This window comes from Dendrobates tinctorius, unplaced genomic scaffold, assembly GCF_039654945.1.
Source record: "Dendrobates tinctorius isolate UK_male_01 unplaced genomic scaffold, ASM3965494v1 ptg000231l, whole genome shotgun sequence".
In the NCBI taxonomy this organism is placed as follows: domain Eukaryota; kingdom Metazoa; phylum Chordata; class Amphibia; order Anura; family Dendrobatidae; genus Dendrobates; species Dendrobates tinctorius.
Genome location: NW_027361898.1, coordinates 17,651,537 through 17,922,500, shown reverse-complemented (window position 1 = coordinate 17,922,500; position 270,964 = coordinate 17,651,537). Strand labels below are relative to the sequence as shown.

General features: G+C 43.1%; 1 protein-coding gene and 1 long non-coding RNA gene across 5 annotated transcripts; one reads left to right on the top strand and one right to left on the bottom strand.

Moving 5' to 3' along the window:
• Positions 1 to 28,121: 28,121 nt before the first annotated feature.
• Positions 28,122 to 247,639, bottom strand: EDA (ectodysplasin A). 4 transcript variants are annotated; one of them, XM_073556112.1, is made up of 8 exons: positions 247,087 to 247,639; positions 126,333 to 126,438; positions 60,510 to 60,539; positions 36,141 to 36,329; positions 36,017 to 36,051; positions 35,092 to 35,143; positions 34,339 to 34,454; positions 28,122 to 29,557 (listed from the first exon to the last, which is right to left on the bottom strand). In XM_073556112.1, the coding sequence occupies exons 1-8, from the start codon at positions 247,402 to 247,404 to the stop codon at positions 29,306 to 29,308; spliced, it is 1,098 nt and encodes a 365-aa protein (XP_073412213.1). In that variant the 5' UTR covers positions 247,405 to 247,639; the 3' UTR covers positions 28,122 to 29,305. The 4 variants fall into 4 exon arrangements, with proteins under 4 accessions (XP_073412213.1, XP_073412210.1, XP_073412211.1 ...); XM_073556109.1 differs by having other exon boundaries at positions 34,333 to 34,463; positions 247,087 to 247,638; XM_073556110.1 differs by having other exon boundaries at positions 34,339 to 34,463; positions 247,087 to 247,638.
• Positions 239,208 to 242,386, top strand: LOC141059908 (uncharacterized). Its single transcript, XR_012222625.1, has 2 exons — positions 239,208 to 239,946; positions 240,746 to 242,386. It is a non-coding gene; the product is annotated as an uncharacterized lncRNA (long non-coding RNA).
• Positions 247,640 to 270,964: the final 23,325 nt, after the last annotated feature.

Genomic DNA, 270,964 nt, shown 5'->3' with positions numbered 1-270,964 from the left:
CCTTGGAAAAGTGAAAAAATTAGGGCTTAATCAACATTCCAATACATAGGCCCCTCAATTTAAATCTGAATAGGTCCCTAAGGAAACAGCTTTTTAAAATTTCTTGATATAAAGAAGAAATTGCTGCTAAACTTTTATCCTTTCTAACAAAATTAAAATGAGGTTTGAAAAATGATGCAGATGTAAAGTAGACACATTGGAAATGTTATTTATTAATTTTTTTGTAGGATGTAAAGATTAAGTTTGAAAATGGTGAATTTTTCAAAATTTTCAGCAAAACGTCAACATTTTCAAAAATAATCACAAAATACATCGACATAAATGTATCACTAATAAAAAGTACAATATGTCATGGTATGTCTCAGAATAACTGAGATAGGCTGAAACGTTCCACAGGTATTACCTTACCACATAAAGTGACACTGGTCAGATTTAAAACAAATTTGGCCTTGTCCTTAAGGTTAAAATTGGCTCAGCCACTAAAGGGTTAAAAGCCACCTGGGACTGGACCACACTGGAGACTTGATCCATAGTCATACATACCTAGCTGAGATCGTGCAGCCAGTGTTCAATACACGCAGTCAATAAGCAAAATATACCTAGCCGGCATCAAACGTTGTGATTGACTACACATTTGCCAGACCAATAGATTAATAGTAGATCAGTGATAATGGAAACTAATTAGACATAAATTCCTTCTTTTTAAATCAGTCACATTCTATGCCATATCGTTTGTAACTGACACTTACCTTTTCACCGTCCTTTGAGGGGCTCAGTTGGATAAGGAATGAAAATAAATGGAGAACAAAGTGCAGTAATTAGACCAATAAGAATGAGTAATTAATTTGTGAAATATTCTTGCTCTCTGACATGTCCCACAGATGATATACAGTGGGTGAAATATGGATTGAACACGTCACCAATTTTCTAAGTAAATTTATTTCTGAAGGTGCCATTGACATGAAATACTCACCAGATCTCGCTAACAACCAATCCAATCCATGCATGCAAAGAAATCAAACCATAGATGTCCATAAATTATGTGTAATACTGAGAAATGACACAGAGAAAAAGTATTGAACACGCTTATTAATTTGATTAATACTTTGAACAAAAGCCTTTGTTGGTGATGACAAGACACTCCTGCACAGAGAAACTAGTTGCATACAATACTCAGGTCTCATTTTGGCCCATTGTTCCAAACACTCTTCACATCCTAAGGCTATGTCCACACGTTGCGGATTATGTTGCAGATCTGCAGCATTTTTGGACCTGCAGGATTGTACCAAATCCACAGTGTAGTGCCAAACCAATGTTAATCAATAGGAATCCAGAATTGGTGTGCACATGCTGTGGAAAAATCCGTGCGGATTCGCGTTTTATTTTCCGCAGCATGTCAATTCTTTTGCGGATCTCCAGCGTTTCTGCACCCATTGACTTCCATTGAGTCAGTCAATTCCACAGCAAAACCGCAGCTGTAAGAAGATTTGCGGATTTGCTGCGGATGTGCATGGGAAAATGCTGCAGACAGGCAGGAGCAAGAGTGTGTCGGCGGAGACTGTGTGTGTGGATGGGCTATGTTTGAGCAGATAATATGTGCGTGTCTGCCTGCTGGTGTCTGTGTCTATCTGGGTGTCTGTGTGTAGGGAGGCATCGTCCGATGGGACTACTAGTCCCATCCGGCTATGTCTTCTGTCACATATACAGTTAGGTCCATATATATTTGGACAGAGACATTTTTCTAATTTTGGTTCTAGACATTACCACAATGAATTTTAAACAAAACAATTCAGATGCAGTTGAAGTTCAGACTTTCAGCTTTCATTTGAGGATGTCCACATTAAAATTGGATGAAGGGTTTAGGAGTTTCAGCTCCTTAACATGTGCCACCCTGTTTTTAAAGGGATCAAAAGTAATTGGACAGATTAAATAATTGTAAATAAAATGTTCATTTCTAGTACTTGGCTGAAAACCCTTTGTTGGCAATGACTGCCTGAAGTCTTGAACTCATGGACATCACCAGACGCTGTGTTTCCTCCTTTTTGATGCTCTGCCAGGCCTTCACTGCAGTGGTTTTCAGTTGCTGTTTGTTTGTGGGCCTTTCTGTTTGAAGTTTAGTCTTTAACAAGTGAAATGCATGCTCAATTGGGTTGAGATCAGGTGACTGACTTGGCCATTCAAAAATATTCCACTTCTTTGCTTTAATAAACTCCTGGGTTGCTTTGGCTTTATGTTTTGGGACATTGTCCATCTGTAGTATGAAATGACGACCAATCAGTTTGGCTGCATTTGAGCACACAGTATGGCTCTGAATACCTCAGAATTCATTCGGCTGCTTCTGTCCTGTGTCGCATCATCAATAAACACTAGTGACCCAGTGCCACTGGCAGCCATTCATGCCCAAGCCATCACACTGCCTTCGCCGTGTTTTACAGATGATGTGGTATGCTTTGGATCATGAGCTGTACCACGCCTTCGCCATACTTTTCTCTTTCCATCATTCTGGTAGAGGTTGATCTTGGTTTCCTCTGTCCAAAGAATGTTCTTCCAGAACTGTGCTGGCTTTTTTAGACGTTTTTTAGCAAAGTCCAGTCTAGCCTTTTTATTCTTGATGCTTATGAGTGGCTTGCACCGTGCAGTAAACACTCTGTATTTACTTTCATGCAGTCTTCTCTTTATGGTAGATTTGGATATTGATACGCCTACCTCCTGGAGAGTGTTGATCACTTGGTTGGCTGTTGTGAAGGGGTTTCTCTTCACCATGGAGATTATTCTGTGATCATCCACCACTGTTGTCTTCCGTGGGCACCCAGATCTTTTTGCATTGATGAGTTCACCAGTGCTTTCTTTCTTTCTTTCTCAGGATGTACCAAACTGTAGATTTTGCCACTCCTAATGTTGTAGCAATTTCTTGGATGGGTTTTTTTCTGTTTTTGCAGCTTAAGGATGGCTTGTTTCACCAGCATGGAGAGCTCCTTTGACCGCATGTTTCCTTCACAGCAAAACCTTCCAAATGCAAGCACCACACCTCAAATCAACTCCAGGCCTTTTATCTGCTTGATTGAGAATGACATAACGAAGGGATTGCCCACACCTGTCCATGAAATAGCCTTGGAGTCAATTGTCCAATTACTTTTGGTTTCTTTAAAAACATGTGCCAACATGTTAAGGAGCTGAAACTCCTAAACCCTTCATCCAATTTTAATGTGGATACCCTCAAATGAAAGTTGAAAGTCAGAACTTCAACTGCATCTGAATTGTTTTGTTTAAAATTCATTGTGGTAATGTCTAGAACCAAAATTAGTAAAATGTTGTCTGTGTCCAAATATATATGGACCTAACTGTAACAGTGACAGCATTAGCTGATGATGGGATAGTAGTCCCATCATCCGGCTACTGTGTTCAATAGTAAAAAATAAAAAATAAAATTAATACTCAAACAGCAAATCTCCGACACCCTTGATCTCCTGCAAAACAAATGAAATAATAAACCAACACAAATACTCCCTACTCCGATGTAATCCTTTTAATAATGAGTGTCCCACGCCCATCTCCTGCGTGGAACAGTCACATCAGGAGATATGACCGCTTTACACGGCAGTGGAGTGATACACTGCGGGAGGATTACTCCTGTCACTATCATTCCGCCGCCGTGAGCTCACCAGATATCATGCTGTCACTTGCGGCAACATTGCATGAGAAAATACTCACGCAGCGGTGCCGTAAAGTGAGAGCACAAACTCTGATGTACTCTGATGCACTGCAGTAGCGATTATCTTCTGTCAGTGTATCCGAGGCCATGTAGGACAGTCACATCTACCAATATGACTGTTCTACAAGGGAGATCGTTGTGGGACACTCGTTATTAAATGGATTACATTGGAACAGGGAGTATTTGGGTTGGTTTATTATTTTAATTTTTTTGCAGGAGATAGAGGGCATCGCATAGATTAGTAGTAATAATAAAAATGACAAACTGTGTTGTGTTTTATTTCATTAAATATGTTATTCTGGCTTTGTCTTTATTTAACATGCAACAATAGGATTAGTAATGGACATATGTCTTTTTCACACCTCTCCATTACTAAGCCGAGGGGGTTGATGTCACCAAACAAAAGTGACATCAACCCCCCAACTATTACCCCACTTGCCACTGCTACAGGACAAGTAGGATGAGCAAGGCTAAGTGCCAGAATTGGTACATCTTAGAGATGTGCCTTTTCTGTGGTGGCTGAGAGCTGATGTTTTTAGCCAGGGGGCCAATATCCATGGCCCCTTCCTAGGCTATTAATATCAGCCCACAGCTGTCTGCATAGCCTTTGCTGGTTATTAATTATAGGGGGACCCCACATCACTTTTTTGGGGGGGTCCCCTATTTTATTAGTCAGTAAAGGCTAAGTATAATACAGCTGTGAGCTGATATTAATAGCCGGGGAAGATCCGTGGGTATTACCCCCTTCCCAGGATATAAACATCTGCCCCCAGTCACTGGCTTTCCCTGTGCTGGCTAAGAAAATTCAGCGGGAGCCCACGCAATTTTTTTTTCCATTTTTAAAAAAAATTAAACTGATATTGCGTTTCACACATATTTCGTGTGTGTGTCTTTATTTAACTATTTATGTACCATTTTATTATGTTCATTACTAAACATCGGGCTTGATATTATGTATATATATACATATATATATATATACACTGTATGTATGTGTTTATATGTATGTATATATGTACATATATATATATATATATATATATATATATACACTCACTGGCCACTTTATTAGGTACACCTGTCCAACTGTGTGTTAAGACTTAATTTCTAATCTGCCAATCACATGGCGGCAACTCAGTGCATTTAGGCATGTAGACATGGTCAAGACAATCTCCTGCAGTTCAAACCGAGCATCAGTATGGGGAAGAAAGGTGATTTGAGTGCCTTTGAACGTGGCATGATTGTTGGTGCCAGAAGGGCTGGTCTGAGTATTTCAGAAACTGCTGATCTACTGGGATTTTCACGCACAACCATCTCTAGGGTTTACAGAGAATGGTCCGAAAAAGAAAAAAAATCCAGTGAGCGGCAGTTCTGTGGCCGGAAATGCCTTGTTGATGCCAGAGGTCAGAGGAGAATGGGCAGACTGGTTCGAGCTGATAGAAAGGCAACAGTGACTCAAATTGCCACCCGTTACAACCAAGGTAGGCAGAAGAGCATCTCTGAACGCACAGTGCGTCGAACTTTGAGGCAGATGGGCTACAGCAGCAGAAGACCACACCGGGTACCACTCCTCTCAGCTAAGAACAGGAAACTGAGGCTACAATTTGCACAAGCTCATCGAAATTGGACAGTAGAAGATTGGAAAAACGTTGCCTGGTCTGATGAGTCTCGATTTCTGCTGCGACATTCGGATGGTAGGGTCAGAATTTGGCGTAAACAACATGAAAGCATGGATCCATCCTGCCTTGTATCAACGGTTCAGGCTGGTGGTGGTGGTGTCATGGTGTGGGGAATTTTTTCTTGGCACTCTTTGGGCCCCTTGGTACCAATTGAGCATCGTTGCAACGCCACAGCCTACCTGAGTATTGTTGCTGACCATGTCCATCCCTTTATGACCACAATGTACCCAACATCTGATGGCTACTTTCAGCAGGATAATGCGCCATGTCATAAAGCTCGAATCATCTCAGATTGTTTTCTTGAACATGACAATGAGTTCACTGTACTCAAATGGCCTCCTCAGTCACCAGATCTCAATCCAATAGAGCATCTTTGGGATGTGGTGGAACGGGAGATTCGCATCAGGGATGTGCAGCCGACAAATCTGCGCCAACTGTGTGATGCCATCATGTCAATATGGTCCAAAATCTCTGAGGAATGCTTCCAGCACCTTGTTGAATCTCTGCCACGAAGAATTGAGGCAGTTCTGAAGGCAAAAGGGGGTCCAACCCGTTACTAGCATGGTGTACCTAATAAAGTGGCCAGTGAGTGTATATATTCACATATATTTATTTTGTGTTTGTAAACATTTGAACATGGTACGTAATGATATTATGGTCTTCAATGGAGTATGTAAAAGAAGAGGTTGAGGTTTAAGGAAAAGACATCACAATTTTTTTTGTTAAATAATATATCTTTATTTAGGCTAAAAATCTGCATGAAAATCCGCATAAAAAACAAGCGGATTTTCAGCTGCGTTTTCTGCCAAGAAAGGAAGAATCTGCACAGAAAATTCCACAGGCTTCCATGGACTTCTTCTATGAACTCTGAAGCTTCCATGGGCTTCTTCTATGAACTCTGAGCTTTAGTTTCTTTCATTCACTTTTTTTATTGGATTCAGGTCTGGTGATTGGCTGGGTTAGTCTAAGGCCGGGGTCACACTAGAGTGAAATATGGACGAGTGAGAGGCGTTAAAGCCACGCATTACACACGGACAAATGATGCTCTATGGGGCAGCTCCCATCAGCCGTATATTTCTCGCCCGTATTCTACGGTCCGTGCCAATCACAGCATGCTGTGATTGTCAGCGTACTACGCCTGTAGTATGCCAATGCAGGTCTATGGGTGCACAAAAAATACGCATTACACACGGACCACACGTGTGACTTGCGAGAAATACGCAGGTCTTTTGGCAGGTGACAGGAAATGGGCCAATCCATCATTAGGAAGCTTAGACATGCTAATTAGCTCAAAAAGCGCTCAAAGCATCCAGGAAGTACGCCTCCACGGAGTCCTGCAGCGTCATGGCACCATACTTCCTCAATGTGGAGATGCTGATTGTACTAGTTCAGGAGCACCCGGAAATCTGGGACCAACGTGATGCCCATTATGCCAACCTGGCAGGAAAGGAGGCGTCATGAAGGCGCATATGTTGCCAGATGTTCCACGATTTTGGTGATCGGCCACGTGAGGAGCAGCAGCAAATGAGTAAGTACAACCCAAAAAGTGTTTAAAATTTCCTCACATCAAAAAAGGCATTTAGAATCAGGGTCCCCCCCCTCCTGTGCTTGGCCTTTTTGCCTCATGAGGCAAGTAGATTTTTATGTGATCCATTGTTTTACACTGACATAATTTGGCCCAGGCCACAAGCTCCTCATCCTCCTAGCCAACCAAGTTATTAAGTGTAGTTACTTGACCCCTGAACTATTGTGACCCTGTGTATCTGACCTGGATGCCTCAATTATATATGCCACCCTGGGTAGAACGCACACCCTAGAAGGCCACATGCCTAGGCTACTTGTAGCAAATTTTAGCAAGCAAATATGTGCAATTTAGAATATTTCCTGTCACATTGCAGTGGAAGATGTGATGAGACGCTGGCGCAGCATCCACGACCAATACAGGCGGGAATGTCAGCAGCGGGCCAGGAGTGGTGATGCGGGCCACACAAAGCGAAAATATATTTATTATGATCGCCTCTCCTTCCTCACTCCAATTCTGGATCTGCGACCGTAAGTAGATACCTCACACCACATTACACGGATACTTTACAGGGACAAAACTAATGTTTAGAATTTTGGCTCTGTTCGATTTCATAACAGAACTCAGTCTAACCTCACGAAGAGAGAAACTGGCTCAGATACAGAGGCCATAATTGATCCTGTGGCTGGAGGAGAAGAGGTGGCTGGCCCATCTTCTCCCCCTCCAGGAAGCATGGGTGAAGATTCCTCTCTGGAAAACCCAGTGCCTGCACCACAAACCCCACCACCAGGACTACATCCACAAGCAGGACCGTCTACTGCAGCACCATCTGCCATACAGGAGGAGCAGGGCAACATCAGTACCAGCCCAACTGCACAGATCCAGGGCTCCCCACAGCCTGCTGGACCATCCCAGCGAGGAAGAAGAAGGCGCCATATCCCTGCCCAAGATACCCGTACCAATGTTGACACAGGGGTACCGAACTATCTGGCTAGAGTCAATAATGATGATGGTGACGAGGCTTACTCACGCAGCCTGGCCCGTTATCTTCGGGCCCTTTCCCATGAGGTGAGGCTACGTATTCGAGGATGTTTTCAGATCCTGCTTGATGCAAGCACACACCCCAATACCCCATATGAGTTATTTGAATATCTGGAGAGGTGGCAGCTTTCCCCAAGGAATCTGATGCGCCTTAGACACCCCACATACATGCTTGCTCAAGCAGGCTCTGAGGATCCTCAAATACGTGGGCCTACACCTCACCCCCTTCCTCCCCCTACCCAACCTTTCCCACAGCAGCCACATATGTTTGCCTCTAGCCAACCTCACCAATATGGCCACTTGTTCCCACCCAGTGTTGGAGGCTGGTCCCAACCTGGTTGGGGACGACATGGCTATTTTGGTGGGTATGAGCTACGGGCCTACCAGCCCCAATAAGAGGCCCCTCTCAATTTTCAGTCAGCCCAGTACCCACCACAATCCCAGGAGGCAGTACACTACCCACATCATGGGCAACAGTATGCCCCCACACAGGGTGATGGCCAAATTAGCGAAAGTAACCAGCAGCAAACACAGGCTGGTCTCCTGCCTCCTCCCCCGACCTACCAAAATTTGTAATGTAGCCATTTTGGTCTTGCATAATGGTTTTGTTGTATTTTTGTTTTTCTGAAAATGTTTTGTTTCTAAATTTTCACATCTGCAAAAAGGCTACTTTGGGCCATTGCCACATTTATCATATGGCAATAATATGTTTTTCAAAACAAAAAAAATAAGGCAAAAGTAAACATTTGTCTACTACATTTTACATCTCTGTCTCAATTTTAAAAGGTGTCAGCATACTAACATACGCTTACCAAGGCAATTAAACAGTCAGAGAATCATAAGGGGTTTAAATATATATATTTAGACAGACATAAACCAAAAAATTATAACATAGACACAGCATGCTCTTGCCGAGAAGTTTCCCCCCTCAGGTGACATAAAATAATTTGTGAAAATATCACGCACTTTGAGCCCAGAGAGCGGTCTACGTTGAGGGTTGATAGGTGGTCTCGCCCTACGCGCATTGTCCGACCCACGCACAACACCAGCAGAGGAACAATCATGTATCCTGGTGAAGTTATGAAGAACGACACATGCTTTGATAACTTCATTCACATTTTGTTCACTCAGATGAATGGCAGACTGTAGGACCCGCCATTTGGCAGAAAGAATGCCAAAGGAACACTCCACCAGTCGCCAAGCACGATAGGTGCAAGTTAAAAATTCTGCGCAGGTGGTCCAGGTTGCACCGGGGATATGGCCTCATGACATTCTGCGTTAACCGAAACGCCTCATCTGCCACAAGGACATAAGGGACTGATTCTTGAGTGGAGCCTGGTAGCTGGCGTGGTGGGGGTAGATCCAACTGGTTGGTGCATAGCCGCCAACCCATAATGGAAGTATTGAAGGCTCGAGAGTCTCCCGTCCTTCCATAGGCCCCAATGTCGACAATTATAAACTTGTATTGAGGGTCGGCCAGAGCCAACAATACAAAAGAAAAGTATTGTTTATAATTGAAGAATTGGGAGCCAGAGTTTGGCGGCTTAAGCACCCGGATATGTTTGCCATCAAGGGCCCCAATACAATTTGGAAACTGGCATTCCTCCTCAAAGTCCCTTGATATCCTCAACCAGTCTTCCATCCTGGGCTCGGGCATGACGAGTTGATGGAGTCTTTACCATATTTGACTATATGTCGACCTGACTATGCCAGAAATGGTAGATCTTCCTATGAGAAACTCATGTTGGACGGCGGCATAAGACAGGCCAGTGGACAGGAAGCTGAAGAACAACAGAAATGAAACATTTTACAAGGGAAAAATGATAAGAATACCAGCTACGTACATACAAAACTTTTTTTGGTTTCATATCTACTAACACACATATTTTCTAGCATAATGACTACGTGATATTCAGTACATATTACACATAACATTCTGGTATGTAAGTTTAAATATATGTGGACTAAGATGAGGGCAACAAAATTATTTTCTATTTATTCTCTATTGGGCCCCCTACTATTTAATATATTTATTAATGATCTAGTGGATGGCTTACACAGTAAAAAATCAGTATTTGCAGATGATACAAAACTATGTAAGGTAGATAACACAAAGGAGGACAGTTTGCAACTACAGACAGATTTGAGTAAATTGGAGAATTGGGCAGAAAAATGGCAAATGAGGTTTAACACAGATAAGTGTAAGGTTATGCACATGGGAAGGAGAAACAGATGCTATAATTACTTACTAAATGGGAAACTGCTGGGGAAATCAGACATGGAAAAAGACTTAGGCATCTTAGTCCATAAGAAGCTAAATTGGAGTGCCCAGTGTCAGGCAGCTGCCACCAAAGCAAATAGGGTCATGGGATGCATTAGAAGAGGTCTGGGGACATGAGATGAAAACATAATTCTCCCTCTGTACAAATCACTCGTCAGACCACACTTGGAGTATTGTGTGCAATTTTGGACGCTGGTGCTCAAGAAAGACATTACTGAACTTGAAAGGGTTCAAAGGCGGGCTACTAAAATGATAAATGGAGTTGGTTCACTACAATACCCAGAAAGGTTATCAAAATTACGTCTATTTACTCTATAAAAGAGAAGACTTAAGGGGTTTTTACACATAGCGATATCGCTATAACGTCAACGATTTTGTGATGTTCTAGCGATACCGCCAGCGATATCGCTATGTGTGATACTTACCTCCGACCGGCTCCCCTGCTGGTTATCGCTGATCGCGCGAGAATGTCCGGCTCCATTTCTCGTCGTCGGCTTCCTGCTGTGACGACGAGCGACACGTGGAGGCGGGCGGGAGGACGTCTTCATCGCTGTGTGTGAAGGGTGAGTATCGTGTGCTGCGTCGCTGCTGCATCGCTGTGAGATCTTTCTGTGTGAAAGCTCACTAGCGATCATTTAGCGATGCACCAGCGATCCTGACCGGGTCGGATCGCTGGTGCATCGCTAAATGTAAAAGGGCCTTTAGGGGAGACTTAATATATATGTACAAGTATATCAGAGGGCAATACAGAGATCTCTCCAATGAACTGTTTGTACCAAGGACTGTGACAAGAACAAGGGGGCATTCTCTTCGTTTGGAGGAAAGACAATTTCTGCACCAGCATAGAAGAGGGTTCTTCACGGTAAGAGCAGTGAGGCTCTGGAATTCTCTTCCTGAGAAAGTGGTGATGGCCAACTCACTGAATGAATTTAAGAAAGGAATGGATGCTTTTCTTGTGAGTAACAGTATAGAAGGTTATGAATAACAGAATATTATAGGTAGATGGTTGACCCAGCTTAGGGGAAGGAATTTTTTTCCCTATGGAGAAAATTGGCTTCTACTCTCTGGGTTTTTTGCCTTCCCCAGGATCAACAATGCAGAACAGCTGCACTAAAAATAGGCTGAACTAGATGGACATAAGGTCTTCCTTCAGCCTTCAAAACTATGTTACTATGTTAAACCAAAACAAAACATACTTTGGGCAACACATCATGAACATAGAGAATGTGGTTGTGTAGTACATACCGTAATGTGAGAAGTCGCTCCTCTGCAGATATAGCTTTGCGCATCCTTGTGTCCTGAAAGGTGATCCCAGGGCGCAATGTCTCCAAGAGTAGATCAAATGTTGCAAGGCTCATGTGACAGTATTGTTAAAATTTTTCCGCATGATCACGCAGAGAAGAATAGAGGTGGTGAAAATGACCTCTTGTGAGTCGTTGCCTCAAAAGTGGATGGACCCACATGCGTCTCCTCCTTCACGGATCCACTATCACTGGGTATGGTGGACCAAAGCGGCGTGACAAAAGCCAGTTGAAAAGAACCTGCTCAGTTTTGATGAAACTCAGACTGTCTGCCATGTTGCACATACAACACCAACACACCTAGTCAAGGCAAGGTCACAAATGGACAGAATGGAGGTAGCCACCTCTTCCAGAGCCAATAAATAGGGTGCAGGCTGATGACTTAAATAGTTAGCAGGCCTCAAAACCGTTAAATGTCCATTTTTCAAGCCTGTGAGAAAATCTCGGCATACGGATGGCATATGGATTACATACGGATGCTTTCATGCGCAAAATACACGACCACACCTTGATTACGGATGACATACAGAGCACTATTTAGGGGACATTTCTCCGTATTACGCATGTAAAATACGGACCGTATTTTGCGTCGCTTAGTGTGACCCCGGCCTAAAAGTTTTATTTTCTTTCTCTTAAACCAATTGAGTTTCCTTGGCTGTGTGCTTGGGATCAAAAACATCATACCAATAGTGACGTTTGGAACATGATTGTGTGGGGCTGTTTTTCAGCATGCAGCACTGGCAAACTTCATACAATTAAAAGGAAGGATGAATGGACAAAGGTACTGAGACAGTCTTGAGAAAACGCTGCTGCCATCCTCCAGGGTGATGAAACAAGGGTGGACATTCAGCAAGACAATGATCCAGAGTCCACAACCAAGGAAACTCTAAAAAATAGTAGTGCTAATAGTTTATTTATCATTAAAAATGCAAAGTGAATGAACAAAATCAAATCAATATTTTATGTGCACACTAGGGATGAGTGCTTGTCCTTCTACATTTGACCAAATTTTTATGTTCCAAAAAGTGACTATTGTCATCCATACAGTTTAACAAGCTTTTTGTAAAATTACGCTGGTTTAAAATTTTTAAAAAACGCTTGCCCTGCTACAGGTGACCAAATATTTTTTTTTTCTTAAAAAAAAAATAGTATCAATTAATCAAGGAAACTTGGTTCCAGAGAAGTAGCAATTATATAATGCGTAAGGGGTGGAGCACAAACAAAATGCCCGTTCACAACACATAGCTTCTTGTCCACTTTGCAGGGAAGCACAGGACACCACTTCTGAAGCCACACCATTGCGAACAGGTGGTTGGTTGCATAGCAGAAAATGCTTCCAGCATGCTTGCCAGCACCACCTAGTCTTCTACACTGTCCACTCTCATCACCAAGAGTCTGGATCACTTAATCCTCACCCTGATCCTCCTTCCTGCCACCATGTCGAGTCTCAGGAGACTAGTCATTCCACACTAGGACACTCCAAGGAGCTCTTTACATCATTTCTTGATTGTGGTTTTTCACCTTGCATGTTCCAAGAGGGACAGGAGGACATTCTGTTTAGTGAGAAACAAAACTTAGATCAGCCACGGCCAAAAGAAGATGACGACGGGGAACAGCAAATTTTGTCTAAGGATGAAGTTGATGATGAGATACAATTGCCAATAACTCAGGTTGTTAAGTCACCAAGTCAGAAAAAACTGGTGTGGTGGTGGAAAAACGAGGTGGTGGATCACAAAGTCACTGACCCAATCTGGGAAACTGGAATGCACAGCAAGGCCAGCAGCACTTAGGGGGAGGAAGAGAAAGTGGGATGACCAGCGGGAGAAGGCGAGCAACAGTTCCACAGAGAACCGACACACCTGTATTTCTCCATCAAAGAGTTAGCTGTTCCTCAGTCTGGGACCTTTTTAAAGAGAGTTCTGAGACAAACAAAATGGCCAATTGCAACCTGTACCATGCCAAGGTCAGTATGGGCCTGACTAATAAGAGTCTAACCACCACAATGATCAGGCACGTCATCAAAGCACCCAACTCGGTGGACTGAGTGCCTAGATCCACAATTGGTGTCAGCAGGTGACACCACTGCCTCTTTACCTGTACTAGGTGCTTGCCAATCCCCTGTCCATGATACTGGGGCAGATGCCTCCTGCCCTGCACCTGTCATTGCCTTTCTGAGGCACCATCATCAGGCACTTCAAAATCCTCGTCCCAGCACAGCATTCAGCTGCCCCTACCCTAGGACTTGGAATTAAAAACAGAGTTCCCAGCCACCGACACACAGATCCAAACACTAAACGTGCACATTTCCAGGCTGCTTGTCTTGGAAATATTGCTGTTTAAGCTTGTAGACACGGAGGATTTCTGTTTACTCATGGTGGTAATCATTCCTTGGTATTCTGTCCCAGGCCGCCACTATTTCTCTGGTGTGACCAGGAACATCACCGATGCCCTTCCCAATGCACTTACTGTGATTCTCCACTTAATGACTGACACATGGACAAATGCTTGTGGCAAGGGACGCTACATTTCTCTGATGGTAGACTGGGTGAGTCCCTCTTGGGCACAGCACATGCTAACCAGTGCCGAGGATTGCTCACACTACTTCTATCAGGGTTACCTCCAATTTGTACAACAGTTCCTGCACCCCCTCCTGCTCCTCATTCTTCATCTCCAATGTGTTATCTCAGAGCACCTCATCCACATCAACTGGAAGCTAGCTCTGCAGAACTGACTCAGTGAAGCAGCAACAGGTTATGCTGAAGCTGATTTGTCTAGGAGACAAACCGCACAACGTAGCAGTTATTGAAAGGAATCACAGTCCATACAAATCTTTGGCTCTAGACGTTGAACCTACAACCAGGCATGGTAAAAAGAGAGAAAATAATCCAGCTCACCGTACTGCCTTGCTGGTAGAATCCAAATCCTGCACACGGATTTGACTAGGCAGTCAATCAATAGTGGAAAGGAAAAAAGAGAAATTCCAGCGCCAGAAATGGAAAATTAAAAATCCATTTTATTGTGCCAATGCATATTAAAATTCCAGCAGGTACAACATATCACTCGGATGACTGCAGAACAACGCGTTTCGACGCCTCAGGTCTTAATCATGTTGGCGTCGAAACGCGTTGTTCTGTAGTCATCCGACTGATATGCTGTACCTGCTGGAATTTTAATATGCATTGGCACAATAAAATGGATTTTTAATTTTTCATTTCTGGCGCTGGAATTTCTCTTTTTTCCCTTACAACCAGGCATGGTTATGTGTGATAAAGGCCATAAGCTGGTGGCGGCTGTGAAGCTTGGCATGTTCACTCACATATCATGCTTGGTCCACGTGGTCAACTTGGTAGTTCAGATGTTTCTGAACACCTACCCAGATTTGCCAAACTTTCTGGTCAAGGTACGCCTCATCAGCACCCATTTCCACAGGTCAGCTACAGCTGCCGTCGCTCTGGCAGTGCTGCAGCAGCACATGCAAGTACCAGCTCAACAGCTGATGTTCGCCGTGATAACATACTGGATCTCCACACTGCACTTGCCGGCAAGGCTTTGTGAGCAGCAGAGGCCAGTTGTGGAATGATAACTCCAACACGCCCGTCGGTATTCTGGTCAGCCTCCGCACATAACAACTGAAAAGTGGGCATGGATGTCTGACATTTGTGCGGTTCTTCAAGACTCCACAAAGATGGTGAGTGGCGATGACCCCATAATCGGCGTCAGTTGCTGCTGACAATTAAACATGAAGCTTTGTATGTGGACCAGGTACAGATAAAGGAAGACATGAGACAGGTACATACTACCCAGCCCAGCCTCATCTGCTCAGCACAGATTGAGTAACAATGAGGAGGTGGAGGGTGAGGAGAAACAGGAACTGGTTGCTAACAGAAAAGAGGCAAGTACCCAAACAAGCTTCATCTCGTCTCCCCTACGTGTATGGGCTGAGGAGGGAAATGAGGAGATGGAGAGTCGTCATCATGGTGGAGACAGGGAAATATTGGCTGTAGGGAGCTTGGCACATATATCCTACTTTAAGTATAGCTGTCTTTCCCATGACCATTGTGTTGTATTCATCTTGGCCAAAAAAAAAAAAAAAAGTACTGGTCACCCTGCTAGACCCACGCTACAAGGAGAAACTTGCATCTCTCCTTCCTAAGGAGAGATCTACTAAAATGATGCAATACCAAAAGGCCATTGTGGAAATATGCTGAAATAATTTCCATCAGACAATGCTAGCAGCAGGGGGCAAGCTTCCTTGCCCAACCAAGGAGGAGAGGCGAAGAAGACACACACCAGGTACAGCAGAGGCATTGGTTCACTGTAAAAGGCCTGGACCAATTTCATGACACCATCCAGCGACCAGGTTCGTTCCGATGACCGGGTATTTTTGATGAAGGTAAAGTTTTTAAAGCTGGTCAAGCAATACCTGGGGAACAAAACCAGCATACTTCTATTTCCTTTGCGAACTTCAACTATTGGGTCTCAAAACTGGACGACGCCTGGCATGAACAGTCCCTCTATGCATTGGAGATGTGCTGTCCTGCAGCTAGAGTCTTGTCTGAGTGGGTTTTTAGTGCCGCCAGAGGGTCATAACAAACAGGTGCTTTCGCCTGTTAACAGAAAATACTGACCAGCTCACTCTGATAAAAATGAACCAAGTCTTGATTAGCCCAGACTTTTCCACACCACCAGATGACAGCAGCACATAGATTTTTAATCTTCAATATTTGAATGAGGCCCTCCAGTTGTTTCCTTCAAGGGTGTATGTCTGACTCTCCTAATTTTTTCTGGCTTTGCAGAGTATGCAGAGCCTTTATGAGTGTAGAAGTACTACAACTACACTTTCTTACTTTTTTATGAGGCACTCCAGTTGGTGCCTTCTATGGTGTATGGATGACCCTGCTTGCAATTTTTGGCAGCCTTTGCACCGTGTGCAGCGCTTTTATGAGTCTAGTACCATTACATGACAATTTGAACAGAAAGTGTATGAAGTCCTCCTTTATGTCTAATACAGTGTGTATCGGAGTCCCTAATTTCTCGCTTCCTTCATAAATTACACTGAAATTCCCATTTTTTTAATAAAAATTTCAATTTTGGTTTACTTATTTTTTTTTAAATGTTGGCTTATATACAAGTCATTATACAGGAAAGAATGTTTAACATTTTTTCCTGTAAACTCCAATGTCTCTTCGATTTTGAATGTTTTATTGTCAGTCCTAAAAGTGGAGTAAAAATGTGACACCATTGTTCTGAGCAGCGATCTGGGAGTCAGATGATTCCAGGGTGATGATTCCCCATGATGTTCTCCTACCATTCAGCACTTTTTTCCCATTCATTTCAACATTTTCACTGCCCCCCAGACCTCCTTGTAGGATCTGCTGGAAAATGCCAAATTCCCCATTGACTCCCATTATAGTCATTACTCGAAATGAGCATGCGAGTATTAGGAAGTGCTTTGTTCGAGTAACAAGCATTTTAGTGCTCGATCATCTGCAGTGCACACCATCAGCATCAGTTCTGTACACAAAAGGAACTCGGCACGGAGATTGTTAAAAACATCTTTCAGACTTAACCACAGATCTTCTGTGAATGAGGCTTGAGCAAGTCAGGGCTGTGGAGTTGGTAAGCCAAACCACCGACTTCTAAATTTCCCCAACTTCCAATTCCACGACCCCACATCACTTGTCACTTCTGAGCATGTACAGAAAGTGCCGCACAGAATCATCTCAACTAAAAGCTTGGATCCTTAGAACAGACATTTATAGGACATTTCATAACTTTCCCAAATTCTTATGACTGTATTTACAGCACATATTTAGCATATATTTTAGGAGTTAGTCCATTTTACACCGACTCCACAGCCCTGGCGCCAAAAATCCTTTTGTCTTCATGTAATCCCAGAGAAACTTGATTATGTTAAGATCAGTGCTGTATGGGGGCTGTATCACCAATTCCAGGAACCCTAGTTCTTTTTTACACTAAAGATAGTTGTTTTTCAACATTGGATGTGTGTTTGGGGTTATTGTCGTGCTTTGGTATAAATTGGAAGCCAATCAATCACCTCCCTGATCCTGACTATGGTATTGTATGATGGATAAGTATTTACTACCAGTTTTACACCTTTCTATAGAATTTACACTAAACATTTATCCAGGTGTAATATAGACACATACCCTCCGTATAAAAGTTATGATATCAATGTCTATTTTATGTTTATAGAGTGCTGTAGACTGAAGATATGAAGATACCATTTGACAGGGTTGCAATGAATCTTTTTCTTATGTCCTATTTAAACACTATCTTTCTACTAGCATTGCCACTGGAGTTATTTGATAATGTGACATTCCACGATGTAAGAGTCATATCCCATACATGTGATAAAAGCTGTGGAGGGGGGGAAAAGCGCACAAAATACACCACCCTGTTAAAGGAGGATAAAAAGTATAAAATATGGAACGGCTCAACCAGGGAATAGTCTGGTAACCCCTGGTTTAAAAGGTCCAATTGCTGCTGCCTCACGGTTGGTTGAGTCAACATGTAAAATTCACCAGAAGAGTCAAAAAAACAAAAAATTTAAAATAAGCTGCATGGTTGTAACAACAGCTCTTGCTGCAAAAATAGTAGATGAATTGTTAAATAGAAGAAAATTAGTTTCTACACCATGCTGGAGTCTTTTTCAAGTAAAAAAAAAACAAAAAACAATAGATGAAACACACTGACACATGGAGATATTTAAATCACAAAATGGGTGCCACTTAGCATATGGCCCACCCATTTGGGGGTTGAGAATACAAATTAAATTGCTAATATGCTAACTGGAACCCATTTTGGCTTTAAACACCTGTGTTAGGCTAGTTTCACATTTGCGTCTTTGCGCAGAGCATCGTGCGCAAGTAGAAACACATGCAAAAACACACATGTGTTTTTGCATGTGTTTGAGTTTTTTATGGGCATGCGTTTTCTAGGTGTCACATTCCACAGGAGGAAAATCCTTGAAAAATCCTTGAAACAGACTCCACCAATGGGACACCAGTGGGCGTGTGTCATGGGAAGGGGGTGGTTTAAACCAGTGTCTAGACATGTTTAATCTTAAAACGCATGCGTACGCAAATGCAGGCATACGCATGTCCATGCGCACGCCTGCGTTCCCATAGACTGTAATGCGTTATTTTGACGTGCCCCCATGCATGGCATGCTCCAGTAAACTCACCTAACGGAGGATTTTTGTGACATGAGGTGGTGACAAATCTCTGTATCAAATAGAGTTACCATTAATGGGCTTTGTGTACAGACTAAAGTGAATGGTTATATTGTGAGGATTACCATTAAAACATCAAGAAAAATAATATTTTCAGAGAAGCACAAGCTTAAGCCTTTATCATTTAGAAACTGTTCAAACTAACCAACAGTGGAGAAATCATGATGTCAGATGAGATCATCTATATATCGATTGAGCCACCTGATGTTATAGTGGAAAGGATTACTGATCGAATGCAGATGGCAATTTATCCACTAATCCACATATAAGTTGATCCATGAGGGCAAGAAGTTTGCCCCATTTGGACATTTTATTTGTAAAAAAAAAATTAAATTTATCCATCAAAACAAAAACTAATTATTGACTATATTACTAGAATTCTATGGAGTAATTTCTATATTTAGTCAAAATGAGTTGACAACACTATCAAGAATATGTCATAAGGAATTTAAGAACGTAATGCTGTCATGTCGCACATGATCCATCTTGAGTCCTAAGTCCTATACCTTACATAGCCAAGAGTAGTGGTTTGGTATCTTGTATATACAGTGGCATATTAAAGTTTGGGCACCTCTGGACAAAATTACTGTTATAGTGAACAGTTAAACAAGTTGTGGATGAAATCATCTCTAAAATGCCTAGTTAAATATGACACATTTTATTTGTATTTTAGACAAAAAAAATATTTTACATGTTAAGGCTGAGTGCAGACGGAGTTGTGAGCCCTGCGGATTTTTCCGTGCAGAATGGAAGAAATCCGCAGGTCAAATGACCTGCATTTTTCCTGCGGATTTCTTCCATTTTTCATGCGGTTTTTTTGCGGTTTTCCCCCTGCGGATTTGGTGACAGGGGAGATGGAAAACCGCACAAAAGAAGTAACATGCTGCGGATTTTGTACCGCGGAAAAATCCGCAGCGTCTGCACAGAGTTTTTTTTTTACATTGATTTTAAGGCTACTGTACATCACAATGCAGAAATGCAACGTTTCTGCGCGGTAAAATCCGCTGCGGAACCGCTGCAAATCTGCATCGTGTGCACACAGCCTAAAAATTACAGAAAGGAAAATGGGCCAATGCAATAGTTTGGGCAACCTGAATGGTTAGTACCTAGTGGCGCCTTGTTATGAATGAGTCACCGAAGGAGGAAAAAACAAAAATACAAGCTAAGTCCAGAAAACCGGAGAGGTTGGTAGCTATCGGATTGCAGACCCCTGATCCTATTCACACAACTAACAGTAGCCGTGGGGGGTTCCTACGGTGCCCTAGACCCCTCGTTCACAGCCGGAGAACTAAATAAGCCTAAAGAAAGAAAGGGGAAATCTAAACTGCCCCAGAGCAGACCCCAAAGCAATAGACAGCCCCCAACATGTATTGTCGGTGAAAAGCAGATGAAAACACAAACACAGACAGAAAGACAGGTTGAGCAAACGATGGGGCCCAACTAACTAAATAGGAAAGGACAGAAAAGATGCTGGCTGCAATCCGCAAAAATTCTGCCAAAATAATGTCCAACACGTCTGATAGAAAAAAGGCCCTGAAGTCACTAGACTTCAAAAACACTATATCAGCACTCAGGTATATTCTGAAGACTGAGCAAAAGATCAACTTGACCAGAGACAAAAATGGAGCTCAGCCTGTACCAACAAGGGCAGGCAGAACACAAACACTAAGGAAACAGACAATATCTCATGGAAAAATAAGAGAGCAAATACTTAGCTTTCAGAAGACAGGCACTGAACTGGTTTGCAAGAGCTCAGAGCAGAAAGGATCACCAGCACCCCTGTAGGGCGTCGGCTGCCTTATATCCACTCAGTGATTCCGGGTGTCCAATCAGGCTCCACCTGTTCAAATGACAGGTTCTTCCCAACCCAATCAATTTCACTACCTCTCTTCACCAGCAGAGCGAGTTCATCAGACATCAACGGTGAAGGGGAAAATGAACTCACAACAGTACCTCCCCCTTGAGGAGGGGTCACGGAACCCTCATCCACGCCACCAGGATGATCAGTATGGGCCCGATGAAAAGCACGAACCAATCTTTCGGCATGAATAACGGATGCAGGGACCCAAGAATTATCCTCCTGGCCATAACCCTTCCATTTAACCAAATACTGGAGTCTCCGTCTAGCCAGGCGAGAATCCAGTATCTTCTCAACCTCATATTCCACATTACCTTCCAACAATACAGGGTCAGGAGGTGCCACCACAGGAACTACTGGCTCAACAAACCTCTTTAACAGAGACTTATGAAACACGTTATGGATCTTAAATGTAACAGGAAGAGGCAATCGAAAAGAGGCAGGATTAAGAATCTCCAAAATCTTGTAAGGTCCAATAAATCTAGGTTTAAACTTTGGAGAAGCCACCTTCATAGAGATATTCTTTGATGACAACCAAACCATATCACCCACCTTAAACTGGGGACCAATGGTCCTATGACAGTTGGAAAACCGCTGGGCCTTTTCCTGGGAGAGAGACAACCTATCCACCACTTGGTCCCAGATCTGGTGCATTCTCTCCACCACAGTGTCAACACCTGGGCAGGCAGAAGACTCCACCTGCCCTGAAGAGAATCGAGGATGAAAGCCAAAGTTACAAAAAAAAGGTGACATCAAAGTGGCAGAACTAGCTCTATTATTTAAAGCAAATTCGGCCAAGGGCAAAAATGAAACCCAATCATCCTGATCAGCAGAAATAAAACATCTCAAATACGACTCCAAAGTCTGGTTTGTTCTCTCCGTCTGCCGACTGGTCTGAGGGTGAAACGCAGAGAAGGACAACTGATTTCCCAGCTTGGAACAGAAAGTCCTCCAAAATCTAGAAACAAACTGAACTCCACTGTCAGATACAATGTTCTCAGGAATCCCGTGCAAGCGAACCACCTGTTGCAAAAACAAGGGCACCAACTCTGAGGAAGATGGCAACTTAGGGAGTGGTACAAGATGGACCATCTTAGAGAATCTATCACAAATCACCCAAATAACAGTCATTCTCTGAGAGACAGGCATATCAGAGAGAAAATCCATTGAAATATGGGTCCATGGCCTCCTGGGCACCAGCAAAGGCATCAGCAACCCACTAGAGCGAGAACAAGATTTAGACCGGGAGCAAGTCCCACAGGACTGCACAAAACTCCTGACATCACGAGACAAGGTGGGCCACCAAAAAGACGGACTCACCAAATCTCTAGTACCAAAAATACCTGGATGACCAGCCAATGCAGAGCAATGAACTTCAGACATCACTCTCTTCCTCCACTGGTCAGGAATATACAATTTTCCAATGGGACAATGCTCAGGTTGGTCCTCCTGAAACTCATCCAGAGCACGTCACCGAAGGAGGAAAAAACAAAAATACAAGCTAAGTCCAGAAAACCGGAGAGGTTGGTAGCTATCGGATTGCAGACCCCTGATCCTATTCACACAACTAACAGTAGCCGTGGGGGGTTCCTACGGTGCCCTAGACCCCTCGTTCACAGCCGGAGAACTAAATAAGCCTAAAGAAAGAAAGGGGAAATCTAAACTGCCCCAGAGCAGACCCCAAAGCAATAGACAGCCCCCAACATGTATTGTCGGTGAAAAGCAGGTGAAAACACAAACACAGACAGAAAGACAGGTTGAGCAAACGATGGGGCCCAACTAACTAAATAGGAAAGGACAGAAAAGATGCTGGCTGCAATCCGCAAAAATTCTGCCAAAATAATGTCCAAAACGTCTGATAGAAAAAAGGCCCTGAAGTCACTAGACTTCAAAAACACTATATCAGCACTCAGGTATATTCTGAAGACTGAGCAAAAGATCAACTTGACCAGAGACAAAAATGGAGCTCAGCCTGTACCAACAAGGGCAGGCAGAACACAAACACTAAGGAAACAGACAATATCTCATGGAAAAATAAGAGAGCAAATACTTAGCTTTCAGAAGACAGGTACTGAACTGGTTTGCAAGAGCTCAGAGCAGAAAGGATCACCAGCACCCCTGTAGGGCGTCGGCTGCCTTATATCCACTCAGTGATTCCGGGTGTCCAATCAGGCGCCACCTGTTCAGATGACAGGTTCTTCCCAACCCAATCAATTTCACTACCTCTCTTCACCAGCAGAGGGAGTTCATCAGACATAAACGGTGAAGGGGAAAATGAACTCACAACAGCGCCTCCTTTTGAAAGTATCTCAGCTTGCAAACGCTTTTTACAGCCAGCTAAGTCTTTCAATACTTGTTTGATGGATTTTCATCCATTCTTCCTTGGAAAATTCTTCCAGGTCTGTGAGATTCCTGGGTTGTTTTGCAATCACTGCTATTTTAAGGTCTAGCAATAGATTTTCAATGATGTTCAGATCAGGGGACAGTGAGGGCAATTAAGAATCCTTCAGTTTGCGCCTTTTGGAGGTAGTCTATTTTGGATTTTGACGTGTGTTTAGGATCATTATTAGTGATGAGCGAGCGGGCACGGATAAGGTGTTATCCGTGCTAACTTGGGGGGGTTAACAAACTATCTTCCGTGGGCTCGAATGCTATGTTCGAGTCGCTGTGGCTGCATGTCTTGCGGCTGTTGAACAGCCACAACACATGTAAGGATTGCCTAACAGGTAATCACTGTATGTTTTGCGTCTGTCAAAAAGCTGCGGCAATTCAAACATAGCATTTGAGCACGTTCGTCTTGGTTGCATGTTTCGCAGCTGTTCCACAGCTGCAACACATGCAGGGATTGCCTAACAACAGGTAATCCCTGTGTGACACGATCCGCAGGTCGGTAACTGAAACACCGGGGAACAAAAGGGGAACACCGGGGAAACAGTTACAACGGTGGGCCCTGCAATAGGGAACGGGGACGGAGACCTCTTGCACTCCCCTGAGGCAGAGTCCCTGAACACTCCTAACGTTCCCTATTCAGGCTCTTCACCTGTCGCCGACCAGGATACCTGAATCTCTCACTAGCCCTGCACTTATCCCTTACTAGGGAACTGGATAGTGCTGACACTGGTCCCACCGCTGCACTAATACACACGAAGGAAATTACACCAACAGAGGAAAACAACAAAAGACTTATCTTTCCCTGCTGCAGTCACTGGGCAGCAGAGTTCATCACCGGGTTAGCTTTCAGCAGTGGCTTGACACCTCAGATCCAGCTGCTACCTTCATCATCTTTCTCTGCTGCAGACACCAGGCAGCAGAGTTCAGCACCAGATCATGTTTCAGCAGCGGCTCAACACCTCAAAGCCAGCAGCTAACTTCACCATGGTTGGAATCCACAAAGGACCTGCTATTACCAAAACCAGCTGATACACCAGATGACCTTATTTAGCCAAGGAGGTGTGGTCACCATCAGCAGAGAAACCAAAGACATGTACTAACCCTAGTGACCACCGGGGGCAAAAGGTAAAGCAAAGAAAACTATCAGACATGTAATAACCGTGGCCACCAGGGGCAAAAACCCATATTAAGGCCCCAAAGGAAAAAAAAAGGTTTAAATGAGGAAATCCAGAATCTGACACAGATCCAAGAATTGGACCGTGACTCCCTGCATGTGTTGCAGCTGTCGAACAACCGCGAGACACACATCCACATGACTTGAACATAGTACATAGTATTCTAGTATTCAAGCATGCCGAATATACTGTTAATGCACGAGCATGCTTGGATATCACCTTACCTGAGCATGCTTGCTCATCACTAATCATATCCATTTGTAGAAGCCATCCTCTTTTTGATCATTGTGGCCAAACACTTCTATTTTAACCTCATCGGTCCACAGGACCTGTTTCAAAAATGCATCAGGCATGTTTAGATTTTAATTTGCATAATTCTGACGCTGAATTTCATGGTGAGGACCCAGGAGTTTTTCTTCTAATGACTCTTCCATGAAGGCCATATTTGTGCAGGTGTTCTCTAACAGCAGAACAGTGTACCACAACTCCAGAGTCTGCTAAAAATCTTTCAGAAGGTCTTTTGCAGTCAAAGCATCGGTTCTGATTTGCCTCTCTAGCAATCCTGCGAGCAGCTCTCACTGAAATTTTGCCAGGTGTTCCAGACCTTATCTTACCTCCACTGTTCCTGTCAACTGCAATGTCTTAATTATATTTTCAATGGAGGAAATGGCAACTTGAAAACACTTTGCTATCTTCTTATAGCCATCTCCTGTTTTGTGGGCATACACCATTTTCATTTTCAGAGTGCTAGTCGGCTGCTTAGAAGAACTGCTATTTTTTCGCAGAAGGTTAGATGCTGGGTTTTTATAAAGCTGGGAAATTTGCATCACCAGGCCTTTCCTAACAACGATAGTGAACATGCCATAAACCTAATAGGCTAATTAAGGTTTGAAATCTTGGTCAAAGTTATCTGAGCACACAAATCTCCAAGGGTGCCCAAACATTTGCATCAGCTCATTTTCCTTTTTGTAATTTTTAAAATGTAAAAGATTTTTTTGGCCTAAAATACAAAGGAAATGCGTCATATATAGCTTTAGTCTTTTTAGAGATCATTTCATCTTCAACTTGCTTAACTGTTCACAATAACAGTAATTATGACCAGTGGTACACAAACTTTTACATTCCACTGTATTTACTGTTCATTTAACAGTTGGGCCATTTAAAGAGGACCTTTCATTTAAATGGAGTTCCTCCTGAAATTTGTGCTGCTTCACTGGTTCTGGGGAGAAAAAATAATTTGTGCCTTTAAATTTCAAAGTTTTTCTTTTCAACAAACTGGATGTATATCACAAAACTTCTGTCATAGAAGAGAAAACGCAAATTCCCAGAGAGAAGTTCTTTGGTATATTAATAGTGGAGAAAATGTGCAGCTTTATTACAAAATGGCATCTCTCCAGAACTGAAGGGGCACAGAAATATAAAAGAAAAATTGTTCAAGAATCAGCGAAACAGCAGCAGGTGTTCGGTTTAAATAAAAAAAAAATAATGAAAAGTCCACTGTAAATGCCTCTGCCAGAGATTGACAGGAGCATTTAAATGATTAAACAGCAGCAGAGCTTGCTCCGATAGCTGCTGTTAGCGCCAAGTGCTAGCTGTATAACACTGCCAACATCTACCAGTTATGGATAGCAGCTATCTACACATCCATAGTGAACTACTCATACAAAAGCAAAGTAACTGCATTCAAACCGTATTGTACACAACATACTTTTTCTACATTTTTAGTCATATTTAATGCTAAGAAATGGTCCACGACTACACAAATTGCTCACAGAAGAGCACAACAATTACTACACTAAAGACACAGACTAATTTCGTCCAGACCTGATGAACTTGACTGGTTCGGCCATGGGGGCAACAGCTAACTGATGGTCTGGGGAGATGTTGATAGGGAATTTCCGATTCCGGACTGCCTGTTGCTTTGCTCTTCTAGAGATAAAAAACCGACAGAGATTTCTGCTCAATCGAGCAAGCGGTCCACTGCATGGAAGAGACAGCCAAGGTGGCTGCCGTCCGTACGATCAGCTGACGGACAATCAGCTGACCACCATCTATTGTGCATGGCCGGCATTAAAAGGAATCTATCAGCAGGTTTTTGCCATGTAATCTGAAGACAGCAGGAGGTAGATGTTAAAACACAAATTTCAGTGCTGCCTTTCTTATCAAGCTACAAGATTTTGTTTGCTTACAAAGATTGTTTTAGCACCAGTAGCCTATCATTGCTGTGACCAGCTGGTCTCCTGAGTCCTGGTTCAACACGCCTACTCCGGTGATAAGCAGCTCCCTGTCTATGGACTTTGTACATGGACAGCCTGTGTGGGTGGGGTTAGCTTTCTCAGCTCTGCTTCATTGCTAAATCTAAAAACTCTGTGTGAGAACAGCTGCACCCAGTAATCCAAGTGATACCTCATAGGATTCCGCTTCTTTTTGCCTACATTATGCTGCTCTCAGATGAGGTAGCAAAAACCTACTGACAGATTCCCTTTAAGGAACTTGAGCAACCAGTAATCAGCCAGATAATTTCATAGATTAAACTAACAGGTCTGTCAATACCATATTCTCTTTATAGCAGCTGGATCTGTTTTTCACAATGCAAAGCCCCAAATCGGTACAGAATTGTAACCAGAAGAACAATTTGACATTATAGAAGTTCACATTGAGAGTTTAGTTTTATCTAGTAAGAACAAACTTTTGCTTCATTGTACATCACCTAAACATCATCACATAATGCAATGTATATTTTGAGGTATTAGAAGGATTTGTATTTGTATATTTTGCATGTGTATCAAAAATTACTTAATTACTCTTAGGGCTTGTTCACATGTAACATTATTGATCTGTTATGCTATTTTCTTCATGCAGAAAAATACAATCAGCATTTTACAATGAAGGCAAAATGAATAAGGTTTTCAAAATCTCATTCACACGTCCATATTTTATTTATTTATTTTTAACTTTTTTGGACTGTGGTGCATGAGCATGATGTGATAAAAATTGCTTAGCACCGAAAAAATGTAAAACAAAGGTATAAAAAATGCACACAATTTACACTGTGAGCTTTTAGATAATAGCCTGCATTTTTGATCAGAAAAAAATGAATAAATAACACTACGCGTGAACTTTTTCTTTTTGTGGAGCTTGTTCTTCTTTCCTGTGAGTGTTGCTGCCAGCATGTGATTGATCAGCATCATACAGGGAGAAGTAGTACACGCCCCCAGTGAAAAGTAGGATAATACCCACTTGGACTTGGCTCATTAGGCTCCAAATGATTTGATTGTTAAAATCACTGGAATGGAGAGGGAAATAAAACAAATTAAAAAGTTTTATTCCCCTCTGCAGCCACTATTACATCATGTGTACAGTTCACTATCGAAAAATGTGGTGAAAAGTCCTGTTTAATTTTATTTTTATACATTACCATTTTTTGTGAATTAGGCTACTTTCACACTTGCGTTTTTTTGCGCTGCGTGCGCAGTGCAAACACGCATAAAAAAGCATCATGCGTTTTCTTGTGCATGGCTTTTACAAAAAAAGCATGCGTTTTTTTTGCGCTGACGTGCGCATGACCATGCGCATGTCAGCACACCCATAGACTATATAATGTGTTTTTGGGTGAATTTCGTGCGCATGCGTTTTTTTGAGACAGGTCGGGCGCAAAAAAATGCAGCAGGATGCATTTTGTGCGCCCGGGCGCACACTACAAAAAACGCATGCGCATACAAATGCGTACAAACGCATGACTATGCGCACCCATGTTATAGGGAAAAAACGCATGCACATTTTTGCGCAAAAACGCATGCGCAAAAAAACGAAAGTGTGAAACCAGCCTCATTGGTGAGAAAAAAACTACAATTTGCCCACAAAATAAATATTGAGCCTAGTGGATTTGATTAAGGAGGGAACAAAAAAAAAAAAAAAGCTTTATTCTGTCATTTGTTTAATGCATTTTGTTGAAGGTCGTAAAATGTTTTCTTTTTCACATTTTTCCTCTGCATAAATTAATGTGGCTGAGACAATACACAGAGTGGAAAAACAGCCTGTAATTGTGTTTGTGGGGCACAGTCCATTCACAATGCAGGAACAATATACATAGCTCTCAACAAACATAAAATACTGCAAGGTATATAGTTATCTGTGGCATTGACAAGTACATGTGTAGAAAAATAGTTCAGTTCAGACAATATATTCAGAAAGGTTTTTTTTTTTTTTTTTCTGCTTGGTTGCAAAGATTTCTGGGAGTGCTCCATATGAAGTTTGTGAAAACCCCAACAGAATCTGCAGAGACCACCCCACTCAGATGTATGGGGAAGGGTCTGCAGTCTCAATAATATCTGCAAAAAATCAGATCATACCCCTTATAGAGGTGCAAATGCAGTGCTAGGCTGAGTTCACTTAAGGCATTTATTTCACTTGTATTTTCTTGTCTTCTTGCAATAAAAAATGCAAAAAATAGAAGCATCCAGAATTCATGAAAACAAAAATCTGAATTTCCATTCACAGAATGTGCTTGTTTGATGTGCTTTATGCGCATTTGGTGTTTTTTTTTTTTTTTTTTCAAAAAAGCAGCATGAAGTAGCTATGATATTTTCCTGCCTCAATAGTAAGAGAAATGAAATGTAGTGTAGTCTTGTAGTGTGCCAATAGGAATCTATAGCCAGAGAAGTCCAAAAATGCATAGAATCTGATGCACTCTATTTTGCATTAATAAAATTATTTCTGTTGTGTATATATTATTTATTAAAACATAATGCAGGAAAAGAGTTTGTATTTCATTTTATCAATAAAATTGTCCACCAGCATTGATGATCGCTTGCATGGGAAGTGGCCAGCTAGTGCAACAAGAATCCCAACAGTACTGGCAACATGGTCCTGTGCCACACTTGCAGAATTGTCCACAGTCTTCTGAGGAATGCGATATCCAGTGCCATTCTTGGCATGAAAGCCACTTGTTTCTTCATATCCTCCACAATCACAGACTTTTATTGCAAAAAATAAACAAAAACTGTAACTTCTGTTCAGTCAAGTGGGCTAGTAACACTATGTGGGTCTTTAAAGTTTTTGGCTTTTTTAAAAAATTTTTCCCCCAAAGTTTATGAGCCAGGGAATTCTCCTAAACGTATGGCTCCAAAAAACGTTGTATGTTTACTCATGTTGATGGAGATATCCGCATGAACCATTTTTACTGCAATCTTCTGTTTGGCTTTTAGAAGGCAAACGCCAGCGGTGTAGCAGGTATTGAAGTTGGTTTTACCGGGTTCAATGCTTCGTGTACATTGCAGAAAAGGCTTCTCATCAATCATCACAGCATAGCTCGCAATATCTGTAAAGTTGATATAGTAAACCTGTGAGAGGAAAGTGCTTAAAGTCAGTTTAAAACATACTTTTCATTTCATTAAGTACAGTATTTAAAAAAAAAAAAAAAGTTTTTGCATTCCTCCAGACACTGACTAGTTCGGGGCGAGAGGAAAACCAAAGGGGACCTGCACAGATGCTGCAGGCTCAGATTAGTTGTGGATGTTTCAGGATGTTAGGTTATGTGATCAGTCACATGCGTAGAAGGAATTTTATAATGTAAAAGTGCACAGAAAACCCTTTTTACACGTTTTTCTACTTTTTACAGTCCCTAGAGTCTTCTACGTGTTTCGCCCCTTGCCACAGGGTTAACTCAGGGAGATGAGAAGCAGATGAACCAACCCCCCCCAAATGGCTCTATCCAACGATATCTCACTGTGGAGACAGCACTGGGCATGTTGGTTCGTCTGTTTTGCTGTCTCCCTGATTAGCATGTGTTGGGGTGAAACCTGTAGGAAACATTACAAACTTTGTGTAGGAGACTTTCGGGTAATCTGAACCTCTGTTATACCACATGCGTAATCTTAAAACATGGGTTTTGCAGCATAGGCACAGGTCGCCCTTATTAGGGTGCTTTCACAATGTGTTTGTGGGTCCCAACGAATGAACGTGCATCATTTTCTGGAGTGTACGCCTACAAGAGGCAGAAACTCAAACGTAGGAAACTGCGTCTTGGTGTCTGCCTACTGAAGGCATAGAATCTGGAAAATGGTGCAAGTCAGAGCTCACATTCGCTCTGTCTTCATCATTACAGTCTATGGCCCTGTCTGTGCATACGCCTGAACCCCGTTTTGAGGGGAATTTCGGACGTATTCCCCGAGGGGACCCACAAACGCAATGTGACTGCACCACTTGAGTCGAGATTCTGCTCTTAGCCAAAAAACAAGGTTTAGAGAAGGATTCAGTCCAGGAAATCGCTAGCTAGCACAATCTGAGAAGGACCATGTACAATGCCTTGCGAAAGTATTCGGCCCCCTGGAACTTTTCAACCTTTTCCCACAAAGCAAGCTTCAAACATAAAGATACCAAATGTAAATTTTTGGTGAAGAATCAACAACTAGTGGGACACAATTGTGAAGTTGAACAAAATTTATTGGTTATTTTAAATTTTTGTGGAAATTCAAAAACTGAAAAGCGGGGCATGCAATATTATTTGGCCCCTTTAACTTAATACTTTGTTGCGCCACCTTTTGCTGCGATTACAGCTGCAAGTCGCTTGGAGTATGTTTCTATCAGTTTTGTACATCGAGAGACAGAAATTCTTGCCCATTCTTCCTTGGCAAACAGCTCAAGCTCAGTGAGGTTGGATGGAGATCGTTTGTGAACAGCAGTTTTCAGCTCTTTCCACAGATTCTCGATTGGATTCAGGTCTGGACTTTGACTTGGCCATTCTAACACCTGGATACATTTATTTGTGAACCATTCCATTGTAGATTTTGCTTTATGTTTGGGATCACTGTCTTGTTGGAAGACAAATCTCCGTCCCAGTCTCAGGTCTTTTGCAGACTCCAACAGGTTTTTGTCAAGAATGGTCCTGTATTTGGCTCCATCCATCTTCTCATCAATTTTAACCATCTTCCCCCTGTCCCTGCTGAAGAAAAGCAGGCCCAAACCATGATGCTGCCACCACCATGTTTGACAGTGGGGATGGTGTGTTCAAGGTGATGAGCTGTGTTGCCTTTACGCCAAACATACCGTTTGGCATTATTGCCAAAAAGTTCGATTTTGGATTCATCTGACCAAAGCACCTTCTTCCACATGTTTGGTGTGTCTCCCAGGTGGCTTGTTGCAAACTTTAAACAACACTTTTTATGGATATCTTTGAGAAATGGCTTTCTTCTTGCCACTCTTCCATGAAGGCCAGATTTGTGCAGTGTACGACTGATTACTGTCCTATGGACAGACCGTCCCACCTCAGCTGTAGATCTCTGCAGTTCATCCAGAGTGATCATGGGCCTCTTGGCTGCATCTCTGATCAGTCTTCTCCTTATTTGAGATGAAAGTTTAGAGGGACGGCCAGGTCTTGGTAGATTTGCAGTGGTATGATACTCCTTCCATTTCAATATGATCGCTTGCACAGTGCTCCTTGGGATGTTTAAAGTTTTGGTAATCATTTTGTATCCAAATCCAGCTTTAAACTTCTAAACAACAGTATCACGGACCTGCCTGTTGTGTTCCTTGGTCTTCATGATGCTCTCTGTGCTTCAAACAGAATCCTGAGACTATCACAGAGCAGGTACATTTAAACGGAGACTTGACTACACACAGGTCGATTATATTTATCATCATTAGTCATTTAGGACAACATTGGATCATTCAGAGATCCACAATGAACTTCTGGAGTGAGTTTGCTGCACTGAAAATAAAAGGGCCGAATAATATTGCACGCCCCACTTTTCAGCTTTTGTATTTCCACAAAAATTTAAAATAACCAATAAATTTTGTTCAATTTCACAATTGTGTACCACTTGTTGTTCAATCTTCACCAAAATTTACATTTGGTATCTTTATATTTGAAGCATGATATGTGGGAAAAGGTTGAAAAGTTCCAGGGGGCCGAATACTTTCGCAAGGCACTATCAGATACTAACACTGGAATATGTACTGGAATCTCCTATAGAGAATGGGGTAACTTTGTTTATTGAAACTGTAATGTTTACATTGATGGCTCGCGTGAGCTATATTTATTATGGTGGCATTTACTAAGTTGTTATGAACATTTTATATACCAGTTTATAGGAAGAAATATGGATTTTCTATTTTATAGTTGATTTCTCTGTGTGGTAATAGCATTCAGATATGAGAAAATATCAGAAATTGGATTATTTTCATTTACAAGACATGCATTAAGTGGTCCTGCTGGAAAAGTAGGCAATGTTGTGACTACTAGGTTAGGTTTGGCACTACCATTGCAAAGCGCCAGATATACAGTGGGGCAAAAAAGTATTTAGTCAGTCAGCAATAGTGCAAGTTCCACCACTTAAAAAGATGAGAGGCGTCTGTAATTTACATCATAGATAGACCTGAACTATGGGAGACAAACTGAGAAAAAAAAAATCCAGAAAATCACATTGTCTGTTTTTTTTTCATTTTATTTGCATATTATGGTGGAAAATAAGTATTTGGTCAGAAACAAGCAATCAAGATTTCTGGCTCTCACAGACCTGTAACTTCTTCTTTAAGAGTCTCCTCTTTCCTCCACTCATTACCTGTAGTAATGGCACCTGTTTAAACTTGTTATCAGTATAAAAAGACTCCTGTGCACACCCTCAAACAGTCTGACTCCAAACTCCACTATGGTGAAGACCAAAGAGCTGTCAAAGGACACCAGAAACAAAATTGTAGCCCTGCACCAGGCTGGGAAGACTGAATCTGCAATAGCCAACCAGCTTGGAGTGAGGAAATCAACTGTGGGAGCAATAATTAGAAAAAGGAAGACATACAAGACCACTGATAATCTCCCTCGATCTGGTGCTCCACGCAAAATCCCACCCCGTGGGGTCAGAATGATCACAAGAACGGTGAGCAAAAATCCCAGAACCACGCGGGGGGACCTAGTGAATGAACTGCAGAGAGCTGGGACCAATGTAACAAGGCCTACCATAAGTAACACACTACGCCACCATGGACTCAGATCCTGCAGTGCCAGACGTGTCCCACTGCTTAAGCCTGTACATGTCCGGACCCGTCTGAAGTTTGCTAGAGAGCATTTGGATGATCCAGAGGAGTTTTGGGAGAATGTCCTATGGTCTGATGAAACCAAACTGGAACTGTTTGGTAGAAACACAACTTGTCGTGTTTGGAGGAAAAAGAATACTGAGTTGCATCCATCAAACACCATACCTACTGTAAAGCATGGTGGTGGAAACATCATGCTTTTGGGCTGTTTCTCTGCAAAGGGGCCAGGACGACTGATCCGGGTACATGAAAGAATGAATGGGGCCATGTATCGTGAGATTTTGAGTGAAAACCTCCTTCCATCAGCAAGGGCATTGAAAATGAAACATGGCTGGGTCTTTCAACATGACAATGATCCAAAGCACACCGCCAGGGCAACGAAGGAGTGGCTTCGTAAGAAGCATTTCAAGGTCCTGGAGTGGCCTAGCCAGTCTCCAGATCTCAACCCTATAGAAAACCTTTGGAGGGAGTTGAAAGTCCATGTTGCCAAGCGAAAAGCCAAAAACATCACTGCTCTAGAGGAGATCTGCATGGAGGAATGGGCCAACATACCAACAATAGTGTGTGGCAACCTTGTGAAGACTTACAGAAAACGTTTGACCTCTGTCATTGCCAACAAAGGATATATCACAAAGTATTGAGATGAAATTTTGTTTCTGACCAAATACTTATTTTCCACCATAATATGCAAATAAAATGAAAAAAAAACAGACAATGTGATTTTCTGGATTTTTTTTTCTCAGTTTGTCTCCCATAGTTGAGGTCTACCTATGATGTAAATTACAGACGCCTCTCATCTTTTTAAGTGGTGGAACTTGCACTATTGCTGACTGCCTAAATACTTTTTTGCCCCACTGTAAATACATTTATTTTCATCATTCAAGTAAGAATAGTGACATGCTTATAAGTAACGATGGTGCAGCCGTTATGGCTTGTATGCTTCCATTGATTGGATCCATAATTTAAAGTCACACGAGCAGTATATGATTATGGTGGTCTAGTGTTTAACACTCGTAATATCAAAATGCATAGATCAGTATACAGTAGAGATGGTGAAAAAAGGAGCTAGGCCCAAGACCGTACTCACTTCTACCTGACTATAGATGAGGTAGGTACCATCCACAAGCACCTCCAGCTCCCCACTGCGTGTGTGCAGCCTGAACACCTTCTGGTTAATGGTAATCCGGGACCAGTCATGGAGAATTCCACCTGAAAGATCTCAGTGTGAGAGAACGGTAGTCACTCAGTACATGTCAATAGTAACAGAGCATCAATATAAAAACAAAAAACATAACATGCACCGTTGTCTACACCATTCAAAATAGACTTTGCACCTGCCTACTTCCACATAGCGACAGCACTCCCAACATTTCCCTAGTAGTCACAACAGCCACTACAGTATCTCACATTTGCTTGGAAATTTAATGCAGAACTTTTTGTTTTGTTGTGTTGCTTGACGTTTTCTATTTTGCTCTCTAAAATATTTTTATCTTGCACAATCTGCTTCATAGCTTCAACTTTTTAGGTTCTACAACATTAGGGAATTGTTATCATGCTTGATTAGAGTGGGCTATTGTGTATACATTGACTTTACGTGACTCTTGCACTATTCTATTGATAGTCTCCCAGTTTTGGTATCCAGTGTTGTACGTGCAACCAGATACAAGTTACAGACAACTGATTTCCTGATTCATTCCTTAAGAATTTGCCATCAAGGAAACTAGATTGATGCTTCGCTTTTAAAATAATCAGTCCTTTGTTCCCCAAGAAGGTAAATCCTGGCAGACGAGGGGGCAGCAAATTTATAGAAGAAAATGAGTGTAAAAAGCAACAACTGGTTTCTTACCATTTTTAACTTGTATTGCTGAGTCTTGACCATGTAAGTGGACTGCAGCTGGCTGCAAATTAACCAAAAGACAAAAATGAGACCACCATAATGTATAAAAAGCCTAAAATTAGAAGGAAAAAAAAAATGATTAAAGGGAATCTAGCACCAGTTTTTTGCTACCTAATCTGAGAGCCGCAAAATTTGCAGACAGAGACCCTGATTCAAATGACGTATCACTTACAGGGCTGCTTGCTGCAGTTTTGATAAAATCACAGTTTTAGAGGTAGGAGATTTTTAGTAGAGGACTAGTAAATGTGCTGCCATATAGTCTTCCATATTTATGAGCTCTGCATAACCCCTCCCCCACCACTGACTGGCTGCTTTCTGTGTTCACTGTGCATAGGCGGAAAACGTGTGGGTGGGGTTATACAGGGCTCTGCATTCTTGAGACCTGCTACATCTGCAACAAATAAAACCGTGATTTTATCAAATCTGCAGCAAACATCCGCTTCCTTCAATTAAAAAATAGCTGTCCCATGTGCAGCGCTTTTCGTCTATATGAGGCCCATGGACAAATCTGGTGACTTTCCCCTCCATCAGTAACAATTTAGCAGACTGGAGCAGTCTTAATAGAAAGCTGCACTAAGAAGTGCAGGAGGAGGACATGTAATGTTTGTTAGTAAGTGCAAATAATTATGCTCTCGACACAATTATTAATATAAAATGGCCACACCCGTGATACATAAAGTTCTTTTCTATGTAAATAAAAATCAATTAAGGTTTTCTAATAATAGTGAGCAGAAGACAGTGTTCAATAGCAAACATTTCACTATGCTGTTGCTTCAATAGAAGGAAGAGGAATTTTTAGAGGAATATTGTGATATGTTAAATTTTTAATAAACTGTGATCAAAAGACTGTTTAAAAGGCCACACAGAACCTGACCTGTATCTCTCTTGGACTAGTCTTGTCTCCAGATCCTGGTAGAAAAAGTAGTAGAAAAAAAGGGCTGATTATAAAACAAACACACACGTGCTGTCCACAGCAATCTCTCATAACATTAACATACCAGAAGGTCCTTGGTTCCCAGGTGGTCCTTGAGGTCCTGGGGGCCCAGGAGGTCCAGGAGGGCCCATAGCATTTGATCCTGGTATACCAGGAATGCCTGGGATTCCGGGTGGTCCTGGAGGCCCAGGTGGTCCTTGAGGACCTGCAGGGCCAGTAGGTCCTGATGGACCGGGAGGTCCAACTTTTTTTCCTAAAAATTAAAAAGCAATATTAATATTATTGCTATTTTGTTACACAAGCACAGAAAACTATAAACATAACAATTACTGTTAACATATAATTATCCAAATTTTCCAGTGACGACAGTCACAAAAGAGTTAATACATTTTATTTAGATTTATTGTTAATATAAAAAAAAATGTAAATGCATTCATTAACAAGCATTTTTGTTTGACATGTCAAGAGCAATTGGAGGAAGAAGGTTGAATTTTCTATCTGTGCCACACGCACTGTACTGACCTTTACCTGTGCTACACGTAGTGTACTGCTCTGTACATGTTCTATATGAACTGTAGTGCCCGGTACGTGTGCTACATGCACTATACTGCCCTCCCCCTGTGCTTTATGCTCTGTACTGCTCAGTATTTGGGACAGTTACTGTACCTATACCAAAATGAGCTCCATGTTTGATCGTCATGTGAGAGCGACTCAGGGGACCACCCTTATTGTAATCTATTGAGATCTTTTGAATAACCATTATAGAATTCACCGAAACTCTCCAACACTAAAACAGTAACTTATAGTTAACAATTTTCCATACAATACAGAATCTCTTGATCATTTATTAATTCATCAATAAAAAAGTGAAAACAAATAAGTCCAAGATCTTGTTAGTATAGTTTTCTTGACCACTCTCCTGTTCACAAAATGGCTACTGATGGACGAGCATGTGACCAATCCATCAGCCATAGAAATAAGTCTATAAGAAAAAGACATTTTCAATTCAGGATCTTCATCCTTAATAAAACAGTACAATGCCAATATCGATTGAAATGAAAAAGAACCTGTCACTCAAAAAATAAGTTATAAAAATCCCTTAGCGTCTCTCATTCAGCAGTTTTTTTTTGTTTTGTGCTGCGTAGCTTTCCTTGCGGAGATATTTATATTTATTGCTTTTTAAGAACAATAGTTGGAATCTCTGCTTGCAGTTCAACTATTTCTTCAGAGTCTTCTCTCTGGGCAATTCTTCATAGTCTTATCTCTGGGTGTGTTCTTTCATACCTTCCTCCCAGACACTAAAGCCCCCTTCACACATAGCGAGATAGCTAGCGATATCGCTAAAGCGTCACCGATTTTGTGATGCAACAGCGATATCGGTAGCGATCTCGCTACATGTGACACTTACCACCGACCCGGCTCCCCGCTGGATATCGCTGATTGCGCGAGAACAGGATGGTCCATTTCTCGTCGTCGGCTTCCTGCTGGCGCCAAAGAGCAACTCCATGGACGCGGGCGGAAGACGTCACCCTCGCTGTGTGTGACAGGTAAGTGACAACCGCTGACCGCTGCTGCATCGCTGGTGAGATCTACCTGTTTGGCAGCTCAATAGCGATCATTTAACGATGCACCAGCGATCCTGACCGGGTCGTATCGTTGTCGGGATCGCTGTTGCATCGCTAAATGTAACGGGACCTTAACAATCACAGCTTGGCAGCTGATCTTGCAGTCACGGACACTGCCAAGCTGTGATTGGTAGCGTCTGGGAGACAGAAGTGAAAGAACATGCTCCCTGGGAAGACTGATGAAAATGCAAGTTCAAAGTACAGAGATTTCACATATTGTGTTCCAAAAACAACAAATGTGAATATCTCTGCAATGGAGTAACAGCGCAGAACGGAAAAAAATTTGGGGCAACTGACAAATCCTTTTGAAGAGCTCTTTTCTCAATTAATAGACCGCATCCAAGATACTCCTATTTTTTAATTGAGATGCTACATATCACCAAAGGTAATCAGGAAAGGAGACGGCTGTAGTATGTACATTGCTATGCTCATATGGTGAGGATATAACAATCACATTGACTTTACATTTTTTCTGCATCAAACCATAGTACCTAATAAAGTAACTTTCTCCCCTCCCGTTTTTTAAAACCAGCCAAAAAGTCAGCCACAGTGCTCCAATAATACAATATGTTTCTATCCTCTATGGTCCTATGCAGCTTTCAGCTTCACTAACAGGAACTTGCATGTTGTCGACTCAGTGTTGAATCGTATAACTCATGCATAAATGTAAAACAGCAATAAAACCAACCCCCTCTTGGGGGGTAAGTGAGAATACCAGTGGTTTGACACACAAATTCATGACCGGTCCTGTTGACAGACCATAAAACATTTAATCTATTATTTATAGCCATTTTTTTCATTTTGTAATACTAAAAAAATTATTTTAGAGTAACATATAAAAATTGGTGCCATGATATTAAATATTTTCATTGGTGCAATCCAAGTCCGGACAAGAAAGGAAAAATTTCAGTTCGGCTCTCTTGAACATCAGGAGCCAAGTAAACTTAACTTTGCACGTAGGGTGGGTAACTGCTCTCTGAGTAATGACAGCATTTTCCAAAAAAATAACTTTTCATCTTATCACTACAATGCAATGTACAAAATCTTTGTAGTCTTCAGCTTTCACATTCCACATTTAATAGGCTATTCAGTACTTCGCTCAGTAGAATGGAGCTGATCATGGTCCTGAAACGTTAATCAGAAGAAGCATCAAAGTATGAGGATCTGTAGTTGAGATTAATCACCATATTATAAATATTTTAACTATAAAATTAAGTGGGCAGGTCAAAAGTAGGCTTATTTTTGTTCTTTTCCGTTGCCCAATGAGTATTCAGGTTGTTTTTTTCGCAACACAGATCTAGATATATGGACCTTCTTGTTTAGTGCTTATTTTTATGGTGTTTTCCAAAAGGGCATTAGCCATATTTGTATCACAAGGTGACAGAGAAAGATATCATCAGCCCTTAACCTTATGGCATTGTAATAAATGATATGTTACAATATACACAAGGGTTCGGCAACATTTGATCCTTCAAAGAATTCTAAAAGTACAGGTATTAATATGCTGGAACACAGAAGGGGATAAATTTGCTCACATAACATAGCTATTCTTTTAAGATTGCTAATAATAGTTTACAGAGTATTCTTCACCAGATATAGTTGACAGCGTTAAGAATACCGTTTTTATGGTCCACGTTAGAAACAGAATTCGTGCCAGGAGTAGATCCCTATGCGGACTTCATCAACTTCTTAAGAAGGTCATCAGATTTTCATTAAGACATATGACATTTAAATCAAAAAATTAACGGCATGCAGCACCGTTTGTACTGGTAAAAATGATGAAATCTCAGAAACCATGTCTGATGTAGATGTAAACCAAGCATTAAAGGAGGTTTCAGAACAAAGTTAATTTTAAAGTTGATTTTAATCAATAGATCTTGGAATAATAATTTCCACAAATGGATGTGCTTAATAAAACTGTTCCTGTGCTGAGATAATCTTATAAATGTGACCCTGCTGTGTATTGTGTAATGGCCAAGTCTGACCGTTCAGGGACATGGTCTGATCATACTACATCTCCTCCTGGACAGGGGAGGAAGGAAAATAGTATACAGACATTACAGCATGGGATCGCAGCTGATACTTTTTGTGAGATAAAGCATTTCACAGCCTGCTTTTAAAAAATGTTTTACCTCCAAAAAAAGTATCAGCTGTGATCACATGCTGTAATGCCTGTATACTATTTTGCTTCCTCCCCTGCCCAGGAGCTGTGGTATGATCAGACCATGTTCCTGCAGGGTCAGACACAGCCATTACACAGCAGGGGCACATTTATAAGATTATCTCAGCACAGGAACATTTTATTTGACCACATCCAATTGTGGAAGTTATTATTAATCCAAAATCTATTGATTATAATCAACTTTGTTGGTGGGAAAACCCCTTTAAGGTCCATTTAGAATGAGTGTTATGCAGCGATAAACAACTGCCAAACATTTTGTTCACACCGGATAATGACACTTCAAGTGGGCCCTGAAAGATGAGTAATACATAGTTCAGATCGTTATTGTTCTTGGCAACACTTGTCTGAATTACCGTATATACTCGAGTATAAGCCGACCCGAGTATAAGCCGACCCCCTATTTTTGCCACAAAAAACTGGGAAAACTTATTGACTCGAGTATAAGCCTAGGGTGGGAAATGCTCCATAGATTATTCCCCCATATGCTGCCCCCATAAGAAGCTCCATAGATTATTCCCCCATATACTGCCTCCATAAAAAGCTCCATAGATTGTTCCCCCATATGCTGCCCCCATTAGAAGCTCCATATTTGTTCCCCAATATACTGCCCCCATTAGAAGCTCCATATTGTTCCCCCATATGCTGCCCCCATTAGAAGCTCCATATTGTTCCCCCATTAGAAGCTCCATAGATTATTCCTCCATGTGCTGCCCCCATTAGAAGCTCCTTAAGATTATTTCCCCATGTGCTGCCGCTGCTGCAGCATGTAAAAATAAAAAAAAGACATACTCACCTCTCCGTCGCTGGGTGTCAGATTCTCACCTGTCCTGCGTCCATGGCTGCTCACAGCTATCTGCCACGTCATCAGTCAGTGACGTTCAGACTGCAGGGGGCGCGGCGCGCACCAATCACGTCACCGCGCCCTCTGCTGTCTGAAGTCACTGACCGATGACAGACAGCAGCAAGCAGCCATGGACGCAGGACAGGTGAGTATCGCTATACTTACCCGTCCTGACGCTGTGTCTTGAGCCCCCAGCTTCTCCCCGTGCTCTCTCTTCCTGCCTTCAGCGGTCACGTGGTGCCGCTCATTAAAACTCATGATATGCGCATATACATGAGTTTTAATGAGCGGCACCACGTGACCGCTGAAGGCAGGAAGAGAGAGCACGGGGAGAAGCTGGGGGCTCAAGAGACAGCGTCAGGACGGGTAAGTATGACCTGACACCCCCGCCCCCCCTCCCCCTCTGACCCCCCGGTGTATATGACTCGAATATAAGCCGAGAGGGGGACTTTCAGCCCAAAAAAACGGGCTGAAAATCTCGGCTTATATTCGAGTATATACGGTATATCAGGTGATCGGCAGCCTATTTAGACTTCAGGATTATGGTGAGAAGAGCATTACTAAGAACACTCACCCGCAATAATAGCACAGTGTATTTAGGCTTGTGTTCCTGGGTAATGCCTTTTATACACATCACCATACTTCCCCCATGCTCAACACTTGAAGAGGTTGTCCACCAAATTTTGCACCATTTGCCTTCTTCAGTCTCTGTGTTGCACTACCCATTGCTGGCTGAAGAGCAAGTTACCTGAGAACATGTCACTGGGTGCTATTGTGGTCTGACAGGGATTTGTAACCATCTTATTTTTAAGCTCCTCTCAGCTGATCTAGAACTTCATACTACACCAAAGTTGAATGTTCATGGAAGCAAGAAGCCTGTAACAGCCACAGTTTAATGAAATCAATGAAATCCAATTGCAAAAATAGAGCTGAGCTAGATGGCTTGTATTGGCCTGCAACTGCAGGGAGCATGCCCCAATCGCTGTAGTTTAACCCCTTAGTGAAAAATACAGCAAAAAAGGCAGAGATGCTTACCTGCCCAGGCCTCCAAACAAATGCACTATCAGGATGCAGTGGACCCATATAGTCCTCCAAACATTAATATACCAAGCAACCACCCCCCTCCATGGATTGGTAGGATGGGAGCGGTTGTCTCATCAGTATTCTTGCACCTGTGTTGCCGCCATCTTAACTTTATGGGTCCACTGCATCCTAATAGTCCATTTGTTTGGAGGCCTGGGCAGGTAAGCATCTCTGTATTTTTTCTTGAATTTTTGGAGGATTTTCAACTCATCTTTTTGTGCTATTGCTGCTAAGTGTAACCCCTTAGTGACCAAGTTTTTCAAATCTGACCAGTGTCACTTTATGTGGTAATAACTCTAGAACACTTCAACAGATATAATTGATTTTAAGAATTTTTTTTCGTGACACATTGTACTTTATGGTAATAGTAAATTTATGTTGATAATTTCTGCTTTTACTTATAAAAATATTAAAAATTTGACAAATATTTCTAAAAATTAGCAACTTTCTAACTTTGAATGATTATTCCTTTAATCCAGACAGTTATACCACATGAAATGGTCATTACCATTTACCTCATGTCTGCTTTACATTAGTACCCTTTATAAATATCCTTTTATCTTGTTAGGATGCTAGGTGGTTTAAAATTGCAGCAGGAATTTTTCATTTTTTTTCAAGGAAATTAACAAAACTTACTTTTTTTAGGGACCTGTTCAGTTTTGAAGTGACTTTGGCAGACCTATATGTCGTAAAAATCACCAAAAGTGAGACCATTTTAAGAACAGAACCCCTCAAGGTACCCTTTGGGTGCTTTTCAGCAATTAATACAAAGTGGCATGACAAGAAGGAAAATGTTATTTTTACCACCGTCTAATTAGGCTGCTAAAGCCAGCAAACTCTAAGGCCGTTATTTGGTAATGAATTGCCATGACAATCATCAGGACCACACAATCATGATCTCCGGGTGCTGATGGGGTTAAAGAGAAAGCCCCCACACTCTGTTAGCCGTTAAGATGCCGTAGTCACTATTGACAGCAGCATTTAAGGGGATAAAAAGCCATGGTTGGTACCAATATCAATCAAGACGGATACAGCAGGGTGTCAGCTATAGTGTACAGACTACAGTTGCTGGATTTTCACCAGTCGGGGAAGATATTCTCTGATGTGAGGTCAGTAAAAAGATGTGATGGTGGTCACTAATGGGTTAACCATTTAAATACAGGTATCAATCTGTGACACCAGCGTTTAAATGAGGTCAATGCCGATGCATCCACACCAGCTCTCATTGGCCATCTGGGAAGCGATCATGGAGAACTGATGGCTTACCATGGGTATGGTAGAAGGGGGCCTGCTGAAAGCCCCCATAACTGCCATATTGGGCATCCTATGAAGCTCAGCCACAGGTTGAGCTGCATGGGAGAACTGGGATTTTGCAATTTGCTGCAATACTTGTTAAATTATAGTACATAGTATAAATGAGAGAACAACTGACAGTTCAATTCACTTAAGGAAACTAAAAACAATTATGGTTTTTCGATTGTTGCAATTCCACTAAATAATGCAGTAAGAAGTGATCAAAAGTTCATATATACTGTGCCTCAAACCAGTAAAACCTTCAGCTTGCCACACAAAATAACAAGCACTCACACAGCTCCATCAACATATGCATGAAAAAGGCCATATAAACAATTTTTTCTTTGCAAATTTCTGAATTTTTTCACGCAAATAATAAAGTATACATTTTTGTTCTCAATTGCACTGACCTAGACAATCATATTGCCCTGTTATTTTTACAGCAAAGTGAATGATGTAAAACCAAAACCCCTCAAAAAATAGTGGAATTGCGTGTTTTTTTCCCGCAATTAAATGGCACTTTGTTTTTTTTTTCTGTTTTACAGTATATTAAATGTCAAAATAAATTATGTCATTCAAAACTACAAGTTGTTCTGCAAAAAATAAGCCCTCATATGACTATTTCGACAGAAAAATCAAAATGTTATCTTAGAAGAAGGGGAGGAAAAGCAAGCTGCAAACATGGAAATTCGCGAGATCGGAAAAAGTTTAAAGGGAACCTGTCACCAAGTTTGACTGATGCGAGAAACGGCCACCACCTTTCATGCCTGACATACAGCATTCTATAATGTTGTATATATATCCCGAACCCGACCTGAAAGACAAGAAAAAGAGCCTTCACTGTATTCACCTGGGGGGCGGTCTGGTCCAAGGCATGTTGCCACAGTCCTCCTTCTTGCTTCGTGTGGATAAGGTGTCCTACATCATCCACACAGGCTCCCCGGCATCGTGCTCCTGCCCAGGCATACTTCTATGCCCTGACTAGGGCAGATCAAAGAACTGCAGTGCGCAGCCGGGTTGAGTGCAGATATACAGCATTATAGAATAGAAGCCTGAAAGGAGGTGGCCTTACCTCATACGTTGTCACCTTTTGATATTTTAACAAAGCAAAAAAACACAACATCTTTTAGTCCTATAAACACCTAACATTGGCTGATGAAAAATATTTGTATTAATTAGCATTCACTAATTATGTCCAGGTTAAAGGTCAATATTGGAATTACTATATACTGTACATATAATGGGAGTTACGTAAAAAATATATAAGAAATATTGCAGTACTAATAGCAGTGCTCCTGAATCTTAGCCTGTAAAACATACACAACCAATTTTGTCATCAAAAAAGGTGAAGGGGACTTTCTTCATTTTGCCTCATAGCGGAGTATGGGAGTTTTATTTTTCCATGGTATCCATTAGGGAAATTTTAATGATCAGTTTAACCTTATTTTTGGACATTTTGATTATTTACAATGTTGCTCTAAAAATGTTAATGTTCTTGTTCAGCAACAAGCAGCAAAGTCCCAACACTCCTTCTATTCAGCTCCTGTCGGTCACTGCTCCACATTACCTAGTAAGCTCATCTCCCATCCAGTCCTCTGCTCTATCCAACTGGTCATGTTTGCAGGACTATCTCAGTATTATACAGGTGATAAAAGGGCGATTTATTATTTGTCAGTGCATGAAGAACTGCCACAAGTATTCTATTAGATACTACACATCGGAGGTACTTCCTGAGGTTGTTCACTACTTTTTATATTGGTGGATGGGCCATCAATATAAGATCGGTGAGAGTTTGGTATCCGGCACTGCCTCTATTTGTCTGTCACTGCTTCTGTAAACAGTGTATGGAGCACAACAACACAGTTCCATCACACAGTTTAGTGGAAAAAAGATTTCTGAGTGTACTACTATATAAATAGGGATCATCCAAACGCATTCTTAAAGTACCAACAATACAGAGAAAGAAGCATGCAAAAGTAATGTGATCACCAAATGAAAAAAGAACCTTTATTATAAAATACTAGTTGAAGAGCCCAGCGCTGCCCGGGCATAGTAACTAACTACGGTTAGTTATAACAAATTATAATGATTATATCTATATATAAAGCTGAGTGAATAGCCCCGCCCACTCCGCATAACCACATTCACTATAATATCCCACATCATCCTGTCAGCTAGTGCTACCGAACTACTACCCCTAATATCCCACATCATCCTGTCAGCCAGAGCCACCGGACTACTAATATCCCACATCATCCCGTTAAAGCCACCGGACTACTACCCCAAATATCCCACATCATCCCGTCAGCCAGAGCCACCGGACAACTACCACTAACGTCCCACATCACCCTGTCACATCTGCCGGACTACAAGCCCTAATATCCCACATCATCCTGTCAGCCAGAGCCACCGGACAACCACCACTAATATCCCAAATCATCCTGTTACAGCCGCCGGACTATCCCTAATATCCCACATCATCCCGTCAGCCAGAGCCACTGGACTACTACCCCTAAAATCGCACATCATCCCATCAGCCAGAGCCACCGGACTACTACCCCTAATATCCCGCATCAGCCTGTCAGCTACAGCCACCGGACTACTCCCCCTAATATCCCACATCATCCCGTAAGCCAGAGCCACCGGACTATTACCTCTAGTATCCTACATCATCTCGTCAGCCTGGGGTCAGAGCCAGAGCGCTGAGTGGAACGGTCCTAACTTCCACACCGGGGATCCCTTTAAGGGTCAGAACCAGAGCGCTGAGTGGAACAGTCCTAACTTCCACAACCGGGGATCCCTTGAAGAGAGGCCTGGCGTCAGAACGAGAGCGCTGAGTGGATTTGCCCTGACTTCCATACCAATGATCCTTTTAATAGAACCCTGTGGTCAGATTCAGAGCGCTGAGGGATTTGCCCTAACTTCCGTACAGAAGATCCCTTTAAGAGAGCCTGGGGTCAGTACCAGGGCATTTGAAGGCAATTGCCCTGACTTCCATACCGGGGATCCCTGTAAGAAAGCCTGGGATCAGAACCAGAGCGCTGGATGGATTTGCCCTGACTTGTATACCAATGATCCCTTTAATAGAACTCTGGGGGTCAGAATCAGAGCGCTGAGGGATTTGCCCTAACTTCCGTGCAGGAGATCCCTTTAAGAGAGCCTGGGGTCAGTACCAAAGCATTTGAAGGCAATTGCCCTGACTTCCATACTGAGGATCCCTTTAAGAGAGGCATCGGGTCAGAACCAAAGGACTGGATGGATTTGCCCTGCCTTCCATACTGGAGTTCCCTTTAAGAAAGGCCTGGGGTCAGTACCAAAACGCTGAGTGGATTTGCCCTAACTTGCATACCATTGATCCACGGGAGGGGGGATTCATTTCTGTCATGTGCTCTGTGCTCCTTTCTGGGGGGCAGACAATTGCTGGGAGCTTATGTTCCTGGGGATGCTAGATTTCTCCCACCATGTCAGTGTCTGCTGAGGTGTTGTCAAGTGGGAAAACTTGCTCATAGCTACCATCACAGCTCAGCTACTTTTAACCAGCTCTGGTAAAATGAGAGATGCTTAGTGATTGGTTGCAAGGAAAACTGTTGATCATAGCAACCAATCACAGCTGAGCTTCTTTTGAACAGCTCTGGTGAAATGAAAGATGCTTCGTGATTGGTTGGTGATACACACATATATACATTCATTTTTACATATAAAGATCAACAAGGAGAAAGGAAGACACAAATATTAACACACATTTAAACAGACTAGGTGTGTCTCTAATGATACAAATACCTATCATCATCTGCCTAATAAGTCCCAATTCATAGGGTACCCTAAATGAGAGATCCGTGCACAGCGTAAGTGTAACGAATATGCAATGGTGGTAACACAAAAAATGAACAAATTAGTATATCAAAGCATAAAAAGTTGATTGCAACAACATGCAACCAGTACTTACCTGTGCTATAAGTAAAATTATATTTAAGTCAATACATACAAGAGCACAAGATTATAGACCTAAATCAACGCATGTAGCCATAATGGTAACCACCAAATTAAGAAAAGCAGTATGAATACAAAAGGGAACCTGTGAATAGAGGCAGCTAAATATAACATGAGGAAAACACCCAAAACGTTTCACCACCTGCACTGTGGCTTTCTCAACGGCAGAAGTTTAGTATTATATTGACCGCTGTTGGGCCTGCAGATCATATTACTGAAATAAATAGGAGCTGGTCTATAATACCTAGCAAAAAATACTAAAAAGCGTATGGAACTGTGCTGATCAACTCAGTATAAGTAGACTTTGCAAAAGGCACATGGTGTCCACTTTCTAAGATTATTTCTTCATAGTATATAAAGGAGGCAAAAAGCCCAAAGTGACTGGTTACTCACCCTTCCTGGGTCCAGCACCGTTGTTCGCTGCTGCTCCTATGATAGCGCTTAGGCTGAAGTGTGGCGTCCGGTCAACAGCACTGTAGTCAAACATTGAAGGCAATTGCTGGGCTGATGTAAACACTACAAGTGACAGAACTCATTGACTGGAGCAATGTCAAAGTGACATTACCATTGCAAGGCCTGTATACTCACCAGAGCAGCTGCGAAATGCAGATTAGGATGCCACAGGAATAAGTAACAACTCAGTTTTTGCTTTTGTTTTGCCTCCCTGAACCTCTGAAGCAATAATCTTTGAAATTAGACAACCCTATTAAGTATACAGCTCTGGCAAAAATTAAGAGACCACTGCAAAATTTTCAGTTTGTATGACTTTTCTCTTAATAGGTATATTTTTGAGTAAAATGTAAACGCCCTTTTATTCTATAAACTACTGACAACAGGTCTTCGAATTTCCAAGCACTAAATTTTATATTTATTTTCAGAAAATGAGAAATGGACAAAATAACGAAAAAATGCAGTGCTTGCAGACCTCAAATAATGCTAAGAAAATCGTAGTTACTTACCGATAACGGTATTTCTCTGATCCCATGACGGCACCACGGAGAGAGAGGGGTCCGCCCTCAGGGACAGGAACCCTACAGATGAAATAGGCGGTACCTCTCTCCCACATCAGTTGGTTTACAGAGCATTACACAGAACTTTCAGCTGCAACTCTAATGGTTATAAAAATCAAATTAATCAAATTAAGCTTAATAGAGGCACCGTGTGGCTAAGTACTAAAGCTAACTAACTCACTCTAATGTGCACACCTGTGTGTGTGAAAGGGAGGGGAAGTACAGGTGCCATCATGGGATCAGAGAAATACCGTTATCTTTAAGTAACTACGATTTTCTCTTTCCCCCATGACGGCACCATGGAGAGAATTACAAAGATTGTACATCTAGGGAGGGACCACCGCCTCCAGAACCCTTTTCCCAAAGGTGAGATCTGAAGAGGAGGTTAAGTCTAGATGGTAATGTTTGAAAAATGTAGAGGGGGAAGACCAAGTGGCCGCTCTACATATCTGGTCTATTGAAGCGCCGGCTTTCTCCGCCCAGGATGACGCCACTGCCCCGGTTGAGTGGGCTCTTACGTCCTCCGGGAAGGCCGCCCCGCAAGAGGAGTAGGATAGGGTGATGGCCTCTCTTATCCACCTCGCCAGTGTGGCCTTCGATGCTATTTGACCCTTTCGAGGACCCTGAAAACAGACAAACAGAGTCCTATCCTTCCTAAACTCCCTTGTGTTTGTCAAATATTGGACCAGGCAACTTTTTACATCTAAAAGTGTGTAATACCTCTTCTGTTTTGTTTTTGGGATTGGGACAGAAGGAGGGTAGGGAGATTTCCTGGGTCCTATGAAACTGTGAAGACACCTTGGGGAGATATGCTGGGTCGGTTCTAAGAACTACCCTATCATCCAGAACTTGCATGAAGGGTGAGTGGGCAGACAAAGCTTGTATATCACTAATGCGGCGGGCAGAAGTTAAGGCTACGAGAAGGGAGGTCTTAAGGGACAATATTTTTAAGGGAACCTCCGCTAGGGGTTCGAAGGGAGATTTGGTTAGTGCGTTTAGCACTAGGTTTAGATCCCGGGGGGGGGGGGTGCGTAGGGAGATCGGCCTAGATCTACTTGACGCGCTAAAGAATCTCATAACCCATCTATTTTTGGCTAGGTCATGGTTATACAAAGCTCCCAATGTTGCCACTTGTACTTTTAAGATGTTGGTAGCTAACCCCTTTTCCAACCCCCTCTGTAGGAATTCCAGAATCTTGTCTACAGGGATTTCGCCCGTTGGGTCGGAGCCTGACACTGACATGTATTTTTTCCACACTTTGCCATATGCTCTAGTGGTTACTGGCTTTCTGCTTTGTAGTAGCGTGGTTACCAAGTTTGATGAGAAGCCCTTGCTACTTAGGAGCTCCCTGTGAAAAGCCAAGCTGTCATGTGTAGGTTTTTTTTATGTGGGGGTGGATACACTGGTCCCTGGGATAGCAGGTCTGAAGTTTCTGGTAGAACCCAAGGATCCGTTACGGACATTCTTCTCAGCCAGGAGAACCATATTCTCCGTGGCCAGAAGAGCGCTATTACCACTACCGTCGCCTTGTCCCACCGTATTTTCCTCAGTACTAAGGGGATGAGAGATATTGGGGGAAGGCGTAGGCCAGATGATAATCCCAGTGTATCGTAAAAGCGTCTAGAGCTACTGGGCCCCCCGGGGATCGATTGAGCAGAAGGTTTCCAACTTCCGGTTCCGACTGTTCGCAAACAAGTCTATTTCTGGCCGGCCCCAGAGTTTCACGATTTGGTTGAAGACTACCTGGCTTAGTTCCCACTCCCTCTGTTTTAGACGTGTCCTGCTTAAAAAGTTCGCCGTTCGATTTTCTGCATCTTTTATGTGAAGGGCTGTCAGGGATTCTAGATTGTGTTCTGCCAGGTGGAAGATGGATTTTGTTACCTCCATCAGTGGTCGAGATCTGGTGCCCCCCCGGTGGTTTAGATATGCTACCACTACCTGGTTGTCTGAGAAGACCCTTGTGTGATGGGAACAAAGTGAATCTAGAAAATGAATAAGAGCTAGTTTTACTGCCAGCAGATCCTTCATATTTGAGGAAGCAGACTCTCTTCCCTGGTCCCAGGGCCCTTGTGCCACCTGGTTGTCTAGATGTGCACCCCACCCCTAGGGGCTTGCGTCCATAGTTAGAATCTTTGTCGCAGGCGATGCCCAAGGAAACCCCTTGGCTAGGTTGGCTGGAACTGTCGACCATGTTAAGGACTGTGTTGTCTCTGGTGAGATGTTTAACTGCATGTCTAAATTCCCGTGTGGGGACCTGTCTGTGTCTAATATTTCCCACTGTAAGTCTCGAGTATGGCTCTGTGCCCACTGAACTGCTGGCATGTAGGCTGTCATTGATCCTAATAGTGACATTGCTTTTCTCAGGGTAGTGTTCGGGGAAGCTATCATTTGTGACGCCATTTGTGTCATTATTTGAACCTTCGCCTGCGCAAGATAACATTTCTGTTCGATTGAGTCCAGTGTTATCCCCAAATAATCTTGCAACTGACTTGGTATGAGTCTGGACTTGGGCAAGTTCAGCATCCACCCTAGACTCAGTAGAGACCTCATGACCATGTCCAACTGTTGTTTGCAGTGGTGAAAGGTGACCCCTATTATTAAGAGATCGTCCAGGTATGGGACTATCAGAATGTTTTGTTCTCTTATGTGGGTCATTACCGCTGACATTACCTTTGTAAATACCCTAGGAGCAATGGCTAGCCCGAAGGGGAGGGCTCTGAACTGATAATGCTTTATCTCCCCCTGGATTGTCACCGCCACCCTGAGGTATTTCCTGTGATCTCTGTGAATAGGCACAAGGTAGTATGCGTCTCTTAAGTCTAATACGGCCATGAAGCAAGGTGGGGGAAGCATTTTTATACAAGATTTTATTGTCTCCATTTTGAAGTGCTGAATTTCTAGGAATTTGTTCAGCCTTTTTAGATTTATGATCGCCCTGTACGATCTGTCTGGCTTCTTGCGAAGGAAGAGAGGGGAGTAGAAGCCTTTGCCCCTGTCTTGGTAGGGGACTTCTTGTAACACGTTTTTCTCCCTTAAATTCGTGATTTCTTGTTGCAGAGCCAGCTGCTCGTGTGATGTCCTTTGGGGCGCTATCACGAAAGAGTTGTTTGGGAGGGTAATAAATTTTAGCCTCAGACCTTCATTTATTATGTTTAATATCCATGAACTCGCGGATATTTTTTCCCAGGCCTGGAGAAATTAGGATAATCTTCCCCTGACCCGGGGAGTACCTTCATTGTGGCTTTTTGTTATCGGGGGTTTGTTAAACATAAAGCCCTTGTTTTTATTTCTCCTATCCTCCCATCCTTCTTTGTTCCCTTTTGGGGGCTTCCGTCGCATAAACTTTCTGTTCCGAAAAGGCCGTTTGTATGCCTGACTAGGGAACCCGGGAAAAGATTTTTTCTTGTCCCCTGCCTTGTCCAGGATGTCGTCTAGCGTTGGGCCAAATAAAAAGTCGCCCTCGCACGGGATTGCACACAATTTGGTTTTTGTCTGTAAGTCTCCCGACCAGCATTTCAGCCATAAGTCGCGTCTTGCGGCATTCGAGAAGGTGGCTGTTCTGGCTGCCAGCCTGGTCGAGTCTACCGATGCATCCGCCAGGAAGGCTGCTGCCCCCTTCATTACAGAAACCGACCTCTGCATTGTATCTCTTGGGACTTTTCCCTTTATTTGTGAATCTAAGTGGCCCAGCCAGACCATTAGGGCGCTTGCCGTGCATGTGGCTGCTATGGCTGGCTTTAGCCCCCCTGCTGCCGCCTCCCACGCATTTTTTAGAAAAGCTTCTGCTTTTTTGTCCATTGGGTCCTTCAGGGTGCCCATGTCTTCGAAGGGCAGGGCAAATTTTTTAGAAGCTTTTGCAACTGCTATGTCTAATATAGGAGCTTTACTCAATAGGGAGCAGGCCGGGTCGTCAAAGGGGTATTTCCTCTTGGGTGTTAAGAGGACTTTTTTGTCTGGCTTTTTCCACTCTCGTTTAATTAGGGAGTGGATTTTCTCATTGATAGGAAAAGCTCTCCGTTTTTTTTGGTCCAGCCCACCGAACATCAGATCTTGGGCTGTTTTCTTAGGCCGTTCATCTACTAGCCCCATAGTTGTCCTCACCGCTTTTACCAGGGTGTCTGTTTCTTCAATGGGGAAGCAGCTACGTCCCCCTTCTGAGGATGATGAAGAGGACTGGGAGGATGATGAGTTACTTGAGTCAGATAGTTCGCTTTCTGACTCGCTAACACTGGACTCTGGCGATCTATGCCTGGACCTACGTTTCTTCTTTGAGGTTCTAGCGCCCTTAAGGGCGTCTTCGACCTGGGTCCTTATTAGTGTTTTGAGATCTGAAGCAAATCTCGGGGATTCCTCCTGTATTGTCTGCTCTATGCACGCTGAGCAGAGCTTTTTCTCCCACGTAGGGGGTAGCTCCTCCGTGCATATGGCACACACCATGTGCTTGGATTTGGTCGTGCATTTACTCCCCTGAAACAGAAAAATTAACAATCGCATATTAGCGAGCGGGCATTCACGGAGATCACTCACCCTCCTTGTGGAACGAGAGATACCGTCTCGGGTGTAGGGATTATTTCCACCGCTGTATCCATGTCTGGCTGTGCTGCCATGGTGGAGCTTTGGCTGCGCTGCGATTCTGTGTGACCGCTGCTGCTGCGCTGTTGGGAAGAGTTGCACTGGCGCTGTGAATGCTGGCGCTGTTCCTGCGTTTGCCGCAGCCCCTGCTTCAGGGACCGCCGCGTCTCCTTCTCTTTCTGCTTTTCGCTCAAGCTGACGCTCCTTTTCCCTTTAGTGGGGTTTTAAATATGAGCGCTTTTTTTTTTCTTTGAATTTGGCACCGCCTCTACCCAGCGGTCCCTGCGCCCCCGGAAGTGGTCGCCCGCGCATGTGCACTGCGGATTACCCAGTAGTGCACTGTGGCCCCATCTTTAATGGCGCTGTACTGGCGCGCGCGCCGCTGGCATCCCGCAGCCAGCGATCTGTACCCGCCTGTAAAGGACTCATCTTCCGCGGCTCCCGGTGGCTGCCGTCGCCCTCCACCGCTCTGCGGTCCCGCACCTTGTGCCCCCTGGTGGTCGCCGCCACCCCCTCCGGGTCGCTCCGAGGTGCAGCCGAGGCCCTGTGTATTGCCGCTCCCGATGACCACCGCCATCCTCCACAGACCGTTCCAGGACCGGCACTCAGCGGGGGGCCCTCCTGTAGTGACCGCCGCCACTGCTCGTAGGAGGCAGCCCCCTTTTTTCTTTTTTCCTGGGATTGGCAGACTTGCTCCACTCTTCACTGCCTCTCCCCACTCACCCTCAAGGCCCGCCGACCCCGGTGGTGGTGCTTTGGGGGAAGCCCGCAGGGGGCCTCGATCCAGCCGAGGCAGGGAGCCCCGCTGCCTATTACCGGACTGGCTTGGTCCCCGGCATCCCGCGTCGACTGCAGGTATGTGCTGTAGGTTCCCCGTCAGGGACAGGAAACCAACTGATGTGGGAGAGAGGTACCGCCTTTTTTATCTGTAGGTTTCCTGTCCCTGAGGGCGGATCCCTCTCTCTCCGTGGTGCCGTCATGGGGGAAAGAGAAAACAAGTTCATTATCATTTAGAAACAACAAAACTAATGGTTTAACTCAGAAAGAGTTCACAAATCAATATTTTGTGGAATAACCATGATTTTTAATCACAGCTTTCATGGGTCTTGGCATGCTTCCACCAGTCTTTCACATTGCTTTTGGGTGACCTTATGCCACTCCTGGTACAAAAATGTAAGCAGTTCTTCTTTGTTTGATGACTTGTGACTATCCATCTTCCTCTAGATTACATTCCAGAGGTTTTCAATGGGGTTCAGGTCTGGAGATTGGGCTGGCCATGACAAGGATTTGATGTGGTGATCCTTCATCCACACAATGATTGACCTAGCTGTGTGGCATGGGGTATTTTCCTGCTGAAAAAAAAAAGTCCTCAGAGTTGGGGAACATTGCCTGAGCAGAAGGAATCGACTGTTTTTCCAGGATAACCTTGCATGCGGCTTGATTCATACGTCCTTCACAAAGATTAACCTGCCCTATTCCAGCCTTGCTGAAGTATCCCCAGATCATCACCGATCCTCCACCAAATTTCACAGTGGGGGCAAGACACTGTGCCTTATACGCCTCTCCAGGTCTCCATCTAACCATTAGACGACCAGGTGTTGGGCAAAGCTGAAAATTAGACTCATCAGAGAAGATTACCTTAGTCCAGTCCTCTATGGTCCAATCCTTATGGTCTTTGGCAAACTTCAGCCTGGCTCTCATTTGCTTCTCATTGATGAAAGGCTTTACATGACTTGAGCCCTGCCTCTAGGAGCCTGTTATGAACTGTTCTTGCCAAGCACTTCACCCCAGCTGCCATTTGCCATTCCTTTTGTAGGTCACTTGATGTCATCCAGCGGTTGCTGAGTGACATTAGAATAAGATGACGGTCATCCCGGTCAGTGGAGAGTCGTTTTTGCCCTCTGCCGGTCTGTAGCTTTGCTGTCCCCAATATCTGCTGCTTGACCTTGTTGTAATGGACCGCCATCTTAGAAATTTTAAGGATGGAGGCAACATGACGCTCACTGTATCCCTCTGCTAGTAAAGCCAGAATTGAGCCCTTCTTTTCCTCACTCAAGACTTTTCAACTCCTTTGGCATGGTTAAAAGTAATTTTTTCATTCCTATTACTTTTGGGAGATTACTAGCACTTGTTTTGCCATCAAGCTTGTCCTATTGTAAGAGGATTGTGAACACCACAGCAGGGTTTTTTTTTATACTTTCCTTTGTTAAAAATAAGATTGGCTCAGGTGATCACCTAATCAGAAGCACATTAAGTAGAATGAGGTGTAGTCTGATTGGAATTCAACTGACAATGGAATGGAATGGCTGTCAGACATGTAGAGAAGCTGATTTTTATAAAAATGTGCAGTGGTCTCTTAATTTTTGCCAGAGCTGTATATTAGTAAATTGGCTATTTTCTGTATTTAAAACATAGGTGAATACTAAGCACGTGTCCAACTACTTTAACATTTTGAAAAGGACGACTTTTCACTTTTAAGTGTCTAAGGCGACATTCTATTTGATTCTATTTGAGAAGAGGCAGGGGGGCTCAGATGGTGCGTATATATTATTTTTTATTTTACTCACTGCTGGGCCATTGTATTTGCATTTAAAAATTTAAAGTGGTAATTATATGGAAATACATTAATGAGCGGCCATAAAGCACACATAGACATTATTACAAATTATAGGATTCTTAAACCACAGCTAACTTGCTTGTTGACAGGTTTCAGAATTTATTTTAAAGATTTAGGGATGGTAAAATAAAACCACATAGAAGTTAATTACATATACATGCATTCTTTAACATTGAAAGTGCAACACCAAGATAAAAAAATAGTTAAGTTATAAAAGCACAAGATGGGTAGACATGCTAATGATATGCAAATTCTGAAAAAAATGGAAACAACATTTTCAAAATATCTCAATTTAGCCATTGTAGCACTTTTCGGCTTTGCAATCTGCATACAGTGTCACCAGCAACATGGAGGCTGACGTTGTGTTGAAAAACTGCTCCTGGGACGCTTTTACATTTCTTTGTGAAGAGTCCATCATAGCTTTGCCAATGTGGTCTACAGATCAATCTCCGGTTATTAATGTGTACAAAACAAAAGCAGGACTCATTGCCGAATAGGATAAACCTCAAATCCAGCCCCCACTGTCCTCTTGCTCTGATAGCCTTTGAGTGCAGTGGTAGGAGGCTGATGAAAAATGACATCTGGCTCGTAATCCAATGTCAGGAAAACTTCTACTGATGGTTTATCTAGACACTGTCACCCTATGCTCTATGTGTGATGTGTAATTTCACTTGCAGTACAAAATGGATCACTAGGTGCCATTCTCCAAATCTCACAAGACCACGTAGGCAATACCATAAAGAGGCATTCTTGAGGGGACACCACACCAGTCTAATTTCTGGGATTATGGTGTGGGGTGGCATAAAGTACAGTAGCATTGCCCCTACTTTCTTCATACCAGGTACACCAACAGTTCAGTGTTATACATGGTCATGGGACCAGTAGTATGGTCATTTCTCCAAAGTATATCATCAGCCAGTTTTCAACAGGACAACGTCAGGCCACGTGACTGGTCATTCTTAGCAGCCTTTGTGGTCTAAACATGCTACCATGGTCTGCAGAGACTATGGATTTGCTTCCCATCGAGCTCATATGGGATGTCATTGGTTGGTGTAAAGAAAACACACAAGAGAGCTGGGGGATATGGATAACCCCCCCGCCATCAACAATCTGTGATGGAGCTTACACAGTCGCAGCTCTCTGGCGCCCCCATAACCTAAGGTCAGTCAGGATAAGTAGTCGCCGGAGAGGCTGCCCTGTCACGTACTGGTTATCGGGGCACTCTGCAGTGAGGGTGGTATATATATCACCAGTCCCAGGCTGGGAATATAAATATATTTATATTAAATATACTTATATTAAATATAAATATATATATTAAATATAAATATATATAATAGTTGTAGTTTTGGTCACTTTTGCATTTTGTCATTGCTCCCATATCATTCAGTGATATCTAGGATGTGTTATTGTAGTGTTCCCTTTATTCTTTTGAGAAGTATATATGTATATATATATATATATATATATATATATATATATATATATATATATATATATACACACAGTACAGACCAAAAGTTTGGACACACCTTCTCATTCAAAGAGTTTTCTTTATTTTCATGACTATGAAAATTGTAGATTCACTCTGAAGGCATCAAAACTATGAATTAACACATGTCGTATTATATAATTAACAAAAAAGTGTGAAACAACTGAAAATATGTCTTATATTCAAAGTTCTTCAAAGTAGCCACCTTTTGCTTTGATTACTGCTTTACACACTGTTGGCATTCTCTTGATGAGCTTCAAGAGGTAGTCACTGGAAATGGTCTTCCAACAGTCTTGAAGGAGTTCCCAGAGATGCTTAGCACTTGTTGGCCCTTTTGCCTTCACTCTGCGGTCCAGATCACCCCAAACCATCTCGATTGGGTTCAAGTCTGGTGACTGTGGAGGCCAGGTCATCTGGCGTAGCACCCCATCACTCTCCTTCTTGGTCAAATAGCCCTTACACAGCCTGGAGGTGTGTTTGGGGTCACTGTCCCGTGAAAAATAAATGATGGTCCAACTAAACGCAAACCGGATGGAATAGCATGCCGCTGCAAGATGCTGTGGTAGCCATGCTGGTTCAGTATGCCTTCAATTTTGAATAAATCCCCAATAGTGTCACCAGCAAAGCACCCCCACACCTTCTCCTCCATGCTTCACGGTGGGAACCAGGCATGTAGAGTCCATCCATTCACCGTTTCTGCGTCGCACAAAGACACGGTGGTTGGAACCAAAGATCTCAAATTTGGACTCATCAGACCAAAGCACAGATTTACACTGGTCTAATGTCCATTCCTTGTGTTCTTTAGCTCAAACAAGTCTCTTCTGCTTGTTGCCTGTCCTTAGCAGTGGTTTCCTAACAGCTATTTTACCATGAAGGCCTGCTGCACAAAGTCTCCTCTTAACAGTTGTTGTAGAGATGTGTCTGCTGCTAGAACTCTGTGTGGCATTGACCTGGTCTCTAATCTGAGCTGCTGTTAACCTGCAATTTCTGAGGCTGGTGACTCGGATGAACTTATCCTCCGCAGCAGAGGTGACTCTTGGTCTTCCTTTCCTGGGGCGGTCCTCATGTGAGCCAGTTTCTTTGTAGCGCTTGATGGTTTTTGCCACTGCACTTGGGGACACTTTCAAAGTTTTCCCAATTTTTCGGACTGACTGACCTTCATTTTTTAAAGTAATGATGTCCACTCGTTTTTCTTTACTTAGCGGCTTTTTTCTTGCCATAATACAAATTCTAACAGTCTATTCAGTAGGACTATCAGCTGTGTATCCACCAGACTTCTGCACAACACAACTGATGGTCCCAACCCCATCTATAAGGCAAGAAATCCCACTTATTAAACCTGACAGGGCACACCCGTGAAGTGAAAACCATTTCCAGTGACTACCTCTTGAAGCTCATCAAGAGAATGCCAAGAGTGTGCAAAGCAGTAATCAAGCAAAAGGTGGCTACTTTGAAGACCCTAGAATATAAGACATATTTTCGGTTGTTTCACACTTTTTTGTTAATTATATAATTCCTCATGTGTTAATTCATAGTTTTGATGCCTTCAGAGTGAATCTACAATTTTCATAGTCAAAACTCTTTGAATGAGAAGGTGTGTCCAAACTTTTGGTCTGTACTGTGTGTGTGTATATGTATATATATATATATATATATATATATATATATATATACACATACACACACACACACACTTACTCGTTAGATATAAGCCCAGTCCATTAAACCAACCCCAGGTAGCGTATACGTGCTAGCCGGGCTCACGGACGTGGGAAATCTGGTTTCGAGATAAAAGAGCAGCCCAACATTAATTGATATTTTAATTGCTGAAAGGCGCTCTAGATACTACAAATATATACACAGTAACATACAGATATTACAGCCAGAAGTACAGATAAAAGTAGGATACAGGTTGGGGATAGCAATTAGCTGTACTGTATGTGTCACGTTACCGTTTCTTATAACTTGGGGATGGAGGGAAGCTCTTGTATCCACAGGCACCTTCTTAGTTTCTGGTCCGTCTCCACACGTGACGCGGCTTCCAAGGCAGAACAATGACAAAGGCTAAATAAAGGTGTGTAGCTAATCTTTTAACCTCTAGTTTGCCCCCTCCCATATTTACTACTGCCCCTCTGGGTTGGACTGAATTCTCCTCCGCTGACCTTCTAGCTGAAATAATTCCCAATATCTAGGATGGGTCATAACTTCCCAGCGGGAGGTCCAAATGGGACGACTGATGTCTCAACGGGTTCGTTGGGGCTGGACCAATATGGAGAGACCAAACTTGGGTCGGCTAAGAGGTTCTGGAGAGCTAGTCTCGATAGCTCGGTATCCAGGACAGCTAGAGAAATATGAGACACTGGGGTGTGTGCAGAAGGCTCCCAGGGTTCTGGTGGTATATTGGACTTAACCCTGAGATGCACAGTACTCTCATAATTCATCTCTAGATGTCGGTGATGCTTGGTCTAGAGCTTTCCCTTAATGGCTAATTGATGTTGTCTGCCTTGCACAATAGACAGCATGGGGTCCCAGCTCTCCTCCTTTGGGGATTTGTGTACTTATCCCAAGGGTGAGGGCCACTTCAGGAGTGGAGGAAGATACCTGGACAATATATTGGGCCTGAATTAATAAATCCAAAATGGGATCTCCCTTGTTCCTCACAGTTGGTAATTGCGGATGGAGCTGCCAACAGCAGATCTTGAGGATTTTTGCGCTCAAGTGCATTCAGCGTGGCAGAACATTCCTTAGACAACCATTAATAATCTCATTGATAACATTCCAAGAGGTAGATTTCTGCACGCTGCACTCACACTTCATACTGAAGATGTTTTAAAAAATTGTTTCCATTTTTTTTTTTATCATTTGCATATCAGTAAAATGTCTATGCATCCTGTGATTTCCATAATTCCACAATTTTTCCTTCTTGATGTTGGAATTTCGATGTTGAGGGGTGTTGCTGTACAATACATGATAAATTACAGTTACACATATTTAACATATATTGTGTAATAATACACAAATTAAAACTTGCATGAAAACTTAAATGAGAACAATGCAGCGTTCCCTGAAATTTACAGGTATTTTGGTATTTGCAATAATATGGGATGACAAGTTTCAACCAAATAAAAGAACATTACTGTTGCTGAGTAATCACACAGGCGGGTTAAATGAGTAAATATAGGGAGTAAGACCCAGGAGCGAATGAGTGAAATCATATTGAATTATATAACAAAGTGCAACACATAGAGGACATACAATTAATAACAATGGATATTACAATGAAAACAATATATTGTGCCTTAAATATTCTAAATAACAACGTCAACAGTAGTTTTGTTACATAAGCATCCAATACTAGTGATGAGCGAGTATACTCGTTGCTCGGGTGTCCTCTGAGTATTTTGGCGTGCTCGGAGATTTAGTTTCTGTCGACGCAGCTGCATGATTTGTGGCTGCTGGACAGCCTGAATACATGTGTGGAATGCCTGTTTGTTAGGGAATCTCCACATATATATATTTTCAGCCTGTCCAGCAGCCACAAATCATGCAGCTGCGTCGACAGAAACTAAATCTCCGAGTATGCCAAAATACTCAGAGATCACCGCAACATGCTCAGGAAAACCTGAGCAACGAGTATACTCGCTCATCACTATCCAATACAAACAAAAGGTATAATACTTGATTATGATGTCTGCATGTAGCCCATCTCCTAGCTCATTCACTCTTACCTTTTTTCTTGCTCCTGCCTGAACCTGGATCTGAAAAGAGAAAAATAATGAGTCACAGAAACATCTAATGCTTGTAGCCACAATCTTTGGGGGAATCATTTTTTGAGGGGAAAATTATGAAAAGAACATTTCAAAACTAATTTCATATTTACGTGGACAAAACTTTATATCTGAAGTAGTAGTATACTTAGTGCTTAGTGGTATAAAGTAGTGATGTACACATGATCTGTGGTATAGATTTAGAGATGGTCACTGTGAAGAATATTGGAGATACAATTTCACTCCAATCATTTGTATCCTATTTGGCATGGGATTATAAATCCCCCTTGCTTTGTGCAGCTTTAACCCCTTCACTACCAAGGGTGGTTTGCACGTTAACTCCCGGGCCAATTTTTACAATTCTGACCACTGTACCTTTATGAGGTCATAACTCTGGAACGCTTCCATGGATCCCGGTGATTCTGACATTGTTTTCTCGTGACATATTGTACTTCATGTTAGTAAAATTGCATTCAAATAACTTGCGTTTATTTGTGAAAAAAACGGAAATTTGGCGAAAATTTCGCAATTTTCCAACTTTGAATTTTTATGCCCTTAAATCACAGCGATACGGCACACAAAAAACTTAATACATAACATTTCCCACATGTTTACTTTACATCAGCACAATTTTGGAACCAAAATTTTTTTTTGTTAGGAAGTTATAAGGGTTAAAAATTGACCAGCGATTTCTCATTTTTGCAACACCATTTTATTTTTAGGGACCACTTCACATTTGAAGCCACTTTGAGGGGTCTATATGATAGAAAATACCCCAAAGTGACACCATTCTAAAAACTGCACCCCTCAAGGTGCTCAAAACCACATTCAAGAAGTTTATTAACCCTTTAGGTGCGTCACAGGAATTTTTTGAATATTAAAAAAAAATGAACATTTCACTTTTTTCACAAAAAAAATACTTCAGGTTCAATTTTCTTTATTTTACCAAGGGTAACAGGAGAAATTGGACTGCAAAAGTTATTGTGCAATTTGTCCTGAGTACGCTGATACCTGATATGTGGGGGGGAACCACTGTTTCGGCGCATGGCAGACCTCAGTAGGGAAGGAGCGCCGTTTGACTTTTTCTATGCAAAATTGGCTGGAATTCAGATCGGACGCCATGTCGCGTTTGGAGAGCCCCTGATGTACCTAAACAGTGGAAACCCCCCAAGTGACCCCATTTTGGAAACTAGACCCCCCAAGGAACTTATCTAGATATGTGGTGAGAACTTTGAACCCACAAGGGCTTCACAGTTTATAACGTACAGCGGTACAATTAAAAAATCATATTTTTTCCACAAAAATGATCTTTGCACCCCCAATTTTTATTTTTCCAAGGGTAACAGGACCCTAAAAGTTATTGTGCAATTTGTCCTGAGTACGCTGATACCCCATATGTGGGTGTAAATGACTATTTGGGCGCATAGCAGAGCTCGGAAGGGAAGCAGCGCCATTTGACGTTTTTGGCTAGAATTGAGATCGGACACCATGTCGCAATTGGAAAACCCCTGATGTACCAAAACAGTGGAAACCCCCCACAAATGACACCATTTTGGAATCTAGACCCCCAGGGAACTTATCTAGATGTGTGATGAGAACTTTGAACCCCCAAGGGCTTCACAGAAGTTTATAACGTACAGCAGTACAATTAAAAAATCATATTTTTTCCACAAAAATGATCTTTTCACCCTCAATTCTTATTTTTCCAAAAGTAACAGGACCCTAAAAGATATTGTGCAATTTATCCTGAGTACGCTGATAACCCACATGTGGGTGTAAACCACTATTTGGGCGCATGGCAGAGCTCGGAAGGGAAGCAGCGCCATTTGACGTTTTTGGCTGGAATTGAGATCAGACACCATGTCGCGTTAGGAAAGCCCCTGATGTACCAAAACAGTAGAAACCCCCCACAAATGACACTAGACCCCCCAAGGAACTTATCTAGATGTGTGGTGAGCACTTTGAACCCCCCAGTGCTTCACTGAAGTTTATAACGTCCGGGCGTGAAAATAAAAAAATCGTATTTTTTCCACAAACATCATCTTTTAGTCCCCATTTTTTTATTTTCCCAAGGGTAACAGGAGAAACTGGACCCCAAAAGTTGTTGTCCAATTTGTCCTGAGTACGCTGACACCCCATATGTGGGAGAAAACTACTGTATGGGGACACGTCGGGGCTCGGAAGGGAAGTAGTGACGTTTTGGAATGCAGACTTTGATGGAATAGTCTGTGGGTGTCTTGTTGCCTTTGGAGAGCCCCTAATGTACCTAAACAGTGGAAACCCCCCACAAATGATCCCATTTTGGAAACTAGACCCCCTGGGGAACTTATCTAGATGTGTGGTGAGCACTTTGAACCCCCAAGGGCTTCACAGAAGTTTATAATGCCCAGGCATGAAAATAAAAAAATCGTATTTTTTCCACAAACATGATCAATTAGTCCCCAATTTTTTTATTTTCCCAAGGGTAACAGGAGAAATTGGACCCCAAAAGTTGTTGTCCAATTTGTCCTGAGTACGCTGATACCTCATATGTGGGAGAAAACTACTGTATGGGCACACATCAGGGCTCGGAAGGGAAGTAGTGACGTTTTGGAATGCAGACTTTGATGGCATGGTCTGCGGGTGTCATGTTGCTTTTGGAGAGCCCCTGATGTACCTAAACAGTGGAAACTCCCCACAAGTGACCCCATTTTGGAAACTAGACCCCCTAATGAACTTATCTAGATGTGTGGTGAGCACTTTGAACCCCCCAGTGCTTCACAGAAGTTTATAACGACTGGGCGTGAAAATAAAAATATCGTATTTTTTCAACAAACATCATCTTTTAGTCCCCATTTTTTTTATTTTCCCAAGGGTAACAGGAGAAATTGGACCCCAAAAGTTGTTGTCCAATTTGTCCTGAGTACGCTGATACCTCATATGTGGGAGAAAACTACTGTATGGGCACACGTCGGGGCTCGGAAGGGAAGTAGTGACGTTTTGGAATGCAGACTTTGATGGATTGGTCTGCGGGTGTCATGTGCGTTTGGAGAGCCCCTGATGTACCTAAACTATTGAAACTCCCCACAAGTGACCCCATTTTGGAAACTAGACCCCCCACGGAGCTTATCTAGATGTGTGGAGAGCACTTTGAACCCCCAAGTGCTTCACAGAAGTTTATAACGCCTGGGCGTGAAAATAAAAAAAACATTTTTTTCTGCAAAATTATATTTTTGCCCCCAATTTTTTATTTTCCTAAGGGTAACAGGAGAAATTGGACCCCAAAAGTTGTTTTGTAATTTGTCCTGAGTAGGCTGATACCCTATATGTGGGGGTAAAACACTGTTTGGGCGCATGGCAGAGCTTGGAAGGGAAGGAGCACCATTTGACTTTTTCAACGCAGAATTGGCTGGAATTGAGGTCAGACACCATGTTGCCTTTGGAGAGCACCTGATGTGCCCAAACAGTGGAAACCCCCCAATTATAACTCCAACCCTAACCTCAACACACCCCTAACCCTAATCTGAGCCCTAGCCCTAACCCTAGCCCTAACCCTAGCCCTAGCGGGAAAATGGAAATAAATACATTTTCTTTTAGTTTTATTATTTTTCCCTAACTAAGGGGGTGATAGCGGGGGGTTTGATTTACTATTTATGGCGGTTTTTATGTTTGGCAGCTGTCGCACGCTAAAAGACGCTTTTTATTGTAAAAATAGTTTTTGCATCACCACATATTGTGAGCTATAATTTTTCCGTATTTTGACCCACCGAGTCATGTGAGGTCTTATTTTTTGCGGGACGAGTTGACGTTTTTATTGGTACCATTTTCGGGCATGTGACATTTTTTGATCGCTTTTTATTCCGATTTTTGGGACGCAGAATGAACAAAAACCAGCGTTTCATGAATTTCTTTTGGGGGGTGCGTTTACACCGTTCCGCGTGCGGTAAAATTAATAAAGCGTTTTTATTCTTCGGGTCAGTACGGTTACAGCGATACCTCATATAGGTCTTTTTTTATGTTTTGTCGGTTTTTTGCAATGAAAACAAATTTCTATAAAAAATAATTATTTTTGTATCGCTTTTTTCTGCGAGCTATAACTTTTTTATTTTTTTGCGGATGATGCTGTATGGCGGCTCGTTTTTTGCGGGACAAGATGACGTTTTCAGCGGTACCATGGATATTTATATGCGTCTTTTTGATCGCGCGTTATTGCACTTTTTGTTCGGTGGTATGATAATAAATCATTATTTTTTGCTTCGTTTTTTATTTTTATTTTTTAAGGGGTTCGCTAAAGGGGTTAACTAATGGGACAGTTTTATAGGGCAGGTCATTACGGACGCGGCAATACCAAATATGTGTACTTTTATTGTTTTTGGTTTTTTTTATTTTGAAAAAATGGATTTATTGGGGAATATTTTTTTTTTTTTACTAATTTATTTAGCGATTTTTTTTAAATTATTTTTAACACTTTTTTTTTTTTTTTTTTTCCTTTATTACCTTGTCCCAGGTGGGACATCACTGTCCTGTGACAGATCGCTGATCTGTCACATCACAGATCACTGTGACAGATCAGCGATCTGTCACAGGCACTGCTGCAGACTTCCTCATGCCTGCGCTTTGCAGGCAGTGAGGAAGTCAGCTCCCTGCAGGCCCCCGTCGCCATCTTGGATCCGGGGGCCTGTAGGGAAAGAGCCCTCCGCAGCAGCGCTGCACATTGCGCTGCCGTGGGGGGCTCAGGGAAGCACGGAGGGAGCCCCCTCCCTGCCGATGCTTCCCTTTAACACCCGGTACACCGCGATCGCGTTTGATCACGGTGTGCAAGGGGTTAACGTGTCGGGGGGCGGTCCGTGACCGCCCCTGACACATTGTGCCGGGTGTCAGCTATGATAATTAGCTGACACCCGGCCGCGATCAGCGGCGCTCACCACGTGGGCGCCGATCGCTGGGACGTAATATTCCGTCCATGGTAGTTAGGTCCAGGGTCACATGGACGGAATATTACGTCCTTTGTAGGTAAGGGGTTAACAGGACACCAGGTGGTCAAGCCTGAAAGGCTGTGAGTAACAGATCTCACACCTTGTGTAGGCTAACCTCAGGACAAAAGGCTTGCTTGCAGTACAGTCATAGTAGTCATAGTAACATAGTTAGCAAGACCGAAAAGCCATTTGTCCATCCAGTTCAGCCTATGTTCTGTCAGAATAAATCCCCAGATCTACGTCCTTCTAAAGAACCTAATAACTGTAGGATACAATATTGTTACACTCCAGGAAGACATCCAGGTCTCCCTTGAACCCCTCAACTGAGTTTGCCATCACCACCTCCTCAGGCAAGGAATTCCAGATTCTCACTGCCCTAACAGTAAAGAATCCTCTTCTATGTTGGTAGAAAAACCTACTATCCTCCAGACGCAGAGAATGCCCCCTTGTGACTGTCACATTCCTTGGTATAAACAAATCCTTGGAGAGATATTTATATTGTCACCTTATATACTTATACAAGGTTATTAGATCGCCCCTCAGTCATCTTTTTTCTAGACTAAATAATCCTAAATCCATGTGGCGTAACCGCTGTGTTGAGTAAGCTATATCATAAGGGGAATATGGACTTATCGTACGTCCTGGTCACACACCTGTTATATTTTCGAGCTCTCTTGAACAGACCCAACGCCTTCCAGGGTCTCGATCCATTCTAGCACCACAGGGTGGAGAGATATTTTTTAAAAAATATTCAAAGAATGAGAAGATGCTATACGCATAGATTTGTGTACAAAATTCTTAAAGTGAATGACCCGCATAATAGAGGTACATGTATATCTGCTGGATAGACTGGATATACAAATTGGAAGGAAACAAAAACCAATTATATTCAATACAATTAACCTGATTGAATGGTCTGAACATGAATATTTGGTACTAAAAAACCTTTTAATTGTACAAATGGGTAAGTGGTGACAAAGAAAAAAAGAGAGCACACACACACATATTAAAAATAAGGAACACAAAACTGAAAAGGGGTTCTAAATAAAATGGATGTAGCTGAAGGACAAGTGCCAGGAGAGAAAGTGATGTAAAACAATGTAAGGAATATCAATAATCAGTCAAATCAATGTATCTGATCAAAAATGTAAAGACTACTAACACTGGGTATTGTGTGTGTATGGCACAAAGGAGTATACCAAGTGCATGGCGTTAGGCAAATTGAAAGACAGTGACATGCTATCAATGATTGTGCATAACCTTAGGCCTATAATTAGTGTTCAAAGTATAGATACTGTATTGCACATGCCCTATATAAGGTACTAGCTGACGAGTCCGGCGTTGCCTGGGCATAGTAACCAACTGTGGTTAGTTATAACAAATTATAATGATTATTGCACATAAAAACCGTGCATCTAATTCTATCCTGTGTGATACTGACTGCTGAGCCGTGTATCTAATACTATTCTGTGTGAATCTGCCTGCTGAGCTGTGTATCTAATCCTATCCTGTGTGATACTGCCTGCTGAGCCGTGTATCTATTCCTATCCTGTGTGATACTGACTGCTGAGCTGTGTATCTAATTCTATCCTGTGTGATACTGTCTGCTGAGTCATGTGTCTAATCCTCTCCTGTGTGATACTGACTGCTGAGCTGTGTATCTAATCCTATCCTGTGTGATACTGACTGCTGAGCCGTCTATCTAATCCTATCCTGCTGTGATACTGGGCTTCCCCTGCAGTCTGTGTCAGAGGGTGGTCTGTGTTGGCGCGGTAATAAATTGTGTTATTTCCAGCTTTACAGAAGGACGATAACACCATAGAAATGATAAGAATAATAGTCCTCAGTTGCCACAACTGTCTACAAAGAAAGCTGTTGCTGATAGCAACCAATCACAGCTCATTTTTCATCTTTTAAACAGCTCTGGGACAGCATGGCGAGTTTTGAGTGGAGACTTTTGTGTTTGGACTTTTATGTGGCGAGGTTGGTGTATGTGTGGTGAAATGTGTGCTGAGGAGGGTATATGTGTTGAAGCATGTGGTAGTGTGTGGCGCATTTTGTGTGTGTGTTCATATCCCCGTGTGTGGTGAGTATCCCATGTCAGGGCCCCACCTTAGCAACTGTACTCTTTGGTGCTATTGCTCTCATTCTTTAAGTCCCCCTTGTTCACATCTGGCAGCTGTCAATTTGCCTCCCAACACTTTTCCTTTCACTTTTTCCCCATTATGTAGATAGGGGCAAAATTGTTTGGTGAATTGTAACGCGCAGGGTTAAAATTTCGCCTCACAACTTAGCCTATGACGCTCTCGGTGTCCAGACGTGTGACAGTGCAAAATTTTGTGGCTGTAGCTACGACGGTGCAGATGCCAATACATACGCATTTTCCCCATTATGTAGATAGGGGCAAAATTGTTTGGTGAATTGGAACACACAGAGTTAAAATTTTGCCTCACTACATAGCCTATGACGCTCTCGGGGTCCAGATGTGTGACTGTGCCAAATTTTGTGGCTGTAGCTGCGAATGCCAATCCCGGACATACATACATACGCACCCCACATGGAGCTTTATATATTAGATTCACAATCCATCACCAATTGGCATATAGGACGCATAGATGTGTAAAGGTATACAAAAATTGGGGGTATGATTAATATCTGGATCAAGACAGATCCTTCAGTCAGTTTGGTGCTCACCCCCGGAAGGGTCGGAAGATATGTAAAATGGCTAGTAGGAGCAAGGTAGCAAAACTGTGCTTGGTCTCAACGCATAGCCGCATCCGAAGATGCCAAAACCGCCTTACTAGGACCGTCTATTAAGGAGATATGACCCCTCTTAAGTTCTGAAGTTTTTAGCTGCTAGAGGCAAGGGGATAGGATTTAAGTTCAGCCCAGAGGCAATCTCCAAGCTGCTAGTGCGCAGGCGGCACCATCTTAGTGGAGGACATTTTTTTTCTCTCCAGTAAGATGGTGCAGCCGGCGCCTGCATAACAGCAGCTATCGGCTCTCTATACAAACTGATACAGTTGTGGCCAAAAGTAATTGACACCCCTGCAATTCTGTCAGATAATACTCAGTTTCTTCCTGAAAATGATTGCAAACACAAATTCTTTGGTATTATTATCTTCCTTTAATTTGTCTTAAATGAAAAAAAACACAAAAGAGAATGAAGCAAAAAGCAAAACACTGATCATTTCACACAAAACTCCAAAAATGGGCCAGACAAAAGTATTGGCACCCTCAGCCTAATACTTGGTTGCACAACCTTTAGCCAAAATAACTGCGACCAACCGCTTCTGGTAACCATCAATGAGTTTCCTACAATGCTCTGCTGGAATTTTAGATCATTCTTCTTTGGCAAACTGCTCCAGGTCACTGATATTTGAAGGGTGCCTTCTCCAAACTGCCATTTTTTAGATCTCTCCACAGGTGTTCTATGGGATTCAGGTCTGGACTCATTGCTGGCCGCCTTAGAAGTCTCCAGTGCTTTCTCTCAAACAATTTTCTAGTGATTTTTGAAATGTGTTTTGGGTCATTGTCCTCCTGGAAGACCCATGACCTCTGAGGGAGACCCAGCTTTCTCACACTGGGCCCTACATTATGCTGCAAAATTTGTTGGTAGTCTTCAGACTTCATAATGCCATGCACACGGTCAAGCCGTCTAGTGCCAGAGGCAGCAAAGCAACCCCAAAACATCAGGGAACTTCCGCCATGTTTGACTGTAGGGACGTGTTCTTTTCTTTGAATGCCTCTTTTTTCTCTTGTAAACTCTATGTTGATGCCTTTGCCCAAAAAGCTCTACTTTTGTCTCATCTGACCATAGAACATTCTTACAAAACGTTTTAGGCTTTTTCAGGTAAGTTTTGACAAACTCCAGCCAGACTTTTTTTTTATGTCTCGGGGTAAGAAGTGGGGTCTTCCTGGGTCTCCTACCATACAGTCCCTTTTCATTCAGACGCCGACGGATAGTACGGGTTGACACTGTTGTACCCTCGGACTGCAGGGCAGCTTGAACTTGTTTGGATGTTAGTCGAGGTTCTTTATCCAACATCCGCACAATCTTGCGTTTAAATCTCTTGTCAATTTTTCTTTTCCGTCCACATCTAGGGAGGTTAGCCACAGTGCCATGGGCTTTAAACTTCTTGATGACACTGCGCACGGTAGACACAGGAACATTCAGGTCTTTGGAGATGGACTTGTAGCCTTGAGATTGCTCATGCTTCCTCACAATTTGGTTTCTCAAGTCCTCAGACAGTTCTTTGGTCTTCTTTCTTTTCTCCATGCTCAATGTGGTACACACAAGGACACAGGACAGAGGTTGAGTCAACTTTAATCCATGTCAACTGGCTGCAAGTGTGATTTAGTTATTGCCAACACCTGTTAGGTGCCACAGGTAAGTTACAGGTGCTGTTAATTACACAAATTAGAGAAGCATCACATGATTTTTCGAACAGTGCCAATAGTTTTGTCCACCCTCTTTTTTATGTTTGGTGTGGAGTTATATCCAATTTGGCTTTAGGACAATTCTTTTTGTGTTTTTTCATTTAAGACAAATTAAATGAAGATAATAATACCAAAGAATTTGTGTTTGTAATCATTTTCAGGAAGAAACTGAGTATTATCTGACAGAATTGCAGGGGTGTCAATACTTTTGGCCACAACTGTAGCTGCTATTATGCAGGCGCTATTTTCAAAATGATTTTTTTTTTCTCCTCGCTCAAGCAAATCTGTAAAAGGATTAAGTGCACAGTAACCATGCGATTATGCTACAGTGCAGGTGCCACGGCCAGCACCTGCCTGTAGAAGCGACTTTTTTTTTAAATTCATTATGTGATGGTATTCATTATGCAAACTAGGGGGGCAGGTCACTGAGGAATCAGTTACCCGTCAGCAGTTTGCATTTTGAATACCTAATCAGAGCACACACACACACACACCAAGGGGACGAGAATCTCATTAACACAACACTGAAAACAAAGATTAAGAAAAAGCCACAAGATGGATTTCATCACCCAAAGTATCATTTTAATCAGTATAAGGCTGAGTGCACACGTACTTTTTTGCCCTGTGGATTTCTTCAATTTTTAATGCGGTTTTCCCCCTGCGGATTTGGAGACTGGGGAGGTGGAAAACCGCACAAAAGAAGTAACATGCTGCAGATTTTCTACCGCGGAAAAATCCACAGCGTCTGCACAGCGGGTTTTTTCTTTCATTGATTAACATGCTACTGTACATCACAATGCGGATCCAACGTTTCTGTGCGGTAAAATCCGCTGCGGATCCGCTGGATATCTGCATCGTGTGCACACAGCCTAACAGCGACGACCTGACACTGTGTGTAGGTTACTGTGCACAATCCTGCTGACAGGATCCCTTTAAGGCAATTAAATATATAATTTAACCTTGGGCTGCTCTTTTATCTCGATCCAGGAATCCAAACGTCCATTTGTCGGCTTAACTTTCCAGGCTTGTTCCTGGCCCAATATAACCCCGTTAATGGACCAAGCTTATATCTATCCAGACATTGGTGGCAGTCATACCGGGCTGGCAGTGCTCAGCTTCACTGGTGCTAGTGAAAGGGGCCTCTCAGCCTGTCGGGGTTGAGTTCGAGTGTGATGCCACATTAGCGATTACATGGGCCACATTCTCTAACTCCTCGTGCCTCCTTGGTCCTGTGAGAACAGGGGCTGTATGTGTAAAACTGTACCAAGCTGACCTTATGTGTCCCCAGGGGATGTGGAACGTCACCGGGGAGGCTGCATTACGTGATGCTTCTGATGTAATAGTAACATCGTGGTGGTGGGACAGATGCGGTTTCATCACAGTCACAAATTTGGACACAAAAAAGTGCTTTATTTTTCCTTTCTTACACATTTTATATGTTATTGGAAACTATAAATAAAACAAATATAGTATAATTGAAAACTATTTTATAATCCTCAAAGTAGCCACCCTTTGCCTAAGGACAGATGTACTGTAGATGACAGATTTTCTCATTTAAGAAATATGAAAATTATACTGATTAGAATGTGAGAATAGCATGCTCAGATTATCTCTGATATGAGAAAAAAATGTCTCCATCAACTCCATTCTCTAAGGCAGCGGAAATTAGACTGCACTCAAATGTCTAGGAAGAAGTTAGCACTTAAATGATCTTTAACAAAGATGATTTATTTTCAATCCTGAGTGAACATATATGACGTTTCAATCTCAGTTTAGACATTCTTCAGATATACGGATTGCCATAGAAGTTCCAGATTTAGGACTAAATGCTGAAACTATATACAGGATACTGCACGCCTAGATAGTGGGAATTCCACTAAAGGTTTGGCCCCCATGCTGACTGCTATGGGAGTCTGAGTGCCAAGTGCTTTATAGATATTATACTACGGATTGAGCTCCTACCTGCGCATCTTTTTAGGAGTGCCATATTCAACTACTACATGCACTCAGTTGTTATCAGAGTCGAGTCCGATGTTTTCCACAGACTCATTGACTTCCATGGCCGAGTGCGATCCCAAAATCTGATCAAACTTGGGCATTCAGCGGTTTTTGTTTTTCCCTTAAACAGTCTCTATCCAAGGAAAAAAATTGGACACATGCACGGCCCCATGGACAAACCTTGGTCCGAATGCGATCCAATGTATTGTCGGGATCACCAGCGGACCAAAAATACGCTCATCTGCAAAAACCAGGGCTGGCAAGAACCAGGTGCCAGTTTCCCACATTTTAACCTTAACTGTCCCAGCAGAAAAGCAAACAGATTAACGGCAAACTAGGACACACAAATCACCACTATTAACAGACGGAGCTATTAATCTGAAGTATTGCGGTATGCAGTTGAATCAAAAAACGGAGGTGCTTGCATGAACAAACATGAATCATCCAATGTATAGTAGGGGAAGAAGAAATGCAGCACTCGCCAGTTGAACTGAAAAATTGTGCATATTTTATTTCACATAAATTCCATCGGCAGGTTTATGGACAAGCAGGACGGGTCCGTAGAAGCGAGTCATCGCGAAATGGTCATTGTCTGGCACCTCCCTCCCCCAGCATTCCTCTAAGTCCTGCTTGTCCATAAACCTGTTGATGTAATTTATGTGAAATAAAAGATGCACAATTTTTCAGTTCAACTGGTGAGTGCTGCATTTCTTCTTCTTCTACTATATATTAACCTTAACTGTTCAGAGGATACTGTATGAATCTGGTCTCAATTATATTATGGTGCTTGACAGTTTGCAAACCTTCAGAATTTTCTATATTTGCGCATACATTTTACCTAAAACTACATCAGATGTTCACACGTCATGAAAGTAGATAGAGAACCACATAAATAAGTAAAATGACAAAGTCTAACATTTTTAATCATTGAGGAAAATTATCCAATAATTTATTTCAGTATCTTGTGCAGCAACGCACGCAGGTTCAGTTTCTGTACTGGCAGAATCCTGCCGCTGGGGCCCGATGACCAGAAGAGAAGACCCAATGCGGACCCCCTCTGCTATTCAGGCCCCATACGCCAGTCAGGGCAGTAATGCCCTAATGGTAGCCCTGCTTACAGTGCAGTGACTTTCTCCTTCCAATACTGCCATGCAGAACATTATTATTCAGTGTCCTCCTAACAATGGTTTCATGAACATTATACCAAATGTGAGATCTTTAGTTGCTTACAGGATATATTAAATTCCTTTGTAACCCTGTAGACCATAATATGTCTTGCTTTCGTAGTGATCCTTGGCGGTCAACCACTCCTGGGGAAGGCAATAATGGTCTTAAGTTCCACCATTTGTACACCATATGCTAATGTGGATTGATGAAGTCCAAACTCTAATGTTAGCTTTGTAACCTATTCCACTTCAGGAGCATCAATACCTCTTCTTCTGAGGTTCTCAGAAATCTCCTTTGCTTGTGACATGATACACTTCCACAAACAGGTGTTTTCAATATTAAACTTTGATAGACAGACCTCTGTTCTTTAAATAAAACAGGTCACTGACTCTCATCTCATCCCATTGGTTGAAGACACCAGATTCTAATTTCACCTTATCTGCTAATCCTAAAGGTTCACATACTTTTGCCACTCACAGACATGTGATAGTGGTTAGTTGAAAAAAAGCTGATAAAGTATAATATAGTTTCTGACATTATTTTACTTGGTTCTTTTTATCTACTTTTAAGAATTGTGAAAATTTGATGCAAATCATTTTAGGTTAAATGTAGGCAAAAATATTGAAAATTCTGAAAGATTTACAAACTGTCAAGCATCACTGTAGAATTTTTGCAAGAAAAGGACTAAAACAAATCACTAGCAGTAACCTTGACACACATACAATAGACATCAAACCAAATCAAATGGAGATGTGTCCTTTGCACTGAGGTGTCTAAATTTGAGATTTGTAGCGCTAACTGCTATGTCTTTCTTGGATGCACAGAAGGTGAACAGATGAAAAGTAAATTGAAAGCAGCAGCAGTGTAAAGAGGAGAGGGGGCTCAGGTTGAATTTTGAGCCCCAATAGGCTTCAGCACCTGAAGCAGCAGCACACCTCAAAAAGTTGGGACAGGGCCGACATGTCTACCATTGTGTAACATCCACTTTTTTTTTTTTTTTTACAAGTCTGGAAAGTGAGGAGATTGATCGTTGTAGTTTTGGAACAGGGATATTGTCTCATTCTTGTCTAATATAGGATTCTGGCTTACAGTCCTGGGTCTTCACTGGATTTTTCATCTCAAACCCACCAAATGTTTCCAACTGGTGAATGGTCTGGACTGCAGTTGGCTGGTTCATTATCTGAACTGTTCTTCTGTGAAGCCATGTTCATAGATTGTAAGCTTGCGAGCAGGGCCCCGATTTTTTTTGGTATCTGTTGATCTATGTGTTTATTGCTATGCTGTAATGTCTATTGTCTGTACAAGTCCCCTCTAAAATGTAAAGTGCTGCGGAATATGTTGGCACTATAGAAATAAAATTATTATTATTATGTAATGGATGCAGTGTGTGATTTGGCATTGTCTTGCTGAAGTATGCAATACCTTCCCCTGAAACAGACATTGTCTGTATAGAAGCATCCAATATTGACTTGCCCTTTATGCACATGGATTTCTCCAGAATCTGTGAATCTTTTGATATTATGTACTGTAGATGGTGGGATATGCAAAGTCTTTGCAAGTTTGCACTGAGGAACATTTTATTGAAACTACTCCTGATTTTTAATGCAGTTGCTCACAGATTGGTAAACATCTGATCATATTTGCTTCTGAGAGACTCTGCCTCTCTAACCTGCTCTTTTATAGTCATGTGCCTTAGGATGTGTTTCGGCCATCAGTTTTTAAATCAGTTAATTTCTTCAAATGAAATGGAAAAATGTATAAATGTGACCTTCTGATCTGTGTTCTATTGTGAAGAAACTATGGCTAAAAGACCAGTCAGCAGCGGCTCTTGATTTGTCCAAGTGCATTCGGCGTGGCAGAACATCCCTCGGACAAGCATTAGTAACCTTATTGATAATATGGCAAGGCGTTGGGGATTTCTGCGTGTGGTACTCATACTCAATATTGAATAAATCAAGATGTTATGAAAATTGTTTCTCGGTTTTCATCTTTTACATATTATTAACATGTCTAGACATCCTGTGATTCTCATTATTGCACAAATATTCCTTCTTGGTGTTATAATTTCAAAGATGAAAAGTCTGTTTTAGACTGCAGGCAGATGACCATGTAAATCGGACTGAGTGCATGGGGTGTCCAGCGGCTATCCCCCACGTGCGCATCAGGGCTGTGGAGTTGGTAAGCCACAGTTGCGACTCCGACTCCTGGATTTTATCAGGCTCCGACTCCGGCTCCGACTCCTTCATAAATGGCCAATTCATAACAACAAATTTACTGTTGTAAAATATTAAACATCGTGCTTATTCAGTTTCTCACCATCATATAAGTAATCAGACCACTTAGAGCAAAAACCACATTTATTAGAATACAATTAGAATATAGCAAATAACTTTTATAAACTTTTCTAAACTACGTAAATATGCAATAAACACTTTTATGCAGTTAATAAGAAGAAATCTATAAATTTATCCTCAGAAAAAGTATTGCCTCTGTCAGATCCTCCTTCATGGATGCCCTCAAATCTGATCTAATTATTTTGAGAGCAGAGAACAACCTCTCTACACTAACTTGTGTTGGTGGCAAAGCAGTAACCACTCGGGCAACATCTCTGACAATGTCAGGATACAGAGGAATCGCTTGTTGCACTGTTATTTTTGATGAACGGTCAAATTTCTCAATTTCTTTTAGTGCACATGAAAAATTCTGCTGAAATGTACTGGCTGTGTTCCTTGATGGGGATGACTCTTCTTCTATGCGGGAACGCATTGCACGGTCCTTGTGATCCAAATATTTTTCGAAATTAAATTCTTCATCAGTTGATGATGAGGGTGAAGATGTGGCAGGACGACCAAATTCTTCTTGTTCCTCCTGACTGTTCTGCAGCCCTTTCATCCTTACTGCTATTTCAAACAGAGCTTCTTTTCCTTTACTTAGCTGTTGATCATCTAGAAGAATCCGATGCATTGGGTCTACATAAACAGCTGCCAAAAGAATGTTATTTTGTAATAGTAGCTCCTCTCTCCGTTTCATTGATGTAGCAATGCCACTTGCAATTAACCCTCCTCTTTGGGACAGGCGAAACATCAGGTTCTTCCACTCCTTTAAGAAAATACCTGGAGTTAAGTCCTCTGCTTGTAATTTTTTAGTCACTATAAATGGGTGCTCTAGCAATTTTTCCAGCTCAGTCACCTGATTCCACTGACTTTCATTTAGCGTCAGTTGAGGGTTAGCCATGTCTACAAGAAAGGTTTTCAGTTCAACCAAGCGCTGAATCATTAAGTACTGCCCCATCGTGTGGCTTGATCAATAATTGCCCCTTTTCCAGCACGTCTCTTCAAAATTGAGTCAACTTTAGGGGTTCTGGCAACAGTAGCCAATTTTCTCACCTTGCCAATCAGTGCAGCAGCATGTCCTTCTTGCAGACTGTCTCTTATAGCCAGCTGTAGCGTATGCACAACACAGCGCATGTGATGAATGAAAGAACATATTGACACAGTTTCAACAAGATCATCTAAACTATCATGTTGCTGTTCATCTGAAGCAACTTCAGTTTGCTCCTCAGTTACAATACTGTGTTCCTCTATTTCAAACATTTCTGTGTTTGTGGACCCAGAATGTTCTTCTAGCTGCTGGTCACCATCATTACTCTCATTCATTAGCTTAATAGTACTTATCCTATTTGAAGCATTGTCAGTTACGACAGAAAGAACTTGCTCTTTTTTAAGTTCATAGTCTTGCAGAACCTTTTCCACCAAGACCTGGAGAAACTCACTGGTGTGATGAGCTTTGGTGTCTTTTACTGCCAATGTCTTGGTAACTATTTCATTTTTGTCACAAACAAATCGGACATTGATGGCAAAATAGTTCACTCTGTGACGTGTGCAGGCATCCATTTTAAGAAACAGAAAGCGTCCCTTGAGAGTTTTTTTAAGTTCTTCCTTTTGTGTAAAAGCTTCTTCGATTACTAATTTTCTAATACTCTCTCCAGAGAAACACCAAGCTTGCGGGCCATTTCCCCATTCAGACACATAAAAGCTGGTTGTGAAAATAATGAAATAGGCACACTATCGTTTACAACAAGCTCTATGATCTGTTTTTTAAATGTATCTACTGTCATTGTCACAGTAACTTTGTCACTGACAAAATATCTTGCAGCTGATAGCTGCAAAGTTCTCTGCTCCTTTGTTTGGCTGGAAGAGCTGGGCACTGGTTCATTGGTTTGGATGCAGTCTTTCTCATCCACTGCTTTCAGTACTTCTGGATGAAAGCGCTGTAAATGTCTCTTTAGATTAGAAGCTCTGGTAGGAGCATTTTTATCTTTGCCTGAATATGCACTCATCTTGGCTTCACAGCATTTGTTTTCATCTGGATCATTTGTCATACACTGACAGACATAATGTTTTCTATCTTGAGTGATGGTGAAATGTTCAAATACAGCTGATTTAATGTGATGCTTCTTTGACATTCTCAGGTTTTTAATTCTGCATTCACAATCCAAATGACAATTGTTTTTCCTAAAAACAATTGTACAAAATTATTGCCAGGTCGTACAACTGATATAGTGGTCAGTAATACTGTTATTATTCCTCATGTACTCACAGTTAACTGATGCAAAGTTTGTTGAAAGGATAATACTTCTTACAGTCTTCCTCTTCTGAGTAGCAGGCAGCTGTGAGACGCTTGGAAGACGCACACCTAGTATGATCTAGTCTAGAGGAGGAGCTTTACTACTAAGAATTTGCAACACATTTTCACTTTCAGTTTCATACATTGTAAGTAGGGGGGTTGGGGCAGCACGAGGTTAACCAAGTAAAAGATTAGATAAGGGCAGTGGAAAACAGTGACACACAAGAAGTAAGAAATGTCTCTATCTCCAGCAGAACTGCTTATCACTGTTGTTCATAGTTTGATAGAACATATATATTTGAGTAACATTTATAAAATTCATATGAAAGTTCAATTATGAAATATTAATACATTTTTTTAAAGCTGGATTCGGAGTCGGTACATTTCTACCAACTCCAACCAAAACTAACTCCGACTCCACGACTCCGACTCCACAGCCCTGGTGCGCATGACAGTTGCATAGAAATACATGAAGCTATCATTGTCGTGTCAGGAGAGCTGACTGCCAGTCCATGCACCACGTTCCATTCTCGGTCCTATTTTATACAGCCGTCTGACTGCTCTCTCAATCAAAGTAAACAAGTAAATGTAAAGCACCACTCCAGTGTTCTCATTTATTGTAGTGGTGCTGCAAATCTAAGTTCCCTGCTCCTAGTAATATACATACTTGCTCCGCCTTCATCTTTTATCAGCACCACTCCAGTCAGCCTTCAGCAGTTTTTAACCTGCTGGATCACTCCAGTGTTTGCTGGGTGAGTCGGAAGTCACAACTCCATGTTTGTCTATGAGAGCCAGAATGAGCCCAGAACGCGGCTCTCATAGATTTACACTGAGAGCTTGTGAATGTTACCTCTGTCTTCTAGTCAGTCAGAAGTTAAGGTCACAAGATGGTGGAACGAGACCGGAGTAGCACCAGTAAGAGCTGAAGAGACTGGGAAATATTTTACTAGGGTTTGGGAACTTAGATTAGTAGCACCACTCAGTACTTAAATAAAAAATAAGCTGGAGTGGTGCTTTAAGTGGATGTATTTTGCATCTGAGAACCCTGATAGATCAACGCAATATAAAATCTAAAGTAAAAGGCTCAAGATTCTGTTTTGATTTTGTAAATGAGGCAAAACCACTGACCTCTACATTGATGTCCCCTAACTTTGATTGTATGCTACATATTTCCATCAATATCACACACTACTAAATTACTATTCAAAATATTCTGGTATAACACAACACAAATTTGGGGAAAAGATGCAAAGGGGTGTCTGCTATTTTTTCCCCAAAGGAAAGGGTTTTTTATAAACAGAAAAAAAGCAAAACTTACCAATACAATCCACCCGAACGCTAACACTTTCACATTGCCCAGAATATCTGCGAGGAATGAAAGTGATGACATCTTGACCACCGGTCAATCAACTGTTGAGGCCACTGGGTGGCATCATGTGAATAGTGTTTCATCGGTTGTGGCCTCTGCAGAGACCGACATATCAGCAGCATTGGCGGAAGGTGTATTCCAGCTGTAACTAATGCTTCTTTATTTCATAAAGATCCCTCCTACGCTCTGTAACCTTGATAACTCCTAGTAGAAGGATGACCACAATGGAATGTGCCTTCTAAAACATGAAACATATCATGTGTTGTAAGTCTCCAGAATCGGCTTAAGGCCTCTTTCACACATCAGGTTTTCGCCGTCAGGCGCGATCCGGCGCTTTTGATAGAAACCGGATCCGGCGAAATGCCATTGACTTGCATTTGCGCCGGATCGCGCCGGATGGCCATGCGTTTCATCCGGTTTTCGCCGGATCCGGCAATGTGTCGCGATCCGGCATCTGGAAAAAACGGCTACTGTAACGTTTTTTGTCTCCGGCGAAAAAGCCGGACACGCCGGATCCGGCGCGTCCGGCTTTTTCACACAATGAAAGCCTATGAGCGCCGCAATGCGCCTGATCCGGTTTTTTTGGTCTGAGCATGCTCAGTAGCTCTGCCCACAAGACATATATAAAAGCAAGACAGTGGGACCCACAGCCACACCCAACATGCCACCCAAGAAAGCAACCAAGCGCAGCAGGAGAAGGCAGGAGACCACTGCAGCACCATCAGCACCACCACCACCCCAAATGGAGCAGCAAATGGAACATGCTGAGGAGGGGAGGCCAGCAGCAGATGAGAGACGGTAATTATCAAATCCCCCATTCCTCCAAACTAGGGCTATTGAATATCAAGATATTCATTGGCCCTTTGTTTCTCTTTATTCAACAGCCGCCCAATAGATGCAGCAGCAGCAGCAGCAATGGCAGCAGCTGGAACACCACCCACAGGCATGGAGTGTGGCCACCAGGAAGACAGCACATCATCTTCTGGGAGCCCTCCCTCGCATCGTCAGCGTTTGACGGTAAGTTTTTATTTCCAAAATCCATCATCTCTGTAATATATGTCTATTCATTGCCTTTTATTTCAAAACAGGATTCACAAGATGAAGAGGAGCTCCCAGAAGAAGAAGGAAGGGGTGGACAGACACTTGGAGTGGGCTCACAATTGGTAAGTTTTTTGCATCAAACGCAGAAACACAACATCACACTACACACAACACATAGAAAACAATGTTCTGCAGACCACACACAGCAAACAAATGCCTACATCCAAAGACATAACATTTTTTGTTTTCTTCTCTAGTCTTCCCAATCTGGTGCTCGGCCAAGAGGTCCTCGCAGTGCCTCCCAGGGTCGTCGGCGACAGCAACGCGGCGGTCACCAGCGTGTAAGTATATATATTTTTGCTTTGTTTTTTTGCACTTTTTATTTCATTTTTGTGGAGGCTAATTATGTTATTTTTGTCTTTTTCTTTAACAGCCTTCACAGCGTGCTCCCGACTCTGATGGTGAGGATGGAGGACTCGATGTGGACCACCTCATCGATCTCGTCAGAGAAAGGGAGCCGCTCTGGAATATAGCTGACCGCCGCCACGCTGACCTTATCGTTACCCGACGACTCTGGGAGGAAATCTGTTCGCTCCTTGTGGGCCGCTGGGAGGACCTCGATGTTTGGGCCCAGATTACAGAGAGTAAGTATATACAGTACCGGTTGCTTGATGTAAACCAGTGTTTCCCGAACTCCAGTCCTCGTGGTCCCCACGGATCATGTGTTCAGGATTTCTATTTACTATGGAAATCCTGAAAACATGACCCCTGGGGACCAAGAGGACTGGAGTTTGTGAAACACTGATGTTGTATACTAACCACTCCTTTCTCGTTTCAGGGAACGGAATTGTGAATCGGTGGCGGTCTGTGAGGGATCGTTTCAAGAAGGAGTTCAATAAAGAGATGTGGGCCCCGAGTGGATCTGGAGGACGCAGGAGCAAGTACAAGTACGCACAAGCCCTGTCGTTCCTCCGGGAAACAATGGTCACTAGAAGGTAAATATTACACACCACATGTGAAAAAAAATGTTAGATGTAACTTTTTTTTTTCAGCCAGGGCCATACCATGTCAGTATTTTAATTGTTTTTTTTTCTCTTTATTCCACAGCACGGTGAGCAGCACTCGGGAGCCTGCACGATTGGACCCTTCTGAGGCGATCCCTGAGGAGACCGGCACCGAGGGACACTTCGACCGCCCCGGTACATCTGCACCTTCCCAGCCTTCCCACACATTCGACCCATCTGTCCCATCCACCAGCACAGGAGCATCGTGGCCGCCTACATTACATGAAGCTGCTGGTGAGGAGATCGCTTTCCCTTTACCCCACCCTTCTGCCCCTGCCACCTCTAGTACACCTGCGGGTACTGGGCGGCAGCGGCAGAGGGGTCAGGAAAAGAGTTATGCGCCAGAGTTCTTGCATCTGAATGCATCTTTCCAGAACTGTCTAAAAGTCTTGTCAGAGCAAATCTCCGCAGGCTTTCAGCAGATCAACTCCAGCATTCTGGAGGTGAAGACACTTCTGCAAACCATGCATTCAGAAGCAAGATCTTCGCCAAACCACACCTTTTTCAGGTCTGTTGTGGAGCGCATGGCAACACTATCTCCTACCCAGCAGATGCATGTAATGCATTCGTGCCACGGTGCTCTACAGCAGGTTACCTCCCAACCTCCACCTCCCACCACTGTAGTTCCTCCACCTGCACCCCCTCCAGCCACTTTCCATCCTCCCCCTCCTATTACATCTGCACCCCCTCCAGCCACTTTCCATCCTCCCCCTCCTATTACATCTGCACCCCCTCCAGCCACTTTCCATCCTCCCCCTCCTATTACATACCAGCAACCTCACCAGTACCAGCAACCTTCCCAGTACCAGCAACCTCCCCAGTACCAGACATCTCCCCACTTCCAGCAACCTGCCCCGTCCCAAACTCCTTCCCCGTACCAAACTCCTTCCCCGTACCAAACTCCTTCCCCATACAACTTTTCATCAACATCATCTGCTCCTACAGTCCCTGCCCAACCCTCCACTCCACCGCCCACCACCTCTTCTGTCTCCCACATGTCCACCCATTCTGTAGCTTTTTCCACACCATCACCTCTAACTGTTCCTTCCCCACCACGATCCCAGTCCTCTCTCCACACTCCCATTGTCGAAGTGTCCCGCAGCCCCTCCAGCAGTATTTCCACCCCACACTACACCGAGTTATAATGTTTTTTTTGTAATAAAAATGCCCATTTGGTTGGTTTCAAACCTTTATTAAAAAAGTTTTTTTAACTTTAAAAACAGTTTACACAAAAAAAATATTTTAAATAAAAGTTAAATTATTGTTTACACTGGTTGTCTGTCATTTCTTTCTGCGGCGAAATATGTTTAAAAAAAAAGGTTAAATACAGGGTATTTAAAAGGTAAAAAGGTATTCAAAACCAGGTATATAACTGTGGGTAAATTTTAGCTTTTTGCCACAGTTGTGTTCCTGGTTGTGTTTGAAGCAAAGTATTTCACCTGAAAAGTTGTGTTTATTGTTGGTGATTTGCTAACAATGTACACAACTTTTGTTAAAAGGTGAAATACTTTGCATAAAACACAACCAGGTACACATCTGTGGCCTAAAGCTAAAAATAGTAAGACCATGACAAGATAGCCAACTTTGGTTGGCAAAGGTATATACTGTTGGTCCAGAAGGTACACAAGTTTGGTTAGGGCACAAATCTTTCACACTCTGTCATCCTGCCAGTGTACTCTGCCTTGAGGTGACAAAGTATAGTGCAAAATTGTCCCTCATTACTGAAACCGTCACAGAACTTCTAGTGGTAATATTTCCAATGACAACATCCATCTTCGCCAGTAACTTGCTCTTCTCTCCAACCTGCACTTTCTCCTCTACAACCTGTCAAAGAAGGGCTGTAGGAACATGCTATATATAGTTTTCCAGTAGCCAATCCCGTTCGGAAGGCCACAAGGGTCAATTTTAAAAACCAGATCCGGCGTAATCCGTCGAAAAACGGATAGAAAAACGGATGAACCGGATGAGACGGATCCGGTTTTGTCTGTCAAGAACAAGACGGATCCGGTTTTCTGCACATCAGGTTTTACAAAACACTTGCCGGATCCGGCATTCCGGCACGACGCCGAAAACCTGATGTGTGAAAGTAGCCTTAGTGAACACAGGCATTATTTATGCCACAGAGACCAAACCGAATGAACATCAGCTGTAAAATAAAATCTTCATTATTTCTGGGCGTTTGTATTTCTTCGATCATCCTCAAGTGAACTATTCTGAACCCGAATATTCATGAAACAACAAGTGTGCACAGTGCGCCGATCACAATACAGTATGCATTCATTAACACAAGACTTGCAATCAGCAAAGTTTTCTTTTGCCATACCAACATATTTCCACTCTTAACATAATATATTGGATTTGATTAATTGTCCTAACATTCTCTACACAATGCTCAGCATGTATCCGTTTCATTGGGGCGGCAAAAATTCCACAAGAATTCTATCATGCAATATTTATTTAGTTTAACATCGGCACCAACATTTCTATCATGTTATACAATGTTTCTACAACAATTTCACTTTCGCTTGCAGACGCTACATTCCTACGAGCTGCGTGCCGAGTAGACTGCATAAAATATTGTGCCTTTAGATTAGTAAACTGTGGAGAAACTAATAACTACGGCCAAGCGAACATGTGTTAAATGGATGGAACAAATTAGCTTCAAAGCACAAAATACAAAAAAAATGTAAGCAAATTACAAGTTCATGTTTATTACAAGTATTCAGCTGTAGTATTTTCTGAAGTGAAGGAAAAATAAACCAACCAACTGAATGCAGACACTCTTTCTAGGAGTATTAGACGAGCTTGGAGGTTACAAAAAAAAAAACAAAAACAGGCTGCAGACTTGCTATGCATTTTATTTTAAGACACGGTATTATATATGCGATACATTTTAGTATTTTTGCATTTATGCCATTAAGGGCTCAGTCATGAGTTTTTCATGCTCAAGTTCTGTCTATGTTTTCGCAGCTACTCATATTTCTAGTAATAAGGTCTATATTTTAGCGGACCGGGTGGTCTGCACAAAAACACAGAGGAATGAATCATTTTGATCAGAGTTAAAATCCAATGCAAGTCAATGGGACCGTGAAAATAACTGGACATCACTTGGATGCATTAGTGTGCTGTCCATATTTCACTGACAGGAGAATCACATTATACCTCCATAATTTGTTTACATTTTTTTTTTGCATAAGAGAAAAACTAATGAAACAGATGGTAAAAACTGTCCAAATACTAATGAATATTGGATCCAAAATTGATGAAATTCTGACCATTTATGAAAAATCACAAACACCCAGCTGAGGCCTTACACGAACCATCAAACACACTCTTTTGCAACATTTTTTGGCACTATTAATAGATCATGGTATTCCAAGATTCCCCTCAGAATTGCATAATTTGTATTGTTAAAAACCACAAAAAAGCCACAAGATCCCCCCACCACCACAAAAAAATGCAATACATTTCACCACACACTTTAACAGAAGGAAAACAAATATTAGAAAGATAAAAAGTCACAAAACTGCCAAAAAAAAGTCATAGCTTGATTATGCTGCAAATTTCAAACAGAGCCCCAAACACAAAAAAAAATATTGGGCTCAGGAGTAAAAGATCAGAACTTCTGGACTGGATCATTCATTGTGGTTGTCCATGTGCCTCTTCCATTTGTTGTTACTTATCCCTCGGTTTAACACTATCCTTATTTTGCAGCTTAGTACCTAGGTCAAACACAAAAATATCATCCCTTGCATTTAAATTAAAACTCAAAATGCATCTTTGGCATTTACGGACTAACAACACTCATCCTCTGATATGAAACCAATCTGATCAATTCACTCCCTGACTGCACTTAGAGTCCGTTGTGAGAAAGGCGCAATGCAATACAACTGTTTGTTGTTGCTGTCACAAATTACATAAGCAGTTTTCTCCAGCTTAAAAAAAAAAGAAACACAAAAATTGAGCTTGGTTTGAGTTGGTACACAAGCAGCATATAAATGCATGTTCACATGGCCAAAAAGCATACAAAACCTACAAAAGACAAAATGAAAAAAACCCTGCTATAATTAAATAAGTAAAAAGCAAAAGTGCATATAAATCATACAGAGTTCTTAGTAATACTATAGTTGATCAAATGATGTTTGGCTGGCAGAACACTACTCAGGCAACCATTAATAATATCACTGATAGCAGACAAGGTGTGTAAGTTCAAGGATTATTATGCATGAAGCTCATATTCGATAGCATTTTTTCATCATTTGCATATCCATAACATGTCTATCGATCCTTTGATTTCCATTATTCCACTACTTTTCCTTTTTGGAGTTGAAATGTTGAGGAGTGTAGAAACATACATATAACAAGAGTTTTACAAATATCAGTTATATACCACAACACATGCAAAACAATTTACTATATATAGTGCAACAACTGACATGCCATTTATATAGGTAATAAATGTAATGACCTGATGACACATCTAACATGCACAAATACACAATAATTCAAAGTGGCTACAAATTCACATCTTGTAGAAGAAAGTCATGCTATATAATCAATATTAAACTGATAAGTATACGCTACGGCGCCATCATTTTTTATTCATTTATTTTCCTGGAACATTATCTAGCTACAAAGTTTAGCAGCACACTACACATCTCAAGTTCATTAGGAAAAACGTATACATCAGAACCCCACACAAATCATTCCATTTCAGTGTTTCCTAGGAATCACGGGATTGGAGTCTCTGTGGATGTAAAATGTCAACAGACACATGGTAAATGTTAACTATTTTGTGTCATAAGAATATCTGTTTATAATTAAGTTTTTTTTAATAAACTAAAAACATTTCATTCTAAATTTGCTATTAACATAGTAACAATATGGCAGAAAAAAAAACAATGCCAGAATCACTTTAAAAGTAGCAGTACATTAATTCAAAATGTAATTTACCATTTCGTTTTCTATTTATCAAGTCTAATTCAGCTACTGGGGGCTGCCATTTTCATTTGGTAGTGTGTACAACACTTATACACCTGAAATATGGCAGCCCCTGGTCATAGGAGACTGCGATCAGTGTCCAACCGCATCTCCTATACTGTGGCTGCCTCCTGCCGAGACCTGGGCACGCCCACTTGGCTGTGGAGGAGATTGCGGTAATATTGCTGTAGCCCACAGCTATACTGTGAGCTCCAGTTTCTCACTTTCATCACCCACACTGCTCAGCGCGTGCAGTGACAGGAGGTGCCAAGAAACGGAGGTTCAGGGTGAGGTGAGTATCAGCTGTGGCGAACAGTGATCAGCAGCCTGGGATTAGTAGTACATTACCAGGCTGCTGATCACTGCCCCCCGTCACTGTCACCGCAGTGTTTATAGCACAGCAGAGTAGTTGTCACCCTACTGTGCCCTGCTCACTGACACGTGGCTCTGTTATGTCACTGTAAACGCCTCTAAAGGAGGCATACACTGCCATAGCAGAGTTGTTATGCATAGTTGATATGCCCCAAAGCGGTGGAGGACTTTATGAAGAACTATGGGGTGAATTATAATATATGCAGGACTATGGAATGTGCATTATACTATAAGGACTATGGGGTGTGCATTATACTATAAGGAAAACTATGGGGGTGCATTATACTATATGTAGGATTATGGGGGTGCATTATACTATATGGAGGATTATGGGAGTGCATTATACTATATGAAAGGCTATGCGGAGGTCATCATACTATATGGAAGGGTATGTGGGGGGCCTTTATACGTTATGGAGGACTATATGGGAGCCATTATACTGTATGCAAGCAATTATACAATGTGAAGAGTTATGTGGGGTTCATCATAATGTGTGGGGACTATAATAATGTTTGGAGGGCTACTGGGGGAAATTATACAGTGTGGAGAGGTTTGGGGGCCATGATACTGAATGTTGGCCCATTTGTTATTGTATTGAGGGTTGTGTAGGGGGTCACAGTTGGGGTATCATACTGTGTTGGAGTCACCATATTTTGCCTGGAGAGTGGAGGGGGTACATAGGGTCATCAGACTATGTTTGTGGAGAGTACTGTGAAGGAATTCACTGTGGGGATATAATACTGTGTGGGGCAATTTTGTTGGCATCATACTTTATGGGGACAATGAAAGGAGGAATTTAGGGGCTTATACTATGTAAGGGCTGCAGACTTGTGAGACACTCTTCTGTGACCCTTCGGAATATGAATTTTGTTTTTAATTGCTAAAATTAATTTTGGCACAAAATACAAGAATTTTAAAAAAATTAATAAAAATGACCCAATTGTTTTCAATATTTTTTAAGATTATTTATTATTATAGCGCCATTTATTCCATGGCGCTTTACATGTGAGGAGGGGTATACATAATACATACAAGAACAGTAATCTTAAACAATACAAGTCACGACTTGTACAGGATGAGAGAGGACCCTGCCCGCGAGGGCTCACAATCTACAACTAGTTATTTTTCACATGCTGCGATTATATACTGTACATGGAGTGTAACACACGCTGGGATTCATCGCAGTAGCTTATGATATAGTGAGCAGCACCAACAGAATCGGTGGTCAGCCGTCCTCGGTGACACTGTCCTCATCTCCTTATCATTTTGCAGTCACCAACAAAATGGCTCTGTGCGGCGATCCTAAACTTCATCCTCCTTTATCGTTCTGCAAACACCCAGAAGGGGAGGAGAGATGTGACATCACACAGGTGAGCAGACCTCGCCCCAATTTACAACAGACGTACATTAGGTTTTAATGGCAAATTTCAGCAGCTGCTCCCCCTGGTGTTTCAATGTTGAAAATATTAAACCTATTTAAATTATTTTTCATATTTTACTCCATTAAAAACAAATAGTTGAAATTATTTTTTGATGGCACCTTCTCTTTAACTTCATTCTGTCATTAGATTCTCAGTAAAGATGGATCATTTTGATAGTATTAAAGAAGCACTCCCAAAGTTTTTATACTCAATATATTTTGCAGTCATCATATCATATATCACTGTGTACTTACAATTGCACATTTTGCCTTTCTAGCCAGATAATTAATTCTCTTTAATTCTCTTTTCCATTAAGTCTGTGACATCACGAGAATAAAAACTAACTAGCTGAATCCTTCTAAGCTATATGCAGAAACCGGAAGTCTCTTTTCCTTGCATGAGTCATCATTAAAACTGATTCTACAACACTGCAAGTCCGTGCAATGGCCCCATCCTCACCTGACCTAAACCCAATAACTTGTGGTCTCATCTTAAATGGGAGATTTACATTGAAGGAAAACAGCCCAGCTCTCCAAATAGTGTTTGGGAGGCTGGGGTTGGTGCTGCCAAAAAAGTTGATCATCAATAGATTAAGAAACTATCAAACACTATCACCTATGACTGATATTGAAAAGAAGGGTGGCTTTATTGGCCACGGATTTTTTTTAAATGTCTGAAATATATTTTTGTACATTTTGAGATGATTGGTTATTATTCTTACTTTAACAGATGAAAACAAACTAAGAATTTTTTTTTTTTTTTTTATTTAGTTGCATAATAATTCTGTACACTAAAAGTTGCCCAATAACATGGATATTCTCCAAAGAAAGACAAAACCTCACTTACACTTTCTTAAATATTCTCGTTCACTAACCTTTTAGGATTGTCCAACAGCACTGGAGTTGTTCAAGAATAAAGTTAATTTCAACCCCATGGAAGGTTTAAAAAAAAAAAAAAATTGGGTTTATGCTTCCTCACAAAAGTTTTACTTAAAACATACTGTTGAAATTTGTATCTTGTAGCACAAAAACAAGCTGTCAGAGCTCTCTAGAAGACAAAAAAAAACCTAAAATGAATCAAAAAAAAAAAATTGTCTAATAATTGTACACAGTGTAGATCCTAAGGACCTGTAACTCAAAATCCTTGGCAATGCAAGCTAATCCAACATTTAGGCTGTGTACCCACGTTGCGGATTGTATGCGTTTTTGCCACAAAAACACATACAGAACGCACCCCATGCATTCCTATGGCATTCCGCACCTGCTGTGCTAATGCTGCGTTTTTTTCCACGGCGGAATCGCATCGTGGGAAAAACGCAGCATGCTCATTCTTTTTGGGGAATCGCGGCGATTCCACACCCATAGGAATGCATTGATCCACTTACTTTCCGTATGTAGCTATGCCCACCATGCGCAAAGTGAGCGGATCATGCGCGGATGGTACCCATGGTCTGGAGGAGAGGAGACCGTCCGGCTCTGGGTACCAAATCCCTGAAAAAAAAAAAAAAAAAAAAAATCGGGTTATATTCACCTTCCGGCGTCCTGTGCAACCTTACCGATGCTCCCGCCAATTCCCGTTCCCAGTAATGCCTTGCGGCAAAGACCTGTGATGACGTGGCGGTCTCGTAAGACCGCTACGTCATCAAAGGTCTCGCAAGGCATCGCTGGGAACAGGAGCATCGCTGAGGCCTGGGAACGCTGCATGGGACGTCGGAAGGTGAGAATATCACCTTTTTTTTAATTATTTTTAACATTCTTTTACTACTAATGCCGCATAGGCAGCCTCAATAGTAAAAAGTTGGTCACACTAGTCAAACACTATGTTTGATGAGTGTGACCAACTTGTTAATCACATTCCAAGCGATGCTTCAAATCGCTTGGAATGCGCTTGAATTCCCCACGTGAAAATCGCGTGAAAAACGCTGGTTTTCGCGGGAAAACGCATGCGGTTTTCCCGGGGCGGGAGTTGCGGGAATGCTGCGGAAATATCGGCAGCATCTCTGCAACGTGGGTACATAGTCTTAAGAAGCTAGCAGGAGCTGTTCTCTGCAATACAGCCTTTGTTAGCAAGTCCATATTATATATCTTATGGAGTATGCAGTACCTTGAAAAAGTATTTATACCCCATGAACTTCTTCATATTTTGTTTTCAAGTTACAGCCACAAAGTGAAATGTATTTTACTGGGATTTTACGTGATATACAAACACAATTTAGACAGAATTTGTGAAGTGTAAAGGAAATGATACATGGTTTTATAAATATTTTAAAAATCTTGTGATGCGTATTTGTATTCAGGTCCCCTGTGTCAACACTTTGTAGGACCACCTTTCGCTGCAATTACTGCTGCAAGTGTTTTGGGGTCTGTCTCTACCAGCTTTGCACAACTAGAGGCTGAAATATTTGTTAGTTCTTGTTTGCACACCAGCTCTAGTTCAGTGAGATTTGATGGCGACGTCTGAAAATCGCAAATTTCAAGTCTTGCTACAGATTCTCAAATGGGATTTCGGTCTGGACTGTGACTGGGCTATTCACACACGACTATGCTTTGATCTAAACACTCCATTGTAGCTATGGCAGGATGTTTAGGGTCTTTGTCCTGCTGGTAGGTGACCTTACGCCCCAGTCTCAAGTCTTTTGCAGCCTCTAATAGGTTTTCCTCCAGGATTGCCCAGTATTTAGCTCCATCCATCTTCCCATCAATAGGATACTGCCACCACTATGTTTAATGGTGGGGATTATGTTTTTAGGGTGATGTGCAGTGTTAGTCTTTTACCATATATAGCGCTTTGCATTTAGCTCAAAAGTTCCACTCATCTAACCAGAGTACCTTCTTTCACATGCTAGCTGTAGATAACCATTTTTGAAAGCTTTCTTCTTGCCAATCTTCTAGAAAGAGCCAGATTTGTGAAGTATAAGACCAATAGTAATCCTGTGTACAGATTCACCCACCTGAGCTGTGGATCTCTGCAGCTTCTCCAGTGAGTATGGGAGCTCTTGGCTCCTCTAATAAGTGCTCTCCTTGCTTGGAATGTCAGTTTAGGTGAATGGCCATGTCTTGGTCGATTTGCAGCTGTGCTATACTCCTTCCATTTTTGGATTATGGATTGAACAGTGTTATGTGAAGTACTCAGAGGATGGGCTATTTATTTGCTTAATAACCCAACCCCACTTTAATTTTCTTCAAAACTTTATCCCTGACCTGTCTGGTGTGTTCCTTGGTTTTCATGAAGCTGTTTGATCTCTAATTTCTCAAACAAACCTGAGGACTTCAGAGAACGGCCATAGTTATACTGAGTTATACTGAGAATAAATTACATACAGGTGGACTCAATTTACTAATTATGTGACTTCTGGAGGTAATTGGTCACTAAAGATTTTATTTAGGGGTATAAGACTACAAGGGGCTGAAAACACGCACATCACAAATTTCAGATTTACATTTTTAAGATAATTAGAAAACCAAATATTTCCTTTTACGCTTCACAAATACTTGCTACTTTATGTTCTTTGTATTGGTATATCACAAAATCAGAGTAAAATACATTTAAGCTTGTGAGTTTAACGTATAAAAATAAGAAAAGGTTCACAGGATTTGAATACTTTCAAAGTACTGTATAACATGAACAATTTATTCTCTTTACTCATTGGTGGAAGATACTCTCCAAAGAAGAGAAATTATTATAAACCTACAGGGGTAAAAGAAGAAGTAGATGATAGAAAATCCTACCCCAGCATCCCCTTTCTTCTGAGAGCAAGAAACTAGGATGGAGATTCTAAATGGATTCAGAACTTAAGATTTGAATCAGGAGCAGAGAAATCTTTGTACGAAAGAAGGAAAAAACCCTAGAAGTCTGACACCACAAATTAAGACAATATGTCGGGAGTTGGGACCATTTCATCTTTTATTAGGTCAATTTATAGGTGTGCTTTTCAGAGAAGCAGCTCTGTTTCAAGCAATGGAAGACATGATGAAAGGAATGAAGCACTTAGAAATAAGCCATCTACAACATTAAGGCATTACAGTATATTATCCAATGGTGTTAAATCTAGCAGTTTGTCACGTTTTACAGTCTTTATCCTGCTTAGATATAAGTAATTGAAACTAACCAGATGGTAAAGCTGTGTATTAGGACACTTCCCAGGTAGATCCTTGCTTTCCTCTGTGAACAGTTTATTTGAAGTCATATCAAAATAACTTCTATTGAACCACATACTGTATAACGAGAGCGGTGTTCTCGCCAAGCTTAGCACCCAGTGCAACTAATACACACTAAAAGGTCTATATACGACAAGCTCACATAAAGATCGGGGCTAAGTGATAAAAAGCTTACAACATCTTGTTCTAATTAAGTACTTTATAGTTGTATTGGGCTAAAAAAAACAATTCGGAATAACATGAGCAGCTTTAGAGTCTGGCATACTGTGTAATTACACAGAGCTTCCATTTCTTAGGGGTATTGGGTATAACATTCTGTTCCATTGTCATTTACATGGAGTATTGTGTCCAACAATGGAAAGAACTGCCTGACTTTGGCCGTTGGCCACTTCCATTGGCAGCCACACAGACCAGTGCCTTAACATTACTTCCACCATGTTTGGCAGATGATGTTATACGCTTTGGGACACGAGTCATTTCTTTTCTTCCCATCATTTTGGTACATACTAATGTTGGTTCAATCTTTTCATGGAATCTTGGTAGAGTTTTTTTTAAAAGATAGTTTTAGCAAAGCAATGTGAACCTTCAGTTCTTTTAGGTTACCAGTGGTTTGCACCTTTAGATGAGCCTGCCAACAGGATTTTATACCCAGAATGAAGGGCATGTATATAAACAACCTACAACCTGCAGTAACCACCATACTGATGAAGTCAGCACTCCAATTTTTTTTTTATTGAATATTCTTGTACTGCAGGGCATAAGACTGGTCAGTTTTACACTGATAGGAGGACTTGTATACCCTATTCCGGTTGCCAATACATCCATAAGCGCTCCTATGCACACTTTGTTGGGGTGCCGATGAAGTGAGACAGCTCCTTCCCTTTCACAACCATCTATATGATGTGGTTGCTATTGACCACATCATGTAAAAGCATTAAATAGCCACGATCGGTACTAATACAGGTGGCAGCCATTGCAGCAGGGTGTCCGCTATAATATACAGCTAAAACCCACTGCAGCCGTCAGCTTTGCTCCCAAACTGGCTCTATCACTCCATGTACAGCACTACATTGAAAGAACTCCTTGCCTGCTGTGCAATACATGTACAGTATGATATAGGAAATGGGTTAAAATAGTCGCTTTACCACAATAGACATTCATCACCTTTTCATATGATAGATGATAAATATCTGAACCATGGGGGGCTCACAGTCACTAGAGTGAATGTCTCAAGCCCCCCATTCCTTCTCACTTACAAGACGATATTAAGGGGATCATTACATGGAGTTCTGGTTGAACCAGGGTGGCACTAGTCTATTGTAAGTCATGGGACTGAAGGAGAATACAGCGCTTACATTTTTGAGTCATCCCTACAGACACCGACTGGAGGGGTCAGGTGCATATCTGACCACCACTCAAAAAAAAAAAAAAAAAAAGAAAAAAAAGCTATCCACAAAGACTTGGAACAATGTACTAGTTATCCATGGCGGACAAAGCTGTGGCCCCAAGGAAACAAATATTTATCCCTTAATAGGTGTGTTGCTTTTCTCGTTGTCCAGGGCCCATTTGCTATTGAAAAATGGGAGTTGAAGTATCATCCTTAGGCTGGGGTCACACTTGCGAGTGTGATGCAACAGACTCGCAAGAGTCACTCGCATCAATACCCGGCACTCGGACCGGAGTGTGCGGCTGCACAATCCGGTCCCGAGTGCCAGCGGCAATGCCGGGTATTGATGCAAGTTTCTCGCATCACACTCGCAAGTGTGATCCAGGCCTTAATATAAGAGCCACATGCCTGCCTCAATAAAACACAAATATACATTTGAGAATAAAAAGTTAGCTGTTGGATTTCCATGTTTTCATTATTCTTGACAACAAGCTTCCACTTTTCTACAGCAATTACTAAAGCCGGAAGGTCGGCTATGCAACCTAATGTGGGCATTAAACAATGTCGTCTCCGAGGACACTCAATCATGAAAAGTAAATAGAAATGAAAAGGATTATGATGATTTTGATTCAAGCCTGCCCTGCAGCAATGTTTATCCACATCAGGGCTCGTTTTATAACTCTGGACTCACAACGCAATGGCAAAGCAGCCGGTTAGCAGTATTATTCTAAACGGTTGTCAAGTAAAGAACAGAAAACTTTCTGATCTTTAAGAGACATTTTATATTTGTCTCATACAAATGTAAACACATATCAGCAGAACAAGCCAAAGCCAAGCATTAGAAACTAAAGGGAGCTTGTAAGGTCCCTAAAGCATCAACCTACCCTCCGTACATAGTGAAGGTGAATCCAGCTTCTCAAAATGTTTAATACAAGAGACAATAGCTATTAACAGAAAAATAAGCTTTTGATACCCTCCTCGGCATAAGGAAATGTACCTGACCAGTCTAGGTGTGGCACTTTTCAATAATGAGAGTAGTCCGGCTTTAGAAACTGTGCATGATTGACATTGCTCCTGGAGATCCTGAGGCCTCATTTAGAAGTCTATTTTTAACATGGGTTTTAAAATGTTAGTAGAGTAGTTCTACAAAACCCCATTTACAAGTGGCAACATAACATTCCACAGATTTTCAAATTTGCAACATATTCTATAAATTGCTGATATTTTTTTCCACTTTGCGGTTGCTGTTTCACCATTTGCAAGGCAAAGATTAACTCCAAGCATTGGAAGGTTGCCCATGTAACTGAAGTGACCGGCCTGGCACATTTCCTACCATTGCTAGAATCTGACAAACTGTCACATTCAGCACGTTATTCCAGAAGGGACAGTCCTGCAGCGGGATATTAAGTATACAGTTATCCTTGGACAGCATTCAGACGTGATCATTAATAAACACTACAACACTTCAGCAGAACATGCATCACCACCTACAACTCCACTACAATAACCGGAAAAAGCAGGAGACATTTTACATTTCATCGCTGGTGTAACTTCAAGGGAAATGTCTTCAGGCAGTAAAATTATCTCTAGTTATACAAGAGCAAATGAGGCATAAAGCAATTTTCTGTTCGTTTCACACAAATTTCATGAATTTAAAATATTTCTGTACATGTTTTCTACTATCTTAACTGTTAAATGAAAAAACACAATCATCTAATTGTTAGCAGTGTTCTCCAACTAGTAGTAAGCAGTTGCAATTATTATAAGATGACTAAACCTGGCTATACATTTCAGTTTTGGAAAAGTCGGGTTGTTTATCTTTGAAAAAAGACATCTCAGAAGAGGACTCATTTATATGTATAAAGATATGTGTGGTCAATACACATGACTTATTCCTTCCAAAGACCATACCTCCTTCCCAAGCCGTCTATATTTGCAAGTAGGTCATGGGAAGCTGAATAAAATGATACCTTGATATCTGTGTTCTGATGTCTTGTTCCAGAGAAATCTGCTTGTCTTATATGTAAATGATCTGTTCCACGCTGTGGGCCGGACACTGATCTGTATGAGAATCTGCCTCCAGAGATTATTGTAAATAGAAGGGGAGTTACCAGTGTGATGAGTAATGGTGATTATTAGTGATGGGAGAGTAGCATCATTGCTCGGGTCTCCATGAGTATTTTGGCGTGCTTGGAGATTTAGTTTTTGTCATCTCAGCTGCATGATTTGCGACTTGAAGACAAGCTGAATACATGTGAGAATTCCCTAACAAACAGGCATTCCACTCATGTATTCAAGCTGTCTAGCAGTCTCAAATCAGGCAGCTGAGGTGAGGAAAACTACATCTCCGAGCACGCCAGTACTCTCGCTCATCACTAGTGATTATACCTGACACATCTGCAGGTTCCTCTCAGCTTCAGCTTCTATTTCACAGGCAATACAGCTCTGTTACAATACAGCAGAGCTGTAAAAGCTGCAGCTAGTAATGTGTTTGTTATGAGACAAAGTTCAGTTCTGCTGTTCTGTGTTCAATACTTGTCATCACACTGGTAACTCACCTTCCATTTATAATGATCTCTAAAGGCAGATTCTAACTGAGATCAGTGTTTAGTCCATAGTAATGAACAGCTCATTTACACAATAAAAACGTGGATTTCTCATGAAAAAGACATCAGATCGCAGACATCAAGGAATCATTTTATTCAGCTTCCTATGACCTACATGCACATATAGATGGCTTAGGGGGTTTGAGCCTACTGGCAGATTCCCTTTTGGACCCAGCAATTGCTTTTAGTATGTTAATTTTAACATTGGATGGATATATTATAATTCACCAAGCAGAGATGAGTGAATTAGAGTGGAATTCTACAAAAATCTACATTTTCCAAAATAAGGATTTTTTTTTTTAATTTGCTCTTGAACAGATTCAGCATTTTTCTGAACCATAAAATAGCATCAAAAGGTTAAATGAAAAAAATCAAGGTATCATTTTATTCATCTATCTACGACCTACATGCCCATTTAAACGGCTTAGGAGATTTGATCAACTGACAGATTCCCTTTAAAAACTAACAGCACACAAACTGCATATGAATTCCTATCCGTGATTTTTTGCGTACACCTTAGATTTGAAGGGGTAACTTTGATCCACAACCCTGACCAGAAATTCGCATGTCTGGGTATTTTTTTGCAAACACACTTAAATAAAACACAGACACGTGAACATTTCCATAAATTACAATGGTACATATCTACTATCTGCGAAAAACAAACAATACATATGTGAAAAATTGACATCTTTATAAGGCCCTTAAAGGTGTATTTTCAAGTTCTTAAAAATTGTTTAATTAGATACACAGCATGAAAATAAGGTTGCAATAGATTCTGCTGTCATTCTACACAGGTATGCAATAACAGAAAGATTGGCACTCGCATATATTGATGTAGTTGTGGGTGGCCATGAATCAACTAAAATGGAACTAATAAAGACAAATAATGAAACTTTATTTTAATGAAACTGAAGAAGTGATTTTTAGTCAATATATACAGTCATGGCCGAAGTTTAGTACCCTTGAAATTGTTTCAGAAAATGAAGTATTTCTCCCACAAAATTATTGCAATTACTCATTTTTTACAAGCATATTTATTTCTTTTGTGTGTATTGGAACATTAAAAAAACAGAGGAAAAAAAGGCAAATTGTATATCATTTCACACAAAACCACCAAAAAGGGCAGGGCTAAATTGTTGGCACCTTTCCAAAACTGTGGGTAAACAACTTTGTTTCAAGCATGTGATGCTCGTTCAAACTCACCTGTGACAAGTAACACATGTGAGCAATATGAAAATCACACCTGAAACCAGATAAAAGGGGAGAAGTTGACTCAATCTTTGCATTGGGTGTCTATGTGTGCCACACTAAGCATAGAGAACAGAAAGAGGAGAAAATTGTCTGAGGACTTGAGAACAGGGCTGTGGCGTCAAGAGTCTGTATAGAACAGACTGACTCCTCAAATATATAATAAATTGTGTACAGTAGTTCAGTGCAGGATTATTATTATTTTTTTGTTATTATAGTGTCATTTATTCCATGGCACTTTACAACTTTACATGTGAGGGGGGTATACATAATAAAAACAAGTACAGTAATCTTAAACAATACAAGTCACAACTGGCACAGGAGGAGAGAGGACCCTGCCCATGAGGGCTCACAATCTACAAGGGATGGGTGAGGATACAGTTCTGTAATTTTTATCTTAAGAATTTGGGAAAGTTATAAAATGTCCTATAAATGTCTATTCTGTTCCTGATCTCAGCTTTTACTTGAGATTAATCTGTTCTACACTTTCAGTAGTGAGGCAGTGCTGTGGAGTTGGAGTCGTAGTCCGAAGTCGAAGCCAGGGAAATTGAGCAGTGAAAGGTTTGCATAACCGACTCCACAGCCATGCTGGAGAACCAAAATTGTTCAAAAATATCAATATCAAGGTTACAAGCCCATCTTTAGAGATCTTGATGTTTCTTTGTCCTTTGTAAGCAAGATAATCAAGAAGTTTACAACTCGTGGCACTGCAGCTACTCTCCCTGGACGTGCATGGCAGAAAAAAATTGATGAAAGGTTGCAAAGTTGGTTAGTGGATAAGCTTCCCCAATCAAGTTCCAAATAAATTCAAGCTGTCCTGCAGGCTCAAGGTGCATCAGTGCATGGTCAAGATACATCTGTTAACCACTTTACAGCTATCAAAGCTTGAAGCAGTTAAGAAAAAGTCAAAAAGACTGAGCATATGCACAACAAGCTTTGACATTGCATATATTCACTTACTTTTAGCATTTTTTAAACGTTTTTTTCAGGTGGGTTTCAATGAGTACATGCTGATGTATGGACATACCCTCATATGGAAAAATCTGCCAAGGGAAGGGATCAGTGGACAGAGATGTAAGCTGTGTAACAAATTAGAAAACATCTTTACTAGTGATGAGTGAACATGCTTGGATAAGGTGTTATCCGATCATGCTCGTGTGCTGAGTGTCTTCGGTGGGCTTGAAAAATTTAGTCGAGTCTCTGTGGCTGAATGTCTTGTGGTTGTTTGACAGCTGTAACACATGCAAGAGTTGCTTGTTTGCTAGGCAATCCCTGCATATTGCGGCTGTCGAAAAGCCGTGAGACATGCAGCCGCGGGACTCGAATATATTTTTTGACCACGCCGAAGACACACTGTTAAGCACATGAGCGTCATCGAATAACACCTTACCCCAGCATGTTCGCTCATCACTAATCTTTATAAGATAAAGTCCTCTCTGCCAACAGAAATGAGACGAGACGTGGAAAAAAAAACACACGTGCAAGGTATTTAGAAGAAAAGCTCTTCATTCATCAGTTAGAAAATATATCCAACAGTATAAATGTTAAACAGGATATAGCTGTGTGAGTAAGGCATGCTACCAAACTATAGTGAGACTCGTGTGATGACACAAGCATGCCCTCAAGTGCGTCATTCTGGCAAAATGTCCTCATGTTACTTTCAGAAAGTATTGTGGCTCAGCAGATCTCATTCAACATGCTCTCATTCTTATTAATGCTGGTAATGATAGGTTTTATAGGGAAGGAAACTGACTTATGGTTTTCCAAATCTAATATATCAGATTAAACGAACTAGAAAATACTTTCATACTGAACATGAATGTTAACTAAAGACAAAGAAGAAAAAAAGAAAATGCACACACTTTTACCAGATTGTCTGTAATACATACTTGCTGTTCCCTTCTTTGGACAGACGAAGACCATGTGATTTCAATATTCCAGAACAATATTTTAAGCAGAAGCAGTATTATCAGAAGTAATGCCAAATCTTATGTAATAAGGATACCTTCTCAGCTTATAATATCTTTAGCTATATTTGTCTTATAATGATACGCACTGAACTAATATATTTGTATTTTCAAAGATGTCTAGATCTTCAGCTATCAGCAGCAGCTGACAAACAATTCTCTGTTAATAAGTAATCCTGTGTCAAGCATAAGCTAGAGAACGTGGAGCTGTGGCTGATATCTGCAGATTGGAACCTTGCGTTTTTCGATTTTAGCACTTTTGTTTTCATTGCTCCCCTTCCATAACTTTTTTCCTTGTTAAGTCAATATAGTTATAGGAGGATTTGTTTTCTGCGGAATGAGTTGTACTTTTGAATGATACCATTGATTTTACCAAAAAATTGTACTGGAAAATGGATTTTTTTTTTCAAATGGGACAAAAATGGGTAATTTGAACTTTTTTTTTATTCTCTTAACATTTCTTAAAACTTTTTCTTTACTGTCTTCAAAAGTCATCTTAAGGCTACTTTCACACTTAAGTTTTTTTGCCGTGCGTTTTTTGCGCACACAAACGCATGAAATAACGCATCATGCGTTTGTGTGCTTTTTTTGAGGGTTTTGGTGCAATTTTTTGCGCATACGTGCGCATTACAATGTGCACCAATAGACTTTAATGGGTGTTTTGCTGTAAAAAAACGCATTGTGTGCGCATGCGTTTTTTGGGGGCAAGTCGGACGCACAAAAAATGAAACAGGATGCATTTTGTGCGCCTGAGCGCACACTGGAAAAAAACGCATGCGCATACAAACGCGTACGTGCGCATATGTATACGCACATATGCGCACCCATGTTAAAGTATAGGGGAAAAAATGCATGCCTTTTTTTGCGCTAAAAAGCAGCGCAAAAAAACGCAAGTGTGAAACCAGCCTAAGAGACTTGAAACTGCAATTGCCTGTTTTACACATATCAGAGCTTCAGCTCTACTATAAGTAGAAGAAATCATGATCTCCTGTGAATGACGGCCACGGGTCGACACAAGAGGATCGTGATGACCGGCTGTTCATGATAACCCATTGGCACCCCGCCGATGGGCGGGACTTGTAACGTGCTTTCTGTTGGTGCATGTTAAATGCCACTGTAAGTGACTGACTGTGTGTTAGGGTTGTGGATCATACTAAATATAAATAAATATAAAATATGACAAAGTGCGAACGCAACCCGGGGTCCACGTGCAGAGATGGTATACTGCTGCTAGGTAATGGTGGAGTACTAATTAAACACCGGCAGGTAACCGCTGACCCGGTGTGTAAGGGAGCAAACTCTGTTACTTCACAGAGCCACAGTAACAGTTGCCGGAGTCTGTTAACGCCACAGGACTCGGTGGAGTGAGTGCTAGTGTACAGTCTCAGGACTCAGCCCCAAAGACGCTGGGTTAGAGTCCTTCTAGACCACTAGCACTCGACGCCGCAACTGCGGTGCCAGGAAGAACCTGAAAGACGATATAGCGCACCTAGTGCGCACAGCACCGCTCTGGCGGATGCCACTAACCACCCAAACTTGGAGCTAGGAAAGCGCACGTATTGCGCACGGCGCCGCACTGGCGGTTGCTGCTTGACGCAGTATAGTAGTGCCTTGTGCTGGATGGCACAGTTAGACGCTAAGTATGGTGCAGAGGACTGGATGCACCGTGGCACATAGGCAATGCCACCTGTAGGCGCTGACTTATCGCCAATACCCTATACACAACCAGAGGGAGGGAGTATATAATGAGTCAGTCACCAAAATGCATACATCCATCTTCACACGCACAACTACAAAATACTGTCTATACTAGTGCATGGCCAAGCGGCCATGCAAACCTTTTATAGCAGCGTCCTTCCGGGACCTTCCTGATGGTCCAATCGGAACAGAAACGGGACCAGAGCATGTGATCCCTGAACTCCAATGGGAAGTTGAGCCATGGGCATGCTCAGTGGAGCGAAAAAGGGACTTAGTCCCAGGAGCTGCTCGCCGCTGGCTAGTGCAGGCTGCTATAGCTGAACCACAAAAAATACGGGGGGAGCGCACTAAGGCGGTAAATGAGGGACACCAGCGTATTTAACAAAGGTAATCCACTCACCTGGTGTGGTTGTGAAGGGTCACAACCACCTGGAGAAGTTTTGGCCGCTGCAGATCCCGGAATGCAGATACATACAGTCATATGTTAAAGTTTGGGCACCCCTATTAATGTTAACCTTTTTTCTTTATAACAATTTTGGTTTTTGCAACAGCTATTTCAGTTTCATATATCTAATAACTGATGGACTCAGTTATATTTCTGGATTCAAATGAGGTTTATTGTACTAACAGAAAATGTGCAATCTGCATTTAAACAAAATTTGACCGGTGCAAAAGTATGGGCACCTCAACATAAAAGTGACATTAATATTTCGTAGATCCTCCTTTTGCAAAAATAACAGAAGAAAGAAGGGAAAGGAAAGAAGAAAGGTAAAGAAACCACGGCAGGGATCAGTTCGAAGAGAGAACACCCACATAGATATAAAGGGAGAACCAAAAGGAACGGGACTGAGCCAAGCAGGGGACCCCGAAACAGACACCAAGGTTCATAGGCCAAGGTCACACTAGGACCTATTATCCAGGGTGATCCACCCAGGGGGAACCAAGGAACGTGAAGGAAATAAATTGGGAAAAACCAAAAGTTAAAACAAATCAGAAATCTCATTTAGTCCTCTAGGATATACCCCGGCTTTTCTCTTCATTCACTGTATATAGCTGAACCAGGGATGGCAGCAGCAACCAACCTGACAGCACTAGCCTGAGCAAGAAGCCGGGAATGACGTCTTTGCTGAACAGGCTCCACTGTGGCCGGGACTGAATGGGAGACCGCAGAATTAAGGCTCGGGATTCCTCCTGTGCAGAGGGAGAAACCCGACGCCTAACACTGTGGCAGCATTTCATAGTATGTTAAGCGTTGGAAGGGACCTCCAGTTTCATCATGTCCAACCCCCTGCTCAATGCAGGATTCACTAGACCATCTTAGGCAGATGTCTGTCTAGCCTCTGTTTGAAGACTTCCACTGAAGGAGAACTCACCACCTCCTGTGGCAGCCTGCTCCACTCATTGATCATCCTCACTGTCAAAAAGTTTTTTCTGATATCTGTATCTTCTCCCTTTCAGTTTCAATCCATTGCTTCCATTTTGCTGATATCTGTATCTTATCCCTTTCAGCTTCATTCCATTTGCTTTTCATGTTTCCATGTGCAAATTACAATAAGGATGAGCCCTCTACACTGTGACAGCCCTGAACTTGCTCGTTTTTCAATGTCTTTTTTTATAATGTGGTGCCCAGAACTGGACACAGTATTCCAGATGAGGCCTGACCAAGGAGGTGTAGAGGGGGATTTTTACTTCACATGATCTAAACTCCATATTTCTCTTAATACATCCTAGAACCGTGTTTGCCTTTTTTGCTGCTGCATCACACTGCTGACTCATGTGCAGTCTGTGATCTACTAGTATACCCAAGTCTTTTTCAGATGTGCTGTTGCTTAGTTCTATTCCTCCCATTCTATAGATGCAAGTTTTGTTTGTCTTGCCCAGATGTAGAATCTTGTATTTCTCTATTAAATACCATTCTATCAGTTGCTGTCCATTGTTCAAGCTTATCTAGATCCTTCAGAATCCTTTCTCTGTCTTCTCTAGTGTTAGCTATCCCTCCTAGCTTTGAATCATCTCCAAATTTGATTAGTTTACCTTCAGTTCCCTTTTCTAGATCATTTATAAAAATGTTGAACACCACCATGGCCAGGACAGAGCGTTGTGCTACCCCACTTCCAATTGGATGTGCAACCATTTATTACCACTCTTAGTACAATCAATGAGCCAGTTATGAATACACCTAACCATAGCCTTGTCAAATCCCATACTTGGTCATTTTTTCAATAAGGATAATATAAGATATACTATATCTGCTGCATATCTCTGATCCACCCAGCCAGTGATTCCATCATAGAAGGAAATTTGATTAGTCTGGCATGACTTGTTTGCTACAAACCCATGCTGGCTCTGGTTAATTACTGTATTCTTATGCAAGTACTTACATACATGTTTTATAATTTATTCAAAGATCTCTACTGGTATAGAAGTAAGTGTTATGATTGGGTCACCGAGGAGGAGAGCAAGTCCAAGCTAAGCCACAGAAAACCAGAGAGGTTGGTAACTAAGCAGATTGCAGACCCCTGATCCTATCCACACAACTAGCAGTAGCCATGGAGCGTGTCTGCGATGATCCTAGACGCCTCGGCACAGCCGGAGATCTAACTAAGCCTAAAGCAAGAAAGGGGAAATCTAAACTGTCCCAGAGCAGACCCCAAAGGAATAGATAGCCCCCAAAACATACTGTATATTGTCGGTGAGACAAGATGAAAACACAAACGCAGGTAGGAAAATAGACTGAGCAAACGATGGGGCCCACACTGACTAGACAGGACAGGAAAGGAAAGAAAAGACACTGCCTGCAATCACGCAAAAAACCCTGCAAAAAGGTCCAACAAGTATTAAGTACCGGTAACGGTATTTTTTGGAAGACCATGACAGCACCACGAGAGAGAGAGGGGATTTGCCCTTCAGGAACAGGAAACCTACAGATACAAAAGGGCGGCACCTCTCCCACGCATCAGCTGGATTACAGAGCTTGAGAGGCTACCATGGTTAGTGCACAGCATATATATATACACAATATATACAACCTATCTATCCTATTTACAATTTTTTATACCATCTCCCACATAAGGTAAATTCGTGAAACAATCTTCTAAAGGAGTGCACCCTTATACGTGAACAAGGGAGGGAACTAAGGGTGCTGTTATGGGCTTCCGAAAAATACCGTTACCGGTACGTAACTTAATACTTTATTCGGACTCCCATCACAGCACCACGAGAGAATTACAGAGATGTAAACTAATTTAGGGAGGGACTACAGCCTGCAGCACCCTTAGCCCAAAGGTGAGATCTGAGGGGGCACCCATGTCTAACCGATAGTGGTTAAAAAAGGTTGAAGGAGATGACCAGGTGGCCGCCTTACATATCTGGTCAATTGACACTCCAGATCTCTCTCCCCAAGATGACGCCATGGCATGAGTGGAATGCGCCCTCAAATTCTGTGGAGCTGGACAGCCACCTGCTGTGTAGGCAAGAGAGATAGCCTCCCTAATCCACTTTGCTAATGTGCGTTTTGATACTCTACACCCTTTCCTGGGACCTTGGAAGGATAGAAATAATGCATTCTCCTTCCTCCAAGGATCCGTGGCTGATAAATAATTAAGTAGGCATCTCTTAACATCTAATGCCTGAAGTTTTTGTTCCTTAGGATTGGTCGGATTAGGGAGGAAGGAAGGGATAACTATCTTTTGTGTCCTGTGAAAGGGTGATGCTACTTTGGGAAGGTATGCCGGGTCCGGCCTTAGGATTACTCTATCCTGTAAGAATTCTGTATAAGGGGGCAATCTGGAAAGTGCCTGTGTATCACTTATTCTATGTGCAGATGTTATCGCTACCAGAAAAGCTGTCTTAAGTGATATAACCTTTAGTGAAGCCAAATCTAGAGGTTCAAACGGTTTTTCTGTCATGGCTGTAAGGACTAATTTAAGTCCCAAGGTATACATGTGTCCTTGTGTATGGGTCTCGATCTAGCAGCCGCTTTGATAAATCTCACCACCCAATAGTTGCTGGCAATATCACTTGCAAATAGGGCCCCCAAGGCTGAAACCTGTACTTTTAATGTACTTGTGGAGAGACCCAATTCGAGACCCCTCTGGAGGAATTCCAGAATCTGTTTTGTGGGTATTCCCTCCCTGAAATTAAACTCAAAGGTGGACAGGAATCACCTCCAGGTTCTAGCATAGATATTTGTGGTAGTTTGTTTTCTGTTTTTCAGGAGGGTATCAATTAGATTTTTGGAGAAACCGCTATCCTTCAATAGTGTCCCCTCAAACACCACGCCGTCAAATGGAGTCCCGCAACCTGTGGGTGGCTGACTGGCCCCTGGTAGAGGAGATCCGGAAGGTTCGGCAGTACCCAGGGATCGCATACAGACATGGTCCTCAACCATTCGAACCAGGTCCTTCTGGGATAGAAGGGGGCAATTAATATGACCCTTGCTCGATCTTCCCTGATCTTTCTTACTACCAGAGGTAAGAGGTTTAATGGTCGAAAGACATTTGCCAGAGAGAAGTCCCATTTTATCAGGAGGGCGTCCACTGCCAGTGGATTTTCCCTGGGATTCAGAGAGCAGAATGTTCTTTCCTTTCTGTTTTCTTTGGTGGCAAAGAGGTCTACCTCCGGCTGACCCCACTTGCAGACAATCAGGTTGTAAATGTCCGTGTTTAAAGCCCATTCTCCTTGCCTTAGGGCCCTGCGGCTTAGAAAGTCTGCCTTCATGTTGTCTTTCCCCCTGATGTGGAGCGCAGTTAAATATTGAAAATTTTCCTTGGCTATCAGAAGGAGACGTTCCGTTATCTGCATCAGGGCCTCGGAGCGTGTTCCACCTTGGTGGTTGACATAGGCTACTGCTACCTGGTTGTCCAAGAGGATCCTCACATGCTGACCCTGTAGGTAAATAATGAGTTTTTTAACTGCTAACTCAATCGCCAACAGCTCCTTCTGGTTAGATGAGGTCTCAGCATCGGAGTCCCAATGTCCCTGTACCACTATGTCCCCCATATGGGCCCCCCAACCCAAAGGGCTAGCATCTGTGATTATGCGGGTTATCTGCGTTACCCAGGGCACCCCTGAGGATAAGTTTTTGACATCGAGCCACCATCTAAGAGATGTAAGAGTCAAAGGGGTTAGTGATACTTGACCATGTAGAGACCCCTCTAGGGCCCTGCTATTAACTAGGACGTCTCTCTGAAGGGATCTAGTGTGAAATTGTGCCCACCTGACTGCTGGGATACATGAGGTTAGAGAGCCTAACAGAGACATAGCTTGCCTGAGGGTCATGGAGGGTCTATTAATTGCCCGAAGTACATGCTGTTGTATATGTTGTAACTTATCTGATGGCAAAAGACAATGCTGAGTTTCTGAGTTTAACAGTAAGCCTAGAAACTTTTGGACTCTTAGGGGCTGAAATCAGGATTTCTCGTAATTTATTATCCATCCAAGGCTCTCTAGTCTGGACTTATCCTTCTCTATCTGGGATAGACAATGGTCCACCGAATTCCCCACAATCAAAAAATCATCTAAGTACGGGACAATCAAGATATCAGCCTCCCGCAAATGAGCCATGACCTCGGCCACTATCTTCGTAAATACTCGGGGCGCTGCTGAAAGACCAAAAGGAAGAGCTCTAAACTGAAAATGATGGATTAGACCGTCCATTGAAACCGCCACTCTCAGGAACTGCTGGAAGTCTGCGTGGATAGGCACATGATAGTACGCGTCTTTCAAATCCACGACTGCCATAAAACACCCTTCAAACAACATGTTTATTGTTGAACTGATGGATTCCATCTTAAAGGTGCGATTAACCAAAAACTCATTGAGGAAACGTAAATTAATAATGGTTCTAAATGTTTTATCCGGTTTTTGGATTAGGAATAAGGGAGAGTAGAAGCCTCTACCTCTCTCTGATTCCAGAACCTCTACCAGGAAGTTTTTCAGGCACAGGCTCAAGACCTCTGCTTCTAAAGCAGCTTGTTCCAGGGGCAAAGATCTTAAGGGAGTTGGTTTAAAGATATCCCGTGGAACATAACTGAACTCCAACCTGAGCCCGGTGGATATTACGTTCCGCACCCAGTCACTATTGGTGATCTGTAACCATGCTGGGAGAAAGGCTGACAGTCTACCCCCCACGGGAATTGCTTGTCATTGGCTCGGCTTCTTCCGTTCTCTTGACGAGCGCCTGAACATGAAGCCCGAACCTCTTTTTCTTCTATCCTCCCATCTGGGACGGTCTCTATTAGGTGAAGGATTGCACCTTATCCCCTGACCGAATCTCCTTCTATTGAATGGACGTCGGTAGGATGCGGACCAAAGATTCAGGAACTTTTTCTTATCGTCCCCGGCTTTCTCAAGCAGCTCATCCAGGACTGCTCCGAACAAATATTCCCCCTCACACGGGATAGTACAGTTTTGCTCTGGATTGAATGTCTCCCTGCCAGCACTTTAGCCACAGAGCTCTACGAGCCGCATTAGAGAGTCCTGCTGCCCTGGCGGCCATTCTCACCACATCAGCAGAGGCGTCCGCTAGGAAGGCTGCAGCCTCCTGGATTACTGGTAGGGCCCCAAGAATTGTCTGTTTAGACGTTCCCTGTTTTAACTGCGACTAACTGGTCCAACCAGATCATCATGGACCTGGCCGTACATGTTGAGGCTACTGCTGGTCTTAAAGAACCGGCTGCCATCTCCCAGATACTCTTAAGGAAGGTATCTGTTGTGAGTTCATTCTCGGGTTCCCCTTCTGAACTCCCTCGGGTGGTGTCAGGAGGTGGTGCGGCTGGTTTGATCGGTGGAGATCTGCCACCTGAGGATGGGGATGATGATTGGATCTCGGGATTCTCAGATTGGATTTAAGACAGCCCACGTCCTAGTCAGTTGCTGGTGATTCCTTCTGGCTTGTCAGCTCTTGGTTTTCAGCTCTGTTCCAGTCATCTAAAGCTAAGTTTTCCTGCTAATGTTCACACTTGATTTTGTTGGTCGGTTTTTTGTGTGGTCTGCCAGCCCTGGCTAGGGGCAGAGCTGAATTTCCACTCTTATTTAATCAGTATTTTGCCAATTGGCTTTTTGTCCCTTACTAGTTTGGTCTCTTTTTGCTCTGTCTCAGAATATTCCAGAGTGCTGATATAGTGGGAGAAGTCTAGCGACTTCAGGGTTAACTTTGCTATCAGAAGTGTTGGACATTATTTTTGTAGGGTTTTTTGCAGGTTGCAGACAGAGACTTGCCTCTCCTTTCCTGTCTAGTTAGTTTGGGCCCCATCATTTGCTCAGCCTATTTTCCTGCCTGTGTTTGTGCCTTCATCTTGCTTCACCGTCAATACATGTGTGGGAGCTATCTATTCCTTTGGGGGTCTGCTCTGGGGCAGTTAGTTTTCCCTTTTCTTGCTTTAGGCTTATGTAGTCCTCCGGCCATGACGAGGCGTCTAGGAACATCGTAGGCACGCTCCACGGCTACTGCTAGTTGTATGGTAAGATCAGGGATCTGCAATCTGCATAGTTACCAACTTCTCTGGTTTTCTGTGGCTTAGCTTGTTTTGTTTTTTTTTTCTCCTCGGTGACCCATTCATAACAGAATCACCAGCCATGCCGCAGATTCTAGGGTACTCAAAACCAGGAAAGAATTTAAAAAAAAAAAAAAAATTCTGACACTTTATCTATATTTTTTCCTCTTTTTCTCTGGGGCCGTAGGAGGATTTTTTTTTTTTCTTAATCGAGATTAAGCAATTGTCTGATCGTGTGGAGCAGCTCACTGCTGAAGTGCGGGGAATTTCCGCCTATCTCGCTCATTCACATGCTGCTGAACCAAAGATCACTACTCCTGATGTGTTTTTTGGGGATCAGTCTAAATTTTTGAATGTTAAGAATAATTGTAAATTATTTCTTGCCTTGAAGCCTAATTCATCGAGGACCTCTGCGCAGCAGGTTAAAATTGTCATCTCTTTGCTGCGTGGCGATCCCCAGGATTGGGCGTTTTCTTTGACACCTGAAGATCCTATTCTGACTAATGTGGATGCATTTTTTCAAGCCTAGGGGTTGTTGTATGATGAACCTAATGGCATTGATCAAGCTGAGAAAGCCCTATTGGCATTGAACCAGGGTCAGGATTTTGCAGAGTTATACTGTCAAAAATTCCGAAAGTGGGCGGTCCTTACTACATGGAATGATAGTGCCTTGGCAGCTCTCTTTCGGAAGAGTTTGTCAGAAATCGTAAAAGATACTATGGTGGGATTTCATGTTCCCTCTGGTCTTGACGATTCTATGTCATTAGCCATTCAAATTGATCGGCGTTTACGTGAACGTAAAACTACACGAGAGGCGCTGCCACCTTTTGGACAAATGTCTGAACCTATGCAATGTGATAGAGTTTTGTCTAGGGCGCAACGTCAGGAGTTTAGAAGGCATAATAACCTGTCTTTCTTCTGTGGAGACGTCTCTCATACTATTTCTGTCTGTCCAAAACGAGAGAAACGTTTTGCACACACATTTGCTGTGGGCAGTATACATCCTAAGTTTCTTTTGGCAATTACTCTGATCTGCTCCTCATCCACACTTTCCACGAAGGCTTTTGTGGATTCAGGAGCAGCATTGAATCTGATGGATTTGGACTTTGCTAAACGTTGTGGTTTTTCCATGACGCTTCTGCGGATGCCTATTCTTTTGAGGGGTATTGATGCTACTCCTTTGGTGGAGAATAAACCTCAGTTTTGGACCCAGGTGACGATGCGGGTTGCCCCAGACCACCAAGAAAATTGTAAATTTCTGGTGCTGCATAATTTGCATGATACTATTGTTCTGGGTTTTCCTTGGTTGCAAACTTATAATCCAGTTTTGGATTGGAAATCTGGGTCTGTGGTGAGTTGGGGTTGTCAGTGTGTTCTTAGGGATGCTCCTGTTTTCTCCACCTCTCCTCAGTCTCATGATATTCCTGATTATCTAGCTGACTTTTCTGATGTATTTAGTGAGAGCAAGTCTGCATCTTTGCCTCCTCATAGGAATTATGACTGTGCAATTGAGTTGATGCCTGGGTGTAAATTTCCCAAGGGTCGGCTTTTCAACTTATCAGTACCCGAACATGATGCTATGCGATCCTATATTAAAGAGTCATTGGAGAAGGGTCATATTAGACCATCCTCGTCACCTTTAGGTGCTGGTTTTTTTTTTGTGGCCAAGAAAGATGGTTCATTAAGACCGTGTATTATCATTCCCTTAACAAGATGACGGTTAAATATCAGTACCCGTTACCTCTGATGTCTGATTTATTCTCCAGAGTTAAGAGTGCCTGCTGATTTACTAAGCTTGACCTCAGGGGGGTGTATAATCTTATTCACATCAAGCACGGGGATGAATGGAAGACGGCGTTTAATACTCCGGAGGGACATTTTGAGTACCTGGTGATGCGGGGGCTCACTAATGCCCCTTCTGTCTTCCAGTCCTTTATGAACGAAATTTTCCATGACTTTGTGGATAAGTTTTTGATCATCTATCTGGATGATATTTTGATCTTTTCTAGTGATTGGGATTCTCATGTGGAACACGTCCGGACTGTGTTCCGGATTTTGAGGGAGAATTCCCTGTTTGTTAAGGGATCGAAATGCCTCTTTGATGTACAGAGGATTTCATTTTTGGGATTTATCTTGTCTCCATCGAGTATTGAAATGGACCCGGCCAAGGTACAGGCCATTTATGATTGGGTTCAGCCTACTTCTTTGAAGGCCCTCCAGAAGTTTTTGGGTTTTGCTAATTTCTATCGTAAATTTATAGGTAATTTTTCTGGTATTGTCAAACCACTGACTGATCTGACCAAGAAGGGCGCTGATGTGCTGAACTGGTCTCCTGAGGCTATCTCAGCATTTCAGGAGCTTAAGCAGAGATTTACTTCAGCTCCAGTTTTACGGCAACCTGATGTCTCACTTCCATTTCAGGTGGAGGTAGATGCTTCTGAGATTGGGCAGGAGCTGTTTTGTCCCAAAAAGACCCTGTGACTTCTAAGTTGAATCCCTGTGCCTTCTTTTCTCGAAAGTTCTCCCCATCTGAACGCAACTATGACGTGGGGAATTGGGAATTATTGGCCATGAAGTGGGCATTTGAGGAGTGGAAACATTGGTTGGAGGGAGCTAGACATCAAGTTGTGGTCCTCACCGATCACAAGAATTTGATTTATCTGGGGTCGGCCAAACGCTTGAATCCTAGACAGGCTAGATGGGCCTTGTTTTTCCACTCGTTTTAATTTTGTGGTCTCTTTTCTTCCGGGCACTAAGAATGTTAAGGCAGACGCCCTTTCTAGGAGTTTCTTTGCCGATTCTCTTAATGTGACCGAGCCTACTACTATCCTAGGTGAGGGGGTAGTTCTTTCTGCCATTTCGCCCGATTTGAGATGCGCCTTGGAGGAATTTCTGGAGGATAAACCTGAGCGTTGCCCTATGGGAAAATTGTATGTTCCTGACCAGTGGAGAAAGAGTGATGTCTGAAATTCATTGCTCCGCATTGGCCGGTCATCCAGGTATTTTTGGTACCAGAGATTTGGTGAGTCGGTCCTTTTGGTGGCCTGCCTTATCTCGTGACATCAGGAATTTTGTACAGTCCTGTGGGACTTGTTCTCGGTCTAAACCCTGTTCTCGTTCTAGTGGGTTGCTGATGCCCTTGCCGGTGCCCAAGAGGCCATGGACCCATATCTCAATGGATTTTATTTCTGATCTTCCTGTCTTTCAGAGAATGACTTATCTGGGTGATTTGTGATAGATTTTCGAAGATGGTCCATCTTGTACCACTCCCAAAGTTGCCATCTTCCGCCGAGTTGGTGCCCTTGTTATTACGACAGGTGGTTCGGTTATATGGGATTCCTGAGAACATTGTGTCCGACAGAGGAGTCCAGTTTGTTTCCAGATTCTGGAAAGCCTTTTGTTCCAATCTGGGAATTCAGTTATCCTTCTCCACCGCGTTTCATCCCCAGACCAATGGACAGACTGAGCGAACAAACCAGACCTTGGAGTCTTATTTGAGATGTTTTATATCTGCTGATCAGGATGATTGGGTCTCATTTTTGCCCTTGGCCGAATTCGCACTGAACAATAGAGCTAGCTCTGCCACTTTGATGTCACCCTTTTTCTGTAATTTTGGGTTTCATCCTCGATTCTCTTCAGGGCAAGTGGAATCTTCGTCCTGCCCAGGTGTGGATACTGTGGTTGAGAGAATGCAGCAGATATGGGACCAAGTGGTGGATAAGTTGTCACTCTCTCAGGAAAAGTCCCAGCGATTTTCCAACCGGCATAGGACCATTGGTCCCCGGTTTAAAGTGGGTGATATGGTTTGGTTGTTGTCTAAGAATATTCCTATGAAGGTTGCATCTCCTAAATTTACGCCAAGATTTATTGGTCCTTATAAGATTTTGGAAATTCTTAATCCTGTTTCGTTTCGATTGGCTCTTCCAGTTACGTTCAAGATCAATAACGTATTTCACAAATCTCTGTTGAAGAGGTTTGTTGAGCCAGTGGTTCCTATGGCGGCACCTCCTGACCCTGTGTTGGTCGAAGGCAATGTGGAATATGAGGTAGAGAAAATATTGGATTCTCGTTTGGTTAGACGGAGACTCCAGTATTTGGTCAAATGGAAGGGTTATGGTCAGGAGGATAATTCTTGGGTCTCTGCCTCCGATATTCATGCCAATAGATTGGTTCGTGCTTTTCACCGGGCCCATCCTGATCGGCCTGGTGGCATGGATGAGGGTTCGGTGACCCCTCCTCAAGGATGGGGTAATCGGGTTCCCCTTCTGAACTCCCTCTGGTGGTGTCGGGAGGTGGTGCAGCTGATTTGATCGGTGAAGATCTGCCACCTGAGGATGGGGATGATGATTGCATCTCGGGATTCTCAGATTGGATTTAAGACAGCCGACGCCCTATTCAGTTGCTGGTGATTCCTTCTGGCTTGTCAGCTCTTGATTTTCAGCTCTGTTCCAGTCATCTAAAGCTAAGTTTTTCTGCTAATATTCACACTTGATTTTGTTGGTCTATTCAGTTTTTTGTGTGGTCTGCCAGCCCCGGCTGGGGGCTGAGATGAATTTCCACTCTTATTTATCAGTATTTTGCCAATTGGCTTTTTGTCCCTTACTAGTTTGGTCTCTTTTTGCTCTGTCTCAGAATATTCCAGAGTGCTGATATAGTGGGAGAAGTCTAGTGACCTCAGGGTTAATTTTGCTATCAGAAGTGTTGGACATTATTTTTGTAGGGTTTTTTGCAGGTTGCAGCCAGTGTCTTCCTTTTTCCTTTCCTGTCTAGTTAGTTTGGGCCCCATCATTTGCTCAGCCTATTTTCCTGCCTGTGTTTGTGCCTTCATCTTGTTTCACCGTCAATACATGTGTGGGGGCTATCTATTCCTTTGGGGTCTGCTCTGGGGCAGTTAGTTTTCCCTTTTCTTGCTTTAGGCTTATGTAGTCCTCCGGCCATGACGAGGCGTCTAGGAACATCGTAGGCTCGCTCGACGGCTACTGCTAGTTGTGTGGTAAGATCAGGGATCTGCAATCTGCATAGTTACCAACTTCTCTGGTTTTCTGTGGCTTAGCTTGTTTTGTTTTTTTTTCTCCTCGGTGACCCATTCATAACAGGTATCTGCCTTCCTATCTAAAGGATCTTCAAGGGACCCCATGTCCTCGAAGGGTAGTGAGGATCTTTTTGATGCCTTCGCGATTGCCGCATCTAATTTGGGGGCCTTGTCCCAAGTGTTCACCGTCGGATCATCGAAGGGATATCTACACTTGAGGGCTGGTGGTAGCGAACCTCTCTTATCTGGTTTCTTCCACTCTCTACGGATTAGATCTTGAATTTTTTCATTCAAGGGGAAAACTCTTCGCTTCCTCTGCTTCAGCCCACCGAACATGACATCCTGCATGGATAACTGAGGCTTAGGCTCCTCCACTTCCATTGTGCCTCTCACTGCTTTTACCAGCTTGTCCACCCGGTCAAGCAGCTGACAAAACCGACCGGAACCCTCTTCCTCTGAGGAGGACGAGGGAGATGAAACATGAGAGTCCTTACTTCTCCTCCATTCTACCGAGGAATCAGACTCCACAAGGTCCCCACCCCTTAAGCTTCCTGGTTGGGACAGGGTTTTCAGGGTTTCCATCATCTCTGCCCTGACTACGTCCTTTAAGCTTGCAGCTACCACGGGCGATTCTTCCGCCACTGTCTGCTGGATACAGTGGGGACTGTTGTGAGTTGATTCTCATCAGTTGCGAGTTCCCCTTCTAGACTCCCTCTGGTGGTGACGGGAACATCGTAGGCACGCTACACGGCTACTGCTAGTTGTGTGGTAAGAACAGGGATCTGCAATCTGCATAGTTACCAACTTCTCTGGTTTTCTGTGGCTTAGCTTGTTTTGTTTTTTTTCTCCTCGGTGACCCATTCATAACAGGGGACACAACCTTTTGGGGTACGAGTCTGGTATTGGGCATGCACACAGTGCGCATTCTCTGTGTTTTGTTTTACTCGTGGCATTCTTCCCCGGAGAATGAGGGGGATTTTTCTCAGTCGATGCTCCTGTTTGTCTAGAGGAGCTTTTATGACTGGATTGGTCACTTCGTCCCACATGCTCCTTACTGTCACGGGACTCTCTTCTTTTGTTTGACCTGCCGAAGGTCCTCCAGGGGCGGCAGTGATGATTGTTGCCTATATACCCCTCCTCCGGACAGCAGACATGCCGCGCCCTCCCCCCCAGCTGGCGCCGCTATTGGCCGGTGGACCGGCTCCTCTTCCGATGGGCGCCGCCATCTCGGGGCCTTCGCGCCTGCGCAGTGGCGCCGCCGACCCAGAAGCACCTCCAGGCTCCGCTCCCGACGTCACCGCGACTCTGTCGTAACCGGAAGTCACGCGGGACGCCCGGGCGTTCCCCCATGCAGCGCTCTCCGGTCCCCAGCACCATGCAGCTGCGCCGCCCCCCCCCCCCCCCGACTACCGCAATCGCTGATCTTTCCTATGGAGGCGGACATCCTCCGGACGCCGCTCCCTGCTGCACACGCCACCGCCGTGCTGCCCATCAAGGCCCACTGTGGCGTCCTCCAGGAGCTCCGCACCAGGCCGAGGTAGGAGACCCCCCGCTACCTGCACCGGCCGGCCGGCCTGGGAAACCAACTGATGCGTGGGTGAGGTGCCGCCCTTTTGTATCTGTAGGTTTCCTGTTCCTCAAGGGCGGATCCTCTCTCTCTCTCGTGGTGCTGTCATGGGAGTCCGAATAAAATACTGAAGTCACACGACTTCGCCCACTATATCAGCACTCTGGTATATTCTGAAAGCAGAGCAAAAAGAGGCCAATCTAATAAGGGACAAAAACAAACTGGCACAAGCAGTAACATATGGAAGGTGATTCAGCACAGCCCCAGCCGGAGCTGGCTGACCCACACCAAACTGAAATAGACAAAACCAGATCAAACGTGAACAGAATAGCAAAAGATCACTTAGCTGAGCATGCAGAGACTGAGATGGAAACTAAGACCTCAGGAGGAAGGAAAAAATCACCAGCAGGGATAGAGGGAGTCGGCTGTCTTAAATCCAGTCTGAAACCCCAGATCTCCAATCGTCGTCCTCATTATCAGTTGGCAAGCCTCTGTTAATCAGATTAGCTCCATTACCTCCAGTAACCACCAGAGGGAGCCCAGAACTCGCAACCCCTCTGTCAACCTGACCAGCTCCACCACCTTCAGCAGTAACCAGAGATAGGCCAGAAAGCGAATTCACAACAAGAGTCCCGTTACACTAAACGACGCACCAGCGATCCCGACAACGATACAACCTGGTCAGGATCGCTGATGCGTCGCTACATGATCACTGGTGAGCTGTCAAACAGGCACATTCACCAGCGATCAGGACCAGTGAGGATGCTGGTATCATGGGTAAACAGCGGATAACTAAGCGCTCGGCGCTTAGTTACCTGCTGTTAACCTTGGAGACCAGCTCCAAGCGCGAGCACACTGGTATCCAGGGTACACAGCGGGTAACTAAACGACGCGCGCACTTAGTTACCCGCTATTTACCCTGGATACCAGCTCCTAGCGTCTGCTTACAGCGCTGGGAGCTCGCTGATCGTTGGTCTCCCGCTGGCACGCGATGCGTGCTGGCCAGCGGGAGACCAACGATCATAAAATGGCCCAGGACATTCCTGCACGATCAGCGATACCAGGCGAGGGGGCCGGTCGCTTATGTGTGCCACACACAGCGAGATCGCTGGCAAGATCGCTGATGCGTCACAAAATCGGTGACGCATCAGCGATCTCGTTTAGTGTGAAGTACCCATAAGGCTCACTGGCCTGTAATTTCCTGGCTTCGTCGTATTTCCTTTTTTTGAAGCTAGGGACAACATTTGCACTTCTACAATCTTTCAGAACTTTTGTTCTCCAGGATATTTTCTGGCTAGTTGTTTTGCAATTTCCTCTGGTAATTCTTTCTGTGGCCAAATATGTACTTCACCTAGACCATGAGATTTAAATTCATGTTCCCTCACCAGCTTTCTGTTTATAGATAATGTAGATTATTTTATTGCTTCAATGTCAACATGAAGATCAGTTTACCAGTACTTTCTGAGAACACAGATGCAAAATAGGAATTTAAAAGTTTGGCCTTCTCAACATTATTTTTTACCATTTCACCTTTTTTCATCCTGTAAAAATCCTATATCATGTTTGACTTTTCTTTTGCTCTTGACATACCCCCCAGAATCCTCTATTTTACTGCTTTTGGTCTCAGTTCATTGCTAGCTTAAACTCTAACTCTTGTCTTAGATTCCCTGCAGACAGCATTATATTCTTCTTTAAATATGCCTCCTCTTTCCATTTGATATATGGTACATTTCTTTTTTCCTTTTCAACAAGTGCTTGAGTTCTGTGTTCATCCACCCTTCTTTTCGTTATTGTTACCGATTGGGCAGTGAGAACTTCATTTAGGAAAATCTCCCATCCTTCTTGGACATTTCTGTCCTGTAGAACATCCGGACATTGGACCTTGGTTAACAACAGCAGGTAAATCTAGGATCCAGCTGCAGATGTCAGAGGGACGACACAGCCAAACAGATCAGCTGTCATGTGCAGAGAAAGATGGCGGTTCAGCATCGGAGCCCGCATCAAAGGCAGGGACACGACCTTTGATGTACCTATACATCAAAGGTCGTGAAGTTAAAGGGGTGGGACAAAACCAACTTATTTTAGTCCTAAATGTCTATTAAATATCATGATCTTATCTCTTTTCTAATGAACAGTAATTAAAACTTTCCAACCAGTCCCACTCAACACTTTTCACCTATTTCCCGTTTGATGACGCTTTGTTTGAGAAATACAATTGCATTCTGGGATACTCCAGTGAAATGTCATCAGGGAGCAGAAGCTGGTCTCTGCGTGCCAGGATTTCTCCTTACAATGCACACTGAGAGTGTGCTCTCTTGACTTGTAGCCTCTCATCAGAGCCTGAGAAAAACCGCATTGTCACTGTGCACTTCCAAAGTAATTTTTTTTTGAAAAAAAGTAAAATGTTCATTTTTTTCCTTCCACATTGATTTAGTTCTCGTGAAGCACCTGAAGGATTAATAAACTTCTTGAATGTGGTTTTGCACACAATGAGGGAGAGGTGCAGTTTTTAGAATGGTGTCACTTTTGGGTATTTTCTGTTACAGTTAGGTCCACATATATTTGGAAGAGACAACATTTTTCTAATTTTGGTTCTAGACATTACCACAATGAATTTTAAACAAAACAATTCAGATGCAGTTGAAGTTCAGACTTTCAGCTTTCATTTGAGGGTATCCACATTAAAATTGGATGAAGGGTTTAGGAGTTTCAGCTCCTTAACATGTGCCACCCTGTTTTTAAAGGGACCAAAAGTAATTGGACAATTGACTCCAAGGCTATTTCATAGACAGGTGTGGTCAGTCCTTTCGTTATGTCATTCTCAATTAAACAGATAAAAGGCCTGGAGTTGATTTGAGGTGCGGTGTTTTGCTGTGAAGGAAACATGCGGTCAAAGGAGGTCTCCATGCAGGTGAAACAAGCCATCCTTAAGCTGCAAAATCAGAAAAAACCCATCAGAGAAATTGCTACAACCTTAGGAGTGGCATAATCTACAGTTTGGTACATCCTGAGAAAGAAAGAAAGCACTGGTGAACTCATCAATGCAAAAAGACCTGGGCACCCACGGAAAACAAACAGTGGTGGATGATCGCAGAATAATCTCCATGGTGAAGAGAAACCCCTTCACAACAGCCAACCAAGTGAACAACACTCTCCAGGAGGTAGGCGTATCAATATCCAAATCTATCATAAAGAGAAGACTGCATGAAAGTAAATACAGAGGGTTCACTGCACGGTGCAAGCCACTCATGAGCATCAAGAATAAAAAGGCTAGACTGGACTTTGCTAAAAAAACATCTAAAAAAGCCAGCACAGTTCTGGAAGAACATTCTTTGGACAGATGAAACCAAGATCAACCTCTACCAGAATGATGGAAAGAGAAAAGAATGGCGAAGGCGTGGTACAGCTCATGATCCAAAGCATACCACATCATCTGTAAAACACGGCGGAAGCAGTGTGGTAGCTTGGGCATGCATGGCTGCCAGTGGCACTGGGTCACTAGTGTTTATTGATGATGTGACACAGGACAGAAGCAGCCGAATGAATTCTGAGGTATTCAGAGCCATACTGTGTGCTTAGATCCAGCCAAACTGATTGGTTGTCGTTTCATACTACAGATGGACAATGACCCAAAACATAAAGCCAAAGCAACCCAGGAGTTTATTAAAGCAAAGAAGTGGAATATTCTTGAATGGCCAAGTCAGTCACCTGACCTCAACCCAAATGAGCATGCATTTCACTTGTTAAAGACTAAACGTCAGACAGAAAGGCCCACAAACAAACAGCAACGGAAAACCAACGCAGTGAAGGCCTGGCAGAGGATCAAAAAAGAGGAAACACAGCGTCTGGTGATGTCCATGAGTTCAAGACTTCAGGCAGTCAATGCCAACAAAGGGTTTTCAACCAAGTACTAGAAATGAACCTTTTATTTACAATTATTTAATCTGTCCAATTACTTTTGGTCCCTTTAAAAACAGGGTGGCACATGTTAAGGAGCTGAAACTCCTAAACCCTTCATCCAATTTTAATGTGGATACCCTCAAATGAAAGCTGAAAGTCTGAACTTCAACTGCATCTGAATTGTTTTGTTTAAAATTCATTGTGGTAATGTCTAGAACCAAAATTAGAAAAATCTTGTCTCTGTCCAAATATATATGGACCTAACTGTATAATGACCCTCGAAACTCACTTCAAATGTGGGGTGGTCCCTAAAAAAATGGATTTGTAAATTTTGTTGGAAAAATAAATCGTTGGTCAACTTTTAACCCTTATAACGTCGTAACAAAAAAAATTATGTTTCCAAAATTGTGCTGATGTAAAGTGGACAAATGTGAAATGTTATATAACAACTATTTTTGTGACATCACTCTCTGATTTAAGTGTACAAAAATTAAAAGTTTGAAAATTGCAACATTTTCACATTTTCTGCCAAATTTCCGTTTTTTTTCCCCGATAAATAAACGCAAGTTATATCGCAGAAATTTTACCACTAACATGAAGTACAATATGTCCCGAAAAAAGAATCTCAGAATCTGTGGGATACGTTGAAGTGTTCCAGAGCTATAACCTCAAAGTGACAGTGGTCAGAATTGTAAAAATTGGATTGGCCATTAAGTACCAAATTGGCTCTGTTACTAAGGGGTTAACAAATTTTATTTGCTTATATCACAAATTCAGGTAAACATGATTTTTTGAAGTGGTCAGCCCTGTAAATAAAGATAATCTAAATAAATACCATACCAAGAGAGAAAGAACCGTTTTTCAGAAGCAATGAGTATTTGGTTTTGATGTAGTTCAGCATCGTTAGAATAACTTTCATGGACTCAGAGAATGATCTAAAAGTAGGCACCAAGCCATTCAATAATGAACCCATGACACCGTTGATGTCAGTAGTCACAGAGTTTGGAGCTTGGACTGTCTGGGTCAGTAGGGTTCTTATTGGAACAACATGACATCATGACACGATCAGCATTTTCATGAGCCAGAGAAGAGAGTACGGCAAAGAAAACCTCTTAAATTCGGTAAATAAATAGATATTTCCCAATGTACCATATTTCCCTACTAAAAACAGTATTTTCTGAGATATCACAGCATTGGGACCCATAAGTTCAGGGCCCTAGAATGTGGATGGGAGATAAATACCACACCAAACTACATGTTCTGCTTAATGCGTAGTTCACAAAATAAAATCACGAAAACTGTCAACATTATTCATTATTATTCATCATAAATTGAAAGTAAGAGGCCAAAATATTCAAAAAGAAGATTATGTGATTTTGAAATAAAAAGTAAAAAGGAAAAAATCAAAAATATAATTTTTAAGGCCCTAATTTACTAAAAAAAAAAAAAAAAAGCCTTTTTAAAAGGTACAAAAAGCTTTTTAAGTGGCAGCTGTAACAAAATGTTTGGCTTTGTAATAGACAAAGTCGTGACCTCCATGGGTTCTAGAATATGATGGCCACAACAATTCAGATTTTCTTCCTGTCAGTTCATTTAGAGAGTTTTAACCCCTTCCCGACATGCGCCGTACTAGTACTGCTCTGCGGGAGATGCGTTCCCGCAAACCTCAGTACTACACTGATCGCGCGGCCTCATGCTGAGTGATGCGGCGATTGGGTGCGGGTGTCAGCTGTGACAGCTGAGACCCCGCAGCAATGCCCACGATCGATGCTAGCACCGATTGTGGGCATTTAACCCCTCTGATGCTACTGTCAGTAGTGACAGCGGCATAGAGAAGCATCGCACAGGGAAGGGGTTCCCTGCGAGCTTCCATCAGGACATCGCGATGTGATCACATTGGCCTGATTGTCTCTATATAAACACCCGGCACCAAGATGCCGCGGGGTCCTTCCAGGTCCTGCAGGGAGGTGGCTTGTGAGCGCCTGCTGAGAGGAGGCGCTGGCATGCCTCCTTCCCTTCCTGTCAGATCGCTGATATATTTGTGTAAAAATATTTTTTTTTAATCCCTAAATAAAGAAAAAAATTTTTTTTCCAGTACATTTATGTAAATAAAGAAAAACAATAAAAGTACACATATTTGGTATCGCCGCATCTGTAAGGACCAGCTCTATAAAACTATCCCCACTAGTTAACCCTTCAGTGAATACCGTAAGAAAATATATAAAAAACGAGGCAAAAAACAATGCTTTATCATACCACTGAACAAAAAGTGTAATAAAACGCGATCAAACAGACAGCTGTAAATAAAAATGGTACCGCTGAAAACGTAATCTTGTCCCGCAAAAAACAAGCCGCCATACAGCTCCATCAGCGGAATAATAAAAAAGTTATAACTCTCAGAATAAAGCGATGCAAAAATATTTTTTCTATAACATGGGCAAGACCAAAGGGGTTTCTAAGGATGTCAGGGACAAGATCATAGACGTGTACAACCTGGAATGGGCCAGAAGTAAGACGCTGGGTGAGAAGGAGACAACTATTGGTGCAATAGTAAGAAAATGTAAGAAACACGCAATGACTGTCAATCGACATTGATCAGGGGCACGATGCAAAATCTCACCTTGTGGGGTATCCTATTATTATTTATTTACATAGCACCATTAATTCCATGGTGCTGTACATGAGAAAGGGGGTTACATACAAAGTTATAGATATCGTTAACAGTAAACAAACTTACAATGAGAGACTGGTGCAGAGGAGAGAGAACCCTGTCCTTGCGGACTTACATTCTCCTTGATTATGAGGAAGGTGAGAGATCAGCCTAAAACTATACGGGGGGAACTTTTTAATGATCTCAAGGCAGTTGGGACCACAGTCACCAAGAAAACCATTGGTAACACATTACGCAGTAAAGGTTTAAAACCCTGCAGTTCCCGCAAGGTCCCTCTGCTGAAGAAGGCACATGTGCAGGCCCATCTGAAGTGGTTTGCCAATGAACACCTGGATGATTCTGTGAGTGATTGGGAGAAGGTGCTGTGGTCAGATAAGACAAAAATTGATCTCTTTGGCATTAACTCAACTTGCCGTGTTGAAGGAAGAGAAATGCTGGCTATGACCCAAAGAACACCGTCCCCACTGTCAAGCATGGAGGTGGAAACATTATGTTTTGGGGGTGTTTCTCTGCTAAGGGCACAGAACTACTTCACTGCATCAATGGGAGAAATTATGGAACCGTGTACAGTAAAATCCTGAGTGACAACCTCCTTCCCTCCACCAGGACAATAAAAATGTGTCATGGCTGAGTCTTCCAGCAATACAATGACCCAAAACATACAGCCAAGGCAACAAAGGAGTGGCTCAAAAAGAAGCACATGAAGGTCATGGAGTGAGTGGACTAGCTAGTCTCCAGACCTTAATATCACAGAAAACTTATGGAGGCAGCTGAAGCTCCGAGTTGCCAAGCGATAGTCTCAAAATCTTAATAATTCAGAAATGATCTGCAAAGAGGAGTGAACCAAAATTCCTCCTGACATGTGCGCAAACCTCATCATCAACTACAAATACACCAAGTATTAAGGCTTTTTTTTGCCAAAGGGATCAAATACTTATTTCTTACTGCTACACGCAAATAAATTTATATCATTTATAAATTTATTGTGTTAACCTACCCTTAAAATGATAGACCGTTCATGTCTTTGTCAGTGGGCAAACTTACAAAATCAGCAAGGGATCAAATAATTACTTCCTTCACTGTATATTACAAAGTATCTTATTTTAATGTGCATTATTAATTCATAAATTAAAAATTAAAAAGATGGTTACTTATTAAAAGTAAACAGGGATAAGTGGAGAATAGTGCTATGCATAGCAAATGGGGCTGCACTGCTTTACAGAGCTTTGCACTCCTTTGTTTTGGAGATGGGTCATCATTTAGGTAGGAGGACCTTACTAAAGGAGCTTTCACAAACCACAAATATCACCAAGCATAAAAGAAAAAGGACCCTTACAAAATCAGGAAAATCAGGAGAAAATGAGCAAAGTTGTCAACTATTTTTTTGGACTGATTATCAAAAAGTCATAGGCAGACAATATTTTTTTACAGACACATTGTAGAACCATAATATACCGCATACCAAATAATTACGCAACTGCTGTTTTTCTTTGATTTTCCTAAATGGTCAAAGCTAATGGGTCATTGTAACTTTCAAAATCATCAACTGTTGGAGTATAAATCAAATATTATTGGACAAACTTCCCAATGATAATGGCAGCTTTTTTCAAAACTAAAAAAACTCACAATTCACTGTTCCAAATCATTATGCACAACAGAGTTTCCAACATTTTATAGGTTGGAAAGAACTGAAAATGGTCATTTGTTGAATATGCAGCATTAAGAGGTCACATTTACTGAAATCAAAAGCTTTTTCAATCAAAACCATTTTAACGGGCCAAATTAAATTTTTAACACAGGACCCTTTCTTTGACATCTCCTTCACAATTCTGGCATTCATTGAACTTGTGAACTTTTGGATAGTTTCTGCTTGAATCTCTTTGCAGGATGTCAGAATAGCCTCCCAGTACTGCTGTATTGATGTGAGCTGCCTCCCAAACCCATACATCCTTTTGCTTGAGGATACTCCAAAGGTTCTCAAATAGGGTTGAGGTCAGGGGAGGTTGGTGGCTACACCATCAGTTTCTCTCCTTTTATGCCCATAGCAGCCAATACTCAGAGGTAATCATTTTGCTATGGCTTGCACGGAGTCTTCTTTTTGTACCATGGAAAAAAAGCAGTAAGTCAAACTCAATATACTGTGCCAAGGTCATTTTCACACCTTTAGGAACCCTAAAGGGGCCTAGCAGCCCTCACCTCATCATTCCGGCCACAAAACATGACTCTGCCACCTACTTTGCTCAGCCTCGCTGGGACAAGGTGGCCATCCAACAATCATCCACTACTCCGTCCATCTGTCCATATGTGGTACGCATACGAGGTGATTGTCTTACCGCTGTTTCTAACATCATGTCCTCCCTTTATTTGAAACTGAACCTGTCAAAAACTGAACTCCTTGTGTTTCCTCCCTCTACCAACCTACCTATGCCCAACATTACCATTTCCGTGTGTGGTTCCACCATTACTCCCCAGCAACATGCCTGCTGTCTTGGGGTCATGCTTGATTCTGAGCTTTCATTCACCCCCCACATCAGATCACTGGCTCACTCTTGTTATCTGCACCTCAAAAACATTTTTAGAATTCGACCTTTTCTTACTTTCGACTCTGCAAAAACTGTTACTGTGTCTCTTATTCATTCTAGTCTGGACTATTGTAACTCTCTAATAATTGGTCTCCCTCTTAGCAAACTCTCCCCTCTCCAATCTGTCTTGAATGCTGGAGCTAGGATCAAATTCCTCACCAATCGTTACACACCAATGCCTCTACCTTGTGCCAGTCATTACACTGGTGACCCATCTTCTCCAGAATCCAGTACAAACTTATTACCCTCACCCACAAAGCACTACATGGCTCAGCACTACCCTACATCTCCTCCCTAGTCTCAGCCTACCACCCTACCCGTTCCCTCCATTCTGCCAATGACCTGAGGTTAACATGCTCAATAATCAGAACCTCCCACTCCCGTCTCCAAGACTTTTCACGTGCTGTGCCAATTCTTTGGAATACAATACCCAGGTTAATACGATTAATCCCCAATCCGCACAGTTTTAAGCGTGCCCTAAAACACATCTGTTCAGACTGGCCTTCCGTCTCATCGCATTAACCTAACTATCCCTGTGTTGCCCATTCAAAATCTTTTACCATAACCAGGTTCCTTGCATCATGTTCTCACATGCTTTATGCATTTAATAGCCCTCTGTGTCTGTACTGTTGCATACTTAGGCCGATAACTGGTTCAAACAGCATTAAATGAATACCCAATTCTTACACTTTGGCTGGTCCGAACAACGAAAGCAATTGTTACCAACCACCTTCCGTGTCTCCCTTGTCCTCATAAATTGTAAGCTTGCGACCAGGGCCCTCATTCCCCTTGGTATCTACTTTGATCTGTGTTTATTGTTATGCTGTAATGTCTATTGTCTGTACAAGTCCCCTCTAAAATATAAAGTGCTGTAGAATATGTCGTCACTATAGAAATATAATAATAATAATAATAATAATAATAATAATAATAATAATTTTATGTGACCAGCGCATCATTTGCTGCCTATAGGACTGAAGGAAATAGCAATAGAAAAAAATATTTTTTTTTACCCAAGATGAAAGGAATTTTTATCCAAGCAGAATTATGGCAACTGTGTTCACATTAGTATAGCAAAATTCCTGATTTCTGTTCCATTATAGAGTCGAAACAACCAAATTAAAAAATGCTGGATCCATAATATGACAGACACCAGTTGTACCCTATGAAAACCTATGAATAACTAAAGACTGACTGGCACTTCCAAGCTAGTGTGAACAGGTGCATACTAGGAGTAGCCACCACCATATACAACAAAAGAAGTTGCACTCTGTCAACATGAAATATAACTAGCATTACTGCTCTGAATAACAGGAAAAAACTGAGACGATTAGCACATAATTTGGCCAATTCATGCATGCCCAGGAGCCAACGACAGAACGCTCTCAAAACTGCTAGGGACCTACGTGTCTAGTGTGAATACCTCTCTTAGGCTGAAGGATCCTACCAACCTATACATTCAGGCTTTAAAGAGAGGTATTCACATCTACCCAGAAATTCAGACATCAGCCTAAGAGAGGTATTCACACTAGACACATAGGTTCCCAGCAGTTTTGAGACCGCCTTGTTGTTGGCTGCTGGGCATGCATGAATTGGCCAAATTATGTGCTAAGTGTCTCAGTTTTTTTCCTATTTTTTTCCTTTTACCCAGAGCAGTATGGCTATTCATATTAACATGCTTTAGCACGACAGAGTGCAACTTCTTTTTGTTTATTCTATGAAAACCTATAGCTATAATGGGGTCTGTGCGGTTTTGAATGTGGTGTCGGCATTGTCCCAGACAAAATAGTTCAGATACAGATCTAGTTTGTCCAATATTTTTGCCTGGATCTGAGACAGATCCTCCAAGGAAGATAGTTCTAATGTTAAAATAAACAAAATCCCACCCTGAGCAACCGACTAATATCCTGCAAAGTATTAGACGAAATGGATAATGACACAATCTTACCTGAAGCCTGAAGTACCCTTATATTACTCCTATCCCTTTCCCTTTTATCCTTTAAAGATATGAAGCCCTGGAGTAAAAGCAACACTTACTCTCAGAGCCTTCGCTGCCTTTGTTCCGCCTCGACCTTCGTAAAAGCCTGATGCCTTCTTCCAGATGTGATCTGTCTTCACTACTCATACTCTTTAATAAGGCCATCTGCAAGAAAATGCAGAAATAAAAGTGAAACATGTGACACTGAATATTTACAGATAGCGTTTCATTTTAGGGGACAAATCTAAGAACATTTACACTATTAATAGACTATCCTCTGATAAATAGAATCATAACTATAACCATATTTCTAATGCTATTTATGATAGCAGAAGAGTCTCCACTGCAAAAAAAAAAAAAAAGAGCAAAAATTATATTTTGGACTAAGAAAAGCTGGCGTTCCAAACTGCATCTCCATTCACCTAAAGCACACCCCATACTTAAATGGTAACCCCTGGTGGTAACTTGCAACAAAATAAAAAAAAAACCACTTGTTTCATTGTTTCAGAAAAAACTGCACACAAACACATACATGTGAACTATGGCTTACATTCTGCCGATCAGAAGGATTCTGTGTTCTTTACCGCAGTCATAAGAGGAATATTAACATTTTTGCGAAACACTCCCATTTTTTTTTTTTTAATGAAGTTTCAGCAAGTGCCGTTAGTCACTAGGAAAGTTAAACAGGTACTTCTGAAAATGTCAAAGCTTGTGTCTTTGCCAAGAAATAAGAGGAAATCTGCATTCTTACATCCAGCCGAATAGGAACGGTCTTTGTCCAAACTTGAATCCGGGAAAGATTGAAAGCAGCTTGTAATTTCAGATACCTATGCAATGTATGTACTGTAATGTAAGTGCCATGGGCAAGGCTGAATCCCGGAAATCATTACATTCAATCGGTAAACAGCATTTTAATATTGTTTTAAAGAATTACAGCATCATTAGAGGAAATTCTTATGCTCTGTGTGAAGATTAAAGGGATACCTGTGTTGTGATGTACCTTTACATATAGACATGAGTAACAGTTTTCTTTAATATACCATTAAAAAAATAACCCCCAATGCACACCAGATGAAAAGTTTCAATGTGCGTTCAAGCCTGTCCTTAGTTCGGCGGTGGTAAGTATAGTGCATCCAAAACAACTGCAGCTGTGTTCTATGACATTCATTGTTCACACTGTCCTTGACCATCACTAGTATTGCAAAATACTATATTATCTTACTGTAATCGAATGTAATAAAACAAATCAGGAATCTTGCTGTAGTGTAAACTTTCTAGAAAAAAAATTATGCTTAATACAAAAGTCTAGAGATGTGTTCACACTTAGTATCTGCACTCAATATTGGAATAGGACCCCATAACATGAGAGTGCTTAAAATAAATTTACACTAACCTTACAAAATCACTTCATAATCATTGCTATCTTAGCCTCGAAACGTAGAATCTTGTATGAAAATCTGCAACGCAGGTCAAATACCTTCATGTGAGGTGTATGCATAAAGTGGACCAGATCACCAGTACGGCAATACAACTGTGCACATTATTCAAGGGGTTATCCAGGACTAGACCAGATGAGGCTGGTGTAAAAAAAAAAAAAAAAAAATCCATGTATAATCCTTTTTAAAAGTGAAAACTCTCTCTGCCCCCCTAGCCTAAATTATAGCATCTTAGCGTACTCCTACTGCTACCTACAACACTCCCTTGGTAAAGACTATATACAGTGGGTGAAATATGTATTAATCCCTTCAACCCTGGGACATTTTCCATTTGTTAGTTTTCGTTTTTTGCTTCTCTTCTTCCCAGAGCTATAACTTTTTTTTCCAAACCAATATAGTTATATGAGGGCTTGTTTTTTGAGGGACGAGTTATATTTTTGAATTACACTATTGTTCGGTGAAATTACAAAAAAGTGCAATTCCACAATTTTTTTTTTTTTACACCACGTTAACTAAATTCTATAACTGACCCGCCATTTTTATTCCCTAGGTAATTAAGAGTTTGCAGATACCAAACATGTATAAGTTCATTTTTATTTAGGTGGTGAAAACAAATCTCAAGTTAGTGAAAAAAAAATAAATGGCTCCATTTTCCAAGACCCATAGATCTATTTTTCAAGATCTGGGGCTGGGTGAGGGTTTATTTTTTGCGTGTTGAGCTGACATTTTTATTGATACCATTTGTGAGTAGATAAGATGTTTTGATCACCTCTTATAGCATTTAATTGTAATGTTGTATTTTTGGAATTTTTTTTTATCTTTTGGATCTTTGGAGAATCCGGAATGCAGGCATTAGGTTATATTCGTGCTTCTCACCTACATACAGCTCTGGCAAAAATTAAGAGACCACTGCGAATTTTTCAGTTTGCCTGATTTTTCTCTTTATAGGTATATTTTGAGTAAAATGTAAATTGCTCTTTTATAAACTACTGATAACATGTCTTCGAATTTCCAAGCACTAAATTTTGTATTTATTTTCAGAAAATGAGAAATGGTCAAAAGAACAAAAAATGCAGTGCTTGCAGACCTCAAATAATGCTAAGAAAACAAGTTCATAATCATGTAGAAACAACAATACTAATGTATTGTAAAGAGTTCAGAAATCAATATTTTGTGGAACCACCATGATTTTTAATCACAGCTTTCATGCCTCTTGGCATGCTTTCCACCAGTCTTTCACACTGATTTTGGGTGACCTTAGGCCACTCCTGGTACAAAAATTTAAGCAGTTCTTCTTTGTTTGATGGCTTGTGACAATCCATCTTCCTCTTGATTACATTCCAGAGGTTTTCAATGGAGTTCAGGTCTGGAGATTGGGCTGCCATGACAAGGATTTGATGTGGTGGTCCTTCATCCACACGTTGATTGACCTAGCTGTGTGGCATGGCACATTGTCCTGCTGGAAAAAACAGTCCTCAGAGTTGGGGAACATTGCCCGAGCTGAAGAAATCAACTGTTTTTCCATGATAACTTTGTATGTGGCTTGATTCATACATCCTTCGCAAAGATTAACCTGCCATATTCCAGCCTGTTATGAGTCGGTCACCGTGGAGGATTACCGAGGAATTAACTACGCAACCAGGAAACCAGAAAGGTTGGCAACTTAGCGGATTGCAAACCCCTGAACCTAACAACAAAACTAGAATTAGCCATGGGACGTGCCTACGATGCCCTAGACACCTCAGCGCAGCCAAAGAGTTAACTAAGCCTAAAGCAAGAAAGGGGAAAGCTAAACTGATCCGGAGTAGAACCCCAAAGGAATAGATAGCCCCCAAACATATATTGTCAGTGAGACAAGATGAGGCACAAACGCAGGCATAAAATAGAGTGAGCAAATGATGGGGCCCAAACTGTCTAGATAGGACAGGACAGAAAAGATACTGTCTGCAATCATGCAAAAATCCTAAAAAATCCAACACGTTTTTCCAGCAAGCAAATAACTTATCTGAATGATGCAAGACCAAGGAGGGGAAAAAGAAGACTTCACAATGCACAGGAAGACAAACAATCACCAGCAGCAACTGAAGGAAGCTTGCTCACTTAAATCCTCACAGTCTGTAACCCCTGACTTCCAATCGTCGTCTTCAGGTGATAGACTTCTGTCAATACGACCAGCTCCACTACCCGCTGTAACCATCAGAGAGAGCCCTGACTCAGAAGTCAGATCAAGAGAGTTCACAACACCAGCCTTGCTGAAGCGTCCCCAGATCATCATCGATCCTTCACCAAATTTCACAGTGGGAAAAAGACACTGTTGCTTGTACGTCTCTTCAGGTCTCTGTCTAACCATTAGACGACCAGGTGTTGGGCAAAGCTGAAAATTAGACTCATCAGACAAGGTTACCTTACTCCAGTCCTCTATGGTCCAATCCTTAAAGTCTTTGGCAAACTTCAGCCAGGCTCTCCTTTGCTTCTCATTAATGAAAGGCTTTTGTCTAGCTCAACATGATTTGAGCCCTGCCTCTAGGAGCCTGTTATGAACTGTTGTTGCCATGCACTTCAGCCCAGCTGCCATTTGCCATTCCTTTTGTAGGTCACTTGATGTCATCCTGGGGTTGCTGAGTGACATTCGAATAAGATAACGGTCATCTCGGTCAGTGAAGAGTCGTTTTCTCCCTCTGCCAGTCTGTAGCTTCGCTGTCCCCAATGTCTGCTGCTTGACCTTGTTGTAATGGACTGCAAACTTAGAAATTTTAAGGATGGAGGCAGCATGACGCTCAATGTATCCCTCTGCTAGTAAAGCCAGAATTGAGCCCTTCTTTTCCTCACTCAAGACTTTTCTTTTCAACTTCTTTGGCATGGTTAAAAGTTATATTTTCATTCCTATTTTTGAGATATTAGTACTAGCACTTGTTTTGCCATGAAGCTTGTCCTATTGCAAGAGGATTGTGAACAGTACAGCAGGGTTTTTATACTTTCCTTCGTTAAATAAGATTTGATTCAGGTGATCACCTAATCAGAAGCACATAAAGTAGAATGAGGTGTACTCTGGTTGGAATTCAACTGACATTGGAATGGAATGGCTGTCAGACATGTAGAGAAGCTGATTTTTATAAAACTGTGCAGTGGTGTCTTAATTTTTGCCAGAGCTGTATGTTTCCTTTTCCCATATAGATCTAGCACTTGTGATGGCTAGCCTGCTACACTCAGTGGAATATTTGCCCTGTAGTCTTTCGGATCATTTCTCCAAACCTAACGAGCTTCCGCAGTTGCTAGATGAATTCTTAAAGAGTAATATGGGATTTGCTTCAGCTTCAATGGTCTGGGATACTAAGAAGGCCTTTTTAAGAGGTCTTAAAGAGGTGAGTGGGATTAAAAAATGCCTCCAGTGCATTAAAAAAAACAATTTAGATGAAGGCACAAAATGCTGAAAGTCAGTATCCTACTTACCTCTGCGATAATCACTAAATTAGCTTGATTCATGCCGAATAAGTGGACTTCCACCATCCCAAAGCAAGATAAAGACCCGAGCACACAGAATCATATCATCCAATTTCGGTACTAAATACAGACTTTAAAATAATAGCTAAAGTCCTTGCAAACTGCCTGTCATTACGTGCATCATCCATCTATATCAAACTTGATTTATGCCGAATAAGTCGACAGCAATCAATATCAGCCACCTATATTTAAATCTGCAAATACCTTTCGAGGACAGCAGTGTCACTCGACGCAGCTAAGGCATATGTCATTATAGAGTGGGAATACTTATAGGCGGTGAGGCCAAATATGGGTTTTGGCGAGAGATTCATTGAATGTGTTAAGTTTCAATACTCTGCTCCACGGGCTAAAGTAAAAGCAAATGGGTCAATGTATGGTCGCTTCTCTCTGTACAGGGGAACGGGGCAGGGTTGCGCCTTCTCTCCACTCTTATTCTCAATAGCAATCTAGCCTTTGGCAGAAACTGAGAATATCAACAATAGTGAGGGGGTTTAAATATGGTTCTTTAATTGAAAAAGTCACTTTGTATGTGGGCGATATGTTATTATTTCTAAATGATTGGCCCAATTCATTAAAGGAGACAATCTCCATAATAAGTCATTTTGGAACCCTATGCGTGGTGTAAACTCCCGTTATCTGCAATGGGGAGAGCAGACCTAATAATATTGGGTTTTATGCCACAAGCCCTCAATATTTTGCTTAATGGCCCAGTCTGGCATACTAGACGTATTCTCTATAAAATTGACAGTATTTTTCGTGACTTGATATGGAAGAAGAGAATTCCCAGGATTAAGTTACAAGTTTTGCATAAGCCCAGAACCAATGGTGAATTAGCAATACCAGATCCCTTTCTATGCTTAATTTCTTTGCAATTGCAACATCTAAGAGACTGGAAAGGGGAAAATGTCACACCTAGCTCCTCAATGACCTAAAAGAGAGATGGCAAAAAGATGTCGGCTCTCTAAATCAGGGTTCCCCAACTCCAGTCCTCAAGGCCCACCAACAGGTCATGTTTTCAGGATTTCCTTAGTATTGCCCAGGTGATAATTGCATCACCTGTACAATACAAGGGAAATCCTGAAAACATGACCTGTTGGTGGGCCTTGAGAACTGGAGTTGGGGAACCCTGCTCTAAATGATGAGACATGGGATGATATAGAGCAGGATATTCCTAGGGTGTCTATTAGGCCTGTTTCACACTTCAGTTTTTTTACGTCAGTCAAAATCCGTTGTTTTGCAAAAAAAAAACAGATCCACCATTTTTTTGGGCGGATCCATTTTTTTTCCCATTGACTTGCATTGCATTTTCCCCTGACGTTAACATGGTCTAGAGAATACTTGCGAATGTTTTGAATTATGAGCAGCTTGGGTGATTAAACTGTGCTTCTCCTCATAAATAAGTTAACAAAAGTGCCTTTACTGTTATGATAGTATGCTGTTTTTATGTATTCACCAATGTTTATACAGGTATCTTTGTATTCTTCTATCAGCAGCAGCATATCCAGAAGTGGAAAGAATATCAATTAATCATAAACTGGACACAACCAGGTGCTTCCAGCAAGTTTTCAGACAGAAAAATAAAATGAATTATCAGAAGAGTTGTCCAGGAGCCAAGGCACACCTGTGGAGAGCTACATACCTGGAATCAGCAGGTACATTTGTTTCAACGAAAACTATAAGTAATGCACTCAACCTCCATGGCTTGTATGCACGCTCACCACGCTAGACTTCATTGCTGTTCAAAAAGCATGTTCAAGCGGGTTTAAAGTTTGCTCAACAAAATTTAGACAAACCTGTGAAATACTGGGAGATTATAGTCTGGTGAGGAGAGTCCAAAACTGAACTCTTTGAATGCTGTAATACACACCATGTTTGGAGGAGAAAAGGAACTACTTATCACCCCCCCAAAAAAAACATACCAACAGTGAAGCTTGGAGGTGGGAACATACATTGTCTTGGGCAGTTTTTCAGCATATGGCACAGCAAAGCTTCATATAATTGAAGGAAGGTTGAATGGACAAATGTACCGAGACATTCTTGAAAAAAAATCTGAGGCCATCTACCAGGATGCTCCAACGTAGTATTGAAGTCTCTACTGCTTGGCAGTCAGTAAAGGCTTTAAAGATAAAATAATGACACGGCCCCTTCCTCACAAGACCTAAACCCTATTGAGAACTTCTGGCCTTTCTTAAACGGGAGATTTACGGTGACAGAAAACAGTCACCTCTCTGAACTGTCCGGGAGACTATGGTTGGTGCTGCCCAAAAAGTTTCTTGTCAACAGATTAAGAAACTGACAGACTCCATGGATGGACGGCTTATGACTGCTACTGAAAAGGAGGGCACTGATATTTTTTTTTGAAATGTCAGAAATGTAATTTTGTACATTTTGACACGATGTTTGATGGTTGTTTTTTTCAACCCCTTCACGACCTTGGACTTATGGGTATGTCCAAGGTCGTGTTCCTGCCTTCAATGCGGGCTCTGGAGCCCTGCCTGCATCTTTCCCTGAACATGACAGTTGATCAGATTAGCTTGTCATGTGCCTATAACAGTCACAGGTGGATCTCTGATGTTAACCAGTTAAATACCACTATCAATCACTGACAGCAATGTGCGACGGGTGGAAGGGAATCACAAGTCCCACCCATCTGCACCTCTTTTGGGCGTGCCAATGCGGTGTCATGACAGTCGGGGATCTGCAGAAGACCCACGTGCCTGTCATTGTGACTCTCCTATGAACGATGTCCCATGGCTGGCATTCATAAGAGATCAAAGTTTTAAAAAATGTTTTAAAAAAATAAGTTCAAATCACTCCCTCCCCACCTTTTCCCCATTGAAAATAACAGAAAAAATTAAATTACACATATTTGGCATCACTGTGTTCAGAAATGTCCGATCAATCGAAATATAAAGTAAATGAATCAGGGAAAACTCGTAACGATACACAAACCTGAGTCAGTGCTATATGTCAAATAAGATATAAATTTTATTCAAAAATAGATAATTGTCACACACAATATAAAAACATGTTTCAGAGCAGACAAATAGAGGATTAAGATATAACCTTTATGGTTAGTGACCAAACCCAAAATAATCATGGGTGTCCGAAACAGATGGCAAAAGAAGGCAAAAAACAACTAGTGCTGACAGGTTGCAAAGAATCACTATCGCGAATAGTCAATTGGAGGACCTATCCAAAATTAAATAAACACCAGATGGGGGTGATGCATGGCTACCAATCAAATAACCTGGATAACTATCCAAATAGGGCCAGTGCCTTCCTAGTACCATACTCAGAAATACCAAAATCCCATCGGGCTACATATCATGAATAATACATAAGTGATTCACATAAAAAAACAGCACATTAGAATAATAAGGTAAAGATGTTTATACCAGTCATTATGAGCAGTTTGTGTCTGACACCGCAATCCCAGAAATACATTTCGGTAAGTATTTCCTTCCTATTCTTGGATAGGTCCTGCAATTGACTATTCGAGATACTGATTCTTTGCAACCTGTCAGCACTAGTTGTTTTTACTCAACCGTCTTTTGCTGTCTGTTTCGGGCACCCATTATTATTTTACGTTTTGTCGTCACTAACTATAATGGTTATATCTTACTCCACAATTTGTTTGCTCTGAAACATGTTTTTATATTGTGAGTGACAATTATCTATTTTTGAATAAAATTTATATCTTATTTGACATATAGCACTGACTCAGGTTCTTTTGTGTTTAGTATATTGCAATGAGTCGCTATTTTTCAAATGCAGCTAGCATATAGATGCAAATTCATGCATCACTGATCTATATGATATGATGTTTTGGAGAAAAAAAAAAAAAAATCGAAATACCAGAATTAAGTTTTTTGGCCGCAATAAAGTTAATCAAAACATCATAATTCTGCACACACAGATTTCCCAAAAAAAGACAAAATACTTTTACTTCCGTAAACATTAAAAGGCTGTACTGTAGTTGTTCAATAATAAAATTAATTTCATCCACAAAACAAAAAAACACAACAACCAAATGCCGGAATTGCAGTTTTCGATTATTCTGTCCTACAGAAAAATACAATGGACCTTAAAATACACTGCCTAAAATAGTTAGAGATAGTTGGCTTTCAAGCTAAATTTATGTAAAACGTAAAAAGTTCATGCTAAAGTGATATTTTATCACGAAAGTAGGGCATTTAAGTAGAAGCAGTAATGGCGCTTTCCTCATCTTAAACAATTTATCGAAACAAAAGCCTACAACAATGGTGGGTATTCCTCAAAAAAATGTCAATGTCTCAATAACTTGTCACATGGCCTTGAGCATCAATTACACGTGACAAAGACATCTCAAGCTGTTTACAAGTGGAGTTATTGTCTGCTGAGGCATGGCACCCCACTCTTCTTGAAGGGCAGCCCACAGGTCATTGAGGTTCTGGGTACAGAGATACAAGCATCTACACAGTGACGTAGCTGTCTCATAGGTTTTCTTTGGGATTTGGGTCTGGAGAAAGTGCAGGCCACTTCATTTGAGACACCCCATTCTCCAGCAGCCATTCCCTAATGATGTGACCTTGATGAGCTGGAGCATTTTCATCCATGAAGATGAAATTATGACTGTGTTGTTAGTGTAGAGGCACAATGACTGGATTAATTATGCTATTCAAGTAGTAGGGGCTTGTCACTGTACCATTCACAAAGTATAGGGCAGTTCTGTATTGACTGCAACACCCCCACCACCAAAGGCTCGTTTGGTGACCACAGTGGCTGATGAATACAGTAGAACTGATGAATAGAACATCCTGCTTTGAAGCCTGGCAATGGAAAGCTACTGCTGATCAATTGTTAGGCGTCCTCTTGGTCTCATGATGTCAAAATGTGAACAGTATGATGTAGAAACTGTTTAACCCCTTCACCCATGTTTGTTTTTCGCTCCCCTTCTTTTATGTGCCATAACTTTTTAAATTTTTCTGTCAATAAGGCAGTGTGACAGCTTGATTTTGTGGGATGAGTTGTACTTTTGAACGACACCATTGATTTTACCATATAACGTACTGGAAAATGGGGGTGAAATTCCAAGTGCGGTGAAATTACAAAAAAAAAGTGCATTTCCACAACTGTTTTTTGGATTTTTTATTACAATGTTCACTAAATGCTAAAACTGACCTGCCATAATGATTCTCCAGGTCTTTACAAGTTTCAAGATACCAAACATGTATAGGTTCTTTTTTATTTAAGTGGTGAAAAAAATCCAAACTTTGGTTAAAAAAAAAAAAAAGTGGTGACATTTTTCGACAACCGGAAGGGTCTCCATTTTACAGGATCTGGGGTCGGATGAGTTTATTTTTTGCGCGCCATGCAGAAGTTTTTATAGATACCATGCTGGGGTAGATACGATCTTGATAGCCTATTATTGCACTTTATTGAAATATTCAATAGTCAATCAAAAAAAAATCAATTCTGGCATTAATAATTTTCTTGTTACAATGTTCACTGATCGGATTAATTCTTAAATTAAAAAGGGGAGTGATTTGATAGTTTATATTTTTTTAATAAACATTTGTAAAAACATTTTTAAATAAATACGACATATATACAATTCTAATTGAACCCCAAAATTTATTGGGTGATTCATGGATCAAACACCTGTTGTGAATTTTGCCATTAAGCTCCTTGTAGGAGAACAGCAATTTGTGCAAAAAGTACTGAAACACTGAACAGTTTGACATGTGCATCCAAAGTTTAGAGACGCTCACATAAGTTCAGCTGAAGAGGTTAGAGTGCATTTTAAGTTCATCCTGAATTTTCACCCGAAATATCATGCAAAGAAAAATTTAAAAAAGTGATTTTCTTATGCTAAAGTAGTAAAAAGTAAAGATACACATTGAGTATCTCCATAATAATATTGACTCATACTATGAAACTTTAGAAAACAAAAAAAGCTAGAATTCCAGATTTTTGTTCATCCTGTTTCATAAAAAAAGCGGTCAAAAGTGAAGTACGTACTGATGTCACCAGTTAGCTTTGCAAAATATTTGTTCTCAGACTTCAAACAGCTCTATGGAAAAAAAAAAGACTTATGGGACTCAAAATATGGCAACCCCCAAAAATATTGTTTTAATTCTTTTTGTGTGCAAAATGTATTCAAAACAAAAAATATATCAATACATCTTTATTGTGTTGTTTTGCCGAATAACGTTAGCATGTCAATTACACTAAGTAATGAAAACAGTATTTAGAAAGATAAATATATTTCCAGAATGTTCCATTTTATTCATTCCACAATCCTCATAAAGCTGCATTGACAGAAAAATGTGTCAACCCAAAAAAACAAAAATTAAAAAAATTATATATAAAAAACTCAAAATCTGTAGTAGCACACTCTAAACAAATCCACAGTTCTCACCTGATTTGGGTGAAATTTGGCACGCCCTTTCTCCACCCACAGGAGCAGAATACTGTGCACGTTACATCTTGCTAGCGTCCCCCTGTCATGAGATTGGGGCCCCCGAAGTTAGGCCCTATACATATAATGGGGAAATGTGAAATCTGTAGTAGCCCGCTCTATACAAATTCCGTTCTCGCCCGATTTGAGTGAAATTGGCATGCCCCCTCTCCACCCACAGGAGCAGAATACTGCACACGTTAAATCTCGCAAGCGTTCCCCCGTCATGAGATTGGGGCCCCAGAAGTTAGGCCCTATACATATAATGGAGAAATGTGAAGGTGAAAGTAAAAGTACTGAGGGGAAAACAAAAGTTATGACTGACAGGGACGGATTATAGCGATGGCGCCAGAGTCACTGCTAAAGGGGCCGCATCACCACACACAACACACAAACATTTCACAAACACCATACAAACATCACATAGACACAAACCCACAAGCACAACACCACACAAATGCCACAACACACCACACAAACACCAGATCACTCTAGACACACACAACACAACCACCCCACAAATACCACAACACCCCCCCATAAATACCACATGCACACCACACACACGCACGGACCACACACGCATGCAAACACACTCACATGGATGCACCCTACGCACACGGACAAACATTACTGAGCAGCAATAATGGTCAGTCGAAAAATGCCTCATAGTAAGATTGTCGATAATGCTTACTATACAGGGAGCTTTCATCACTGAAGCTGCTGAGGTAATGTGAAAGCTGAGCTCTGATTGGTTGCTATGGCCAACTAGACAAGTCTGCCTGTGAGGCGGTTTTCATTACTGAGATGTGAGCTCCTTCAGGTCATAGTAATACTGTGTGAGGGCTGCTCTGTATTTACTATTTATCCTATTACATCTCTTATCTGTGTCAGGTGAATATTAAAGGGTCATAATACTAAGGAAAGTTTTTTTAAAATGCAGCCCAAAAAAACGACCATCTATTGGGCAAGTTTATTTTTGATAAAAATAGTTAAAAAAAATTGTAATTATTTATACTACATAATAACTATTGAATATGTAAAAAAAAATGTTGAAATTAAAAAAAAAAGTTGTTCACATCAATCTTACGACAAATTAGTAAAATGCCAAAATAAGAAATATTTAAAGTGGAAAAAAAATTTTACTGTAGCATTCTGAAAATGTTAATTTCACGGTGACACTGAAAATTTTACTTTAGCTACCATAACCAACAATTTAAAACATTTTCCATGAGCTAGTTGATGAATAAAACTCATCCTGCAAAATACAAGCATGCAGCTACATTGACAAAAAAAGTAAAATATTGTGGCTCATGGAAAAAAATGAAACGCCCAAAATGGGTTAGCTCTTAAAGGGTCACTATGTGACTGTCAACTTATAAATCTTTAAGGCTCACTCACACTGGCGTATAATACACCGGAGTACAACGTGAGAAAACATCTATGTTAGTAAATGAGTCTCTGCTCATCTGCGATTTCTTTTCTTAGCTCGGATCGGACTGAGAAAAAAATTGCAGCATGCTGCGATTGTCTGCTAGAATTGGATTGCTCTCATCAATGCAAGTCAATGCTTGTGAGGGAAAAGCAAAAAAAATCCCACAGCACACGGACCACGAGTGTACATTTTAATTTTTGCACACGGATCTCAAAAGGAAACCCAACATTTTATCAGCCATGTACAGTAAATTCAAAGCCCGAACCTTCAAAATAGAATAGATAAAATAGATATAAATAGGTCAGTGGGATATATAATCAGTACTTTGCAGGTGTAGTTTTCTGTATGTGTATTTAGCTAATAAAGAAATAAGTAAATGAAAAAAAAAATCATGTCGAGTCCCCCCTATTTTTAATAACCAGACAAGGGAAAGCAGACAGCAGTGAGCTTGCTTCTGGGAAGGGGCCAAAAACCATGGAGCCTCCCAGCCTATTAATATCAGCCTATAGCTGTCTGCTTAGCCTTTATTGGTTATTAAAAAAGGGGAACCTTAAAAAAAAGAATTACGTGGAGTCCCCCCCACCCCAGGCTGGGAATGGCCATGTTTATTTGCCCCTTCTAAGAGTAAAATGACCGGCTGACAGCTTTCTGCTTTCCCTTAGCTGGTATTAAAAATAGGGGGGTGCCCACATCATTTTGTTTTTAAATTAATTTTTAAAAAGCTGCTGGATAAGCTCCAAACAGCTTAAATATCGGACAGCTTTCTCTTTCTTTATATATATCTGTATATAACATTACTACATTAGTTAGAAAACTAGTTTTAAATTACATAGAGATTACAGCATGTAAAAGATGACGTTAAAAACGCATTGCACATGCATGTCACATGGATGCTAGGCGAAGAAAAAAAAATGCACACTCGCATGACATAAATTGCAACATATGCATTCCACTTGTCCAACTTTTCAGGAGCAAAATCAGAACTATTTTTAAACGTTAATGTGAGTAAACCATTTCAGTGTGCGTATGCGGTCAGGATTTTCCAGCATTGCTGGCAAGAGCAGGAGGTCACACAACTTCGGGTCACATTCCGACTAGAGGTGCTGGACTTCTTGGCAATTTTTTCTTCACTTTTTTGTTGGGCTTTTCAGATTTTAATTTTGTGATAGTCGTATGAAGGCTGTTTTTTTTAAAGAGGAGTTGTGATAGTGACATCAGTTAGGGGTGCAGATACGAAAACTTATTAAACTTTTATAAACTCATAATGACAAACAAACAAAATAGCAATTTTGTCACTTTTTTGTTCTAAATTTTACACAATTTTCTGTGCTCCACTAAAAAATATAACTATTCTGTAGGTTAAAATGTCTGACTGTGATACAATGAGGATTATAATACAAAATTTATATTAATTTTGTACAATCAAAACACTATACTACTTGAAAAAAGTTTTTTTTTTGTTTTGGTGGCCTTATCACTATCGGTATAAGTTTCACAATTTTCCAACAGATGATATTTTTGCGTGTGTGTGTGACAAGCTGAAGTTTTCATTGGTGCCCTGTTGATAATTTTTTTATTACGGTAACTTCTCTGGGATGCAAAATGAGCAAAAAAACGGAATTCTACACACATTTCTTGGTATCCTTCTATTAAAGTAAGAAAAACCAACAATGATCACTAAAATAGCGTTACAATGACAAAAGTGGTTCAACAGAAGAATAAAATAAATAAAAAAATAGAAAAGATTCAAAATAATTTGACCTTAGGGACATGCTAAGCTAAAGAATGTCCTGAAAATCGAATCACAAGTGGATATAAACTAGTAGTCACTCAATCTGCCTATTTAAAGGGTGTAAAGAAGTCATGGTGCGCTTTGAACCCAGGATATTACATCGTATATTAAACAAAAATAAAAATCTTATTTATTAAATATTATATTAAAAACATTGAACAAAAAAAAAAATCAGAGAGCTGAAAATACGGTGCAGTGATATATAGCATATCAATTGCAGTCAAAATTAAGGTGTTTACAAGGAGTATCAAATACTTGGCTCTGATGCCACTGTCAATAGTGACATCGATCGGTTAGCAGAGGGAGGAAACTCCCGCTCTGCTCCGACCGCATAATGTGACTGCAATGCTGATGGTCCCAAAGTTGAGTCCGACCAAAAGATGGGTGAGGGGTCACTGAGGTATGGTGGCTTGTAAGTTACTGTTCAGAGATGAAGCTGACACACCTAATGCCGGTGTGTGATGCATCGATCTAATACTCTGCAATGCAAAAGCATGCAAACATAAAAAAATATTTCAATTTGGTATAGCTGTAATTGCACAAACCCGAAGAATAAAGCAGTCTAATCACTTATAATGCAAGAGAAATGGTGTTACAATAAATAAAAGTAATTATGTTTTAGATTTGTTCATTATGCCTCCCAAAGATCACAGCAAGGCTCGGCTCACACTTATCCTGCGCTCTACAGTGAGCGCCAATACGAGTTTCTGTGTAAATCTCTGAAATATGTGATTCAGACAGAACCCCCAGCAGAAGATTTCAAATAATGGAAGCAGATGGAGGCACTGTGGATGCCGTATAGCCTATGCATAAAAGTGCTATTGGCCACAGATGTGTGTATCTCTGAAAAGAAAGAGACCACTGAACAAAGGCCAGACGGAGACCACACTATACTGCCTCATTATAGTGATTTGATCAGTCAGGAGTTTCATCCGAATCACGTCATTCGGAGACTTAGATCGAAACTCCGATGTAAGTAATCAGTGCACAGCACCGAATAAATGTGATCCTAAATGTTATGTAAAATGTTCCCAATAAAAGCTCAACTTAATCCACAAAAAAGTAAGTCCCCACTCAGTATAGTCACATGTTAAAGCGAAAATAGAGGGCTTTCACGTTACTGGTAACACAAAGACTCTGGAAAAGAATGGCTCCCACCAACAAGAAATCCAGCGAATTCTGCACTTTCAAACCCAAATTGCTCCCCCCTCTTTTCTGAGCCTTAGTGTGCCTTAACCACATTTAGCACTCACATGGCACTTTTTTAGGGATGAGAGGCAGCTTAATTTACAGAGTGCGGCGCTCCAGAAGCATGAGCTGGGCACTACATCGTACTGGGAACTACAACAACATGTTTGCAATTTTCACACAGCAACATCTTTTGCTGTTAGTTTCTGGAAAACACCAATGGAGTCAAAATTGTCACTATACCAGTAGATAAATTCCCAGAGGAGTGTATTTTTCAAAATGAGGTCACATGAGGGTGGGATTCTGGAACTTTGGAGTATACAGAGTTCTAAAACTATACTAGAAAAATTGGGGCTTCACGAGTCAAATAGTGCTCCTTCATCTAGAGTCGTCTTGTCGTGTGGCAAAGCAATACTGTACAGCCAAATATGGGGTATTGTCCCGTTCAGCAGAAATTGTGTAAAATTTCTGGTGCCACTTTTACAGATTTCCCCATGTGAAAATGTATAATCTGGGGCTAAAACAACATTTTTTTTTTTAATAATGTAATTTTCACCACCCAATGGCATAAGGTTCTGTGACACACACGTGGTATCACCACGATCACTGCACCCTTAGATTCATTAAGGGCTGTAATTCATAAAATGAGGTCAATTATGGAAGGGTCCTGCTGATCTGTCACCTCAGGGGTTCTGCCAATGTGAAATGGTACCCACAAACCATAAAAGCAAAATCTACAATACGGTGCTCCTTCCTTTCTGAGCTGTGCCTCAAAAGTAGTTTTTCACCACATATGAGGTATCAGCGCATTCAAGAGAAATGGCACAACAAATTGCACTGTTCATTTTCTCTTTTTACCCTAGTGAAAATGAAAAAAATTGGGGCTAAAGCAATATTTTTTTGTGGGAATTTTTTTTTTGTTTTTTCATTTCATGGCTCAACATTACCAAATTCTGTGAAGCACCTGTGAGTTTAAGGTGCTCGCCACACCATCTAGATAAATTCCTTGCAGCTTCCGAAATGGGGTCACTTCGTTTTTTTACACTGTTTAGACACATCAGGGGCTCTCCAAACACAACATGGCTCTCGATTTCAGCCAATTTTGCACTCCAAAAGTCATATGGTGCTTCTTCCCTTCTGAGCCCTGCTGTATACCCAATCAGCAGTTTTCCACCACATGTGGGGTATTGGTGTACTCATACTCAGGTGAAAGTGTACAACAAATTGTAATGTCCAATTTCTCCGATTACCCTTGTAAAATTGAAAAATTTGGGGCAAAAAAAAAAAAAAAACCATTTTGGTGGAAAAAGTCAAATTTCATTTTTTTTCTTCCCGATTGCTTTAATTGCTCTAAAGCACTGGAAGCGTTAATAAACTTGAATGTGGTTTTGAGCACTGTGAGGGGTGAAGTTTTTACAATGGTGTCAATTTTGGGTATTTTCTGTCATATAGGACCCTCAAAGTCACTTCAAATGTGAGGTGGTCCCTTAAAAAAAATGGTTTTGTAAGTTTTTATGAAAAATGAGAACGTTATTTTTTGTTAGCAAGTTATAAGGGTTAAAAGTAAATAATTAACCCCTTAGTGACAAACGCAATTTGCAGCTTAATGACCAGGCCAATTTTTACAATTCTGACCACTGTCACTTTATAAGGTTATAACTCAGGAACGCTTTAACGGATCCCACTGACTCTGAGAATGTTTTCTCGTGACATATTGTATGATATGACTTGCGTTTATTTATGAAAAAAAAAACAGAAATATGGTGAAAATTTTTAAAATTTCACAATTTTCAAACTTTTAATTTTTATCCCCTTAAATTAATTTCCGCATTGCTGAGCGTTTTTAGCCTTTTCCAATGTTCCCCGAAAACGCGCATAAAAAAACGCTTCAAAAACGCACATTTTCTGGGAAGGGGATCAGTTTCCTGAGCGTTTAAAAACGCTAACGTGGGCACATAGCCTTAATAACGGTGATCGCAACATCGGGGTCGGTAAAAACAGACCTGAATCATGTTCTCTGGGGTCTCAACTACCCCTGTCAGCCGAGACCCCGGAGAAATTCCGACGTTGGGGTGCCCTATACCCTTAAACCTGAGAGCCATTAAAAAGCGGTGCTGATGCTGATGTAAAATAGTTAATATTTACCACGTCTATTTTTTGTGAAATAACTCTGGTTAAGGACATAGCAATTGAACTTTGAAAATTACGACATTTTCAAAAGTTTTGCCAAATTTACAATATATTTCCATTTGTGAGAAAGGGATAAAGGTGAAAAACTTGTATAAAAGAGCATAACAATCAGATAAGCATAGCAAGATATTACTGGATAGTAAAGGGTTATTCCCAGCTTTATCAGTTGCTGTTATTGGATAGAGCTTGTAAATACAAGCAGCTTTGGAATTTACAGCTTATTAAAATTTTCAGATGTTCTTTAGATATTAACATTTTTCTTTACTCTTGTTTACAGCTCGGTGCCGTGGAGAAAGACCACCGCTGCTAGATAGCTCACCTTCTATCTTTTTAATATTTTATTTTTATATAGCGCTAACATATTCCTCAGCACTGTACAGTTTGCACACATTATCATCACGGTCTCACAATCTAAAATCCCTATCAGTATGTCTTTGGAATGTGGGAGGAAACCAGATTACTCAGAGGAAACCCACACAAACACGGGGAGAACATACAAACTCCTTGCAGCTGTTGTCCTTGGTGGGATTCAAACCCAGGACTCCAGCGCTGCAAGGCTGAAGTGCTATCCACTAAGCCACCGTGCTGAGCCACCAGCTATTTTGAAGTTGGACAAGATTGATGGAGCTTGCCATTCCTCCACAGCTTTGATACAGTGCTTACCATCTATGCAGCAGCTTAGGCAACGAGCTGCATAGCTATTAAAAAAAGTTAATATCTTAAGAACGGCTGCACATCTTAAGCAATAAATTGCAAAAAAAGTGCTTGTTCCTAGAACAACATCCATATATGAAGATGGAAATATCTTTTTAAAAGACACGTTGCAGAGATATACATGTTTACCTTCTACTGGCTTCTATTGGTGCCAGTTGGCCCCTTTTATTGCCCAGTCTACACACACACTGCATTCTTACAAACTGCGGAGTCATCCAATCACTGTATGCTAAAATGATGTTTTGATTATAGAGTGATGACTTTCTGTGGCAGCAACTGGAAAATGTAACATGAAATGATCATGAACACAGAGTAACACAAATCTGCAAGCTATTGGAAACTGTAGACAATCCCTTTAAATATTAGTAAACTATTTAAACTATATTTTATTTCGATCAATAATTAATCTGACTATATAAAAGTTAAACCCGAATGAAATGCTAGCCTGGTGCACACGCACAGCTGTAATGTTACGCACAGATAAGTATCCATTTCTCTAAGCTGCATGTAATGAAATTAAAGCGCTGCTGGAGTAGGTTCTCCTACTAATATAAAAATATCCCCAGGGCGCACAATTCAGCGAAACTTGTCTCCAAGCCTAAGTAATACAACCATCTATAGAATTAGGTGTTGCAATCCTTTGCAGAACAGAGGGTGTTTCCAAAGCTGGGATTAGTTCATGCCTGAGGTGCGTGGCAAGGTCAAGGATAGTGTTGTATCATGCCACACTTAACCAAAAAATGTGTTCTACTGCCTTCATGTATCTCTGAGCCAGCACATAGTATAGACCATATGTAAGGCCAAGTGCACACGTTGCAGAAAATTTCTGCACAAAAACCTGAATCCCTTCCCAGAAACCGCACATATTTTTCGGCAGCGGTTTTTGCACGGTTTTGATGCGTTTTTTATGCGTTTTTTTACCGCAGCGGATTCTAAATGCATGGAAGAAGCCAAAACCGCGGAAAAATCCGCAAAATTAATGTGCATGCTGCGTTTTTTACCGCGATGCCTTTTTTTTTCGCGGTAAAAAACGCATCAATGTGCACAAAAAGTGAAAAATGCATAGAAAAGACTGTGCAGCTTATTTTTAGCCATTTTATAGTGAAAACCGCGGTAAAACTCGCTAAAAAAACGCTGTGTGTAAAACCAGCCTAAGACTGCCACGGTGGAAAGAAGTGTGATTCAGCGTATGCTCCAATACAGCAGAACTACATGTTTATACTGTACATTACACAACATTTTATTTCCCAGAAACCAGACTTCTACGAATAAAACAAACCCCCCCAAGTAAGGGAACAGACGAACACAAATCATTTTTAGATAGACAGTGAAAAAATGCTACACATTAGATGGAAAAATGACAGGAATCTAAGAACACTCCTAAGGCTACTTTCACACATCAGTTTTTCGCCGTCAGGTGCGATCCGGCATTGCACCGGAGTGCCGGATCCGGCAAATGTTATGTAAAACCGGATGTGACGGATCCGGTTTTCTGCCGGATCCGTCTTGGTCGTCAGACCAAAAACCGGATCCGTCTCATCCGTTTCCATCCGTTTTCCGCCAGATCCGGTTTTTAAAAATGCCCCTTGGGGGCTTCGAAACTGGATTGGCTGCTGAAATCTATATATACCGTGTTCCTACAGCCCATCTTTGACAGGTTGCAGAGGAGAAACTGCATGTTGGAGAGAAGAGCAAGTGACTGGCGAAGATGGATGTTGTGATTGCAAATATTTTGAAGAATGTGGTGGATTTTACAGCGGAGGCGAACCGTTTGAGGGTGATTGTTCTGGAGAAGGAGAGAGCAAGACAGCAGCGCATCAGGGACGCCGTTTGTGGATCCACCCCACCACAGCCAAGAGAATGACGCGTGGGGTCTATTCTACACTCTGCATGGACCTTAGACGAAACTCGGAGAAATTTTTTGGATATGTTCGGATGAAAATGGAGAATTTTGATTACTTGGTGGAGCGCATTGCACACCTCATAAGAAAATCGGACTCCTATTGCCGCTTCTCCGTTCCACCCGCAGAGCGTCTGATGGTGACTTTAAGGTAAGCCACATTTATTGGATATGCTCGCATCAGAGCACACTTTCACTGCAATCTTGTTGGTGGTAGTTTGTATCTCCAAGTGTTATAGCTGAGTTTTGGTATGTAATGCTGTTATTTTAAACTAATTGATTGTTTTTTAATTCCCCACAGATTTCTTGCAACTGGAGAATCCCTTTCGTCACTGCATTTCCAGTACAGACTCGGGATTTCCACCATATCTGGAATAGTTAAGTACACACGCCGTGCACTGTGGGACTCCTTAGTTGAAGAGTTTTTACCAGAGCCCACAACAGAGAGGTGGATTGAAATTTCTGAAAAGTTTCAACAGATATGTCAGTTTCCGAACTGCTTAGGCACTGTGGATGGGAAACATATCCGCATTGTAAAGCCAGCAGAATCGGGATCGGAATATTTCAAATACAAGAAATATTTCTCCATTGTCCTCATGGCCATCGCTGACACGGAATACACATTTATTGCTGTTGCTATTGGGGCCTATGGCCGCTCCAATGACTCTCAAGTTTTCAAACTGTCTGCCATGGGGCGTAGATTTTATGGAAACTCCTTTCAGTTTCCACCCCCTAGACCGCTGCCGCAAACATCTGGTCCACCTATGCCTTTTGTCTGTGTAGGGGATGAAGATTTTCCAGCTGTCAGAACACCTTTTGAAACCCTACTGTAGCAGAGGATTGACAAGAACAAAACGCATTTTTAATTACCGGCTAACAAAAGCAAGAAGAATGGTGGAATGCTCCTTTGGTATTCTGACAGCCAAATGGCGTGTCCTATTGACTGCGATCAACCTCAAGACAGAAACTGTGGACGAGGTGATCAAAGCTTGCGTGGTACTCCATAATTTTGTTATGTGCAAGGAACCCATTTCCATTGAGGACACCACTGAAGAAACCACCTTGCAAGATTACCAGAACATTACCAATAGAAGTTCTGTGACGGTGTCACGAATGAGGGACAATTTTGCACAATACTTTGTCACCTCAAGGCAGAATAGACTGGCAGGATGACAGAGTTTGATAAATTTCTGCGCTTAACCAAAGATGTGTACCTTCTGTACCAACAGTATATACCTTTTCCAAACAAAGTTGGCTATCTTGTTGTGGTTTAACTATTTTTACCTTGACCACAGTTGTGTACCTGATTGTGTTTTCGGCAAAGTCTTTCACCTTTTACCAAAAGTTGTGTACATTGTTAGGAAATCCCCAACAAGATACACAACTATTGGTAAAAGGTGAAATACTTTGTCTAAAACACAACTGTGGCCAAAAGGTAAAATTTATTTACCTTTTACCCACAGTTATGTACCTGGTTTTGTATACCTTTTTACCTTTTGTATACCCTGTACTTAACCTTTTTTTATACCATAGTTCGCCGCAGAAATAAAAGACAGACAACCAGTGTAAACCAATACTTTAACTTTTATTGAATTTTCTTTTTTTTTAATAAACTGTTAATTGTTAAAAAATTTTCTCTTTTTTATTTGAATACGCACATTTATAAATTAGTGTAGTGTGGGGTGGAAATACTGCTGGAGGTGCTGCGGGACACTGGGAGTGTGGAGAGAGGACTGGGATCGTGGTGGGGAAGGAACAGTTAGAGGTGAAGGGGTGGAAAAAGCGAGAGAATGGGTGGACATGTGGGTGGCAGAACAGGTGGTGGGTGGTGGAGTGGAGGGTTGGGCAGGGAATGGAGTAGCAGATGATGTGGTTGCGAAGTGGTAGGGGGAAGGAGTTTGGTACTGGGAAGGAGTTTGGTACGGGGCAGGTTGCTGGAAGTGGGGAGGTTGTTGGTACTGGGGAGGTTGCTGGTACTGGGTAGGTGGCTGGTATTGAATAGGAGGGGGAGTAGGGACAGTGGCTGGAGGGGGTGCAGGTGGAGGAACTACTGTGGTGGGAGGTGGAGTTGGGAGGTAACCTGCTGTAGAGCACCGTGGCACGAATGCATTACATGCATCTGCTGGGTAGGAGATAGTGTTGCCATGCGCTCCACAACAGACCTGAAAAAGGTGTGGTTTGGAGAAGATCTTGCTTCTGAATACATTGTTTGCAGAAGTGTCTTCAACTCCAGAATGCCGGAGATGATCTGCTGAAAGCCTGCGGAGATTTGCTCTGACAAGACTTTGAGACAGTTCTGGAAAGATGCATTCAGATGCAAGAACTCTGGGGCATAGCTCTTTTCCTGACCCCTCTGCCACTGCCGCCCAGTACCCGCAGGTGTACTAGAGGTAGTAGGGGCAGAAGGGTGGGGTAAAGGGAAAGCGATCTCCTCACCAGCAGCTTCATGTAATGTAGGCGGCCACGATGCTCCTGCGCTGGTGGATGGGACAGATGGGTCGAACGTGAGGGAAGGTGCAGATGTGCCGGGGTGCTCGAAGTGTCCCTCGGTGCCGGTCTCCTCAGGGATCGCCTCAGAAGGGTGAATGCATTTTTTCAAGCCTTGGGGTTGTTGTATGATGAACCTAATGCTATTGATCAGGCTGAAAAGACCTTGTTGGCATTAAGCCAGGGTCGGGATTCGGCAGAGTTGTACTGTCAAAAATTCCGAAAGTGGGCGGTCCTTACTACCTGGAATGATGGTGCCTTGGCAGCCCTCTTTCGCAAGGGTTTGTCAGAAACTGTAAAAGATACTATGGTGGGATTTCCTGTTCCCTCTGGTCTTGACGATTCTATGTCATTAGCCATTCAGGTGGATCGGCGTTTACGTGAACGCAAAACTACACGAGAGATGTTGCCACCTGTTGAACAAATGTCTGAACCTATGCAATGTGATAGAGTTTTGTCTAGGGTGCAACGTCAGGAGTTGAGAAGGCGTAATAAGCTGTGTTTTTTTTTTGTGGAGATGCCTCGCATATTATTTCTGTCTGCCCTAAACGAGAGAAACGTTGTGCACACACGTTTTCTGTGGGTGGTGTTCAACCTAAGTTTCTTCTGGCAATTACTCTGATCTGCTCCCTGTCCACATTTTCCGCCAAGGCTTTTGTGGATTCCGGAGCAGCTCTGAACCTGATGGACTTGGATTTTGCTAAACGTTGTGGATTTCCCATGACACCTCTGCGGACACCTATCCCTTTGAGGGGTATTGATGCTACTCCTTTGGCGAAGAATAAACCTCAGTTTTGAACCCAGGTGGTAATGCGGGTCACCCCAGACCATCAAGAAAATTGCAGATTTTTGGTGTTGCATAATTTGCATGATACCATTGTTCTGGGGTTTCCCTGGTTGCAAATCCATAATCCAGTTCTGGATTGGAAATCTTTGTCTGTGGTGAGTTGGGGTTGTCGGTGTGCCCTTAGTGATGCTCCTGTTTTCTCCACCTCTCCCCAGTCGCATGATGTTCCTGACTATTTGGCTGACTTTTATGATGCATTTAGTGATAATGAGTCTGCGTCTTTGCCTCTTCATAGGAGTTATGACTGTGCAATTGAGCTGAACCCGGGGTGTAAATTCCCCAAGGGTCGGCTTTTCAATTTATCTGTACCCAAGCACGAGGCTATGCGATCCTATATTAAGGAGGCATTGGAGAAGGGTCATATTAGACCATCCTCTTCACCCTTAGGTGCTGGGGGTTTTTTCGTGGCTAAAAAGGATGGTTCATTAAGGCCTTGTATTGACTATCGTGCCCTCAACAAAATTACTGTTAAATATCAGTATCCGTTACCCCTGATTTCTGATCTATTCTCCAGAGTTAAAGGTGCTTGCTGGTTTACCAAGCTTGACCTCAGGGGGGGCGTATAATCTTATTCGCATTAAGCATGGGGATGAATGGAAGATGGCGTTTAATACTCCGGAGGGACATTTTGAGTACCTGGTGATGCTTTTTGGGCTCACTAATGCCCCTTCTGTCTTCCAGTGCTTCATGAACGATATATTCCGAGACTTTGTGGATAAATTTTTGATTATCTATCTGGATCATATTTTGATCTTCTCCAAGAATTGGGACTCTCATGTGGAACATGTTCGAACTGTGTTCCGGATTTTGAGGGAGAATTCCCTGTATGTCAAGGGATCGAAATGCCTTTTTGGGGTACAGAGGGTTTCATTTTTGGGATTTATTTTGTCTCCGTCAACTATTGAAATGGACCCGGCCAAGGTACAGGCCATTTATGATTGGGTTCAGCCCACTTCTTTGAAGGCCCTCCAGAAGTTTTTGGGTTTTGCTAATTTTTATCAGAAATTTATAGCTAATTTTTTCTGGTATTGCTAAGCCATTGACGGATTTGACTAGGAAGGGTGCTGATGTGCTGAATTGGTCTCCGGAAGCTGTTTCTTCCTTTCAGGAGCTGAAGCGAAGATTCACTTCTGCTCCGGTTTTGCGGCAACCTGATGTCTCACTCCCGTTTCAGGTGGAGGTGGACGCTTCTGAGATTGGTGCAGGAGCGGTGTTGTCCCAAAAAGATCCTGTGACATCTAAAATGAATCCTTGTGCTTTCTTTTCCCGAAAGTTCTCCCCATCCGAACGTAACTATGATGTGGGGAATCGGGAACTGTTGGCCATGAAATGGGCATTTGAGGAGTGGAGACATTGGTTGGAGGGAGCCAAACACCAAGTCGTGGTCCTTACTGACCACAAGAATTTGATTTACCTGGAGTCGGCCAAGCGCTTGAATCCTAGACAGGCTAGGTGAGCCTTGTTTTTCACACGTTTTGATTTTGTGGTCTCTTTTCTTCCGGGCACTAAGAATGTCAATGCAGACGCCCTCTCTAGGAGTTTCCTTGCTGATTCTCCTGTTGTGACTAAGCTTGCTACCATCTTAGACGAGGGGGTAGTTCTTTCTGCCATCCCGCCCGATTTGAGACGCGCTCTGGAAGAGTTTCAGGAGGACAAACCTGAGCGTTGTCCCAGTGGAAAGTTGTATGTTCCTGACCAGTGGAGGAAGAGAGTGATGTCTGAAGTTCATTGCTCTGCATTGGCTGGTCATCCAGGTATTTTTGGTACTAGAGATCTGGTGAGTCAGTCTTTTTGGTGGCCCGCCTTGTCTCGTGATGTCAGGAATTTTGTGCAGTCCTGTGGGACTTGCTCCCGATCTAAACCTTGTTCTCGCTCTAGTGGGTTGTTGATGCCTTTGCCGGTGCCCAGGAGGCCATGGACCCATATTTCAATGGCTTATCTCTCTGATATGCCTGTCTCTCAGAGAATGACTTATTTGGGTGATTTGTGATAGATTCTCTAAGATGGTCCATCTTGTGCCACTCCCTAAGTTGCCATCTTCCTCTGAGTTGGTGCCCTTGCTTTTGCAACAAGTGGTTCGCTTGCACGGGATTCCTGAGAACATTGTATCTGACAGAGGAGTTCAGTTTGTTTCTAGATTTTGGAGGACTTTCTGTTCCAAGCTGGGAATTCAGTTGTCCTTCTCCTCTGCGTTTCACCCTCAGACCAATGGGCAGACGGAGAGAGCAAACCAGACTTTGGAGTCGTATTTGAGATGTTTTATTTCTGCCGATCAGGATGATTGGGTTTCATTTTTGCCCTTGGCCGAATTTGCTTTAAATAATAGAGCTAGTTCTGCCACTTTGATGTCACTTTTTTTTGTAACTTTGGTTTTCACCCTCGATTTTCTTCAGGGCAGGTGGAGCCTTCTGCCTGCCCAGGTGTTGACACTGTGGTGGAGAGAATGCACTAGATCTGGGACCAAGTAGTGGATAAGTTGTCTCTCTCCCAGGAAAAGGCCCAGCGGTTTTCCAACCGGCGTAGGACCATTGGTCCCCAGTTTAAGGTGGGTGATATGGTTTGGTTGTCATCAAAAAATATCGCTATGAAGGTGGCTTCTCCTAAGTTTAAGCCTAGATTTATTGGACCTTACAAGATTTTGGAGATTATTAATCCGGTCTCTTTTCGGTTGGCTCTTCCTGTCACATTTAAAATTCATAATGTGTTTCATAAGTCCTTGTTGAAGAGGTTTGTTGAACCAGTAGTTCCTGTGGTGGCACCTCCTGACCCTATATTGGTTGAAGGTAACATGGAATATGAGGTAGAGAAGATACTGGATACCCGTCTGGCTAGATGGAGACTCCAGTATTTGGTTAAGTGAAAGGGTTATGATCAGGAGGATAATTCCTGGGTCTCTGCCTCTGATATTCATGCCGAAAGATCGGTGCGTGCCTTTCATCGGGCTCACCTGGATCGCCCTGGTGGCATGGATGAGGGCTCGGTGACCCCTCCTCAAGGGGGAGGTACTGTTGCGAGTTCATTTTTCCCTTCACCATTGAGGTCTGATGAACTCCCTCCTCTGGTGAAGGAAGGTAGTGAGGCTGATTACCAAACACCTGGGCAGCTAGATAATGACTGGGTGGCTGGAATTGAGGACTGGATATAAGGCTGCCGACGCCCTTCTTCCTGGCTGGTGATTTTCCTGCTGGATTCTTAGAGACCAGTCTGATTCCTGCGTCTCAAAGCTAAGTTTTTCTGCTCTGCTTTGTACTCTTCAGTTTTGTTTTTGTTTTGCCTTGTTTTTTGGGAGTTCTGCCATCCCCGGCCGGGGGTGAGCTGAATTCCATTTTTGTCTCTGATCTGTTTATCTTTCGCTCTGTCTTCAGAATATACCTGAGTGCTGATATAGTCTTTTGAAGCCTAGCGACTTCAGGGCCTGTTTTTCCTATCAGTCGGTTGGCTCATTTTGATAGGGTTTTTGCGGAAGGCAGACAGCAGCTTTCCTATCCTGTCCTATGTAGTTAGCTTGGGCCCCATCATTTGCTCAACCTATCTTTCTATCTGTGTTAGTGTTTTCATCTTGCTTCACCGTCATTATATGTTGGGGGCTGCCTATTGCTTTGGGGTTTGCTCTGGGGCAGTTTAGTTTTTCCCCTTTCTGTCTTTAGGCTATGTAGCTCTCCGGCTGTGATCGAGGGGTCTAGGGCACCGTAGGAACCCCCCACGGCTACTGCTAGTTGTTGTGGATAGGTTCAGGGGTCTGCAATCCGATAGCTGCCAACCTCTGGTTTTTCTGGACTTAGCTGGTATTTTGTTTTTTCCTCCTTCGGTGACTCATCATAACAGCAGACTGCTCCAATGTTTACTGTCTTTGGGCAGTCTGGAAGTAGCTAAAAAACAGGGTATTGTAATAACTGTTAGGTTGTGTGCCCATGATGAGATTTTATAGCGTTGTTTTGGCACTGCATATTTTCAAAGTAGATTGCATTTATAGAAATCTCTTGCCCATTGTGCTTCTTTATATGCAGCAAAAAATGACCTGCGGTGTGGTTTTCCAATCCACAGCATGTAAATTTCCCATGCTGGTACACAAAAGTTCTGTGCAGAATTTCCCCATAGACTTGTACTTGATGCGAAAATAGGTAAAAATGCATACGTTTTTAGTGCTTTTCCGCAGCATAAACTCATCAAAAACACAGAGTCTGCATACCAGGAAGTTTCAGAGTCCGCATACACAGAGTCATGTACCAGGAAGTTTCAAAAACAAAGCAGCTTTAAATTAAAGCATGACACACTAAACAGAGACAAAGAAAAGGCAGCTTCAAAAACGCGATAAAAACGCATGTTAAAAAATGCACACAAAAATGCAATGAAAAAAAAAACGCAAGCAACCCAATTTACATAAGTGCAGAAATGGTGATAGTGGGAAGGCAGTAACCTTAATGGAAAGGTTTAATGTAAGTAAAGCCTTGTGCAGATGACAGTTGCATGCACATAGACATAGGCAGTATGGTATCATAGAATCATAGAATCGTAGAGCTGGAAGGGACCTCCTGGGCCACCTAGTCCAATCCCCTGCTCAAAGCAGGAATCGCTAAATCATCCCAGACAGATGTCTGTCCAGCCTGTGTTTGAAGACTTCCATTGAAGAACTCACCACTTATCGTGGCAGCTTGTTCCACTCATTGATCACTCTGTCTGTCTGTCAAAAAATTTTTTCTAATATCTAATCTGTGTCTCCTCCCATTCAGTTTCATCCCATTGCTTCTAGTCTTTCCTTGTGCAAATGAGAATAAAGTTGATCCTTCTACAATGTGACAGCCCTTTAGATATTTGTAGACAGCTATTATATCTCCTCTCAGTCTTCTCTTTTGCAAACTAAACAATCCCAAATCCTGCAACCTTTCCTCATAAGTCAGGGTTTGCAGACCGGTCACCATTCTGGTTGCTCTTTTCTGAACTTGCTCCAGTTTGTTGATGTCTTTTTTAAAATGCGGTGCCCAAAACTGGACACAATATTCCAGATGAGGTCTGACCAAAGAGGAGTAGAGGGAAATAATGACTTCACATGATCTAGACTGTATACTTCTGTTAATACATCCTAGAATTGCATGCCTTTTTTGCTGCTGCATCACACTGTTGACTCATATTCAGTCTGTGATCTATTAGTATACCCAAGTCTTTTTCACATGTGCTGTTGCTTAGCCCTATTCCTCCCATTCTGTATATGCTTTTTTCATTTTTATTGCCCAGATGTAGTACTTTGCATTTTTCCCTGTTAAAAACCATTCTGTTAGTTGCTGCCCACTTCTCCAGTTTATTTATATCTTTTTGAATCCTCTCTATCTCTTCTCTAGTATTAGCTATCCCTCCTAGCTTTGTGTCATTTTTTCAATAAGGATTGTATGAGATACTTTGTCAAATGCTTTGCTGAAGTCAAGATATACTATATCTACAGCATTTCCTTGATCCACCCAATCAGTGATTCCGTCATAGAAGGAAATTAAGTTAGTCTGACATGACTTATTAGTTACAAACCCATGCTGACTCTGTTTAATCACTTCATTTTTATCCAGGTACTGACATACATTCGAGTCCCTATATTTCCATATTGATGAGGCACTATTTGTGAATAATGCCTCCATGGAAGCAAAGGTATGTAATACAAATTTGATGGAACAAAATTACATGTTATAGAAAATAAAAGGCATTTTAAGGTACAGTGTAGACCCATACATTTTTAAGGACAATATAAACGGCAGATTCTAATTTAAATGGAACCTGTCACCAGGTTTGGCTAATATGATGCAAGGCCACCAACTTTCAGTCCAGATATACAGTATTCTATAATGATGTATATAAGCCCCAATCCGACCTACAAGAGAAAAAATATAACTTATTATACTCACCTGCGGGGCGGTCCGGTCTGTGGGGTGCAGCTCTTCTTGGTCTGGCACCTCCCATCCTCTTGTGATGCTGCCCTTCTCTCTTTTGCTTCGTGTGGATGACGCCTCCCTTTGTCATCCACACAGTCTTCCCAGCATCATGCTCATGCGCAGATGTACTTCTCTGCCCTGTTGAGGGAAGAGTTAAGTACTTCAGTGCGAAGGTGCCGAGAAAGGTCAGAGAGGCCCAGAGCATGCCCTCTTTCTTTCTTTCTTTCTTTTCTTTCTTTCTTGTAAGTTTTTTTTCTTCTCTTACAGGTTGGTTGTGGGAAGTTATACATCATTATAGAATACTGTATATCAGGCATGAAAGGTGGTGGTCGTATCTCATATTGGCCAAAACTGGTGATATGTTTACATGAAGAAAAGTGCTGAGTAATATGTTGTCGCTATAGAAATAAAAATTATTATTCTTAAGAAAAGTAGTGATTATATAAACAAATATACATGGCATTCATCTGACACAGCTGGAAAGGGATTTCAACATCAACTGTAATGGTTGTGATGTGCACCCCCATCAGTGACCGCTATTCGCATGACAGATGCTACACTATGAGAATGCAATCTACAATGCATAAGAAATTGAAGGTCTGGTCCTGACAGTGGTGTGGTCTACCACAGTAGATCTTGCAAATAAATACTGTACTTGTCACAGGTCACAGTGTGATGATGTGGCATTGACAGTGAAGACATATTATTAAATCAATTTGTGGCCTTAACCATATCTGTTAAATAACAATCATAGCATATTGCACCCAAAAAATATTGGAAAAGAATGTTTACCCTTTCCAAGGGATAGAGAACTAGGTAGCCGAATTCCCAATGGCACTATAGCCCACCTGAAGCATTCAGGCATGTGCCCTGTTAAACCCTATGACTGCTGTCAGGCCCTGGGTCTCCCATAACTCCCACCCTGACAAGGGCAGACCATATCTGTCACGGTAGATACCGTAAATTGTAATGGGTAGTGTACGAGTACTTGCAAGCTTTACAGAAAGTTAGCTCACCTTATTCCCCAGTCACAGAAGTCAAGCACGTCCTATGCACTGAAAACTTCTAACACAAGATTAGTGTATGAAAATGTTGAGATCCAGCAACCGGAACCATGCCTTGATCATAAAAAACTTCTTTAGTATTAATCCATTAAAATATCTCAGAAAATCCATACAAAAAGTTAAAAATCACTATTTGCCAAGATTGATTTGCAGAACGTCTTTTGGACTCACTGATAGCCCTTGAGTAACCTACAAAGCTATCCATAATGGTGGCAACAAATATACTTTTATAATTGAAAGCCTAAGCACTCCTTATAAAGATTAATCCCTCCTTACAGACTTTTTCAGACTGCAGTTGGTCAGGAGATCAGCTGATTGTCACGATTCACAAAACACATGGCGATCAGCTGCTATTATTGGCTGAGTAGACTGCGCCCCCAGCAGTTCAACTGCAGTATTACAAGTAAGACAAACAGGTCCACCAGGGGTCTTCGCTGTGGCCAAAAGAAGGACGGGTCCTACTAGGGCGTATTTATGTAAATCTGAATTTGACATGATTGTAAGGTAAGGATGCAAACCGTTATAAAGGACATATTTAGAATGAAACACAGGAATTAAAAAAATATCACATTTTGAGCTGAGAAAACTACATCCATGGAAACAAAACCAGGAAGCTAAGTATATTATACACTTGGCAAAGGCAAACTCATGGCTGCTACATATGACACACAGATGGTTAACCCTGAAAAACAGAAATCCATTCATAGACAAAGGCTTGCACAAACAAATAAGAAAGGAATGCGTAGAAAATTGCTAAAATTTTAAACATTCATCAATTTCTCACCATCAACTAAAAATAGATACCTTTAATATCATGATTACTACGGCAAGAACAAAAAGATGAAAATATTAAAAATATTTATATGCCATGGCATGCTGCAACTGTGAAATTCTTCCGTTTTTATTCACACTACATGAAAGTCGGCAAAAAATGCTTTAAAGTACTTATTGTAACCATGCTAATCAGAAACATCCAAAATCTAGACAAATCAATACACATAATGCACCAGACATAAAACATTCAAACCGCAGAATATTGGACACACCGTCACCATTCAACATCGTGCCCTAAGCATTTTGTATTTTTTTAAAAGCTGATGGCACGGCAATTCACGTAAGCGCTCCTCGCCCAAGTTTTCCTCTCCTACAGATCTACAATTTGGCTTTTCATTTTTGGGTTGATGATGTATGTAACATGTAGCTATTTCCGTATGGCATGATACCACCCTCTCCCTCATTTTTTGTCTGAATTCCTTTTGCTATCTACAGTGCCTACAAGTAGTATTCAACCCCCTGCAGATTTAGCAGGTTTGATAAGATGCAAATAAGTTAGAGCCTTCAAACTTCACACAAGAGCAGGATTTATTAACAGATGCATAAATCTTACAAACCAAAAAGTTATGTTGCTCAGTTAAATTTTAATAAATTTTAAACATACAAGTGTGGGTCAATTATTATTCAACCCCTAGGTTTAATATTTTGTGGAATAACCCTTGTTTGCAATTACAGCTAATAATCGTCTTTTATAAGACCTGATCAGGCCGGCACAGGTCTCTGGAGTTATCTTGGCCCACTCCTCCATGCAGATCTTCTCCAAGTTATCTAAGTTCTTTGGGTGTCTCATGTGGACTTTAATCTTGAGCTCCTTCCACAAGTTTTCAATTGGGTTAAGGTCAGGAGACTGACTAGGCCACTCCAACACCTTGATTTTTTGCCTCTTGAACCAGGCCTTGGTTTTGTTGGCTGTGTGCTTTGGGTCGTTGTCTTGTTGGAAGATGAAATGACGACCCATCTTAAGATCCTTGATGGAGGAGCGGAGGTTCTTGGCCAAAATCTCCAGGTAGGCCGTGCTATCCATCTTCCCATGGATGCGGACCAGATGGCCAGGCCCCTTGGCTGAGAAACAGCCCCACAGCATGATGCTGCCACCACCATGCTTGACTGTAGGGATGGTATTTTTGGGGTCGTATGCAGTGCCATCCAGTCTCCAAACGTCACGTGTGTGGTTGGCACCAAAGATTTCGATCTTGGTCTCATCAGACCAGAGAACCTTGAACCAGTCTGTCTCAAAGTCCTCCAAGTGATCATGAGCAAACTGTAGACGAGCCTTGACATGACGCTTTGAAAGTAAAGGTACCTTACGGGCTCGTCTGGAACGGAGACCATTGCGGTGGAGTACGTTACTTATGGTATTGACTGAAACCAATGTCCCCACTGCCATGAGATCTTCCCGGAGCTCCTTCCTTGTTGTCCTTGGGTTAGCCTTGACTCTTCGGACAAGCCTGGCCTCGGCACGGGAGGAAACTTTCAAAGGCTGTCCAGGCCGTGGAAGGCTAACAGTAGTTCCATAATCCTTCCACTTCCGGATGATGCTCCCAACAGTGGAGACAGGTAGGCCCAACTCCTTGGAAAGGGTTTTGTACCCCTTGCCAGCCTTGTGACCCTCCACGATCTTTTCTCTGATGGCCTTGGAAAGCTCCTTTGTCTTTCCCATGTTGACCATGTATGAGTGCTGTTCACAAGTTTGGGGAGGGTCTTAAATAGTCAGAAAAGGCTGGAAAAAGAGATAATTAATCCAAACATGTGAAGCTCATTGTTCTTTGTGCCTGAAATACTTCTTAATACTTTAGGGGAACCAAACAGAATTCTGGTGGTTTGAGGGGTTGAATAATAAATGACCCTCTGAATAAACTTTTCACAATTTAAAAAAAAATTAAACAAAGAAATAACATTCTTTTTTGCTGCAGTGCATTTCACACTTCCAGGCTGATCTACAGTCCAATTGTCACAATGCCAAGTTAATTCCGAATGTGTAAACCTGCTAAATCTGCAGGGGGTTGAATACTACTTGTAGGCACTGTATCTAGTGGGACTTCATTGTAACATAAAGGGGCTGCCCACTATGGAACTGCAGACTTATGAATCCTTACATCACACACTGCAGGAGGTAATGTGACCGCAAGTATGCGATTTGCATACAACCAGCCAAATTCCGAATAGACTGTGTCCAGCCTCACATTATACACTTGCGTTGTGCGACGTCGTGCCCATCTCGTCAGCACGATTGCATGTATGCAAATTATATACTTTCAGTCACGCACCAGCCTGATCCCTGGGCAGGCACAGCAGAATCCTGACAGCGCACATTGCCCACGACGTAAGGATTCACAAGTCTGCAGTCACAGAGTGTCCGCAAACTTATATCTTAAGGCCACCAAACAACCCCTTTAATGTGGACAGCCCGCTTCTCTCACACAGTGGACAGGGGTTAGCCATGATAGACAACACACAGCACTGCTTTTATTCTTGTGATTATGTAGTTAAAGGCTTTTTTTTAACAATTTAAAGGTGCAGTTGACATTGTGTGAACTTCTTTTTGTTTTAATTAAAAATATGCCACAATTTATAATTTTCCCTTTTCATTTTGTACCACCAGTTGTAGTAATGGTGCATGCAATTCATGAACCTGGCGCAAAGTCAAAAATGGTCTTTTGTTCTTTCTAGAATTGTTTTAGTGACTCTTTGGTGCCATGAATCACACATTTTGCAAAATGGTGCAGAACTGCGCTAAGGCTAGTTTCACACTAGCGTTTTGGAGCGCAGCGACGGCCTGCGCACGGCCGCCGCTAAGCCCTACCCCCTGCCGCGCCCCACCGGTAGCTCCGCCCACCGGCGCATGACGCTGCATGCGTCCTGCGTTCCCTATCTTTATCACAGGGGGCGCAGGCCGTGCGCAGTATGCGTTTGGCGGCGCATGCGTCCTTTTGACGGTGCGCCGACCTGCGCCAAACGCAACCTGCTGCATTTTGGTTGCGTCGGCGCACCGTCAAAAAGGCGCATGCGCCTCCAAACGCATACTGCGCACGGCCTGCGCCCCCTGTGATAAAGATAGGGGACGCAGGGCGCATGCTGCGCCGGTAGGCGGAGCTACCGACGGGGCGCGGCAGGGGGCGGGGCTTAGCGGCGGCCGTGCGCAGGCCGTCGCTGCGCTCCAAAACGCTAGTGTGAAACTAGCCTAAAATACTGGCATACTACAAAAAAAGGGGAGGGGCAGGAGTGAGTAGCGCAAACTTGTGATTTTTTTTAAAAGTCAATATTGATGAATCAAGTGATAACATCTGAAATTGCTAAACGGCACACACAAAGCGGATATTTAATAATTTAAAAAAATAAAAATATTCGAGCACATACAAGCACAGACTTCAATAAAGCCACAAATAGAATAATGAACTGGGTACAAACAATTTTAGCGCAAAATAAACAAAACTAGACAAAAAATATCCGCAAAAGGCAATGCTGAATCAGGGTCCAGAAGACTACATTCAAGTCATTCAAGTCAATGGAGCGCACATAGGTCTATGGACAGATCCGGGGGTGTAGTAGCATATTTTTTGGAAGAGGTCAGTATGCTGAAAGAACCTCCATGACACTGCAGTGATAAATCAAGAGCCGCGGAGACACCATCACATGTTTCTCAACGCAAGCAATGACCGGGAAGGAACAACCACGGGAAGGGCAGTCTCCAATGAAGGAAACCACCTATGCCAAAACATGGTATCCATCCACAGACAGCTGCTCCTACTAGCCAGTTTCCTACTCCACACTGATGAGGGGCAATACCCTGAAACAGCTGTCTGTGGATGGATACCATGTTTTGGCATAGGTGGTTTCCTTCATTGGAGACTGCCCTTCCCGTGGTTGTTCCTCAAATCCAGTGTATCCGAGTATTCTATTTTTAATCAAAAATAAAAATCATCCTTGAACCTAAATATCAAGTTCCATCATCATCCTTCAGGAGCGCATATTGCTGGGAAAAACATTCACCAAGTGTTGAGAAACATGTGATGGTGTCTCCGCGGCTGTTGATTTACATGTTTTGCATATTTCCCATAAGGGATGGGGGCATTGCTCTAGCATCACTGCGTTGAGAAACATGTGATGGTGTCTCCGCAGTGTTGGATATTGATCTCCATGAGTTCATTCATCCTCATTTTCACAGTCTTTTACTAGGCATTGCTCTTACTAGCCAGTTTCCTACTACACACTGATGAGGGGCAATACCCCGAAACAGCTGTCTGTGGATGGATACCATGTTTTGGCATAGGTGGTTTCCTTCATTGGAGACTGCCCTTCCCGTGGTTGTTCCTTCCCGGTGAAAGACCTGGCTAGTCATTGCTTGCGTTGAGATACATGTGATGGTGTCTCCGCGGCTGTTGATTTACATGTTTTGCATATTTCCCATAAGGGATGGGGGCATTGCTCTAGCATCACTGCGATGAGAAACATGTGATGGTGTCTCCGCAGTGTTGGATATTGAGCTCCATAAGGTCACTCATCCTCATTTTCACTGCAGTGATAAAGGCACTTACACCAAACAACAGTACTTTTACATAACAAAACTTACAAGGTTATTTTGTTTATATAAAGCAAGATTATGATTCGTATTTCTGTGAATAAAAAAAAAAACTATATCATAAATACAATCTCTACAGGCCCCAATACACACTAGATTATTAAAGTCAGCCGAGTCTACAGAATCCAGCAGCTCTGACGACTATCTAACGTGTAAGGAGGCCTATATGTTGTCTTCTGAAGGATGATGTCAAAGGAGATAAGGAAGAAATCCCTAACCATGCAGAAGAGCGAGCCTCAGTAAGATGTATGGAACTAATGTATTACCGTAGTCACAATGTTCTTTGCAATGAGTATGCCACGTGTGAATATACCCTAAGGGGACACATAAATTCACAAGAATAACATACTTCCAAACTTTGCTATGTTAATTAGAACTACTGATATTTGTTAAAGGGAGACTGTCAGCCCAAATTTACACTTCCAACTAACCACACAGACTTGTAAGACATGGAGCAACAATAAGAGTTTTTTTTAAGTTTTCATAATATGTTTCACCGTTGCCCCCAAAAAGAAAGTTATTATAATACATGAAGGTGTTCGGTGCACTCTTGCTATGGATACACACCTAAGTGCACCGCCACACCAAGTTATGTTCATTAATGCCACTTCTATGTTGACTGACAGCATTGAATTGTCGGGAAATTGAATTTTCTTCCTATGTATTTGACACTTGTTTACAGTTCTTGGTATTCGCTATGAAACAAACATTGTGACTGCCAGGCTCAGTCATAGAAGGGCTCACATCTAAGTTTTTATCCACATAACCCCTTAGTGACAAAAAAAATTTTACTTAGTGAACAAGCCAATTTTTACAATTCTGACCACTGTCCCTTTATGAGGCTATAGCTCTGGAACGCTTCAACGAATCCCGATAATTCTGAGAAAGTTTTTTCACGACATAATGTACCTCATGCTAGTGGCAAAATTTTTTTGATACGACTTGTGTTTATTTATGAAAAAACAGAAATTTGGAAAAAAGAATTGAAAATTTTGCAATTTTCAAATTTTAATTATTGTGCCCTTAAATCACAGAGTGGTGTCACACAAAATAGTTAACATTTCCCACATGTCTACTTTACATTAGCACAACTTTGGAAACAATTTTATTTTTTGTTAGGACGTTATAAGGGTTAAAAGCTGACCAGCGATTTCTAATTTTTCCAACAAAATGTGACAGCATTTTAAAAACTGCACCCCTCAAGGTGCTCAAAACCGCATTCAAGAAGTTTATTAACCCTTTATGTGCTACACAGGAACTGAAGCAATGTGGCAGGAAAAAATTAACATTTAACTTTTTTTTGCAAAAAATTTACTTCAGAACCAATTTTTTTATTTTCACAAGTATTAAGAGAAAATGAACCACAAGATTTGTTGTGCAATTTTTCCTGAATACGCAGATACCCCATATGTGGGGGTAAACCACTTTTTGGGTGCACGGCAGAGCTCGCAAGGGAAGGAGCGCCATTTGACTTTTTCAACGCAGAATTGGCTGGAATTGAGATCGGATGCCATATTGCGTTTGAAGAACCCCTGATGTGCCTAAACAGCGAAAACCCCCAACAAGTGACCCCATTTTGGAAACTAGACCCCTTAAGGAACTTATCTAAATGTGTGGTGAGCACTTTGAACCTCCAAGTGCTTCACAGAAGTTTACAACATAGAGCCGTGAAAATAAAAAATCGTTTTTTTTTTCTCAAAAATGATTTATTAGCCCGCTATTTGTTATTATCCCAAGGGTAACAGGAGAAATTGGACCACAAAAGTTGTTTTGCAATTTGTCCTGAGTACACTGATACCCCTTATGTGGGGGGGAACCACTGTTTGAGCACATGGGAGAGCTCGGAAGGGAAGGAGCACCATTTTGGAATGCAGACTTTGATGGAATGTTCTGCGGGCATCATGTTGCATTTGCAGAGCCCCTGATATGCCTAAACAGTAGAAACCCCCACAAGTGATCCCATTTTGTAAACTAGACCCCCCCCCAAGGAGCTTACCTAGATGTATGGTGAGCACTTTGAACCCCCTAAAGCTTCACAGAAGTTTATAACGCAAAGCCGTGAAAATAAAAAATCTTTTTCCCCCCACAAGTGTGATTTTTTAGCCCCCAATTTTTTTTTATTTTCTCAAGGGTAACTGGAGAAATAAGACCCCCAAAGTGGGTGTGCAATTTGTCCAGAGTACGCTGATGCCCCATATGTTGGGGTAAAACAATGTTTGAGCACACGTCTGGGCTTGGAAGGGAGGGAGCACCATTTGACTTTTTGAAGGCAAAATTGGCTGGATTCAATGGTGGCGCCATTTCACGTTTGGAAACCCCCTGATGTGCCTAAATAGTGGAACCCCTCAATTCTAGCTCCAACCCTAACCCACCTCTAACTCTAGTCCCAACCCTATCCCTAATGGAAAAGTGAAAATAAATGTATTTTCTCTATTTCACTATATTTCCCTAAATAAGGGGGTGATAAGGGGGGTTTACTATTTTTTTTATTTTGATCACTGTGATAGGGTTTATCACAGTGATGAAAATGTACATTGAATGAATTAATTGAATCTGCCCGCCAGCAGATTCGGCGGGCGCACTACACATGCGCTCGCCATTTTCTTCTCGGACCAAGATGGGGGTGCCAACCAAAGGAGACAGGAGGGCCCGAGGACCACCGGGAGGTACCGGGGGGACTACATTTCTCTCTCCTCTGATGTGCGATCACATCAGAGGAGAAAGTGAAAGCAAAATTGCGTCTTTTTGTTTTGTGCAGTCGCCGTTATACAGTTATAACGGCGATCGCAAAAGCGGGGTTGGTAAAAACCGGCCCAAATCATGTTCTCTGGGGTCTCGGCTACTCCCGGCAGCCGAGACACCAAAGAAAATCGGACGTTATACACTGGGGGGCTTTATACACTTTTTCCACAGCGCCGTTAATTAACTTATTACAGCAATTCAAAATACTTAAATCAAATAAAAATACATGATACACTTACAGAGTAAAGAAGTAGAGGCCAAACCGCAAAGAAAAGTTGTGTGAACATATCTATAGAGAACCAACTAATGGACTGCGCCGTCTGCTACTGTTCAGGAACTCCTCTAACTTCTCAAATAAATATTTATCGGTCAAAACACAACAATTTCAATCTAATATTTTGACATTCTCTTACAGGATGTTAAAAGAGAAGGCAGAAAGTTGTGGTCTTTGTTTCATTATTTTTATCTTGCATCTAAAGATCAACATGACTTAAAAGGCAACTTGGAAACTCAAATAATAATAGACGTCAAAGCCAACAATGTCCTCTGCCAAACATATATTACAAGCAGACACTATTCTCTTCCTATTCCTTGTAGCCAATTTTTCCTGACAGTGCAGTCATTGTTTAGAAAGGGCCGTTGCAAAGTACTCTGTCCCTTACACTGTGTTATGTAGAGGTTGGAAAAGGCTGACTCATCAAAACCAGTGTTGTTCACACCATTCTTGATGAGGGGATGTGTCGGAGTCAGAATGTCACTGCTCATGAATCAGGAGCGTCCGATGAGTTGCGTCCATCTCCATGCACGACAGCAAAATTCTCACTCCGGTCATGAATTAGACGATCGATGGCGTCCAGCCTTCCACGGTCATGAAAACACCAAAAAGTTGCATCATTTAGGAGGAACTCCAAGTTCTGCCTAAATTTTGCAACTTTACAAAGTATTCTGAACGTTGCAGGAAATTAACACAATTTTAATATTTTTTTGTTTTAATTATTTATTTTAATATTGCTAACTCCTATCAATTTTAAGGAGATACAGAATATTTTAATGCTATAATGATCTGTTCCTGTTGAAGGAAAAAAAAAAAATTTTTTTAGCGCTGTTTTTTCCTCCACTTCTTTGCAGTCATAACCTTTCATTATTTTTCCATCAACATAGCCATAAGAGGGCTTGCTTTGTGGGATAAGTTGTACTTAGAATAAATGGTGTTATTCAACTAGATCATGTACTGAAGAACATAAAAAAAAAAAAACAAAATGCAAAAACTCCTGCCAAAAGACACTTTTTTAATGATGAAATGTCTGCAACAAATACTTAAAATGTGTGCACATACCCTTAGACTACGCTCCCACAATAATCTTTTGGTACATTTTTGACGTTTCACATTTTCTGCACCATTTCTGCAACCAGTAAAGTAACATAGGTCACTTGCATTCCCTCGAAAAATGCAACGTGAGAAAATGATTGTGGTAACGTATATTTTGTTTTATTTCTTTATTTGTACACAGATATTAGGGGACTGATTCAAACTTTGCTGTTTTTTTTTAATTTTTCTTTTTATTAACTAGCTTGGCTCGTGCAAAATTTTCGCACATTGGTCATCAGGGGAGCAGGCAATTTAAAAAAAAGCAAGCTGGTCAAATGTAAATGTATTTCATGAGCTGATGAACACACAGTCAAGTATTTATATATGTAGATTGGTAATACAATAAATTGTTTTGATAAGTAGAGGCCAAAAAATGTTTTCCGGTTGAGATGCCACCTGCAGGTCATTGTGTCTTTCTGCAGGTTTATGAAAATGAATGTTTAAACTGCATTTAGTGATAAAATCGTGAATGTGTGGTTTGTTTGGCTCTTTTCTTGCAGAAGGGAGCAAGTTTACCTTTCAAATGGTGTATCGTGTGTGTGAGGCGAAGTAATCAGCGAAAAAGCAGTGTATGTTTACGAATGTGTTCGTAGTGTGCTTTGGGGACTGTGGTGCCACCTGCAGGTCATTTTTCCTTACTGCAGGTTTATAAAAATGTTTAAACTGTATTTTGTGATCAAATCGTGGATGTGTGGTTTGTTTGGCTATTTTCTTGCTGAAGGGGGCAAGTTTACCTTTCAAATGGTTTATCATGTGTGTGGGTGCAGTATGAACGGGGATACAAAGGAATCACAGAAAAACAGTGTTTAAAAATAATAGAACAGATATCTTATTTTATCTTAGCTGTACTGAACGTGATAGCTTGTTTTATATACTGCAATACCTTAAGGTTATGTGCACACGCTGCGGTTTTTGCTGCGGTTTTGGCCGCAGCAGAACTGCAGCAGTTCTGCAGACAGTGTAAAGTAGCATGTTATCCTATGGGATTTACAATCTGCTGTGCACATGCTGCGGATTTTTAACTGCGGAAAAGCTGCGGTTTTGAATCCGCAGAAAGAATTGACATGTCACTTCTTTTCTGCGGATTCTGCTGCGGTTTACCATCTCCTCCATTGTAGAGATGATAAACCGCAGGGAAAACCGCAGGCCAATCCACAGGTAAAACCGCAGGTCATTTTACCTGCGGTTTTCCTGCGGTTCCGCAGATAAAAAATCCGCAGACCAATCCGCAGCGTGTGCACATAGCCTAATACTGCAGAATATCACAAAAAAGAAGAGCTCACATCAAGCTCAGCTTCATAGAAATATTAATATGACAGATGGGACTTCTGCAGGCCCAAGCTGCCAAGGTAACCCATTGACAGCCTGTAATCTCGGCATCAAGAGACCGACTGGCATCTAAATGGATAAACAGCAGTGAGCAGAGCTGGCTCTGGTTGCTGCTTCAGAAGACAGGAGCTAGCTGCTGTTTAATGCAAAAATCATTCTACGCAGACCTTCAGTAACACTTTTACTAACATTGGTTCACTGTCCATATGAAGTCCAATGTGTATATGGGCAGCACATTGAATGAAAACGCGTTTGCCTGAACATGCCACAACCCACAGAGACAGCGCAGCAGTATGGTGCACCTGCAGACAATCACCATAAGACATTACTTGATGATTTGGTGTGGAAATAAAATCATCTAGAGACATCAGTCTATTATAATGATTTGGGGTACGTATAAAAGTGCAGTAAGTTACGTTGTGCAGCACTGTGGCAGTAGGCGCTTTTAGGTATTTTGGCAGCAGTATCTGTTCACTGGTGTGGCCCTGTTATCATGGGTTGGTTGGCGAGGCTGCACAAGACTCCTGACTTCTTTAATTTTTGGATACAGATCTAGAAGCAAAGAGGAATGCCTGCTTAGTGCTTGATTAGCAGGATCATGGCAACAGTTAATAAGCGCAGAAGTAATTTGGAGGCTCCTTTAACCCCTTAATGACCAAGCCAAGTTTTTGAAAACTGACATGTAGCATTTTGTGTAATAATAAATCTGGAATGCTTTAACATATACTATTGATGTTGAGATTTTTTTTTTCCATGACACAATACAGTTTATGATATTGGTAAAGCTAGGTTGATATGTTTAGTGTTTATTTACTGTTGTGGCCAAAAGTATTGACACCCCTGCAATTCTATCAGATAATACTCAGTTTCTTCCTGAAAATGATTGCAAACAAATTCTTTGGTATTATCTTCATTTAATTTGTCTTAAATGAAAAAACACAAAAGAGAATGAAGCAAAAAGCAAAACATTTATCATTTCACACAAAACTCCAAAAATGGGCCAGACAAACGTATTGGCACCCTCAGCCTAATACTTGGTTGCACAACCTTTAGCCAAAATAACTGCTACCAACTGCTTCCGGTAACCATCAATGAGTTTCTTACAATGCTCTGCTGGAATTTTAGACCATTCTTCTTTGGCAAACTGCTCCAGGTCCCTGATATTAGAAGGGTGCCTTCTCCAAACTGCCATTTTTAGATCTCTCCACAGGTGTTCTATGGGATTCAGGTCTGGACTCATTGCTGGCCACCTTAGAAGTCTCCAGTGCTTTCTCTCAAACCATTTTCTAGTGCTTTTTGAAGTGTGTTTTGGGTCATTGCCCTGCTGGAAGACCCATGACCTCTGAGGGAGACCCAGCTTTCTCACACTGGGCCCTACATTATGCTGCAAAATTTGTTGGTAGTCTTCAGACTTCATAATGCCATGCACACAGTCAAGCAGTCCAGTGCCAGAGGCAGCAAAGCAACCCCAAAACATTGGGGAACCTCCGCCATGTTTGACTGTAGGGACCCTGTTCTTTTCTTTGAATGCCTCTTTTTTTCTCCTGTAAACGCTATGTTGATGCCTTTGCCCAAAAAGCTCTACTTTTGTCTCATCTGACCAGAGAACATTCTTACAAAACGTTTTAGACTTTTTCAGGTAAGTTTTGGCAAACTCCAGCCTGGCTTTTTTATGTCTCGGGGTAAGAAGTGTGGTCTTCCTGGGTCTCCTACCATAGTCCCTTTTCATTCAGACGCCGACGGATAGTACGGGTTGACACTGCTTTACCCTCGGACTGCAGGGCAGCTTGAACTTGTTTGGATGTTAGTCGAGGTTCTTTATCCAACATCCGCACAATCTTGCGCTGAAATCTCTTGTCAATTTTTCTTTTCCGTCCACATCTAGGGAGGTTAGCCACAGTGCCATGGGCTTTAAACTTCTTGAGGACACTGCACACGGTAGAAACAGGAACATTCTGGTCTTTGGAGATGGACTTGTAGCCTTGAAATTGCTCATGCTTCCTCACAATTTGGTTTTTCAAGTCCTCAGACAGTTCTTTGGTCTTCTTTCTTTTCTCCATGCTCAATGTGGTACACACAAGGACACAGGTTGAGTCAACTTTAATCCATGTCAACTGGCTGCAAGTGTGATTTAGTTATTGCCAACACCTGTTAGGTGCCACAAGTTACAGGTGCTGTTAATTACACAAATTAGAGAAGCATCACATGATTTTTTCGATGATTTTTCAAACAGTGCCAATACTTTTGTCCACCCTCTTTTTTTATGTTTGGTGTGGAATTATATCCAATTTGGCTTTAGGACAATTCTTTTTGTGTTTTTTCATTTAAGACAAATTAAATGAAGATAATAACACCAAAGAATTTGTGTTTGCAATCATTTTCAGGATGAAACTGAGTATTATCTCACAGAATTGCAGGGGTGTCAATACTTTTGGCCACAACTGTATAAAAACATCTGAAATTTGACAAAATGTTTTAAAAAAGAGCAATTTTCAAATGTTGAATGATTATCCCATTAATCCAGACAGTCATGCCACACAAAAACATTAACAAACAGCATTTTCCTCATGTCTGCTTTACATCAGCAAAATTTGTAAAAGTTTGCTATCATTTTAGTAGGTTTAAAAATGGAGCAGGAATTTTTCATTTCTTTTAAGGAAATTCACAATACTTATTTTTTTAGGACCTATTCAGTTTTGAAGTGACTTTGGGGGCCTACATATTGGAAAACCCCAAAAGTGATACCATTTTAAAAACAGTACCCCTCAACATGTTCAAAACTGCTGTCAGGTAGTTTATTAACCCTTCAGGTGCTTTTCAGGAATTAATGCAAAGTGACATGACAGGAATGAAAAAATGTATTTTTACCACCTAAAATGTTTCTAACTTCTGAACAGGCCACTGTAGCCAGCAAACCCTAAAGCCATTAATTGGCCATGAATTGCCATAGCGAACATCAGGACTACACGATCAGGATCTCACACTCTGCTAACCATCTACATGCTAGTCACTATTTCCAGCATTATTTAAGGGGTTTAAACTGCCATGGTTGGTGCCAATGTAGAGGTGTCGGGGCAATGCTGAGGGAGATGAGTCGATGATGTGGTGGTGGTGCTGCTGCTGATAGGCAGGGAAGGTGTGCTGTGCTTAGGTGGTGCTGAACCAACAGGCTGGGGGGGGGGGGGTGACCCACCTCTTGACGCAGACAGACTGGAGACTGAGACAGGAAAGCGTATTAAACAGGTCCGTATTTTATTCACCAACTCCTTTAACAACCTCCACAGACCATGACAGGACTTTTGGGAATTGCTTCTCTCACAGACCCGGGTACCCTTACTTGTTCTGTGTCACCACCGTGGTGTTCCCTGTGGCTGCCCTAGGCACCTTCACCACAGCGCTTCACCACCCAGAGTACACCGCTGTCCTCACCCTCAGGGTGTCACTGTCTGCTGCCACCGTCTATTGGGTCACCCCCCGTGACAGTCTTCACTGTCAGGCTCTCTCTGAGGGCACTCTGCTGCCTCTCTCCTAACAGCAGACCCTTTCTTGTGAGCTCCCCTGGCTGACTGAAGCTTCTAGAAGCTTACCTCAGTCTTTATACTCACAGCCTAGGTAGCCCCGCCCACTGTCACCTGACAGTCACCTCTGACCCATGAGTGACCTCAATCTCTGGCAGTTACACAACCTCTCTCATGGCAGTTATATAACTACCCTTTACAAGCTCCCCACTGCCCTCTAATGGTCACTCTCAATATGGCACCCTCTTTCTTGATCTGAGTACCTCTGTCAGGTCAACCTCCCCACATTCTCCCTTCCTTTAACCATTGTCGTCCTCGACAATCTTGTCCTGGGGTGAAAGTGGTGTCAGAGACCTGGCACTGTCATGGTCGGCGTCTGGGTCACACAGATCCCTTCGTCACACAGACCCCTTACACATGTACCCGGTCTGTCTGTCCCCTTCTTGTCCCATTGTCCTGTCAACCTGGAAAAGTCGTGGTCGTCATACTCTTTGTACCCAGGACCTGCTGAACATATTTTCTTTTTACAATAAATTACACTTTAACATTTTAAATGCACTACACACTTTCATATTTGTTGCAATATGCTATCAAAACAGAGCTCTTTTTTTTTTTTTTTTTTTTAAACACAACACACAAAAAAAAAACCATGTCAACCAGATGAGGACAGGGGTGCCCCCTTCCTTTAAATAAAACACTCCCATTAGGCATCCCTGATGCACCAGGAGGATATGTTTCCTACAGGGACGTGGAACAGTCCCCTCATCGTGCAACGGTGGACTACAGTCCCAGCAGTCCAATAAAGTAGGTACTCCGGGCCACTTCCTGGCGGCCGATGTCTCGCCATAACAGGGGGACTCCACAGCCGCGGAGTCTCTGGGATGCCAAAAATATCTTTGGGCCTTGAGTGTCCCTGATGCCCGAGACCCAGGAGTCCTTGTCCTTTTATGGAGGCTTGTAACCTTCAGGGTAGGCGGTGACGGCTACCGCGTAATAGCCACGGGGGCAATACTCCTTGTAGTAAGAGACCCAGTCTCCTTCTTGTAAAGCCTGGCCGTGCCGGATGGACACCAGATTTAGGTAAACTTTTTCTCCAGTGGCGCGGTCTCGGATAAAGCCATACCCTTTCTCCCGGTTTGCGTGCACCAGCCTCCCGATAGAACGTGGAGCCGCCATGCCCGCTTCTCCTGTCTCATGGAGTAGCCCCCAGATCTCCCGCTCTCTGGCCTTCTTTCCTTCGATGACCTCCGCAACCCAGGTGGAGGGCCCGGTATAGGCCGCAGAGTCTGGTGGGCGGGTCGCGGTCGAGGGCGGAACATAAGCGGCCGCAGGCTCCGATAATGAGTAGGCCGCAGCCGGCTTTGACAGCGATGTCGGCGCGGCTGTAGGGGAGGCCGCAGCTGGTACCAAGGCTTCCACGGGCTCTGGCAAAGCAATCTCGGGTAGGGCCACAGATGAAGCAGCGGCCGCACTTTCCGGTAAGTCAGACACTGCAGCTGATGGCCCGATTTCAGTAGTGGCTGGGAGTGGGACCGATGCGTTGGAAGTCAGCTTGACGGGGGTCACGCCGTCGCTCAGAGCGGGAGGCACCACAGCGTAAAGAGATGGGCGGGGAGGCCGAGGATGGGTGTCAAGACCCCGTGGTCTGTCTGCTGCATGGTGCATGGGGACGGGGTTGGCCTGGGGTGTCACCTGCGGGGCCGGGGGCCCGCTCAACTGCCCAACCGCCGCGGCTTCTAGCAGACTCTCCCACCGCTCCTTCACCGGCTGTAGATATTCACCCCGCCGTCAGACAGGGTCGGCTTCCAGGCCCAACAGCTCCGCGGGGAAGCTCCCTGAGCAGGTCTCCCGACGTGTCTCCAATTCTTGGCGCCATCGCCATTCCTGGTGGCCAATACCCCGACAGCTACAGCGTCTCATGCCGTCCGAGGTCCAGTAGCCGAATGGTGCCAAACAGCCACAGCAGGTCTCTCCACCCGGGCCACTCCCGTTCTTGGGGGGTGCGGCGGTGGGCTTCTCCACCCATTTTTCAGGGTCCAACATGAGGGAACAGTTCTCTTCAGACGAACATCACTCCCTCCAGGGGCGGATTTGTCAAAGCCCCAGATCACTCAGTACAATTAGCAATGTCTGTTTCTCTTTCTGTGGATGCCAAATCACCAAAGCCTTTTTATTGTCAGCCAGCAATCCAGGGTCCAGTTTTTAAATTGCAATCCACAGGGAACAACAACGAAACAATTCTTCACCCCGCACATCTTGGGGGCCTTTGCTACTTGGTGGCAGCCCTGCCGCTGAAGATGTTGTATTAGCGGCAACGATCCTGTCGACTACGCCAAATGTAGAGGTGCCGGGGCAAGGCTGAGGGAGATGAGTCGATGATGTGGTGGTGGTGCTGCTGCTGATAGGCGGGGAAGGTGTGCTGTGCTTAGGTGGTGTTAATCCAACAGGCTGGGGGGGTGACCCACCTCTTGACGCAGACAGACTGGAGATTGAGACAGGAAAGCGTATTCAACAGGTCCGTATTTTATTCACCAACTCCTTTAACAACCTCCACAGACCATGACAGGACTTTTGGGAATTGCTTCTCTCACAGACGCGGGTATCTTTACTTGTTCTGTGTGTCACCGCCGTGGTGTCCCCTGTGGTTCTCTTCGCTGTGGCTGCCCTAGGCACCTTCACCACAGTGCTTCACCACCCAGAGTACACCGTTGTCCTCACCCTCAGGGTGTCACTGTCTGCTGCCACCGTGTATTGGGTCACCCCCCGTGACCGTCTTCACTGTCAGGCTCTCTCTGAGGGCTCTCTGCTGCCTCTCTCCTAACAGCAGACCCTCCTTTCCTGAGATCCCCTGGCTGACTGAAGCTTCTAGAAGCTTACCTCAGTCTTTATACTCACAGCCTAGGTAGCCCCGCCCACTGTCACCTGACAGTCACCTCTGACCAATGAGAGTGACCTCAATCTCTGGCAGTTACATAACCTCTCTCATGGCAGTTATATAACTACCCTTTACAAGCTCCCCACTGCCCTCTAATGGTCACTCTCAATATGGCACCCTCTTTCTTGATCTGAGTGCCTCTGTCAGGCCAACCTCCCCACACCAACACTGCTCATAGCTAATGCAGCAAGTTGTCAGCTATAGCGTACAGCTTGCCGGATTGTCACCCATAGGGGGATGCTAGTCACTTATATGGCAGGTCAGTTTTACCGGTGGTCACTAAGGTGTTAACAAATGGGACTAACAGGATATTCAGCGCATCTAGAGAAATATTGCAGTCCCATACCTGGTGTAAAAGAGCAGTGCTTATACACCAAGGTGCCTAGCACACTGGGATGTCAGTGACACACTCCAGAGGTGTCTGACACTGCAGGCAAAAGGGGCAGAGGGAGGGCAGCGATGCTCATTTATTCAATTGCAACCGCATCGTTAGCGAGTTCCTATAATTGAATAAAGAAGTGACACTGCAAGAAGCAATATCCAGCTTCATTCCCAGCGCCCTCACATCTTCTGTTAGATGATGCTGGGGCCGCAATTAAGCAAGTACACCACCAGCATTGCTCAGCAGGAGAGCAGACAGCACTGGGCCACACAGGCGTTTTGTGCTTTATTCCAGGGGACAGCGTGTATATTTCCTTAGAGTGTATTTTTTTAAGTACATTCAGGGGGCACAGTTTTTTTTATATATATTTAGGGGGCACAATATTTCTATATGTTCAGTGGACACTACATACCATACTTTGCGGCTTATGAGACGCACATGACTATAAAACGCATGCCAAGTTTTGGTGAGAAAAATAGAAAAAAATACTTTAATAAAATAGGGTTTCTTATAATCCATGTGTCTTATTGCTTACCATGGGTGGCGGCTGCAGGGGAACGGGGTCTAAGGAGGCAGGAGTGGGGCGTTGCTGCAGACCCCAGGCTCAGAGGAAGGGGTATTCAGAGGTGTGACAATACAGGTGTTCAGTGGTTCTATGGTTTACATTGTAGTGAGAGGTTGCTGCAGGCCCTGGGCTTTCACAAAATGTCTGGAGTCCCTGCATTCTCCATCTTTTTCAATGCTGTGGACTTAAAGGGAATCAGTCACCCTTTTTTTTGGACTATGAGCTGCCGGCATCAACATCAGGGGCTTATATACAGCATTCAGTAATGCTGTAGATAAGCCACCGATGTAACCTGAAACATAAGAAAAAAAAGTTAGATTATACTCACCTGGGGGCGGTTCGGTCTTGGTCCGATAGGTGTTGCGGTCCGGTACCTCCCATCTTGCAGCGATGCCATCCTCTTCTTCCCTTCCCGTCGTGACCTCTCCCGGTGCCTGCGCACTGCGGGACTCTGTTCTGCCCTCAACAGGGCAGAGCAGTGCGCCTGCGCCGGAGCCACAACAGGAAGGGAAGACACCCATCGGACTGGACCCCTGGGTGAGTATAATCTAATGTGTTTTTCTTATCCTTCAGGTTACGTCGGAGGCTTATCTACAGCGTTACAGAATGCTGTAGACAAGCCCCTGATGTCGAAGACGGCAGCTCGTAGTCCAAAAAAAGGGTGACAGATTCCCTTTAAGGAAAATGGATGAAGTGCAAGCGCAGATTGAGATCTTGAATGCAGAGCTCTTAATCATTGCGTGCACCGTCTCTGGCGGCCATTTTCCCGAAGTCCACAGTAAGAACAGGAAGTGTGGGGTCTCCAGACATTTTGTGAAAGCCTCGCACCGCCAAACACCCCCTCCTCAGAACCTGGGGTACGCCCACTGCTGCCACCGCCAGCTTTCTAAAGCTCTAATGGGCACAGCAAATAGTGGCAGCAAAACATTAAAATTCATCAGGCTCATTGTCAAATCCCCTCCTCTAACTCGATATATATACACTTTCACATATTTTATAGACATTTATTGCATACTATATATACACAATGTGAGCAGCCAGCAGGGAACTTGATGGATGGCAGGTATGTAACAATGAGGTGGCTGCTCTCAGTAGTATAAATCCTGGAAGAATTTGAGCACTGAGCAACATTTAAATAGGATGTCCTACATAGAAAAAAAAAAAAAAACACAGAACTTTATTTAGGCATGGATGATTTAAAAGTTAAAAAACATATGCCAACCAAAACATGTTGACGTGGATCCAAAGTGGGCAACTGTAAAAAGGATCAGGAAGCAATGTTTTCTCTATTTTGAAGTCACAGGACAACTGAAGCCTGTGATCAGGTGAATAAAAGAGCACATAATCAGATGCGCTCTTTCAGCCACCCGACCATGGCAGCCAATCACAGGCCTGTGACCACCGATTGTAGCAGACATCACTTCCTGGGCAGGTGGAAACCTCTGGAGCAGCGTGCGCTGGATCCATTGAGCTACTAATAGGCAGTTATGTCTCTTAATTTTAAAATGACTGTCGAGAAAGGGTTGTATGGTCACTCCCATACATTGCAGGTTTTAGACTTGCTGAGCCACGTTTGGGCTCTAAAAGTGATTAAAAGGGGATGTTGCTTGTGTGAGCAGTAGAGGGGAAAGCACGGTCCTGCTAAAAAGAACAAACTAAAGCTGGACATAGCCTTTTGAAGTCAACAACAAGCAAGTCTAAGTTCACACAAGCATATGGGAAAAAAAATAATTGCCTGACTTTCATTTAGAAGACGTGAAGGTTTTTTTTGTTTTTACATATGTCATCCGTATACAATCCGTTTTTATACATCAACAGTTATTTATAATTTACAAAACTGAAAAACATTTCCTAAATTAAGGAACTGGAACCTATCCTTAAAAACTGGATGCTTTACATTGGTTCCATACGATACTCTATTTTTTTTTGCACAGAAATAGACTTGAATGAGTGAGTCTTATCTGACATATGGAAAAAAAAACTAGTGCATGCTGCAATCCTTTTTAGTGCGCAGATTTGGTGAAGAAAAAAAACAAAAATAATTAAAAAAAAAACCTCTCATCTGCACTGCTTCATTGATCGGAGCGTTGTCCATTCTTTCACAGATATAAAGTCGTGTGAACTTGGCCAAGGAGTGAGCTGCTCCAAGATATCCTGCTCTGAATTGTCGACTATGGGATATGTGCGCAAGAAAAGGACATGTATTTAAATGCTCCTAGCTGAAGAAGAGAATTACTTTTACTGGACAAGCAAGTTTATGTTTTCCTTTAACTGTCATGCTGATTCCGACCCTATGTTGCTGCCTGCCATTTACTGCTTATTAGCCACAACATATCAAGTATTTGTTCCCATTTGCAAAATTGGAAGGTACATTTTCCATATTGATTACTGGTTACACATATTTTTTAGGCCGACGTGATTAAATATTTAAGATAAAGGTAATGTCAATTTTGGTCGGAATCGTCATCATCTTTGCAGTGACTAACCCCTACTGCTATTATGGAAGCAGAAGGGTTATAGCGGCTTCCCATGCCATAGCATTATGGCGACGTGCAGGAAAGGGTTAAGAAGGGCAAAGAATCTTTTCACTAGATCTTGATTGTTTACAGTTTCTGAAGGGAAAACCACTAGTAAATGTAATACATGTTTAAGAAAAATCAATTACAGACTTCAAACAAGTATGAATAAAAAAAACAAACAACACGCAGTCATAACCTAATTAAATATTTGAATAGACACAGAAGATAATTACACTCAAGAATCTGTGGACATATCTATAAAGGAATGGAATCACTGAACAAAGCCAGAAGTGCTCTGAGGCAGAGCACCAGGCCAACAATCTGTGCATTCAGAGGTAGCAACCAGAATTACTAACACTTCAAAGTAGGCCAAGCTCCATGCTTTGCAGAGCAGCTCAATAATTACATGGGGAAAAAAAATACATTAAATGTTCAACTTTTCGTTAAATTCTACTTTTAAATAAATAAATATTAAACTAAATGTGCAATCAGGAAATTGCCAAATGTTTAAATTAGGTTTTCATGTTAAATGTATAATTCATTTTTATTTTAGAATGTTTTGTTTTCTCAACTTTCCATATCACTATCTATATGAAAAAAAGTCTTGCAAATTTCACACTGCTTGCTAAAGGTACGGTCACACTAAGCGATATCGCTAGCAATATCGCTATAACTTGTGACGTTATAGCGATATTGCTAGCGACATCGCTGTGTCTGATACTTACCTACGACCCGCTCCCCCGCTGGTTATCGCTGATCACGCGAGAACGTCCTGGACCACTTCTCGTCGTCAGCTTCCTGCGGCGCTTCCTGTAGAGAGACGAGCGACGAGCCGGGCAGGAGGACGTCAGGATCGCCTAGTGTGACAGGTAAGTAGCGACCCCCGTCCCCAGCGATGTCGCTGGTGAGATCTGCCTGTGTGGCAGCTCACTAGCGACCACTTAGCAATGCACCAGCAATCCTGACCGCGTCATATCGCTGGTCAGGATCGCTGGTACATCGCTAAGTGTGACAGTACCTTAAGCCTAATAAAGACTCGCACGTGCTGTGAAGACTTTTCAACAGTCTCATTATCATAAAAGGCTGTTTTGTTTGTTCAATAATAAATTTTATTTCTATAGCGCCAACATATTCTGCAGCACTTTACATTATAGAGGGGACTAGTACAGACGATAGACATTACAGCATAACAATAATCACATAGATCATAACAGATACCAAGAGGAATGAGGGCCCTGCTCGCAAGCTTACAATCTATAAGGAAAAATGGGGAGACACGAAAGGTGGATGGTAACAATTGCTTTTATTGTTTGGACCAGCCATAGTGTGAGAATCGGGTGTTCCTGTGATGCTGCATGAACCAGTTAGTCTAAATATGTGACAGTACATATACAGAAGGCTATTAAATGCAAAAAAGCATGCGAGAACATGATGCGAGGCACCTGGTTATGGTAAAAAATTTTGAATGAGCCACACAGGGATATTTAGGTTAATGCGTTGAGTCGATAGGCCAGTCTGAACAAATGCGTTTTTAGGGCACGCTTAAAACTGTGGGGATTGGGAATTAATCATATTAGCCTGGGTAGTCCAATCCAAAGAATTGGCACAGCACGTGAAAAGTGGGAGGTTCTGAATATTGAGAATGTTAACCTCAGGTCAATAGCTGAACCGAGGGCACGGGTAGGGTGGTAGGCAAAGACTAGGGAGATGTAGGGTGGTACTGAGCCATGGAGTGCTTTGTGGGTGAAGATAATAAGGTTATACTGAATTCTGGAGTGGATGGGTAGCCAGTGTAAGGACTGACACAAAGTAGAGGCATCGGTATAACGATTGGTGAGGAATATGATCCTGGCTGCAGCATTCAGGACAGATTGGAGAGTGGAGAGTTTGGTAAGAGGGAGACCGATTAGTAGAGAGATACAATAGTCCAGATGAGAATGAATAAGAGAAACAGTAAGCGTTTTTTGCAGAGTCGAAAGAAAAGGTCGAATTCTAGAAATGCTTTTGAGGTGAGAGCCAGTGATCGAGCCAGTGATCGGATGTGGGGGGTGAATGAAAGCTCGGAATCAAGTATGACCCCAAGACAGTGGGCATGTTGCTGGGGAGTAATGGTGGAACCACACACGGAAATGGCAATGTCGGGCATAGGTAGGTTAGTAGAGGGAGGAAAAACAAGGAGTTCAGTTTTTGACATGCTCAATTTCAGATAGAGGGAGGACATGATGTTAGAGACAGGGTTAAGAATCACTGGTGTCTTCCAAACAGGCAGGCGGCGTGATATCAGGAGAAGTGTACAATTGGGTGTTATCAGCATAGAGATGGTACTGGAACCCAAATCTACTGATTGCTTGGGCAGTATACAAAGAGAAAAGTATGATGGCATGCTTAAATGAGGAAGAAAAGATACCAGAAAAGAGAGAGGTTGAATATTTTTGTTACGTGAGTAGTGACAGCAGGGGAAAAGGACTGAAGATGTGATGGAATGGGGTCACTGGTGCAAGTAGTAGGGCGAGAAGATGCAAGGAGCCCAATTACTTCTTCTGTTACGGTTTCAAAATCAGAGAGATAGATGCAGAGGGGGAGGGATGACAGTGCATGGTATGAGGTGATTGGGAGATAATTTCCTGAAGCATATGGTCAATTTTTTCTTTAAAATAATTGGCCAGATCGTCAGCGTGGAGATCCGTGGTTGGGGCCAGCTCTCTTGGGTTGACTAGGGAATGAAAAGTGTCAGAGAGACATTTCGGTTTATTGGATAGTGAGGTGATGAGGGTGTTGAAATAGGTTTGTTATAATGGATGAAATCTTCGAGTAGATTGGATTTTCTCCACAGACATTCTGTTGTGAGTTCATTTTCCCCTTCACCTTTGATGTCTGAACTCCCTCTGCTGGTGAAGAGAGGTAGTGAAATTGATTGGGATGGGAAGAACATGTTATCTGAACAGGCGGAGTGTGATTGAACATCTGGAATTTCTGAGTGGATATAAGGCAGCCGACGCCCTGCAGGGTTTGCTGGTGATCCTTTCTGCTCTGAGCTCTGGCATCCAGTTTTAGTTCCTGTCGAGTAAAAGCTAAGTTTTTGCCCTACTATTATTCCATGAGATTTTGTCTGGCTTCTTTAGTGTTTGTATTCAGCCAGTCCTGCTTGGGACTGGCTGAATTCCATTTTTGTCTCTGATCAGTTGATCTCTTTGCTCTGTCTTCAGAATATACCTGAGTGCTGATATAGTGATTTTGAAGTCTAGCGACTTCAGGGCCTTTTTTCCCATCAGACGGTTGGGACATTTTTGTAGGGTTTTTTGCGGATTGCAGCCAGCATCTTTTCTGTCCTGTCCTAGCTAGTTAGTTGGGCCCCATCGTTTGCTCAGCCTGTCTTTCTGTCTGTGTTTGTGTTTTCATTTGTTTTTCACAGACATTACATGTTGGGGGCTGTCTATTGCTTTGGGGTCTGCTCTGGGGCAGTTTAGATTTACCCTTTCCTTCTTTAGGCTTATGTAGTTCTCCGGCTGTGACGAGGGGTCTAGGGCACCGTAGGAACCCCCCACGGCTACTGTTAGTTGTGTGAATAGGATCAGGGGTCTGCAATCCGATAGCTACCAACCTCTCCGGTTTTCTGGACTTAGCTTGTATTTTTGTTTTCTCCTCCTCCGGTGACTCATTCATAACAGAATCACCAGCCATACCGCAGATTCTAGGGTACTCAATAGCAGGAAAGAATTGTAAAAAAAAAAAAAAAGTGTCAGATATTTTTTTTTTTTGTGTAGATTTTTTCCTCTCTCTGAGGCCGTAGGAGGAATTTTTTCTCAATGGAGATTGAGCAATTGTCTGATCGTGTGGAGTAGCTTGCTGCTGAAGTGCGGGGAATTTCCGCCTACCTTGCTCATTCACATGCTGCTGAACCAAAGATCCCTACTCCTGATGTGTTTTTGGGGCTCGGTCTAAATTTCTGAATTTTAAGAATTGTAAAGTATTTTTTGCCTTGAAGTCTAACTCATCGGGGAGCTCCGCGCAGCAGGCTAAAATTGTCATCTCTTTGCTGCGCGGCGATGCCCAGGATTGGGCGTTTTCTTTGAAACCAGATGATCCTATTCTGACTGATCTGAACGCATTTTTTCAGGCCTTGGGGATGTTGTATGATGAACCTAATGCTATTGATCAGGCTGAAAAGGCCCTGTTGGCATTGAGCCAGGGTCAGAATTCTGCAGAGTTGTACTGTCAAAAATTTCGAAAGTGGGCGGTCCTTACTACCTGGAATGATGGTGCCTTGGCAGCTCTCTTTCGGAAGGGTTTGTCAGAAACCGTAAAAGATACTATGGTGGGATTTCCTGTTCCCTCTCGTCTTGACGATTCTATGTCATTAGCCATTCAGGCTGATCGGCGTTGGCGTGAACGCAAAACTGCACGAGAGGTGTTGCCACCTGTTTAACAAATGTCTGAACCTATGCAATGTGATAGAGTTTTGTCTAGGGCGCAAAGTCAGGAGTTCAGAAGGCGTAATAAGCTGTGTTTTTTCTGTGGAGATGCCTTGCATATGATTTCTGTCTGCCCTAAACGAGAGAAACGTTTTGCACACACATTTGCTGTGGGTGGTGTTCAACCTAAGTTTCTTCTGGCAATTACTCTGATCTGCTCCCTGTCCACATTTTCCGCTAAGGCTTTTGTGAATTCGGGAGCAGCTCTGAACCTGATGGACTTGGATTTTGCTAAACGTTGTGGGTTTCCTATGACACCTCTGCGGACGCCTCTCCCTTTGAGGAGTATTGATGCTACTGCTTTGGCGAAGAATAAACCTCAGTTTTGGACCCAGGGGGTAATGCGGGTCGCCCCAGACCATCAAGAAAATTGCAGATTTTTGGTGTTGCATAATTTGCATGATACCATCGTTCTGGGGTTTCCCTGGTTGCAAATCCATAATCCAGATTTGGATTGGAAATCTGTGTCTGTGGTGAGTTGGGGTTGTCATTGTGCCCTTAGTGACGCTCCTGTTTTCTCCACCTCTCCCCAGTCGCATGATGTTCCTGACTATTTGGCTGATTTTTATGATGTATTTAAGTGAGAATGAGTCTGCGTCTTTGCCTCCTCATAGGAGTTATGACTGTGCAATTGAGCTGAGCCCTGGGGGTGTAAATTTCCCAAGGGTCGACTTTTCAATTTATCTGTACCCGAGCACGAGGCTATGCGATCCTATATTAAGGAGTCGTTGGAGAAGGGTCATATTAGACCATCCTCTTCACCCTTAGGTGCTGGGTTTTTTTTTGTGGCCAAGAAAGATGGTTCATTAAGGCCTTGTATTGACTATCGTTCCCTCAACAAAATTACTGTTAAATATCAGTATCCGTTACCCCTGATTTCTGATCTATTCTCCAGAGTTAAAGGTGCTTGCTGGTTTACCAAGCTTGACCTCAGGGGGGGCGTATAATCTTATTCGCATTAAGCAGGGGGATGAATGGAAGATGGCATTTAATACTCCGGAGGGACATTTTGAGTACCTGGTGATGTCTTTTGGGCTCACTAATGCCCCTTCTGTCTTCCAGTGCTTCATGAATGATATATTCCGAGACTTTGTGGATAAATTTTTGATCATCTATCTGGATGATATTTTGATCTTTTCCAAGGATTGGGACTCTTGTGTGGAACATGTTCGGACTGTGATCCGGATTTTGAGGGAGAATTCCCTGTATGTCAAGGGATCGAAATGCCTTTTTGGTGTACAGAGGATTTTTCATTTTTGGGATTTATTTTGTCTCCGTCAACTATTGAAATGGACCCGGCCAAGGTACAGGCCATTTATGATTGGGTTGAGACCACTTCTTTGAAGGCCCTCCAGAAGTTTTTGGGTTTTGCTAATTTTTATCGTAAATTTATAGCTAATTTTTCTGGTATTGCCAAACCATTGACTGATTTGACTAAGAAGGGGGCTGATGTGCTGAGTTGGTCTCCGGAGGCTGTTTCTTCCTTTCAGGAGCTGAAGCGAAGGTTCACTTCTGCCCGGTTTTGCGGCAACCTGATGTCTCACTCCCGTTTCAGGTAGAGGTGGACGCTTCTGAGATTGGTGCAGGAGCTGTTTTGTCCCAAAAAGATCCTGTAACATCTAAAATGAATCCTTGTGCTTTCTTTTCCCGAAAGTTCTCCCCATCTGAACGTAACTATGATGTGTGGAATCGGGAACTGTTAGCCATGAAATGGGCATTTGAGGAGTGGAGACATTGGTTGGAGGGAGATAAACATCAAGTCGTGGTCCTTACTGACCACAAGAATTTGATTTACCTGGAGTCGGCCAAATGTTTGAATCCTAGACAGGCTAGGTGGGCCTTGTTTTTCAAACGTTTTGATTTTGTGGTCTCTTTTCTTCCGGGCACTAAGAATGTCAAGGCAGACGCCCTCTCTAGGAGTTTCTTTGCTGATTCTCCTATTGTGACCAAGCCTGCTACCATCTTAGGTGAGGGGGTAGTTCTTTCTGCCATCTCGCCCGATTTGAGACGTGCTCTGGAAGAGTTTCAGGAGGACAAACCTGAGCGTTGTCCCATTGGAAAATTGTATGTTCCTGACCAGTGGAGGAAGAGAGTGATGTCTGAGGTTCATTGCTCCGCATTGGCTGGTCATCCAGGTATTTTTGGTACTAGAGATTTGGTGAGTCGGTCTTTTTGGTGACCCGCCTTGTCTCGTGATGTCAGGAATTTTGTGCAGTCCTGTGGGACTTGCTCCCGGTCTAAACCTTGTTCTCGCTCTAGTGGGTTGTTGATGCCTTTGCCGGTGCCCAGGAGGCCATGGACCATATTTCAATGGATTTTATCTTTGATATGCCTGTTTCTCAGAGAATGACTTATTTGGGTGATTTGTGATAGATTCTCTAAGATGGTCCATCTTGTACCACTCCCTAAGTTGCCATCTTCCTCAGAGTTGGTGCCCTTGTTTTTGCAACAGGTGGTTCGCTTGCACGGGATTCCTGAGAACATTGTATCTGACAGAGGAGTTCAGTTTGTGTCTAGATTTTGGAGGACTTTCTGTTCCAAGCTGGGAATTCAGTTGTCCTTCTCCTCTCAGACCAATGGGCAGACGGAGAGAACAAACCAGACTTTGCAGTCGTATTTGAGATGTTTTATTTCTGCTGATCAGGATGATTGGGTTTCATTTTTGCCCTTGGCCGAATTTGCTTTAAATAATAGAGCTAGTTCTGCCACTTTGATGTCACTTTTTTTTGTAACTTTGGGTTTCATCCTCGATTCTCTTCAGGGCTGGTGGAGTCTTCTGCCTGCCCAGGTGTTGACACTGTGGTGGAGAGAATGCACCAGATCTGGGACCAAGTGGTGGATAAGTTGTCTCTCTCCCAGGAAAAGGCCCAGCGGTTTTCCAACCGGCATAGGACCATTGGTCCCCGGTTTAAGGTGGGTGATGTGGTTTGGTTGTCAAAGAATCTCTCTATGAAGGTGGCTTCTCCAAAGTTTAAACCTAGATTTATTGGACCTTACAAGATTTTGAGATTCTTAATCCGGTCTCTTTTCGATTGGCTCTTCCTGTTACATTCAAGATCCATAACGTGTTTCATAAGTCTCTGTTAAAGAGGTTTGTTGAGCCAGTAGTTCCTGTGGTGGCACCTCCTGACCCTGTATTGGTTGAAGGTAATGTGGAATATGAGGTTGAGAAGATACTGGATTCTCGTCTGGTTAGACGGAGACTCCAGTATTTGGTTAAATAGAAGGGTTATGGCCAGGAGGATAACTCTTGGGTCCCTGCATCCGACATTCATGCCGAAAGATTGGTTCATGCTTTTCATCGGGCTTATCCTGATTGCCCTGGTGGCGTGGATGAGGGTTCGGTGACCCCTCCTCAAGGGGGAGGTACTGTTGCGAGTTCATTTTCCCCTTCACCTTTGATGTCTGATGAACTCCCTCTGCTGGTGAAGAGCGGTAGTTTAATTGATTGGGATGGGAAGAACCTGTTATCTGAACAGGCTGAGTGTGATTGGACATCTGGAATTTCTGAGTGGATATAAGGCAGCCGACGCCCTGCAGTGTTTGCTGGTGATCCTTTCTGCTCTGAGCTCTGGCATCCAGTTTTAGTTCCTGTCTACTAAAAGCTAAGTTTTTGCCCTACTATTATTCCATGAGATTGTCTGGTTTCCTTAGTGTTTGAATTCAGCCAGTCCTGGTTGGGACTGGCTGAATTCCATTTTTGTCTCTGATCAGTTGATCTCTTTGCTCTGTTTTCAGAATATACCTGAGTGCTGATATAGTGATTTTTTCCTATCAGACAGTTGGGACATTTTTGTAGGGCTTTTTGCAGATTGCAGCCGGCATCTTTTCTGTCCTGTTCTATCTAGTTAGTTGGGCCCCATCGTTTGCTCAGCCTGTCTTTCTGTCTGTGTTTATGTTTTCATCTGTTTTTCACCGACAATACATGTTGGGGGCTGTCTATTGCTTTGGGGTCTGCTCTGGGGCAGTTTAGATTTCCCTTCTTTCTTTAGGCTTATGTAGTTCTCCGGCTGTGACGAGGGGTCTAGGGCACCGTAGGAACCCCCCACGGCTACTGTTAGTTATGGTGAATAGGATCAGGGGTCTGCAATCCGATAGCTACCAACCTCTCCGGTTTTCTGGACTTAGCTTGTATTTTTGTTTTCTCCTCCTCCGGTGACTCATTCATAAAACGTTCGGTGCACCTGGAGCACCGCTGTAGGAAGCGTTTTTGCAGCGTGTGCCAGGGTTGTCGCCGTCTGTGCCTAGTTGTTCTATGTATAGGAGGTGCAGTTTCATCCAGGGCACTTTGAAGTGTTTCATTGTAATGCTTCAGTGCAGAATCAGGAGAGGAGAGGGAGGAGATAGAGGCCAATGATGACTGCAAGTTCTTCATAAGTTTCTGGGTGTTAATTGCCTGTATGTTTCTAAAAGTGTGGAAAGTGGGGGTGACCTGAGCGGGATGGCAGTTCTTGATAGAGAATGATAGAAGGTTGTGGTCAGAGAGCGGGAGAGGGGAGTTTGTGAAATCATCCACTGAGCAAAGCTGGGAGAAGACCAATTTGAGGGAGTTTCCGTTTTCAATGTAATTTTAAGGTATCCGGATGTTTCAATTAGAATATAGACCGATATAAACAGGAGCAATACCTCCATCTGCATTATGCCTTGAGTCATTTAGTATTAGGGGTTTTTTTATATATTTTTTTTTAATCCATAACACCGATCAATATGAGACCAATGACAATCTATGGGGTTTTCCACGTGTATGAAGAATGTAAGTATGTCTGACATGCGCAACATGCACTGCTTTATTTAGTATGAAGATGCCCACGGACAGTTGAAAACTCTAATTTTTCTTTTATTACCATACTTATATCTCCAGCATATTCAGCTGTGTTGTATACAAATCATTTACGAAATTGTTGGCACCCTTGAAATTGTTGCAGAAAATTAAGTATATCTCCAAGAAAATTATTGCAATTACACGTTTTGTTATACACATGTTTACTTCCTTTGTCTGCACTGGAACACAAAAAAAAAAAGTTAAAAAACACAGAAAAAAAAAACAAGGCAAATTGGACTTAATTTCACATACAACCCCCAAAAAAAGGCTTTTAGATTAAGTAGTCTTTATTACAAGATTCAGATTTGTACAGGTCTCTTTCTCAAATGAAAATACCATGTAGTTTTGAGAAAGGGATCTGTTCATACCCAAAATGTGTAAAGACTACTTGAACCAAATCTATTAACATGGAAACCACTGATTTTATTCAGCAGCGTTGTTCTTCCCATTCATGTGCAGCAGGACATTTCTTAAATGCTGTTCCAGCTATGGCCATTAGATGCCATAGTTGCCCTTCTCTTTCCTGTTCATGGATTTAGATCCTTTCCCCTTAATAGTTAATCTGTTCAGAACCGCCCCTTCTGCCTTCCCTGGTCAACAACATGTAACCATTTCTGCCAGATCTCTGAGGAGCTCACATGTGCTCAGCTCCCTGCAAAATCACTGCTGATATCAAGTGGATTCCGGTGAGGTTTTAATGCATTTATTTAATATATGTTATGCATCTGTGTTAGCTGGCCATAGTGCATGCCTCATACTATTTGAAATGCATGTTAAGCTCCTGTAATGCTATTACTATGCATGTTAGTTATATGCATCCTCTGTTCAGTGAATGCAAAGCTTTCAGCCTAAGTTGTTTAGATATCTCTTTCTCTTTTACTGCTGTGTATGTTGTATTGCTCAGCCTCTGTATAATGCATGCTCCCGATATAACAGCACTCTATCATTACTACTATTGTGATAGCACCCTGTATTGCTGTGATATTGTCTGCCAGCACTGACATACTGCAGTCTGTTTCTTATAGTTTTCACCCGAATCATCCACTATTGTGTACAACAATCTATGATTCAGCCACAACAACCTCTGATATCTACTACTGTGTTCCACTTTACTATCTGTTACCATCTCCCATTGTTGTCCTTATCATCCCAATAAACGTAGACTTAAGCACCCATACAGTCTTCTTACTGGGAGTGGATGAAGGGTTTAGCCGTACGCTAACACACCGTCACATGTGGAAGAAGGCAGAACAAACGTGGCTATTGAAACGTCAAACTCCTTTATTTCCAACTTTAAATAAAGAAAAATGGCATCTATCAGCAGACAAGCCTGTGGCATCTGATTTTGGAGTTGTGACATACACAACCCTATCAGCTGAGCATCATCCTCACCTCTTACCCCTTCTACTGTATGATATCACCCTATGTGCACTTGTCTCTCTTTTGTCCAAGTACGATTTAAAGGGAACCTGTCAGCAGGATTGTGCCCAGTAACCTACAGACAGTGTCAGGTCGGCGCGGTTATACTGATTAAAATGACACCTGGGTGATTAAATCCATCTTGTGGTTGCTGTGTAATCTTCATGGTCAGTTTTTAGTTAATGAGATTCTCGTACTCCAGGGCGGGGCTGTGTGGGGGTCTTTATGTAGTGCTCTGATTATATATTCATCTGTATGGCTTATGACGGGTCAATGATCCCTCAGTGACATGCTCCCTATTTTACATATTGAACACGTTTTGAAAAAAAACAACTCACATTCAGCAGGCAGGCGGCGGTGCTGTAGCACGATCGCATGTACAATGTCCATGTATTTTATTTGGTGATATACATGTATCCAGAAAAAAAAAAATATCTATCGTCAATCTCTTAGATGCAACTGTGCAGATGTCATCGGCACCATTTTAATGGAGAGAAATATTTTTTTTCCTCTAGCAAAATGGTGTCGGAGGCGCATGCGCAGTAGCATCTAACAGATTGCCGATAGATGTTTATGGCATGGACAGCTAAGGCTAGGTTCACATTTGCATGAACGCATGCAAAAACGCATGCAAACGCCTAAAAACGCAGCAGTTTTTAGCCGCACCATCTTACGCTAGACGTAATAAAAAACACTGCGTTTTTATGCGTTTGAGTTTTTTATACTCACGCTTCCCATTTGGAAAAATTTTTCCAGGAGATATTCTGGAACACAAGCCACGCCCAATGGGCGTGTCTCATGGGATTTCGTTATATAGACCATTGTAGAGCTGAAAACAGCAGATTTTGAGCCTGTATCCTTCGTCAAGATGGATATTTCCAAGGAGAGTCTCTTGTTTAAACTGGATTTGGATATCAAATTGGCTCTTGCCTTTGCCTTTGTGAGCAAGAAAGGGAAAGAGAAAGACGGAGAAGACGGCGTTGGCGCTTTTGGCAACACCCCATTCTTGAAGTCTGGGAGAGCCGTGGAGCCTACCACTTCCTTATTCAGTGAGCTACGTGAAAACTCGGACAAATATTTTGACAACACGAGGATGTCTCAAGAGAGCTTCCAGGAATTGCTGGGTCGTGTAGAAGGAGCCATCAGCAGACAGGACACCCAGCTCCGTAGAGCTATTCCAGCTGAGGAACGTCTGCTGGTGACACTAAGGTATGTAATCTTTAAAAATAAATGCAAGCCTGTCATAATTAGTATTGTTCTGCAATGTCCCTTGCAGAAATGGACAAAAAAGGGGGGGGGGGCATAACCCCGGTCGTTATTATTCCTAAAAAAATTTCTCTCTCAGTTTGGCAGATTCCTGTCTACCGGAGAGAGCCTATCATCGCTCCACTTCCAGTTCTGGATAGGCCTTTCCACCCTTTTTGGGATTGTTGCGGACACTTGACGGGCTTTGTGGGACGTGCTTCGTGATGAATTTACCCCTCTACCCACCACGGAAATATGGCAGGAAGATGCAGAAAAATTCTGGGAAATTTGTAATTTCCCCAACTGTGTGGGAGCAGTGGATGGGAAAGATATTAGGATAACAAAACCGTCTCGGAGTGGATCCGAGTACTTTAACTATAAAAAATACTTCTCTATAGTGCTCATGGCCATAGCAGCTGCAGATTGTTGTTTTATTGCAGTCGACATTGGTTCTTTTGGCCGTGGAAAGGACTCCCAAACCTTTAAAAACTCGGACATGGGCCAACGGTTGTATACCAATACTTTTCATTTCCCCCTCCCACGACCTCTTCACAACACTCAAGGCCCGCCAATGCCATTTGTTGTGGTAGGGGATGAGGCTTTACAGAAGTGTGGAAAGCTACTCAAGCCATACTCCAGTTGTGACTTGAACCACACAAAAAGAATTTTTAATTACCAACTGACCAGGGCCTGCAGAACTGTTGAGTGTGCCTTTGGTATTCTTGTATCAAAATGGCGCATTCTAGGGACAGCAATTAATCTGAAAATTCAAACAGTCGATGAGGTGGTCAAGGCATGTGTGGTTCTCCACAATTACATAATGGCTAAAGAGCAACCATCCTTCGAACTAGACGAATCTGTTGCTAACCCATTGCCAGATTACCAGCATCACCCTCTGAGGACCACAAGGGAAGTTGCTGAAATGAGAGATGCATTTGCGGACTACTTTGTTTCTGAGGTTGGACGTGTGGCATGGCAAGATGCAATGGTTTAATATGTTTAAATTTTCTGTAATGTTAAATGGCCTTTGAATTTTTACCAGTATTTTAAATGTTTTATGTTACATAAAAAAAATTAGGTCAACACCTGTTTACTTTATTTTATTTCCCCATAATTTAACACTTCACCTGTTCTATGTGTCACTGCTATAACTTCACCTGTTCTAGGTGTCAGTGCTATGGCTGTTCTCATGAGCTCCATCATCTCTTCAGTCTGCACCTCATATCTTTACTCACCAGCCTGTGTGTCAGAACCACTGCACTCGGGATGCAAAAAAAAAAAAAAAAAAAAAAAAACAAACACAGCATCCTGACGGTAATAGTACTGACACCCGGGCAGGCGAGTATTGCAGACCCTTGACCATTTGTGTTGTTTACCTTTTTTTTGGGGGGAGGAGTATTAGGCCTCTTTTTTTTTTTTTTCCACCTCATAGCTTTTCCATGACAGAGACAATAACAAAAAAATGTGTATCATGGAGCTATGAGGTGGAAAAAAAAACAGTGTGTGTTTATACGGCGATTTGTGTATTGACGGCGCACGGTGTATGTTGCCGGCGATGAAAGAGACAAAGAACAAACAGTGGTATGGGGCAAACAACAAAAATGTACAAAAAAAATTAATTATTTTTTACATACTGAGGGGGAAATGTTACGGACCAGAGTGGTGTGCAGACAGGAGGATTGGCTTGGGGTAGATGCTGAAGGGGTTCCAGGGGAAGGGGCTAATAGATGTGTGGGGTCTGGGAGATCAAGGATGGAGGTGGACACATTAGGAGTGGAAACATGGATTTTTGTGAGTACTCACCGTAAAATCCTTTTCTCCGAGACGCTCATTGGGGGACACAGAGACTGTGGGTGTGTGCTACTGCCGTCTGGAGGCTGACACTAGGCATACAAAAAACAAGTTAGCTCCTCCTCCACCGCATACACCCCCGCCCCTATAGCGGGCGGAAACCAGTTTAGTGCAAAAGCAGTAGGAGGACATACAAAAATTAGCCTTAATGCAATAAATCATATGTCTGAAAAAGGGATCACCCTGTCTTAAACCAGAAAATATGTTAAATAATAAGTATGAGCCAACCGGCTATCAGGGTGGGTGCTGTGTCCCCCAATGAGCGTCTCGGAGAAAAGGATTTTACGGTGAGTACTCACAAAAACCCATGTTTCTCCTTCGTCTCATTGGGGGACACAGAGACTGTGGGACGTCCTAAAGCAGTCCCTGGGTGGGATAACACTCACCGATCCAAGCCGCATGCTTTCCTGTTTAAAGGTGTGCCACTGCTGCTTGGAGAATTTTTCTGCCCAGGCTCGCATCTGACGAAGCCTGAGTATGCACACTGTAATGTTTACAAAAAGTGTGCAGGCTGGCCCAGGTTGCTGCCTTGCATACCTGTTCTGCCGAAGCCTGGTGCCGAAGCGCCCACGAGGCGCCCACTGCCCGAGTAGAGTGCGCCCTTACTCCAGCTGGAACTGGCGTGCCTCTAATACGGTAAGCCTCCTGAATGGTTAGGCGAATCCATCTGTCTATGGTTGACCGTGAGGCTGCGAGGCCCTTCCTGCGCCCTTCAGGGATCACAAACGAATCCGTCTGGCGGAAAGGTGCTGTCCTCGACACGCATCTCCTGAGAGCTCTTACCAGATCCAATGTGTGGAGCGCCTTTTCCACCCTGTGAACTGGCGCTGGACAGAAAGAAGGCAGCACAATCTCCTCATTAATATGGAACGAGGACACCACCTTTGGTAAAAAAGGTGGCGGAGGCCTAAGGACTACCTTGTCCTTAAAAAAGGTCAGGAAAGGGGCTCTACAAGATAACACTCCCAACTCCGATACTCGCCTAATGGATGTTATGGCTACCAGGAACACAACCTTTCTGGATAGATATGCCAATGAAACATCCTGTAGTGGCTCAAACGGAGCCTCCTGTAGTACCGACAGGACCAGATTAAGATCCCAGGCCTCCAACGGTGCTCTGAAGGGAGGTACTAAATGAACGACCTCCTGCAGGAACGTTCTGACCTGCAAATTGGTAGCGATCTTTCGCTGAAACAGGACCGACAGGGCCGATATCTGTCTTCTAAGGGAACTTGGCGCCAAACCTGCGTCTAGGCCAGACTGAAGGAAAGCCAGTATGTTGGGCACAGAGAAGGACAATGGCGGAACCCCGTGTTCCCGACACCACTGGAAGAAAACCTTCCAAGTGTTATAATAGATCCTTGCCGAGGCTGGCTTTCGGGCCCTTACCATTGTCGCGACTACCTCGCGCCCAAACCCCGCCTGGGTCAGCACCCGATTCAATGGCCACGCCGTCAAACGCAGGGCCCTTAAGTTCAGGTGGCAGATCGGTCCCTGGGACAGTAAATCTGGTCGTTCCGGTAGCCGCCATGGTACGTCTGCGATGAGCTGTACCAGATCCGCGTACAAACGCCCGTCGGGGCCAATCCGGGGCCAGCAGAATTGCCGGAACCCCCTCTGTCTTGATCTTCCTGATAACCCTGGGGAGAAGTGGCAGCGGCGGGAACAAGTATGGGAGCCGAAATTGGTTCCAGGGTATCACCAATGCGTCCGCTGCGATTGCTTGCGGATCCTGAGACCGGGCGACAAACACGCCCACTTTGGCGTTCTTCCTGGAGGCCATCAAGTCCACGTCTGGTGTTCCCCAGCGCTGGCAAATCTGCTGGAACACCTCGGGATGTAGTGACCACTCCCCGGCCGTGATGTCCTGGCGGCTTAGGAAATCCGCTGCACAATTCTCGACGCCTGGAATGTGAACCGCTGAGATCGAGTGGCTCCTCTCGGCCCAGCGGAGCACATGTCTCACCTCGCGCATGGTTGCCCTGCTGCGTGTGCCCCCCTGGTGATTCACGTACGCCACTGCCGTGGCGTTGTCCGACTGAATCCGAATCGGGCATCCTGCTAGCACGTGTTGGAACTGCTGCAAGGCCAACCGTATTGCTCGAATCTCCAACAGATTGATAGGGAGACGAGCTTCCTGAGGCGACCACTGCCCCTGTGCCGTGTGGTGGCGGAAGATTGCTCCCCAACCAGAGAGACTCGCATCGGTCGTGATCACTAACCAATGATCCGGAGGAAAGGGCTTTCCCTGCAGAAGCGACCGATCGCGTGTCCACCATTGAAGAGTCTGTCGGACCTGAGAGGACAACCTGCACGGGTGATCGAGTGAGAACAGGCTCCTGTCCCTAGCCGCTAACAGGGCATGCTGCAGGGGGCGGAGATGAAACTGAGCAAACGGGATTGCTTCCATCGCTGCCACCATCCTGCCCAGGACCCCCATCCTGAATCGGATAGTATGGAGGCCTGGCTGTTGAAGTCTTCGAGCTCCCTGTCGGAGTGCCCGAGCCTTGTCCTGATGGAGAATTACCAATCCCTGGGAGGTATCGAATATCATCCCTAGGAAAACAATCCTCTGGGCCGGCGTGAGGAATGATTTCTTCCTGTTGATCATCCATCCTAGACGAGACAAGGTATCCAGTGTGATGGTGACACTCTCCTCGCACGCTGGACGGGACGGGCCCTTTACCAGAAGGTCGTCCAGGTATGGCAACACCACAATGCCCCGGGAGTGAAGAGTGGCCATGGCGACCGCCATCACCTTCGTGAATATTCTGGGGGCCGTGGCCAAACCGAAAGGCAGCGCCACAAACTGGAAGTGCCGTCCCTCGACCGCAAACCGTAGGAATCTCTGATGCGGGGGAAAAATAGGGATGTGTAAATAAGCATCCTGAACATCGATTGAGGCCAGGTATTCTCCCTTCTCCATGGAGGATATAACCGACCGGAGGGACTCCATGCGAAAATGCCTGACCCTGATGAACCTGTTTAGTAGCTTTAGGTCCAGAACCGGCCTTACCGCTCCATCCTTTTTGGGCACTGCGAACAGGTTGGAATAAAACCCTTGGGTTCTTTCGCTCCTTGGCACCGGAACGATGACCCCTTTGTGCTGCAGCACTTCGATGGCCCCCCGTAATGCCTCTGCCCGAGATCTTGACTTGGGAAGCCGGGAGGGAAAAAATCGTGTTGGCGGACGTTTTATAAACTCTATCTTGTACCCGGAAGATATCAGCTCCGTCACCCATGCGTCGCGTGCCACCGCAGCCCATATGTGACAGAACCGTTGCAGACGACCGCCAATCCTGCTGTCCTCGGGTACCGCACTTCTCGAGTCATTTTGTAGAGGGCCTCTGGGACCTGGCCCCCCTTGATCTGGGCGGACGCTCTCGCATCCTACCCAGCGGGTTGGTCCTGTAGGTGACCTGACGCTCTTTGTCATGGTTATAGCGCGCAGGAGCGGGGGTACTGGCCATTGCCGTCCACGCGGGTGCGCGAAATGCCTGAAAACGCGCCTGAGGCTGACGAAATGGCGTCCTTGTTTTCTGTTGTGGGAGAAAACTACTTTTACCCCCTGTTGCGTCCGAAATGAGTCTATCCAATTCTTCCCCAAATAGTCGGTTACCCTGAAAGGGCAGGGAAGTCAAGGATTTTTTAGACACCGAATCAGCCCGCCACAGCCTTAACCACAAGGCTCTCCTAATGGCGATTGCGTTTGCTGCTGCAAGTGCTGCGCTATTAGCTGCATCCAAGGATGCATTAATTAGATAGTCACCCGCCATTGCGATCTGACTTGTTATCTCCTTGTTAATTCCCTCTGCTTGCTGTCTTCTGCAACATATTCAAATGGTACAACTTCCCACCTCTGATTGCTGTCTCATCTGCTGCAATAGACTCTAATGGTAAAAATTCCCTCTGCTTGCTGTCTTCTGCAACATATTCAAATGGTACAACTTCCCACCTCTGATTGCTGTCTCATCTGCTGCAATAGACTCTAATGGTAAAAATTCCCTCTGCTTGCTGTCTTCTGCAACATATTCAAATGGTACAACTTCCCACCTCTGATTGCTGTCTCATCTGCTGCAATAGACTCTAATGGTAAAAATTCCCTCTGCTTGCTGTCTTCTGCAACATATTCAAATGGTACAACTTCCCACCTCTGATTGCTGTCTCATCTGCTGCAATAGACTCTAATGGTAAAAATTCCCTCTGCTTGCTGTCTGCTGTGTCATCTGCTGCTTTACCATCTAGAAACATAGTTTAATGTGTCTGCTAATTCTTTGTTATAAATCATTTGGTGCATTGTACTTAAAACTCACTGTTGCATTTCCATGACTGGGATCAGTGTAGATCTTATCTGGTGGAGGTGTTAAAATAGATGTTGCCAGGCTGAATGTCTTTGATCATCCCAAAAAAAAAAAAAAAGAAAAAAACCCTGGTGTGCTGACCCCAGCTGCCAAATTATCCTCAACCAGTTCCCACAATCCATCTCTTCAGACCCTGCAGTCTGGACTATAAATTTAGAACCATCCATAGGGGTGCACGCATGTGGGGGTGCACGCATCACAGAAGCAAAGCGTCACGAAGATAAGCGTCGGGATACAGCAGTTATTACATGGCAGTTAGTCAGGACAGGAGTCAGGTAACCCACACTCTGCTGTCCCTTTTAACCATGTGCTTTATTCCTATCCTCCTATGTTCTCTTGCAATCCACTTTCACCGACCAATCCCCCCTCCATCACGACTCATATACATCAGCTCCTCTCTCTTTGCTTCTCCCATGTACAGCTCCCATGCACTTCTCACCTTCTTAAAAAGCCTCAGCCCATCTTGCCCAAACACACTGCACATAAAATCTTCATATAATTCCAAAAACTACTTGCTCTTTATCTTCCTGCTCCTACTGATTTCAGGGGACATCTCCCCCAACCCCGGTCCACCATCCCCCAACCTCAACCCCTACCCTACCTCACATCGAAACCTTAATAATCTTACTAATATCACTTGCACTCCTTCATCTCCTTCTTTCAATTGTGCCCTTTGGAATCCACGGTCTGTATGCAACAAGCTTCCTTTCCTACACAATTACTTTCTGAAAAACTCTCTGAATTTGTTGGCCCTCACGGAAACCTGGATTCAGGATTCTGACACTGTCTCTCCTGCTGCCATTTCCCATGGTGGCTTACAATTCTCCCATTCCCCGAGACCGACAAATAGACCTGGTGGTGGAGTCGGCATACTCCTGTCCCCACAATGCACTTTCCAGGTCATCCCCTCAGTTCCATCACTCTCATTCCCTTCTTTTGAAGTCCACACCATCAGGCTCTTTCGTCCCCTCTCCCTCAGAGTAGCGGTCATATACCGGCCCCCAGGCTCACCCACCCACTTCCTGGACCATTTCTCTGCCTGGCTGCCGCACTTCATGTCCTCAGAACTATCAACCCTTATCCTGGGAGACTTCAACATCCCCATTAACAGCCCCACTTCCACATCTGCATCCCAGCTTCTATCACTAACCACTTCTCTAGGCTTCTCTCAGCTCTCAACCTCTGAAACACACAAAGACGGTAACACCCTGGACCTGGTTTTCGCCCGGCTCTGCTCAATCTCCTACCTAGATAACTCACCGCTTCCCCTCTCTGACCACAACATTCTCTCCTTTACACTCACAAATCCTCGCTCACCCCAGCACCCTCCTACCTACCATTCAGTCAGAAATCTACAAGCCATTAACCCTCATACACTTTCAGACTCCCTACACTCATCATTGTCCCCAATCTCTTCTTTGTCCTGTCCTGATCTGGCTGTACATCACTTCAATGACACTCTTAGAAGCACCCTTGACCAAGTAGCTCCCCTCACCCTCAGAACCTCCAAACACAGAGTGAAACAGCCCTGGCTCACATCGCAAACCCGATTTCTCCAGCGATGCTCTAGGTGTGCTGAACGCTTATGGAGGAAAACACACACACCAGAAGACTTCATACACTTCAAATTTATGTTAAGGACATATAACTCTGCCCTTCACCTCGCCAAACAGACCTACTTCACCACCCTGATCTCCTCACTATCCAACAACCCCAAGAAACTTTTTGACACCTTTCACTCCCTCCTCAGGCCAAAAGCACAAGCCCCTATCACAGACATTTGCGCTGATGACCTGGCCTCCCACTTTATAGAGAAAATAGACAATATCCGTCAGGAAATCCGCTCCCAATCACCAAGTTCAGTGACTCCCATCCCTCCCTGCATTTCCCCTGGCTCACTCTCCACATTTGCTCCCATCACAGAAGAAGAAGTCTCCAGGCTCCTCTCCTCTTCTCGTCCAACTACATGCACAACCGACCCCATTCCCTCACATCTCCTCCAGTCTCTCTCCCCAGTCGTCACAACTCACCTAACTACAATCTTTAATCTCTCCCTCTCCTCTGGCATTTTCCCCTCCTCCTTCAAACACTCTATCATTACTCCATTACTAAAGAAACCCACCCTTGACCCATCCTGCACAAACAACTACAGACCAGTCTCCAATCTCCCCTTCATCTCTAAACTCTTGGAGCGCCTGATATACTCACGCCTTACCCGTTACCTCTCCACTCACTCCCTCCTAGACCCTTCACAGTCCGGTTTCCGCCCCCTACATTCGACAGAAACTGCACTCATCAAAGTGACCAATGACCTTCTGACAGCAAAACGTAATGGTGACCATTCTCTGCTCATTCTTCTCGACCTTTCTGCAGCTTTCGACACTGTTGACCATCCTCTCCTACTCTCTAGGCTCCAGTCACTAGGCATTAAGGACACTGCTCTTTCCTGGTTCTCCTCCTATCTTTCCGACCGCTCCTTCAGTGTTCTGTTTTCTGGCTCCACTTCATCTCCTCTTCCTCTCACTGTTGGGGTACCTCAGGGCTCAGTCCTTGGCCCCCTTCTCTTCTCTCTCTATACAGCCCCAATTGGACAGACCATCAGCAGATTTGGCTTTCAGTACCATCTTTATGCTGATGACACACAACTGTACACATCATCCCCTGACCTTACCTCCGCTGTACTACAGAACGCCACTGACTGTCTGTCTGCAGTCTCCAACATCATGTCTGCTCTCTATCTGAAACTCAACCTCTCCAAAACTGAACTTCTTCTGCTCCCACCATCTACTAACCTCCCTAAATCTGACATTTCCCTCTCTGTGGGTGGCACCATAATAACACCCCGACAGCAGGTGCGCTGTCTGGGTGTTATGTTCGACTCCGATCTCTCCTTCACCTCCCATATACAATCTCTTGCCCGCTCATGCCGCTTACACCTAAAGAACATCTCTAGAATCCGCCCTTTTCTCACCATGGAAACAACAAAAACTCTCACTGTCGCCCTGATCCACTCCCGCCTAGACTACTGTAATGCTCTATTAATTGGCCTCCCTCTCACTCGACTCTCCCCTCTCCAGTCTATCCTTAATGCAGCAGCCAGGGTTGTCCATCTGGCTAATCGTTTCTCAGACGCGTCCGCTCTTCGCCAGTCGTTACACTGGCTGCCAATTCATTACAGGGTACAATTCAAAGTACTTGTTCTCACCCACAAAGCTCTCCACAGTGCGGCACCCCCTTACATCTCCTCCCTCATTTCTGTCTATCGGCCTAACCGACCGCTGCGCTCTGCAAATGACTTTCGACTAACCTCTGCCCTAATCCGTACCTCCCACTCCCGACTCCAAGACTTCTCCCGTGCTGCGCCAATCCTCTGGAATGCTCTACCCCAAAATATTAGGACCATCCACAATTTGCATAGTTTTAGGCGCTCGCTCAAAACACATTTGTTCAGAGCGGCCTATCACATTCAGTAATCAAAGTCATGTTTGTGTGTGTGTAGCCCATTCACTATCTCCATCTAACCCCCACCCCCTGAAGATGGCTGGACCGTCATTGTAAATACATCATTGTAAATACAAACCTGTGCTTTGTATCCCCCCCACCTCATTGTAGATTGTAAGCTCCACGAGCAGGGTCGTCTTATTTCGCTTTAATTATTGTATTGTTAACGTTGTTACTTATGACTGTTGTGTTTGAAACTGTTCAACTGTAAAGCGCTGCGGAATATGTTGGCGCTATATAAATAAAGATTATTATTATTATTATTATTATCTCGGCCACCTCTGCTGGCAACTCCCTATCCTGCAGGATCTCATTTAAAGAGTCCGACCAGGACATCATGGCTTTGGCTACCCATGTTGCCGCAAAGGAAGGGAAGAGCGCTGATCCTGATGCTTCGTACACCGAGCGCGCTAATCCCTCTATGAGCCGATCCGTGGGGTCCTTGATGGTCGAACCACTAGGCACTGATAACAGGGATCTCAAGGCCAGGCGGGATACCGGGGGATCCACCGCCGGAGACTCTGCCCATTTTTTACAGAGCTCTGGCGCAAATGGATATCTTGATCCTAGCGTCTTCTGTCCTGAAAAATGCTTGTCTGGCCGTTGCCGGTGCACTATATCCTCGAACTCAGGATGAGTGCTGAACACTCTCCACGGCTTCCGGGCCTTTTTAAAAGACACCTTATGCCCTGCGGTTAGGGTGACCTCATCATCAATACCCAGAGTCTGGTTGACAGCCTCAATGAGACTGTCCACCGTCTCCCGGCACCCTGGGGTGTCCAGGTCCAAGGATTCTTCCACATCCTCTACTGTGCTCTGCTCGCTCCCTGAAAGGGGTGACGGCTAGCGTGATGCCACACTCGCAGATGCTGAAGCACCGGAGGGGCCTGGCGACACAGTATGGGTTCTCTTCCTATGTGCCTGCCTAGAGAGAGTGCGGCCCCTGCAGGCCGGCGGCTCATGTGAGGAGGCAGAACCCTCCCAACCAGGCGAGCCGTCATCTCTACCCCTATCCGGGGCCTGAAGGGTCTCAATTGCCTTTGTTAATGATACCATAGACCGAGAGAGGGATACCGCCCACTCTGGGGGTTCCGGACCCCTGGGCTCTGCTGCGGGGGAGGGCTCCTGGGCGCGTTCGGTGTCACAGGTTTCACATAATTTACTGGTCTGCGCTCGTTGGAATCTAACCCCACAGGAAACGCATGCGGCATAGAAGGATGCGTGCGCTTTACCTTTTCCAGACATACTGCTGGAAAAGGCCAGAAAAATAAATAGATAAATAGATTCTCCTATATATATATATTTCTTTTTTTTTTTTTTTTTTTTTTTTTTAAGGAGGGCGAATGCGGAGGAGGGGGGAGCCCTATATGCCCTAGCGTGGCCTTCAGGCCGGGGTCACACTTACCCCTCTGTAAGTCCTTTCCCGGCTCCTGCCGTGGGAGGCCCCTCCAGCTGCGTTGGTGGCGGTCTCCGGGGACTGCTGCGCTTTGTGCGGTAAGCTGCGCTTCCTGCGGCCTACCCCGGACTGCCGTCGGGGACTCCATTTTATCCGGCGCCCGCTCTGCCAGGAGGGGGGCGGCGCCGGAAGTGACGCTGACGGACGCCGCACTGAGGGCAGGACTTCCGCCCGCGGACCAGGCCGGAGCCGCGGCCTAAATTACGATACCCCCCGCCCCGGATCCTGTAACGCCGATTCCGGGGACGGGGGGCGCCGAAGTGACGCCGCCTAAGACGCGGCCGGAGCGCTGCCGCCCACTTCCGCCCACGGCCTAGCCGAAGCCGCGGGCTAAATTAATGGCGCTACCCACCTGGGGTCCAAACGTCGGGCCCCAGCGACGTCCTCTCCTCCACCTCCTGTGCAGCCACTGCCCGCTCTGCCCCAGGTATTGGGGGGGGTTTGGGGGGGGTGTCCACCTGACTCTGCGCCCAGGGCCCTCCGCACCTGCTAGTCTCCTTCTTGGACGGTGCAGGCACCCTAACTCCGTCTGCCCTGTAGGGGCGAGGAGAGGGACCGTCCGCCGCCGTGCAGCACTGCCGTCAAGCGTTGGTGGAGCAGTGGGGGCGCACAGACTAGTCTTATGCCCGTGTGCAAGCCCATGGTTTCCATACCTAGGGGTGGACAGGGCTAAGTCTGGCATAGTGTCCCACGTCGCGGGAGAGGAGACGTGGAGGGACTCTCGCACGTAGTCGCCCGTTGCTGGTTTGGGGAAATCGGATCCTTTCTATAGGATGCGTTGCCCCTTCTCGTCTTCAAAAAATAACAAACACGAAAAATAGATGTCTGGGGAAAAGTCCCAGAGGTGTCCCTCGGTGCGGGAAAGGATATGCGGAGCGATGCTCAACGCGTGCTCGCCCGTTGATGGTTTGGGGAGATCGGACCCTTTCTATAGGATCCGTCGCCCCTATCTCCTCTTCATAGTGAGAACCGAAAAAGAAACCTAGTCTGGAGAAACCAGACTGCGTGTGCCTCCAAAGACACTAAGCAAAAAAACTGGTTTCCGCCCGATATAGGGGCGAGGGTGTATGCGGTGGAGGAGGAGCTAACTTGTTTTTTGTATGCCTAGTGTCAGCCTCCAGACGGCAGTAGCACACACCCACAGTCTGTGTCCCCCAATGAGACGAAGGAGAAACATGGGACGGGAGACACACATTAGAAGGGAGGGACAAATTTGACATAAGACACATTGGGAGGTGAGGGTGGTGGAGGGAGCACGACTGTCTTGTCCCGCCTCTGTTCCCTTTTATTCTTTTTCTGTCTCCCATGTGTTGGATGGCTGCTTGACCTTCTCCTTGGAGTGATGGGTTGAGAAGGCGTGGTGGCGATGGACGAGCGTGCAGGACCCGGAATCTGGGTGCTGGTGGATGGCCGTGATGTAGCAGGAACCTGCGTGCTTGTGGCGGTGGACGGCTGGGCACGATCAGGACTCCCGGTGATGGTAGCGGTGGGAATCCACGCAGGAGCAGCACTAGGCATGGTGGTGGAGTGGTTATCAGCTGCACTTGGTATGGTGGAGGCGCTGTAGTGGAGTGCGGCAGGACTGGGCATGATGGTGGCCATACAGGGGTATGCAGCAGAACTCTGTCGAGATGTGAACCGGGTACCTGGTGGCACAGTGGGAAATACTGGTGCCAGCGGGTATAACCGAGTCTGCTGCATAGCCTGAACGTATGCAGCATTGCAGGCCTGCATCACATTCAGCTGAAGTTCAGGCGTAAGGTTTTCCGCCATGCCCCGTTAAATGGCTGTAAAAAAATGATGTGCTGGCCTCTGGATGTCGGATTCCAGACTATCAAGGCACTGGTGAACAGACTGGAAAAGCGTGTCAACATGATTTCTACTACTATCCAGTCTATCTACCATCGACTTCATGCCATCCTGGAAAACAGAGCTCAAGTGTAGAAACTCGGCAAGAGTGTCCTGTCCAAGGTCTCCTGATGCTGTCGGGAAGACCCAACATTAAAAAAAAGGCGGAGGAGGCCTGGGACAGGGGAAGACCTGATGGGCCAGCTGCCTGTTCTTCAGCCTGTGACGCCAGCCTACTTGCTGCTTCACTGGTGGATGGCTGGGACTGCTCCGAGGCTGTTCGCTGAAGGACCACTCCAGAGGAAGAACCAGTTTCCAAGGTGCTGCTCCAGGTCCTGTGAAAAGAAAAGTCAAACATTAGTACCACAAAAAAATAAATTGTACAAGCCTCAACTCCTGTGGAATAGAAAAATTCAGATTAGGGAACATAACACAATGGAATACAACACATAAATACTTACATTCTCTGAGCAAGGACAGGCCTCAGGAATTCCAGCATACGGTGGTATTTATATTTCCTGAGCCTTGGTGCACCACCACTGCGAGCCTGGTTCTTCCTTATTGAAGCGATCCTTCATTGAACGCCATCGGGTTCGGACTTTGTTCACTGTGAAGGGGGATAAAAAAAAAGGGTTAATCAATGCACTTTAGGCCGGGATCACACAACCATGTGTGATCCCCGCCTTTACAGGTTCACTGATGCGTCAGACAACATTGCAATACTTACAAAAGTAGTTTCTGGCGCTTGGCGTAGTGTGCACTTAGTTATCGATCAGCTCTTTGGCCACCTCATTCCACTGCCGCCGAAGCACCACCATGTCCGAGTGGTCACGATGCCGGGTGTCCCACAGGGCGACTCTCTCCTCAATGAGGGAGATGAGGAGGTCGTTATCTATATATTCCTCCTCCCGTTGTGGAACCTAGAAATGAAAGAAAAACATTACTGTTGTCAAGATAAACAAGTAAAATTAAAAAAAAAGGCAGTAAAAAATATCAACCAAGGAAAAAAAAATAAATAACAAAAAACCCAGAAAAAATATCAACACTCAAAGAAAAAAAAAAAAAACCTTACACGCCGTCTGCCCACCTGCTATGGTTCCTGGGTACTTGATGAAGTGTTCTGTAAAAGAAAAAAACATGATTTTGGCACATATGTACAGTGATACTTACCAACCATAGTTGCAAAGGTACTCCCAGACATTAGGTTGTATACTTACATTTGGCTGGAATTCAGTGATGTCTTCTGTTGTCTTGCTGTCTCCAGTGTCTTGAGAGTAATGGACAATGACGGCCCACTCCCTCTTTTTATCTATCTTTGTGTGGGGGGTGGCTAATCAGTGTCTAGACAGGTTTAATCAGGAAAAACACATGCGTACGGAAACGCTAGCGAACGCGTGTACTAGCATAAGCATGCGTTCTCATAGACTGTAATGCATTGTTTCAACGCATTCCTTCTGCAAGCGTCCACATGCGTATGACGGCGGCAAATTGCCGACTCCAAAATTGCAACATGTTGCGTTGGCCGCACCCCACCACAAAACCCAAAACGACGCATGCGTCGTGAAACGTGGCTGAAAGCATAAGATCATATGGTCGTACCTGTGTCCACGTTATAGATAGGAAAACACGACACATGCGAATGAATGCGGCATAAACGCTGCGGAGACAACCGCAAATGTGAATCCAGCCTTACACATCCTGGAAGGCATTATCAATGCTGAGCATTATACCCAGGTTTTAGAACGTGTGCTCCCATCCATACAAAATCTGAGGGAAGACATTGTATTTCAGCAGGACAATGCTAAACCACATACCGCATCCACCTTACTGCATGGCTTCACAGAGTTCGGGTGATGAACTGGTTGCCTGCAATATACTGTAGAACTTTCAACAATAAAAAACATTTGGCACATTATAAAATGAAAAAGCTGGCAAAGACGACCCAGGAACGAGGAGAAGCAAGTATCCCACATAAGACAAGAATGGGACAACATTGCTCTCCCAAAAGTCCAGAAATTGGTCTTCTCATTCCCAAGACGTTTACAGACGGTCATAAAAAGAAGAGCGGATGCTACACAATAGTAGACAACATGGTCCCGTCCAAACTTCTTTGAGATGATTCGTTGCCACCAATTTATAACTGAGTTATTTTCTCAAATGAAATGGTAAAATGCCCAACGCTCACCTTCCGATCTGTGTTCTATGCTCTGTTGTGAATAATATATGGCTACAGGAGATTACAATAAAGCAACCTTTTTTGGGACTGGGGTTGTAGGTTTCATTATATTTTCACAATAAATAATCTGTAAGAACAATTTTTTTTTATTGTTTCACCATATTTTGAGACATATAACCTTTTGTTTTCTCTTGTTCATGATGTTATTGCAGGACATGTTTTTTGCATGATGAGTTGTAGTTTTTATTGGTACAATTCTGGGTACAATATGTGACTGTTCGCTTTCTTATTCCATATTTTCTGAGAAATCAAAATACCGTAATTTTATTTTTTTATGTTGTTCAATGGACGGGGATAATTGCATGTTCATTTTATAGTCTGAGTTACTAGGATCATGGTGATACCAAACATGTATTGTTTATTTAAATTGTATTACTTTTTTCTACAATACAATCCAATGTTTCAAATAATATTGCCTTTATGTACTGCCATAATTTAAGAACTATAACTTTTATTTTTTTCATTGACGTAGCTGTGTGAGGCCTTATTTTTGCCTGATGAACTGTAGTTTTTATTAGTACCATATTGGGATGCATGAGACAAAAAAAATTGAGTAAAAAATAGTCATAATCAAAAGGATCAGAAAACAGAAGTTCTGGATTTTGTTTTATACAGTTTACTTGGTGGGCATAAATAAGATGCTCATTTTAAAGTTTAGGTCATTATACATACAGTGATACCAAATGGATATAATATATTTATACTTTATTACATTTTGATAAAATACTATTAATAAAAAACAAGTATAAACTTAGAGTAACTTCTTTCATTTTTGGCAAAAGATGTGTGTGAGACAATGTTGTTTTGCATTGGTATAGTTTTGCCAATGTAACATTTTGAGGCCACATGAGAAAGCAATTCTGACATTGATTTTTTTATGTTACAGCATTCACAGGCAAGCTTAGCGACAGCTTGGGTCATTACATACGTGGCTATGCCAGATGAATAGCATTTTTTGTTTATACAATAAAAAAAGAAAAAGGGGCAATTTAAACTTTTTTCTATTATGTTTTTCTAAACTTTATTTTTACTCCACTGGTCTAATACACACAAAATGTTGTCTTACAAGGGTAGAGAAGGATGAAACATCATAAATCTCCCTTCTGTCTTTGCAAACTATCCGCTAACAGTTAACCCTCTCCCGTTCTACTTCTCCCTCCCCCATTTAAATTCCTCACCCTTTTCAAACCTTCTCTCCTTCTTCACACTGGTTCAATCACGTTAGAGATCATTTTGACAGTATGCATCTCAGCCTGGATCGAAGCTACAGCAGCAAGTCTCAGCTTCAAAAGAAAACTGGATTCACGATCATAGCATATACCGAGAGTCATCAAGGGTTAAAGAGAGTCAGGAGAGATCCATGATGACTCAGACTTTATCATAATTGGATCATAATCATGTGTGAGAGGGTGATTTTTTTATTTAAAAAAAAAACAAAACATAAGAAATCTATTAAAGTCTTATCTTCATAATGCATGTTTGTGAAAATGTATCATGGCACAAGAGATTTCTGAGGACCTTAGAACTTAGAAAAGTTGAGGATGATCATAAGACTGGAAAAGTCTACAAAACCATTTTAGAGTCGCAGGCCGGACTGGGGGGTGGTCCCTCTGGATACCGCACAGAGACGTACAGACACAAGCTGGAGGCAAGATTTCGGGTGCAACAGGTCCAAGTTTATTTCCCGCCGTCCGACTGACGGCCCTCACAATACACCGCCAATTCTCTTCACGGTCCTCCATATCCAGGCCCCGTTACACACACACCGTACTTATCACCAGGGACGTAAATACACGTACCGTCCCTTTCTGCTTAACGACGTTCCTGTCAGCTCGGTCACTGTGGCCTCCTTAGGCCCGTACACCAACAGTAATTTTTCTGGTCAGGTATCGTCTTCAACTCGGTATGTGTTTCCCCGGGGCCTCGTCTGTGCAGCGGTACTTCGTGTCAGGACCACCCCCCTGACTTCCTTTCTCCTCAGTCCCCCTGGTTGGGTTTTCCTCACAGTGCGGCAACTGTCACAGTCTCCTTGTCACTTGAGCTCCCCCTGGGGACTGGAACTTTCTGGAACCCTCCTGTCAAATTTATAACTTTTCCGGTTCCCTATAACTCCGCCCCCCATGACCAACGGTTTCTTAGCCCTAAGCTGATGTCAAGTCCTATGCTCACACTCCTCCCTGCCCTCTAATGTCAGTTTAAGGTACTGCACGTCACCTACACTTTCCTAGCTTTTTTCCCTTTTTAAATCTGACCAGTCAGTCCGTCCGTCAGGTCACCTTCCCTACACTATCTCTAAAGAATCATCACCAATCCTCAGTTACACAGATTGTTTACAGAGGATATTCAAGACCATTATCCTTCCCAATAGTGGTTGACCACCAAAGATCATTCCAAGAACTAGGCAAATAATAATCCAAGGAACCTAAGGTAACCTCTAAGAAACTAAAGACCTCTCTTCTATTAGATATTGTTAAAGTTCATTAGTCCACAATTAGGAAGACATTGAACAACAATGGTGGGTATGGGCAGGACTTAAAGGTGAAAGCGAAAACAAATTGACTATCTGCAGTTTGATAAAGATCATGTTTAACCCCTTACTGCCATTGGATGGAATAGTACATCCAATAGTAGTACCCCCGCTTTGATGAGGGCTCCGGCAGTGAGCCTGCACCAAAGACGGGACATGTCAGTTGTTTTGAACAGCTGACATGTGCCCGCAATATGCGCGGGTGAAATCGTGATCCACCCGCATCTATTAACTAGTTAAATGCCACTGTCAAACACTGACAGCGACATTTAACGCGTGCTTCCGGCCATCAGGCCAGAAATTTGGGCACCGCTGATCCCCGTCACGCGATCGGGGGTCATTGGTTCGTCAGCATACAACCATAAGTCTCCTTGAGACCTCTATAGTTGTTGATGCAGGATTGCTATGAGCGCCACCCTGTAATTCTCTATGTAGCAGAGGCGAGCAAACTATGGCAGCTTATATGCTCTCCTAGAGGCTATTGAAGCATGCCAAAGTAAAAAAATAGTTTTAAAAATATTTAAAAAAATATATAAAAGTTAAATCACCCCCCTTTCGCCCCATTCAAAATAAAATTTAAAAAAAAAAAAAATCACACATACACATTAGGTATTGCCTTGTTTAGAATCGCCCGATTAATAAAAAAAAAAAAAATGGTTTAATGCAATAACGGGCGATCAAAAGATCGTATCTGCACGAAAATGGTATAATTAAAAACTTCAGGTCGGCGCACAAAAAATAAGCCCTCACCAAACCTGAGATCATGAAAAATGGAGATGCTACGGGTCTCAGAAAATAGCGCAATTTTTTTTTTTTAGCAAACTTTGGAATTTTTTTCCACCACTTAGATAATGAAGAATCTAGACATGCTTGATGTCCATGAACTCGTAATGACCTGGAAAATCTTAATGGCAGGTCAGTTTTAGCATTTAGTGAACCTAGCAAAAAAGCCAAAACATAAAACAAGTGTGGGATTGCACTTTTTTTTTTTGCAATTTCACCGCACTTGGAATTTTTTTCTTGTTTTCGAGTACAAGACATGCTAAAACCAATGATGATGTTCAAAAGAACAACACATCCGGCAAAAAATAAGCCCTCACATAGCCATATTGACGTAAAAATAAAAAAGTTATGGCTCTGGAAAGTAGGGGAGCGAAAAATGAATAAATCTCTGGGGGTTAAGGGGTTAAAGGTCAGAATGCTATTGGAACAGTATATTTTGTGGACTAGATAGGAGCAAAATAGAGCCTTTTGGCTTAAATAAGTGTTATGTTTGGAGACATAAACCCTCATACCATCTCTGAAACACAGATTTGGGCCTGTGCTGGCTGTTGCACCTGGGCCATTATTAAAGGAACAAATGTTGAATTATACCAGCAAACTCTAAAAGAAAGTATCAGGACACATGCCCATTTGCTGAAAATTAAGAAAATGTGGGTCATACATACTTTTACCACTCACAGAGCGATGACATTGGATCATTTCCTCATTTAAAAAATTACAAAGTAATATTTTGACTCATTTGCTTCTTTTCATCTAATTTTAGGACTTGTATGATAATATGATGTAGATTTAGGTCAAATTTATGCAAAAATAAAATTCTGAATAGTTTACAAAATGAAACTCCTTCACGACCTTTCACTTACCTATACTTCACGGTCTGGAAGAAATTCCAGACCTTTGACTTATAGGTAAATCATAGTGATCATGTGGGGCACAGAAACAGGAATCCGGCTTAACTTATTGCTCAGCTCAGGCTGTCATGGCCAGGATCAATGTCCGCACCACCCCGGGACATTTAACCCCCTAAATGCTGTGATCAATATTGATCGCAGCATTTGGAAGGCTGGGAGAAGGCTCTCTCTCCCTTCCAATTGCTGTCCCCTCTATGTCATTGCGAGGAACCGATCGTTGCCATGGTAACCCTTCATGACGACCTGGGTCAGTCAGTTACTGCAAGCCTGTTAGACCATGCCCTGAGCATAGTCTAAAAGCATTCTGTAAGTGCAGCACTGACAGGTATAAAGTCTTACAATGACAGTAGCCAAAAATAAAAACCAACATAAATCTGGTATAACGGTAATCGCACCGACTCGAAGAATAAAGCAGTCTAATCACTTGGACCGCATGAGAAAACAGAGTGAAAAATAAATCAAATCAATTCTTGACCTGCTGTTTATTTGTTCACTTTTGCTTCCCAAAAAAAAAAAATAAAAAAATAAATCGCATTATCCTGCGCTCACACTGGGGTTTCCGTGTAAATCTCTAAAATACGTGATTTAGACAGAACCCGTGACAGAAGATTCCCTATAAAGAGGCAGACTTAAGACTCTTTGGACTCTGTCCTATAATTCGGTGTGTCATTCTTTTTAGTCATGCGCAGTTGGCCAGTTTTGCGCACCTCTGAAAAGAAGGAAACCGCTGAACAGAGGCAAGACTGAGTCCAAAGTAAATCTGCTGCCTCATTATAATGAATGTATCCCTTGGGTAGTTCATCTGAACCATGTTATTTGGCGTTTTAGTCGGAAACCCTGATGTAAGTGCTCAGCATAGAGCACAGGATGATCCAAAATGTTTTGTAAAATATTCCTACCAAAAGCTTCAATTCGATCCACAAAAAGGCAAGTCCCCACTAAGGTCAATAATCTGTTAACAAAAATATAAGGGGCTTCCACGTTACTGGTAGAACAAAGGCTCTGGAAAAGCGCTATGACTCCTCTCCCCCCCCAAAAAAAAAAATCCAGCAAATTCTGCTCTTCTAAATCCTAAATCCCCCACTCCCTTCTGAGCTCCACAGTGTGCCTAAACCACATTTAGCGTCAGGTTTGGCATTTCTGTAATGATGAGAGCCTGCCTAATTTACAGGGTCCATGTCTTCAGAAGTATGAGCTAGACACAATGTATGGGCACTACAATGTACAGGCACTACATTGGCAGACTTGAAATTTTCACCGAGCAACATTCACTGCTACTTGTTTCTAGAAAACACACACTGAGCCAAAATCTACACAACTTGTAGATACATTCCTACATGGGTATAATTTCCAAAGTGGGGTCACTTTAGGGGGAATTCTGCTCTTCTGCCAATTACGGGTTCTGTATATGGAGTCCGCAAACAATTCTACAATAGTTTGTTGTCCAAAATGTAATTATTTTTTCTTCACTGCCCAATGGTATAAAATTCTGACACTCCATTGCATCAATATGATCCCTGCACCCCTACATTAATTGAGAAGTGTAGCTTGTAAAATAGGGTCACTTAGGTGGGTTCTGCTGCGATGGCACCTCAGTGGCTCTGCCAATGTGACATGAGTCCCTCAAACCATTCCAGCAAAGTCTGAACTCAAAGATAGCACTCCTTCCCTTCTGAGCTTTGCATTGTGCCTCAAAAGTAGTTTTCAACCACATATAAAGGTATTGACGTACTCAGGAGAAACTACATAAATTGTAGGGTCCATTTTCTCCTATTATCCCTTTTATCCCAAAGCAACATTTTAGTGGGAAAAATGATAATTAACCAATGACTGAGCCTAATGTTATACAAATCTGTGAATTGCCTAAGGGTTAAAAATGCTCACTACATCCTTGGATGAATTCCTCAAGAGGTGTAGTTTCCAAAATGGGATCACTTGTGTGGGTTTCTGCTGTCTTGGCTTCTCAGGAGTATTTAAATGTGATATGGCATCTATTCCAGCCAAAATTGAGCAAACAGTAGTTTTCCACCACATATTTAGAATCTGTATACTCAAAAGTTCCACAACAAATTTTATTGTCGATTTCTGCCTGTTACCCTTATGAAAATGAAAAATTTGAGTCTGAAGTAACATTTTTGCCGGAAAAGTGGTTTGTTTGTTTTTGTTTTTTTTACGACTCAACGTTTTAAAATTCTGTGGAACACCTGTAGGCTCATAGTGCTCAACACAGCTCTAGATAGGCCTCTCAAGGAACTTAACTTCCAAAATGGGGTCACTTGTCGGATATACCCATTGTTTAGGCACATCAAAGGCTCTGCAAATAAGACATGGTGTCCGCTATTGATTCCAGCCAATTATGCAGTCCAAAAGTCAAATAGTGCTCCTTCACTTCCAAGCCCTGCCGTGCACCCAAACAGTACTTTTCCACCACAATTGTGGTATCAGTGTACTCAGGAGAAATTTCTCAACACATTGTGTGGTCGATTTTTTCCTACTACCCTTTTGAAAATGTAAAATTTGGGGCTAAATCAATATTTTGGTGGAAAAAAGGAAAAATAATGTTTCCCTTCCACATTTGATTCTGGTGAAGCCCCTATAAGGTTAGTAAACTTCATGAATGTGGTTTTGAGCGGTGTAGTGTTTAAAATTGTGTAACTTTTGGGTATTTTCTGTCACATTGGGCCCTCAGTTACTTCAAATGAGATTTGGTCCCTTAAAAAAAAAAAAAAATTTTTTTTTATATTTTGCTGGAAAAATGGGAAATTGCTAAAAAACTTGTAACCTTATATCCTAACAAAAAAATGATGTTTAAAAAATTATGCTGGGGTGAAGTAGACATATGTGAAATGTTATTTATTATCTATTTTGTGTAATGTAACTCTCTGGTTTAACCCCTCAACAACCAGCGCTATTTTTGGTTTTGCATTTTAATTTTTTGCTCCCCTTCTTCCCAGAGCCATAACTTTTTTTATTTTTTTGGTCAAAATGGACCAATGTCCTAAAGGGGTTAAGGGCATAAAAAAATTAAAAGTTTGAAAATTGCTAAATTTTCCACTTTTTTTTTTTTACAAATTTTCATAAACACAAGTCATATCAACTTAAATTTACCACAAATATGAAGTACAACATGTCAGGAAAAAACAAACTCAGAATCACTTGGATCTTTTGAAGCTTCACAGATTTATTACATCATAAAGTGACAGTGGTCAGAACTGAAAAAATTGGCCTGGTCAGGAAGGTGAAAACAGTCTATGGGGGTGAAGGGGGTTAAAAAAAACCAACAGACAATTTTCTTAGGGATTTTCAATTGAATATTTTCAATTGAATATGAGCGCGGCAGCATTATGTGGTAAGTCACTACACAATGAATTGGGTTGTGTAGTTCTAACAGGCGGTAGCAGTGACTTTCGCTGTGGGCATTTGACTATTCCCCCTCTCTATGACATGGCTGTGTTTTGATTGGTCATTATCATAAGAGGAAAAAAAATGCAGACTCCAACAGAGTATTCCTGTGGTATATGCTTAGCAGAATGAAGGGAATATTTGCATATTGGGTGCTGTTTAATCATTGAGGGCTGAGGGGTTTATTTTAAAATGGTGAGGTACAGAAAAAAGTCCAGAATCCGTGAAGCCTAGGGAATTGGAGGAGGTACTCAGTTTAGCAAAAAAAAAACAAAAAACAAAATCAAATCAAAGTTCCTCTTTAAATGTGCAGTGATCTCTGCTCAATCCACGTGTGCCAATGCAGTCCTACAATAAGCACTTGTGGTCCCTAGATTTGTCATTTGGTGAGGACAGATACATTGAAAATAATGAAAATCCTGTAAGGATCATATTCCCGCTTCTCTCAGTTCAAATACCAAGTTCTAATGAAGTCCTAATGTGCACCATATAAGAGAATAGATGGAACACAAGACAAACCAGTTGCACTTCCAGACTATCAGTTTTGTAACCCTTCCCAGTCTTTTAACTAGCACCAACAACCCTTCAAAACCATCTGTAAAGAGGCTAAAGTGAATCTATCCCACAGTTACACAGATTGTATACAAAGGACATTCAAGACTTTTTTCTGTGCCCCTCCATTCCAAAGTTATGCATGCTGGTAATAAAGAGTATCCCATATGAAAATTTTCACTTTAACCAACTCTGCGTATATAACAGAACTTCTCTGTAGGCATTTGCTTTTTCTCCTCTATGACGTTGGCCAATCAAAACACAGCCACATAATAGAGGGGAAAAGGCAAATATCCACAGAAAAGGTAGCACCTGCAGCTTGGCTCAGCATGTTCTCCTGAGATGAGATATGTCTCGCGTGAATATATGGAGAAGTCTACAGTTGCTACATCTCTTCCTGTTAGAGCAGCAGCACATTGAGTCCAGCATTGTTACTCTCCTGTGCTCAAGCACTCCAGTAGCAGAAAGGTACACAGCAACTGGAGTTCTCATCGGACTAGTCTCATCTCACCCTATTGTCCGATGCAGGCTTCTGAAACCAACTTCTCCCTGAAACCCTGCAGTTCTTCAGAGTAAAACATACTTGGCTGCAATCATAGGCAACATGAATAGACTGACAAGTTTCCTTTTATATGGAGCTTATTCGACTGCTTCTCAGTGTCCTGCCTCCATGATGCTGTTGATGAAATCTCACACCGCTCAGTACAAGGTGCAGTGTCAGTCTGACTGGGTTGGTGGATAATGAATACACTGGAACTCATAAGCTCATTTTAAAAGAAATCTGTTTTAATATCAGGATTACACAGCCATTTTAACACTGATTTTCCAAGTAATTATATCTGGTCAACATAATACTATATGTAGTTTGTATTGGGAAAACCGGCGACAGATCTGCTTTAATGTATAGCTTCCACTTAGTATGTTTTTCAGAATTACTAAGAACTGTAATGGTGGAGGTATTTTATAATGTAGATTTGCATTTACTGGCGGCTGCGGTACAAGTTACATAATTATTTGCCTGAATATTACGCATTCATTCTTGTTCCTAAATAACCCCCACAATACTTAACTTCTGAACCCTGAAGGACTGTTACCAATTTCAGAAAATGACTTCTTGCCAAACTACAACAGACAAAAATACTTTGAAGAAAACATCTGTAAAATACATTGTTTGCTAAAGAATATATCAGCACACTCTGAGGCAGATTAATATCAACGTAGTGGCAGACTTTGGATGTCTACATGAATTGGCCAACTTGGGCAACATCAGAGATAAATACTAAATATTGGCATGTCTCATAGGGGTTGTCCAGTGAAGGTAAGTTATTACCCATCCACGGTGATAACATACAGATCAATGAGAGTACGATTGTTGGGACCCAGACAAATTGGCAGATCGAGCACCTTCATCCACATTATCACCATTTAGAATGGAGCAGAAGTCCACATGCTCGACCGTTCTTCTAATCTTTAACTGTAGGCATGCCAAACGCTGTGCTTGTTATTTTCCACAGGAAAGATGTTTATATTTGTACTGTGTTAGCCAGTAGATAGAAAAATATTTAGGTTTGAGAGTCCTCAGTGGTTGATACCTTTTAATGTCTAACTGAAAAGATGGTAATAAATTGCAAGCTTTCGAGACTTCTCAGGTCTCTTCATCAGGTATTGACTAATACAAAATCTGAAGAGTCACATATTTATGCAAAAGAGGGTACAGAAATACGAGTAATGCAATAGATAAGACAAATAACGTGAATCGGAACTATCATTGTGGCCGTAAATATTGGAACAGTTCATAGATAAGGAGTGTGAAAGTTGTATTGTCCTATGATTGAGGTCTGGTTCTATGTTGTGATGCCTCCACAGTGGCAAACAGGTATGAGGAGCACATCTCAAAATGGTGAATTTTGTGAGTATCCCTGCATAAAAAAGCAGATCTGGATGCACATATACTGGTGTTTAGAAATATTTTACGTATGGTACGCTTAAGACTGGACGATACAACCTGGCAGCGGAGGTGCTTGAAACAGGATGTGACAGTGTGGTGGGAGTGCTTGATGGGAGAACACTAAAAAGGTGTGTTGTGGGAACCAATGGATCTTGGTATACTGCTTTGGGGTGATTTCTGTTGAAAACCTTTGGCTATTATACCCGTAATGGGGGGGCTTTGGTTGCCTCTACTGTGAGGGGACAGAAGCTGGATGGGCTCGCAACCCACTCTAGGAGCTGAATGTGGCTCTCAAGGTCAGAAAGGTTGAGGACCACTTCTAATGGAGATACAGGAGTAAGGCCTCTTTCACACTTCAGTCTTTTGACGTCAGTTCCAAACCGTCAAAGTGTGAAAAAACGGATCCGTTTCCTCTTTGCAAAAAACGGATGCATCAGAGAGAAAGAGAATGTTTTCTCTGTTCCAGAATGGCTTTTAGGGTTAAATTGCATGAATGGAAAAATCTTACGGGCATGCTCAGTTTAAAAAAGTGGGTCCGCCAATGGAAAAAAAACACGTTACTTTGTCCGTCTACTCTAGACGGCGGACTCAAATTCCAGCGGATCCGTCAAAAAACAGATGCAAAGGACGACCATCCGTCACGATCCGCCACTAATGTTAGTCTATAGGGAAAAAAACGGATTCCGCCAAAAAATATGGATACTTTTTTTTTTCAAAAAAGAGCGGATTTCAACTGACGGCAAAAGACTGAAGTGTGAAAGAGGCCTAAGTGCCCCGTTCTGCTGATCGGAGCAGGTCGCATAGGTGATAGCCAATCTGCAGTGGGCAACACTTTAATTAAAAGGAGAGTTGGGATATGGACAAATGCTCAGTGACAGATTGTAACAGCCAAGGGCTCATTCAGCTGAAGGTATTAAATGTCTGTGTGCTGTCCATATGCAAAATATAGGAAACTGTACTTGTTCTTTGTTATTAAACTGTTTATGTATGTAAAAAATAAAATAAAGGATGAAAATTCTAATTTTTATCTGGAAGTAAAATGGACAATTTAACATACGCTCGTGTGAACCTAGCCCATATTCCAATTTTGGTGACAAATTCCTGCACAGCTGTGGGACAATAATGGTGCATTTACAAGATACAGTCAGATTGAGCTTGTATTTTTGCCACGTTATTTTGCAAAATCACTGCAAAACTGCAGCATTTTGTTTCAATTAAAGGGAACCTTTAGTATGTTAAAATAAAAGTATGGCCATAATGTCGCTTTTACACGGATTTAACAGATACCTGTAGGGAAGATATTCGCATCGTGGTTCTTGTTTAACTCATGTTAGCCTCTGGACACTATGCTGACAGACACAGCAAACCTTTTTGCCACAGCTCGCATTGATGTGCCATCCTGGATGAGCTGCACTACCTGAGCCACTTGTGTGGGCTGTAGAGTCTGTCTCATGCTACCACGAGTGTGAAAGCACAACCAACATTCAAAAGTGACCAAAACATCAGCCAGAAAGCATTAGTACTCAGATGTGGTCTGTGGTCCCCACCTGCAGAACTACTCCTCTATTGAGGGTGTCTTGATAATTGCCAATAATTTCCATCTGTTGTCTATTCCATTTGCACAACAGCATGTGAAAGTGATTGTCAATCAGTGTTGCTTCCTAAGTGGACAGTTTGATTTCACAGAAGTTTGATTTACTTGGAGTTATATTCTGTTGTTTAAATGCTCCCTTTATTTTTTTGAGCAGTGTATATATTTTAGGAGTCGGAATCAGTCCATTTTATACAGACTCCACAACTCCAATGCCACAGCCTTGTTTCTGCAGCCAATCACAGAACTTGGCAACTCTGCCAATGCCATGAGTCAGTAATTGGCAGCAGCAGTGCTGTGCGCTGTCAACACACAGTGGCAGAGGGCACTGGACTTGCTTATGTTCAGCACTATCGGACTGCTAATGTACACAAATTCTAGCATTTGGGGAGCCACTTTTCTAACTGTGGAAATTTAGCAGGTGTATTCTTTTTCTTTTATGACATTTCTTGTAAGGAGCTTCAGTTCCCAGATAACCACTATAAGTGCATGTTCATAGTCTATTTTGAACAAAGATTTTTCTGCCAGAAAAATTGGTTTTGGAAACCTAACAAGGTTTTAGGTGCTTTATTTTAACATTGCTTTAATATTGTGTATTTTTTATCTGTTTAGTTAAGTGTATCTTAATTGCAGCTAATTGATTCAGTGGCCACATTTTGAGATTTTTATTGCTTTTTCAAACTGAAATGCCATAAAGGGAATCGGCCAGTAGGTTTTTGCTATGTAATATGGAGACAACAGGATATAGAGGCTGTAACACAAAATGAAAGGGTGTGTCACTTGTCAAAGTGCATGCTGTATATTTTACTAACTGTGAAGAATTTATCACTAAGATTAGCATTGTCAAACTAGTCCGGCAACCCCCTCCTGTGATAAGCAGCTCACTGTCTACGGCAGTTGTATACATAGACCCTTTTGTGGGCGGGGTTAGCTTCCTCAGCACTGCTTTATTCTAAATCTAAAAGCTCTGTGTGAAAACGGCTGCACCCAGTAATCTAAGGCTAAGTGCACAAGTAGCAGAAAATTTCTGCTGGAAAACCTGACTCCCTTCTCAGAAACCGAGCGTTTTTTTCTGCGCATTTTTGCGCAAAAAATGCGCGGTTTTTATGCGTTTTTCCCGCGCGTTTTCAAGATGCATAGAAACAGCCAGAAACGCAGAAAAATCCACGATATTAATGAGCATGCTGCGTTTTTTACCGTGAAGCGTTTTTTTCGCGGTAAAAAACGCATCAATATGCACAAAAAGTGCAAAATGCATAGAAATGAATGGGAAGCTTATTTTTAGCGGTTTTATTGGGAAAACCGCTAAAAAAACGCTGTGTGAACACAGCCTTAGTGATATATTTCTGGATTCATCTTCTCTTTCCCTACATCAGGCTGCTCTCAGATTAGGCAACAAAACCCTGCTGACAAATTCTCTTTAATAACTTTTGTTGCATATTTTTATGCTGAAAGAAAAATAGGATGAAAAACTAAAGAGTGCTATAGTTTTTCCAATTAAAACAATATGAAGGCTATGCAGTATTTTGAAGGGAACCTGTCACCCCCGCTGGGCGCTTTTAACTAAAAGAGCCACCTTCAGCAGCACTAAGGCTGCATTCTGGGAAGGTGGCTCTTCCATTTCCGACCCCCAGTAACACCGAAATATTAACTTTTATCAATAGGTCCTCATACCTGTAATGCGTCAGCCTTAGGTATGGTGTGTCCCCCTGAAGCAGTCGCCTCCCCACCGTCAATCATGTCTCTGTAGCATCTGTGCCCCGCCTCCCATAGCCGTCCATCATGCCCCTGTGCTGCCGTCTGTGCCCTGCCTCCCATAGACGTCCATCATGCCCCTGCTCTGCCATCTGTGCCCCGCCTCCCATAGCCGTCCATCATGCCACTGTGCTGCCGTCTGTGCCCCGCCACCTTCTGTCTCCTATGCCAGCGCCTGCTCTGTGAAAACAGTTCTCGGGCATGCGCAGTGCACGCTGCCCATGAACTGACATCAGGTGGTCACGCCTGCGTGCTGTGGAGGCACCGCAGTGTGTGTTATGATGTTTACACACTGCGGGGCAGGATCTGGGGCCTCCACAGCACGAAGGCGTGACCGCCTGATGTCAGTTCATGGGCAGCATTCACTGCGCATGCCCGAGAACTGTTTTCACAGAGCAGACGCCGCCATAGGAGACATAAGGAGGCGTGGCACAGAAGGCAGCACAGGGGCATGATGGACGGTAGAGGAGGGGCATGAAGGACATCTATGTGAGGCAGGGCACAGACGGCAGAGCAGGGGCATGATGGACGGCTATGGGAGGCGGGGCACAGATGGCAGAGGAGGGGCATGATGGACGTCTATGGGACACGGGGCACAGACGGCAGAGCAGGGGCATGATGAACGTCTATGGGAGACGGGGCACAGACGGCAGCACAGGGGCATGATGAAGGTCTATGGGAGGCGGGGCACAGACGCTGCAGAGACATGACTGACGGCGGGGAGGCGACTGCTTCAGGGGGACACACCATACCTATGGGACGCATTACAGGTATGAGGACCCATCTATAAAAGTTAACATTTCGGCGTTATTGGGAGTCATAAACGGAAGAACCACCTTCACATAGCGCAGCCTTAGTGCTGCTGAAGGTGGCTCTTTTACTTAAAAACGCCCTGGGGGGGGGGTGACAGTTTCCCTTTAAGCATTTTTAGGTGCAATTTGGTGCAGAATACGTTTAAAAATATATTTAAAAAAAAAATATTTAAAAATTACAAAATGATCTGAAACCTCTTTAGTAAAAAACAGCTGTGAGAAAATAAATTTCCACTAGAATGTTAATAGGATGTCCTCATGGAAAACAGTGCTCTCTCTTTATTGCCAGTCTTCATAAGGCCCAGACAAATCTTAGGTAAGTTTAAGGGCTATTTATCTGCAGATGTAGTATTAAACTGCAGGTAAATAGCATTTAAATTCTGTTTAGATGGCTTACTGGCTACATGGAGAAATTGTGACTAAGTGGAGAATTTAAGTTTTATTCTCTCTGCAGCCGCTCGCTTTGTCATTTGGGCGGAGCAAGGAGTGGGTACAGTGGCTGCGCTCTATACTGTGAGCACGCCGTCATCACTCCCCATTGATTGCCTGTTCTGCTTCATGTGTCTAAAGTGCAGGGGATCGATTACATACAAACTCATAGTACAGTAAGTGTTGACTTCAAGGCTGTGTGCCCACGTTGCGTTTTTGCCGCAGGAGAAACGCTTAAAAAAATGCTAATAAAACGCATCCCATACAATCCTATGGGATTCTGCAGTTGCTGTGCCAATGCTGTGGATTTTTCCGCTGCGGAATCGCATAGCAGTATAATCCGCAGCATGTCCATTATTTCTGCGGAATCGCGGCGATTCCGCTGCCATAGGATTGCATTGAAAAGCTCACTTTACGCATGTGGCTATACCCACCCATGCGTGAAGTGAGCGCTTCATGTGGGGATGGTACCCAGGGTTTGGAGGAGAGGAGACTCTCCTCCATGCCCTGGGTACCATATTCCTGTTAAAAATAGAATTAAAATAAAAAAAAAATCAGGATATACTTAACCTGTCGGCCCCCTGAGTCCTCCCGCTTGTCAATGGCACTGACGGCAACTTCCATTTCCAGGGATGCATTGCGCGAATGACCTCTGATGACATAGCTGTCTCATGAGACCGCTACCTCATCAGAGGTCATTCGCGCAAAACATCCCAGGGAACGGAAGTTGCCGCAAGCGCCAATGACGAGCGGGAGGACTTCGGTGGCCGACAGGGTAAGTATATCCTGATTTTGCATTTTTTTAAAATTCTATCTTTTACTACTAATGCTGCATAGGCAGCATCAACAGTAAAAAGTTGGTCACACTTGTCAAGCACTATGCTTGACAAGTGTGATCAACCTGTCACTTTTCCAAGCAATGCTTCAAATCGTTTGGAAAAGTACAAGCATTCTGCAAGCTTAAAATGCTTGCAAAACGCTTGTGTTTTGAGGGAAAACGCATGCAAATTCCACATGCGTTTTACCCGCGGCGGGGAGTTGCGGAAATGCTGCGGACATTTCCGCAGCATTTCTGTAACGTGGGCACATAGCCTAAGGGTGTGTGCACACGCTGCGGATTCTGCTGCGGATCCGCAGCGATTTTGGCCCTGCGGATCCGCAGCAGTTTCTGCTGCGGTGTACAGTACCATAATATCCTATGGGAAATGGAAACCGCAGTGCAGACGGTGCAGATTTTTCTGCCCGGATTTGCTGCGGTTTCTAATCCGCAGAAAGAATTGACATGTCAATTCTTTCTGCGGATTCCGCTGCGGTTTACCATCTCCTCCATTGTAGAAGTAATAAACCGCAGGGCAAAACCGCAGGTTAATCCGCAGATAAACCGCAGGTCTTTTGACCTGCGGATTTAACTGCGGATTTTGCAAAATCCACGCGGATCAATCCTCAGCAGAATCCGCAGTGTGTGCACACACCCTAACTGTTCTGTGCACAACCCCAATGGCTGTAAGCAAGATGCTGCTGGAAAAATAAAAAATTGTTTTCTACCTTTAGCCACTTCTCCAATAACCTGGCTGAACAAGGTTTATTTGTTTATTATACTTGCATATATTTCACTATTAATTCCACAGTGCTTTTTGTACGCAACATCATCCCAGAGAATTGGGGTGCCCGCTGCTCTCAGGTAAAGACAAAGACCTTCAGTTTAGCACATTAAAGGGGGTTTTACACATAGCGATATCGCTAACAATATCGCTAAAGCATCACCGATTTGGTGACGCAGGAGCGATATCGCTAGCGATATCGCTATGTGTGATACTTACCACCGACCGGCTGTCCATCGCTGACCGCGCGAGATCACAGAGCTCCATTTCTCGTCGGGAGCTTCCTGCTGGCGCCGAAGAGCAACGCGTGGACGTCAGGATCGCCTCGTCTGAAAGGTAAGTAACGTCCGCTGTATCACTGCTGCATCGCTGTGAGATCTGCCTGTGTGGCAGCTCACTAGCGATCATTTAGCGAAGCACCAGTGATCCTGACCGGGTCGTATCGTTGTCGGGATCGCTGGTGCATCGCTAAATGTAAAGGGGACTTAACTCTTCGAATTACTAGTGTTTGTTCTAGCATTAGCATTTCTATAAGGGATTAAACCCTTAATTAATTTTGCATTGAATACCTTAGGACCCCGTCACACATAACGACTCTACAGAGATCCCGCAAATGATACGACCAGATAAGGATCGTTGTTGCATCGCTGTGTGATCGCTGGTGAGACGTCAAACTGACCGATCTTCCCAACGACGCTGCAACGATATGGCGACCCATAGCGACCTTTGTAACGATCTCAGCAGTCGCTGAAACCCTGTCACACTACTTTTGTTCTGACGATGCAGTACACGATGAGGGCGGTACTTTGTGACGTTTGCAGGCACCCAGGCGTGGATTAGCGTTGCCTTTTCCACGCCCCCTAATCTTTCGATTGGTGGTCACTACTGCATTCTGATTGGCGGAGCATTTCTTTCTTTCTTTGACCCTATGAAAAGGCAACCTCGCAGTGCTTCTGTTCTTTGTTCCTGCCAGCGTATTTCAGATCACTAAGATCAGGAGATCCGTTGATGAATTGATAGAGCAGTGTGGAATTGCAGCTAGAGAAACGCTATTTCGATGTGTGACCAGCAAGAAGGGACAAAGAACACACGCTGCTATGCTGCCTTCTTCATGGGTCAGGAACAAAGAAGGAAAGCGCCACGGTGTTACTTTCTTTAAGGGCAAGGGCGCCAATCAGAACGCAGTAGCGGCCACCAATCGGAGCTGAGGGGCGCGGAAAAGGCACCGCTTAAACACGCCTATTCTTTCTCGTTTCAAGTCGCTAGCGAGGTCGTTGGTTTGGTGTCAAACAGAACGATGCATGCTACCCAGCAGGGCCTCAACGACCAAAAAAAGTCCAGACTTTTCTGAAACGACCAGCGAGCTCACAGCTTGGGCCTGGTCACCGCTACATGTCACACATAGCGATATCACTTGTAAGGTCGCTGTTGCGTCACAAAACTTGTGACTCAGCAGCGATCTCGCTGTGTGTGACGGGGCCTTTAGGGATATTCTCCTACTCTTTTCTGCATATGCTCTTTATTTAAATTTGATATAAACATTCTTAAGAAAAGGAGATTAACCCCTCAATTGATTCCTTTCTGAGAATTTCTCATTATTGCACATGCACCTTAGTGCTTTAATTTTTTGAGAATTTCTCCTATTGTTGCACATTCATCTCATTGATCTATGAAAATCTCTTCTACTGTTGCATTTGCACCTTATATACCATACTAAGGGAAATCCAGTGTCATAATCACTAGCCATTCCTCTTTAGGCCTATAAGGCATTTTTTGCACCTTATATTTAAAATCATTGTCTATTTTATTATTGGGCCTCTATATGTTATTTTGTGCAATGAATATACTATCTATACCATGAATTTTTTGCGGCTTTTTTTGTATTTGCTGTCCCCTTTTTCTACATATTTTTTGCATTGTTGATTTAAATAAATTTTGGATTAATTTTATGGTAAAAAGCTTCCAGTTTTTTCTTCGGTTTTCCTGGGAAACTTAGATTGTGAGGCCCAATCAGTATGCGTTTTTGGTCATACGGATAGGGAATTTACTTTTGGGGGTTTAAATTCTAGTTAACCGGAGATTAATACTAGAATTGCATGTAAATAGAATTTTGGACATGAGACATTATTTGACTTAAATAGTACTTAAACAGTACCTATTTGTGGATTGGTGCTTTTAGTAATTTAGAGATATCGCTAAAGCGTCACCGTTTTTGTGACGCAACAGCGATATCGTTAGCTATCTCACTACATGTGACACTTACCTCCGACCGCCGCCCCCCCCGCTGGATATCGCGGATTGCGCGAGAACGTCCTGGGCCGTTTTCTTCTCGCTGGAATCCTGCTGGCGCTGACGAGCGACGCATGGATGTAGGCGGAAGACGTCATCAGTGCTGCCGTCTGACAGGTAAGAGCGACTGCCGAGCATCTCTGCGTCGCTGGTTAGATCTGCCTGTTTAGCAGCTCACTAGCGACCATTTAGCAATGCACCGGCGTTCCTCACCGGGTCGTATCATTGTCGGGATCGCTGGTGCATCGCTAAATGTAACGGGACCTTATGAGCTGCCGGCATTGATATCAGGGGCTTATCTACAGCATTCTGCAATGCTGTAGATAAGCCACTGATGTAACCTAAAAGATAAGAAAAACACGTTAGATTATACTCACCGGAGGGGGCGGTCCAGTCCGATGGGTGTTGCGGTCTGGTCCTGCGCCTCCCATCTTCATACGATGCCGTCCTCTTCTTCCCTTCCTGTAGTGGTTCTGGAGCAGGCGCACTGCTCTGCCCTACTGAGGGCAGAGCAGAATACTGCAGTGTGCAGGGGCCAGACCTCTCCTGACACCTGCGCACTGCAGGACTCTGTTCTGCCCTCAACAGGGCAGAGCAGTGCACCGGAGGCGGAACTACGACAGGAAGGAAAGAAGAGGACAGAATGCTATAGATAAGCCGCTGATGTCAATGCCGGCAGCTGATAGTCCAAAAAAGGGTGATAGATTCCCTTTAATAAATGGCTACCAAATGTTCCTTACAGCCCAATAAAGGACCTAAGTTTCTAGCACAAAAATAAAAAAAACCCGTAAGGGATGTGGGATTCTGCTGTTCATGCTGGATACCCACTACCCTTCCAGGCCCCTCTAATAGTAAAAGGACAAGATCAGGGAAAACAACATTTGCAAGTACAGAGGACTGGGGTAAAGTTATTTTCTCTGATAAAGCCCACATTCACACTGTTTGAGACTTCTGGAAGAATGATTGTCTGGAGAAGAAATGGTGAGCATTACCATGAGTCCTATGTCATGCCAACAGTAAATTATCTTGAGATGATTAATGTGTGGGGTTGCTTTTCATCCATAAGAGGGGGGCTCACTCACAATCGGCTAAGAGCACTGCCATGAATACAGAGCAGTATCTATACATGCTGCAAGATAAACTTCCCCCAACAATCGAGGAGCAATTTGTTGATGAACAATACTGCTTCCAGCATGATGGAAACCAAGTCACAAGACAAAAGAGATAACCGAGTGGCTCAGTGAGCAATCTATTGAAATTTTGGGTCCCTAGCAAGGAAACTCCCCAGAGTTCAATCCCACTGAGAACCTGCAGAAAACAATCAAGTGAGTGAGCAACCAAAAACTACAAACTATGATAAATTCAAAGTACTGATTAGACAAGAATGTGTTGCAAGTGAGGATTATGGCCCATGCGCCAATATCCATCTGCCGATGCGAAGGGCAGCAATCTTCAAAAATAAGGGAAAGCACTGCAAATATTTGGCCTTTACATAACTTGATGTATTTGTCAATAAAAGTATAAAAACTTATGAAATGATAGCGTACTTCACTAACCATAGAAACATCTGACTGAAAGATCTAAATGCAATGAAACCGCAACTTTGGGAAAATAAAGATTTGTGTCCGTCTCAACGGCTGGTCATGACTGTACGAAGAATGAAGACAAACAGGACACTGCAGTAGCTTAGATATCCATGATTATGGCCACTCACATAGCGACAGTTATTTTGTGATGCACCATAAGTGACAGTAACAATGAATACCTATGATACTGCAATGCCCTGCAAATGGGGTAAGCGACACTGCTAATCAGAAAAACTACTACATTTCTAATTGGAGTATTTACTAATATTATTATTACACCTATTACATATTGGGATAGAATATTGGAGATAGGAATACCCCTTTAAAGGGAACTTGTCACCTCGTTTTTCAGCTATAAGCTGCGGCCATTGCCTTTCAGGGAAGATCAGTACGCGTGCGCAGGAGCCACGACACGAATCAAGGAAGATGACAACATTGCATGAAGATGGGAGGTGCCAGACCCGGACCCGCGACGCCCATCGGACCAGACCGCCCCCAGGTGAGTATAATAAAACTTGGTATTCTTTTCTTTGAGGTTAGATCGGGGGCTTAGCTACACCATTCTACAATGCTGTAGATATGCCCGGAAAGGCAGTGCCCGCAGCTTATAGCTGAAAAACGAGGTGACAGGTTCCCTTTAAGTTAAAACTGGCACCGTCCAGGTTGAAAACTTTATATCCCCAGACAGGGATTATGGCATGGGACAGAAGGTGAGGGACAGAAGGTAAGGGATGATGTTGTTTTTTATTTTTGTTTTATTACGGGAGACAAGGGCTTCAATGGAATGGGTGTTAGGCGAGTATAAGTGTATTTGTTATTTTTAAATAAAAAAGGAAAAGTGTTTTTTTTACTGCAAATAAAAGACTCTATTCTTGCTGTGTCTTTGTTTACCAGATGACTATAGAATTTTATCTTATAGCCACCTCTCCATTACTAATCCGTGGGCTTGATGTCACCGGAAAATACAAAAGTGACATTAACCCAAAAAACACAGTCACAGGGCAAGTTGGAGGTGTCGGGCAAAGCAGCAGAAATAGAGCATCTAATAGATGTGCCTTTTCTGGGCGGCTGCGGGCTGCTATTTTTAGGCTGGGGGGGGTAATATCCATGGCACTTTACCAGCTTGAGAATACCAGACCCCAGCTTTCTGCTTTGGTTGGTTGCTTTGTCTTGGCTGGACCCACGTTGTTTTTTTTTTTGTTTTTTTTAATTACGTGACTGCTCTGCAGGTCTTCACACTAGCTGAGTATTCCTGCAGAGCGGTCACTATACTGGATCTCCTGCTGTGCTGGGCCTTGTGGTGCCACAGAAGTCTGTTGAAAAAAGAAGAAGAAAGAGGACAAGACAGAAGAAGAGAGACTACAACCGTAAGTGTTATGATCCCTGCCCGTTCTCTCTTCATCCACCCCAATCCCCCTTCCCTTTCCCCCTCTTTTTACCCACCTCCACCCCCCTTTGCGCCGCCTCCATGCGCACATTTAGCAGCCGCCGAGCGTTGATTGGTGACGCAGTCCACCGATCAAGACTGTTGCTCGCTTTTCTTTCTCAACCCCTTTGCGCCACCCCGTGCGCACATTCAGCAGCAGGCAAACTTTGATAAGTGAAACAGTTCACTTATCAGAGCTTGTGCCTGCTGTTTTACACTTTTCTTTTCACAGACACTCTTTTCTCCCTGGCTGTGCCTTTTTTCTTTTAGCTTTTTCTTTTCAGACAAAAGTTTACACCAAACACTATCCACCAAACACACACATACAGTTAAAAATAAAGTATTTGACACAAGCACCATATTCATAAAAAAAAGTCCTGCCCGTCACGTTCGTCCCAACAGCGCTATTCAGTGGAGGAGGCATATGCTTTCCTTGCCTCCGGACATGGATAGCGAGGAAGAGGATCCCACATTTCTTTATTTCTCAGATTCTTCATCCGCTTCCTCCTTCTCATCTTCCTCCTCGGGTCCTGTGGAACCGCCACGCAGACGTCCCAGGACATAAGATGAGGCAGTGCCCACCCTTCCAGAAGATGAAGATCAACTAGTGCACCCCATTTCAGACCCCGTATGGACCTCGTCCCCGAAAATTACGAGCCACATTCCTGACTTTGTGGCAGAATCAGGAATCAAGTTTGACACCACCGGCCTCACAGAAATAGACTCTATCAAAGTCTTTTTCTCTGAGGATTTTAATACCTTCCAAAGAAATACTACAGCGCAGGCGCGAGAAAAAGAAATGAACGCTGAGGAGGCAGTGCCAAATTCAAAAGCAGGACATGACTGATGGATGTGAGGCATCTGTGTCCGGGGGGGGAAAGACCTGCCCCTCGGTCAAACTTCAGGTATGTCTGACAAATTTTAAAAACGATTATTTCGGCGGTGGAAGGGACGCTAAATAAAAGAGCCACCTTGACAGAATGCAGCACTAGTGCTGCACAAGGTGGCTCTTTTACTTGGGGGGGGGGGGGGGGGCCCGACAGGTTTAAAGTGAATAGGTGCTAATCTGAAGTTATTGGCAGCAGCTACTACATGTTGAATTGAACTGTGGTGTTCAGCTCCATCCAATGTCTACATCATCCCTCCACCATAGCTAATAACAGCTTTTTGTTGGGAGTACCAGGTATCAGACAAGGCCACCCATCTGATATTGATGGCATATCGCTGCAATAAGTTATCAATATTTGGTGCCCATACCTCTTTAATGTCTGCACAGAATACAGGCTCTGAAAAAGCTGCTGTTCGCTCCTGGAGATTATTAAAATATGCTCCAATTCTACAGCGCAGTATTTATGGTGAAAAAAGTAGTACATAGTGGGTATGGAATGTTAAAACTTTGCAATATGACCACATGCTGGGACAACCTATAAATAATGACTTATAGTGAACATAACATCATGAAACACACTTGTATAATAAAACAATGATTTAAACAACTACAAATCTACTTTAATTTCAATAGGTATATGTGATGGTGCATCATAAAAATCATCCCTTTCAGATCCATATCATGATTCACTGGAGCTCATGTAAAGGAGTGTAAGTGGAAACAGGAAGGCAACATAAGTTACGGAATAACAGTCTGATTTTTGGTATATGGAGTATAAGCAGACCTTTTCTTAACGTTTATGCATCAATATTGCCATTTGTTTAAAGCAAATCTATAATGGGATCACCCTTCCTATGCCGTCTACATGGGCACGCTGGTCACAGGAAGCTAAGTAAAATGATACCTTGATATTTTATTAGGTGTTTTAGTCTAAAGAAATCCACATTTTTCTTAATATGTAAATGAGTTTTTAAGATCTATGGTCGGGACACCTAGCTCCCTAAGAATCTGCCTCCAGACCTTATTAAAAATTACAGGAGGCATTACCGGTGTGGGCCATGTATATCCGGAGAGTGGGCTGTCAGTCATTACATGTTTCATATTAGTAACACTTTCTTTCATTTAAAAATATCTGGAGGCAGATTGTTGGGGAGATCTACGTCCGGCCCACAGATCTTAACAGCTCATTTACGTATTAAGAAAACTGTGGATTTCTCTGGCATAAGATATCAGATTGCAGAAATCAAAGTATCATTTTATTCAACTTTCTGTTACCACCATGCCTACATAGACGGATTAGGAGGGGTGATTCTCCTGACAGATGCCCTTTAACACTTTATATTTCAACTGATATAACTTAAAAACAATCTACTCCTCTAACTCTGAAATAATTTTTTGTTGGGGGCGATTAACTTATCTGCAGCGCTGGTAAACAGCCAATGTGGGGACCAAGTATGCCAACGACTATGTGGATGGAAAATCTAAGTTCTAGAGACAGGTCTATTGCTGATGACGTAAGATAGATGATGTTTTCTGGTATGAGGAGGCAAGGTTGAAACTCTGTTCTCGTTTCAGGACCAATACAGTAATGCTCGCCCTGATTTACAGCGTACCCTCGTGCATTCAGGGGTTACTTTTCACCTTAGTTTACAGAATAGGACATAATCTGAAAACAGATATGAATAACATGTTTCATTATCAGAGCAATCATCCCAGGAATTTAGTTGATTCTCTTCGTGGAACCAGCAGAAGGTATTGAAGAAAGGGTAGAACTGAGAGGAGGTAAGATGTGTCAAAAAGTCTTAGTTACTCACCGGTTAACGGTATTTTTCGGAGTCCATGACAGCACCACCTGAGAGAGGGGATCCGCCCTTCTTAGGAACAGGAAAACCTACAGATACAAAAAGGGCGGCACCTCTCCCACGCATCAGTTGGATTACAGAGTATAAAAAGAGGACCTCCAAGGTTAATGCATAATTATATGTACAACAATATCAACACTTAAATTTTTATCACCCGTGGATATGTACAAAGGGAAGACGTGCACACCCAAATTAACTAAGGGAAGGGAATCTATGGGTGCTGTCATGGACTCCGAAAAATACCGTTAACCGGTGAGTAACTAAGACTTTATTCGGTCGTCCATGACAGCACCACCTGAGAGAATTACAGAGAGTAATCACTACTTTAGGGGGGGACTACAGCCTGCAGAACCCTGATACCGAAGGAGAGGTCTGCAGAGGCACCCAAGTCTAGTCTATAATGACTATAAAAAGTGCTCGGAGAGGACCAAGTGGCCGCCTTACAAATCTGGTCGATGGAGACTTCCGACCTCTCGGCCCATGAGGTTGCCACGGCTCTGGTGGAATGCGCCTTCAGTTTCTCCGGAGCTACTCTACCTTTTGAGGCATAAGCTAACGAGATTGCTTCTCTAATCCACCTGGCTAGTGTACTTTTGGACACCCTAAGACCTTTCCTAGGGCCTTGGTAGGAGACAAAGAGCATTGTCTTTCTTCCAGGGATCGGTAGCTGCTAGATACTCCAAGAGGCATCTCCTAACATCTAAAGTGTGTAGCTTCTCCTCTTTCTCATTAGTTGGTTTAGGGAGGAAGGATGGAAGGACTATTTCCTGCGACCTATGAAAGCTGGAGGCTACTTTTGGTAAATACGCTGGGTCGGGTCTAAGTATTACCCTATCCTCCTTTACCTGAAGAAAAGGTGGGCGCCTAGACAATGCCTGAATGTCGCTTACCCTACGGGCTGACGTTATGGCTATTAGGAAAGCTATTTTGAGGGACAGGCTCCTAATAGAGGCCGACGAGATGGGTTCAAATGGCGCTTCTGTCATAGCTGTGAGGACTAGGTTCAAATCCCATGGCGTGAGTCTATTCTTTACTATTGGTCTGGATCTACTCGCTGCTTTGATAAATCTTTTGACCCAATAATTAGCCGCGATGTTGCAGCTAAAGAGGGCCCCTAAGGCGGATACCTGTACTTTAAGGGTACTGGTGGAGAGACCCAAGTCCAGCCCTTTTTGTAAAAATTCCAAGATCTGGCCTATGGGGACGGAATCACCAGTATTTACATTTGAGCTTTCGAGGAACCTTTTCCAAATTCTGACGTAAATCTTAGTTGTCACTACTTTCCTACTTTTTAGAAGAGTGTCAATTAGGTCTGGAGAGAAGCCTTTACTTTCTAGCAGTGACCGCTCAAATTCCACGCTGTGAGATGTAGGCCAGCCACCTGAGGGTGGAAGACCGGGCCCTGGGACAGAAGGTCCGGGATGTCCGGGAGAACCCAAGGATCGTCTACCGACATGATCCTGAGGTTCGAAAACCATGCTCTTCTGGGCCAGAACGGGGCGATGACTATGACCCTTGCCCTGTCTTTCCTGATCTTCCTCAACACTAGAGGAAGTAGAGATAGGGGAGGAAAGGCGTAGGCTAGCCTGAAGTCCCATTTTATCAGAAGCGCATCTACTGCCAGAGGAGTCTCCCTGGGGTTTAGGGAGCAAAACTGTGTCGTTTTTGAATTCTCCTTGGTGGCGAATAGATCCACCTCTGGCTGACCCCATCTCTGCACAATCTGAACGAAAATGGAGGTGTTTAAGGCCCACTCTCCTTGTTTTAACAGATTGCGGCTTAGGAAATCTGCCGCGATGTTCTCTTTCCCTCTTATGTGAAGAGCCGTGAGAGATAAAAAATGACACTCTGCTAGCTGGAACAACTGTCCTGCCACCTTCATCAGAGTTCTGGATCGAGTTCCGCCTTGGTGGTTGATATAGGCCACGGCCACTCGATTGTCCGATAGAACTCGTACGTGATGGCCCTGTAGATACATAAGGAGCTCTTTAGCTGCGAGTACTACCGCTGTTAATTCTTTCAAATTAGAAGACATTTGTATCTGATCTCGTTCCCATAGGCCCTGGACCAGAATTTCTTCCATATGCGCCCCCCAACAGGAAGGACTTGCATCCGTGGTGACCACGCGGGTAATGTTATACTCCCAAGGGACCCCTCTAGACAAGTTATTTCTTTCTAGCCACCATTCCAGGGACTCTATTGTGTTTCTAGATAAGGTCAGTCGACCTTCTAAGTTACCCCCAAGAATCCTCTGATACCATAAAACTTCGCCCTGTAGAGTTCTCATATGAACTTGGGCCCACTGGACTGCGGGAATGCAGGATGAGAGGGAACCCAACAGGGACATGGCTTTCCTGAGGGACATGGAGGGGTTGTTGGAGGCGTTCAGGACCCGGCCATGCAGGTGCAGCAGCTTCTCTGGGGGCAGACGGCATTCCTGCTTTTCTGAATCTAGGGTTAGGCCTAGAAATTGTTGAATTTTTAATGGCTGCAAACGGGATTTTTTGATATTAAGTAGCCATCCCAACCGCTCTAGAGCCGCCATTGTTTTCTGTAACTGTTCTAAACACTGCTCGGCTGAACTGCCTATTATAAGGAGGTCATCTAAATAGGGGACGACTAGAATGTTTAGCTCGCGCAGATGGGCCATCACTTCTGCCATCACTTTGGTGAATATTCGAGGCGCAACCGCCACCCCGAAGGGTAGGGCCGCGTACTGGAAGTGCTGGATTGACCCATCCAACTGAACCACCAGTCTAAGGAAAGATTGGTGTGCTAGACCTATGGGTATATGATAGTAAGCGTCTTTCAGATCTAGGACCACCATGAAGCAGTTTTGAAACAGCATCTTTATTGCGGTGTTGATTGTTTCCATTTTAAATGGACGTACAACCAGGAATTTATTGAGGGCTTTGAGGTTAAATATAGCCCTAAATGAGTCGTCCGGTTTACGGACCAAGAACAGGGGGGAATAGAAGCCTTTCCCCCACTCTTCCTCTGGAACTCTCGTCAGGACTTTTTTGTCCAGTAGCTCGAGGACCTCGGTCTCCAGGCAGCTTGTTCTAGCGGGGAAGATTTGAGTGGAGTTACCTTGAACCGATCTTGGGGAACGCAGGCGAACTCTAGGTGCAGTCCTGTAGCTATCACCCCCAGTATCCAGCTGCTATTCGAGATTCTGGCCCAGGCCGGGTAGAAGGCAGATAATCTTCCTCCTACCGGAGCCACTAGTCATTGGGGCGGCTTCTTATTATCCCGTGATGGACCTTCTTGGCGCCCCCCTCCTCCATACATGAAGCCCGTACCTCTGGTTTTTTTGTTGTCCCATCTGTTCTGATCTCTGGCCTGTCTCCTGCGGGAATACCCTTTCCTAGAAAAGGGACGTCTCCAGGATGTATTCGGCAGACTCGGAAATTTCTTTTTCTCATCCCCGGCCTTCTCTAACAGTTCGTCTAGGACGGGGCCAAACAAGTATTCACCCTCACAGGGGATAGAACAGAGACGGGACCTGGCTTGGATATCTCCCGGCCAGCATTTTAACCAGAGGGCTCTTCGGGCCGAATTAGACAAACTTGCAGACCTAGCCGCCATAATTACTGAGTCCGCCGAGGCATCTGCCAGAAAGGCAGCAGCATTCTGGATAATTGGTAAAGACTTACGGATGGAGGCTCGCGAGGTTCCATCCTTTAGCTGAGAGTCCAATTGATCCAGCCAGACCATCATGGATCTGGCTGCGCACGTGGCTGCTATTGCTGGCCTTAGGGCGCCTGCTGACATCTCCCATGTGCCCTTTAAAAAGGAATCTGCCTTTTTATCTAGGGGGTCTTTAAGGGAGGCCATATCGTCGAAGGGTATAGATGACTTTTTTGAGGCTTTAGCTACCGCTGCATCCAGCTTGGGGGCCTTATCCCATCGACTTACTATTGGGTCCTCAAAGGGGTATCTACGTTTGAAAGCGGGCGGCATAGAACCCCTTTTTTCCGTTTTTTTCCACTCCCTGTCAATCAGGCTCTGGACTTTCTCGTTTAGTGGAAAAGTCTTTTGTTTTCTGGGGTCTAGACCCCCGAACATAATGTCCTGAGCAGACAGTTCTGTCTTTTTTTCTTCTACCCCCATGGTTGACCTTATGGTTTTAATTAATTTATCCATTTGGTCCAAGGGAAAGCAGAACCGGCTGGAATCCTCTTCGGAAGAAGAAGAGGAGGCCGAGGACTCTGAGGAGATATCTTCCTTTCTAGGGCCGACAGAAGACTCTGAGCCTGAAACACTAGCTCGTCTTCTTTTAGAAGAACCTTCTTTTGATAGGGCTTTTATTTCAGTCCTGATTAATTGCCTCAGGTCTGTAGCGAAGCTTGGAGCTTCTTCCGCTACCTGTATAAATAGGAAAGAGTGTAAGAGTCTGATACTCCACTCACGTTCTACCCCTCATCTCCGTCCCTACCGTCGGTCTCACGCAAGACTGACACAATCTCTTGGGGTGGCCATCTGGTAAGGGGCAACTACAGAGGGCACATTCCTTGTGCTTCTGCTTCCCTGTGGCCTTCTTCCCCTGAGAATCAAACACATAAGGGGACACTGCATCAGGGTACATTCTCGCAGATCTCTTACCCTTGCAGATGAGGACAGGTACCGGATCATGGGGGGCTGCGGGAGGATCCTTTGACCTAGAGGAACTGCTGTGGCTCCGTCCACTTGAACATCCCTCTTTCCTCTTAGGTTGGTCACTGGGGCGCTTTGCCACGGGCTGCACCTCTTGTGGGTCCATGGGGGCTTCTGTTGTGTCCATCGCTGGGCCTCCAGAAGCACCTCAGCAGCGATGCCTTCTGTCTTAAGAAGGCTCCCCCTCCGGATTAGGACTCTGTCCGGTGTTCGGGCCCCCCATTGGACCGCTCCCCGCGATCCTCCCCCTCCCCTTCATGTGCCCGGCCCCCTCAGGCGGCAGGGGCGCGCATCGGCGCGCGTTCACCTCAACCGGAAGTCGCCGACATCCGACTTCCGGTTTCGGCGCTAGGCCCCGCCCCCTTCGCCGCATCACTTCCCCGCGCGACAGAGGCCGCAGGGACGCGCGGCAAGGGGCTAGAACTGCGCCGCCGGCTCGGAACCGCCGCTCCCTACTAACACAGGAACAGAAATATGATGTAATTGGAATCACTGAAACTTGGTGGGACAATACACATGATTGGAATACAAGACTAGAAGGATACAACTTATTTGCAAGAAACAGACTTGATAAACGAGGAGGGGGTGTCGCATTGTATGTTCGAAACGCGTATATCTGCACAGAGATTGAAGCTTCAGAGACTGGGAGTTCTGTGGAAACTGTTTGGGTAAGAATACAAGGACAGAACAATGGAAAGGACACCATTGTAGGCATTTACTACAGGCCGCCTGTGCAAGCCGAAGATATAGATGAACTCTTTATGCATCAGATGGCCAAGTTCTCCAAAAAATATGACATAGTTGTCATGGGAGATTTCAACTATCCAGACATTTGTTGGGAATCTCTCTCAGGCAAAACTAACAGGTCAAGGAAATTCTTATCCTCTCTTGCTGACAACTTTATCTTCCAAAAGGTAAGGGAGAAAACAAGGGGAACTGCTACCTTGGATCTAATCCTTATAAACAGGGAGGAAATGGTTGAGGAGGTAAAAGTGGCTGGGACCCTAGGAGGTAGCGACCATGCTATTTTAGAATTTTGGATTACTAGAGGTGGAAGACCTGTGAAGACTCAGACGTCAAGGTTAGATTTCAGAAAGGCAGATTTTAAGGGATTCAGAAAGAGAATTGGAGGGATCCAATGGCTGGATATCCTTAAAGACAAAAATGTCCAGGAAGGATGGGAAATCTTGAAAAATGAAATTCTCAAAGCACAGTTGTTAACAATTCCGAAAAGAGGGAAGAATAGGAAGCATTTAAGGAAACCAGGATGGATGAACACAGAACTTAAGCACATGCTAAAAAGGAAGAAAAAAATGTTTATAAAATGGAAAGAGGGAGGCATATCTAAAGAAGAATATAATGCTGTCTGCAGAACCTGCAGGGCACAAATCAGATTAGCTAAAGCTGAAAATGAACTGAGGCTTGCAAGAGATGTCAAAAGCAATAATAAAGGATTTTGGGGATATGTCAAAAGTAAAAGAAAAGTCAAAGATGCTATAGGATTTTTACAGGATGAAAATGATGAAATGGTAAGACAGGATGTTGAGAAGGCTGAACTTTTAAATTCCTATTTTGCATCTGTTTTCTCTCAGAAAGGAAATGCAACATCAACTGTTATTCACTGTCCTATTAAGGGAATAGAAGAATCCAGGATATCTATAAACAGAAAGATAGTGAGGAAACACTTAGCTAACCTAAATGAATTCAAGTCTCCAGGTCCAGATGAATTACACCCCAGAGTACTGAAGGAGATAGCAGAAGAAATTTTTGAACCCCTCTCCATAATCTTTGAAAATTCTTGGAGAACAGGAGAAGTGCCAGAAGACTGGAGAAGAGCAAATGTTGTTCCTATCTTCAAAAAGGGGAAGAAGGTGGACCCAGGCAACTATAGGCCGGTGAGTCTGACTTCTATACCAGGAAAGATCTTTGAACAAATTATTAAACAACACCTGGATAAGAATGAAGTGATTAAACAGAGTCAGCATGGGTTTCTAACTAATAAGTCATGTCAGACTAACTTAATTTCCTTCTATGACGGTATCACTGATTGGGTGGATCAAGGAAATGCTGTAGATATAGTATATCTTGACTTCAGCAAAGCATTTGACAAAGTCTCTCATACAATCCTTATTGAAAAAATGACTAAGTATGGAATGGACAAGGCAACTGTTAGGTGGATTCATAACTGGCTTAGTGATCGGACCCAAAGAGTGGTCGTAAATGGCTGCACATCCAGTTGGAAGAATGTCTCAAGTGGGGTACCACAGGGCTCTGTCCTGGGCCCTGTATTGTTCAACATCTTTATCAACGATTTAGATGAAGGAATTGAGGGTAAACTGATTAAATTTGTTGATGACACAAAGCTAGGAGGGATAGCTAATACTAGAGAAGAGAGAGAGAGGATTCAAAAAGATTTAAATAAACTGGAGAAGTGGGCAGCAACTAACAGAATGGTTTTTAACAGGGAGAAATGCAAAGTACTACATCTGGGCAATAAAAATGAAAAAAGCATATATAGAATGGGAGGAATAGGGCTAAGTGACAGCACATGTGAAAAAGACTTGGGTATACTAATAGATCACAGACTGAATATGAGTCAACAGTGTGATGCAGCAGCAAAAAAGGCAAATGCAATTCTAGGATGTATTAACAGAAGCATACAGTCTAGATCACGTGAAGTCATTATTTCCCTCTACTCCTCTTTGGTCAGACCTCATCTGGAATATTGTGTCCAGTTTTGGGCACCACATTTTAAAAAAGACATCAACAAACTGGAGCAAGTTCAGAAAAGAGCGACCAGAATGGTGACCGGTCTGCAAACCCTGTCTTATGAGGAAAGGTTGCAGGATTTGGGAATGTTTAGTTTGCAAAAGAGAAGACTGAGAGGAGACTTAATAGCTGTCTACAAATATCTAAAGGGCTGTCACATTGTAGAAGGATCAACTTTATTCTCATTTGCACAAGGAAAGACTAGAAGCAATGGGATGAAACTGAATGGGAAGAGACACAGATTAGATATTAGAAAAAACTTTTTGACAGTTAGAGTGATCAATGAGTGGAACAGGCTGCCACGAGAATTGGTGAGTTCTCCTTCAATGGAAGTCTTCAAACAGAGGCTGGACAGACATCTGACTGGGATGATTTAGCAAATCCTGCTTTGAGCAGGGGGTTGGACCAGATGGCCCAGGAGGTCCCTTCCAACTCTACGATTCTATGATTCTATGATTCCCTTTGTGGGACACCGCCGGCGGCGCCCGCCCGAACGGACCGCACCCCCGGGGCAAGGAGACACAGGGGGACCCGCTTACCTCACCGGTCCCGTGGAGAAGGCGACCGCCGGACCCTGTCTCCGCCTGCTCTTACCACTGCCGTGGAAATCCTACCCGGACCCACCGTGGCGCATCCAGGGCCCCCAGCGAGACCGAGGTAGGAGAACCCCCCACTACCTGAGTCGGTCCGCTGGCCTGGGATTCGGTTATCCATGACGGACGATCTGTAGGGAGTTCTGTCCTTGTTAGGAACAGGAAACCAACTGATGCGTGGGAGAGGTGCCGCCCTTTTTGTATCTGTAGGTTTTCCTGTTCCTAAGAAGGGCGGATCCCCTCTCTCAGGTGGTGCTGTCATGGACGACCGAATAAATATATCATTAGAAGGCCCAGTCCTCCGTACAGCCGCTGAGCTCGGAGATTGACTAGAACGGTGGCAAGCCCTGTGGACAAGCAAGCCAGCACTGCTACAGCCAAAACACTGACAATCGGAATAGCGGTAGGGAGACGGCGCTGGACCCAGACAAGGTCAGAATCTGCTGAGTTAGGTTTTTTACCAATTTTGGGGCCCACTTTCCTGAAAGTGGACAAACCCTTTAAGTTTAAGATCATTGCTGTTGATTTTAAAATCATACAAATTGGATCATTTACAGTATCACATACACCCTGTGAATACGGACTAATAACAGGTGACGAATAAGGCCTCTTTCACACATCCGTCTGTCACCATCAGTCAAAATCCGCCGTTTTGCTAAAAATACGGATCCGCCATTTTTCTTGGCAGATCCTTTTTTTCCCATTGAGTTGCATTACTGGCGGATTTTGACGGATGGTCATCCGTTAGATCCGTTTTTATACAGATCCGCCAAAATTTTGGCGTCCGCCGACTTGCCCGGACGAACAATGAAACATTTTTTTGGCCGGCCGGATCCGCATTTTACAGTGCACATGCCCGGAGGAATTGACTCTGCTGGAAATTTAACCCTAAACTCGGTTCTGGCATCTCTCTCCCCTTTCCTTTTCCAGGCACGGTTTCCTTTAAATTTCAGCCTTATCCGGATCCGTCAAAATAACAGTCCGGTGACACCCGTTTGTTTCAATCCGCCAACGGATCCATTTTCCGCCATTTTGGCGGATTTCAACTGAGCTAAAAAACGGATGTGTGAAACAGGCCTTATCTGCTACTAAATATTGGAGCCAATTTTTTGAGAGTGAATAATCAGTTCAGGAGGCAGAGGAGAGAAGATGTAATACAATCAGTCTGATAGGCTATGTTCACACATTGCGGTTTTGCTGATTTTTATGCAAATTATGAGCCGCTTTTTACAATATCAGCAAAAGCTATGAGATGTCAGAAATCCCATGGACATGCTTGTTTTTGTATTGGAAAACTGCTGCTTTTCTGAAAACTGCATCATGCGCCAATTCTTTCAATGTTTTCTCAGCGGTTTTTTTCAGTCATAGAAAGCAATGAGTAAATGCAAAAAAAGCAGCAATAACACATCGTCTTTTGCAGAAATTTTAGTGGGGGGAGCAGGTATTGCAGGATGCGAAACACATTTAGGTTTGTGATTTTCCCAAATTTAAACTGAAGTGTCTTGGTATGAGAATGTCAGCTAGTATAAGTATGGTTTAATTAAATTAGTGAAATGTGTAAAGTAAAAGAAACCTGATAGTTTTAATCAGGGTGGATTGATTTAAATCACGCCGATTTAAATCATGATTTAAATCACGATTTAAATCAAAAGATTTTTTTCTATTTAAATCGGATCGATTTAAATCATGATTTTAATCATGATTTAAATCACTGATTTAAATCAAAAGGTTTTTTTTTAATATAAATCACGATTAAAATGAGAAGTGAGAGCAGTGTGCATGTGCGCCCATAGTTACACGGACGAAACTAGGGGCAACGATCTAACGCCAGGGTGAGGGGGGGACCCCAAAGTAAGTAAAAATCTTTTTTGTTTTACTATATGGCAATAGGTAGGTGTTTAAAAGCAGCATGTCTTAATTGTATAAACTATTAATAGCCTCCACATTTTGTTCATACTGCCCCTTTAATTCCACACTTCTAGCTTGGTTTCAGTTTTGGTTTAGTTTCTTTTTCCCTGCATTCAGTTGACATGCCCAAACTTGTTGGATAGCCAGCAGTACTTGGCTCAGGCTGTAGTAACATCAGCAGTGCTTGGCTCAGGCTGTAGTAACAATCAAACTTCATAAGTGATCTGTGTGAGCCTGCCATGGCAGCAGGTCGTAAGAGAGACCCTATTTGGGTTCATTTTGTTGAGATGCCAGCAGCAGATCTTGGAAAGAAAGGTGCAAGAGCAAAGTGCAAATACTGTCAAAAGGATATCCAAGGACTTGTTTGCCGTTTGAAATCACATTATGAAAACTGCAACCAGAAGGGAAATGAAGATGTTGATAGTGATACATACAACTAATGTCAATGAACCCCCACAGCTTCTTATGCACCAGGAGCCTAGTACTAGTGGTAAGTCTGGCAATTAATTTACAACCTATTTTTTTAACAGACATTTTACTGGGATGGTTAAAGTCTATGAAAAGAAAAATTTCTAGCACTGGTAGTTCTGGAGTATAGAATTTAAATTTATGTTAAGGCAATATTTCACAGAAAATTAACGCTAAAGGACATGTGCACCTTTATTTTTTTAAGGTGCACATGTCCTCCCCCCGCAGCGCTCTTACCTCCGATCCCCGCAGCGCTGAGATCCGTGGCTTCGTTTTGACCGTCCGCCTCCCGTCCTCCGGTTGCGGCCTACTCGCAGTGATCCAGCGGCGTGACGTCAGCGGGCCGCACGCTCCATTGAAATGAATGGAGGCGCGCTCGCGGACGGGCAGAACGAAGCCACGGATCCCCGCAGCGCTGACATCGGAGGTAAGAGAGCTGCGGGGGGAGGACATGTGCACACTGTGACTGGCTGCACCTTAAAAAATAAAGGTGCACATGTCCTTTAAGTAAAAATAAAGTGTGTATACGCTTATTTTTTTTTATTGTAGGCTGCAATTCACTTTTGAAGTCTGCCAAATTGACCATTTTAAAAAAAAAACATTTTTAAAACTTTTGTGACATAATTTTTTTCAGTTGCTGAGGCTCTGATATTAGTTACCAGTATTACAGCAACCTCACCGGAAAACTTGAGTAGCATAACTTTTGAGACAGCCCTTATAGGACGAGGACCATTACATTGTTCAAAAAGTTTGTTTCAATATTTTCGTTATATTTCTTCAAATACGCAGTCGATTTATATTTTTAATTTCTGTGCTTTCAGGGTCAAATATGGCTTGTGCTGCACGTGACAATCAATATCTGGGTACAACTTCAACAAAGCAGCCCAAAAAAAAACTTTGCGTGCAAAGTGTAGAAAAATTCATCTTAAAGACTACGACGAGCCAGAAAGAACATTTTGATGAATTGCTAAATTCATATTTGCAACCAATTCTTCTTTCCGACTAGTTGAGCACCCATTGTTTGTACAAATGATCGAAGGAATTAGACCAGGCTACAAACCACCAAGTAGATTTGATATCTCAGGAAAACATCTTCAGGCTGTATACGACATAGAAAGAGCGGCTTGTACAAAATATTTGAAAGACAAGGTTGTTAACATGAGCTTGGATGGTTGGAGCAACATCCACAACGACCCCATAATTTGCACTTGTGTCACAACAGAAGATGGTGAAACTTACCTTACAGACACAATCGACACATCTGGAAATTCACATACTGCTGAATATTTACTTGAAATTGCTAAGAACTCAATTCACCAATGCCAAGAACAGTTTGGATGTAAAGTAAGGAGCTTAGTTACTGATAACGCAAGCAATGTGGCAAAAATGCGAGCGGAACTGGCACAGGATGACACAAATGTCATTACATAGGGTTGTTCTGCCCATTTGTTGCATCTTTTGGCAAAAGACCTGCATATTTTGGGTGTCAAGGAACATGTTGTAGAAATTGTTAAATATTTCCGCAATAATCATTTTGCACATGCAACCTACAAGGAAATGGGAGGACTGAAGTTGGTTCTACCACAAGATGTTAGATGGAATACCTTGGCTGACTGCTTGGAACTGTTTATTAACAACTGGTCAAAATTACTGTCCATTTGCGAAACACATCGGGATAAAATTGATGCTAATATACGAAGCAAAGTATTAAATCTTGGTGTGAAGAGAAATGCCGAGGACCTTTTGGAAAGGTTAAAGCCAATATCGATTGCGTTGGATAAAATGCAGAAAGATACTGCAACCATAGCTGATGCCACAGAAGTTTGGAAAGATTTAGAAGGTTCTCTAGATCTCTTGAACCTCTCAAACAATGTAAAGGTTGCAATACAGCACCGCAAGGACCAAGCATTAAAAGAAGAACACTATTTAGCCAATATCTTGCATCCCATCTACAGAGGGAAAAAATTATCTGAGGCGGAAATCAACTCTGCAATGGAGTGGCTCGCCAATACTAACCATGACATTGTGGCAACTGTGCTGAAATTGAAGTGTGAATCTGCACCATTCCAAAAATACATGTTTGCAGATAACGTCGTTAATGAACTAAAACCACTGGACTGGTGGAAGTCGCAATCACTTGTTCTTCCAGCAAAGATAATAAATCTAGCTACTCAGCTACTGACTGCATCGGCTTCATCCGCAGGAGTAGAGAGATTGTTTTCTTCATTTGGTTTTGTGCACACAACAGTCCGAAACCGCTTAGGAACTGCTAAAGCAGGACAACTGGTTTTCCTATTAAAAGTCCTAAATAAACAGTAGGCTTAAAGGACTGATGTATTCACTGAAGATGTTTGCTTACTTCAAACGTTAGAGATAGGCTATTGTTAAAAAGTACTTACTCTCTGTAGTTCAATTCTGAGTGTTTAATAGTGCAAATAAAAATTATTAGGTTTCATAATCAACTGTTTTAATATTTTTATTTGTGTAAAACAATTAGATTTGCAAAAAGACAAAGTTTTGCTTGTGTACAACTTGATTAAAAAATCTGATTTAAATCAAATGATTTAAATCAAAAAAATCAGATTTTTTTGATTTTTTTAAAAAAATCAAGATTTTTATCCACCCTGGTTTTAATGAGCAATACCCGACCAACTGAATGACTCTGACTAATGTAGAATCTCAGAAAGCACACAACTGGTGACATTGTTTCTTTTTCTACCATTTATTATAATGTGTAAATGTTTTTTTAGCCAGATTTCTGACTTTCATGCTACTCTTAAAAGTAAAGAAAGTCAAGAAATGTAGGTATTAGCCCTGTATGCTGTATGACCATTGTCATAATTCCTTTCTTCCCAGACAGGGAGTTAGGCCTTGTTTACGTTTATATGTGGTTTTATGTGATTGTATCACTGTTTGCTCTCTTTTTGTGCAAAATTCTTTTTTAAAATACCGCAATTAAGTAAAAGTAATGTTTTAGTTCCACATTTTCTTGCTAACCCAAAGAAAGATTTCTAGAAACGCTTGTTCTCTATAACAGAGTAGTATAAATGCAGTTGATGAGGGGGGGAAAAAAACAATGTGTTTAATAAGAAACATTGTAAAGTTTATTCTCTTCACTGTAGATTTACTAAACAAATTGAATGTGTTGTTTCTTGTACTATTTTTTTTTGTTTTGGAAATCTACAGCAATCTATAATTTTTCAGAAATCTATAATGAAGAGAAGAAACTTTGCAATGCATCTTTTTAAATAAATTATTTTTTTCCCGACTTAGACAGTACGTTGTGCCATCTATTTATATAATTGCCTTGTAATGTTTTCATTTCCTGTTCTGTCCAGATGTCACCGTATCCCAGAATTCCAAGCGGAGGGAGTTCACCAACCGCCATATTGGGACACCTAAGTGATGGGTGTCTCAAAATGGAAACTGCTGCTGGTACTAACCTATTGCGCGGTTCCACCAGCGGAACACCGTCGCACCACATACACACTCTATACGCAGTACGCAACACTCACACTCTCACACTCACGTAGCCTCTTGCGTGGTACCACCAGCGGAACACCTTCGCACAGCGCCTGCCCGAAATCCGTGCAGGCACAGTGAATCATTTGACTGATCCCGACGGCAGATGCGTGACGTGTCTACAGGCAGAGGAAGCCAGTCACATTAAAGGGGTTTTCCCACGAACGAAAGTTCATTCTAAAAATTGTTTGTCTGACCGTGTACTGAGCATACCACATCTCCTGGGCAGGGGAGGAAGCAAAAGACAATACTGACATTACAGCAGGAGATCGCAGAGGATACATTTTGTGAGGTAAAACATTTCACTGACTGTTTTTAAACAATATTTTACCTCACAAAATGTATCCTCTGCGATCTCCTGCTGTAATGTCAGTATTGTCTTTTGCTTTCTCCCCTGCCCAGGAGCTGTCATAAGTTCTGTACACAGTCAGACACAGGAGAGAGACAGAGCACAGGGGGGAGACAGTTCAAATGGGACAGCACATGAGGGGAGAACACAGCACAGGAAGGAGAGAGACAGCAAACAAGGGGGATAGCACATGGGGTAGACATGTCAAAGAAGAGAGCACAGACGAGAGAAGTCAGCACATGGGGAGAGAGAGAGTGGATAGGTGGGTGAGCACATGGGGGGGGGGGGAGAGATTCTCAACGCTGCAAAGCCTGCCCCCATCGTGACATTACCGCCCTCCCGATGTGATAGCATCGGGCCTCCATCTAGTGTACTAATATTTGTGAATGTAGAAAAGTTTCCTTCTTGAGTATTTTTTTCATACTGAAGTAATAACACACATGGAATATTTTTGTACTAACTTAGATGTTATTTTTTCTGTTTTTGTTAACCTCGCAACACAAAAAAAAATACAATTTTGGAAATAGTGACTGGGCATCTAACCATGGTCTATAACTTTGGCTGTTCTCTCAGAGTGCCTCAGAGCTTTATTTTTTATACAATTGTAGACTATTACATGCTCTTACGGTTTCCAGCAAAAATAAAACAAAAAAAGTGTAACAAGATCAGGCATCTGTTACAATATTCTTACCATGAACAAGAAGAAACCATTAACTCCAAAACATTCGAGGCTTAAGCTACAAGGGCGTCTAAGTATTTGTGTTCTAGTACACAAAACTTACATAAAATCATGGTTATTGCTGCTCTCATGGGTGCACAGACCAATCTAATAAGTATAGGATCTGGTCCAACAAGCTGTTCTGGATACTCTCTGCTCTTTGAGGGGGTAAGTCTTCATTAGGATTCTACTACCACAAAAATAAAGTTCATGTCCCTCATCTCTCAGCTTGCATTGTGCCAGCCATTGCCAGAAAAGGAGAGAGACCGTCCCACCACCCTTTCCTGGAATCCAGGTAAACATCTCCATGGCTAGAGATGGATACAACGTGACAATAGACAGTGGACAAAATGGAAACAGTGCTAGGCACTTTGGATGCGTTTTCAGGGGTAGGATCATATAATTTTTAAATAACGTACTTTACAGAAAGTCTAATATGATGAACCACAGTCTGGAAACACAAATTAAATAATAGTCTTAAAATACCAACATACTGTATGCTGGAAAAAAGGCACATCTGAAAGATTTAGTCAAATATGCAGTACTGTACAAAAGTTTGAACAGGTGTTGAAAAAAAAAAAAGCAACAAAGAAAGAATGCTTTCAAAACTAGAAGTGTTTGCGCCTATAAGAAGTGATGCTGTTTTGAAGGCAAAGGATGGTCACCAAATATTGATCTGATTTACATTTCTTTTTTGATCATTCACTTCACATTTTGTTAATTGGTAAAAATAAGCCTATGAACATTTCTATTTTTGAAAGCGTTCTTACTATGCGCAGGGGAAATTATTTTGTGGCACTTACAAATATAAAAGTATTACAGGTGCCCCCCCCACAACTACAGGAGCCAGGGACCAGACCTGTGCATCTGCATCTCATAACCGAAAAACCGCTTCTCCATCATAACATGCAGTGTTCGTTAAGCTTGTCATTGGCGTCGATGTTCCAAGGATGCACATATCCCCATCAGAAAATGTCAGACAGGAGTCCCACTGTCATGTTTGAATACCATTGATTAAATCCTCACTAGACATCTACAAGAAGGACACCATCCCGCCATGAGAGGTTTTTACACTACTCATCGTGTACCGGCAGCCCAAACTAGTGTGGTCAATGAGACTCGCTGATAATAGTGACTAAGAATACCCTCCTATAGGCATCTCGAGGCCTTATACTACAAGGGTCATTACCCTGGGACCCCCAACGCCACGTGCACACTGTCAGCAACCAGGAGTGGGTGAGAAACACAGAAGTGGTGACGTGTTTCTATTACACTTTTCCTCTGATTGTTCCACTCCTGGTTTTGGCGTACAGATACTGATGTAATATATTTACCAAATACTGACAGTGTGAACGTGGCCTTATACTATTTACAGGTTGCATGCATCTATATGACTAATACTACAACACCTAATACCCTGGTACTACCCCTCTGTACTCCCAATTCTACAACTTCTATTATCCTGTGACTTCTCATCAATAGCATAATACTCCAACCTCTATTACCCTGTACGATCAATAACCCCAATATTACAGCCCGTCCCACCCATCTGTGACCTCTGCATGTCTGCTCTGTGCTGTAGTGATGCTCAGTATAACGGGAGCACTTTCCCTCAAGGCACCAATGGCCAGATGTGCTGCACCGGTGTCACATCACACAGCATAAGGGACGTCACAGGACCCTACAGCACACACAATATACATGACATCACACAACCCCACTGTCCTCTCTGCACCCTAGGAGTGTGATATCACCCACCCAGGGACCTATGACATCACCCAGGGACCATGACATCACCCACCCAGGAGTTATGACATCAAACAACCCCACTGTCCTCTCTGCACCCAGGGAGCGTGACGTGACATCACCCACCCAGGGACCTATGACATCACCCAGGGACCATGACATCACCCACCCAGAAGTTATGACATCAAACAACCCCACTGTCCTCTCTGCACCCCGGGAGCGTGACGTGACATGACCCAGCCAGGGACCTATGACATCACCCAGCCAGGGACCTATGACATCACCCAGCCAGGGACCTATGACATCACCCAGCCAGGGACCTATGACATGACCCAGCCAGGGACCTATGACATGACCCAGCCAGGGACCTATGACATCACCCAGCCAGGGACCTATGACATCACCCAGCCAGGGACCTATGACATGACCCAGCCAGGGACCTATGACATGACCCAGCCAGGGACCTATGACATGACCCAGCCAGGGACCTATGACATGACCCAGCCAGGGACCTATGACATGACCCAGCCAGGGACCTATGACATGACCCAGCCAGGGACCTATGACATCACCCAGCCAGGGACCTATGACATCACCCAGCCAGGGACCTATGACATCACCCAGCCAGGGACCTATGACATCACCCAGCCAGGGACCTATGACATCACCCAGCCAGGGACCTATGACATCACCCAGCCAGGGACCTATGACATCACCCAGCCAGGGACCTATGACATCACCCAGCCAGGAGTTATGACATCACCCAGCAGTTCCCTGACAGCACACAGCTCGGCGCCGCACGCTCCAGGTGTCCCCGCCGCACTCACCTGGTCGCCGGCCCCCGAGTGCTGCAGGTCAGACAGCCGCACCGCCGTCCTCCGGTGCTGGGAGAAGTCCCCTTCCTCGTCCGTGGTCCCAGGGCCGGAGCCCCGCGCGAACTTCCCTGCTCCCATCTCCCGGCGCAGCTCCAGATAGCAGCAAATGGTGACTATGTGCAAAGAGAGCGACAGAGCGAAGAAGCCGAGGAAGAGCCGGCAGCTGCCGCAACTCCTGGGACAACTGCACCCCGAGTGCTGGAGAGAGGAGGAGTCCGGGCACAGGGAGGGGTCCGCTGCAGGCTGCTCGGGCACACTCCGGGGTGCCATGCTGGTCAGTGGCTAGGGAGCAGCGCAGTCACCAGGGAGGAAGGCGCAGGCCGGTGCTCTGCTTCTCTCTGCTCTGCGCGGACTACGGCACCATGACTCTCCGCCGCTGAGCTTCTTACGAGGCAGCACATGAAACTACTCCCCGGAGCAAAGCGGAGCGAGGCGGCGCTGCACACACGGGACAGCTCCGTCCTCCAGCCGGTAGCCACACCTACCCGCACTCAGCCCGCCCCGTAACCCCGCCTCCTACAGGCACTTCCCGCCTCCAAGCAAACGAGAGCCTCGCGACGAGCCACGCCCCGATCTCCGCCCCTCTGCATCATAAGCTGCCTCCTCCCACACAGCGCTGTCTAGTGGCCGCTGCTGTCATTACACGCTCCTTTAGGATCGGATGAGGCCACGGGGAGTCAGGGCTCCGGCTCCCACACAATACCCTGTCCCAGGCTGCAGAACGGCGGCAGCCCCTGCTGTCCAGGCCTTGTGCTCGCTCCTGAGGCTTGGTGACCAGTTACATAACATATAAAGATGGTGGCAGTCCTCAGCTTACATGCACTTGGCATCACAGCTTTTTTTGTTGGCAAGTCATGGGTTAAATAAAGTTGCTTTTTTATGTACTTGCTGGTTTATGGCTTTGACAAAACTTTATTTACAGTGATGTGGATTACACGTGCTCTTTTTGTATTCGTTTGTCTAATACAGTGTATGGACGGTAGCCGCTCATGAAACATGGGGACATGGATGGTTTTGGAGAAATGTCTCCCAGCCTGATGAAGGAAAAATGGAATTGTTCATCTATAATGGCTCTCAGGAGGGTCAAGTAGTGTTGCAAACCAAAAATCACTCATAAGTGCCAGGTATGGGTGTGACAGGGTCAGGGTGTGGGGGGCTTTGCTGCACCTCACAAACTAGGTGATACTGTGAGGAAGGAAAATTAGGGGAAAATATGAAAGTAACATCTCAACACATCAACCAAAAAGTTAAAGTTTGGGTGCAGTTGGCTGTCCCAAATGGACAATGCCCCGACCAGCATTACAAAGTTAAGGCTTAAAGGCGACAAAGTGAAGGTAACTGCGAGGCCCTGAGCTGATTTCTAAAGAAAGTGTGCGGGCAGAACCGAAAAGGCGTGTGTAAGTGAGAAGGCCTACAAAACTGGCTCTGCTCCACCAGTCCTGACAGGAGGAATGGGCCAAAATGTCAGCAATTACCGTGAGATGCTTATGGAAGCTAGCGGAAACATTTGGCCCATATTAGGCAATTTAAAGGCAACGCTACTAATTACTAATCATGTGCATGTAAACTGCTGAGTCATTAGGAACGTGATGAGATTTATGGTTCAGGTCGTTTCGGACAAGGCAACAATACCTGTGCTTTTTTTGTTTATTTTTGTTTTAACGCAAACGCTGCACTTTTAGTGGCGAAACAGGTTTTCGTGATTTGTGTGCACTTTTTTTATTTTACTTTTTCATTACTCCCACTGTGGGACATGAATTTTTTTTTATTTTGATTGTCGGTCTTATGCATTGAAGTACTTGTATATTGCAGTTCATTAGACATGTCAGTTGTCAGTGACTCGGCCTGTTAGATCCTGCTTATAGCGGGGTCTAACAGGCCACCGTACACTGGGGGTCATCAGATGACATCAGGGTGCCATGGCAACCATCAGCACCCATAATTACGATTGTGGGGTGCCAATGGTGTTAAAGGAGGTCCTTCAACCTCCTTTCAAGCACTTACATGCCGATGTTGTGATCAATTTTCTATTGGATTCAGGGCAGGTGATTGCCTGGGCCATTCTAGCAGCTTTATTTTCTTTCATAAAATCATAGAATGGTAGAGTTGGAAGGGACCTCCTGGGCCATCTGGTCCAACTCCCTGCTCAAAGCAGGATTCGCTAAATCATCCCAGTCAGATATCTGTCCAGCCTCTGTTTGAAGACTTCCATTGAAGGAGAACTCACCACTTCTTGTGGCAGCCTGTTCCGCTCATTGATCACTCTAAGTGTCAAAAAGTTTTTTCTAATATCTAATCTGTGTCTCCTCCCATTTAGTTTCATCCCATTGCTTCTAGTCTTTCCTTGTACAAATGAGAATAAAGATGATCCTTCTACAATGTGACGGCCCTTTAGATATTTGTAGACAGCTATTAAGTCTCCTCTCAGTCTTCTCTTTTGCAAACTAAACATTCCCAAATCCTGCAACCTTTCCTCATAAGACAGGGTTTGCAGACCGGTCACCATTCTGGTCGCTCTTTTCTGAACTTGCTCCAGTTTCTTGATGTCTTTTTTAAAATGTGGTGCCAAAAACTGGACACAATATTCCAGATGAGGTCTGACCAAAGAGGAGTAGAGGGCAATAATGACTTCACGTGATCTAGACTGTATGCTTCTGTTAATACATCCTAGAATTGCATTTGCCTTTTTTGCTGCTGCATCACACTGTTGACTCATATTCAGTCTGTGATCTATTAGTATACCCAAGTCTTTTTCACATGTGCTGTTGCTTAGCTCTATTCCTCCCATTCTTTATATGTTTTTTTCATTTTTATTGCCTAGATGTAGTACTTTGCATTTTTCCCTGTTAAAAACCATTCTGTTAGTTGCTGCCCACTGCTCCAGATTATTTATATCTTTTTGAATCCTCTCTCTCTTCTCTAGTATTAGCTATCCCTCCTAGCTTTGTGTCATCAGCAAATTTAATCAGTTTACCCTCAATTCCTTCATCTAAATCGTTGATAAAGATGTTGAACAATACAGGGCCCAGGACAGAGCCCTGTGGTACCCCACTTGAGACATTCTTCAAACTGGATGTGCAGCCATTTACGATCACTCTTTGGATCCGATCACTAAGCCAGTTATGAATCCACCTAACAGTTGCCTTGTCCATTCCATACTTAGTCATTTTTTCAATAAGGATTGTATGAGATACTTTGTCAAATGCTTTGCTGAAGTCAAGATATACTATATCTACAGCATTTCCCTGATCCACCCAATCAGTGATTCTGTCACAGAAGGAAATTAAGTTAGTCTGACATGACTTATTAGTTACAAACCCATGCTGACTCTGTTTAATCACTTCATTCTTATCCAGGTACTGACATACATGTTGTTTAATAATTTGTTCAAAGATCTTTCCTGGTATAGAAGTCAGACTCACCGGCCTATAGTTGCCTGGGTCCACCTTCTTCCCCTTTTTGAAGATAGGAACAACATTTGCTCTTCTCCAGTCTTCTGGGACTTCTCCTGTTCTCCAAGAATTTTCAAAGATTATGGAGAGGGGTTCAAAAATTTCTTCTGCTATCTCCTTCAGTACTCTGGGGTGTAATTCATCTGGACCTGGAGACTTGAATTCATTAAGGTTAGCTAAGTGTTTCCTCACTATCTTTCTGTTTATAGATATCCTGGATTCTTCTATTCCCTTAATAGGACAGTGAAGAACAGTTGATGTTACATTTCCTTTCTGAGAGAAAACAAATGCAAAATAGGAATTTAAAAGTTCGGCCTTCTCAACATCCTGTCTTACCATTTCATCATTTTCATCCTGTAAAAATCCTATAGCATCTTTGACTTTTCTTTTACTTTTGACATATCCCCCAAATCCTTTATTATTGCTTTTGACATCTCTTGCAAGCCTCAATTCATTGTCAGCTTTAGTAATCTGATTTGTGCCCTGCAGGTTCTGCAGACATCATTATATTCTTCTTTAGATATGCCTCCCTCTTTCCATTTTATAAACATTTATTTCTTCCTTTTTAGCATGTGCTTAAGTTCTGTGTTCATCCATCCTGGCTTCCTTAAATGCTTCCTATTCTTCCCTCTTTTCGGAATTGTTAACAATTGTGCTTTGAGAATTTCATTTTTCAAGATTTCCCATCCTTCCTGGACATTTTTGTCTTTAAGGATATCCAGCCATTGGATCCCTCCAATTCTCTTTCTGAATCCCATAAAATCTGCCTTTCTGAAATCTAACCTTGGCATCTGAGTCTTCACAGGTCTTCCTCCTCTAGTTATCCAAAATTCTAAAATAGCATGGTCGCTACCTCCTAGGGTCCCAGCCACTTTTACCTCCTCAACCATTTCCTCCCTGGTTATAAGGATTAGATCCAAGGTAGCAGATTCCCTTGTTTTCTCCCCTACCTTTTGGAAGATAAAGTTGTCAGCAAGAGAGAATAAGAATTTCCTTGACCTGTTAGTTTTGCCTGAGAGAGATTCCCAACAAATGTCTGGATAGTTGAAATCTCCCATGACAACTTTGTCATATTTTTTGGAGAACTTGGCCATTTGATGCATAAAGAGTTCATCCATATCTTCAGCTTGCACAGGCGGCCTGTAGTAAATGCCTACAATGGTGTCCTTTCCATTGTTCTGTCCTTGTATTCTTACCCAAACAGTTTCCACAGAACTCCCAGTCTCTGAAGCTTCAATCTCCGTGCAGATATACGCGTTTCTAACATACAATGTGACACCTCCTCCTCGTTTATCAAGTCTGTTTCTTGCAAATAAGTTGTAGCCTTCTAGTCTTGTATTCCAATCATGTGTATTGTCCCACCAAGTTTCAGTGATTCCAATGACATCATATTTCTTTTCCTGTGTTAGTAGTTCCAATTCTCCTTGTTTGTTGCTCATGCTTTGTGCATTAGTATAGAAACACTTTAGTTTGTGATTGGTTTCTCTTTCTCCAATATTTTTATTATTTAGATTCTTTTATGTTGGTTCTTCCTTTCCACTTCTAATACCAGAGTTCTCAGTAGTATTTGCCAGGTGTATGGCTTTTTCTGGTCTTTTGCTTCCCTTCCCACGTTGTTCTAGTTTAAAGCTCTCCTGATGAGTGTAGCAAGGCGACTTCCAAATACATGTTTTCCAGTCTTCGTAAGGTGCATCCCATCTCTAGCAAGTAGTCCATCGTATAGGTAATTCACTCCGTGATCCAGAAATCCAAATCGTTGCTGACGGCACCATCAACGTAGCCAGTTGTTCATCTGCAGAATCTTACTCCACTTCCTTGTTCCATGGCCATCCACTGGGAGGATGGAAGAGAAGACCACCTGCGCTCCCAGTTCTTTCACTTTCTTGCATAAGTCTTCAAAGTCTCTGCAGATGGTTTCCAGGTCGTTTCTTGCGGTGTCATTTGTCCCCACATGCAGGGCCGCCATCAGGGCATGACAGGCATTACAGCTGTATGGGGCCCCGGTGATTAGGGGGGCCCGCCCTGGCCCAGCGGCGCCTGAGCACGCTGAGAGCTGCAGCCTGGTCCGTGCTCGCCGCTCAGGTCCCAGCCGGGCCCCCCCTACACTTTGTTCAGCGGTTTGGGCCCCCCCTCAGCTTGCCCTGGCTTTTTCTCCCCTTCTTATTCACTGTGACATGATGGCAGATTGGCAGGGAAGCACCTGGCTCCTCCTCCTCTCTCCCTCCCCCCCAGTGCACCATGGTCCACTACAGCACCGCCCCTACTCACATCACACGCTGCTCTTCACTTCCTCATTCCTGAGCAAGCAGAAGAGCAGTGTGCACGTGGCGTTGGCGTGGGACTGGGAGGCGAGCGGCTGCAGCAGAGCAGAAGACGTCGGTCCCTGGTCAACGGTCTGACGGTGCGGTGGACGGCGAGCGAGCAGGTAAGTGAATATTCTTTTTATGTCTGTCTGTGTCGGGGGGCCCTGGCTCTGCTGATCATGTGGAGTCTGGGGGCCCGGGGCCAGTTGTGATCATGGGGGGGAGTCTGGGTGCCCTGGCAAGGCTGGACAGTTGCTGTCTGATCATGAGGGACATTGGGGGTCCTGTGGGGGACCCAGGGGCCCAGGTGGCTGATGATGGGGGACCCAGGGGCCCGGGCAGCTGATGGTGGGGCGTGGGGGACCCAGGGGCTTGGGTGGCTGATGGTGGGGGACCCAGGGGCCCGGATGGCTGATGGTGGGGGACCCAGGGGCCCGGGTGGCTGATGGTGGGGGACCCAGGGGCCCGGGTGGCTGATGGTGGAGGACCCAGGGGCCCAGGTCGCTAATGGTGGGGGACCCAGGAGGCCCAGCTGATGGTGGGGGACCCAGGGGCCCGGGTGGCTGATGGTGGGGGACCCGGGGGCCCACCTGGCTGTTCGCGAGGGAACCGGGGGCCCGTCCGGCTGTTTGTGGGGGACCCGGGGGCCCGCCCGGCTGTTTGTGGGGGACCCGGCGGCCCGCCTGGCTGTTTGTGGGGGACCCGGCGGCCCGCCTGGCTGTTCGTGGGGATCCTAGGGGGTCCTGTGGGGATCCTGTGGGGAGCCAGGGGGTCCTGTGGGGTCCTGGGGAGCCAGGGGGTCCTGTGAGGTCCTGGGGAGCCAGGGGGTCCCGTGGGGACCCAGGGGCCCGGCTGTTCATGGGGGGGAGCCAGGAGGCCCAGCTGATGATGGAGTGAGCCAGGGGGCTGATGGGGTGAGCCAGGGCCCAGGGGGACAAATCTCCATGATTAGTAGGCACATTGTTGATTGTCTCCACCTGCAGCTCAGCCCGTAGTCCTGTCCTTTTAGTCAGCACACACTGTGCTGAGACCAGTACCAACATCATGTTGACTGTCTCCACCTGCAGCTCAGCCCGTAGTCCTATCCTTTTCTTCAGCACAGACTGTGCTGCACATGCACCGTACCAGCATGTTGACTGTCTCCACCTGCAACTCAGCCCGTAGTCCTATCCTTTTCGTCAGCACAGACTGTGCGGCACATGCACAGTACCAGCATGTTGACTGTCTCCACCTGCAGCTCAGGCTGTAGTCCTATGGTTTTAGTCAGCACACACTGTGCGGAGACCAGTACTAACATCATGTTGACTGTCTCCACCTGCTGCTCAGCCTGTAGTCCTATCCTTTTTGTCAGCATAGACTGTGCTGACTAGTACCAGCATGTTGACTGTCTCCACCTGCAGCTCAGCCTGTAGTTCTATGCTTTTAGTCAGCACACACTGTGCAGAGACCAGTACCAACATCATGTTGACTGTCTCCACCTGCAGCTCAGCCCGTAGTCCTATCCTTTTAGTTATCACAGACTGTGCTGACCAGTACCAGCATGTTGACTGTCTCCACCTGCAGCTCAGCCCGTAGTCCTATCCTTTTACTTATCACAGACTGTGCTGACCAGTACTAGCATGTTGACTTTCTCCACCTGCAGCTCAGCCCGTAGTCCTATATGGGGTATCGGCCTACTCAGGACAAATTACTGTTAGGATCCAATTTCTCATGTTACACTTGGGAAAAACAAACATAGGGTGTGAAAAGATAATTTTTGTGAAAATAAAATTAGATTTTTTATTTTTATGGCTCTACATTATAAACTGTCAAGCACTTGGGGGTTCAAAGTGCTCACCACACATCTAGATAAGTTCCTTAAGGGTTCTGCTTTACCGTAGCGTTTACTGACCGTGGGAACATACCCTAAAGAGTTTTTGAATTTTGACTGTATAAAAGTTAGTAAACTAAATGAGGTGATCAGCCCTTTACTCTTGACTCCTATTTTATTTTTATTTTTTTTACATAATCACTTACAGTTACGTTTTGAGGTGTATTTACGTTCTATAATTTATCGGTTTTTAATAATTACCAATAAAGATATTTTTTTGTAGTGTATAATCAGTGATTATATATGCAATAATATACACTTTCCATTCATTTGGTGGGCAGGCTGAGGTGGCAGTGGTGAGCAGGCTGAGAAGACGATTAGATTCTTCTTGACTGGGTGGTGGGCGCGGCGGGAACAGCGGCTGTGTGAGTAAGTAACAAGTCCATGTATTCGTTTGTCCACCATTTTAGTATGTGATTGTACTTACTGTGTATAATGATTCCTTCCACCTCCCCCTTCGACTCCCCAGTAGCAATGTATATATAAGCTACTGGATGATCCTGACCTGCTGGAAAACCAAATGCCCAATGATAACATAAGGCAGCAGTGCTCAGGATAATAGTAGTAGCTTAGAAGTGAAAGGTCGGAGGGATTTTGGAAGGTTTGCGTGGTGGAGGAGGAGCTAGGGTGGAGGCGGAACTGGGGGGTGGAGCCTGGGCGGGGTCTCAAGGGGGGCCCCATATATTTTGCCAGTATGGGGCCCCGAAATTCCAAGTGGCAGCCCTGCCCACATGTAGTAGCAGGAATGGGTAGTCATCTGTAGGTCTGAAGAGTCCTGATATCCTGTCAGACACATCTTTAATTTTTGCACCTGGAAGACAGCACATTTCTCTTGAAGTTATATCTGGTCTGCAGATAGCGGCCTCTGTTCCTCTCAACAGGGAATCCCCCATGACCACCACTCTCCGTTTCTTCTTCACAACATTTTTCTTACTCCATCCAGGAGGACTCTGAAGGCGTACAAGGTTGCTGTTTGTGGGCAAAGTCTTATCCTGATGTATTTCTTCATCGTTTTCCTGCGTGAGAGCCTGGTACTGGTTCCTGAGAAGTTTCCTGAGAGTTTCCTTGGCTGTGTGTTTGGGATCATTGTCTGGCTGAAATGTCCACCTTCATTTCATTTTCATCATCCTGATAGATGGCAGAAGATTTTTATCACAAATGTCTCTGTACATTTGTCCGTTCATCCTTTCTTCAATCATATGAAGTTTGCCAATGCTGTATGCTGAAAAACAACCCCACACCATGATGTTCCCACCTCCAAACTTCACTATTGGTATGATATTTTCGGAGTGATATGCAGTGCCTTTTGGCCTCCAAACATGATGTTTATTTATGGCATTCAAAGAGTTCAATTTTGGACTCATGTGACCAGACTATAGTCTCCCAGTATTTCACAGGCTTGTCTAAATGTTTTTGAGCAAACTGTAAAGGCTCTTGAATATGGTTTTTGTCCAGCAATGGAGTCTTGCGTGGTGAGAGTGCATACAGGCCATGGAGGTTGAGTGCATTAGTTATAGTTGTCTTTGAAACAATTGTACCTGCTGATTCCATGTCTTCAGGCCCCTTCACACACAGCGATCTCGTTAGCGAGATCGCTGATTTTGTGACGCCACAGCGATCTCGCCAGCGAGATCGCTCTCTATGACGGGGATCAGCGACTGGCCCCTGTTATGAATGAGTCACCATAGGAGGCAAAAACAGAAATACTAGCTAAGTCCAGAAAACCAGAGAAGTTGGCAGCTATCGGATTGCAGACCCCTGAACCTAACAACAACAACTAGCAGTAGCCGTGGGGGGTACCTACGGTGCCCTAGACCCCTCGATCACAGCCGGAGAACTACATAGCCTAAAGACAGAAAGGGAAATCTAAACTGCCCCAGAGCAGACCCCAAAGCAATAGGCAGCCCCCAACATATAATGACGGTGAAGCAAGATGAAAAAACACTCACACAAATAGAAAGATAGGCTGAGCAAATGATGGGGCCCAAGCTAACTAAATAGGACAGAATAGAAAAGCTGCTGTCTGTAATCCGCCAAAACCCTCTCAAAAACAAGAGCCAACAGACTGATAGGGAAAAAGGCCCTGAAGACGCTAGGCTTCAAAAAGACTATATCAGTACTCAGGCATTATCTGAAGACAGAGCAAAAAGGAATTCAGCTCACCCAGCAGGGAAAGGCAGAAATCCAGAAAATCAAGGCAAAACAAAACCAAAACACAAATGCAAAAAGTAGAGCAGAAAACTTAGCTTTTGAGGAGCAGGAATCAGACTGGTCTCCAAGAATCCCTCAGAGTAATCACCCGCAAGGCAGAAGGGTGTCGGCTGCCTTATATCCAGTCAGCAATCCCAGTCGCCCAGTCATCATCATTCTGCTCAGGTGCTTTGTAATCAGCTTCACTACCTTCCTTCACCAGAAGAGGGAGTTCATCAGACCTCAATGGTGAAGGGGAAAATGAACTCACAACAGTACCTCCCCCTTGAGGAGGGGTCACCGAACCCTCATCCACGCCACCAGGGCGATCAGGGTGAGCCCGATGAAAGGCATGCACCAATCTTTTGGCATGACTATCAGAGGCAGAGACCCAGGAATTATCCTCCTGACCATAACCCTTCCATTTAATCAAATACTGGAGTCTCCGTCTAGCCAGACGGGAATCCAGTATCTTCTCTACCTCATATTCCATGTTACCTTCAAATAATACAGGGTCCGGAGGTGCCACCCCAGGAACAACTGGTTCAGCAAACCTCTTCAACAAGGACTTATAAAACACATTATGAATTTTAAATGTGACAGGAAGAGCCAAACGAAAAGAGACCGGATTAATAATCTCCAAAATCTTGTAAGGTCCAATAAATCTAGGCTTAAACTTAGGAGAAGCCACCTTCATAGCGATATTTTTTGATGATAACCAAACCATATCACCAACCTTAAACTGGGGACCAATGGTCCTATGTCGGTTGGAAAACCGCTGGGCCTTTTCCTGGGAGAGAGATAACTTATCCACCACTTGGTCCCAGATCTGGTGCATTCTCTCCACCACAGTGTCAACACCTGGGCAGGCAGAAGGCTCCACCTGCCCTGAAGAAAATCGAGGATGAAACCCAAAGTTACAAAAAAAAGGTGACATCAAAGTGGCAGAACCAGTTCTATTATTTAAAGCAAATTCGGCCAAGGGCAAAAATGAAACCCAATCATCCTGATCAGCGGAAATAAAACATCTCAAATACGACTCCAAGGTCTGGTTTGTTCTCTCCGTCTCCCCATTGGTCTGAGGGTGAAAAGCAGAGGAGAAGGACAACTGAATTCCCAGCTTGGAACAGAAAGTCCTCCAAAATCTAGACACAAATTGAACTCCTCTGTCAGTTACAATGTTCTCAGGAATCCCGTGCAAGCGAACCACCTGTTGCAAAAACAGGGGCACCAACTCAGAGGAAGATGGCAACTTAGGGAGTGGTACAAGATGAACCATCTTAGAGAACCTATCACAAATCACCCAAATAACAGTCATTCCCTAATAGACAGGCTTATCAGAGATGAAATCCATTGAAATATGGGTCCATGGCCTCCTGGGGACCGGCAAAGGCATCAACAACCCACTAGAGCGAGAACAAGGTTTAGACCGGGAGCAAGTCCCACAGGACTGCACAAAATTCCTGACATCACGAGACAAGGCGGGCCACCAAAAAGACCGACTCACCAGATCTCTAGTACCAAAAATACCTGGATGACCAGCTAATGCAGAGCAATGAACTTCAGACATCACTCTTCTTCCACTGGTCAGGAACATACAACTTTCCACTGGGACAACGCTCAGGTTTGTCCTCCTGGAACTCTTTCAGAGCACGTCTCAAATCGGGCGAGATGGCAGAAAGAACTACCCCTTCGCCTAAGATGGTAGCAGGCTTGGTCACCACAGGAGAATCAGCAAAGAAGCTCCTAGAGAGGGCGTCTGCCTTGACATTCTTAGTGCCAGGAAGAAAAGAGACCACAAAATCAAAACGTGTAAAAAACAAGGCCCACCTAGCCTGTCTAGGGTTCAAGCGTTTGGCCGACTCCAGGTAAATCAAATTCTTGTGGTCAGTGAGGACCACGACTTGGTGTTTAGCTCCCTCCAACCAATGTCTCCACTCCTCAAATGCCCATTTCATGGCAAACAGTTCCCGATTCCCCACATCATAGTTACGTTCAGATGGAGGGAACTTTCGGGAAAAGAAAGCATAGGGATTCATTTTAGATGTTACAGGATCCTTTTGGGACAAAACAGCTCCTGCACCAATCTCAGAAGCGTCCACCTCTACCTGGAACGGGAGTGAGACATCAGGTTGCCGCAAAACCGGGGCAGAAGTGAATCTTCGCTTCAGCTCCTGAAAGGAAGAAACAGCCTCCGGAGACCAATTCAACACATCAGCACCCTTTTTAGTCAGATCAGTCAATGGCTTGGCAATACTAGAACATTTTGCTAGAAATTTCCAATAAAAATTAGCAAAACCCAAAAACTTCAGGCGGGCCTTCAAAGAAGTGGGCTGAACCCAATCATAAATGGCCTGTACCTTGGCCGAGTCCATTTCAATAGTTGACGGAGACAAAATAAATCCCAAAAATGAAATCCTCTGTACCCCAAAAAGGCATTTCGATCCTTTGACATACAGGGAATTCTCCCTCAAGATCCGGAACACAGTCCGAATATGTTCCACATGAGAATCCCAATCCTTGGAGAAGATCAAAATATCATCCAGATAGATAATCAAAAATTTATCCACAAAGTCTCAGAAAATGTCGTTCATGAAGCACTGGAAGACAGAAGGGGCATTAGTGAGTCCAAAAGGCATCACCAGGTACTCAAAATGTCCCTCCGGAGTATTAAACGCCGTCTTCCATTCATCCCCATGCTTAATGCGGATAAGATTATACGCCCCCCTGAGGTCAAGCTTGGTAAACCAGCAAGCACCATTAACTCTGGAGAATAGATCCGAAATCAGGGGTAACGGATACTGATATTTAATAGTAATTTTGTTGAGGGCACGATAATCAATACAAGGCCTTAATGAACCATCCTTTTTGGCCACGAAAAAAAAAACGGCACCTAAGGGTGAAGAGGATGGTCTAATATGACCCTTCTCCAACGCCTCCTTAATATAGGATCGCATAGCCTCGTGCTCGTGTACAGATAAATTGAAGAGCCGACCCTTGGAAAATTTACACCCCGGGCTCAGTTCAATTGCACAGTCATAACTCCTATGAGGAGGCAAAGACGCAGACTCATTCTCACTAACTACATCATAAAAGTCCGCCAAATAGTCAGGAACATCATGCGACTGAGGAGAGGTGGAAAAAAACGGAGCCTCACTAAGGGCACACCGACAACCCCAACTCACCACAGACACAGATTTCCAATCCAAAACTGGATTATGAATTTGCAACCAGGGAAACCCCAGAACAATGGTATCATGCAAATTATGCAACACCAAAAATCTGCAATTTTCTTGATGGTCTGGGACGACCCGCATTACCACCTGGGTCCAAAACTGAGGTTTATTTTTCGCCAAAGGAGTAGCATCAATCCCCCTCAAAGGGATGGGCGTCCGCAGAGGTGTCATCGGAAATCCACAATGTTTAGCAAAATCCAAGTCCATTAGATTCAGGGCTGCTCCCGAATCCACAAAAGCCTTGGCGGAAAATGTGGACAGGGAGCAGATCAGAGTAATTGCCAGAAGAAACTTAGGTTGAACACCACCCACAGAAAACTTGTGTGCAAAATGTTTCTCTCATTTAGGACAGACAGAAATAATATGCGAGGCATCTCCACAAAAAAAACACAGCTTATTACGCCTTCTGAACTCCTGACGTTGCTCCCTGGACAAAACTCTATCACATTGCATAGGTTCAGACACTTGTTCAACAGGTGGCAACACCTCTCGTGCAGTCCTGCGTTCACGTAAACGCCGATCAACCTGAATGGCTAATGACATAGAATCGTCAAGACCAGAGGGAACCGGAAATCCCACCATAGCATCTTTTACGGCTTCTGACAAACCCTTCCGAAAGAGAGCTGCCAAGGCATTATCATTCCAGGTAGTAAGGACCGCCCACTTTCGGAATTTTTGACAGTACAATTCTGCAGAATCTCGACCCTGGCTCAATGCCAACAGGGTCTTTTCAGCCTGATCAATAGCATTAGGTTCGTCATACAACAACCCCAAGGCTTGAAAAAATGCGTTCACATTAGTCAGAATAGGATCATCTGGTTTCAAAGAAAACGCCCAATCCTGAGGATCGCCACGCAGCAAAGAGATGACAATTTTAACCTGCTGCGTGGAGCTCCCTGACGAGTTAGGCTTCAAGGCAAAAAATAATTTACAATTATTTTTGAAATTCAAAAATTTAGACCGATCCCCAAAAAACACATCAGGAGTAGGGATCTTTGGTTCAGCAGCATGAGAATGAGCAAGGTAGGCGGAAATTCCCCGCACTTCCGCAGTGAGCTGCTCCACATGATCAGACAATTGCTTTATCTCCATTGAGAGAAAAAAAATTCCCCCTACGGCCTCAGAGATATAGAGGAAAAAATATACACACTTTTTTTTTTTTTTTACAATTCTTTCCTGCTATTGAGTACCCTAGGATCTGCGGTATGGCGGGTGATTCTGTTATGAATGAGTCACCGTAGGAGGCAAAAACAGAAATACTAGCTAAGTCCAGAAAACCAGAGAAGTTGGCAGCTATCAGATTGCAGACCCCTGAACCTAACAACAACAACTAGCAGTAGCCGTGGGGGTTACCTACGGTGCCCTAGACCCCTCGATCACAGCCGGAGAACTACATAGCCTAAAGACAGAATTGGAAATCTAAACTGCCCCAGAGCAGACCCCAAAGCAATAGGCAGCCCCCAACATATAATGACGGTGAAGCAAGATGAAAAAACACTCACACAGATAGAAATATAGGCTGAGCAAATGATGGGGCCCAAGCTAACTAAATAGGACATAATAGAAAAGCTGCTGTCTGCAATCCGCCAAAACCCTCTCAAAAACAAGAGCCAACAGACTGATAGGGAAAAAGGACCTGAAGACGCTAGGCTTCAAAAAGACTATATCAGTACTCTACATCAGTATTATCTGAAGACAGAGCAAAAAGGAATTCAGCTCACCCAGCAGGGAAAGGCAGAAATCCAGAAAAACAAGGCAAAACAAAACCAAAACACAAATGCAAAAAGTAGAGCAGAAAACTTAGCTTTTGAGGAGCAGGAATCAGACTGGTCTCCAAGAGTCCCTCAGAGTAATCACCCGCAAGGCAGAAGGGCGTCGGCTGCCTTATATCCAGTCAGCAATCCCAGTCACTCAGTCATCATCATTCTGCTCAGGTGCTTTGTAATCAGCCTCACTACCTTCCTTCACCAGAAGAGGGAGTTCATCAGACCTCAATGGTGAAGGGGAAAATGAACTCACAACAGGCCCCCCTGCCGGGTATCGCTGATCGCGCTCCATTGTCCTGGGCCGTTTTTTGATCGAAGGTCTCCCGCTGGCCAGCGTGCATCGCTGCGTGTGGCAGCGAGAGACCAGAGATCAGCGACGCTGGTTTCCAATATAAATAGCGGGTATACAAGAGCCGCGCTCTTAGATACCAGATGTGTATATTGGAAACCAACTTGCTCGCTGGTCCTGATCGCTGGAGGGGCTGTCTATGTGACAGCTCACCGGCGATCAACCTAACGATGTTCCAGCGATCCCCTCCATGTCGGATCGTTGGTGGGATCGCTGGGACATCGTTATGTGTAACGGGGCCTTTACTGTAGCTCTCCACAGGTGGGCCTTGGCTCTTTAACAACTTTTCTGATATTTCTTTTGACTCCTTTGTGTGAAATCTTGCGAGGAGCACCTGGTGGTGGCCGGTTTATGGTGAATTTATGTTCTTTCCACTTCTGAATATAGCCTCAACAGTGCTCACTGGTACCTTCAGTAGTTTAGATATTTTTCTGTAGCGAATGCTATTAGTAAGTTTTGCAACAGTAAGGTTGCAAAGGTCTTGAAACAGCTCTCTGGTTTTACCCATCATGAGATGTTTCTTATGTGGATCCTTGGTAATGATACACCTTTTTATAGACCATCAGTTGAACAAGCTGATATTATTTTTCACTAAGTGGCAAGATTACCTTCTAATTACTGTTAGGTTTCTGCTGGTGTCATGACTTTTTATGACTCTTTGCACCTCTCTATCTTTATGTGTTAAATACATTTTCTCTGTGTCATTTTTTGTTATTACGCATAACTTAATTTCTGGATATCTGGAAGGGTTGTTACTGACATCTGGTGAGAAGTTCATGTCAATAGCACCTTTAGAAATATACTTAGAAAATTACTACCGTGTTCAATACTTATTTCACCCACTATAGATCATTGTATGTCCTTGAAAACCTGTCTGCGGCTGTGGTCTTTGGTATGCCTTGGCTACTTAAACAAAACCCTGTTATTGACTGGCACGGGGGAAGGGGGATATTGCAAGCTGGAACCCTCAGTGTGAGAACAAAACCGCACCCAGTATATAAAATCACACACAGTGGTTTACCTGAAATACTTAGAAAGTTTCCTGAATTTTCTATGTCCAAATATGAAAAATTACCCCCACACATAGGTTATAATTGCCCCTTTGATCTGGTACCAAACGTCTGTTTTCCCAAAGGTTAAATATATAATCTTTCTGGTCCAGAACATCAAGCCATTAAAGAATAGTTAGCAAACAGACTAAGTAGGTGCAGGTTTCTTTTTTGTTGGTAAAAGAGATGGTGGTCTATGACTATAAATTTTTACTATTGAGAACTTAGCAAAATTACTGCAAAGAATAGTGATGAGCGAGTATGCTTGTTACTTAAGATTTCCGAGCATGCTCAGGAGTCCTCCGAGTATTTTGGCGTGCTCATAGATTTAGTTTGTGTCGCTGCAGCTGCATGATTTGCGGCTGTTAGACAGCCTGAATACATGTGGGGATTGCCTGTTTGTTAGAAAATCCTCACATGTATTCAAGCTGTCTAGCAGTCGCAAATCAAGCAGCTGCGGCAACACAAACTAAATCTCCGAGCACTTCCAAATACTCGGAGAACACCCGAGCATGCTCTGAAATCTTGAGTAACGAGCAAAGGAAAATGACAGGTCAATCCGCAATCTCTTACAAAACGCTCTCCAGAATTTAGAGACAAACTGCACCCCCCATCAGATACAATGTTCAAAGGAATGCCATATACTCTCACCACATGATTGAGGAATAACCTGGAAAGCGTTTCAGCATTAGGTAACCCCTCTTATAACTGAATGTCAGAGTCCAGGAGACATAACTACTGTCGATAGCGGAGCGCTTTGGGAGCCTTCCAGAGTACTAAACTGACCCTGTAGCTGGGACTGTGATGATTCTAGCCTCTGGTGATCCCTGGCCAGATCCTGAACCATCTGGGTCAGATTCATCACCTGATCACACAGTGCACGAACTGGGTGCATTGTTCAGGATTAAAAAAGTAGAGGGCCAGACGTAATGTAACGCTGGTAACTACTCACAGACAGACCGTGAGGCAGAAGAGTGAGACGGGGAACTATGCCTCGGACCACAGAAATGGCAGCGAAATACTTCCGCATACTGCGCAAGCACGATAGAATATTGCAATGCACACACACGTAATCTGAACGCCAACTACGGAAATTCCAAGAAAGATTGCGTACAGCGGCCAAGGAGGGGTGGAGGGAAGGAGTCACATCACCGCCCATTGGACAGAGCACAACTCATTTACATACCATGCCAAATAGAGGTGACAGATTCCCTTTAAGTAGCTACTGTATATGATTACCAGAACACTGAACACCTGCAGAAAGTCCTGCACGCCCCAGTCAAATATTGGACAGCAGAGCTGTCAATAATGGCACTGACAGACCAGCAAACCCATCACAGTATTGGACAATCAAGACACAGACAGCTCAGCAAGACAGGTTCCATAGAACAGCATAGCAATCATTCACTGAGCGGAGCAATCGTGACACAGGGGTTATGTATACTGTGTGCACAATTATTATGCAAGTGAGTATTTTGACCATGTCTTCATTTTTATGCATTCATTTTTATGCAGATTTTCCAACTCCAAGCTGTATAAACTTGAATGCTTATTGGATGAAGCAGATTAGGTGATGTGTATTTGGATAATGAGGGAGGGTGCAGCCTAAGGATATCAACATTGTTTATTAAATATTGCAGAATTATTAGGCAGCTTATTGTACTCGGGCAAGGTGGTCCAAAAAAGGGATTTCACTGACTCTGAAAAGTAAAAAAATGAAAAAAAAAAATTTACATGTCGTCATTGATTCTCACGGGTTTCACGTGACATTGTTATATCACATGATCCCTGTGGCCAAAAATCACCTGCTTCACTGTCCCCTCCTTCGGACAAATCAGACATCCAGAGGAAATAAAAGAGCAGCCACAGATCTCAATTCCTCTACATGACAGTTACGTCCGAAAGAGGGGACAGTGAAGTGACCGCTGATTGACCACAAGGATCGCATGACATATGAGTGTCATGTGAACCCCAGGAGTGTCAGTGGCAACACCACTGGAACAGTGCCCACACCGGAGGTGAGTATTGCTGCTATTGTTGTACTTCTAATGTATATGTGTGTAATGAGGGAGGGTGAGGCCTAAGGATGTCAACACCCTTTATCAAGGTGTGCAAAATTATTAGGCAGCTTGTTTTCGTCAGTCAAAATTGGCAAAAAAGAGATTTAACTCACTCTGAAAAGCAAAAAAAAGTCTTACAGAGGTATTCAGAACTCTTGAAATTGCTAAGATATTCTGCCAACAATGCACATATATGAGATGTATCTGAGGGATGTGAGCACAGATCTCTGTACAAGCAATGGCAGATAGTGTTACTTGTTACCCTTCCCTCCTATGCTTGGCCAGCTACTTGTGGCTAATCCAGGAAGGACCATGCAGTGATTAACTTTAATGCATTTATTCACAGGACTTCGGTGAGATGAGGTAAGATGTCAGAGAAGATGAAAGGAAGAAGATAAGGTAGAATATGGAGGAAAGAGGTAGCAGGAGAATCCTCTCTTCAGTCCTGATGCACGCTTCTGCCAAGATGGCTCTTACCAGAAAGAAAGGATGTGAAGAAAAAGATAGGAGGAGTTACAGAGAGAGAAGCATTGTGGGAATTTCACAGCATCAAAACATTAAAGCATATAATAACAATGGACAGTAGATGGCAGCAAAGTACTACAAACAGTCTAACGATCATATCTACACATGATAAGTGTATGAAGTAAACCATAAAACATTAGGCAAATGTCCCTGAAATGGCAGAAAGCCTTTACAGATTATTAGCTGCACATAGATATTACGGAAAGATTACAGAACAATCAAAAGTTCTGTTGTTAATAGTCAACAAGGTTACAAAAAATGTGTTGAGAAAAAAGACACATATTAACTGCCAAAGAAGAATCAAACATGAAGGGACCAAGAACCCATTATCCTCCAGTTCTGTCATATTCCAGAAATTCAATCTCCCTGGTGTGCCCAGAAGTACAAAGTGTTCAGAGCTCAGAGACAAGGCCAAGGTAAGGCAAGCTGAAATCTGACTACCACTAAACAAGACATAGAAGTGAAACATCAAGAAATATCTGAAACTATCTGTTTGATTTATACACTTAATAAAGATTCCAGTACAGCATTGAAATGCATAGTATAATAAAGTTCCTCCAAAGAATACTGCAGCGATAGATTTCTTTCCAGCAATGCAGCAAATATTTAAACATGTTTCTATCCTTTTTTGGACATTTTCATCTGGCGGATATTTGCCCCAGCCACGAAGCAGCGACAGTCATTCTTTGACATGCTACAATCTGGCTTCTGTCCCCACCACGTCACTGAAACTGCCCTAACCAAAATTACTAATAACTTACTAAATGCCAAGATTAAAAGACAATATACTATACTCCTCCTTTAAGACCCGTACTCTGCCTTCGACACAGCCTTCCTTCTACTACTGATCTACTTCCTTTCCTTCTGCCTTAGTCCTACTACAGATCTTCTCTTTTCTCTTTCTTTAGCATAAAATACGTTGTCCTCTCCTGGATCATCTCATACCTCCCTAACTCCACATTTAACATCTCCTATTCCCATACTACCTCCTCACCCCAGCCATTCACCTTTGATGTCCCTCAAGGCTCTGTACTGGAAACTCTACTCTTCTATACCATTGGTCAGGGACAACTCATAAAGTCCCATGGCTTCCAGTACCATCTACATGCTGATGACTCTCAATCTACTTGTCTGGCCAAGATGTCACCTCTCTGCTGTCCAGAATATCAGAGTGTCTATCAGTCATATCCTCCTTCTTCAGATCTTGCTTTGTAAAACTGAATGTCGACAAAACTCAGTCTTTCAGCCATCTCACTCCTCCCTACGAGATCTATCACAATAATTGACATCTTGATTTCCCTAATAACCCAATTTCATTTCCTTTGTGTAACCTTTGACTTCTCCCTTTCATTCAAGCCACACATCCAAGCCCTTTCCACCCCTGCCGTCTCCAAATCGCAGATATTTCCAAAATATGTCTTTTCATTAATCCTTATCTTACCAAAATGCTATCACATGCCCCCATCATCTCTCGCATATCCCTATAGATTGTAGATTGTAAACCCATAAGGGCAGTGTCCTCTCCACATCTGTACAAGTCTGTCAATTTTATGTCTGTTATATGCATGTAACCTTTTTCACATTGTGATGCAGTGACCCCTGTTACAGCAAGGGGGCGCTGTATGTGCTCCTCAGGATATGCATGTGGGCGTTTCCTTGATTATGATGGTTAAACAGTGACCGGCATGATTGTAAATGGCCGGTATGTGTCGCAGAGGTGCTCTGCGCTGTAAGCCCAAAAATGACATTGTTGTGCTGGGACTTGTAGTTCCATGAGTTTATTTACCTTTAAGGGGGGCTTATAGGGCTAGTCGGAGAGATGGGCGGAATCGGCTAGCCACACATACACCGCCCACATATGGGGGTGGTTTGGTATATATAATGTGACTGAGGTCTGGTCACATGGTTGTGTGTTTGAACCTGAGTGGTCAGAGTGCAAGGTCCTGGAAGGCCTGTGTGTTGGTAGTTGCTAACTTCCTGAAGAGCACATGGTGATGCTTTGGACCTGAAGGCTGGTGTGTTGGGAGGTCCTGGATGTAGGATTGGATCCCTGAATAGCACCCGGTGAGGCCAGTGTGTTGGGAGGTTCTGGCTGTAGGTTCGGATCCCTGAATATAACCCAGTGAGGCTTGTGTGTTGGACGGTCCCGGGGGGGACAGACGTCCTGAATAGTACCCGGTGAGGCTATGTGTGAGCAGAGTCTATAACGACCCTATGCTGGGGGAGCTACCGACCTTCTGAGGGTCTGGACTGTCAGGAGTGATCCCAGCAAGGCAATTTCCCCGGGAGAGAGAGAACTGACAAGGAGTCGGCGTCTGGAGCAGGAGCTCCTGTAAGGTACCTCCACAGACTGTTGGTACTTGTATTGTTCTATGAATGTTAAAGAACTGTTTGGCGTGCGGTCGCCCACGGTCACTGGACAGAGAGTTCCAGCGTGTTTAGGGACTGCAAAGAAAAGCCATATATTGAAATATTATGGACGGTGGTAGGCCTGTGAAGTGCAACAGGGCCTACCGTGTGGTAAATGCTGTATAAAATAAACCTCATAGATTGTTTTTGTGCACAAATCCGTGCCTGTCCAAGTTAATCCTGAACGAGTGTCCCCCAACACAAGCATTAAGCGCTGCACTACAACATGCACAGCATCATCAAATAGCAACTGTGATATTCCTTATGTGTTTATGAGTGTGGGTCTTTAGCTCATGTACTGTAAGTGTAACGCGAGCCAAAAATATAGCTTTAGAGTATGGACAGACAGTGGTACTCCACTTCTTTGGTGAAATAAGCTATATGATGGATGCTAGTAAATTTCCTAATGTCTAATGAATCTACAAAATCATTAGCTCTCTCAATATTAAGACACAAATTCTTTGATCTTCCAGCTGTAATTCCTGGATGCGAAAGTAAGTATTGTTTCAAAGTCTGATCTGCCAGTAACATAAGCCAATATGTACTCATGCAAGCTTTCATTTCTGCCCAGCGAGAATGGTATTTAGTGATGAATCTCACAAATGATTTCTCACTTTTTACTGAATGACCATGAAGGAGCTGCTGATTAGTGGTATCAATTGCACAATCATATGCATTCTTGTTTGATCTCCTGCTGTAACCTCAGTTGCTAAAACATTTCAGATCATTCGTAGGTACTTAAAAAATCTCTGTAATGGAACATATGAGTGTGGCTCGTAAAATTTGGAATTGCAGAAATAATCTTTCAAGGGTGTGAGTAGGAAGTATGGAAATATGAGTCCATCTACTTACAGATCACAAAAGTTTGAATATATCACACGGAGTCACGCACAAACACCTTGTCTAGAAATTCAATGAGGTTTGGATTATATCTACAGGTGAGTTGAATATAGCGATTGTTATTATTAAGGTGCAACACAAAAGACTCCAATTGGATAGTGGTCCCCTACGAAACCATGAGCAAGTCATCATTGTACCGGGCCCACTTGATGAAGTGCGCCAGTGAAACCATCCAGTCTAGTAGGAGAGTAAAGGCCCCGTCTCACATAGCGAGATCGCTAGCTGGTGCGTCGCTATGTGAAACGGGACCCTTAGAGTTCCCTTCCTCACAGGCCCAGGAATAGATAAGCGAACAAGGGTGCTAATTGACTTTTATAGCACACTGTTGGCTGGAAAAGATTATGGACACTACAGTAAAGGCCTCTTTACATTTAGCGGTGCACCAGCGATCCCGACCAGCGATATGACCCGGTCAGGATCGCTGGTGCATCGCTAAATGATCGCTAGTGAGCTTCCACACAGGAAGATCTCACAGCGATGCAGCAGCGATACAGTGGACAATACTTACCTTTCAGATGCGGCGATCCTGACGTCCTCCGCCCGCGTCCACGCGTCGCTCTTCGGCCCCAGCAGGAAGCCCAGCAGGAAGCGCCCGACGAGAAATGGAGCTGCGCAATCAGCGATGGACAGCGGGGGAGCCGGTCGGAGGTAAGTATCACACATAGCGATATCGCTAGCAATATCGCTGCTGCGTCACCAAATCGGTGATGCTTTAGCGATATTGTTAGCAATATCGCTAGGTGTAAAACCCCCTTATGTAGAATGGTTGCAATTTTTCTAGTCTTGCATTTTGTTCAATGTTTGTTTATCTCATATACAAGGTTTTGAGATGGGGAATTTGTTGAGAAAGGAATATGAACTGATTGTTATAAGAACTAATCCCTGAAAGAAGGGGATTTGGTGGACTTTCCTTTGGGAACCTAGCTTGTATTGCTACTTTGTTTGCAAATGGTATAAAGTGCCAGCTTACTGTCTCAATAAATAGAACTTTTCCCCATGATCTGTGTGCATCAGTATCTCCCCGAGCTGATATTGAACAAATTCTACCTCCCTGATTAGGCGTCTTTCACACATTAGTTTTTTCGAATCAGTTGCAATCCGTCAAAGTGTGCAAAAAATGGATCCTGTGCATTTTGTAAAAAACTGATACACCGGATCAGTTTTTTTGATGAATCCGTCGCAGCAGTCGCCGTAGGTTTTTAAAGGAATAGAATTCTAGAGAGAGAGAAAGATTTTTTTATATGCCAGAATGGAAAACTCAGCTGTGGGGGTTAAATTAAAGGAAGGGAAATTTTACAGGCAGTTTTAAAGAATGGAATCCGTCGCTGGATTCCGTTTTCTGACGAACAGCGACAGATCCCGCACCCATAGGCTTCCATTATAGCCAACGACGGATGGCGCTGGATCAGTAGCTGTCCAACTTTTCGACGTAGACAAAAAACGTTCCTGTGTCCGTTGTTTCCGTCCGACGGACAGAGAAATTCCGACGGATCCGTCGGACGACGGATGAAACGTGCAGCCATCCGTCGTAATCCGTCGCTAATATAAGTCTATGAGAGCAAAACAGATCCAGCATCATCATTTGCTGGATCCGTTTTTTTCACAAATCGACGGATTGTGGTGAATGGCAAAAAACTGCTGTGTGAAAGAGGCCTTAGGTCTTAATGGTGATCCCATAGTCTGACTTTAGGTCAGAACTGAAAACTATAACATCACCATGT

Coding starts and splice junctions, on each gene's coding strand:
- EDA (XM_073556109.1), bottom strand. CDS start 247,404: ATGGCACCCCGGAGTGTGCCCGAGCAGCCTGCAGCGGACCCCTCCCTG. Junction 126,439..247,086: donor ACTCGGGGGCCGGCGACCAG/GTGAGTGCGGCG, acceptor ATTTTCTTGCAG/ATGGCCTTATTAAAGAGTAT. Junction 29,558..34,332: donor TCATCTATAGTCAGGTAGAA/GTGAGTACGGTC, acceptor TTCCTCTCACAG/GTTTACTATATCAACTTTAC.